Source organism: Grampus griseus (assembly GCF_964374135.1).
Source record: "Grampus griseus genome assembly, chromosome: 14".
Taxonomy (NCBI): Eukaryota; Metazoa; Chordata; class Mammalia; order Artiodactyla; family Delphinidae; genus Grampus; species Grampus griseus.
The window spans coordinates 76,845,210-77,057,504 of NC_139008.1; the positions used below are offsets into that span (position 1 = coordinate 76,845,210).

General features: G+C 49.0%; 2 protein-coding genes and 1 long non-coding RNA gene across 4 annotated transcripts; 1 reads left to right on the forward strand and 2 right to left on the reverse strand.

Annotated features, from left to right (window-relative positions):
- Positions 1-8,374: 8,374 nt before the first annotated feature.
- Positions 8,375-110,834, reverse strand: KCNB1 (potassium voltage-gated channel subfamily B member 1; the record flags this gene model as incomplete). Its single annotated transcript, XM_082670101.1, has 2 exons — positions 8,375-11,031; positions 110,268-110,834. 2 exons carry the CDS (start codon positions 110,832-110,834, stop codon positions 9,022-9,024), a joined length of 2,577 nt encoding a protein of 858 aa, XP_082526227.1. The 3' UTR covers positions 8,375-9,021.
- LOC309832396 lies at positions 77,229-81,119 on the forward strand. The gene is made up of 2 exons (XR_014297685.1): positions 77,229-77,562; positions 78,960-81,119. It is a non-coding gene; the product is annotated as an uncharacterized lncRNA (long non-coding RNA).
- A 10,517-nt stretch (positions 110,835-121,351) lies between the features above and the next one.
- PTGIS (prostaglandin I2 synthase) lies at positions 121,352-165,688 on the reverse strand. 2 transcript variants are annotated; one of them, XM_082671147.1, is made up of 10 exons: positions 165,640-165,688; positions 156,658-156,781; positions 154,686-154,864; positions 152,025-152,168; positions 147,399-147,550; positions 137,288-137,469; positions 129,974-130,142; positions 128,841-129,022; positions 127,183-127,334; positions 121,352-124,700 (listed from the first exon to the last, which is right to left on the reverse strand). In XM_082671147.1, the coding sequence occupies exons 2-10, from the start codon at positions 156,685-156,687 to the stop codon at positions 124,556-124,558; spliced, it is 1,335 nt and encodes a 444-aa protein (XP_082527273.1). In that variant the 5' UTR covers positions 156,688-156,781; positions 165,640-165,688; the 3' UTR covers positions 121,352-124,555. The 2 variants fall into 2 exon arrangements, with proteins under 2 accessions (XP_082527273.1, XP_082527272.1); XM_082671146.1 differs by lacking the exon at positions 165,640-165,688 and adding an exon at positions 164,336-164,462.
- Positions 165,689-212,295: the final 46,607 nt, after the last annotated feature.

The window sequence follows — 212,295 nt, forward strand, 5'->3', positions numbered from 1 at the left end:
AACATTTGGACGTATTTTACAAGACAGGACAGCAGCTGGAGGTCACAATGTCATCTCATCACATGCATAAAAAGACACTGGGTTTTGTGTGGTTTGGTTTCCTCGTGTGTGTGTGTGTGTGTGTGTGTGTGTGTATGATGCTCATCTTCACCTTTACAGGAAGGACTAGAGACATCAACTGACCAGAGATGAACAGAACCCATGAACGTGACCCCGAGAAAAGAGTGGCTAAGGACATTGGTCATTTATGGCTAATGTGATTGGCCCCCATTATGGGTGGGGCGATCAGAATGGCTTTGCTGGCAGAAAAGCCTCAACCTCACACCATGGTTCCTGGGAGAGACAGAGGGTCTTAGCTGATGGGACCAGGGAGCATGCTACCATGGGGGGGGGCGTTGGGCTCAGAAAAAAGGAAGACCATTGGCTCTCAAAGCTGGAGGACAGGGTGGCCCTGTTTTCCAGCTCAGCTCCCACGGCTCAGGGAATGCGATCCAGTTTCCAGATATCAGCTCCCACATCCCTGCCCCCAGCAAGTCCCAGACCAGGGGAAACTGTTACCTTGGACCCTTGGCCTAGCCTATTGGAAAACCACCTTGTAGTCCCCCGTGGGCTAGTGTGAGCTAAACTAGAGCGCGAGGCTGAAAATGCAGGATAGGAGGGTCAAAAAGAGGCTGGGGATGTCCCCGTAGCCCCCTGGAAGTGTAGCTCTGAGAAGACCCTTAGGGCAGAAAATTTGACCATCATCTTGACCACCAATTGAGTCAAAGAACAGATGACACTGATGGGGCTTCCGGGCTTCAGTGGGAGGAGCCTCCCATTTCTCCTTCCTTCCCAGTTAGGAAAACCTCAAACCAGGTGAGAACGAATGAACGCCTCTCTCCACTCACACATTCACTCATTCATTCATTCACTCAGAAGTCACTCATTTACACAACCACTCAAAAAAAAAGCCAAACACGGGTTGGGTGACCACTATGTGCCAGAGTCATATGTTGGGAAATAACCCTGAGTTCCTTGACCTTGGATTGAAGCCAGGACAGGCCTGGAGGGCAAAGGGGCCACAGCTGCACAGCCCAGCAGCTCCTGATTGTCCTCTTCTCCACCCTGCAGGCATCCTGAGCTCAGATGTCAAGCTCATCAGAGAGAGACCCCAAAGCCCTGGTGAAGACCAGGGAGCCTGAGCCCCGCTGTGGAGAAGTCCAGATCTCAGGGGCATCTTCTTTTTTTTTTAATTTATTTAATTTATTTATTTATTTATTTATTTTTTAGCTGCGTTGGGTCTTCATTGCTGCGCGTGGGCTTTCTCTAGTTGAGGCGAGCGGGGGCTACTCTTCACTGCGGTGCGCGGGCTTCTCATTGAGGTGGCTTCTCTTGTTGCGGAGCGTGGGCTCTAGGCACAGGGGCTTCAGTAGTCGTGGCATGCAGGCTCCGTAGTTGTGGCTCACAGGCTCTAGAGCGCAGGCTTAGTAGTTGTGGCACACGGCACACTTAGTTGCTCCGTGACATGTGGGATCTTCCTGGACCAGGGCTCGAACCCGTGTCCCCTGCATCGGCAGGCGGATTCTTAACCACTGCGCCACCAGGGAAGCCCCTCATGGGCATCTTCTTCTGCGCTTCCCTCCTTGTTTTCCAAACCTGGATTAGTTTAGGGAGGCAGGAAGTATGCAACAATCCACGCAGGACTCTGGAGAGCATCCTAATGGGACAGAATTGGGAGTTTTCTTCATTTTCCAGAATCGTCATCTCATTGCAGCCAGCAACTTGAGCTATTTCTGTAGGGCAGAGCCTCAGAGGGGGATCTCGGAAACTGGGTTTTTGTTTAATTTTGGGAGGAAGGCAGCTGCTCAGACTATCCATCAAAACCTATGGCTTTGCCTCATCCTATAATGAAGCAACCTGAGACTTCCTGGACTTGGGGTCACCCTGAGGATGAAGCCTCACTTCCTCCAAGCCCACCATACACAGTTAGCTGGAACTTTAAAACCTCTTTCGTCACATGCTGTCCTTGGAGCATGCGGTATCCAGACTCACTTGGGAAGGGGCTACAGAGGTGGGAAGAGCGAGCATTCAACCTGCAGGTAGCCGAAGCCTCGTTTAGTTGTCAAACTAGATTGCGGCTGTCTCTTTCTTTTGGCCCTTCTGGACTTACTTCATTGGGTGGGGACTCTCAAGGGTCTTGAATGGGATTTCCTGTTTAATTTGCCAAAAAAAAAAAAAAAAAAAAAAAAAAGCCCTTTAGGGATGGTACCATGTGCTATTGCCTGGCCAGTTTGTTCATTAGGCAGCCGGCGAGTGGGTAAAGGAAAATTGTATCTCATGTACAGAAAGCCTGAGGCCTACGAGGGCCCAGGGCCTGGGCAGAAGGGCTGAAGCACCGTGAGAAGGCCGCCCAAACAGGGGGGCTGCTCCTTGGCTGGCCTGGGGGAGGGGAGCTCGAGCCTCATCCCACACATGTGGTCCCTGTCAGGGAACTGGGGTGGATAAGCGACCAACAGAGTCACTAAAACTGTCCAAGATGGGGAGCACAGAGGATCAGGGTATCCTGCTGCCACTTCCCTCCCTGACATTCCCCCAGAAAGCTCCACATTCTAGAATCTGAGTTTCTGCTAACTGTGCTCTCTGCCTGTGCCCCAGTTGCTTGAGCCTGTGCTCAGATGTTCAAACCACACACCCGCACACATGCATACATTGGAAGTGGGTGGGGCGGAGGTGCTGGAGAGAGAACTTCTCCAGACGTTCAGTTTGGTCAGCATGCAGTGCTAGCTTCCCTCAGCAACATCCGTTTTGTACATCAACTAGCCTGTCTTTAAACACCTGTGCTGTCAGAGAGCTCATTACCCAACATGGCATCGAGTTCCATGGTGAGGCAGGCCCACCTATTAGAAGTGCTTCCTTAATTTGAGCCGAAATTGACTGCCCTGTCCCTTTCATGCAGGAGAAACTTTCAGAGACTGGCATGCAGACATAATGTGGGCAGGTGGGCTCTCCCTCAGGTGAACTGTATCCCTTTCCCCGCCAACCTTTAGATCTTTCCAGGATCTTTGCAAGAAGGAATGGAGAGTGAGTTAGCAGTGAAGATGAGGGGTCACTCGATTAACAGAGTCCCTTCCAAATCCATGTCTTCAAGACGTCATTTTGGGGAGTTCAGGAGAAATTCCAGGTTAAGCCAATATCAAGGTCAGTGGATGGAAACCCAGACTACACAACTTCTAGATGAAAACGGCCATGGGCAAGGGTGTTTGCTTATCTGGGCATCAAACCTAGCAAATGACTGGGAGACAATTTTGTTGTTGTTGTTCTTCTTGTGCAGTAGTTTAAAAAAATCTTGTCTGTTTTAGTTGGCTCTGGTTCAAACCAGATTACCAGGAATTTGGGGGCGGTGGGAAAACGCTGATTAGAATCTCAGTCCAGAATTTGTACTTCGGATGGTTTCCTCTTGGGGTTGACCCAACAGGGATGGCTCACTGCCATCTGGGGGTCCTGATTTGGTTCAGATCTCTGACCTGGGCAGAGGCCAGAGCCCTGTAGCTGACAGTGAGGCAGGTGGGATATGAAAATCTATAGATGCAAGATGGAGATGATCTGGGCTTACGTCATCTTCCTGCATGAGCTGATGGATGGAGAATCATTTCCTGCTGAAGATCCTGCTTCGTGAGATGTCCTCTGCCTACCCGAGGCCTGGAAACTGCCTGGTGGAATAATTATCAAGATAGTCCAGACACTCCCCGAGGCCTGGATAGGAGGAAGCTGGAAAAATACCACTGCCCTTGCCACGAATGTCTGGCTCTATGGAGCCAGGCAACTGGAAAGGGAAGGGGAGATGAGATGGCAGATTCTGGGGACGCATCTTCTCAGGATTTGGCTGCAAGCTTGTCTGGCCACTGTTTTTTGGTAAGCCTGTTGGAAATGGATTGAAATGAAGAGCTGATAAAAAGTTGATGAGATCTGAGGCCCAGGATTTTCTCTAAGTTTCGCAAGAACCTGAAAGTGCCCTGACCTTCAGATCCAATTGATGTCACAGGAGAGCAGGGCGCTGGGCGTGGCAACAGGCCAGCCAAGAGGGGTTTAGGCGTCTTCTGAATCTCAGGAATGTCAGAGGGAGGTTTTCTCGCACGAGATTTTAGATTCCAAGATCTCTGGAAATGAACAAACTCAGTCCCTTTAGATCCCCGGAACGGCGTGGAGGATGAGCTAAACCATCCCACATCCCATCCTGATTTTAAGGGCCATCTGTAGCCCTGCTTCCCCTGGTTTCACTCCTGCATCTGTGTTCTGGAGTTTTAAGAACAATAAATAGAACAGACAGAATGAGGAAAGTAACAGGTCAACAGATTCTAGGCCTTGTGTCAGGAAATGCCTGCATGAGGAAGTCAGACCCCAAAGTCTTTCCCCACCTCCAGGAAATCAGAAACGAAAAGAAGAAGAAAAAAAACGATCCAAGGAGCAACAGGAGGAAATGAAGGAGACCAGAAGATATCAGCTGCGATTATGACCAACAATAAAACCCCTAAGATGTTATTCCGTATTACAAAAGAAGAAATTAGACTCAATGGCCCAATTATAAATTTGCTAAAAATACATATATATATATTTTATCCGAACAGAAAAATAGACTACTCTGAGATGCGTGGACATCCTATGATGTAGTCACGCATCAGATACTTCTAGAGCCAGAAAAATGGCGACAGAAAATGCAGAGGTAACTCTTATTTCTGGGTGTAGCCAGGGCTGGTTTGAGTCGCCCTGGGTTGAGTGAAAGCATTTGGATGCTGTCATATAAGCAGTGGGAGGCGAGGAAATTTTAGCTCAGGGCTGCAGGTTCTCCACTGTCCTGCTGGGGGAGTCAGGGGAAGCCCCCTTTTAACGCCTGCCAACTTCGCAGCAGTAGAAAAAGTCCTTTCTCAAAGGATCACATGCTAGAGGCTTCTCACCACATTGGATTCAAAGTTACTTGACTGGAGGCTGAAGCCCGGGGTCGTGTTACTTGAGACTAGTTGGCAGAGAAATGAGGAAAGGAGAGAGAGAGAGAGAGAGAGACACCTGGCATTAGTGACCCTTGTCCATGGTGAATTTTAAATTTCCCCCTGCCCATGGACTATACACTCCAGCCATAACTTGGAGCAAGACAGAAATATACAACAGTTACAAACATCAACAATACATTACAGTTTTACAGAAGAGAATACGGTTCTGTTTTTTCTGCTCAGAAACGTGGATCTTATTCAGAGAAAGGGCAGGGGTGAGGCTTACAGTTACTAAGACACGGCGGAGGAGAGGTCAGGAATCAGTCTGAAAAAGTTTGTATCACCAGCAATTCAAAGGGGCAGAAGCCAGGTGGGTTGAAAGGGAATGGCCTCCTCAGGATTTTGCCGTTTCCCCATCGTCATCGTCTTCCTTTCTTGACCCCCAGTGCTTTTAGAGAAAGGGGCTTCACGGGAATGAATGTTCTTTCCTCTTTTTTCTTTCCCCATTAAGTGTGCTTAAGGTAAAATTCCTAAAGAAGGCACTGAGAAATCTACTGCACCGAAGTCCTATTGCTTCTTTACCCCAAGATAAAAAGGTGAATAAACGGAGGACTCCCCCAGAGCTCTCCCACCTCTCTCTGCGGGTCGTGGACAGTCCCCTGTGTGATCAGGACACAGAGCTACCTGGTCCCTAGCCCTTTTTGATAATGGTGTAAGTTTGGTGGGGTTCTTGATGAGTTTTACTGAATTTGCCAAAGGGACCAGGCATCCATTCACCTCCAGTCCCTAGATTCATTTCTTTGGGATGACTCATTTTTTTTCCCCACTTTCGTTGGTTTAGGAATGGGTGGTACGTGGACCATCAAGTTAAAGCCAGTATTTGCCTCCAAACCATTGCTTTCCTCTCCTCCATCAACACCCGTCTATCAAGGTTAGCTTCTCACTGGAGACTCAGGTAGATATCCCAGTGCGCGTACACAGGTACAGGTAGGGTGTACACATATTAAAAATCTGGGTATGTTTCTTTTTGGCAGGTGGGGGCCTGGGAGAACTGACAATACTCTATTTTGAATCGGCACAGGGTAAAAGCTATATTCCTACAATACATCCACAAGTAAAAGGAAAACCCAAAACAAAACGCAGTACTTTCTAAGCATAGTATATGCTGAGTTTCAGTTATTCTGTTTCTATAAGAACTCTATAGGACTCTGGCTATTAAGCCTGAAAAGGTAGGTTCTTAATGATACTTCTGAATTCATCCTTCAAAAGTGACTCAATAAAATGCTACTTTAAGTTCAGACAAAATACATGAGGAAGGAAGGGGTAGGTCCTGCACGACCACACAAGGCAGAAAGGGCCTTTGGTTAGAGACAAGGAGAGTTGCACCAATTGGTTATTCGTTTAAAAAAAAAAGAAAGAAAGAAATCATTTCTAATCTGTACACTTCTCGTCTGCTTCAACCAGCAAATGAAATGCCTCGATTTGAAGAAGGGGTGGTAAGTTCCTTCTCGCTATATATGGCTATATTTAAACATGTTCACTTTCCTGATATGTAAAATAGACTATATTATTATTATTAATTTTTACAGATAGCATCAGCTCTAAAAAATCTGAATCGGAAATCACAACTATTTACTTTTATCAAAAAGCATTTGTTTGTTTTCCCTGAATTTTCACATTTGTGCTGATGGCGGATGTAAATGGTGATGGAAACAAAGAGACGTGAGATGGCCCAGGGAGGACTGTTCTGCGGCCTTTCCTCCACAGGCCCCCAGCTTGTACTGTATGCTCAGTAAAGCACCTTGGGAGCTTCCTCTCTCTGGTGTGCCGCCAGCACAGGCTGACCTCATACTCCCTGCCCCTTAAATCCCTTTGCATTTGCTGCGAGAGTACTCCGAAGAAACTTCCAGAGTCAAGATACTTTGTTAATGCAGCAAAAAACAGGACTGCACCCTCTTGGAGGGATCTACAATCCTTGGAGATGCTGAGAAGCAGTATGAACCGGGTGTATACGCAGCAGAGAACACGCGTTTTTAAGGGCAGTGGAATGATGCCACGTCATCATGCCTGTGACAGGTCGCCCAACCTCATGCCACTGTGCAGAGCGCAGGCAGAATGACGCCATGATGTCTGTGCACTGACAGGTGGATTGTGCCGTTGTACTAACAGGCAGACCAACAACATATTCTACGAAGGACAGGGAAACCATGTTTTGTTCCATCAGGAAGACACATGCCTGGCACTGTATGGAGGATTGGCAGATCTACACTATCGTACCTGGGACACCATCCTTCAAAATTGTATTAGGAGAACAACATCGGTTCATTGTACTAAAGACAAGCAGATCAATAATGTGTCATCTTTACTGACACATGGGCCAACAGCTTGGCATCCTGCTAACCAGCGGCTCCACTCAGTGTTACTGCCCTGAGGAACGGCCAACACCAACATGCTGTTGGACTAAAATCAGGCAGGCCAACGCCAGGTCATCAAACTAAGACAGGAAGACCAACACCAAGAGATAGACCAGAACCGCTCACAATGCACACAAATACTTATTGCTTTTGTCGGTACTGGCTGCATTGATGGCTGCAGAAAGGAGAGCTGAGCTGTTAGTACAGACAGTGACACTGAAAACACACCAACACCTGGTTGACAAGAAAGAGAACAGAGTAAAACACCCAATGCCCAACCGTCTACTTCATTCTTCTGAGATGTTCCTGTTTCCTGTACACATGACTTTACAAGAGGCCCCATGCAGGGGCCAAGAACCCTTCCTGATGCAAGAGGGTTAAGGGGAAGCTTCAGGGGGGCAGGGAAGGAGCCCACAGACTTTGACACAGCAGACAGCAATACCAGCACAGTATCACTCACCGTGGCCAGACACATGCCTGGAGCAAAAACCCAACTGTAGTCCCAACAAGTGGCCCACGGGAAATCATGCTTGTTTTAAAGTGCAAGATGTTGACACTGTCCCTGGTAGAACCTATTTTTGAAAAACATAAAGTGCTTTTTATTTTAACGTTTTTTTTTTCAAACTTGAATATCACAGGAAACAAAAAAGAATTTCTATTATAGTAAATGCTTTCCCTGCCCCAGCAGGAAGTATTCAAAAGTCTGAACTGGGCATTTCAATTGGGGTTTTTTTTTTTCTTTCGTTTTTTTCAGGTAAAAAAGGAAATCAGATTTTATTCTGTTCTTCGGTAACATACAGTCTCTTTGAATAAGCTATTCTTCTGCATATTTGACACTTGCATATCTTTTGAGTCTACACTAGCGATGTACAGAAAGCATTTTCCTTCTATAACCCTAAAGCAATGCTCAGAGTTCATACTGTTGGCTGAGTGCCCGCCTTCTGAACTCTTCCCAGATTGCCAGGGGGCAATTAGAATTGAGTACAAGTGGTGCAACTCACCCTGATGATATCTCAAAATAAAATCTCAGGTACTACGGAATACTGAAGTCAATGAAGACATTTGAGGAAGGGTTTTGCGCTGGGATCGTGGCTTATGGTGCAGTTTTCCCCATGACACAAGCATTCCCTGTAGCCTTCTAACAGTGGGATCCATCCAGCAGGTGATGGACAGAAGTTCCTAGAGGTGGCCAGGCAACACCCAAAACCAAATTGGTCAACCCACTCTTTTAACACCAGCCACTTGTTCCGGCATCCTTCTCCAGCTGAAGCCAGGAGGGATGGCGATCTTGCCCTCAGAGGCTGTGATGGAAAGCCACGAGAGAAGAATGGGGAGTAGGTGGCCTTGGTTATGTCTAGAACGTGGTAGTGGTGGCTGTGAGTTCTGCTCTTGTCATCTTCCAAAGAGGGCCGTGGAGCTGTTACAAGGAGGCGCCATACCCTGTGGCTTGGCCAACTTCACTCTGATGGACCCGTTAACGGCTCTCAAGGTTTTAAGGGAGATTTCTCTGGTCTCTCTTCTTTCTGGGGGCTTTACAAAGCCTTTCTGTTTCAGAGGTCATGCAGAAAAGCTCCACGGCAGGTAAGCTGAACAGCACTCCTCTTTGGACCCTGCCACAAGTCTCTCCTCCGTGTGGAGGTGGTTCAGATGCTCTGATCCCGTGTGCTTCCATGGGCTCCTCCCCCCGGCAACACGCGGACGTCGGGGGAGATGTGGTTCTCAAGCTTGCACTTTTCCTGACCACTGGGAGTTTTTCCAGTCAATGCTTCTGTAGAGTAAATACAGTTCTGCCTTAAGAACTTAGGGGAGGTGGGTAAGGGGGAGCTTTCAAAGTGGTTCTTCTCTGATCTTGTCCCGACGCTGAACTTGGGACTAGTGTTCCCGTGGAGGCTCTTGGGGGGGCTGGAGTCCACACTGTAGAGCACTTGCCCCTCATCATCTGTGTCCGCATCAATGTACTGGTGGATACCTGCTTCAAAGTTGAACGCTATTGCTGTGTGTTTCTCTGGCGACCGGGGGGGTGTCCTAGCACTTGCTGTGGTGTAGATGGAGGACTCTGGACTCAGCACAGGCCTGTCCAAGAGTGTGGCACACTCCAGCCCAGCAACAGCTGCCGCAGCACCCCCCCGGTTCCTAAGAGGGTCATGGTACATCCCTAGAACGGGGACTAATGGTCTGGGATCCCCCTCCATGAAGTTGACCTTAAGTGCTCGAAGCTTCAAGGGGTTGGTGGTCTTCATGGAACTCTTTGGGCTCTCAATGAAGAAAGCAGAGGGATGGCTGGCATCAGCGGGGGGGTTGGCCTCCACAAACCTACCACCAGTGGCACCCAGAGCTCCCTGCCAGCCAACCTCTGGGGCCATGCCACCTCCGGTTTTGCTGGGGAGTGATGCCAAAGGGCTGTGGGAGAATCTGGTGGCTTCAGGGAAGTCTGTGGCACAGCTAATGAAGCTATCAATGCTTGACATGCTTCGCATGTCAATGACCCCTTCTGTACGAGTGGGCAGAGGGGCTACGGGGCTGGGGATACTCTCCATTTCAAGTTCTTCCTTTGGTTTGCTCTGTGTTGCTGGCTCCTTAGTATTGAGGATGGGTTGAGACTGTGTCTTGGCCATCTTATTGTACATGTCTTCCAACTGCTGGACGTTCAGGTGCTGAGGACTAGAAGATGATCTGGCCTTCTCAGGGGATCCCTGCTCCTTGGTTTCAAAGGACTTACTTGAGCTGGTTTCGGACAGTGTCCTCTTTGTCCATTTCCATTTGTTGGGAGACAAGTGATTATCTTGCACTTTGTCTTTCTGACCCATGTTCTCTCCACTTTTCTCAACCACAATGTCCATCACCTCGATGCTCCGGGGGAATGCATCCTTCATGTTCATGGATACGATGCTGCCATTTCTCTTGGCTCTCTCCAGAGCCTCTCTCCGCTTGATTGCTTTCTCCTGCCTCTTCTGCTCCTTGTAGAACTCAGAGAAGTTATTGACAATGATGGGGATGGGAAGAGCAATCACCAGGACCCCTGCAATGCAGCAAAGACCCCCCACAATTTTCCCCAGGAGAGTCTTGGGGTAGATGTCTCCATACCCAACGGTCGTCATGGTGATGGTGGCCCACCAGAAAGAGGCTGGGATGCTTTTGAACTTGGTGTCATCCTCATCCTTCTCGGCAAAGAAGACAAGGCTGGAGAAGATCATGATGCCCATGGCAAGGAAGAGGATGAGCAAGCCCAGCTCATTGTAGCTCCTCCGCAGAGTGAAGCCCAAGGACTGGAGGCCAGTGGAGTGACGTGCAAGCTTAAGAATGCGGAGAATACGCATGATGCGGAAGATCTGGACCACGCGGCGGACATTCTGGAACTGCAGCACGCTCTTGTTGGATTCAGTGAGGAAGATGGTGACATAATATGGCAGGATGGCCAACAAGTCAATGGCGTTGAGCGGGCCCTTGAAGAACTTCCACTTTTTAGGGGAGGAGAGGAACCGCAGCAGGTACTCCATGGTGAACCATGCAATGCACACGGCTTCCACGTGGGCCAGCTGGGGGTTGTCTGTGGTCTGGCCAAACTCGTCAAGGCTCTGCAGCTCGGGCAGTGTGTTGAGAGACAGGGCAATGGTGGAGAGGACGATGAACATGATGGAAATTATGGCAAGGATCTGTGAGGAGAAGAGAGTGGAATTTAATTATCAACCACCAATGGGATGGTCATCCTAATACTCTGGGTCTGCAGGACATTCCTCAACATTCAAGAGCATTTTCATAGCTCACTAATCACCTAATGACTGGATGTTTGAGCTAAAAAGATTATTTATTCAAATCCATTTATCATACAGACATGGAAACTGAGGCCCAGAGAATTGAAATGATTTAAAGCTAATCATCAAGCCCAGGGGTCAGTCAATTTTTTCTATAAAGGGCCAGATAGTAAATCTTTTAGACTTTGAAGCCCATGAATTCTTTGTTGCAACCATTTAACTTTGCAGTTATAGCATGAAAACAGCCTTGGATAATACATAAACAAATGAGCATAGCTGTTTCAATAAAACTTTATTTACAAAAACAGGAAGTGGGCTGCAAGCCATAGTTGGCCATCTCGTGATCTAGACCAGTGGTTCATAACTATTATGGGGTGGGTTACCACTTTCCCGACATTATACTAATGATAATATCAATAGTTACCCTTTATCGAGCGTTCATTGTATTCGAGGCACGATGCTTGTCACTTTCCATGCAATTCCTTATTTCATTCTTACAACAACCCCATTAAGTTGTACTTCCAATGAAAAGATGAGGAAACTTAGGCTTCCAAAGCTAGTAAGTTGCAGAGCCAGTATTTTAACCTGGGTCTGTCTGACCCCAATACGTGAGCTCTTAAGAATGTGTTAGAAATGAGATGAAAGCTACAGACCTTTTTGCTAAACACTCAAGGTTTTGCAGATGATTTTCAGGGAGGCCTAGACATCCCGGTCTCATGTTATTAACTCCTGAGTATGACTATGAATTTTTGAGGCTAAGGATCACAGCTTAACTACCTTTGAGTCCCCTGGATCAAGAAGAGGGTTTGGTCCAGATGTTTGGGCTCACTGGATGTTTGTTGAATTTAATGGAGCCTAGGCTAATCTACAGCTTATGCAGAAATGCAAGCAGATGTAATAAATTGCTCTAGGGTCTTTTTTTCAAAAATACAAATCCAGTCACATCACTCTCCTGCTCAATAAATCTCCAGGACTCTTCAGGAAAAAATCTAGACTCCTAAACTTATCTATCAGCCCTCCTCCCCACCCCCCAAAAGCTGTCCTCTTCTCATAGACTTGTGCCTCCCTTTCTGCTGCCCCTGCTAAAGGGCAGCGGGTGGGGGTGGGGTCTCCATGCTTGTATCATTTGATCCTGGCTGCCGCTGAGTGGCCAGAGATGGACAGAAAACCCAGGCTGGGCTGAACCGGTCCACCATGGAAGATTTGAGTTCAGGGATCCAGGGGTGAGTGGGTTATGGGGGTGGTGAGCCTCTGAATTAAATGGTCAAGTACGGTCCAGGCCTGAACCAGCTTCACGATAAGCCCAAGCCTCAAGCAACTTTTCACTCACGTTGTAGGGGATCAGAAAAACCATAACAAAATCCGAGAAAGCTGAACCTTTTAGAGAAGCCAGAAATTAAAGGGAAGCGGCAGAGAGAAGAAGCAGAGAGGACACAGGAGACCTGAAAAGGGTGTAGAGGGCCACAGTTAAATGCTTGGGCTCTGGTGTCAGGCTGTTTTGGATTCAAGTCTCAGTGCTTCCACTTCCTTACCTTTAGTCAGGCATTTAACTTCTCTAAGCCTCAGTTTCTTCATCTGCAAAATGGGATGATAATGACAATATCTATCTCAGAGAGCTGCTGTGAAGATTAAATGTTAATGTTAACACATGCAAAGCACTCAGGACAGGTTCCAGCAGCACCTAGTGAATGTCTAATAAATGTTAGCTGTCATCACAGGGGAAATAGCTCAGCCCACACCCTGTCAGCCCAGAACACCCAGCCTCCGAGGGGCCAGCTAGTCTTTGCTTCTCGCCCTTGTTCTGAAACTGCCTGCCGTATCCTGAAAGTAAATGCCGCTGCCGCTTGGGTGAGCGTGAGAGGGTTCTGTCCCCTGCAATACATCCCCGATCAGGACACATGGTGGCCGAGTCTCTCTGAGTTTGACTCTGACCCCCTCTCTTTGGCCTCTCCTGCCACAGGTTCCCAAACTTCACGCTTCCCTAATCACACACTATCGTTGGTCAGTTCTGCAGGTCTGTGCCTCTTCCTCTCTGTCCAGTGAATTCCAATCCATCTTTTAAGACCCAGCCCACATGGCCCCTCCCTGCAGAGGTCATCCCTGGAGGGGCCAGCCACTCCATTCTCTGGGCTCCCTCGTCATTTTGCCAGCGTTGGGGTTCTCAGCACACTACAGCCTATTACAGGGGTGTGTGTGTGTGTGTGTGTGTGTGTGAATGTGTCCATCACTGCCCAGAATCTGTAAGCTTTGGGGGGACAGGGATGGATTCTGAGACTCACCTCTGCACCCACAGCGCCTAGGGCAACAGGTTTTCATGGTGTTTCTTGGCTGTGGCTCAAGTTCACGGCCATTTATGGGTCCCGTGGCCTTGGGCATTGCAACTTTCCTTGCCTCAGTTTCCTTATTTGTAAAATGGGGATCCTCCAGTAGTTCTTAACTGGGGATGATTTTGACCCCTCCCCCTTCCTTTGGGGACCTTTGGCAAATCCTGCAGAAATTTTTTGTTGTCACGATTTGGAGGAGGGGTGATAATGGCAGCTGGAGGGTGGAGCCAGGGATGCTGTTAAATACAATGCACAGGACAGTCCCCACCAGGGAGAACGATCAGGCCCCAAATGTTAATAGTACCAACGTTGAGAAACTCTGGGATATACCAGCAGTCAGCCCCTCAGGAGCTGTAGAATGAGGGAAAAGAGCTGTTAGCACAGAGCTAGGCACAGAGTGGGTCTGACCTTACAGAGCAGCCAGCTGGGACCTCGGGGCTGAGCCCCTGCAGTGGAGCTGCTACAGTTTCTGCCTCCTGGCCCTGAGGGCAGCTGCAGGAGAATGGAGCAGATTCCTGGGGAGTCTGTTCCTTTAAGAGCTGGGAGATCTCATTTCCCCCAGAGGCTGGCAGGGGAAGCCTGCTCCAGTTTCTAACCCCCAGACAACCCCAGGGAAGGCCCACATAATTGATGTCTGCTGACAGATGCATGAATTATGCACCCACCTATTGTACAGTCCTTAGCGCTGTTATTCTAAGGCGGGCACCCCCTCTTTGGACCCCAGAAAGTGCTCTCCCCTCCCGTCCTCTCAGCCTGAGGATGCTTAGGAAAGAAGAAAATGCAGGCAGAGGCCTCACTGCATCCTGGAGGGGGGTGTCCGCTGCTCAGGGCTGCGTTGGGAGGGTCAGAGGCTGCCAGGCCTCCTGCCCTGGCACATGCACTCATCAAATAGCACTTGTGCTAATGCAGTGTGACCCACCCTTCCTAGCCCTGCCCACAAGACTGCTTTCTCTTCCAGACCCGCTGAAGCCCTTAGGGTCAGGGTTACACTTCCTGACTGGGGAGCTCCTGAACATGAGTTAAACCCTCTGTGCCTCAGTCTCCTCATCTGTAAGATGGGGGTGGGTCACTGAAAGGCGGCAAAGGGAATTCAATGAATTCATAAGGCCCTTAGATCAACTTTTATTGCTTTTATTATTTCACAACACTATATTTCTTTATAAGCCGGTTGGACTTGGCTCTGAGCAGTAGTGTTATTATTCCCACCTGGCTGAGTGGCCTTGGACAAATCACTTCCTCTCTCTGAGACTCCATTTCTTTATCTCTAAAATGGAGATGAAAGTAATTGAGCACCTACCACATAACAGCCACTTAATATATATTTTATGTTATTAAATTATTATTTGGATAATTTATTGTCACCCTTACCTCCAGCCTCTGGACTTGTTGCTTCTGGAGGTCCAGGACTAGGTCTGTGGACCCCAGTGCCTGGCTAAGCCAGCAGACATCCTCTAAACAGTCTTGAACCCAAATGAACAGTATTGATTTAGTCTCTGGGATGGGCTGCAGGGATGGGGGACCAGCCAGGCCAGCAATGAGTCCTCCCGGCCCCGGCTCAAACCCCTGGCCAGGTCCCTGCATTTTCAGCCTTGCTTTCCTGGATCTGAGCCCAATCGGGTTTGGGCAGGACTCCAGGAACCCAGGGAGCAGAGGCAGGAAACAGGACCAGGACTCAGAGGCTGTCGCCAAATTCCCTCCCTGCAATGAGGTTCTGAAGCCTGCAGCCTACTTGTCTGCACCAAGCGTGGGAGGGGGTTTTGGTCCTCTGGGAGAAGAAATTAGCAGGTAGGGGTACCCAGGGGGGAATCAAGGGTTCTGGATTCCCTTTCTCATTCTAAAAAAAATTGTTGGCTCTGGTGGTAATCACAGGATGCCTACCTTTGGCTCCAGCAATAAACAGGCTGTTTATCACTTGCTCTGACCACTTCCCTGCTCTTCCAGGAATATGGACAAGGCACAGAATGTCTGTGCAGAAAAGGGTCCAGGCTCCTTTCTGGAAGGATGGGGAGACTGAAGCAGAGAAAGGAAGGGACTAGTCTATGGTCACACAGCCCATTAGGGTCAAGTCTGTGCAACAACACTAGAAGCTCTGGCCAGAAGAGAGCTGCACCTAGTGTTCAGGTCCTGCAAACTGTTTTCATACACATCCATCTTCCCAGCAGCATTATTTGTAAGAGGCAAAAAGTGAAATCAACCTGAACGTCCATCAACTGATGGATGTACAAACTGTGGTCTATCTATACAATGGAATATTATTCAGCCATAAAAAGGAATGAAATACTAATACATGATACGATATGGAAGAATCTTGAAAACATTATGCCAAGTGGAAGAAGCCAGACACAAAAAGCCACATAGTGTATGATTCCATTTATATGAAATGACCAGATAAGACACACCTATAGGGACAGAAGGCAGGTTAGTTGTTGCCAGGGTGGGGACAGGAATTAACAGTTAATGGGCATGAAGGATCTCATGGGGATGATGAAAATGTTATAAAATTGATTTAGGATGATGGTTGTACAACTTGGCAAATTTACTGAAAAATCATTGAATTGCTCACTGGAAATGGTGAATTATATGTTATATAAAATTAGCCTCAGTATAAGTTATATAAAAAGTTGCTTTCCATAAAGAGTATCCCATTGCTTTTAATCCTCACAACCACATTGATGGGTCACAGGAGAGAAGCAGAAATCTGAGCAAGCCACAGCCCTGCTGTAAACCCTGAAATGGCTCCCCATGAAGTTCCGATCCTTTTGCATTTAGTTGGCATATGTTTACTGAGCACTTACTAAGCGCTATGCTCTTTGCTGGGGATGCAGCATGGATAAGAAAGACAATTTCCCTGGCCTTAAGGAACTGGTAGGGAAAGGCAGACAAAAAACCGCATAAACCAATAAAGGAGCAAGATGATGTCAGATAGTATTATGTGCTACATGTTACTGAGAAAAACAAACCAGGAGTATCAGTAGAGAAGCACTGGGGGTGTCCACATGAGGTTGGGTGGTCAGGACAGGCCTTTCACAGGAGATGTGCTGGTTCTGAGAATTGAAGGTGAGGAGTATGTCATTCAAAGATCTGAGCATTCCAAGTACAAGCACAGCATGTGCAAAGGCCCTGGGGTGGGAACGAGCACAGCGTATGCAAAGGTCCTGGGGTGGGAATGAGCTTGGCATATCAAGCAACAGAAAGAAGCTCAGTGTGGGTGGGGCTGCGTGAGCAAGGTGGAGAGTGGGAGGAGATGAGGTCAGAGAGGCAGGAGGCATAAAAAGGAGATTGGGATTTTGTACTAAGTCCACCTTTCTTCTCTCTCTGGACCATTTCCTCCATTTCCCACTGCATATTCCATAATGAATCCTGGCAAAACCACTTATAATTCCCAAGCCATTCTGCCATGGTTGCTCACACCTCCAGATCCTTGTCCATGCTGTTCCTTCTGCCTGGAGTATCCTTCCTCCCCTACTTCTCCTGGCTGATTCCTACAGCCTGTTCTGGCCTCAGCTCAGAAGCCACTTGCTCCAGTGAGCCCTCTCTGACTCCCGGTTGTGGGTTGAGAACACCCACCCTCTGGACTCTCACAGCCCTTGAGTTTGTCCCTTCACGGCACTGATCTTTCCAAGCTGGAATTTCCTCCTCTGTGTCCTGCAATAGAATGTCAGCTGCATGAGGGCCCAGGCTGGGTTTGTCTTGCGTTGCTGTAACCCCAGCTCCTGAAACGGTGCCCGGCACAGAGCAGGAGATCCCTAAATAGTTAATAAATGAATGATCAAGCAAATGAATGAAATGGAGGCTCAGAGAATGAAGTGACTTTTCCAGGGCCACACAACTTGCAAGGAGTGGATCTGGGACTCCAGTTCAGGTCTGTGCGTCTCCCCAAGACGTTTTCAAGGACGTAGGAGGTGGCAGAGTTTCTGGAGCATCAAACCTTTCGCTCCTTTTATGGTGCTTCCGCTTCCTCAGCTTTAAGGGGGGATTACAGATGGGGAGTTTTAATCAGAAGGGTCACTGGCGCAGATCCGATTAAGGGGATTGGAAGCAGGCTGATGGATTTGGCTCCCTCTTCTACAGGTAGGGGCCTCTGGTCGGGGCGGGGGTTGGTGAGAAATTGGAGTCGGGAGCCTGCAGGGGGCGCTCATGGGCGCAAAGGGACAGGAATCCAGGCACAATAGAGGATAAAGGCCTTGGGGTGAGCCAGGCAACAGAGGCCTTCACCATGAGAAGGCAACCGAGACACACAGGTGGAAACAGGGTGCAGTGACATTGCTGGGGGTGTCCCAGGCGTTATAAACCAGAGGCCTTGGGGTCGAGAAATTTATTTTTACTTCTTTGTCCAAGTTTCCAAATTAGGAGATTTCACATGAAAATCTAGATTTTCAGATTTCCCTTGGAACGTCACATGCTGTGTCTACACGTTCAACCTGCATTCCCCATGGCAACAACTGGCTGGCGCTAAGGAGTAGCTGTCCCTTTAGACAGGGCACGGGCTCCCCAGTGTCCACAGGCCCCTTCACTCCTTTCATTATCTGTCAGGTCTCTGTAGGTGTCGGGTTTGCCCCCTGGACCCACTGATATGATATTGAAGACAGCAACACTTACCTGACCTGCTACCATATACGAAGAACTTTCCAGACAAGACCTGCATCTAATTGCACATGCCAGGAGCCTAAGGGTCACACTTGCCACATCCAACCCCATCTTTTGCCTCCATATCCAAACTGTCACCAAGTGCTCTCCCTTCAGGCTCACAAACATCTTTGGATCTGTTCCATTCGCTCCACCTGCTAAGCCATGACCCTGTCCCAAGTCACCTTCACCTCCCACTGGACCACTGCAAACTGACCTCTTTCTGGTGTCCCCAAAGCCACTAGATGTCCCCAATATCTATTCTTCCCTTCTTTCATTGTAAGAGAGTTTTAGTGGGACAAAGGGTTACCCAGAATGAAGACTACATTTCCCAGCTTCCCTTGTAGTTAGATGTGGCCATGTGACTAAGCTTGGCCAATGGAATGTGAGCAAAAAGGATGCTTGCCCTCTCTCCTTTTCCTCTTTCTTGCTGGAGGGGAGGCAGATGTGATGCACAGAGCTGGAGCAGCTATCTCGGATCTGAGATGGAAGCTAACCCCAGCCCTGGACTGGCCCTTTACTGAAGAAGTTTGCCAGCTCCTGGTCTACCTCATAACATCCATCTTGTTTAAGCCACTGTATTTTGGGGTCTCACAGTTCCAGTCACTTAGTCTATACCCTGCCTAACTCTCCACCCTCGTCTTGTTCCATGCTCCCCTTTGCTTTCTCATCTCAGGCACATTAGCTTTCCTTTGGTCCCTCATAGTCTCCATGATCCTTCTGCCTGGAATGCTTTTCCCTCCACTCTGCTTGGTTAACTCCTACTCATCCTTCGTAGCTCAGCTCAGGCATCACCTCCTCAGGGAAGCCATCCCTGACCAGGTCAAATTCCTAACTGCAGGCTCTAGTAGTGCTATGCCCTTCTCCTCATAATGCTGTCCAAGTTGCAGTTTTACAATAATGCCCACCTCTGTAGAATGTAAGCAACTGGAGGGCAGGGGTTGTGTCTAAATAAAGAATGTTATTTCATCCCCCAAACAATCTGCAGGGTGTGCTGTGTCCCCTCCCTCCATTTTATAATTGGGAGAACTGAGGCTGAGAAAAACTATATCCAAAGCGACAATTAAGGAAGTGGTAGAGGCAGGGTTTAAATCCATGTCTACTAGACTCTGAAGCACCCACCCCACCTTTTTTTAAAACACTGAGGACCTTTCTTATCCCAGCATCCTGGGCTCTGGGTTATGGTTTTTAATGTATGCCCTCACTTGAACCATCTTCCCTAGGTGACCTGACTCTTCCCAGAAAGCTCTGGGTTGGGTACCCTTTTCCTAACACGTCAACTAAGTTCTCATGAGCTTTGCCAAAGCAGGAATTCTAGAAGCTGGTGCTGTTACAACCTCCTGCGCATCTGAGGACAATGTCTCTGATGGGGGTGGGAACTTGATTCTGATCCCTATAGAGGGAGGAGGTGATGGGGAGAAACGCGGGGCAGTGTCCTTCCTGCCTGAGTGATCGCCAAGTCCTGCTATTTGCTGAGGGCATGCGGAGCTGAGGAAGGGACTGTCAGTCTTAACGGTGATGAACGGCATCAGTCCATCCCCGCTGCAGAGAGCAGTGTTTTGAATAAAAAACAAGGAGCATGGGCTTCCCTGGTGGTGCAGTGGTTGAGGGTCCACCTGCCGATGCGGGGGACGCGGGTTCGTGCCCCAGTCCGGGAGGATCCCACATGCCGTGGAGCGGCTGGGCCCGTGAGCCGTGGCCACTGGGCCTGTGCATCCGGAGCCTGTGCTCCGCAGCGGGAGGGGCCGCGACAGTGAGAGGCCCGCGTACCGCAAGGAAAAGCAAACAAACAACAACAACAACAAAAAAAACAAGGAGCATAGGAGATGTTAGGCAAGGGCAGTGTCCACAGGCTCTGCTGAGCCACAAACCTGTCCTCTTGCCCCTGAGCCTGACAGGATGGGGAGAAGCGTGTCTCTGAGAGCTTGGCTGAGGTGGCTGGGTGGCTGAGAGTAACTAAGTGTGTTACTCTGGATGCTGGATTGGGTACCACTCTGGCTAACGTCAGAATGATGGCCCTGTGAGTGGTCATTCTGACAATAGCCAGTTTTGCTGGTTAATGCCCAGTATACATTCAGAAAGAGTCATTTGGGTGACTTAACAATAGTTCTTTTTCAGATAGCATTTTAGTCTCAGTAGAGATTCATATTGAGGTAAAATGGATGTGTGGATAGTCTAGAGACCTACTTTCTAATTCTGGCTGGGCATCCTTAGGCCAAGTGTCTTCACATCTCTGATCTTTTTCATGCAATATCTACTGAGGGTCTGTAGCTGCAGGAATGGAGGTCTCATGCTCAGAGGATGGAGCTACTGGATTCTTGAGTCACCACTTGGAAGAGAGCTGTGCGGGGTTGTTACTGGATCCTCAGTGGGAATCACATGAGTCAGAAATAAACTTTGACGTATAAAGTCATGAGACTGTGTGTTCGTACGTACTGCAGCATAATCTAGGGTATTCTAATTCATCCGGTTGAGTTGGAGTGCAGGTTCTATCTGGTTTTAGCTGAACTAGTCCTTGCACACAAAGATGAAAGGCTTACAAAGATCCTCGCAAAGAAACAACTGCTCAGGGATAGTATTAATAATTCAAGCCCAGGAGAGCATCAAGACAATAGCTAAACTGATACTTCTCCTCCTGGTATGAGTCCTTCAACAGTAACAATGTGAGGTTGAAAACAATGAGGATCTCGTCATGTCATCATTATCAGGGAGACTCTGTAATACGGATTTTCATCCACTCTCTTTTACGGTGAACCCTGGCTTCATTCACTCATTACATATAGGAAGAAGACAGGATAAGTGAATTAAAAAAATGAATGAATGGGCTAGGTCCAGTGGGGTGGAGGTACTAGAATATACTGGTTAAGAACTAGACCTGCATTTTAATCCCAGCTTCTTAATTTTCAAGCCATGAGACCTTGGACATGTTACTTAACCTCTCTGAGCTTCAATTTCCTCATCTCTGCAATGAGGATAACCAGTTCCTATTTCACTGAGGATTCATTGAGAAAATGGCTGGCACACAGTAGAGGTCCAGTGAATGTTAGCTGCTCATTTTTTTAAAAACTGGGAGGAAGACTTCAGCTCGATGTAAGACTATACTAAGGTGGGAGCCGTTACAATTAGTTATTATTATTTTTCTTTGGAGGGAGGCCAAAGGGTGGGTATCCCTTACACAGCTGTGTAAATTTACACAAGGAACTTCACCTCAGTTTCCTTGTCAGTAAAAAGGGAATAATAGGGCTTCCCTGGTGGTGCAGTGGTTGAGAGTCTGCCTGCCGATGCAGGGGACGTGGGTTCGTGCCCCAGTCCGGGAAGATCCCACATGCCGCGGAGCAGCTGGGCCCGTGAGCCACGGCCGCTGAGCCTGCGAGTCCGGAGCCTGTGCTCCACAACGGGAGAGGCCACAACAGTGAGAGGTCCGCATACCGCAAAAAAAAAAAAAAAAAAAAAGGGAATAATAATACCTACATGGTCAGGTTTTTAATAAGATTGACCTCATTCATTCACTCAGTGATGCGAGGTACCATTTTAGGCTCTAGGGATACAGCAGTGAACAAACCAGGCAAAAATCCCAGCTTGTGTAGAGCTGACCATCTTGTAGAGGGAAGGGATACACAGTGAACAGTAGCAAGTCAACAGGATAATTTCAGGTGGTGAAAGTTGCTAGGAAAAAATGAAGCAGGTCAGTGGGAAAGAGAATGACCATGAGGTGGGTTTACTTTAGCTGAGGTGGTCAGGGAGAGCTTCTCTGTGGAGGTGACATTGAAACTGAGACTTGAATGATAAGGAGGAGTTGCCATGTGACCATCGGTGGGAAAAGCATTCCAGGCAGAGGGAACAGCAAGTGCAAAGGCCCTGAGGTGGGAACGTGTTGGGCCAGTGTGAAGTAGGGCTACTGAAAGGGAGAGGAAGAGGAGGTGAGGTGAGAGAGGTAATGGGGGCAGGTGTTAAAGGGTCTCCAGGCCACACACACTAAATGTAGAACATGTCATGATTATTAGTGGTATTATTAGCAGCAGTATTCCTCTGACTCCCTTCTTCATGCCCAACTAAGGACCCGCTTTGGAAAAGACAATCATTCTGGAGGAGTCCCTCTGATATTCAGCCAAGAATCCTGTCAGGTCAATTTAGCCAGAATCCCCTTTTTCCCTGATGTTTCCTCTTAGTAATTTTCCATCCACTGACCCCTATCTGCTCCTTGGCTATAAACACCCACTTGAATGAAACTTACAAGCTTTTGCACAGCAAAGGAAACCATAAATAAGAAGAAAAGACAACCCTCAGAATGGGAGAAAATATTTGCAAACAAAGCAACTGACAAAGGATTAATCTCCAAAATATACAAGCAGCTCATGCAGCTCAACATCAAAAAAACAAACAACGCAATCCAAAAATGGGCAGAAGACCTAAATAGACATTTCTCCAAAGAAGATATACAGATTACCAACAAACACATGAAAGGATGCTCAACATCACTAATCATTAGAGAAATGCAAATCAAAACTACAATGAGGTATCACCTCACGCTGGTCAGAATGGCCATCATCAAAAAATCTACAAACAATAAATGCTGGAGAGGGTGTGGAGAAAAGGGAACCCTCCTGCACTGTTGGTGGAAATGTAAACTGTTACAGCCACTATGGAGAACAGTATGGAGGTTCCTTAAAAAACTAAAAATAGAACTACCATACAACACAGCAATCCCACTACTGGGCATATACCCTGAGAAAACCATAATTCAAAAAGAGTCATGTACCACAATGTTCATTGTAGCTCTATTTACAATAGCCAGGACATGGAAGCAACCTAAGTGTCCATCAACAGATGAATGGATAAAGAAGATGTGGCACATATATAAAATGGAATATTACTCAGCCATAAAAAATGAAATTGAGTTATTTGTAGTGAGGTGGATGGACCTAGAGACTGTCATACAGAGTGAGGTAAGTCAGAAAGAGAAAAACAAATACTGTATGCTAACACATATATATGGAATCTAAAACAAAAAATAGTTCTGAAGAACGTAGGTGTAGGACAGGAATAAAGACGCAAATGTAGAGAATGGACTTGAGGACAGTGGGAAGGGTAAGCTGGGACGAATTGAGAGAGTGGCATGGACATTATACACTACCAGATGTAAAATAGATAGCTAGTGGGAAGCAGCTGCATGGCACAGGGAGATCAGCTCAGTGCTTTGTGACCACCTAGAGGGGTGGGATAGGGAGGGTGGGAGGGAGATACAAGAGGGAGGGGATATAGGGATATATGTATACGTATCACTGATTCACTTTGTTATACAGCAGAAACGAACACACCACTGTAAAGCAATTATACTCCAATAAAGATGTTAAAAAAAACAACCCCAAAAAACACCCACTTGCTCATGCTGTATTCAGAGCTGAGCCCAATCTCTCTCTTACTGTAAAATCTTACTGTAAAACTACCATTGCAGCGGTCCCCACACATGTCTCAATGGTCCTGAATAAAGTCTGCCTTCCCATCTTAACAAGTGTCATTGATTTTTTTTCTTTGACACCTTCCTTCTCTGGACCCCAGTAGCCTCTCATTTTCCTGTTATAAAAGGGAGTCAACAGAGCCTTTGGCACCTTCTCATTTGCTGCTCTGTGGGCCTGGAGAGCCCTTTGCCCACTCCCTCTCTCTTACACACAGTTTGCTTTCTGACTTCTTTCAGGACTCAGCAGAAATGTCACCTCCTCAAAAAAGCCTTTTCAACTTTCCCCAGACTGAATTAAACGCCCTTCAAGTGTGTTTCTCAACTCTTTTATTGCCCCTGTCATAGCAGTTTTTTGTTTTTGTTTTTTTTTGCGGTACAGGGGCCTCTCACTGTTGTGGCCTCTCCCGTTGCAGAGCACAGGCTCCGGACGCGCAGGCTCAGCGGCCATGGCTTACGCCCCAGCCGCTCCGCGGCATGTGGGATCCTCCCGGACCGGGGCACGAACCCGTGTCCCCTGCATCGGCAGGCGGACTCTCAACCACTGCGCCACCAGGGAAGCCCCATAGCAACTAGGCCTTGTCCCTCCCCTTTTCAGCCCTCCAGTGGCTTCCGACTGTGCTCAAAATAAGGTTCCATCTCTTATGGGCCTATAAGACCCTGCCTGATCTCATCTGTGTTGGCCTCTCAGCTCTCTTCTCCTCTGCTTTCTCCCACACAATCCCTCTCCCCTAGCCACACTGGCCATCTATCTGCTCCTCAACATGCCAGGATGATTCCTGCCTCAGGACCTTTGCACTTGCTGTTTTCTCTCCCTGGGATGCCATCCCTCCAGATTTCTCTATGGCTGGCTCCTTCTTATCCCTCACATTTCCTCCTTAGAGAGGCTGTCTCTGACAACCTGATCCAAAAGAAACTCCTCCCTACTCACTCAATCTTGCCATCCTGTTTTACCTCACTGGGGATTTGCCACAATCTGCAGTCATCTTGTTTCTTCATTTGCTCACTCATTTATTGTTTTCTTCCCCACTGACCTTGGTTAGCACTATGAGGGCAGGGACCATGTCTATCTTGCAAGGCTGGATCCCCCGTTGCCCGGCACAGAGCTTGGTATGGAGTTGACACTCAACAAATACTGGTGCAGTAAATGAACAAATGAATGGATGGATGAGTGCATGGTTGTTGGGTGGATGGATGGATGGGTTTAGAAGCCACGGCCTCAACTAGACCACCCAAATGTAACACGTTTATTGAGTACTCACCCTGCATGAGACACTATGGGGAAACACAAGCTGGAATTAGCAGCTGAACATCTAATAATAATGACATAATAAAAACAACTAGTATTTATTGATTACTCACCATGCCAGGCACTGTACCAACTGCTTTACATGGGCAGTCTCATTAACCCCTTAAGTCAACCCTAAGATGTAGATACTCTCATAATCCCTGTTTTGTAGTTGGGAAAACCAAGGCACAGAGAGGTGAGGCTTCCTGGAGGAGGAATCCTTGGGCTGGACCTTGAGGGCTAGAGATGGATTCCAGCAGGCAGAGATGAGAGGAGGAGGTGTTCTAGGTGGAGGTAACCATACGTGCAAAGGCTTGGAGGTGGGGAATGAGAGTCAACCCAGTTTGGCTGGGGCGGGTGTGCACAGAGACGGAGGCCGGCAAGAGTGGAAACCACCACCTACTAAGCGCCTACTGCATGCCATTTACTCACTCAAGGCATTTTCTCACAACCACCCCAAGAGGTAAGTTTTATTACCTCCACTTTTCAGAGGACCAATCTGAGGCTTGGAGCAGCTAAATAACTTGCCCAAAGTCACACAGCAGAATGAGGGTTGAACTGAGGCCTGCCTAACTCTGGAGTGGGCATGCTGGGTCAGAGGGGTATTCAGGGGTCGAGAAGAGAGAAGACAAAGGCAAGCTGTTAAGTGAGCATGTACTAAGAGCCAGGCACAGCATATTATCTCATCTAATTCTCACAAGTACCCAGGCAGTTGGTATTTTTGTAGCGTTTTTTTGTTTTGTTTTTTTGGCCACACCGTGCAGCTTATGGGATCTTAGTTCACCTACCAGGGATCGAACCCTGGTCCCGGCAGTGGAAGCACGGAGTCCTAACCACTGGACCGCCAGAGAATTCCCATGTAGTTTTTGATTTTTGAGACTGTTTAGCATTTTGGGGGAGAATCAACCCTCTTCCACTCTTATGTATTGAGTGAAGTTGACCCTATTCCCCAGTCCCAGGGAGGGTAAGAATGAGATCAAAGCTTACTGGTTAGGATAATCTATCCCCCTGGACACAGTGATTGGTTTAGCAGTGTGGGCATGACTCAAACTGGCTAATTTTCATCCTGGGATTGTTTCTGGAATTATTGGGAAAGAGGTACTCTCTTTCATCAGAGACTGCTGAGTTGACAGGATATCAACCTATGGGGGCCAGAAAGTAATCTTTGGCCCTCTGGAAAGAATCTGCCCAAGAATATAGCCAATGTAGAGGGACTCAATGCTAAGAGACAAAGGCAAGTTTCTGATGACACTATTTGAGCACCTGGATACAGCCATTCCTGAAGTCATTATCCTTGGACTGTCAAATAACATGAACCAATCAGTGCCCTTTTTTTGATTTGGGTTTATGACTATTGCAAATAAAAAGTGAACTGGCTAACAAAATTCTTAACTTCATTTAACAGGCAAGGTAATTAAGATTCATAGAGGTAAAGTGACTCACCCAGGATCACACAGCCAGGAAGTGACTGAATCACACTGAGATATAACATAGAAGGTGCCTGGCATCTAATAGGTCCTCAATAAATGTCAGCTCCCGTCCCCCACAAACCAAAGAATGGCAGAGTAGAGGACTGGAAGAGATACGCCATGTGGAGCTCCAAGTTTCTGGTCAGATTCCGGATTCCATCTATAAACTTCCAAACTGTGTTGGGGTCTGGCAGGAGTGGGAACCAAGGCTTAGGAGTTGGCAAATAAAGTGAATCAGCTGCCAGGATGTCAGGGTTTAAACAAAACTCCTGAGGATCTCACTCCCTCCAAAACATGCCATCTGAGGGTCCTGGCTGCAACCCAAGGTTTCCAGGGAAGGGCCTGAAGTCCTAGCACTTAGAAACTTATACTTAGTAGGAGCGTGCGCAGATAATGGTTTCAGTATTGCCAAGGATTCTGTGGTCATTGAACTTTTCAGAGCTCCTTTTCACTGGAGCTGGACAAAGAATAAAGGGTTTAACCTGCAAACTCTGACACTGAACAGAGTTGGGTTGTAATCCTGGCTCTTGCCAGCTGGGTGACCTCTGGTACATTACTTAACCTCTCTGAGCCTTGGTTTCCCGTTGTGTGAAATGGACAGGAATGGAGGAAGAAATCAGGCAAAGCAGGTAAAAGCTTTTAGTTCACAGTTTAGAATCTCTCTAGCTTTTGGGCCACAAAAGTGAGTTCTACATACAGGCTGAGTCTTGGCATAGATAATCATGTCATCTCTCTGAGCCTCCGTTTTCTCATCTGTAACATGGGATTCAGAATAGTCTCCACCACACGGGTGTTTGTGAGGCAGGGAAGAAATCATGGGGGAACATGCGTACCCCAAACTGCCACTTGGTGCCAGTGAAGGGTGAGTGTCTGTGACAAATATGAACTGAGGGCTGGAGGGCTCCACCTACATACAAGCAGATGGTTTTGGCCCACACAGTGGATTATTTGCCAAAATTTATTTCCCCTACAAATCCAGATTTCCAGTTTCTCAAAAGGAAAAAGAAAACAGCAATCTGAAACTCCGGCTCCTCTGGGCCCCTGTTCCTCTGTGAATGCTGGGCTGGGGCTGAGTGCCGGCTAGTCCAGGCCTGTGCTTTTCAAGTCTTATAGGCAGCCCCCGCAAGTTGTTTATGAGGCCTACTTGGCCTCTGCAGGGATCTCAGTTTGTGAGCCTAGGCATAAATCATTAGAAGTGTGGCCAGCGATGAGGGAAAGAATTAAACAGTGCCAGGGAAACAGTCATGGGCCCCTTAAAGAACGCTGGGTCTGCAGCTGGCTCCACGGGATGCTCTGAATCAGGGATGTGGGGCTGGAATCCCCACCTGTTCTAGCACCTCACCCCTTCCATACTGTGGCCTGCTCTTCCTGGTCTGTAGGAAAGCTGTGTTGTTGCTTCCTTAGAGCCCCTGATGCATTTTTTCCCCCTGCTTCCAGACCTCTCTGAAGCCCTCCCCACCCCCATTCTCCACTACCCACTCTGCCAATAAAACAAAGTGATGGGATTAAAAAAATAGGGAGGGGAGGAGTGACTAGTTCAGTTCAAGTGGCCAGGAAGGGCCTCTCTGAGGAGCTGACATTTGAGTGGAGATCTGAGAGATGCAAAGGAGCCGGGCATGGGAAGACCTGGGACATGGTGTTCCAGGAAGAGGCAACAGCGAGTGCAAAGGCCCTGAAGCAGAGAAGAGATTGTAAGAGGAAGAGAAGGGAGAGCTGTGTACCTGGAGCTGGGAGAAAGGTAAGGCGTGTCAGAGATGAGGTCTAAGAGAGAAGTGAAGAAAGCCTTGAAGACCTGATAGGATGTTTCTATTCTGAGAACCACATAAGCCACAGAGGGCTTCTCAGCAGGCTAGTGACACGGCCTAATGTAGATTTTAAGATCCTCCAGGCCTTGGTAACGGCCTGTAGGGAGATAGGAATAGAAGCAGGAATCTAAGTGAGGGAGACTGGCAGGTGTCCAGGTGAGAGATGGTGGTGGCTGTTGAGAATACAGAAGAAAGGTTCAAGGCATATTTTGGATGTGAAACTAACCAAATTGCTGATGGCTCAGACGTGTGAAGTGAGGGAAAGAAGAATCAAGGAGGAATTCCAGGTTCCATCCTGAGCAACCAGGAGGCTCGTGGTGGCCTTTTCTGAGATGGGGACGACTGAGAGGAACATGCTGGAGAGGCCAGAGGAGCACCTGAGGCCAGATCATGATGGGCTGTGAACACTGGCTGAGGGGTCTGGAGGAGACCCTGCAGGCAATGGGGAGCTACGGAGGGCTTTTGAGCAATAGCTGAATATTCATTCAGTCATTCAACAAACGTTTATGGGACGAGGTGATCCACATTCTGCTCTCTTCCAGACAGTGATGCTCCCCCCAGCCAGCAATGGGTTTAGGGGCACAAATCACACTCTTGAGACCAGAGCGTTGATAAGGAGATCTCACCTGCTGATCCATGGGTTCCCTTCCCCTCCTTCTCCATCCCCTGCTTTAGGAGCCAACGTGCATTTAAAAATCATTTACTCACTGATTGTCTGTCCTCCCCTCTAAAAGCTCCATGAATGTAGTGACGATCTTTGTCACTTCTGTGTCCCCCATGCTTAGATCTGTGCCGGGCACACAGTCGGTGTGCCATGACTATTTATTGAGGAACTAAATTTTTAAAAAAGCCCCAGTCTGCCATCTTGAAGGACCAAGTGAGAGGCTATCAAGCACTGGCCTCAGGCCTGGAACACAGCAGACGTTCAGCAAATGGTGTTGAAAATGCATGGAAAATACAGGCACACTGTGTGCAGCCCTGGCCCCGTGTCTGGTGGGTCTTGAGGCCTTCCCCAGTACAGGATGGGCCTGAGGGGTGGGGACAGAGAGGTGGCCTGTGACCCACCCTCCTGGGCCCCTGTCTCGGGGCCTAGACTGGACAGGTAGGCGTGGTGTCTGAACTAATCCCAGCTAAGCAGCGAGACATGTAAGGATGTGTAATCCGAGGCCTGAGCACACACTGTCCTTCTGGCTTTAGCCTGACCTTGGCTGGGATGACCCAAGTCGAGGTGGACACCCCGGTCCCCCAAGGTCCCCCAGAGCTGAGACCCTCCACACTGCCAGGGACAAAGACAAAAGGGAGCCCTTCTCTGAAGGTAGAGAGTGACAAGCTCACCCAGGTCTCCCCCACCTTCCACCCCTGCCAATGTGGGGAGTGCATCTCTGCACCCCTCCCCCATGCCTGCATCTCTGGATCAGAGTCCTCCCTGATGTGGGAAACACTGTACAAAAACATTGTGTCAGGGAAGAAAAGAAGGATCCATTCATGCAGCAAATATTTATGGAGCCTAAACTATGTGTGAAGCCCTGTTATAGATTCTCAGGACAGCAATGACCAAGACAGACCTTGTCTTCAAGTCTCTGACATTTGGGTCGGGGGAGAAGATATTAAATGAGGAAACATAAATGAACAAGGTTACTTCAGATACCACAAAGGCAAGAAAATGGGCTAATGGGATAGAGTGTGACTGGGTGTAGGGAGGGCATCGTTAGCTGTGGTGGTCAGGGAGGGCTTTTTGGGGAGGTGACATCTGACCTGAAGGAGAAGGATTCAGCTGTTTAAGATCTAGCAGAGGAGTGTCCAGTCAGAGGGAAGAGATTTTAATCCTCCTAAGTTATATAAATTGGCACCATTACCTCCGTTTATTGAGTACTTACTATATGCCAGGCCCTGCTCTAAGCAATAAGTTGTTTAACACTTAAAACAATCCATTATTGTTGTCCCATTTTATGGATGAAGAAACTGAGCCACAGAGAAGTTAAGTACTTTGCCTAAGGCCACACAGCTAGCAAATAGCAGAGCGGGGATTTGAACCCAGGTCTGCTCTATCCTCCAACTTAGGATGACTTTTTCCCCATCCTCAGAGCACAGGGAGGAGAAAAACTAATTGTTGAGCACCTACCAAGCACCAGGCCCTTTGACCTCTGTCATCTTCGCCTGGCCCTACCTCTGAAGTCCACCCACTGGTTTCCTGCCATCTCTTTTCTCCTCCCCTGTTACGACCTTGTCCACCTCCAGCTCCGGGAGTGGCCACGTGACCCAGGCTGGTCCAATCACCATATTTCAACCCTCTTAGACACAGTGATTGGCTGGAAGGATGGGCATGTTACACAAGATGGGCCAATAAGAGCAAGTCCTGGGACTTTGGATGTAATCCTGGGCTGGAGAGGAGCAGTTCTCTTTCAAAGGGGAATGTCTAGCTGGGAGATGAGGAACCAGGAAGCCCAGAGAGCTTGCCTGAGAGTGAAGCTCACCCAGGGGAAGGCAGAGACCAAAGATGGAGAGAGCCTAAGTTGCAATGACAAGTCCTGACAATATGGTTCAAGGGCCTGTGTATCTGGGCCAGAAGCCAGAGCAACTTCTTGACTTTCCAGTTGTTTGAGCCAGTAAATCACCTCTCCCTTTCTTTTCGAGCTTAAGCCAGTCTGAATTGGATTTCTGTCACTTGCAACTGAAATTAGAATTTTTTTTTCCTCCTGGAACGTCCTCCCTTCTCTTCTCTCCTCCTACCAATAGTACTGTTCTTACAACCATCATGAATATAACCATCATTGTCACCACTAATGCAATTACTACTTTCATTAATACTTCTATTACCACTGCCAGTAATAACACTGTCATCACCACCACGAACATATGACTGCTGGGGCCATTATTGCTCCTATGATTGGTGCTGGTATGACTACTATTACCTCTATTAATGTCACAATCTCCATTGGAAACCTCCCTTGTTTACAAAGCCTTTTCACCATCCATTGCAAGGGCAAGGACATTAAGGTTTGCAAAGGTGATGGAGTCTGCCTACAGCCATAGGCAAGGCTACTCAGATTAACATTCATTCACTCCCTCACCTACTCATTCATTTATTGAAGAAATGCCATTGACCGCCTTCTGCATGAGGATGGGCTCCTCGTGCAGCCCATGCTGGGAGGATGCTGGGATGCAGCAGCGATTATAGACTTGGTTCCTGCCCTCGCTGGGCTGCCAGTCAGGGGGACATTCCAAGAAGTTTCCTCACAGCCCACACAAGAAGCCTGGCCAGGATCATTCTCTCCTATGCAGGGTTCTGAGACTATGGTGGAGGAGTCCTGTCTGTAGGTAGAATTGAAGGACTGCTGTTTTTTACCTCTTACCTGAGCTGCCTTGGCCAATGGTCTCAGCCTCTCAACATTTCTCCCCAACTAGACAGTGAATTCCTCGTGCGTGTATGTGTGTGTGTGTGTGTGTGTGTGTGTGTGTGTGTGTGTGGTGGAAGGGATGCACGGGGCTTGGGGAGTATGGGGTGAGGTGGGGAGAGAGCCTGACTTTACTTCTCTGTCTCTGCACAGTGCCTAGTATAGGGCTAGGCACATAGTAGGGGCTCAATAAATGCTTATTAATGGATTGTTTTTCAGAGGCAGAACTAAGCCTCCTTTCTTCCATCCACACAAATTTCTATCCATTCATTTATCTAACATACATCTAATTCTTCCTTTCACCTATCCTCCATTCTTTTTTTTTTTTTTTTTTTTGCGGTACGCAGGCCTCTCACTGCTGTGGCCTCTCCCATTGTGGAGCACAGGCTCCGGACGCGCAAGCTCAGCAGCCATGGCTCACGGGCCCAGCTGCTCCGCGGCATGTGGGATCTTCCCGGACCGGGTCACGAACCCGTGTCCCCTGCATCGGCAGGCGGACTCTCAACCACTGCGCCACCAGGGAAGCCCTATCCTCCATTCTTATATTCAGCCAGCCAGCCAGCCGGCCACCTACCAGTCTACCTTTATCTGTCTACTCATCTATGCATCCATTCACCCAACCATATACTGTCCATCTTCCTCTCTCTCACTCTCCTTCCATCCATTTATTCATTCATCCAGCCAGCTTTCTATCTGTCAATTCTCTTTTTGTTTTTTTAGGATTTATTATTTATTTATTTATTTTTGTCTGTGTTGGGTCTTTAGTTGTGGCACGTGGGATCTTCGTTAACGCATGCAGGATCTTTCATTGCAGTGCACATGGGCTGTTTGTTGCGGCACCTGGGCTTCTCTCTAGTTGTGGCGTGCGGGCTTTCTCTTCTCTAGCTGTGACGCGTGGGTTCCAGGGCACGTGGGCTCTGTAGTTTGTGGTACACAGGCTCTCTAGTTGAGGCGCAAGAGCTCAGTAGCTGTGGCAGGCTAGTTTGTTGCCCCGTGGCATGTGGGATCTTAGTTTCCTGACCAGGGATCGAACCCGCATCCCATGCACTGGAAAGTGGATTCTTTACCACTGGACCACCAGGGAAGTCCCTCCATCTGTCAATTCTTCCACTTTGCTTTTCTCTCTTCTTTCTCTTCCCTCCCTCCCTTCATTCTTTCCTCCTTTCACTCATTCTCCATTTTTAAATTCATCCAGCTTCTCTCCACTTAACCAGCATCCACTATCCTTTGGTCTTCTATCATCCATCCATCCAACCGTCCATCCATCCATCTATCCTTTCCTCTCTCTCATTTCCTGTGTTTGTCTCCATCTTTCTTTTAATCAATTATTCATTCATCCCTCAAGCATGTCCGGCCCTGTGTCAGCTGCCACGGGTAAGGTAATCACCACTCGATTCCTTCCTCAGAGAAATCACATTTAAACCAGACGGGTGGCTCCTCAGGACCAGGCTCCCTTTCGCCGTCCCTAGAGTCTGTCTCCTGAACCCTCCAAGGGACCCCAGCTCTCACCCAGGCATTTTTTTCTTGCCTGTGCTTGGAATCTTCCCTAGGGTTCCAGCCCACAGCCCCAGCAGAGATTATAAACACAGCCACTTTCTCCGGCTGTTCCTAGAGCTGTTCTTAACCCCTGCCTTCAGAGAACACAGCCCCGGACAGGGCCAAGTTGCCACACAGCTCTGTGCAGCTGTGTACAAAAATAATACAGTACTGCTTAAGCGCCTACTGAGTACTGGCATAATGAGGGGTGTAATGAAGAAGATGACCTAAAATTTCAGAGTCCGAAGGCTGCTCCCCGGTTCAACCCTTTCCTTACAGCCATGCTAGGGTAAGAGGCTGGGAACAGCCCAGAGAAGAAAGTGACTAACCAAGGTCGCCAGGCCACTCTGTGGCAAAACCAGGATTAGATTAGGGGTCTCCTGACCCGGTGCCCCATCCCCTTCCTGACTGGTCCCGGCCTCTACCCATTCCCCTTGGGTAATTTAAGTTGATTCCAGCCTCCAGGTTTTTGCTCTTGCTGTGCCTCATCCCAGCCTCCTTCCCTAGAATGTTAACATTTTCCTGGCTCTTAGCAATTTGCGATGAGTTTGCAAGATTGAACAAACAAACAAAACCTTGATTCTCTCAGCCATTTTTGAGGCACTCCGAATTCCTCCAGGGCTTCTTATCTTCCCCGACAACCCAGGCCCAATCCCTCGCTTCCTTTTAAAACTCTTCCTTCCGGTTTCCTGAGGGGTGCTCTGTCCCTCCCGCTTAGAGCCAGCCAGGGGTGGAAAACGCAGTGGTCTACAGGGCCCAGGCAGGAAGCGCGAATAACTCCAGCTGGCTGGATGTAAAACTCCAGGAGCGGGGAGGGGTGCTCAGGCTACTTCTCACCAGCTCCAGAAGGGAACAGAGGTGACCCAAAGGTGGCCTAATTTTCCAACTTCTTAAGAGAAACAAAAAAAAAATCTAGTTTTTTTTCCCTGAAATCTTCCGAATTGTTAACGCTGGCAGCTGATTCAAATATGTAAATGCAGTTCAATTCAGACAATACCCATGCGCAGGCTAGATCTGCTTCTCTCTTCACAATCTCATCTGGTAGATAGTTCCCTCCTCCCGCTCGAATTGTCACAAGACAGCCTCGCTCCAAGAAGAGCTTATTGCTCTGAATACAAATGACATAATAGTTAACAGTAGCAGCTACCTCAAATTCGATAACCAAACACTCCAATCACCACTATGAGATATCGTCATTGGACAAATGAAGAAAACGAGAGGCTCAGAGAGGTTAAGGAACTTGCCCAAGGTCACACAGCTAAACAACAACCTGGATTTGAGCCCAGGTCTGTGTGACTCCAAGACGGTGATCTAGCCCAGTGGTGGTGGCGGCGCTGTCCCTTCGGAGGCATTTTGGAAATGTGAGGGTGGGCAGGCATTTCTGATTGTCACGTGATGGGGTGGGTGTGCTACTGGTGTTCAGTGGGCGGGAGCCAGGGATGGGAGAAGTCCTGTGATGCACAGTCTTGCATCAAAGTCTCATCCTGCCTCCAGTACCAAGAGCGCCCCCAGTTTCTCCCTTCCCCCACGTTGGTAGCTATTATTACATGCCAGCTGTATGCCAGGGACTTGAGATCCAGCAGCCCAATGAGGTAGGTACTGTCAGTAACCCCACTTTACAGATGAGAAAACTACAGCTTGGAGCGGGTGGGTGGTGACTTGACAAAGGTTACGTGAAGTGGCACCAGGGCCAAGGCTAAGGTGAAAAAATTTAAGGGTGCAAGATGGAAGGGAGTCCCGCAAAACTCAGTAATCAAAGTAAATAATATTTTAATGCAATATTTTAGAAAATCAAACTTAAGGCAAAAAAATGCATGATGAACAAAGCATCTATATCTTATGTAAAGACAGAATCTGTCATGTTGAGCCATCCTGGCGTCTGAAGGAAAAGAAAAAATCAATAATACTGATTCTGGATTTTTGTGTCTCCCCTGCCACCCCCGAGCCCCGGCCCCAAGGCCATACTAATGGTAGGTACCCTGTCTCTCTATCACTAGCCTCAGTAAGACGGGGAATGAGGAGGCCAGTCTTCCACCCGCAACTCGCCAGGCCTTAATTGCGACTGGTTAAATTATAGGCCCCAGAAAGCCATGATTTGTAAGCAGAAGACAGACAGGCCTTTAATTAGAGCCAGGCGGGTGGGTGGCTGGCTAATACTAAGTTCCGTAATAAGAGCTGTATTTTTGAATCCTCTGGCTTGATCACACCCATTCTGGAGGCCTCTTTGGAAACTTGTTCATAAAAAATAGGGTAAACAGCTATTTCTACCCCAGGAGAAGGAAAACGACTCTGCAGCAGGGCGACCATAACAAGGGTGGGCTCTGGGGGCAGTAGGTCAGGGACAAACTCCAGTCTTGCCACTGACCTGCTGTGTGGCCTTGGGCAAGTCACAGCCCTCTCTGAACTTCTGTTTCCTCATCTGCAACACAAGGATGAGAAAGACCTACCCTGCTGGTGGTGAGGATGATTAGAAATTATACATAGTAGGTTCATACCCCTCATGGGTTTGGTTCCAAGGATAACCACGTAAGATGAATCATGAACCACCATCCTTTACTCTTGAAAATGCCTACCTTTAAATTGGAAGGGCCCAAATCCTGGAAGTTCAAAAGGCAAGAAGTAACATCCTTCACTTCAGATGTGGTCTCCCTCTTTGTGACCAGGAGGCACATGTCTAAAGCGGGGCCTTTAGGGGAAGGTGAAAGGATGAAGGAGGAGATAAAGAATTGTTCTTTTTCTGTCTCTCTTCCTTCTCAAGCGAGAAAAATCCAGTTCTCATGTATTAGATGCTTGGGTAAGAAAGTCTGTTCTAGCTAAAAGTCTGTGGCTCATAGAAGCACTCGCTATGGTTCTGGTTTGAAGAAACAACTGCTGGGGTTCCAGACTTCCTGAGCTGCCTATTTCTGGCTGTGAGCACACATGGGAGCTGGTTAATGTCTACAGAGCTAGTCTGGAGTGGCTGAGAACTCACAGTGGATTCAGCCTGGGGTGGCTGACTTCCTTGGTAGCTTTAGCAGGAATGAGTAGCAAGGCTCATTCAGACTGGTCAGGAGGGAATCTGTGCTGGTGTTGCCTCCTTTATTTCCGAGGCTAATTGCTGAGGATGTGCACAGACTGCAAAAAAACACAGGCTGCTCTCGGTGTGCAAGGCCCCTGATAATGTAAATAAAGTGTAAATAAACCATTAGGTTGAGGATAGAAGAACCAACAGAAAACAGAGTGGCCTTCTGCTCAGAGACTGGCTGTTAGTCGGAGGTTGGGGCCAGTGATTCTGTGTGTGTGGGGGGGGCGGACTGGCCACAGGGGCAGGTGCTGGAAAAGTTCGAGGACGTCCCAAGGATGGGGGAGAACACTCAGGCACTCAGTGGGCAGAGGCTGGCATGCCAGGCGACCTGTAACGCACATACGAGGCAGGGCTGCTTATGATTTCCCGACTCCATCTAAACACATCAAATATTTTCTGCCAGTGCCAAGGTTTAACATACCTGAATTTTCCAGAAATGCAACCATTGAATAAAACAGCTGAAGAACTGTACTTTCATCTGTTCAGGTACTAAGTTACTCACCACATTGGAAAAACCACGTGGCTGATGGCAACGCCACTTGTGGTATCTGGGCTACCGATATACCTGTAGCTTTCTGCTTTTGTCACTGTCACACAGCACTTCTATGTATAGGGTGAGCGCCTGACACTTCATCGTGTTTTCTGGTGTCATTGTCGTGACCAGGTATTTGTATATTGAAATGCATGAGAGTTTAATATAAATTATCCTTATAATTCTCCTTTCTACTAAAGGTAGGGCATTACATATATTGATTTGGCGGGGGGAGTTACATATACAGGTAAAGTACATTATCTACTTTTTTTTTTCTTTTTGGCTGTGTGACATGCGGGAATCTTAGTTCCCCGATCAGGGATCGAAACCAAGCCCCCCGCAGTGGAAGCATGGAGTCTTAACCAGGGAAGTCAAGTATACTATCTATGAATTTCATTTTAGGGCAGTAAGTGGTGAGAGGAGTTAACAAAATATTTGTTATATGTAAAGGGGGCTTGGGGTTGAGCAGGTGGAGAAACATTACCCTGAATGATGCGTGTTTATACATCTTCCCTTCTCAGGGCTGCCTTCCTTGACCCTCTCCTCCCTCCCTGATGAGGGCATGTCTCTCCGCTCATGCTTTCAGGGCCAGGCTGAGGCATGCACTGTACAACCCTGAGAGTGAACATCTTAAATTTTATGCCCTGGGCACCTCACTCGTCTCACCCTCTTCCTGACCCTGCCAACACTATTTTGAATATTTGTATGATTAGCTGCAACGCCTGTCTCCACTGCTTCACTGGGAGCTCCAGTCCAGGGCCCAGTCTGCCGTGTTCATCCATGATCCTGCAGCGCCTAGCACTGTGGTGCTTGAGGCGCTGTGGTCACTGGCTGAAGGGCTGGTATATTTCATATATATGTAAATAAAAATGAATTCATTTCAACTTTATGGCAGGACGAAAGATTATCAGCTCTGGACCAGGCACCAGGTCTGTAAAAGCAAGTAAGACGCAATCCTCCTCCCTGTCTAGCAGCAGAGAGACAGACATACAAATTATCGCAAAGCAGAGTGGGGCGTCCCAGGGAGAAGGGGGAGCCCGCAGCCTGGGAGAAACCAAGTCCATCTGGGGGTGGGGAGAGGGAAGACTTTCTACAGGAGGCACGACTTGAGTCTTGGGGGAGAGCAGTTTGCCAGGCAGCCACCCACCATCCAGTCTAACCGGCTATTTTATAGACGAGGAAACTGAGCCTGGTTCTAGGTCCAGCTCTGCCACTGCCCTGCTGCATGACCTCAGCAAGTCTTTCCCCTTCTTTGGGCCTCACTCTCCCCATCTGTACAATGAATGACCTCCAGGGTCAGCCTATCTTGTGGAACAGAGGTCTTAAACCGGCAGCTCTCAGGCTGAATCTCACCTGCTGATGGCTGTTACCTGCCTGATGCCAGGATGCATTTGAGCTGATGAACTATGTCTGAGGTCTTCACAAAGGCTAAAAACTTTATAAATTAGATGCCAACATTTTAGATGACACCTGAAAGCACTGGTTTTCAACCAGGTGTGATTTTATTCCCCAGGGGACATTTGGCAATGTACCCCCTACGGAAGGTTTTGGTTGTCACAGTGGGCGTGGAGTTGGGGCGGGGGTGGGGCCTGACTGGCATCTAGTGGGTGGAGGCCAGGGATGCCGCTAAACATCCGACAGCGCAGACCCCTACCCCACCCCACCAGCAAAGAATTCTCCCACAGTGCTGACGTCGAGATGCCCTTGCTAAACATCAAGGCCTTTTTCTGGGCCACACCAGCTCCTGGGAGGGTCCATCCAGATCCCATTGTCTTTCTACTTGGCAATTAATCCCCAGCCTTTCTCGGAAGTCTGGAATTTTTCTCTGTTTTGTTACTATGCTTTCTCCCTTCAGGCCTAGACACCCTGCTAGCCTCCAGCTCCCTGGGAGCAGGGCGTGCCTCTCCTGCTCACTCTTGACTTCACCTCATTTCTTTGGTTCAAACCTCGAGGCACCTTGGACACCAGGCCTGCATGTTAAGACCCTTCTTTTCCACATGGGCACAGAGGGTGACACTGGCTTGACCAAAGTCACAAAGCGAAGGAAGTGCTGTTGCTGAGATTTGAACCCAGGCACCCTGACCCCCAGCTCGTTCTCTGAAGCTTTGTTTCTGAGATTTGACCTCCTCTGGGGTTCAGGTTTTCTATGTCCTCTCTGCTCACCACCCTCTATGCCTTTCTGGTTAGAACTGAGCCTTAAAGTTACGTTGGAAACAGAAACAAAAGCTGTCTTTGAATCCTCCCTCTTGGTGATGTGCTGAGGCTTTGAGTTAGATCTCAGAAGGACTTTCTGACAATGGTATGTTGGGGTGGGACGAAGGAATGGCATGAATGGTGGGGATAAGGTGGCACACAATATGGGGGCTGAGAAAACAGGCTCTGGAGACAGAATTGAGTTCTAGTGTTTGGGTTTCACCCTAGACTAGGACAAATTCCTTTACATCTCCGAGTCTCAGTTTCCCTGTCTGTGAAATGGGCGCAGTGATCCTTCCTCAATCATTGAGTTGTGAGGATTTGACGGGAACATGCATGTGGAGGGCTGGCCCAGGGCCTGTTCAATGAGGGGAGCTGGGGTGGCTGTTAGCTCCAAGGTCTGTGGAGGCAGGGGGGTGACTGGAGAATTCTAGAAGGTGACAGCGTGTCTTCCTCTCCAGAGGGTAGAGGAAGGAAAAGGCTCTTTCAACTGCCTTGCTTTCTCTTTTAGGAATTCTCCCCCACACACCTCTCTGCCCACTTTCATGCCACAAATTTCTCATCCCCCAACCTTAGCCAGCAGCCCCCAGGGCGTTGAGTACTTCACCAAGAGAGGAGCCTAGACGCTTCGCTCTGCTCTTCTCTGGCTGCGGCACGTTTCACATTTTATGTCCGCTCAGTTGCCACGTACTGGACACTTTATGTGGGCCCGGCACTGTGCTGGGGCCACAAGAGCGAATGAGACAGGAAGTCATGGTCCTCAGTGGAGAGGAGGAGCCGACAAGCATATAAATAAAGGCAGGCAGGGAGGGGGTTAACGGGCAATGGGAGAGGTGCCTGTGGGAGGGAGGCAGCTGGTCAAGAAAGGCCCCTCGGGCTTCCCCGGTGGCGCAGTGGTTAATAATCCACCTGCTAATGCAGGGGACGCAGGTTCGAGCCCTGGTCCCAGAAGATCCCACATGCCGCGGAACAACAAAGCCCCTGTGCCACAACTACTGAGTCCACGTGCTGCAACTACTGAAGGCTGCCTGCCTGGAGCCCATGTTCCACAACAAGAGAAGCCACCGCAGTGAGAAGCCTGTGCAGTGCAACGAAGAGTAGCCCCCGCTCGCCACAACTAGAGAAAGCCGGCGTGCAACAACGAAGACTCAACGCAGCCAAATAAAAAATTTAAATAAATAAATAAATAAAATTAATAATAAAAAAAAAGTTAAAAAATTTTTGTAAAAGAAAAAAAAAAAGGCTCCTCTGAGGTGCCTACACAGCTGAGGTCTGAGGACGAGCACATCAAGATAGAGGAAACAGCAAGTGCAAAGGTCCTGAGGCAGGAATAAGGTATGTTTCACGGCCAGAAAGAGGCCAGCGTGGAAGAAGCAAGGGAAAGGAAGGTCAGAGATGATGATGGAGAGGCAGGCGGGAACCAGATCACCCGGGGTTTTGAAGGCCAGAGCGAGGAGCTTCCAATTTTTTCTGAAAACCCAGAGGAAGAGGAGGCTCTGGGTGCAGGGTGGAAGAGCTGCCTTTCTGCTGGGAGTGCCGGGGCTCATGGATACCAGCCTCAATCCTGCGTCCTCACTTTTGCTCAGGCAGATTTGCCTGCCTGGAATGCCCTTTCCTTTCCCCTCACCTGTCCAGCCTCTCTTCAGCCCACCCTTCCTCAGGAAGCCCTCCCTGACAGCTGAGCCCGTGGGGACCTCTTCCTCCCTGACCACCCCTCTGACACTGAAATCCTCTGGGAAATTTTGCTGACAATGTAGATTCCTGGTCCTCCACACAAAGAATGATTCAGGAGGTCTGCAGTAGCACCCAGGAATCTGCATTTTAAACAAACTCTTCCAGATGATTCCGTTACTGAGCCTTAGAGAGACAGTTGCTGGCATTTTCCCAGAGCCACCTCAGGCAGTAGGGTGGGTGGTGTGTATATGGAAGGGGAGGGAAGGGGGCAGTCAGTCGAACCAGAAGACCCTGGGTTCAAATCTCAGCTCTGCTGCTTACCCAGCTGGGTGTTCTTGGGCAAGTGCCATCACCTCTTTGAGCCTCAGTTTCCTCATCTATAAAATGGGCATAGTCACACCTAACTTGAAGTGCTGTGAAGGAGATCTGTCCACATAATGTGCTTAGCCCAGGGGGCGGCCCACAATTGGTGCTTAATAAACCCTGTCTGGTCCTCACCCCATAGCAGCTTCCCAAGGGCCTGAATGAGACCAGTTAACACACTGAGGTTTGCTGTGTACCAGGCAATGCTGTCTAGACCAGGGGTCGGCAAACTTTTTCTTTAAAGGGCCAGACAGCCAATATTTTAGACTTTGTGGGTCACATGGTCTGTCACAACCACTCCACTCTGCACTTGGCACAAAGGCAGCCAGAAACAGACAGAAACAAGTGGGCCTGGCTGTGTTCCAATAAGACTTCACGGACAGTGGAATTTGAATTTCATATAATTTTCACGTATCATGAAATTTCTTCTTTTGATATTTTTCAGTGACTTGAAAATATAAAAACCACTCTTAGCTTGCAAGCCATACAAAAAGGGGTGGTGGGCTGGACTTGGCCTGTGGGCCCCGGGTTGCTGACCCCTGCTCTGGACACTTCGTGTGTATTCACTCCTGGAACCCTTATGAAATAGGCATGTTATTACAACTGGATTTTCAGATGAGGAAATGGAGGCTCAGAGAGGCTAAGATCCTTGTGCCAGGTCCATCTGACCCCTGTTGCGAGAGATGGTGGTGAGATTTGGATGCAGGCAGAGCTGGGCTCAGAGCCCTCACTGTTAACACTGTGCTCTCCTGCCCTGTTGGGGCTCCACACGCCTTAGATGTATATACCACGTTTCAAGAACCAGTGACCTCTCCTTATTGAGAGAGAAAGAGAAGAAACAACTTTGATATTGTTTAAGCCACTGCCATTTGTGTCTCTATCACGGCAGCCAAATCTGTATCTTATGTAAGTAATTCTTAGAATAATTGTGGGGGGGAGGGTGGCTACTAAGCAGGGTGGTTGGTGATGGCCTTTCTGAGAGGAGACGTTTGAGCTAAGATCTGACTGTGAGAAGGAGCTGATCATGGGAAGAGCCCTGGCAGACAGTCCCAGGCAGAGATCAGTAAGTGCCAAGGCCCTGGGGTCGGAGGAGCTTTCAGGGCTACCCTACATTTTAATTCACATCCCACTAACAGGCTGTGCTGTGATCATCCATGGGGTTCTCACTCCTGTGGCAAGTAGCTTGATTTCTCATCTGAGAAATGAGATAAGAATAGCACTCTTTTCATGGGGCTTTTGTGAGGATTGATGAATGCATAACTGGTTCTTACAATGGTGCCTGGTCCCTAATGGGTGCTCAATAAATGGTGGATCTGTTTCCTGTCTTCTCTGAAAAGAGGTGGCCCTGGAACTGCATGCTCCCCAAGTCAGAGGGGAGCGTCACCAATGACTTAATGTGCAAGAACAGCTTTCTCATGTGGAAATTTTCTATCTCTCACACCTCTCTTGTCTCTCTTTTTCTACTCCCTCCATCATCCATCTGTCCGCCCACCCACCCATCCTTCTTCCTTCCTTCTACCATCTATATACTTACCCACCACCTATCTGTCCATCATCTACCCACTTGTTCATCTATTGTTTATCTATCCACACATCCACATGTCCACCCACCCATCCATCTGTGTATCTATCTATCTATCTATCTATCTATCTATCTATCTATCTATCTATCTATCTATCTATCTAGCCATCCATCCATCCATCCATTCATCCAGCCAGCCAGCCTGCCAGCATCTATGGAGAGCCTGTGCCAGATTCTGGGGCTGCAGAAACTAAATAAACTCAATCTATGCCCTTGAGGAACTCAAAGTCACTTAGGCCAGTAAGTACCTAAGCTGCTTTGTAACACATGAGAGACAGTATAGAGTTTGAATTTCCACTCTGCCACCTCTGCCACTTCTCTTGCATGACCTCAAGATAGTGACTTTACCTCCTTCAACCTTAACTTTCTCATCAGTAAAACAGAGGCAGTCATCCCTATCTCCAAAGATTAGATGAGACCAGAAAGATAAAGTACTTCTTACAGAACTTGGCACGTAATAGGCATTTAAAATATGGTTCCTATTATTCTAAGCGGAAACACAGGAAGGTTTCTTGGAGGCTTCTAGGCTTGACATAAAAGGATGGAAAGAATTTGGCTCCGTGAGAGTTAACAGGGGAAAGTGAATTCTAGGCAGAGGGCATAACAAGAGCAAAGGCAGAGGCAGGGAAATCCAGGGTTCGCAGAAAGGCCAGTGGAAGAGGAACCTCTGGTTTCCCTCCCTCAGTGTTCTCGGGGCAGCAGGTCCAGAGAACCGAAAATACCAGAGAGGGGAGGGTGGGTGCAGGACAGGCCCTGAGGGGTGACGACCTGCAGTCCAGGTGACCCAGATAGCCACAGGCAGACAGAACTGGGTCATGGGAATTAATCTCGGCCACAAGGTGGGTTCCCCTCCACTCACCATCTGGGCTGGCGGGGCCTGGCTGGGTGGGAAGAGGTTTGCTTTGACACTTGGCTTCCCACGGGCGTCTCAGGCTTAACAAGGCCCAGCAGTGCTCTTGAGCCCCTACTTGCCCTTCACTGGATTTTGCCTGTTTTGGAAATGGCACCCCCATGCCCCCAAATCCCCAGGCCACCAACCTGGGAGCCCTGCTTGGCTGCTCGCTGCCCCCTGGGCTCCACCTTCAAAACGGATCCGGAGTCTGACCACTTCTCCCCACCTCCACCGCCACCACCCTGGTCCAGGGATGCAAGGATAGCAGTGGCCTCCGCACGGTGTCCGCGTGTCCTCCCTTACCCCTGCAGTCCTTTCTCTACTCCGAATGATCTTTTTTTTTTTTTGGTACGCGGGCCTCTCACTGTTGTGGCCTCTCCCGTTGTGGAGCACAGGCTCCGGACGCGCAGGCCCAGCAGCCATGGCTCACGGGCCCAGTCGCTCCGCGGCATGTGGGATCTTCCCGGACCGGGGCACGAACCCGCGTCCCCTGCATCGGCAGGTGGACTCTCAACCACTGCGCCACCAGGGAAGCCCCGAATGATCTTTTAAAAACATACATTGATCCTGTCACTGCCCTGCTCAAAAGCCCCTAGGGGTGTCCCATGAACTTGGAATAAAAGCCAGCGGCCACACCATGGCCTCAAGGCCCTGCCTGATCTGGCTCCGGCTGCCTCTCCCATCTCACCCCCACCCCCTCGCTCACACTGGCCTCTCGGCTGCTCCTCCAATATCCCAGACTGGCTCCAGCCTCAGAGCCTTTGCACGTGCGGTTCTCACTACTCCTCCCTAGATCTCTGCAGGTCTCCTTCCTCCTCACCCTTCAGGTTTCAGCTCAGAGGTTACCTCCACAGAGAGGTCTTCCTGACCACCTTGGTAGAGCAGCCCACCAAACCCCCTCACTTGTTATCCCAGGATCCTCTTTCAGGGCTTTTAAAGCACTCAGTCATTTCTTTCTTGACTTGTTCATTGTCTCGTACACTAGAGTGAGGGGGCAGGGACTGTGACTGCCTTCACCCCTGTGTATCCCAGCTCCCTGGTACAAAGGAGGTGCTCAATAAATGTTTGTTGGATGAATGAATACACAAGGCCTTCTCCAGTGGGGAAGTTGTAGAGACTTCTCAGAATCAGAATCACAGGCTCATGGGAGTATTTTTGAGACATCTGAGTGGTGAGCTTCCTAAAGATCATCAGAGCCACCATGCCCGATATACAGGTGTGGAATCTGAGGCCCAGAGAGGGGAAGGAACTGGCCCTCAGGCACACAGCCCTGCTGTGGCAGAATTAGGGCTGGGACCCAGGCTTCCCTCTTTTCAGCCTCTCATCTGGGGGCTTGTTCTCTGTCATGACCTCGATAGAATTCTCCTGATAACCCCCTTCCCTACCTGCCCCCCTCCACCTTTCCACAGCCTGCAGACCCTGCCACGCTGGCTGCCCCCTCCTCACAGCCCTGCACCAGCCACCCCACCTTCCTTTGCCCCAAGTCTTCTAGACTTGTTGGCTTCTGGAAAGCCCAGAAGGAAGCAGAGACACTGCAGCCTTCTCCCCTCTGGGGTGGTGGTGGGGTGCTGGAGAGGAAAGATCACCGGGTGAGGGGTTTTTGCTACCTCTGGGGTCACAGCCAAGGGTAACCCAGCCCCAGAAGCCCCTGCCCAGACTCAGCCCTAGTCCTGCCAGGCCCTGGCTGCCCAGAGCCCTCATTGCCAGTCAGAGGATTATCCCTTGACCTCCTGCAGATCTAGATGGGAGGACAGGCAGTACGCAGGCCCAGGCAGGCCGGGGTTTGCAGCTCTCCTCGGTCCAGTGGCTTTGGGACAGCCTCTTCTTTCTCTGAGCCTCAGTCTCCCCGTGTGTAAAATGGGGTGAAACTACTGACCCTGCAGAGAAATCAATAGAAAATCTTTTCTTGCTTCCTACAAGAAAACATCAGCAACCACAGTTTGAGCGCCTACTGTACGAACTTTTCCAAGTGCTTTAATTGTAGCCTTTAAGTCTCTACAAGGGCCACCTGAGTAAGACCTACATTTACAAAACCACCCAGAGAACATACCCGTCCTGAAATAAATGCTCCCCACACAGCACGGATCCCGACGATGACATGCTCTGGCCTTTTTTGTTCTTGTTTTTTCAATGGTGGTTGTGACCCACTAAATTGATTCTATGACCCGCCGTTTGACCCGCTGTACTGTGTTAACTCACTTAAACCTCTCAAAACCCTGTGAGAGAAGAACTATTCATACCTCATTTTATACATCAGGAAAGAGCTTTGAGGCCAAGCCAGACCTCAAATCTTAACCGCTGTGCTCAGCTGCCCCTTTAAGGGCTGGGCTGGGTAAGTAGGGCCCCTTCCTGGGATGGGGCGACGGAAACCTTTCCACAATCCCCTGGCAATTTCCCTTCCTTGGCCCCAGGCAGCTCCTCTTTTGGTTTTCCTAAGCAAGATGTCAGGTTAGTAAAACAGATCCCAGAGTTTAATTAAAATAATGAGCCCTGCCAAAGGAAGGGCGCCAGGGCCAGCCAGAGTGGGGAAGATGAATTACAGTTTTGCTCGGGGAAGAGGTAGGCAGGAAGGGAGGGGAGGAGAGGGATGGTGAGTGAGTACGAGAGGGAAGATGATAGGAGAGAAGAGAAAAGAAGAAGGAAAGAGTGGGAGAGAGCAAGAGAAAGGAGGAGGAAGAGAAGGGGGGGAGAGGGTGATAGAGGAGAGAGACAGACAGACAGACCTGAGAGGGCAGTCATGTTTTGAGTTGGTGCTGCTCACATTATCGCCTCCTCTAAGCCCTCCTCCCAGAGAATCCCAAGATCAGAATCTTCTACAAGATCTGAACTTGTCACTCCTCTACTTTAGAGCTTTCAGAATAAACCCAGACTCCTAACTGTGGCTCTCAAGGCCCTGAAAGGTGTGGCCCCTACTGCCCCTCCCGCTGCCTCCGTCCCCACACCCCTCCTCGCCTCCCCACAGCCCAGGTCCCCTCTCCCCGTCCCCACACTGGGCTGTTCTGAGGGGCCATACGAGGGCTCTGCTCTCTCCTCACTCCTCTTGCCTCAGGTAACACTGGCTCCTCCTTCAAGGTCTCTTTAAATATCATTTGGGGACACAGGGCTGAACCCGACTGGCAACACCCGCTTCCTGAGCTCACAGCTCAGAGCGGAAGCTGGAGCACACACGAGTAATGAATAAAAGGAGATAAGGTTGAAGGCACTGAGTGGAAAAGCAATGACCGACCTTCCGAGCACTCTCTGTGCCGGGCCCTGCTCTGAATGCTTTATGTGCGTTCATTGCATCTTGCTCCAGCCCCAAAAGGTGGGTGTTAGTATTGTCTTCACCCCTGTGAGCAGTGAAACAGGCTGCTCGCAGCTTGTCGGGGCAGAGCCGGGTTCCGCTCGGGAGGTCTGGCTTTGAAACCACCAGGCTTCAGGGTGGCTCCAAAGCGTGAGGAGGCGGGCAAGGTGGGCAGGTGGGTGGGCACAAGGAGAGGCAGGCAATTGATATTTGGTGGCTCAGAAGGTGATCTGCTCAGAGAGAGAGAGGGGCTGGCCATGCAAAGATGGAGGAGCGTATTCCAGGGTAGCTGCACGGTGGGATGTTCTGAGCCCAGCCCACCTCAGCACCCCATGAGTTCCCATCCTTTTAAAAATGTGCTTGCCCCAGGCCAGTGTGGGCGCTGGGAGAGGCCACAGTCAAGTCCACTGAAGGCCTTGGTGAGTTCCAGACCTGAGGCAGGTCACTAGGCTCTTTCCTCTCTGTGGGTGACCTTGGGGAAAAGTCTAGGGGACCCAAGAGGGGAGGGGCCACCAGTCTTTCCAGTAACCAGAGGTCAGGGGAGGGCCATGCCTGTCTCTTGGAATATAATGTCTTTTCAGTTGTCACTGAATGAATATCAGCGAATGGCTTCATTGGGAATTCCCTGGTGCAGTGGTTAGGGCTCCACGCTTCCATCGCAGGGGGCACAGGTTCGCTCCCTGGTCGGGGAAATAAGATCCCACATCCCACATGCCACATGGTGCGGCCAAAAATAAAAAAATGTAAAAAAGAATGGCTTCATTCGTTCATTTGCCCACTCCAGCCTCACCATGGCCCCCTTGCCCTCTAAGTCCTCTCTAACCTCATCTCCTACTCCTCTCCCCCAACATGCTCCATTCCAGCCTCAAGGGCCTTCTGGCCATTTCCCAATATATTGAGCTCATTTTTGCCCCAGGGCCTTTGCGTTGCAGTCCCCTCTGCCTGGAAGGTTCTTCGTCCATTTTGTGATGCTATCCCTAATCGAGCCTCAGCTTCCAGGAAGGGGTTGGAGGTGTGCAAAAGAGGGGCCATTCCACCCAGACCTCATAATCCCTAAGGGTCTTAAACAAGAGTTTTCATGATATAGACATAAGGTTCCTCACTACACCATTGTTTATTAGATCAGAAAGTTCAGAACCAACCTCAGTGTCCTTCAACAGGGTAAAAGTTAAACCAGCAGTGGGTCAGCCACACAACGGAATACTATGCAGCTGTAAAAAGGAGCAAGGTGGCTCAATACACATGAATAGCGAATAATCCCTGAGGAATGATGCTCGTAACCAGTCCCCACTTCAGTACACCAAAGAAAAAAGGATCTACACATCCATGGATTGGGATGAACTTGTATATAGATAGATTGCTTCTGGAAGGGATCAGAAGAAATTGGTAACAGTGGCTGCCTCTGGAGAGGAGGGCTGGGGGAAGGGGAAGGAGAAGGACTTTTCACTGTGTGCCTTTTTGGACACTTTGACTTTCATACCGAGAAGATATATCACCTATTCAAAAAACTGACATCCCAAAATTTTTAGAATTTTGACCTTAACTCTAGATGGGCTACATACATAAACAGGGGCACAGTGACAATGATGAAAAAAAGCCATGTTCGTCAAACCTCACCATCCTTGTATCCCATTACTGGCTCATGCCTCGAGAACAGCATGAATTTAAAATGTAAATATATAAGTACATAAAACAAATCCTGTGGTTATCTTGTGAACCTCACACATACATTGTGCTGTAATTTTGTGCAGGTGGGCCAAAAGCATGAATTTGTTCAATTTAATATCTAAAAATTTTATTCTATTTTATTTATTTGGTTCCACTGGATTTTAGTTGTGGCCGACAGGCTCCTTAGTTGCAGCTCGCTGGCTCTTTAGTTGCAGCTCGCCAGCTCTTTAGTTGTGGCATGCAAACTCTTAGTTGCGGCATGCGTGTGGGATCTAGTTCCCTGACCAGGGATTGAACCCGGGCCCCCTGGATTGGGAGCCTGGAGTCTTCACCACTGCGCCACCAGGGAAGCCCCTAATATTTTAAATGTACCATAACTTTTGGGATGTCTTCATTTGGGGGCTTTTAAAAAAATAAATTAATATTCCAGGAGTCTCAAAAAATAGAAGTCTTCCAGGCTTCTCTTGGCCTGAGGGACCCTGTCCCAGTTCTCCTCAGGGAGAGACCAGGAACAGTAAACCCATAATCCCACATTTAGCCACTCCCAGGGGACGATGACAAGTTCACCAGGATGCAGAGTCTGGGTCAGGTCCGCCCCTGGGAACGTGGCCCCTGGTGAACGGGGGCAGGAGGGAATACCAGCCTGGGAGGCTGGTCTGGCTACGAACTGGGGGCACCGTCTTGTTTTTTAGCTGCCTTTCTGGGAACTGAGCTAGAAGCTCCACCCAGTTCTGTCTGAACCCACAGCCCAGGCTTTTTAGCCACTAGATCAAAGTGAGAGATGTTGATACTGTATGTTTTCACTTATAAATCTAAAAAATGAAATAAACTTATCAATATAACAAAACTGAAACAGACTCACAGATACAGAGAATGGACTAGTGGTTACCAGAGGGAAGAAGGGCAAGATAGGGGTAGGGGATTAAGGGGTATAAATTACTAGGTATAAAATAAATAAGATACAAGGATGTAATGTACAGTACAGGGAATATAGGCAATATTTTATAATAACTTTAAATGGAGTATAATCTATAAGAACATAGAATCACTATGTTGTACACCCAAAACTAATATAATATTGCAAATAAACTATACTTCAATAAGAAAAAATGAGGGCTTCCCTGGTGGCGCAGTGGTTGAGGGTCCGCCTGCCGATGCAGGGGATGCGGGTTCGCATCCCAGTCCGGGAGGATCCCGCGTACCACGGAGCGGCTGGGCCTGTGGGCCATGGCCGCTGAGCCTGCGCGTCCGCGTCCAGAGCCTGTGCTCCGCAGCAGGAGAGGCCGCAGCGGTGAGGGGCCCCGCGTACCGCAAAAAAAAAAAAAAAAAGTGAGATATGTTGATCTAGCGTGGCTGTGACCTGGCTTGAACCAAGGTCAAAGTTTCCCACTAGCCTGCAGGACAGCAGAAATGACCAAATGTCACTACTAATAATGTACACGCGTTTAACACCTTTGTGAGCATTGCCCTTCACTGTCTTCAAAGCTTGTGCCCAGCCTGCATCTTACTTCTCACGGCCACCCTAGGAGGTAGCAGGATTGGTTTCATAATTCTCACTTTACAGACAGGGAAGCTGAGACTCAGAGTGGGGAGGGGACTCGTCTAAGGTCACACAGCAGGGGAGTATCATACATGGTAAGCGTCTCCAGTCCAGAGATCTCTCTGAGACACCTCCTGGGGGAAGCCAGGGTGGGCCTCACCCAGTGCCTGGGTCCCCAGGGCACGGATAGACAAGGCCCCCACCTCCTCAGGTGGGCAGAGACCAGGTGACCTAGTCTAGGCTGTGTTGCTGAGCCTGGGTAGTGGGGGCAGGCACGTGGAGGCACCAGCGACAGGGAATCTCAGAGTATCTAATGGATCAGTGAGACCTGTCACATCTGCCTTCAAGAGGTATCTGGAGTGTACCTACCTCTCACCACCCCGACAGATGCCCCCTGGCCAGGCCACCATCCTCTTCTGCCTGGATGGCTGCATTCACCTCCTCACTATCTTCCTGCTTCTGTCCTGATCCCTACAAGAAACCCACTCCACCTTCCACATTCATCTGGAGGGATCCCGTCAGAACCGAAGCCAGGTCATTTCACTCTTCTTTGCTCAAAACACTGCCGTGTGTCCCAGTGCGCTCAGAACAAAAGGTGAAGTCCTTACAAGGCCCACAAGGCCCTGCGTGGTTGGGCCCTCCTTCCCTCTCTGACCCATCTCTCTCCATTCCTCCCCTCGCTCACTTGGCTCCAGCCACGCTGGCTTTCTTTTTTTTTTTTTTTTTTTGCAGTACGCGGGCCTCTCACTGTTGTGGCCTCTCCTGTTGCAGAGCACAGGCTCCAGACACGCAGGCTCAGCGGCCATGGCTCACGGGCCCAGCCACTCCGCGGCATGTGGGATCTTCCCGGACCAGGGCACGAACCCGTGTCCCCTGCATCGGCAGGCGGACTCTCAACCACTGAGCCACCAGGGAAGCCCCACGCTGGCTTTCTTGATGCTCCTGGAACACACCAGGCACTCTTCAGCTTCAGGGCCTTTGCGCTGGCTGTCCCGTCTGCCTGGAACACTCCACCCTGACATACATACTCATCTTCATTTCTTTCAGGTCTCTGCTTAAACGTCACATCCCCAGAATGGCTTACCCTGACCTACTTCAAGCGGCACCAACCTCCCATGAACACCTGAATATCTGTGCCCTTACTCCTGACATATTACATCTATGCATAGACATTATATATTTGTGTCCTGTTGTTTTTGTTCTTCTCTCCTTTCTAGAATGCAAGCTTCATGAGCTGTGGAGGCTTGGTTCTTTTCCTTCATTACTGTATCCTCGGAGCCTAGCAAGGGGCTAGTGGACAGTAGACACTAAATAAAGATTTGTTGGAGAACAAACAAATGAATCCAGGTCTCCTGACAGACTCCTCAGGACTCCGACTGGGCCAAGGAGCTCTGAAATGCCCCATGGATCTTTCTCTCCGAGAAATGCAAACCCTGCTTCCCACTGGGGTTGGGTAGTTTGCTGGCCACGTGCCCAAGTCACTGCAGTGACGATACCCATTCGGTGTGTTTCTGTGATTGAAGGCAAAGCACGCTCTGTTTCCTCAAGGTACTCACACAAACACAATGAGAACTTTTTGGGGCTCAAGGTAAAATTTGTAGAGTGAAATGTTGCTCCAAATGCATGGTTTACAAGCAAGCAGGAATTATTTCTTTGTAAACAGGAAATGAGATCTTATGCAAAACAGGCTTTCCTTGGGGTTGGCTCCCTTTTTCAAAAGACCATTATTAGGCAGAAAATAATCATTCATAATAATGATAGTTACCACTAACTGAGCAGCTATTATGGGCGAGGCACTGTATGAAGTACACTGTCTATTTCATCCTCATGATATCCCTGAATAGTATTCCTGCCTGCCAGAAAAGGAAACGGAGGATCGAGAAGTGAAGTGACTTGTCTGATGTCCCACAGTCACTAAGAGCAGAAGACAGCACCCAAACCCTGGTCTTCTCACCCCAAATCCAAGAAAAGATAAGGACACTGGCACTAGCAATTTGCTAAGACAACCATGCAGATAAGGACAGGCCTGCTGGCCAGGGTCTGGGGAAAAAAAAAAAAGGATTCTAGATCATCCAGATGACAAGGGTAGTCAGTCATGCAGCACCCAGAGCTCGGGCTGGGGTTACATTTCACTGCTGGTGCGTTCCTGGAAGACAACCAGAGAGCTCTGGCCATTTCCCCTTAAAAGCGCTGGTGAAAGGCGAGGAAAGATGTGTTTGGAGAAGCTTCTTTGGATTCCATTAAAGCAGGTGCTTAGGGGCCTGGAGCAGCCACGTGCATGTTGCCCCACCGACTCCCTGTTGGGTCTCCCCACTTCTGAGAGGATGTTGTGACCCAAGGCTGGGCAAGAAGGCCTGGATTTCCAAGTACGCAATCCCTCGGGGATGGAGGGCAGGGATGCTGGCCTAGGGGCATAGAACAGACAGGGGAGGGACCTGCTTCACGCTTAGCCCGTGAGGCAAAATGAAATTTGGCTCAAACCAACTATTGCCAACATGAGGTGGTAAGGAGCGTCTCGTCCTGGGGCAGGCCCTTCTGGTTTAACTGTCCCATGGAGCGTCTTCCTCCTAAACCTCATGACCTACGGACATGCCATGAACTTACCAGTCACTTGAGTCTTAAAACATCGCCCTCATGATCTTTACCTCTCCTTCCATTGAGAGGTGAGGTCTGTGTCCCTTCCTCCTGAATTTGGGCTCTGCAATTGCTTGTTCAGTAGAATATGGCAGAAATGATGTGGTGCCAGTGTTGGGACCCAAACCTTGAGAAACGGGCATCCATCACTTCCTGTTTCTTGGTATGATCACTCTTGGAGCCCAGCCACCATGCTGTGAGGAGGCATAAGCTAATCCATGGAGAGGAACTGACAGCCGGGAACGACTCCCCCGGCTGGGCTGTGTGAGTGAGCCCCAGGTGAGGTGCCCTGTGGATACCACTTGCAGGGTAGAAGTATACTAGCCCCACCCAGCCCTGCACATGTTGCAGATTCATGGACAAATAAATGATTGAGTTTGTTTCAAGCCACTACGGGTTTTTTTTGTTTTGTTTGTTTTTTTTTGTTTTTGCAGTACACGGGCCTCTCACTGTTGCGGCCTCTCCTGTTGCGGAGCACAGGCTCCGGACTCGCAGGCTCAGCGGCCATGGCTCATGGGCCCAGGCGCTCCGCGGCATGTGGGATCTTCCCGGACCGGGGCACAAACCCGTGTCCCCTGCATTGGCAGGCGGACTCTCAACCACTGCGCCACCAGGGAAGCCCTGTCATGTGGTTTTAAAAGTCTCTAAAACTCTGTCTGCCAAACTGTCCCTCTCTTATTTTAAGCTAGCTCGAACTCCCCAAAGGGCCAAGATGACAGGACAGGCCCAAGGAGGGCCGATAGAGGGATCCTAGCCATGACAGTCAAGGCCCGCTCTGAAGCTGACAGCATCCAAAAAGCTCTCGTCAGCATTACCTTGGAAAACTCTCTCAGGAACCTGGTGAAGATGACTAGATACGAACTGTGGTCTATCCAAAGAATAAAATACTACTCAGCAATAAAAAGGAGTGAAGCACTGATACACCACGGGTGAGCCTCCAAAACATTGTGCCAAGTGAAAGAAGCCAGACACGAAAGGCCATATATATGATCCCATGTCTACGAAATGTCCAGAAGAGGCAGAGCCATAGAAATAAAACGTAAATTAGTGGTTTTCTGGGCCTGTGGGTGGGAATGGGGAGTGAATGCAAGTAGGTGGGAGGGTTTTGGGGAAATGTTCTGAAATTGGATTATAGCGATGGCTGTACAACTCTGTAAGTTTACGAAAAATTATTGAATTGTACATTTAAAATGGAATGTTATGGTATATAAATGATTCCCCGGAGGAGCCAGGGGTGGGGACTGGGGGTAGTTAAGGCCTCGTGGAACACAGGAGATAAATGGGTATGTACTGGTTAGAAGGGATGGAAGCTGTGATTTTCTTAGTCACCTAACTGGGGAAACCAAGGAGCAGAAGCCTCTGACTTCCTACTAGTTAAAAAGAGATTACATTGTGACGGGGATAAAAGCTGAGAATCATAATGATAACGGCTGACATTATTCAGTGCTTATTCTTCACCAGGTGCTGTGCGAGGCAGTTTACACATATGAACTCCTTTGCTCCTCCCAGCAGCCCTATGAACTGATGCTGGGAGAAAATTCTCCACGGGTCGCTCGATGTCTGCGTGTCTTCTGAGCAAGAGACACTGAGAGCTTTGTACTGGACTCTCTTCTCAAGGATGTCTGCATAGCAAGCAGCCTTGGAAGATAGAAAGAGTATCTCCCTCTGGGGCAGAGAGAGTTGTTTCCCAATCACTATAATAAAGACAAGGTCTCCCTCCAGAGCAAAGGCTGGGTGGGTTTGCCAGCAGCCCTCTTATTAAGACTGGGGGTTTCCTAAGCCTGGGAATCCTCAGTTGTGACAAGTCCAGGTGGTGCAGCATCCACCTGGGTCAACTTGCTGTGCTCCCACGGAACCTGGGGGCAAAAAGAGCTGATGCGAATGTGAAGTTCATGCCACCTGCTGTGCTGTGAGTGATCAAGTCCTTTGTCTTCTGACCCAGGGGTCTCGTGTCTCCTGCTGGTATCTAGTAAACTGGGGCAGGCTCACTTGTTTGCTTGCAAGCAAAGTAAAATCTCAGAACCCTCCACAGTTCTTGACAGTTGGCGCTCACATCACCCCCATTTTACAGATGAGGACTCTGAGACCCAGAGCATTAAAGCTTCTTGTTCGAGGTCACACAGCTAGCAAAGTGACAGAGTTGGGACTGAAACCCAGACAGATTGGGAAAGGCAGGAGATCTGAGCAGGGGACTGGCGAAGGTAACACCTGGGAGTGACAGGAGCTGAAAGCTCCGAAGATACACAGAAGGTCGTGCCTCTCAGCCTCCCAACCCCATACACCCCCAGATGCTGCCTGTCTCCACATCCGGCTGCTGGGGCTGAGCAGCCATTTGGGACGGCCGCGATATATTTAACGGTGAGTCACGCTCTCCCCCAGCAATCAGCAGTGGCAGGCTCGGGAGGATGCAGGGAGCATCTCTGGGAATCCAAGCCTGAGGGTCGCCATGGCAACCCCACCCAACTCGCTTGCCAACAGCTGGGATGCCAGGGCCTGAATCAAGGTAGAAAATAGTCTCATAGGCCGAGTGCGGCCAAGGACAGGAGCAGGCCTGCCACACGCCATCACTGGTGGGTTCACCAGGGGTTGCTGCAGGAGTCCTGAGGACTTGGTCATCAGTAAGTCTCATAGGCACGCTGGTGAGCTCAGAGTCCCCCCATGGAGGCCTGATGTCCCTGGCCTGCTGGGATGAGGGTACTTGACTTGATGGGTACTCTGGTGAGCACCATCTCTTTCTGCCTTTGTTCCTCTCGGTTTGTCTGTCTCTCTCATACATACCCACCCTCATGAAGACCCCTCTCCATCTGAGGTTTCTAACAAAGCATGATTACAACAGCTACAGACTGCTGGCATCCTGGGGATGTTAACCACAGACCAGCATCTTCCAGGGTAATTCTGAAGACTTCAGAACCTAAGACAAAGCAGCTACACCCACACTCCCACACCAAATATCAATATTCCAGTGAAAGCAGTTTGGAACCCATTCATTCATTCATTCATAAATTCATTCATTCATCAACTTGTTGTCTTAATTGTTCATTCTGAATTAAATTCAGCCTCCTACAGGCCCTGTATAGATGTGGACCTGGTTATCTCTCTATCCTCATCCCCTTCCACTCTCCTCCTTTCTTACTCCACTCCAGCCCACTAGCCTTGTTGCTGTGCCTCAAAGATAGCAGGCTCTTTCCTGCCTCAGGGCCTTTGCACTTGTAGTTCTAACTTCCTGGAAAGTTCTTCCTCCAGATAACCACAGCCTGACTCCCTCACTCCCTTTTCGTCTCTGCACAGATCTCATCTCCTCAGAGAGACACTGTCAAGACCACCCTAGGAGAAAGCTCCCAGTCCAGCCTCAAGGATAAGGCCAAATATATCTACGTCACGTATAACACAGATTGTGACTTAGATTCTGCTATTTGTGACAAGGAAAGGGAAATTGAAAATTCGTGGCCTGTAAATTGAATCTGGCCCACAGATACGTTTTGTTTGGTCTAAATAGTGTTTCCAAAACATTGAATTAGTTGCTAACATTCATAAAATTGGGGAGATTTCATTTTAAAATACCAATTTTCAACTTCTCTTGCAAAACTGGAGGATCAAGCTACACGTTCCTGCATCTCAGCCACTGGCGGGGGCTGAGCAGCGGCCACCCCGTTAGACAGAGCGTGAGAATTCCTGTCTGCCAGGTGCACCACTTGGCCCCCTTCATTTATTTACACAGCCACCGGCAGCCTCTGGGGGTCTTTATTCTCGCAATCCAGGTCTCCAAGCTGAGGTCACTAAGCTTGGTTTTGGATGGAGGGAGTGGGACATCACAGGTTTTTTTACCTTAATCAGTTAGAATTGAGTTTCTGGACTAATGCAGGCATTCTAGGGGAAGGCACTGAGTAAGCAAAGGCGTGAAAATGTAGGGCAAGTTCTAGGACTGCCAAGAAGAAGTATGGAGTGGGAAGAGGCCAGCAGAGTCATTTGGGACCAGAATCTGCAGGGCCTTGAATGCCTTGTTAAGTCCTTCAACTTCTCCTGAGGGTAGTGGGGAGCCACAGAAGATTGCGGAGCAAAGCAAGGGACACGGTCAGAGTCAGCAGGGGTGTGGGGAAGTAGGAGTGAGAATCCCCCATGATATCAAGTCTGGCTCAGGGTTCTCCTGAAGCCAAACCCCAGCCTAGAGAGCATTCAGGGGTGAGAAGGGTGGTGTCTTCCATCAGCCCCTCAGCTCCCGGCTCCTTCCTCTGGCCGTCTGATAATAACTGTTTTCAATACAGATGTTCTGGGTCCCCTGCCGTGGATCACTCAGCCACCCTTCCAGAGAGAAAACAAAGAGCAGTGTTTTCCATGTCTGTTTTAGACGCTGTCTACATCTTTGTTCTCCATGAGGAACACCTGCCCCCCCCCAGGGTGCCTCTTTTTCAGTTGTGGCCCAGCAGCCAGGTCTGGACCACCAGGCTGGGTTCCATCACAGGAAAGAACCAGCAGATGTAGCAGAATCATGCCAGTTAGTCTGGGAGCTGCCTGGGGATGGTGGTGTCATTAAGTCTCAGGGATGTGGAGGTGGGGGGGAAGGAAGCTTGTCTCAGTCCACATGCCCATCCTAGACGGACCTTCTTTCACTATTCTGAGTAGCTAGGAAGAGCCCGCTCTCCTTGTCTCCTGAAGATGCTCCCTGGAGTTTGGGAGTTTGCATCGTGTGGTACATTTGTGCCCATTTTACTGATGGGCTGAGAGAAGTAGGAACTCTACTGCACCTGGGTGGACCCAGCTCACCCATTTTACAGGTGGTAAAACCGAGGCCTGAAAAGGAAGCATGGTTTGCTCAACATCATAGCGCAGTTGGCCACAATCTGAAAAGACCAGAATGTAAGATCTCAGAGGGCATGCACTTTGTCTGCCTTGGTCACAATTCCATCCCCACCACACAACATAGTACCTGGCAAATAAAAGGCTCTTGATAAATATATGTTGAATGAATAAATAACATCGCTTCAGCTGTTTTAAGCTTTTCCAAATAAGTCTCACACACATTCCCTCATTTCGACTGTCATCATTATCTTTCAAGCCAGGAATGGTACTTTTCCTCATTTTGTAGGTGAGGAAATGGAGCTTCAGAAAGGTTTAGTCACCTATCTGAGATCACACAGCCTGGAAAGAGCAGACCTAAATCCATCACATCTTACTGTGGGCTGAGGATCCCTTAGAATATCCGAGTGGAGGAAGAGACCTTGGGAACGCCCAGCTATGAGGTAAAAGCCTTGATCCACAGAAGCAGCCCTGACCTAAATTACACTCCACAATCTGGGGGGAGAGACCAAGAGAACAGTTCCTCAAACTGTTAAACAGAGTTGCCATACACGCCTGCAATTTCACTCCTAGGTAGATATCCAAGAGAACTGAAAACCTCTAGCCACACAAAAACTTGTACATGAATGTTCGTAGCAGTCATATTCCTAATAGCCAAAAAGCAGAAAAAACCCGAATGCCCATAAACTGACAAAAGAGAAACAAAATGTGGCATATCCGTACAATGCAATATTATCTGTCTATAAGAAGGAATGAAGCACGGATACATGCTGCAACATGGGTGAACCTTGAAAACGTCACGCTAAGTGAAAGAAGCCAGACACAAAAGGCCACATGGTGTATGACTCCGTTTATATGAAATGTCCAGAAGAGGCAAATCTATACAAACGGAAAGCAGATTGGTGGTTGTCAGGGGCCGAGGGAAAGCAGGGATGGAGAGTGACTGTAATGGGTATGGGTTTCTTTCTGGGATGATGTAAATGTTCTACAATCAGACTGTGGTGATAGCTGTACAACTCTGTGAATATACTAAAAACGACTGAGTTATACCTTTTAAATGGGTGAATTTTTATGCCACATGAATTATATCCCAACCAAACCATTGTTAAAAGAATATCAAGAGAAGCATTTCCATGACAACAGAGTTTTAGAAGGAGGAACACACAAATGAGAAGACGTCCCCAGCATGGGAAGCCCCATGCTGTCTTCCGGGATGTCTGAAGAAGGATTTCAAGACAAAATTCCAACACCAAGCCCCAACAATTCACCTTAGGGCTTGTTCCTAGAGAATTGGGAATCTGCAGGATGCTTCCTTCAGGAAGCCCTTCCAGATATCCTAACCACAGATGAGGAAAGGAACCCAGTGTGATGACTGGGCAACATCTGGTGTCCAGGTGCTCTGCCTCTGATATCTTACTGAAGCCACCCAACAGCCTTGCTGAGTGAGAGAGAACATCCTCACCCCCATTATCTGGGCAAAGAAATGGAGGCTCAGAGGAAAGGAAATGACTTGCCCAAGGTCACATAGTGTGTGATGCTCTCAGCTACATCATAGCACAAGGGACTTGCCTAGGCAGACTTGGGGCCACTTGCAGGGGAACCCCAGTCAAGTTCTTCACACTCTGTGGGCCTTGGTTTCCCCATTTGTACCATGAAATTCCAGCTCACTGTCCCCTTCCCTGTCTTGGTGGGGGCTTCAGCCGGACCACTCATAACTGCCTCTGATATAATGATTCTCCATATTTCATCAGGTTTCATTTGAACAAAGCCAAACATCTTTTCTCAGGGCCCCACCCACCCAGGGATTCTAGGCTAAATCTGTGCTGTTTTTCTCAACTCTGTCCTTCTAACGCTTGGCATGCCGCTCTGCACTCTGGCCTCTATAACCACTTCTCAAATAACCCTGATGCTGGAGTTCAAGGAAGAAGACAAGGTTGCAGCTTTATGAAGCATTTGCATGATGCGATTTCACAGGCTTGCTTTCTTCAGAGCTAAATGAGATGCTTTTCAGGGGCCCTCCCTTTTCTTTCGAAGTTCAGCTTTGGGGTTTGCAGACCTGAGAAGAATTTCCTACCAAAGTGTACAGATAAAGCTGCAAACACACACTCTTTCACATCTCCATCCATCCAACCATCCATCCATCCATTTCCCCGTTCATTCATTAATTCAACAAAAATTTATTGAGGGCCTTCTATGTGCCAGGCACTGTGTTAGTCACTGGGTACCATGGAAGGAAAGATAAAACAAGCTCCTTGTCCTCATGGAGCTCACAGACTAGTGGAGGAAGATGGGTCTTAGTAGACCCACAAAAATAGCAACACAAATTGGGATGAATGCCACCAGACAAAAGTTCAGAAGAATAAGGGGGACCTAATTTCTACTGGGGGCAGAGGAGATCTCTCTGAGGAAGTTGATATGTGACATAAGTATGATTTACAATTTATCAGTGAGAAATGCTCTTGGTTGAAGAAGTAGAAAACGCTGACTCGTAAGAGACTCAAACCAGCAGGGCATTTATAATCCCACATAACAAAATGTCCTGAGATAGGTACCCCATCATTGAGGTTCACAACAATATCATAAAAGATCCAAGTTCTCTACCATCCGTCCTACCATCCTCAGAGGATTGGCTCCATTCTCAGGCTCACTCACCTCATGGACCCAAGATGGCTGCCACTGCTCTGGCCATCACATGAAGACATGGCCACACAAGAAAAGGAAAAAAAGTCCTTCTCGTCCTCCTATCATTTTCTGAAGTAGAGAAAAACCTTTCCAGAAACTCCCCAGCAGATTTGATGTTGGCATCATATAACCTCACTTAAGCCATCACTGGTAAAAGTAATGGGGCCACCATGATTGTCTCAAACCAGCAGTTTTTACCCAAAGGTGATTTTTTTCCTCCTTGGGACATTTGGAGACACTTTTGGTGCAATAATTGTGTGTGCTGGGGGTGCTACTGGCATCTGGCAGGTAGAGGCCAGGGATGCTACTGAACATCCTATAGCACACAGGACAGCCCCACAGCACAATTAGCCAGGTGTCAACAGTGCTAAGGTTGAAAAACCATGTCTTAGCCCAATCAGAAGCAAATCCTGACTGACGGGGGCAGCAGGTGGAAGGCGGTGGGAAATTGGTTAGGGAAACTTCCTGGAGGCTGTAACAGCTCAACTCAGTCTAAAAAGATGGACATTGGCCAGACCAATCCAGGAAATGAGTCAAGCCTAGCATCTGGCCAGTGTACCAGCAGAAACGCAGATGACCCCCTCCATCTTTCCTGCCTCTACCAGCAGGATGTAAGCCCATGTGGGTACAGGTCTTGCCTGTCCTACTCAGGGCTTTATCCCCATTCCCAGTTCAGTGACTGTCACAGAGGTTGTTCAGCAGGTCTTTGGTAAAGAAGATGTGAATGGAATGGAGGTAGCAGACTCTTGACTGTGAAATCTCTGGGAATTTCTGGGCATCACACAGAGTGGACATCACATCACACAGAATGAATAAGCATAGGGGGTGCAGTCAGTCAGCAGTAGCAAGACCCCCCAAAACGGTTCAATCCCATCATTGTACAGATGGGGAGACACTGGGAAGGGGAGAGTCCAAACTCCCTCAAGAAGCGGCAGATGCAGGCCACGTGCCCCTTTCCGAGCCCAGGATCAATACCAACTGGTAGAACCGGAATGATTGTTTAGAGACACATGGTGCAGCCGATCACAGTTTCCAGTTCCTAAATCCAGGTCTACTGGGGGGATTTGGGCATGCCTCACCTCCTCACAAAGCGGTCTTCCCGGATTTGCTTACCTCGCGACCCCAAAAGGACGCTGAGCAGGGCCGCCATTTTGTCACCCACATTCCCTGCTCAGATGGCAAAATGGCCGGCCCACGTATTGATGCATGTGTTGTTTGGACCACACAGTTCTCAAAGAATTTATGATTCGCCTTCTTTGCCAGCAATAAAAGTAATTGCGGGGCTTCCCTGGTGGCAGAGTGGTTGAGAGTCCGCCTGCCGATGCAGGGGACACGGGTTCGTGCCCCGGTCCGGGAAGATCCCACATGCCGCGGAGCGGCTGGGCCCGTGAGCCATGGCCGCTGAGCCTGCACGACCGGAGCCTGTGCTCCGCAACGGGAGAGGCCACGACAGTGAGAGGCCCGCGTACCGCAAAAAAAAAAAAAAAAAAAAAAAAAAAAGTAATTGGGACAGTGAGCCTATAATCCAAATTTCTCTCTTTTTTTAGATAATTGGAAGGTTTGGCAGCACCGTGCCCATTCTTCTGCCCGGCAGCCGTTTCCCAGAGCTGGAGTGTGGCCGCCCCTTTAGTTGGGATACAAACGCTCCATCCCAGCTCAGGGCCCTCCTGGCATGCCACTCACGTACAGGCTGGGAGAGGCATTCTGAGGTTACAATCTAGCCTCAGTGGACGGGGCACAAGCGTGAGTGGGCGAGGCTGCACTGGACCCCGGGCCGGACACTCTTCCCCTCTCTTGGAAGGAAGCGCCTGGGTGACCATGGCAACATGCTGCCATTTGTAATACATCTTCCTTTCGAAATGGAGAGACGACAAGTACATCTCTCTTCCCGGCTCAGGCGACATCAACTCCTGGTGCCCCCCAAACCTAAGAGCCAGAAGGAGGAAGAGTGTGATCTGTCTTCTCCAATCTGGGCCCCAAAGGCAGATGCCCCCCAAACACCCCCATTTGTTCAACCAACCCAGAGATGGGGGGTAGGGAGGGGTTGATTTAGATTCCATCTTATATAAAAAGACCAGAAAATGTTTGATTAGAGATGGAGGAAGGCGTGGGTGTCTGAGACGGGGCTCTATTTCTGGGCAAACGTACACATTCCCTGCTGCCTCCCCTCCCCTCCCCTCCCCTCCCCCCTCCCCTCCCCTCCCCTCCCTCCTCCCCTCCCTCCTCCCCTCCCCTCCCTCTTCCCCTCCCCTCCCCTCCCTCTTCCCCTCCCCTCCCCTCCCTCCTGCTGCCTCCCCTCCCCTCCCTCCCTCCTCCCCTTCCTCTGGGGAGCAGCGCAGACTCTCCTGACCGCTCAATGCCGCCATCTTCCCCTCAGCCATGACCCCAGCCCTCTGCCAATATCCTGGAGTCCCCAGTGCATCCGGCATGTTTCTACACTGCTTACAGGATCAGAAGGGAATGAAATGAGAGAATCATCCAGAAATAAAGAAATGCCCCACGCAATATTTCCCTTTGAAACTAAGAAGCTGAAACCCAGAACTGCAGCGGAAATTGGAAGCCTCATTGAGAACGAAGCAGAGAAGAGTGCCAATTAGCACCCAAGTCCCCTCCCGGGAGTGAAAACCATAAATATTAATGGCCATAATCATCTAGTATTAGTCATATGCCTTGTAAATTAAGGTCTTTTTATCGGGAGTAAATAGCCGTGTTAAAGGCAGTGGCTGGTTGCATGCCAGGTGTGGCCCACCAAGGTGATGGCAGAAATCAAAACAAGTCCAACCTGTGAAGTGGGGCAGCGGCTTCTAGAACAGGTGGGGTGAGGGGCAGGGGGTGTGGCCAACCCTCTCAATGTCTGCAGTTTCCATGCAGGGTCGTGAGGCAAAGCTGATCTGACAGATGCAGCTTCAGACAGTGAAGTCTGGGAAGGTAAAGCTTCCAGGGAGAGGTGAGGCCAGGTGGGCAGGGAGCGGGGGGTCTCGGGGAGGTGCCTCCAAGGGTGCAAACGCTTGGGCTGAGGGCGGAGGGCGCAAGTTCTGGCTGCTGCCCGTCCTGCTGCACTGCAGCCTTGATCTCTTCCATACGTGACGCAGCCCCATCTCTTCCTCCTCGGCCTTCTCTCCCCTCTTCTCTTCATCTTCCTTCTCTGCCTCTACACCTGCCAGGGCTGACTTCTCCATGAAACACCAGAGACACAGAGCGTGGGGCTCACACGGCTTCTAAGGTCCCCTCCCCAGTGTTCTCATTTCTTTATAATTAGAAGGAAAACAATGATTTTTTTTTTTTTTGGCCGTGCCGTGTGGCTTGTGGGGTCTTATAGTTTGCCCACCAGGCATCGAACCTGGGTCACTGCAGTGAAAGCTCCGATTCCTAACCACTGGACCACCAGGAATTCCCCGGAAAACAATGAACTTTTAGATTGCAGAAGATGTTTCAATAGGTAATCTTAATCTAGTCATTTTTATATCAATGCAGCCATCAAATGTAACACTGAATAATTTTCATGGAGAAAGGCAAAAGGACCCAGGGCCCCTGGAATGCATAACACGGTCCTGCTTTCTGTCACCTCCTCTTTTTTTTTTTTTTTTTTTTTTTTTTGCGGTACACGGGCCTCTCGCTGTTGTGGCCTCTCCCGTTGCAGAGCACAGGCTCCGGACGCGCAGGCTCAGCCGCCATGGCTCACGGGCCCAGCCGCTCCGCGGCATGTGGGATCCTCCCGGACCAGGGCACGAACCCGTGTCCCCTGCATCGGCAGGCGGACTCTCAACCACTGCGCCACCAGGGAAGCCCTGTCCCCCCTCTTCTCCACCTCCTCTTCCTTATCCTCCTCCCATTCCTCCTTTTTCCTTCTCCTCAACCTCCTTCTTCCCTTTCTCCAACTCCGCCCCTTCCTCCCACTAACCATGGGGTCTTGAGCAATCGGCATTGCCTTATGGAGTCTCAGTTTCATCCTGTGCAAAATGGGCTAATAACAATAATTAATAGTAATGACGAGTCAGTGAAAGCTTTTGACACAAAGCAGTGCTCAGCAGTGGTACTTCCCTTCCTTTCCAGGAGGTTCTGGAGTCCTGGGAGTCAGAGGTGTGATTTATTTGAAAATCTCAGGGGACAAAGTCCCTGGTCATATGCGCCCCATCTCCCCCCTGCTAAATGCATCATCAGGCCCTCTCTCTCCCTGTTTCCTGGGCTCCCCTGTTCCCCTTAAGGATAAAGGCTTCTCTTGACCCTCCGAGAAAACTCACAGGGCACTTGATTAGACAGATCAACTAATGCCTCCAAATCCCAACAGAAAGCAAGCATCCATCTGGCCGGCTCTGGCAAGGGAGGGGAGCCTCCCAGCTCCTTGTCAGCCAGGACTGGATGCACAATTTACAGAACCCAGTGCCAAGTGAAAATGCAGGGCCTCTTGTTCAGAAATTATTATGATTTTCCAGACAGTGACAGCAGAGCACAAACAAAGTATGGGGCCCTTCTGAGCGCGGAGCCCAGTGCTACTGCAGGAGCTGGGGGCTCGTGACGGTGCCTGTGGTCAGCTTGGGGCTGCCGGCCTGAGGGTGGGTGTGGCAGTGGGAAGGGGAGGTGACAGCAGTGATGCTGACTCTCTTTGACTCCCCACACCCCCACCCCACATAGCAGGTGCCCTGCAAGTTCTTACTCATTTATCCTCTTAGCATCGGGCCTACAGTGGCAGGTGAGACCCCTCCCAGGGGGCTGTGCCCTGGACCCTCTCCCTCCTCCCTCTTCCAGCTTCCCTCAGATCCCTGACTCCAAGTTACGCTGGCCATAAGCACCCTCACCCCTGCCAATCGCGCAAAGCATAGGCCAGGAATGAAAATGAAATGAAATAATAATGGCTGAAATAGGAAAAGCCAGAATTTATAAAGCATTTACAAGGTGCTGGTCCAAGCTCTGGGTCAATCTCAACCTATTTTAATTCTCACAAGGACCTTCTGAGGTGCGTCCTATGATGATCTCCATTTGGCAGAGGTGGAAACTGAGGCACAGAGAGGTCAGGTCCCTTGTCCAAGGCCACACAATGGGGATGTGGCAGACCTGGGCTCCAGTGAAGGCTGGTGTTGGTTCAGAGCAGGGACAGGAAGGGGGGTCATGTTGCCTGTTCCCAGCCTCTGGGCAGGAGACCTACAGACCCCTACGAGATGCTTTCTCCTGGGAGTGGGGTAGAGAGTATGGGTGACCGAAGAGTAGTGTGTGGCCCCTGGGAGCGCGCTGGGCTGCGAGTCCTGAGACCTGGGTTAGAGTCTGGGTTCTACCGATATGTCAACCTGCAAGGTCACTCACCCTGATGTGCGCCTCCTGCCAGCTTTGCTGACCTCACCTCCTGCACCCTCCCTTCACTCCTACAGCAACACACTAGCCTCTCCACCATTCCTAGACTCTACCAAATGCATTCCCATCCCAGTACCTCTGCACTTGCTGCGTTCATTTCCGGAGCGCCCTCATGCAGTGATTCACATGGCTCCTTATTTTTCTGGTTTAAAGTCAAAGCCCACGAAGCATGTGTGTGGGGGGGTGTGGAGAGCGTGATCTGTCTTCTCTGTGACAGAGAGGCTTCTCTGACTGCCTCACCTGGAAATATATGTAAACTGCTTTGAACAGCACCCAACACTTGGTAAACACCACAGACTTGTCTAGTACTATTATTGTCATCTAAATTTGCAGCCCCTCAACTTGTCCCTCAATTCCCTCTATTCTTCACCACTCTTATCCCTTCCTGAAATTATCTTACACATTTGTCTGCTTGTGTACCATCTGTCTCTCCCACTACAGGGCGAGCTCCACTGGGCTGGGACTCAGTCACTTTGCACCCCGCGAGTTAGCACAGGGCTCAGCTGGTATCCCAGGGCCGGGAAGTCACCTCTCTGAGCCTCACTTTTTTCAAGAGGTAACAGCAGCTCCCAAAAAGGCTGAGGAGCAGATGGAAGGAGGGGAGACCCAGCCATGTTTCTGTGATACTGGGGAGGGGACTGCAGTGACGGTCCCTAGAGCTTAGTCCCAAAAGCTGGCCATGGCTGCCGGTCGGCATAGAGGGCTGCCCTGGCTGTCTGGCCTGACCCAGGAGACTGCCCAGCCACAGATAGCATCCTGGGATGGCGGGGCGGGAGGGGGGGGCGCGTCCCCTGAGCTTTAGACTTCAGCCCTGCCCTGATCTGGAAGGCAGCTGAGAGGGCTGGGCCATGTACACCCTTGTCATTCAATTCACTCCCTCAAGAAATATTCATGATTAGCCATCAGGGAAAGGTAAATCAAAACCACTGGGAAATCCCACTTCACACCCACTAAGATGGCTAGAATAAAAAACAGACAGTAACAAGTGCTGAAGATGTAGGGGAACTGGAACCCTGGTATATTGCTGGTGGGAATGCAAGACAGCACAGCCACTGTGGGAAACAGTCTGGCAGCTCCTCAAAAGGTTAAACATAGAGTTACCATACGACCCGGCAATTCCACTCCTAAGTATACACCCAAGAGAAACGAAAACCTATGTCCACACAAAAACTTGTATACAGATGTTCACCGCAGCGTTATTTATCATAGCCCAAAGTGGGAACAACCTGAATATCCATACAAAACGCAGTATTCTCCATACAGTGGAATATTACTCAGCCATAGACATGAATGAAGTACTGATACATGCTACACAGAACTTTGAAAACATTATGCTAACTGAAAGAAGCCAGACACAAAAGGCTGCATATTATACGACCCCACTTATGTGAAATGTCCGGAAGAGGCAAATCCATAGAGACAGAAAGTAGATTAGTGGTTGCCAGGGGCTGGAAAGGGGTGGGGGAAATAGGGAGTGACTGCTAGTGGGTATGGGGTTTCCTTTTGGGGTGATAAAAATGCTTTAAAATTGATTATGATGATGGTTGCACCGCTCTGTATATACTAAAAATGATTGAATTATGCACTTTAAGTGGGTGAATGATACATCCCAATATCTCAACAGAGCTGTCGTATGTTTGTGGATATGTATGTAGATAGATAGATAGATTTATGAAATATCTACTCTGAGCCAAGTGAGCAAAGCAAAACCCCTGCCCTCTCAGGAAGCTAACAAGGAAGAGACAAGGGAACAAAGAAAAGTGTAATTTGACTCTTGGTGATAAGAAAAATAAAGCAGGAAAGGAAGAGAGGGATAGATGGCAGGGGAGAGGCACTGTGGTTCAGGAAGGTCACTCTGAGGAGGTGACATTTGAACAGGGACCTGAATGAAGAGATTGAGGGAGTCACAGATATCTGGTTGGAGAGCACCTGGAGAAATGGCAAGTGCAAAGGCCCTGAGGCGGGAGCAATAATCCAGCAATAAGGGCTGGAATGTAAGGAGCCAGAGGGAGCGTGGCAGGAGGTGAGGTCAGAGAATTGATGGGGGCTGGATCATGGAGGGCCTAGTGGGCTGTGGTAAGAGCTGTAGCTTTTTTCGGAGCGAGGCGGGAGCCATGGGGGAGTTTAGAGCAGAGGAGGGATGGGTTCTGACTAAAGTTTTCATGGGCTCCCTCTGGCTGGGAATGGAGAATGAACTCGGGGGTGGAAGTGGGCAGCGTGGAAGCTGGGAAACCAGGGAGGAGGCTACCATAATGGGCCATGTGAGAGATGATGGGGGCTTGGCTCTGGGGATGGAGGTTCGGGAAGTGGTCAGGTGCTGGGTATGGAGTGTACCATCCCATCCCTGGTCTTGTCTGCACCTCCCCACAGCCCTGACATTTGCAGGCACTTTTATTGCCATTTAACTTGCCCAGTGGTCAGCTGGGAGAGGGGGCTTCCTACCTAATGAACAGTCTGAACTCCTTGCACTGTCCAAGGTCAACACCCAATCCACAGCCCTTACCCAGAACCCTGAAAACTCCTATGGATTTGTAGACCCAGGATCCCTGCTGCTTCTCTCTCCTGTGACCAAGTGTCCTGATCCCGTCTGGGCCCTGGCTCAGCCTCCACTACCAATTTCATGAGAAACCCAACCCCACCCAACACTTTATCATTCTGGCAGACTTAACTGCAGACTCAGTTTCTTCATCTATAAAATGGGAATAGTAATAGATAACTTGAATGACCGTTGTCAGGGTTAAGTGAGTTAATGTACGTAAAAGCACTTAGAACAGTGCCTGGCACATGGTTGGCATTCAATAAATGTTGGCTGTTATTATTATTGTATATTATGTATTATTATTGCTGTATTATGATTAGTGGTAAGGGGTATTTGGCAGGTCATGGGGTCGGGGGTTCCTGTATTAAAGGATGCTAACCCAGAGCGAATTCTCTTCCCTCGCCCCATTCCCACCAGCAAATTCCTGTCTTTTTCTCACGAAGCATCATTTCACTCCCTTTCTGGGAAGCATTGGCTCTACCCCCAACCACCGAGAGGCTCACTCATTTCAAGGGGTCTTAAGAAGCCATCTCCCCAATAGCACTGGGCTCCTGGGAGGAATTCTCCTGCCAGCCGCTCGAAGAATGTGTTTTTCTGTATCTTGTTTAAGGAGATGGAAGCACAGAAAGATGGAGAAATGTGCCCAAGGTCACAAAACTTAGATGTGGCAGGCCTGGGAATTTAATCCGCATCTGGTGCTAAAGCAACTGTTTAAAGATAGAAAGCTGGTGTTACTGAGTGCCTATTATGTTCCAGGCATTTTGTAGGCATTGCCTTTTTTTAAATTGTATTTTTACAAAAATTATATTTTTTTGAGAAGGTCATACATGCATACGGTTTGAAAATCAAAAAGGTACAAGAGGGTATACATACAGGTAAGGGGGGGATCTCCCTTCTGTCCCCATTCCTGTCGTTCAGCTCCCCTCCCTGGAGCCAGCCACTGTCCCAGTTCGTTATGGATCCTTCCAATGATGAGCTATGAATGGCAGACCCCACTTGCCTACCCAATATCCACCTTACTAAGAGAATCCCTGTTTTGTTCAGGTAACCATGTGCCCAGGTAAAAAATACTCATGTTCCCAGACTCCCTTGCAACTAGGAGCAGACATGTGATCCAGTTCTGTGCAAAAGTCCCTGGGCAAGTCATTCCTTTCTACTTCCCCCCAAAGACAAAGCACATTTTGCCCTTTGCCCTTGCTTTTCCTTTCTGCCTGGAATGTGGACTTGATGCCTGGAGGCAGTGCAGGCATTTTGAAACCATGAGGATCAAAGCCACATGCTCTGGAACAGGAAGAAGGAAGACGCCTGAGTCCTTAAGCATCTGGGTCGGCACTGGTCCACCCAGCTCTGGACTTTTGTTGTGTTTGTTCAAACCATTGTTTGTTGAATTTTCTGTTCCTTGCAGCTGCATGCCTTCCTAGCTGATGTACTATACATACATAAGCACTTATATTTATCTGTATTCTTTCTTCCCCACAAAAATGTAGCATTTTTTACTACAGCCTTCAGAATCTTACTTCTTCACTTAATGATGTACCTTGGAAGTTGTTACAAATCAGTACACACAAAGCCCCAAACGTAATTAAATTATTGTGTCAAAGACTTTGTACACGTGCCCCGTAAGTCCCTCAACCAGTCCTCTCTTTGGCCTCATTTGGATCGTTCTCAACCTTACAAAGATTATCCAGGTATATATATTTCCCACGTGTGAGGGCATATCTACAGGAGCAGAAAGTGTAGATGCCTTTTAAATGTTCCCAAAAGTCAAATTGCCCTGCAAAGAGGTTTGGCCAATTTGCATTCCACCAGCAATGTGCTAGAGACCCCATGCATTGTCTCTAATCCTTGCAACGACGAAATTGCTAATGCCCATTTTGCCAAGACTTAGGGAATTGTATGTGGCCTACCCAAGGTCATGGCAGGTAACTGGTAGAACTGGGATCTGAACCAAGGTCTGTCTGATGTCAAAGCTGTGCTTTTAAACACTTACATGACATTGCTTCCCAGGCAGGCTGGATTCCAGAGACTCTCATCAAAGAGGGAAGAGTGAATATAACCTGGGTGCTGGTCTGTGCCTGAGAAGGGCCTGTGGGTGGAGCTGCGCAGAATACATCCCAGGTTGGCTTTCATCTCAGATCTGCCACTGCCTTGCCGTGTGAGCAAGTCCTGCCCCCTCTCTGGGCCTCAGTTTCCCCATCTGTAAAATGGGTAGCTTGGAGTTGTGGGTCTCTAAGATCTTCTAATATTCAGCTTCTGGAAAATCCCCAATGTCTGAGGGTCTCCAGGGAACCACTTTTTCAGCCCCCAAAATGGAAAGTCTTCTGACCAATTTTTCCTCTGTTCCTGACCAATCAGAGGTCAGTAGCATCCAGGGGCTTCTATTTCTATCTGTGGACCGTAGTCACACTCCCTGGGGGAGTCTGGGCTGCGGAGCAGAGAATGGCTTGGCTGCCCTGTTTTCTGTTCAGAGCACATCTTCTTCCAGCTCTCTCTGACACCTGGATTCTGAGGGCAATGATTCTAATTATGGCTTCATATACCGAGAGCTTACCATAGGTCAGGCACTTGCCAAAGTGTTTTACAAATATAACATATACACATTTGGAAGAGAGAGCCTATTCTTATCCTATTTTCCTTATCCAACTTTACAGATAAGGAAACAGAGGCACAGAGGGGTTAAACAACTTGCCTAAGATCACTCAGCCAGTAAGTGGCAGAGGCCAGGGTTTGGCTCCAGGAAGCCTGGGCCAGAGTCCATGCCCTTAACACAGGGTTTCTCCGCCAAGGCACTGCTGGGCTGGAGCATTCTTGTCTAGGGGGCTGTGCATCGTAGAATGTTTAGCAGCGTCCCTAGCCTCTACCCACTAGATGCCAATAGCACCCATCCTCCTGGGTGTGGCAACCCAGAATATCCCATACATTGCCAAGTGTCCCCTAGGGGCCAAAACACCCCTGGCTGAGAACTGTTGCCTTAACTACAGCTCTGGAGGAATGGATTCTGGGTCCAGCTGGGGGCTCTTACCCTCCTGAGCCCAGATTAGGCTCCTGGGAGGCACTGCGAAATCTTTGAGACCCTTGCTGGAGGTCCATGCCCTGTACAGGTGATGGAAGTGTTGCAGGGCAGCCTTCTCTGAGACTGGTGATGGGAAAACTCAGTGAGGGTCACTGGTGGACAGCAGCGTGGTGGTGGAGTGGGTTTGGAGGTCAGCTGGGTGACCTTGGGCAAGTGCCTTAACTTCTCTGGGATGCCGTCTTCTCAGTCAAAATCAGTGATAACCGCTTGCCGAGTTGAGGCGTGAAACAGATGTCACATTATGGGGGAAGAAAAATGAAAACCAGAAACTACCTCAATGTAAGATCTACTTAAATAAATTATGGTTCATCCATGGCCTAGAAGATTATGTAGCCATTAAAAATGAATGAGATCAATGTATTTTTGCTGATGTGGAAAGAGCTCTAAGGTTTATTAATTTATTAATAGTTAAAAGGCAAGGTATAGAGCAGGATGTATGAAATAATCCCATTGGTATTAGAAAAAAAATTGAATGTTCAGCATATCCTTATTGAAAACCTACTACTTGCCAGGCACTGTTCTAAGCAGTAGGAATACAGCAGTGGACAGAACAGACAAATCCCTATTTCCTCAGAGCTTGTGGAATGTGAGTATGAAGATTCAAACACATGAAGATTTTATAAGAAGTACAAGAAAATGGTTTTTTCTGAGCCTGGAGACGTGGGAGTGAGATTGCTATCCTTCCACTGTATACCCTTCGGTATTGTCTGAACTTGTCTTCACTGGGTGTGTGCATTCATTTCAATTATCAGTTTTTAAAAGACCGGATCAAAAAATTAGAGGCAAAGCACAGTGCCTGGTTGCCTTTATTATGATCATGTATTCAGTAACTGTTTCTTGAGCACCTACTATGTGCAGCTACTATGCTGGGTGCTGAGGACACAGCGGTGAGCAGGAAAGATGAGAAACCAGCCCTCAAGGGGTAGGCACTCTAGTTGTGGGGCACAGACCCATTGGAGAAGTAACTACAAGTGTCATTCGTGTTAGTGATGACGTCCAGGGGATTACAGAGGCATCAGCACTTAACAGAGGGGAGGCCTAAAGATCTGGGGAGTTGGCCAGGGGTCAGGAGCCTGGGCTTTAGCCCTCTCTCCCCTGACACAACTTCCCTGCCCCTCACTGTTCACAGGGTGTGGTCCCGTGTGGCTCTGGAGCTAAAACAACTAAAATTGACTGAGAATGTACAACCTACGAGGCACTCTGTAAGCACTTTACACATATTAATTTACTTAATCCTTACTACAACCCTATGAAGTAAATAGGATTTTTATCCCTATGCTACAGAAAAGAAAGCTAAGGCACAGAGAGGATGAGTAACTTGCCCAAGGTCACTCATGCGGATGGTACGTGGCAGAATCAGAACTGAAACACAGGTTGTCTGCTCCAGACCCCAAACTTGTAAACACTTCCTTTTATGACTTCTCCTTTTCCTCCTCTTCCCTGCTCATCAGCGGCTGTCCTCTGCCTCCACGCCCTCCCCCAGACTGAGGATGGCCCTCTGGTCCCACCTCCAGCAGAACGTTCAAGGATGAGGGAACATCCCTCCGCACCCTCACCTGCCTCCGTGGCTCACGTGGCATCTTGGCTTTGCCCTCAGAGCCCAGGGGGAAGAGGGATCAGAATGGGCAGGAACAACCAGCAGCACACAGTGCCTCTGCCTGCCTGTCCTTTAGGGATAAGGACCTACGTTGACTCTTAGAGCCCAAGGATCCAGACTGAATCTAATTCCAGACCCTGAGAGAGCCCTGCCCTGGGTCACAGACTGGGTCCTAATGCTGGTCCGCTGAATCCCGACTCTGGCCACAGATTCCTTCACGACCCTGGTCTTAGTCTAAGCCCTGACCCTGGTTACGACAGAGCTCTCACTTTGGTCACTATCTGAGCCCTGGTCCTGGTCACAGACCCAGTCTTAGGCTGAGCCATGATCCAGGTCACACACTGACCTCAGACTCAGATTTAGCTCTGGTCCTTGTCAAGAATAAGTCCCGACCCTCATCACTCCCTGAGTCCTGACCTGGTCACACAGTGAGCTTTCCCTTGGCCTCAGGCAGAGAGCACCCTCTCCACCTGCCGCTTTCTACCGTCCAAGGGTCTGGAAAACTTCTAGAATGCACTCTTCCCACCTAACCCTGAGCTTGGACCAGACATTCCCTCCACCTGCGTGAAGATCGTCCAGACTGCCATCTCCAAGGGCCAGTCTGGGGGACCTGGGGAGCCCTAAGAAAGACCAGGAAGGCATGATTTAGATAGAGCTGAATTCTTGGGAGCCCCTTTCCACCCAGAGGATCTCAAACCCCTCCTGTTTCTCCCTGCCCATCTCCTTCTTTCATGTTCATGCACACATTTATCTTGAAATAAAATTCATCAGCAGAATTCTGTCTTTAAGGAAGGGAGGTCAGAGAGCCACCCAGCAGCTGGGCAAAATTCTATTATCAGGAGGAAGTGCTGCCAGCAGGAAAGGACAGTGCCCTTATTTTCCCTGCCAAGCATTACCCACTCCCCTCTGAGCCTGGCTTGATTCTGAGGGGCTGTGGAGTCCCCAGTGGGTGGAGAAGGCCTGCTGGCAGAAGGAACCTGTCTCCCCAGCAGCAGCAGCTGTCTGCCCCTCAGATGGCCAGGATCTGCCTCCGGGCCTGGGAATCAGCCCGTGTCTGAACAACAACAGTGTAAAGATTTGAAAAGGGTCCCCCCTTCCAAGCGTGGCAGGGCCTGGGCAGGACGTGACACATTGGGAGCACGTCCCTGTGGTCTCCTTGAAGAATGATGTTTCCTCCATCAGGCCCCTGGGGGGGGGGTCCCTGAAAATGGGGGTGGGGGACAGTGTGAGGAGCACACATTCATCACCTTCCTCATTCCCCCAGAGTGCAACCATGTGAAATCATGGAGATGGAGCAGGTGCTGAGTTGTCCACCCTACTCCCCTCCCTCCTCTGGAGGGGTACATGGGGGTACATGGAGGGGTACATGGAGGGTACATGGGGGTACATGGAGGGGTACACGGGGTACATGGAGGGTACATGGGGGTACATGGAGGGGTACATGGAGGGGTACATGGGGGTGCATGGGGTACATGGAGGGGTACATGGGGTACATGGGGGTGCATGGGGGTGCATGGGGTACATGGAGGGGTACATGGGGGTACATGGAGGGGTACATGGAGGTACATGGAGGGGTACATGTGGGTACATGGAGGGGTACATGGGGGTACATGGAGGGGTACATGGTGGTACATGGGGAGGTACATCGGGGGTATATGGAGGGGTACATGGGGTACATGGGGTACATGGGGAGGTACACGGGGTACATGGAGGGTACATGGAGGAGTACATTGGGGTGCATGGGGGTACATGGGGAGGTACATGGGGGTACATGGGGAGGTATATGGGGGTACATGGGGGTACATGGGGTACATGGGGTACATGGGGAGGTACATGGGGTACATGGAGGGTACATGGAGGAGTACATTGGGGTACATGGGGGTACATGGGGAGGTATATGGGGAGGTACATGGGGGTACATGGGGAGGTATATGGGGGGGTACATGGGGGTACATGGGGTACATGGGGGTACATGGGGGAAGGAGGGAAGCATGGTTGCTGAGGCCAGCTGGGCGTCCTTCAAACCCCACCACTACCTAGGACAGCCTGTGAGTTGTGTCCTAGTTGGGGAGTCAAGACTCAAATATCCAGTGAGCCAGTAGGTGGGACATGGAGGTGGAGAAACACTCAGTCAGCCTGTCGGCCATCTTGTCAGTCAGACACAGAGACAGGCAGATATGAGTCAGTCACTCAGCTATTTGATCAGGGACACGGTCAGACAACCAGGCCGAGAGACGGTCAGTCAGTGAGACAAGGAGATGGACAGAGAGGCGTCCTGTCATCATCTGTTATATACAACAGCCAGCCAGCAGTCAGATTGACAAGCAGGCTGTCCGCCCCCTTGCCACTCAGACATGGAGACAGACAGCCGGGCGGGCAGTCAGACCAGGAGCTGAAGAGATAGTCTCGGCCATTCATCTAATCACAGCCGAACACCCTGGAAAACAGGCAGCCCGACAGGCTGTCAGCCGGTCAGACAGACGTGAAGGCAGGCAGACCACCAGGTGGTCACTCAGCCACTGGGACAGACAACCAGGCGGAACAGGCAGACAGACAGACAGTCAGTCAGACACTCATAAAGGCATTTAAACAAGGAGATGGACAATTTGTTACGCATCCAGTTAGATACAACAGTCAGTCAGACAGGCAGACAGACAGATGGTCACTCAGTCATCCATTCAGTCAGAGGTCTCACAGTGTCATCACACAGGGAGCCATTCAGTTTCACAACCACTCAGTCAGTCTGGAGACAAAGAGGTAATCACCCACTCAGTCAGCACAGGTGAGTCAGGCAGACACCTAGGTGGACAGAAAGACACAGCCAGACAACCATTCATCCAGTCAGTTGGACACCCAGGCAGGAAGGCAGACAGACCAACAGTGACCTAGGCTTGTAACCAGTTTGTTAGATGGACAGATCATCAGGAAGACAGGCAACCGCCAAGCCAATCATTCAGACATTCCTCCTCCAGCCAGTGGTGTGGTGGGTGAATCAGACAGTCAGACCCAAGCTCCCCGGCCAGTGACCCAGCTGGTCATTATGATCCAGGCCAGGCAGTGTAGTAACTGGACCCTGTGAGGGACGCTGGGAAATGGGACAGGTGGTCACAGAATAACCAACTGGGGATCTGAACACCCTTCGCAAGACCCTGACAAAGACACCTAAACAGTCAGGGAAGGCTTCCCGGAAGAGGAGGAAGGAGGACCAGGCTCAGCGGTCAAGAGCAAAGCATTCTGGGTGGGCTAGCTGCCCATCCCCCGGCCAGGATTGGAGGCAATTTTCCAGTTTGTGTCTCCTCTTTCCTTAACCCCAGTCCTCTTCTAGCTCTGGGCATGGGGTCCACACATTCCCCAACCTTTTTATCCTCACCATGCCCTGCCCCATCCCAGGAGCCCTTTCTCCCTCTGAAGCATGTCAGACACATTGTCAGGACCTGGGAACACCCCAAAGCTTCCTACTTTTTACAGGTTGCAGGGCTACAGAAGGGCTGTCGTGTGTGTGTGTGTGTGTGTGTGTGTGTGTGTGTGTGTGTGTGTGTGTGTGTGTGTGTGTGTGTGTTTGGGGATGGTGTGTGGAGTCCTTGTTGGGCCCCCCCTTTCTCACAGCTCTGCCAAGTTTTCCCTTCTTCCCTCCTCCTCTGGAGCTGGGGTGGGGAGGGCCTCCCACCTCCCAGGCCACTTCCCATTTTGGGAATTAGACTGAGAACTATGCAAGGAGACAGAAATAATTCCTTTTTCGAGCCTGGCCTGGGCCATAGCAGCACAAACATTGGCCCAAAACCAGTGCTGGGGAGGGGCCCAGGAGGGGGCAGCTGGGGGCAGGGCTGAGCCCTGGGGCCCAGGGAGACAGAGGCCTGGGTGTCTAGAAAATCTTCCTCAGCCAGCCCCAGGGCTACGTCTCAGAAACTTGGAAGACACAGAAGCTCCCAGACGGGAGCTGCCAGGCCAGAAAAGGTTGGGGGAGGGGTATGGGGAGCAGGATAAAGAAAGAGGAAGAAAGAAGTCACAGATTCCCCGCTGGCAGAGACAACTTGAAAAATAGATCATGTCTGGAAGGCAAGAGGGGATCTCTGATATCTCCTGAGAACATGCCCCGCCCACAGGCAGACAGGGTTTCAGCAAAATGGGGGTAGACCCACTGACCCCTCAAATAAGAGATGGTGGCCAGGGAAGCACCTAGCACACAGGTGGTACACACAAAATGCAAGTGTCCTTCTGGTGGGAATTCAAATACCCCAATTCAGTGCAGCTTTGTACCCCGGCTGCACTGCCTCCTAGCATGTGACCCTGGGCAAGTCACCTCAACTTGCTCAATGTCCATTTCACGTCTGTAAAATGGGAGCAACTGTAACAGGGAAGAGGTAAATCAGACTCCACGTTGGATCTGTTTCTTTGGCTTTAACCTTTGCTTTTCGTTGCTTTTGTTATTATAATCATACATAAGGGCCTGCCTCGGGGAACCCTGCCCACCTCTGAATGGCTGCTAGAAAGTAGAAACTAACACATCCCCTCACTGAGGCTGGTCATTCCACGAGATGTGTCTCCCAAGACCGATGGCCCTTTTACTTTACTTCCTCACCGCCTCTCCCTCTCTCATTCTATAAAAGAAACTGGCACCCAGACCCAGATAAGATGTTTTTTCAGAGACACTAGTCTGCCTGCTTTCCGAATAAAGTCGTATTCCTTGTCTCTGATTCACTGGCCTGTGGTGCGGTGAGCGGAGCAAGCTTGGACTCGGTAACAAATTTGGCTTAGACAGCCAGGAGCCTTGCTGCTCATGGCTAGCCGGCCCCGGTCAGGGAATACTGGGGCAAGGCCCTAGCAGCTGCCAGGACCATTTGCCCTGAGGATCGTCCCTTCAAAGTTCCCTGAAGCGGCACCAGCTGGCCCAGCACTTGGCAGTTGAAGCAAGGAACTGACCAACTTCAATTTGGGGCCACGAGTCGACAGGCTCGATTCGATTCTGGAACTTCGGTTCCATCTGGGGACCTTCGGTTCCAATTTGGGGAACTTCGGTTCCATCTGGGGAACTTCGGTTCCATTTGGGGCTACAAGTTGACGGACTCAGATTATGGAGGGTAAGTCGCTCCGGTGTGCACGCCGGGAACATATTCCACCCTCAATCTGGGCTTTTCGCTTACGGGACAAGCCAGTCTGGTTGGGGTACCCTGTTGGAGGGGAGAATTGTTGCTGGACTCTACCTGATTCTGGGAACCGGTTCGCTGAGAGCTAGTTCGTTGGTTTTGCAGGGTAAGTCTACCCGATCTGGGAACTAGTTCATTGGTTTTGTCTTGGTTTTTTTGTGCATCGATGCTAGAATTTGTGCCTTTTGTGTTTTGGTGTTATCAAACTTATAAAAATGGGAAATACTCCATTTATCCTGAAGGAGAGCCCTTTTGGGCGTATTATTAGTTAAATGAGCAAAACAGCTGTGAGCCTATGACTAAGAAAGACATGTGATGTACTATTGTAATAGGGTGTGGACCCAGTATATGTTAGGATCAGAAGAACGATGGCCCCTGAATGACTCACTCAATTATTATACAATCTTGCAGTTAGAAATGTTCTGCAAAAGAGCAGGGAAAAGAGATAAGATTCCAAATGTAGGAGCATTTCTGCTGTTGCATGAGGGGGAAAAGGAGTCAGAGGGCTGCCCCCTAATGGTGCTGTGGTCTAAAAGGAAACACGGAGGAAAACGTGTTCTACAAGGGAAGAGGGAGAAAATGAGAGTGGGGATACGTTATTTCAAAACTCACCCCCCCCCCTCCAGCCTATCCAGCTCCTCCAGTGGCCGAGCAGGCTGCACCGGCAGTTGTTCCAACTCCCCCCGCCACCCCATGCCGCCAACATATTCTCACTGCCTCCTGTTTCCCCTACCTGTGGGGATCAAATAGAAGTTTCTATGGTAACCCCCCGGGGCACAGGGACCTGGTTTAGTATCACCATCTGAGACCCAACAGGGCGCCCAATTTGGACCGGGAGCCACTTCTGCAGCAGGACAATTTTTCTTGCCCCGATATCCTGTAAGAGGCCAGGGGACTCCCTTGGACTTGAGGCGTACAATTCTGATTTCCCTACAGGAGCCCCGGGTAACATTGACAGTGGGGAACAAGTTGATTGATTTTCTAATAAATACGGGTGATCTTAAAAGGCTTGTAAATATTAAACAAAGGGGAAACAGAGTCATCCTAGGAAAAACTTGCCTGTATCTTTGAGATACAAATGTCCTATCTGGTCTTCTCAGAAACCTTTATCTCTGCCATCTTTTTAAAATGCAAATTTTGAAAAAGAGGGTACGGTAATTTAGAACTTGACTTGTTTTCCATAAATATTAGTAGAAAGGGTTTAGCCATCTAGATAAGGGAGTTGATTTGTTCCATCTGCCAGAAACCCAACTTTAATCCAACCTCTTTTGTAAACTGATGGATTTCACACTGCCGTGCCTGACTCAGGGCTGAATTTTTTTTTTTTTCAGTACGCGGGCCTCTCACTGTTGCGGCCTCTCCAGTTGAGGAGCAACAGGCTCCGGACGCGCAGGCTCAGCGGCCATGGCTACGGACCCAGCCGCTCCACGGCATGTGGGATCTTCCCGGATCGGGGCACGAACCCGTGTCCCCTGCATCGGCAGGCGGACTCTCAACCACTGCGCCACCAGGGAAGCCCAGGGCTGAAATTTTGAAATGAGAACTATAATGTCTCTCTGTTTGTGTGTTTGTATGTGTTTTTGTCTTTGGATAACATTGCTGAGGTTAGTCTGTCAATGAGCTCTATTTAATTGTCTTAAAGAAAAGTAAGCATTTTCAAACCAAATAATTCTAAATACAAGAGAAATTAAGCTAAATGAGTTTCATGTTCACTTGAACTGGAAAATATTTAAATTAATATCTGGTATTAATGTTTAAGTTTGTTGATCTAATTAATATAGACATGTCTTTAGAGCCATCAACATTAAGTATAGTACTTTCACTGCACCTAGGTCTAATAGAAGTTAAATGAACTCTTGTTATATCTGTTGCAAATTTGTCAGCAAGAAAAGTAACTTGATATAATGAAACTTTAAAGTAATTATAAATGAGATAAGAGCTTTTAGGTAAACTATAAAAATATTTTTATGTTCTAAAACTCATCTAAAATAGTTTCTCCAGATTTTGGTAACTATTACTTGCCTCTTTGTTGTCACTAGAAATTAAGGTTTTTAAGAGTCAGGGATTCTAATTTAAATATATAATTAAAGCTACTGAAAATAATAAAACATTTCTGTACAGTGGAATGTGTGTTTTCAGTTAAGAAGGTATGAGAAATGGAATTACATTTTACTGAGAAAGTTTTGTACATGGTCAGGATTAACAAAATTTAGATTGAAGTTAACTAAGTAAATGGATTTTTTTAAGTAAGCTAATACAAGACTGGAATTTGATCTCTCTGTTAGAAGTGCTTCTTTTGATAACAGATTATATAAGTTTCTGTGCCCTTAGTGATCCGTATTTGTTTTCTTTTAATCATTTTGTGACTTTGGTTAAATGGATAAGTACTGTTTCACAGTGACCTACAATCCTGTTGTGTTTTAAAACCTTTTTGATACTTTTGACAAACTTCCCAAATGTCAAAATCTGACTCAAGCTTTTTAGCCTCCAGCTGACTCTGGGATACTTTGAAAGAACATCTCTGAGACATCTCAGAGACAGATCAAACTAAGTTTATTTGATAAGTTAAATTGCTTCAAAAACATTGTCAAGTGATTGGAGATGAACCTTAGATTATAGTGTGTGGAGATATGTCATTTATATAGATATTCCAAAATTTATATGGAATCCCTAACATCTGATATGTCCTGATATGTTATCAATCATTATACTAGCTATTCTAAAATGGTATATCCAAGTTTCCTGCTAATTACGTTGTACTCAAATCTTTAACCATGCTATTTTAAGTTTTGTCCCGATGCTTTTACAAAATGAAGATTTTCAAGAAGACTGATAAAAAGGAACTTTTTAAGAAATACAAGTTTCTGATAGCCTTTAGATAATATCACTGGACTGGGTAACAAATGACAAAACTAATGGGAAACCTGACTACTTCATCCAGATCAACGGGAATTAATTACATGAGACTGAATAAACTGGTAAATATGTTTTATAACTTTACGACTTTGGGAAATATATTGGCTTTAATCTTTGTTTTTCGGAAAACCTTTTTCTCTTGTGCTATGACCTACAACAAGTTGATAAAGTATGCCTTTGTAAACAAAGACGAAACATTTATCTTTTTCTCTCTACCTGACCCTGCCGGAATTTGTTGTCTCCAGCTGGCTCTCCTGTGGACTTGATATTATGCTAATCATTGTTTTAATTTGTTCTTTATTTCCGAATTGTTTGGGCTTTGTGTCTCCCGCTGCACTGTCTTTGTCAATATTACTAGCCGCATTGCTTATATCCTATTTTATAAGATCGTTGTTTCTTGTAGTACCCAGTGTGTAACCAGGCCTCCAACAAAACTTCTATGGCTAAACATCTTAAGGAAATAGATCACTTTTATAACATAAAATAATTGTAATAATGTGATTCTAAGTATGAGAAGAAGCAACGAGGGAAAATGTCTCCTGGATCATAATTAGGGGATCCAGAGAATCTTTAATTATCAATAGGGTCTAATCTGACAATTGGCACCTAGAGTGGCATATCAAAAATTTCCCCCTGACCTGGGATGAGCCTCCCAGCACTGTGGGACAAAACCTTATCATGAAATATCTCCCAAATATTGGTCAAATTCCTGACCACGAGGAGAGGATCAGTCACTGGCGACTGCAGCCCTCCAATGTGAGCCGGTGAACCCTGAGGAAACTCAGGAAGGAGAAGAATACCTGCCACCTAGCAGCCATCAGACTGCGGCCACTCCCTATGGCGAGCCCTGAGGAAACTCAGGATGTGAAAATACAGGATACAGGCCCCAGATAGCTGTGGTGCATATCAAAGAGATGATTTCAGCGAGCCCAGACTCTGGTATCTTCCCATACAAAGAAAAATGCTAAATTCCTTAACTCGAGATGTGGCCTCCTGGGCTTGAAGCCCTCAAAATTCCCGATAAGTCTCAACTTTTAGGTTGTGAATATTTTTAAGTCTGCAGGTGTAAAGTAGACACTTCCAAAACGGAACGAAAGACAAATCTCAACGTTTGGAACACTGACACCGGTGGTGGACCCTCCCAGAAAGATCCGTCGGACGGAGCGGTTAGAACGTTGTCACCCCTTTTTCCACAAGACTGTGGCATGGATATTGACAGTGGGGAATTGTAACAGGAAGAGCTAAATCGGACTCCATGTTCGATCTGTTTCTTTGACTTTAACCTTTGCCTTTCGCTGATTTTGTTATTATAATCATACATAACGGCCTGCCTCAGGGAACCCTGCCCACCTGTGAAAGGCTGCGAGAAAGAAGAAATGAACACATCCCCTCACTGAGGCTGGACATTCCAGGAGATGTTTTGCAAGACTGATGGCCCTTTTACTTTACTTCCTCACCACCTCTCCCTCTCTGATTCTATAAAAGAAATCGGCCTCCAGACCCAGATAAGATGGTTTTTCAGAGACACTAGTCTGCTGCCTTTCTGAATAAAGTTGTATTCCTTGTCTCAACACCTCATCTCTGATTCATTGGCCTGTTGTGCAGCGAGCAGAGCGAGCTCGGACTCGGTAACACAATGAGAGACTACTTTCCAGGGTGGCTACAAGGATTAAATGACATGATGGGGGTAGAAAATCTAGCACGGAGTAGGCGTACAATGCATTTTAGTCTTTCTTTTCCTTCTTAAAGCATTATTCTTATCTCAGTGCGGTCTTACAGAAACCCAGACAAAGGTAGATCTCAGTGCACATTTTCTAGGTGACACCCACCCGGAACCTCGTCTCTCTGAGCCTCAGTTTCCCCTTGTGTAAATGCTAGTTTAGGACAAGAGGAGATATCCCTGAGAGCCAGCTCTTTCATTGCTGTCATCATTAGAGTCTCGGGTGATCTTCAATATCTGATTGCATCATTCCCAGCATGCATTTTCCCTTTGCCAACCTCTTCCTGGTCAGCTGGGATCCATCTAGTCCTCAGGAAGCTGACTCCGCCCCTGCCCCAGGGATAAGCCAATCAGCACATTGCATCCCCCAGGATAGGCACATTGCATCCTCTAGCCACTGAGATTGCTCAGAGTGTGACGTGTGACTTAAACTAGTTCAGTGAGATTGACTTCTGAGACTTTTGCTGGAATGCTGGGAGTTCTCTTTTCTTCTGGACGACATGGTGTGCAACTGTGAAGGCTAGAATTACTTTTAGAGCTCCCATGAGGGGGGCCAGCCCAAGAGCAAAGCTGACTCACAGAGAAAGGCAAAGCAGAATGAATCATAGACATTGAAAAGACATTGTGACCCCTCTTTTACCCCTGGATCAAAACTCCCTGAGACTTTTCAGCTACACCATCCAATAAATGCCCTTCATTTTTTATGCCAGTTTGATTTGGTTTTCTTTTTCTTGCCCCCAAATGCATCCTTACAGACATATCTCTTTTACCAAAGACTTTCCACCAGTTTTAATCCTCATTGTGACCTTTCTAAATAGATACTATCATTCTTCCATTTTAGAGATGAGGAAACTGAGGCTCGGAAAAATGAATTGACTTGCTCAAAATTACAGAGGCAGAAAGTGTCAGTGCTGGGATTTGAATCTGGAAATGCCTTATGTTCCTTTCTTCATGCTGTATGACCTCCCCATTTCTCATCTATCTCTGAGCAATTGAAAGGGAGAAAAACAGTAACAACCCCTAAACAACAATAATAATTGTTCCAGGGAAGACAAATCTCAAAATGTCAAAGTCTGGAAGATTCTTAGAGATCATTCAAGTTAACCTCCCTCAACCCTCCATTTTGTAGATGGGGAGACCGAGGCCCAGAGGGAGGAAGGATCACAGGGAGAAAGAAGCAGATTGGGAACCAGGGCCTGGGAGAGCAAGAGGAGATTGTTCCTGCAAGAATGGACGGGTCATCTGCTGTTTCATGTCTGCCCGGAGGGCTTCCTCTTGGTAACAAATACCCTCACTCTTTAGAGGAACTGTCTGTCCCTCTGCTCTGGAGCCAGGTGGCTTGGTTGAGGCTGAGCCCACCTCTAGCTCTAGGCCTGGCCAATCAGAACGGTGCATTCCCCTGGCAGCAACCATTGGCTCCGCTTGAGCACATGACCAAATCAAGCCAATCAGAGTGAACCCTGGAACTTGTTGGGGGACTACAGAAAAGAGGGGCTCCAAGTCTGAAACTCCAGGCTCAGAGCCTGTGGCAGGTTACAGTTTAATAATCTAGCTCGTTTTCACAGCATGCATTTTTAAACTTGCTTTCCATTTAGGGTAAGCAACGCAACCCAGTTTGCTAGGCCCATCCCAATTTTAAAACTGAAAAGTTCCATGTCCAGGGAACTGCCTCAGTGCCAGGCAAATGGGGACAGGGAAGGTTGGTCAGTCTACTTCAATTTAGGGGTATCTGATATTGGTTTTCCATTAATAGCAGATTCCTTTTAAAATAAACTTACTTAAATTTAATAAGTGTGTCGTTTACAGGAAAAATACTAAGAAAATAATAGTACCTTTAGTGAAAGGAAATGGCAAGAAGAAATCATGAAAGCTGCATGTCAGTGCCTGACAGTCGTGGGAGACACACATGCCTGCAAGTTCCTGGGTCGCTGGCCTGCTAGCTGTTTGACCCTGGACAAGTTGCTCACCCTCTCTGAGCCTCCATGCCCTCCCCAGCTCACAAGGCGGTGGAAAGGACAGAGGCAGGGCTGGCTCGGGCAGGCAGGCTCTGTTTATACTTTTTTTTTTTTTTTTTTTGCGATACGTGGGCCTCCCACTGTTGCGGCCTCTCCCGCCGCGGAGCACAGGCTCCGGACGCGCAGGCCCAGCGGCCATGGCCCACGGGCCCAGCCGCTCCGCGGCATGTGGGACCCTCCCAGACCAGGGCACGAACCCGCGTCCCCTGCATCGGCAGGCGGACTCCCAACCACTGCGCCACCAGGGAAGCCCACTGTTTATACTCTTAAAGTGTGGGCTCCTCCCAGGGCAAAACCTGCAGCCAAGAGTGGCTCATAAGTTGTTGGAGGAGGCCCTTCATCCACCTGCTGCGTTTGGCTAATGGGACCATGTCCGCAAATTAGCCACCAGTCAGCCAAGACGCCCTTTAGAGATGCTCACTGCCTGGAGTCCAGGAGTCCAGGAGTCCACACTCCTCCCTGGCACAGGCGGCTGGCTGTCAATCTCTTGCCATTGTTGTCTGAAACAGCGCTTGATGTCTACACAGACCAGGGGCCTGGAATGCTGTTAGCATCTAACTATGGCACAGTGCGTGGAGCGTGGTCCAGCGCTGCTCCTGCATGTAGCACACAGGTGCTGGCAGACATCTATTCCTGTGGACATCTCTGTGGACGCACGTGCACCCTCCTGCTCTCTGTGGACATATGTGCACCCTCGTGCCTGCCCTCTGGGACCCTCAAGTTTGGGGATGCAGGAGTGTATATGTGTGCTCTGTGAACCACGCATAAACCTGCACAGAAAGAGCCCCAGACAAGGTACATACAGGCATGCTACCTGGGGCTGCTGTGAGGATTAAATGACAGACACCTGTAAGGCACCCAGAACGGTGCCTGGCACGTGGTTAGTTAGCCCTCAGTAAATGAGATCACATAAGTGATCATTTTCCCCCATATGCTCTTATTTATTGAGGTATAATTTACACATATAAAATGCACACGTTTTAAGTGTTTCAGCGCAATGCCTTTTGATAAATGGAAACATCTGTGTAACCACCATCCCAATTAAGGTACACATATTTCCATCACCCGAGAAAGTTCCCTCGGGGCCCTCTTCCAGTCAATATCCCCAGAGGCAACCACTGTTCTGATTTCTCTCACCAAAGTTTAGTTTTGCCTATTCTTGAAGCTCATATAGAGATGATGACTATTAACATACTCAGACACATGCAAGTAAGCACGCAGAGCCACACACACTCGCACATACGTGCATGGAAGCTCACGGATGCACCCAGATACACACTGAGAAAGGGGTATTTCTAAGCTGTAAATCCCTGGGTTTCAGTCTGCAGCTCAGATTAGCCTCTCAAGGTCCCGGTAGCTAAGGGAGTTGGGGAAGCTACTGGCACTGGGACCAGACCACAGGGAGGCTCCTTCAGCATCTCCTTTAGCTGCTGCTTGCTGGATGACCTCAGGAAAGTACGTAAAATCTCAGTTTTCTCCTCCATAAACATGGGATGGCTAACATCCTCCTCCCTTGGATTGACCGCTTACTATGTGCCAGGCACTGTTCTAAGGCCTGTACAAGTCCTAACGCACTCCATTCTTCCCGCCAGCTTAGTAGTTAGACCCCTCTCTTATGGGTAAGGGAACTGAGGCACAGAGAGGTGCAGCAGCTTGTCCAAGGTCACACAGCTGGGAAGTGGCAGAGTTGGATTTAACCCAGTATGGCTCCAGAGCCTTCAATCACCACCCTTACAGTATACCCCTCCCCATGGAGAGACTATGAGGGTTATTATCTATGTCCACGCCCTGGAAAACAGTAGGTGCTTAATAAATATTACATGCGGCTACTACCAAGAACATTCATGTCCACTATCTCAGTGATGCCATAGCAGAACTCAATTTTAAAGACGAGGAGACTGAGGCTCAGAGAATTCAGTGGCAAAAAAATCCAGGTCTTCTGATTCTAAATCTCACATTCTTTTTATTCTCCCCAGTAGAGCTATCCTATCCCACGAGGAAGGGAATTTGTTTTGTTTACTGCCATGTTCCCAGAACCTAGAAGAGTGCCTGGCATGTACTCAGCACTCAATAAATGTTTTTCGGGCTTCCCTGGTGGCGCAGTGGTTGAGAGTCCGCCTGCTGATGCAGGGGACACGGGTTTGTGCCCCGGTCCAGGAGGATCCCACATGCCGCGGAGCGGCTGGGCCCGTGAGCCATGGCCGCTGAGCCTGCGTGTCCGGAGTCTGTGCTCCGCAGCGGGAGAGGTCACAACAATGAGTGGCCCGCGTACCACAAAAAAAAAAAAAAAAGTTTTTCCAATGAATGGGTACAGCAGGGAGCTGGGAGGAATCACCCAGTCCAATGTCCTCCTTTATAGTTGGGGGATCCAGGACCTAGCGAGGGGGTGTGACTTGTCCAAGGTCACACTGCACCTTAGGACCATTGAATCTATCATTTTCTCTCTGCCTCGTCCACTCTCTCTACTTCCTGACCTGAGCAGGCCAAAAGCTTTTGGGAGCCCATGAGACACCCTCAAAGGCCATGTTAATGGGGAGCTGGCACAGAGCCTCTCCCCAATTCATTATGCTGTGCAAGGTCGGCGTGGAAGGCTGCCAAGTTAAACCTCAGAAAACGCCCGAGCAGAAATAAAACAAGGCCCAGCTTGCCAGGGCTTTCGCGCTGGGGATGGCGAGCATTCCTGGTGGAGAGGCAGGAGGGAAGGCCAGGCCAGCCTTTAAAAGCCCTTTGTGCACAAATGCTTGAACTGCAGCCCACTCTGGCCATCGTCCCCACCAAGTCAGCAGAAGAAGCTAAAGCTTGCAGCCCAGCAGGACAGTGGGGAGTGGCTTGAGGTCTGTGCTTGTGGGGACAGAGGGTCAATGAGAGCCCATCCTGAAGATGAAGGAGAAATGAGAGGCGGTTGGGAATGCTGGGGAGGGCGTAGACTGCCCGAGACCGCGGGTCACTTTGAGTTATGAATCCCTAGCATTTGTACACGGGTGTACATTTTTAACACACAATGACTCCCCCTCATGACCGTTAAGTGCGTGTCCCTGGAAGCAGAGATTGAGAGCCTTATGCGCAAGATTTATTGAGGAGACAGCAAGCGAGGGAAGCAGGACCCGGCAGGGCAGGAGCTACGGTAAGATGGGGTCTTACAGGAAGCTAGCTTCAGCCTGATCCCACCACGGGGAGCTTGGGAGCGTGAACTGCACCTGAAGTTGATCTCACCTTAAAGTAAGAAGGCAGAGCTTTTTTCTTTTTTTTGCAGTACGCGGGCCTCTCACCGTTGTGGCCTCTCCCGTTGCAGAGCACAGGCTCCGGACGCGCAGGCTCAGCGGCCATGGCTCACGGGCCCAGCCTCTCTGTGGCATGTGGGATCCTCCCGGACCGGGGCACGAACCCGCGTCCCCTGCATCGGCAGGCGGACTCTCAACCACTGCGCCACCGGGAAAGCCCAAGGCAGAGCTTTTGTACCCCCAACTCAGTGAGTCATTGGCTACAGGCTGCCAGTGATGCGGGGAGGGGGCCGGAGGATAGAGCTGTTGTAGGGCGTAGTCCCCCAAGCAGGTGACTCCCATTGGCCAAGGGCAATTGTGAGAGGGGGGCAGTTATGAGAAGGAGGCAGTTGTAACTTACCAGCAGCTGGTACTCATAGCAGTTGCAAGGGGTGGGGGGTATGGAGGGAGGGGGAGAGAGGTACAGGTGCACCAGCCTGGAAAGTGGATGTAGGGGGGCACCTACAGCATCCATCCTGACTTAGTGCAGTAACTCATCACTACCTAAACCTCCCCAACTTAGGGCCAACCCTTGGAAGAAAATGAGGAAAAGACTGAATAGTGCTAAGGTTAAGTTTCTACCACACTCCCTCCATTGCAGGCCATGGAATCTAGTATTTGGAAAATAAGAAATTAAAAAAGAAACGGCACTTCATACATCTGGGCTCACAGAGTACAAGTTAGAAGTATTCTGTCTGTAGGATTCTAGAATCTGCGAGACCCTCAGGGTGGCGTGTCAGAATCATTGCTTTCAGGCGCTCTGAGCCGATCTGCCTGCTGGGGAGGCCTCACCAAGGGAAGATGGGATGGGGCCCAGCTGGAGGACCAGGCTGTGCAGATGAAGTTGCAAGGTGAAGAAAGACAAAGCGGCCTAGGCAGGCCTCAGGGGAGGCCCCGGAACCAATGGCGAGATCTGATCCTGTGAGAAGGGGAGCGGTGGAGCAGGGATGTGGGGCAGAGGATCCTTGGGCAGGTGAGGGCCTGGCCTGCAGCCCCCATCCCAGCCGCGAAAGGCACCAGACCCTTCGGCCCTGAGCAGGCCCAAGGGCAGGGCCACATCTCACCCTCACCCATGCCAAGCTCCAGCCCCCTCACCTGGGCACAGCGCTCTCTACAGTGAGCAAAACACTGCCGAGCAAAACACGCAGCCTTCTGAAGTGGGTGAGTCAAAATTCTACACGAGGGGCAACGGAAGCTTAGAGAGATGCAGTGACGTCGTTCGCGAACAAGTGTTGATTGAGCACCTGCTCTGTGCCTGGCACTAATTCAGGGGCTGGGGATACTTTAATAAACAAAAACAGAAAGCCCTGCTCACATGAAACTTATATTCAAGTAGGCCAGGAGTTGGGTGGGCCAGAAGGGAATAACTGCTGTGGAAAAATAAATAATAAATAAATAAAGCAGGGAAGGGAGAAAGTGTGGCGGGGGGGCAGAAGCCGCCATTTTAAAGATGGAGGGTGAGAGACAGGAGAAGAACTCCAGCTTTGGGGTTAGGCGGGTTCGGTGTTTGAATCCCAGCTGGGCCAGGTACGCAGGGCGGAGCCTTGGTCAAACACTTGGCCTCTCTGAGCCTCAGTATCCTCACCTATAAAAAGGAGGCTGCTGTGAGAAGGGCATGGCTCAAGAAGGAGTTTTCATGGTGAGCCCCAAGGCAGAGGCACTATGCTTTTAAAGTGTACTTCAAGGACCATCGGCATCAGAATCCACTGAGATCCCTGTTAGAATGCAGATCCCAGGCTGTGTCTAGAGACTTTGATTCTGTGGTCTGAGTGATGGACCTGGGAATCTGAATTCTGCTGGGGTTTGAGAATCCCTGACCTGGGCTTGGGTGTGGGGTTAAGGAGCCTGTGGCTGCCTCCCTGATGAAGATTCACGGGTCCCCAGAGTGGAAATGCCTTTAAAGATCACACAACCCAGCAATGTGCTCCCAGTATGCAGACAAGGAACCTGAAGACCAGAGAAGCTAAGTGACTTGCCCAAGGCCACACAGCAGGAAAGCTGGGTCTGGGATCGTTGACAGCTGGATGGAGAGGTAACAGCTGGTTCAGATAACAAGCAGTCAGACTCCAGATATAGGGGGTAGGGGCAGAGTGAGAGCTGAATTTCATCCCGGGAATCTTATCCTACTAGACTGGAAGATAGATGAGTGTTTCCTTCCCATTTGAGACTGTTAAGTGATCCTCCCCAGACTCCTGCTCAGTTAATTCCTTAGAGAAAAGGGAGCCTGCCCTTGGACCACTCTGACCAGCCCAGGGCACCCTAGCCTCCCAGTGAGCCCCTTCCTACAGCCCAGTGGACTTGCTGAACCCCTATGGGTGCCAATGTGGGACACATACCACCAGTACCAGCTGCATTGAAATCTGATTTCTCAACCTCAGTGCATGCTGGAATCACTTTGGGAGCTTTGCAGAATCCCAGTCCCTGGGTCCCACCCACAGAGATTCTGATTTAATTGGTCTGGAGGGTGGCCTGGCGTTGGGATTTTTCAAAGATTCTCAGGTGCAGCCAAGACTGGGTTAGCTGTACAGGGAAAGACATCAAATCCCATTGATTCAAAGTGAGAAGGTGTTAGCCTTTCCGATTCTCCTTCAAACCTTCAGACTCCCTTAAGGGGAAAGTCCCTGTTGGAAGCTAATGGGACTATCACACCTCTCTAACACACATACGTCTCCCCTTTGAACCCAGAGAGAGCAGGTGTCGGACTCCAGCATCTGGCTGGAATTTCATAACATGATTAATGGCAAATGGTACCAATTCTTCGTGATATCAAATTTCCTCTTACAGATAACTTGATTGAAGTAAAATAAATTAATTAAAGAATATTAAGCAAATCCTATTTCGGGTATTTCCCCTGCACTCAGTGGTGGTTTCTGACCCAAGTGAGTCCCCTCACGTATGTCCTCCTCTAGCCACAGGGATTGGTTCAAAGATGAGCACATGACCCAAGTGTGTCCAATCAGAGCCAACCCTGGGACTTTTGCTGGAACAGCCAGGGAAGAGGGCCTGTCTTTCTGCTGGCTTTGGTGTTCAGAAGATGAAGTTCAGAGAAAATGTCAGCTCAGAGAGAGGATGCGACCTGTCTGAGGCTCCAGGCACTAGTGGTGGAGCTGGGATTTGAACCAAGTCCATCTGCCCCCAAAGGTAGTGCAACTTCCAACTAAACCATATTTCTGGTGAATTTTTCATTTAGAAACCTCCCTCAGAACTTCTGTTTCCTGGGTTTACAGTCTTCGTATGTGGCATTTGCTTTAGAAAAACTCAGCAACACCCTATAAAAGATAACCCAAATAGGTACCTTTAAAAAGCTGATAGAAAACATGAATTATCATTCAATACATTCCGAGCACCAGAGAAGATATTTGGCTGTTTGCAAAAGAATTTGGTGCCCTTCCTCCTTTCAGTTTGGGATGATAAGAGCCTTCTGGTTGGAGTTCTGGCCAGACCTTTAAAACTATTTCACCCACTCCTAACCCAAAGGAGTTCGATATTTGCTTCCTGGCAACTGTGACTAACCTCTGAATTCTTTCATCCATCAGTTCATTCAACACAATCCTACAGAGTGCTTACAGGGAGGCAGGCACAGTGCTAGGTGCAGGAGACACAGATGAACACAGCAGACAAGTCCTGCCATCAGGGAGCTCACAGTCCACATGGGGCAAGGGAAGGCAGAATAATCAGACCATCATCAAAATGGATGTGAAATTACAGTGGGAACAAGGGCCATCCAACAGAGGTACATAGAACTTTGAAAACCATAACTGGGAGGTTTGACCTGTTCAGAGATCATGGATGGCTTCCTGGAGGAGGTGACATTCGATCTGGGAGCTTCAGGATGAGCAGGCAATACTGGGTGAAGAAGAAAGGAAAACAAATTCCAGGCTGAGGGAAAGCATGTGCGAAGGCCCGAAGCAAGAAGGAATTTAGTATGAGATCAGTGTGGCTGGACACAAGGAACCAGGAGACTGTGGTGGGAGATGAAATCAGAGAGGTGGGGGGCCTGGCCGCATGGAAACTTGCAGGCCACTCGGAGGGGATTTAACCTCTCCTTCCACCCATTCTCCAGCAAATCAAATGGAAATTACCCACCTTTGCCCTCCTCCCTCCTTTACCTCATAAAACTGTGAAAAACCCCACTGCCCTTATGATTTATGGAATTTGAAAAATACAACAAAATATCCACACAATTGAGATTCTTTAAAAACTTGGGGTGTTTGAGCTACTTAAGGAGAAAAGGGAGAAGAGCAAAAAGAGAAAGGCAAGAAGCCCAAGAATAAAAGGGAGAAGCAAGTGAGGGAGAGCTACGGAGAGAAGGAGAGCAGCGTGGGGGTGGGGGTGGGGGTGGGGTGCTGGCTCAGTGCCTGGGCTCTGCAGGTAACAGCCTGGGGTCAGATGCTGCCCTGCCCTCTCTTAGCTGCATCCTTGCATGTATTACTCTGCCTCTCCGGGGCTCAGTTTCCACATCTGTAAAATGGGGATAATAACAGTACATTCCTCATAGGGCGTTGAGGAGACTATCTGAGTTAACGTCTGTATGAGTGGTACAGGAATGTTAGCTATGTGGGTGTTGGCAGAGAAATAGGCTGGATGGTGCCTCTGAAGCCCTCAGAGTCCCCAGGGAAACCTGGGCTCAGCCTGGACAGCTGGAGGGTGAGAAGTACTGAGGAGACACAGGGCCCACAGCGATGGGCTCCTTTGAGACAGGCTTTGGAGGGCAGCTAAGAAATCTTCCTGGGAGAGTGAAACTCCTCCTCCCTTGAGTGAGAATGTCTCATATCTGGGAGGAGGAACCAGGTTCTGCATTTTTCTGAGTGAAAGGGAAGGGCTTCTGGGCACCTCCTCTAAGGAACCTCCAGTTCAGGGAAGATTAACCCCAGAGCAATGAACTTTGGAATCCAAAAGCAGTGAGTGACCAAAGGGGTCTGATGATAAATTCTTTTTTTTTTTTTTTTTTTTTTTTTGCGGTGCGCGGGCCTCTCACTGCTGTGGCCTCTCCCGTTGCGGAGCAACAGGCTCCGGACGCGCAGGCTCAGCAGCCATGGCTCACGGGGCCAGCCGCTCCGCGGCATGTGGGATCTTCCCGGACCGGGGCACGAACCCGTGTCCCCTGCATCGGCAGGCGGACTCCCAACCACTGCGCCACCAGGGAAGCCCCTGATGATAAATTCTTGAAAGAAATACCAGGGCCCATTGTGGGGCTTAGAATGTCATCAAGTTTGGGAAGTCAAGGGAATTCCCTAGCGGTCCAGTCATTTAGGACTCCTCGCTTTCACTGCCAAGGGCACCGGTTCAATCCCTGGTCGAGAAACTAAGATCCCGCAAGCCACGCAGCGTGGCAAAAAAAAAAAAAAAAAAAAAAAAAAAATCGGAAGTCAAGGGAAGGGTGTTCAAATAGAGTTTTAAAGGATGAATTAAGGAGGCCAAGGGGGACAGCGTAGGGGCTGCAAGCTTGTGCTAGTCAGCACAGCATGTGCAAAGGTCCTGAGATGAGACCCGGAACAGTGTCCTGAAGATCTGAGAAAGGAGATAGGGAGCCACATGATGCCTCTGTAATGTGAAGGTGGCGTAGAACTCCTTATAGGTCCTTAGGGGCCAGGTAAGGTTTTGGAAATTATCCTGAGAACAATGAGAAGCCATGGAGGGGTTGATACCTCTTCCTACCGGGTGCTTCCCCTCACCCCCATTCAAAAACGGTCTAGGTAGAGTGGATGTGATTTGACATGGGCTCTGCATAGAATGATTTGAGAGCTTGGAAAACTCTCTGAGACTATAACAGCAAGAGCAGTAGTCATTCATTCATTCATTTATTTATTCAACAAATATTCATTTAGTAACTACTATATGCTAAGCACGATTTTAGCACTAGGAAGATAGAAGTAAACCCTGAACAAGTTCCTCTCTAATGGAGCTTATAATGCAATACAATGAGACAGACAAAAGCGAGATAAATATATAGCATTCTAGGTGGTGGAAAAGACTATGAGAAAAATAAAAGAATGTAAAGAATGGAGCATGTGAAGATCAGGGGAGGGGGTGCTGTAACCATTTACTGGGGGATGTGACCCAGCAAATTGTCCCTGCAGACCCCCTTCCCACCCAGTGTCCCCTGAGTGTCCATTATTTGCACCATTGTAAGCAGAGTTTAAAGATTATTTTTTAGCACCTCTCCATCCCACAGTCAATTAAGCTCCCCCTCTGCCTGGCACCAAGAGTGCATTTGTGGTGACCACAGTGACCAGCAAACTGTTCCCCTTCCCTACGCGTTGCTGCCAGCCGCATGTAAGGAAGCCACAAGCACGAGGCACTCTGTTCTCGCCTCTGCCTGACACCATTTGCCTTTCTCTGGATAATAGGCTGGTGAGATCATCCGGGTGCCCCCCAGGGGGTTGGCAGGGCTGCATCCCTGGGCCTGTTCCAGGCCAGCCAGCAAGAAAAAGAAGTGGATGTAAGCGGAGTTGACAACAGGTTCGAGGGTTTCCGGCAGGAGTGGGGCAGGGGAGCCATTCTTCAGCCGCCTTCCTGAGGATCACGTCACCTCTGCCAGCACCACCCGAGTGGATGGGCGTCAGAAACAGAAGGAGGTGTAACAGAACCCCCCTGGCTAAATGGAGATTTGGGAACCTTCTGTGGTTTGCATTTCTTCGGGAACTCTGCCAGAGGGGGATGATGAACAGTAATGACACACACAAGAGATGAGACCCACAAATAACGAGTTGGAAACAGGAGTTCCGACTCTAAACACCAGCGTTCCGAATGTGCCTGACAGAATTCTGATCACAAACGCCACTTCGGCAGCGTTTGCGATCAGACCTTGAAACCTCAGAATTCCAACTCCGACCATGAGTTCCAACCTGAAACATCAGCATTCCAACCTTGTCTGCTGGAGTTCTCAATCACAAATATCAACACTCTGGCCGTGTACTCCTTGGGTCCAGTTACAAATCTGAGGATTCTGACCTTGGATGGCAGCCTTCTGACCTTGAACCCCAGAGTTGTGACCTCGAATGGCGATGCTCCAAGAATGAACATCAACCACAGCCGTGATCTTGAGTGACAGACCTGCAACCCCGAACCCCAGAATTCCAATCCCAGGCACCCTAACCTCCACCAAGAATTTCTGAAATCCCAAGCTTTCCAGCCTGAATTTGTAGAGCTAACATCACTCCATAAGGATATAAAGTCGAATTCTACACAATAAACTCTCCCACAGGCCCACAGCCCCCAGAAATAAGCCCGAAGCTTGGATGATGATGAAGAAGATGAAAATAACAGTTCGAATAACACTGGCTCACATTTATTTGCTGCACTTTGCTGAGCACGTCACATGCTCTATCTCAGTGCATCCTCTGGACCCCCCCAGGGAATTTATTATTCCCATTTTGCAGATGAGGAACCTGAGGCTCAGAGTCGGTCTGGTTTGCTGACTCAATATTCAGTGCTTTTCCCAACCACTTCAGCAGATTTTTCCTCCTGCTCTCTTTGGAGTTTGGGTAGGGGGACCTAGGATCCTATTACCTAATACATTTAGGACTTACCTGTGAATTTCCCTGACCTGTGTTGTCATTCACCGGGGATGGGCTGCCTTGAGTTTTGGAGCCCCACCTGTGTGGAACAGTCATTCATTCAACAGACACTTGCCACCCTGTGCTGTGCTGCAGTAAGGAGAGGGGAGAGGGGACCTGTTACTTCTGACACCCAGGCTCTATACCCTTCCTCCCCACTCCCTTCACGATGGGAGGGTCTCAGAGGCAAGAAGTGATCACCCCCTGCTATTTCTAGCCATCGAAGTTTCTATGCTGCAGGGGTCAAGAAGTGGAGCCCCAAAGGCTGAATGTGGTCCACAGACGTGTTCTGTTTGGCTCACTCAAATGTTTTTAATTTTTTTTTTAATTATTTGGCAACATTGAAAAACGTGGATATCTCAGTGAAAGCTAAAATTTCTAGCTGGGCCCAGAACCCAGCCTGGACGCAGAATCCAGCCTTGAGCTGAATAGCAGCTGCGTCCTTGCATGGGCACATGTGCTCCAGTTCACCACAGTCCCCGCCACTCTCTCCTGCCTCCTTAACTGAGTGTTGAAAACCACCTCTTTGGATTGGCTTATCCTCCCAGTCGTGAGGCCAGCAAGGGTCTAAACTTTTTATGCAGGGGGTGGGTACTGGTGGGTAGAAACCTGAAGGAAGGGGGAGGAGAACTAGGGGACTTGCCTTGGGTTGCATTTGCATGGGGCTTTTTGTAAGATGGAGAAGGCTCCATGTGCCCACATCAGTGGATGCGGGGTGTGATGGAGACTGGGGAGAAGGTTGGGGGAGGGTCTAAGCCCCCTGCTGTCCAGTCACTCCTTAGCACAGCCATTGCATGAAGGGTTCAAGCAGGCAAAGGTGTCATAAGAGGCCTGATTAAGGCAAGGTTTGGGGTAGCCTCTCTTTCCTCTCTCCCTCTTGACAAAAGGAAGAGAGAAGGAAAACCAACAATATGAACGGAGCATCCATGCCTGGCCAGCTCAGTGCTGGCTGCTCTGGCACAGATGAGTGCACCTGTCTTTCCAGTAGTCCTGCTTGGCAAGTTACCACGCCCATTTTCCAGGTAGGGAAACTGAGGCCCAGAGAGATGATGGGGCTGTTTGCCCCGGGTCTTGTAGCTCATATGTGGTGGTGTTAGGATTATGAACCCAGGCCTCCAGAGTTCCAAGTCAGAGCTCTTTCCACTCATCCTACCAGGGAGATGGCATATGAGAGGAGGAAAAACACTGGTGAAGAGGAGGGGAAGGGCACGTGCCCCAAGTGGGCCTAACCTGAAAATAAACCAGAGAGACATTTTTATCATTGAAAGAGTGGAAATGCCACCACATCCAAACTGCTTGTTCAAGGTCAGGGAGGGCCTTTCTGAAGAGGTGACATATGAGCCAAGATCTGAAGGATGAGAAGGGGCAGCTGGCACTGCAAGATACAGAGCCAGAGGCCCAGAAAGGTTAAGTGACTTGTTCAAGGTCACAGGGCTAACTTGTGCCTTCCCTCCCTCCCTCCAGTCCTCCAACAAACCCCCTCTGACAAAGCCAGCCCCGCCCCTGCATCAGGCCCTGGGGTGACTTTAGAACACAGGGCAGAAAACTTTCCCTGTAAATGCTGCTGTTACCAAAAAGCAACCATAGATAATAGGTAAATGAACATGTTGATGTTCCAATAAAACTTTATTCACAAAACTGGCAGCCTACCCTGCTTTAGAACACAGAAATGAGTACGACACAGTCCTAGATTTTGAGAATATCCTGCCTTGGTTGGGGCGGTAATACAAGTTTAGAAGAAAACAGAATACATGAGGGAGCATGCTAAATGGTGCAGGAGAGGTAGAACAGAATATGTAGAAGATCACTTCTGCGGCTCAGGAAGGAGAGAAATCAAGTTCAGGTTCTCAGAAAGGGCCACCCGCACTCCTCTTTGACCTTGGCCTGTTATTCTCTATCTAAACACCTTCTTTCCTTTCCAGCATACATAGTACACTTTGTGATTATTCTTTCATTTAACTTTTTATTTGTTTAATGCCTAGCTCCCTCCAGCAGGCTATAAACTCCATAATGGCTACGGATTATTTTTGCCAGCTTACATTTATTCTCTCCTTTTTTGCTAACAGTATTTCAATTTTTCTTTGAAAAACCACCTCTTTCCCATTCTCAGTCCCAACTCAGAAGCAGCCATTGTCATGTGACCCAGACCTGGCTAAGTGATTGGCTTAGGGATGGACCAGTGAAAATCAGCCCTGGGATTTTGCTGGAATTACTGGGGAAGAGACTTGCTTTTTCCCCAGGATGGAAGCCTACAGTTGCTGGGTGCTCTCTTTCCAGCCATGTTTGCACAGCCTGCTGAGAAGCCAACATGGATAAGAAGAGACTTAGATGGATTGGAGACCAATTCTTGATGACATATTTAAGCCCCAGATCCAGCCCTGCCTGAAGCCCTACCTAACCCGACTTTTCAATTACAGTTTTTTTTGATTAAGTCCATTTGAACTGCATTTTTCTCACCCACAACCAAAGGAATCCTAAACCAATAGATACTCAAGTGCTTCTTATGCATCCTGCACAATGCCTGGCATATAATAACATGCAGTAAATGTTTGTCACACAGACAACAGGTGGCATTGAAGGAGGACCTCAAAACATGCACATATACCCACATGAAGTTAGAAGGACCAGAGAAGCCTAGAAAGGAAACTAACTTTGAATCCAATAGGATTGTCCCAGGAATAGGAGGGAATGACTGAATCAAATTTCGGTCAGTATTTCAAGGAACAATAAGGGATGTGTAAACATACCCACAGCATAAGAGATAAAAGAGAATTGATCTATTCAGTGGGAATTCTAGACATGTTGAAGGCTGGTTCAACATTATCTTTTTTTTTTTTTTTTTTTTTGTGGCCACACTTTGTGGCATGCAGGATCTTAGCTCCCCATCCAGGGATCGAACCTATGCCCCCTGCATTGGGAGCGCAGAGTCTTAACCACTGGACCGCCAGGGAAGTCCCCCAACATTATCTTATCCCCACCTTTCTTTCTGTTTTCACATGCCCCTGGCAGGGCGATCATGCACTGCGTCTTCGGTACCAACAGTTGGGTCTACAGACTCTGAGAAGAAATGCTGGCCAAGGTAAGGGGCCCCACGGATCACACAGGCCTTGGAAAGGCTCAGGCATGGGCCTTAGGTAGCAATTAGTGAAATACAATGCTCTATGTTTAGAAGCTGTTTGATTCCAGGTGCATTACCTGGTGGATGTGAAAGATGATGTGGAATTGGCCAATATAACATGATTCTCTCAAAGACAGTGTCTGTCTGCCAGGCCATGGTGGGCAATTATGGTGGAGACCAGCCCTGCTGCAGAGCAAACATGGAGCAGACAGGGTGTGAAGGAACACCTCAAGTGCCTAATCCAATTGCACCTCCTCACTGTGAATGGAAGGCCAGAAGTCACTTCTTCCTGTCCCAGGAAGTATGGGGATGGTAGTGGGCAGGTAGAGATAAGGAAGGTGGGAGGAGATTGGAGGGGGTACACCTGGGAGACGCTTGCCTTGTATGGGAGAACCCTCTGATCGATCACCGTAAGATCATGCAAGTTTGCTCATTCGTTCACTCAACAATTGTTTACTAACACTAAACCGCAATAAAAATTAATAATAACAGCCATGGTTAACTCGTACTGAACACGTGCTGAGTACCAGGGATTGCTGAGTGCTTCATATAGAATTGTCACAGGAATTCCCTGGAGGCCCAGTGGTTAGGACTCTGAGCTCTCGCTGCCGAGGGCCCAAGTTCAATCCCTGGTTGGGGAACTAAGATCCCACAAGCTGCGCAGTGCGGCCAAAAAAGAAAGAAAGAGATAGAATTGTTACTCTGGTTGTTATGAGGCTCCCCAAATTATGGATCAGGAAATTGAAGCCCAGAGAAATTCATTCCCCCAAGGGCACACAGCTTGAATCAACATCGAGCTAGGATTTGAATGTAGGCAGTCGGGCTGCAGAGCCTGCTCTCTTAAGCATTCCTGTCTCTCTGTGGGCCAGGCCTGGCATCCACAGAAAAACTCATAAGCTAGTCTTCAGAGTGTTTTGTGCAAGGAAGTTATGAACATCAGGTTTCTGGAGCACAGAGGAGGGAGCAGGCAGCGCTGCCTGATGGGGGTGTGGGTGGTGGAGGGAGGGAGAAGCTGGGCCTTGAAGGGTGATGAGAGAGAGGCTGCAGGCAGACAAGAGGGAGAAGGGAGTGCAAAGCAGAGGAATCAGCTTGGGCAGAAGTGTGGAGCAGGACCCAGGAAGGATGGTGTATTTGGGGAATGCAAGAATGTGGGTGTGGTGTGAGCAGAGGGTACCATGGACAGAGAACAGGGAGAGCCGAAGGTGGAGAGGTTGGCTGACGTCTTGAAGGTCAGGCTGAGGAGTTTGGACTTTATTCTGGGCGCAGTGAGAACCATGCAAGGGTTTTTGGAAGGGGATGATTAGCATGAGCAGATTACGCTTGAGAAAGATGGCTTAGGTTCCCTGCAGAGAAGGGACTGGAAGGGGACAGCTGGAGGCAGGGAGGCCAGTGCAGAGGCTCAGACTCTGAGGAAAGACCAAAGCAACAGCAACAAAGTCATCCCTCTGATCTTATCTCCCCAGCTCCCCTGCTTTCACTCTGCTCTGGCCACACTGGCCACCTGGCTGTTTCTTGACTGCCCCAAACATGTTCTTGCCCCAGGGCCTTAGCACATGCTGTTTTCTCCACTAGAAACACTCTCCCCTGCCAAAGTCCACATGCCTCCCTCTCTCCCTTCCTGCAGGTTTCTGCTTAATTGGCACCTTCTTGGTGAGGCCTTTTCTGACCATCCTGGTTAAACACCCTGCACCGGAACACTCCCGCTCCCTTTCCTGCTAACCTTTCTCCGTGTCACTTGCTACAACCAAAATATTGCATATTTATTTCATCTTGTCATTTCATCCATGAATACTTCACTATGTATCTCTAAAATATAAATATTTCCAAACATAATCACAATAGCAATTATTACACCTAAAAAATAGCATTCATTCCGCCATAACATCAAACATCCAGTTAGCATTCATCTTCCTCTGTCTCATGATTTGTTTTTCACAGTTTCTCAGCTCCAGGAAGTATCTGTATTTGTTTCTTTTTTGAATGGTCTTAATCTCTCTATTCACTGGCATCCCAGTGCCATGAGAGCTGGAGTCTTTGTTTTGTTCTCTGTGCTGTGTCACCAACACCTAGGACAGTGCTCGGCACACAGTAGGCGCTCAATAAATCTTGTTGAATAAATGAATACAACCAATCCTAACAATAACAGCTGCTATTGAGCTTGTGGGTGTTATCTGTTTATTGTTATTTACTATATTACATCATCTAATCCTCACAACCTCTTTATAAGGTAAGGGCTGTGATTGGGCCCATTTTCCAGATGGGGAAACTGAGCCACTTGGCTCAAGGACTCACAGCTAGAAAGTGGCCAGGGCCTAAGACCCATCACATGGACCGGGCATCTGTGGCTGCTGGTGGAGGCTGAGGTTTTGTGGTTGCCCAGGAACCGCCCCACATCCCACATGTATCCCCAATCCAGCCACCTTTCACTGACTTACTTCCCTCTTCCAAGCTGCCATCTTTTCTCTCTCTCTTCTTTTTTTTTTTTTTTGGCCGCACCGTGTGGCTTGGGGGATCTTAGTTCCCCAACCAGGGATCAAACCCGGGACCTGGCAGTGAGAGTGCTGAGTCCTAACCACTGGACCACTAGGGAGTCCCCCGCCATCTTCTCTTGCAGTGCTGCAACATCCTCCTGGCAGCTGCTCATCTTTTATTTCTCTAATGCCCACTCTTCATGCAGCACCTAGGGGGTGGAGGCCAGGGATGCTGCTAAACATCTTATAATGCACAGGACAGCCCCCTTCAACAGAGAATTATCCCTCTTCAAATGTCAACAGCGCTGAGGTTGAAAAGCCAGAGATGTCCTGCACCCAGAGCATGGCAGAAGCAGATGAGAGTCAGACTTCTGGAAATGTGTTAGTGATAATAATGAGAGTCCCAAAGTTTGTAAACAAAGCTCAAAGGCCTAAATGCAAGGTCTGAAAGTATAAAACTCTTAGAAGAAATCATGGGGAAAACACTTCATGACATTGGACTTGGCAATGACTTCTTGGATCTGACACCGAAAGCACAGGCAGCAAAAGAAAACATAGACCAGTTGGACTTCATCAAAATTTAAAACTTCTGTGCCTCAAAGGACACAGTCAACAGAGTACAAAGGCAACCTACCGAATGGGAAAACATATCTGTAGATCATATATCTGATAAGGGGTTGATATCCAGAATATATAAAGAAACTGCTACAACTCAAGAATAAAAAACAAACAACCCGATTAGAAGATGGGCAACTTACTTAAATAGATATTTCTCCAAAGAAGATATGCACATGGCCAACAAGCATACGAAAAGATACTCAACGTCACTAATCATTAGGGAAATGCAAGTCAAAATCACAATGAGATACCACCTCATATCCGTTAAGATGGCTACGATAAACAAAACAAAACCAAAAACACGCAGGAAATAACAAGTGTTGGTGAGGGTGTGGAGAAACTAGAACCCTTGTGCACTGTTGGTAGGAATGTGAAATGGTGTAGCTGCCATGAAAGACAGTATGGAAATTCCTCAAAAAATTAAAAATAGAATTACCACGTAATCCAGCAATTCCACTGCCGGATATACACCCAAAAGAACTGAAAGCAGGGTCTCGAAGAGATATTTGTACAGCCACATTCCTAGCAGTATTATTCACAAAATAGCCGAAAGGTGGAAGCAACCCAAGTGTCCATTGATAGGTGAACGGATAAATAAAATGTGGTATATACACAAAATGTATTATTATTCAGCCTTAAAAAGGAAGGAAATTCTGACACATGCAACAACATGGGGGACCCTTGAGGATATTACACTAAGTGAAATAAGTCAGTCATGAAAAGACAAATACTGGACTGAGAGTAGTCAAATTCATAAAGACAGAAAGTAGAAGAGTGGATGCCAGGGGCTGCGGGGTGGGAATGGAGTTATTGCTTCACAGGTACAGAGTTTCAATTTTGCAAAATAAAAAGTTCTGGAGGTTGGTTGCACAACAATGTGAATATACTTAACACTACTGAACTATCCACTTAAAAATGGTTACGATGGTAAATTTCATGTTATGTATACTTTACCACAAATAAAAAAGAAATCACCCAGAGATTGTTTCAATTGTGGGGTCCAGGTATGGGTGTTTGTCGAAGCTCAGGTGACCCAAATGTTCAGACAGTGGTGAGCACCCTGCTCTGTGAAGTGTGCCCTATTTATTATTCCCATTCCCAGCACGGGGGAGGTGACTTGTGGGCTTATACCGCCAGGAAGCAGTGGGGGTGGAATTGGAACCCAGGCCATACCCGTACCCGCAGGAATATGTCTCACGTGGTAACATTACATCTTATTTGCTATTTATGTCATCAGGGAAATTTTAAAGGAGAATTGGTGCTCTGGATACGAACATGTGAATTCCGGCTCCCGCCCCACCCGCCTCCAATTTGGGGGCAGGGGTGTGCCTCTGTCCCTGCCCCCATCCGGTCAAGCCCTCCTCTACCAGAGACACCAAAATCAAGAATATGCCACGTCAGGGAGAAGGTAAGGCCTTATCTTAATATTTAAATTATCTATTAAAATAATGCTTAATGCTAACCCTGTGTCTCCAATAGTCCCATCCCGTAGTCTTTGGGGCCAGGAACACTCCCAAGTTAGGAGGGAGACGCTGAAGGCCTCTCACCTCCGCAGCACTTCAGTTCCCCAAGGTGAAGAGGCATCCTGGAGCTCTTTTCTCACTTCCTGAAGGTCATTCACTTGGCACAGAGGCCAGACCGTGGGCTCGCAGTCCTCCCGTTCGCTGTGTGACCCTGAGCCAGCCACTTCACCTCTCGGGGCCTCAGTTTCCACAGCTGTAAGCTGAGGATAATTATCCCTCCCTCGTGAGGTGACTGTGGGAATCAGATACCACAGTGCATTTAAATGCTCCTTGCGCCGCGTCAGGCACAGTGGTAGCTGCGGCTGCTCTTGTTTTCATTTTCTCCAGGAGCTGGAAATGAGGCTGATGGAGCCCAACCAGCCCTGGAATTTTTTCTTGCAAGATGATCCCCGATAGGAGTTTGAGGTTTCCCACAGGTCTTTTGTTGCATCCCTAGAAGCAGATCCTAAGATAAAGATCTGAGTAGAGTGGCTTATGTAGGAAGTGATCCTAGAAAACACTGGTAGGGGAGAGGAGACATGAGACAGGGAAGGGAAAGAGGCCACACAGAGTGTACTAGCAAGCAAGGAACCACTGTGGGCACCTGGGGCTGAATTCTGCTGAGGAACTCTGGGGCCAGTGTGGACCATGAACCTCTGAGTTATATCCCCATCCAGGGGGAGGGAGCTGAAGTATTATACACCCTCCCCATCAGTCATCAGTTGAGGGCTGCTCCCTCCAGGTAGGGCCTTAACTCCCTCTCTTTACTGGACTCCACAGGCCAGAGGAAGCTTCTAGGCAAAGAACTGCAGGTGCTGGCAGCTGGGAGTTGGGCTAGTGGCACTGAAAAGGTAAGAGCTAAAAGGATATGGGTGGGACACTGACCATATCTTCCCCATCAGGACTGGGTCCCTGTTCTGCTCCAATTGCCTATGTGACGTTGAGCAAAGTTATGTAACCTCACCTTATAATGAGCACGTATCTTTGTATAAGAATAATGAATTTTTGAAAAGGATCTTATTTATCTGGCAGGAGAGTCCGGAGGGTTAAATGAAATGACAATTAAAAACGAAACAAAAAAAACCCCGCTAACAGTTACTGAGGGCTTTCTACGTGTCAAACCCTATTTGAAATGCTTTGCATGCATTAATTCATTTAATTCTGGTGGCGATTCAATGAGGCAGCCCCTGCTATTGCCCCCATTTTATGATTGAAGGAACCGGGGCACAAGGAGGTGCAGTAGTTTGTCACATGTCACATGGTGAGTAACAGGGGAGTCAAATTTTGAACTTAGTCCCATCCATGACAGGTTGAACTTGGGCAACCCTAAAATCAGGGCTCCCATCCAGGACACTATCAAGTATAGGAAGTACACATAGTGCTGGGTATGGAGTTGGTGCTTAATGTGTGCTTGTTCTCTTTCAGTTAATTAAGCTTTGGCCAAACTGCTCATTTGGCCAGCACTTGTGCTTCCTAAACATTTTCACAGTCTCTAGCTTTTTGTAGCCTTTCAAAAACCCTTGGGAGACCAGCTGCCTAGGTATGATACTGGTCAAGCATCCTGGAGGAATGGAAATACCCCTGAACCTCAGTGAGGGTAACGGGGCGTGGGGGGCAAGGGAGGGGCAGAAAGGCCTGAAAATGGCCCCTGATCTTTCCCCAACTTGTTGTGTGACCCAGGCAAGTCCTTGAAGTATCCTCCGTGTTTCCCCTTATTAAATCAGGATACTGGATTTATGAAGTGTGGCTTCCGTGCGTTCCATGCACGATCATACTTAATCCTCCAGGCAACCCTGGGAGGTAGCTTTTATTATCATCCTCATTTACAGATTAGGAAATGGAAGCTACGAGAAATGAAATGATTTGTCCAAAGTCCAGAGCTAGGAAATGTCAGGGCTGGGAATCAAACCCAGGTCTGTGTGACCCCACAGCCAGGATTCTGAATCTCTGGCATATTGGGTTGGCCAAAAAGTTCGTTCGGGGTTTCCATAACAAAAACCTGAGTGAACTTTTGGCCAACCCAATACAAACATCCAGGATGACTGACCCGGGCCAGCGGGAGCCTCAGCCAGACGATTCATAGCACTGGAGGGGCCCCATGGATTCTGAGTTGGTTTCCCTCATTTTTCTTGATGATAAAACATGAATCCGTCCTGGCTCAAATCAAGGAAGTAGAAGCATCATCACAGCAAAAGCATGAAATCCCAGGGGGGCAGGCGGGGATCCTACAAGCAACAACACGGTAACGGGATGTTGCCAACCAGGGGAGTAGCTAGAAGAGAGGAATTCGGTGCTAATACCAACCATCACTGTGGTCACATATAGAACATTTATTACCTGCCGGGCACTGGGTTAAGCTCTTTATGCAGATTATCTCCTAAGGGCCCTACGAGGTGGGCTCCATTTTTTAGAGGAGGAAACTAACACTCAGAGGAGGAAAGGAACTTACCCAAGGTCATATTCCTGGCAAGCAATGTAGAAATGAACCACATCTGTTGGACTCCAGAGCTGAATCTTTTTTTTTGGGGGGGGCGGGGGGGAAGGCTTTTTAAAAATATATATATTTATTTATTTATTTATTTTGCCTGCACCGGGTATTAGTTGTGGCACGTGAACTCTTAGTTGAGGCATGCATGCAAGATCTAGTTCCCCGACCGGGGACTGAAACCAGGCCCCCTGCATTGGCAGCACAGAGTCTTATCCACTTGGACCATCAGGGAAGTCCCCAGAGCTGATTTAAAAATCTGATTTAAAATTCTGTGGTGGGCAAAGTGCTGGCCGAAGTCTCTAAATAAAGAATACTCTCACACTGGAATATAGTAATAATAATTCATATGTATAAAGTACTTTCCATTTGCAAATTACATGCACCATCTGAAATCTCACTGAATCATCAAAATAGTCCCAAGAGGTGGGCACTTATACCATCACCATTTGGCAGATGAGCTCACTGAAGCTCAGAGAGCTTGAATGAGCTGTCCAAGATTCCAGATTGAAGAAGCACAGGTTTGGGAACCAGACCAACCTGGGTTCAAACCCTTGCTCTGCCATTTTCATTCCTTCAACAAATATTGACTGAGCACTTAGCTGCGTGAGCTCTGGCAAGTGACTGCCCCCTCAGAACTTCCATTTCCTCTTTATAAAAGAATATTAATACCACTCATCAAATCCATTCCCTCCCTCATCTGAAAATGCCAGACACGCTTTTCCAGGCTTCCCTGCAGATAGAGCATGAGCATGTGACCTGATGCCGGCCAATGGGATTTAAAAAGAAGTCTGCCAGGGGGCTGCTGGGAAAGGTTTGCCTTGCAGAAAAAAGAAAGTGGCACGTAAGAGGGCACGCTCTCCTTCACTGGTCAGATATCATGTGTCTGCACTTGAAGGCTAGAACTAGGTAGCCATTTTGTGAGATGAGGCATCCAGCCTGAGGACCAAGCCCCCTGCAGGAGTTGGAGGAGCAGAAGGACAGAAAGAATCTAGAGTCCTAATGGCATCATGGAACCATTAACACAAAACCAGCTACGTGGAACTTTCCGTTAAGTGAGAAGATGCATCTTCCTCCTTACAGAAGCCACTTCCAGGTTTCTAGCTGTGACTTGTAGCCCAAACTGGCAGATTACCTTGATTGAATTGCTGAAGGGATTTCAATGAGATAGTGCATATAAAGTATCACTAATCAGTGCCTGGCGCAATAAACAGCAGCTACTCTGGAAATTATCTCAGGCTTTAACCCTGAGACTTTTCCGGGGACCACAGACACTCCTGGCCTGGCAAATGAGTTCCCTGTTTCTCCTACTGAGAAAAGCCTGTAGTTTTCCCAGAAAGCAGAAACTCAGTGGTGGCCCAGCACTGCAATCATGTCACTCTGATGAAGCTGACCCCAGCTTCCAAACAAGAATCAACCACACTGCCTGTTGCCTAATGGATTTTGATTTTCACTCCCCTGACGGGGAAGACGAGGGCCTGTACTTTGGTTTGTCTCTGCGTTGCCGGAACATCCATCAATTATTAACAGTGGCAGCTTGGTCTTCCAATACTGCCATCAGAAGGAAAGGGCTTGCTGCACACTCAGCCCACCCAGCCATAGAGAAAGGACTCTGCTCCCTATTATTTATAACAATAAGCCCTATGTACTGTGGGTTAGGCACTGTGCTAAATTTTGACAAACGTGATTTCATGATGACCCTGCAAGGTGGGCCTTTTATCTATACTTTAGCAGGCTAGCTGGTGGGAGGCTAGAGCTTGGAGAGGTGAAGAACTTGCCTAAGGCCAGAAACTGGGGAGGGGGTGAACATGGGCTTGGAACCCAGGTCTGTCCTTGCTCTTAAATATATGAGGTATGGTCATTTCTGTATCTCACAATCACCCAGCAATGATCCTCCACTTGACTTCTTATTCTGTGACCTCTGAGAAATTTCTACAGGCCTTGCTGTTCTGACAAGCAAAGCATCCAAGTTGGGGGGCTGGATGGGGGTGGGGAGGGCAAAGGACAGATGATTGAAGGAGGCCAGAGGCACAGAGAACTGGGCTGCAGGTGGGCTGGGAGGAAGGAATGACAGATTCCCAGACCCTGAGACACAGTGACTGACTGACTGCCTGCTCCATTCGTTCATTCCACGTGTAGTTATCTGGAGATCCTCTGTGTCAGGCACCACGCTGGGTGCTGGAAACAGGGCAGTGGATACCACTCTTGACGTGCATACTCTTGTGGGGGAGAAACGGAGAAACACAAGGAAGCAAGTATAATTTCAGATGGTGCTTAAACCCTATGCAGGAAAGACACTGCAAGATGTGACAGAGTGTAAGCGGAGGGAGGCTGTTTTAAACAGGGGTCAGGAAAGGTCTCTCAGAGGAGGGGACACCTGAACAGGGACCAGCTCCTATGAGGAATGAGAAGGAGTGGCCAGCCATGGGACAATATAGGGAAGAGAATTCTAGGCGGCAGGAACAGCAAGTGCAAAGGTCCTGAGTTAGGATAAAGCCTGATCTGTTTAGGGAACAGCAAGGAGGCCAGTGGGGCTGAAACTGAGTGAACAGAGGAGAGAAGAGATGAGCTCAGAGAGGTCATGAAGCTGGATTCATGGTGAAGCGTTTGGACTTTATTCTGAGTGCGATGGTAAACCTCTCTGGAGCATTTCGAGCAGATGAATAATGTGATCCAATATACATTTAGAAAAGCTCGTTCTGGCTGCCGAATGGGGAATGGATTGCAGGGGGCAAAGGTGGAAGCAGGGAGACTGCAGAGGAGACTATGGTACTTAATCACTATGGAAAGAACAGTGCCTTCAAAATCACACTTGAGTTTGAATTTCTGGCTACTCCTGTTTGCCTGTCACACGACCTTAGGTGAGTTACTTAACCCCTCTGATCTTCCCTCTTTGTGAAAGGTGGGATAATACTAGAGAATTGGTATACGGCTAAGTGTGTTGTTATACTTCAGACACAGTAGATGTGTGAACAGTGGCAGGATTTCTATACTGAGGGCCAACGAGCCTGCCTGCCTCACCATTTCAGCCTTGGCTGCAGAATACCCTAGGCCATCGTCCATCTGCTCGGACTAGCCGGCAGCCCCGGCCTAGGATCACAGAGAGGTCATGAACCTCGTCCCTGTGAGCGGATTAACCCGAGGGAGAGATGAAGCTGTTGATTCCCAAACAGCGCCTTTTGCGAGCCTGAGTTACTTGCCTAGCTGTCAGGCACAAACCCAAACACAGCCTCTTGCCTGCTTCTTCTGGGGAAGTGACCCTCCCCTCCTCTGCCCCTCACTCTCTTGTCTTGGGGACAGGGCAGGAAGGAGGGAGAGTCGTATCTGGGTCTAAACCAGGTGTGGAGGGGAAGAACCCGTGTCAGGCCTGGAAATAGCAAAATAAGTCTGTTGATCCTAAGCCGGTTAAGGGTGAATGACTATGTCTTAAGAGAGAGGCTTTTTAGACATGAAACCTGGGGCAGGATTACGGCCAGGGGCAGCCCACAGAAGAGCAAACAGGCCTAGGAATCTCTCTGTCCTCTTTAGGGTCGACGCGGAAGAGAGAAAACCTTTGGGCCTCTCTCCACCCTCCAACCAGCCACTCAGTCTTACACTCACTCGCAAAGGCCTCTCCTTGGGCAGACAGATCTGGAGAAAGGACCCCCCAAAACCCGCTCCCGACCCAGCCCTGTAGGTGGGCCTTTAGTGGGGGGTAGTTGAGCCAGGGAGCACCCACAATGAGAGGCCAGGCTGGACAGGAGGCAGCCCTAGCTAATACATCATGGCTGGTACGCAGACTTCCTCTTCTCTTTTTCCTTTCGCCATGAATACATTTACCTGCCCCCCCTTCTTTGGCCCTGCACTCAGAGAATGAGTTATGTTCAACACGTCTTTCCCAACTTGGTTTTCCTGGATTTTGACATCAACACCTCTCTGTTCTGGGCTCCCCCTGGGTCCCGCATGGCCTCTTTTATAGCACTGCACACACTGTGTTGTCATTTACTCCCAAATCCCAGCCCACTGGCCTCGTGAAGACAGGCCCCCACCTCTCTGAGGCAACCCCGAGTCCCAACCTGACACAGAGAAGTTGCTCATCAACAAATGACCTCCTGGCCTGACCTGGCCCCCACCCCCATCCTTTCTTAGTCCCTTACAGCCTCTGCTTTTTTTTTACCTGAGAGCACGCAGGACTCCCTGGCCTACCCAGTGTGATTGAACCCATTCCTGCCTCTTTCTCCTGCTTTATTTTTCACATTGCCTCATTTTTTTTCCTCCTATTTCGAAATTTACTTCCTCTTCCGACAGCCAAAGCATCTTTAGAAGCTGCATCAAACCATTCTTGGAATCAACTCACCAAATTAAGAAAGACCAAACCAGGGGTGACCCCTCGCCCACAAGCAACCACAGCCAGCTGCATGCGTCATGCACGCACACACCCACCCCCCAGAGTCCCTTTGCCTCGTTTCTCTCACTTATGCTAAAACCGCCTGACAGTATCTCAATGTCCTCCACGTATGTCTGTAAGCTGCCTTCATTCCCTTCTTGGGGCAAAATGAGGTTATAAATATAGGGATAAGTATTAAAATTGCAGGGTGACCCCCCTCCAGCCCGGGTCTGGGCCTCCACAAGGGAGCATTATGTAGAATAGACCAAGCTCAACTCTACTCCATCCCAAAGCTTTATTGTCTCTCCGTGCCCTTTTTATGTGCAGTGTCCATTCTCTTGCTGTGGGTTTTCATAAGTCTCTGTAAATCCTTTTCTCCAACAAAGTTGGGGTATAAATTATTGAATGATAAAAGGATGAGGTGGCCAGTGCCACCTAGGAACAGTCTGAAGGGGTTGTTCGTCCTCACCTCTGAGATCTCAGCCATAGCCCTTCCTCTTTTCTGGTCTTCACATTTGGGAACTAAGCCAGAGTCCCCCAGCCGTGGTCCTCGATCTGGGGACACAGGCAGAATGCCCCAGCCCAGCAGCCCCTAGATTTCACACTCACCTTGGCGGCCACAGAGGAATTGGGCTTCTCCAGTAAGTCCCAGAGCTTTTTCCTCTTCTCGGCGCAGCACGTGTTATCGAACTCCTCGCCCTCCCGCTCCCGTAGGGTTTCTGCCTCGCGCTTGAGCTCCTCATTCATCTGCTCCTTCTTCTGGTGGTAGCGGGCCTGGCAGCAGGACTCCAGGTAGATTTCGTCGATGCCCCAGTAGTCGAGCTCTTGGCTGAAGCTGAGCGCGCACATCTCCTCCATCATGTGCAGCCGTCCGGTGCGGTAGAAGTTGAGGATGGAGGTGAAGGCGCCCGGGTGGCGGTCGAAGAAGTACTCATTGTCGTCGAGGCTGTAGTCATCGCACACCTCCAGCAGCGAGTCGTGCGTGTTGCAGTCACGCAGCTTGCCCAGCCGCGTGCGGGGCAGGCGGTCCAGGGTGCGCCAGAGCACCTCGTGCGCCAGCCCACCAACGTTGAGGCGGACGCGCCTCGAGCACGCCTTGCTGCGCACGATCTCCATGGGCTCGGGTGGCAGCGAGCTGGTGGAGCGTGAGCCATGCTTCGTCATGCCCGCCGGCATCGCTGGTCCGGCCGCCCCCGCCCCCCCTGCCCCCCCAGGCCGCTGTCACTGGAGGGCAAGGCCAGCCGCCGCGGGGGAGGGGGGCAGGGAGCGCTGTGGGCTGCTGGGGGTGCAGGGGGCCGCGCGGGCGCGCGTCACGGCCGTCTTCTCACCTCCATCCCGACGGCTGCGAGGCAGAAAGCAGACGCAGGTCAGCAAACAGGGAGCCGTGCGCGGCCCCTCCCCACCTCTCCACCCGGGCCCCAGCCGGCCTTGACCTTCCCGGCGCTTAAGCCGCTCAGGCCCGCAGAAAGGCTGGGCGCTGTCCTTCGCGCCGGTGCTGAAGCCCGCCCCACCCCGTGGCTGGAGGGAGGGGCCGCCCTTCGGGGCGGGGAGAGGGTCCCCAAGAGGCGCCCCGGGGGCCCAGGAGGCCCTACCCCGGGCTTCTGCTGCCGGGACCCGACCCGGCCGCCTGGGGCGCTGTCCGCCCCTTCGAGTGCTGAAACTCGCTTCTCCCTAGGTCTCCCCGTCCAGTCCCCGACCTGGCCCCGCAATGGGGAGAAGAGGGGAGCTGCATGAGAAAACTTTTTTTTTTTAACTGCTCATCTTTTCCTTCCCCCGCTCCGAGATAATTAGGATTTGAGGGCTTGGGGGTGGCAGCGGGATTGCTTTTTCTAAACCTTTAAAGATCGGGAGGAATTCCGGAGGGTTTCAGGTGCCCACCTGTCGGTCACAACAGACGGGGTGGTCATGAAGCCCCGCTGTCCTGAAGCAACCCCTCTCCCCAAGCCACGGGAGCATCTCGTGAGGTCTCTCCGGCAACGAGGTGAACCCTGAAGACGCAAAGCCAAGCTCTGCGCGGGGTCCCGCCCCCCCTCTGCGCCCCCTGCCCCACGGCAGGAAGGGGGAGCAGCGTCCTGGGGATGCACCTGGTTCGTCCTCCCCTCGCTCCTTCCCCGCCTCCCCCTCCTCTTCCTCCTCCTCCGCCGCCTCCTCCTCGCTCCTCTCCTGCGGTGGCTTTTTATAACTCCGGGTTCTGCGCCTTTCCCGGGGCTTGGAAGGGAAGGGGTGGGGGAGGTGGGAGGCGGGGAAGTGAGCTGAATTTTCTGGCCTTTTCAAAACGAGCCCTCCTCCCTCCGCGCACTGGGGATTTCAGGGGTTCCTCTGAGCCCCCAGGCATGTGAAGCTCACGCCCTAACCCCTCACCCCAGAATGCGGATCGCGCACCTCCCCGGGCCCAGGCCCTTCACCCACCCCACCCGCCAGCCTGAAACCGCGGAGCCTGCGTGGACCAACAGGCCGAACCGCGGCAGGCGAGCCCCCCTCCTGTGTCCCCCTGCGCCCCCGCCGCGCGCCCCAACACTCACCCCCAGGGTGGCCGCCTCCCGGGGCCAGGGACCGCGCATCGCCGCGGTCGCCCGGGCGCCCCCGCCCGCGGGCAGCGGCGGACCCGGGGCCGGGCTGGGCCCGGCCTACGCCGGACGGGCAGGCGACGCGTCGGAGCAGCAGGCGCTGCGGGGCCGGAGCGCGCTCTCTGAGGCTGGGGGCGCGGACGGGCGCTGGAGGCGCGGGTGGCAAGACCGGGATCGGGCGGCGGCGCCTCCTCCTCCTTCTCCTGCTCCCGCGGCAGCGGTGGCGGCTGCTTGGGCGAGATCAACAAGTCGGGGCTGAGCTTCGGCTCCGCGCTCGCTGCGATTCTGTCCCGCACTTCTGAGCGCCCGGAGTCGGGCACCGAGGCGGGACGGCGCCACCTGCGGGTCGGAAGCGTGCGCGCCGCTTAACTCCTGCCTGCCCGGGCCAGCCAGTTGGTGAGGCTCGGGGCGGGCTGGGGTCTTCGGCGGTTTGGCCCTTCCCACCTGGGCTACCTCCACTGCCTGCCTCTCAACCCCGGCTTCCTTCATCCGGTCAACAACGTGGCTTGAGCGCCTACTGTGTGCAAGGCACAAAGAGAAGCATCCGAGATACAGCTGTGAACCAAACGCAAACGTCCAGCCCTTGTGGAGCTGGTTGGAAACAGACCAAAACCAAGAAAGTCAAAGAATATGTCAGACGGTGATAAGCGCAGTGGGGATAATGAAGCAGAGGAGAGGGATAGAGGCAGGGGTAGGGGGAGAAGATTGCAATTTTAAATAGCCCTTGCTTTCATGAGCTTCCATTCTAGATTCTAAAATCTAATTCTAGAATGGAATTCTAGATTCTAGTAGGGGAAGGTGAGCAATGCATACATCAACAAATAAATATCCAGTGTGGCAGTTGGTGATAACTGCTAAGAAGAAAAATAAAGCAAGGTGACAGGAAGAGAGAGTGAAGGGTGAGCTAGCTTATAAAGCCTGGTGATTCAATCATTCATTCATGTCACTTTGGACAGCTGGTTATTGAGAGCTTCCTGTGTGCCAGACCCTGTGCCAGGGTCAACAAAGAATACGTCCTCCCCTGGAGCTCCCTGTCCAGTGGGGGAGACAGAATCGATCAAATAAACTCCAGAAATGAATAAAAAACGGAAGGATTTACCTAGAGGAGTGAGCAAGGCCTCCCTAAGGATGCTATAGTTGGGCCCCATGTTTACTCATTTATGCTTTCACATACATATTTACTGCATGGTAAGTAAATAGGTGCTGTGGACACAGCAGTGAGCCCCTGTTCTGGAGGAGAAAAACTGAGCAAGCCACAGTGCCCTAAGGTAAGATCCTTCCCCATCTGGCCCTTTCCTTCATTTCTAAAATTAAGGAATTCATTTCCATGGAGTTGCACATAATATTATTATATATTTTAATCTGTTCATTTCTCGTCACCTCCATCATCACGATCCGTGTCCAAGATGCCATCATCTTGTAGGTAGAGGCAGGGATGCTGCTAAACCTCCTCCAGTGCACAGGCTGGAGCCCCACAATAGAGAATTCTCCAGCCCTGAATGCCAACGGCGCCAAGGCTGAGAAACCTTAGATTAATTTAATAGAAGGCAAAGGTATTTCCCAGTCTGGAAATGCTATTCTCTCAACCAGTAATTAGTGAGCACCTACTATGTGCCAGGTACTACTCTGAACACTGGAAATACAGTGAGAATAAAACAGGCCGTCTCTACACTCATGGACTTATATTCTGGTGGGGGATACAGTTAATAAACAAGTAAAAAAATAAACCAGATCATTTGAATTGTGTTAAATGCCATGAAGAAAAGTAAGTGAGAGGAAGTGATACAGCATGACTGGGAGAGGTATCAGCAACTTTAGATAGGGTGGTCAGGCAGGAAGGGCTTTCTGGAGGAGGTGATATATCTAAGGCAAGAATCTGAAGGCAGGGAGAAGACAACCATGTGAAGTCCTGAGGATGCAGGTACAGGCAGGGGAAACAAAACAAGCAAAAGCCCTAAGATAGAAATGAGCTTGGGAAAGGAAGTTAGAGAAGTGGATGGAACCAGGCCAGGCAGAGCCCTTTGGGGATTTTATTCTCAAGGTTAAGGAATGTTTTTGAGGTTTTTTTCTTAATTGTGATGGGAAGCCATGATAGAGTTTTAAGCAGAGAAGTTCCATGTGCTGGTATATGTTTCAAAGTGATTCTTCCAGCTGCTGTGTGCATTATGGGATTTGGGGGACAAAAGGGATCGGGCGGCGGCAAAGGAAGCAGCAGGAAGACCCATCATGAGACTTCTGCAACTGTCCAGGCCAGAGATAATGGGGTTTTGACTGGGATGATAGTGGTGGGAATAGCTGGGCAATTTCATAGCTACAGGGCTCTGACAGGGGAGAGTCCTCCCCAAGTCCGAGGCCAGTGCTAGATATTCCATGTCATTCAGATTTGTCACTCCAGGTGGCCCAATTCCTGCAAAGTTCTGGCTCTGGCTCCAGATTCAGATAAAGAACATCTGTGTACAATTGGATGTTAGAAGTGCAGATAGTGCAAACAGTTCTGTAACTTTTAAGCAAAAGCCCTGTTGCTACTACTTGTTCATACATTTACTCAGTGCAAAGGATTCAGTGCAAACTTAAGAAGGAAGTGTTGCCAGTGGCTCAAAGAGTGAGTTCTGGAGTAAGAATGATTGGTGCCATTTTTTGCAAAATGACCTTGGGCAAGTGGTTAAACCTCTCTGAGGCTCAATTTTTTTCTTCTGTGTAAAAGGAGGATGGAAATTATTATAAGGAATTTATAGAAAGCATTTACTCGTTGCTAGCTCTCATTATCTGATAGATCGTAGGTTATCCAAGGGCAGGAGGTGGTCTGTCTTGCTCCTCTCAAGTAACAGAATACTTTACTAACAGGAGCTTAAAGAATGAGGATATTTAATTATCTCACATAAAAATTTAGGAGGAGGGTGGTAGGAGAGTTGATTAAGCAGCTCAACTATGTTATTAAGGACCCAGGCTTCTTCCATTTTTTTTTTTCTCTGTCTTCTTCAATATATTGGCTTTTTGTCCCAAGCTTGTTGCCTCATATTCACAAAATAGTTGCCACCACTCCAGGCATAAGTCTCCGTAAAACCATATTCAAAGGCAGAAAGAAGGAGATGGCCAAGGTGGCCAAAAATAATTCCCCTTTTATGCTTTTACCCGCCCCCGCCCCCCCCCCCAAATCTCTGCCAAGTTCCATATCATGGGTCACATGGCCACTCCTATACCAATCACTGTCAAAGAAAACAGGATTCACCCCTTAGGGCTAGGCTAATTACTGCTCTTACAAAATTGAAGTTTATTTAACAAGGAAGAAGTGAAGATTAAAGTTGGGTAGGCAACCAACAGTGTCTGCCACACTGTTCCCATAGTGCCCAGCACAATGCCAGGTACAGAGTAAATGCTCAATAAATATTTATTGAATGAATAAATAAATCCTCTTATATGAAGGTATATAAGAAACTTATGAATAAGACACACCTCTGACCCCAAGAGTATCCAGTCCTATTGGTGAGGGTGGGGGCAAGGTAAGAAATAAAACTGGCAAGGAGTTCTCTTATGGGCCCCCTCTCTGACTCCAAGCCTTTCATGAGGAGACCCTCTGAGATGCTTCACAGTCTCAAGTCAGCTAAACTGATATTTGTATACATCTTTTTAAAAGAAATCGTTAGTATGTAAGCAGTGTTCAAGTCCTCTAGGCAATCCCCTGTGCTAAATAGCAGAGGTCATGTGCTGGTTATCTGCAGACTTTTGTTGTGTGGCCATCACAGATTTTTTTTTTAGTTAATATTTAAATATCAGAGGGATTTCCATGAAAATCTGGATTTCTGTTTTCTCTTGAAAAATTAGAGGAACTGATTAACACTGGCCCACATTCCTGTGTAACATGGCAATTACAGCTGGCTCAAGAGGAGTGGCTGGCCTTGAACCACAGCCACCCCCTTTAGGCAGGATGTGCTCTCTATTATGCTACAGTCTCCACCCCTGCCTAATATTCCTCACTCAAGACACTTTTCTTATTTATGTTACTTTCCTGGTCTTGGTATAAATTTAAGTTCATGCTTGTTGCACACAAAGGCCAAGGAAGTCCAAAGAAGTTGTCTTGCCGCTCTCTGTTTCCCCAGGCTCTGCATAGTGCCCAATTTAGAAATTTTATGTTCTAAATGAAAAGACTATAAATTATTTGAAAGCACCTGGTCTTCATTTCTTAGAATTTTCCACCGTCATAAGCAGAGAGACTATCTAGAAATAAAGCCAATAGAAGGGATTGTAGAGCCCAGAGATTGAGATACTGAGTCCTGTCAATGTCATTAGAGCTCCTGGATCCAGCCATGCCTGAAGGTAGTGCCTCTGGGTTTCCCACTTATGGGAACTAGTAAATACCCCTTCTTACCTAGGCCAGATTGTGTTGTGATTTTGTCATTTAAGTCCCAAAGAGTCCAACTGATTCAATTCTCTCTCCACTAACCAGAAGTTTACCATCTCCTTATAATGTACTTATAGGAAACAGGGCAAAAAGAGTAATAAAACTTAGAATGTTCTACGGAGAAGGAGCCCTGCATTGAGTTCAAGTATAACCATCTCATTCTACAGATGGGAAAACTAAAAAGCTCATCAGGAGGTGCAGTAAGTACCCTGATGGTCAACCAGTAAGTAGGCAGCCAAGTACCAGCACTAGGTCACAAACCATCTTCTGCTCAGGCCCTCTCGGCAGACTTCCCACTGAGAGGCGTTGAGAGTTTTCTCCGAGGCTGAATGAGGTCAAGTCAGCCCAATTCATCCATGTAAATACAAGTGAATCCCCGTCTAAGCTGGGCTGGCAAGAGACATGTCCACTTCTGGGCACTGAGCAAAACTAATTAATCTCCTCTCCCCTCTACCCACAGACCCTTGGGAAGGAATAATTGTTTTCGGTTATGAGGGTACCCAAAGGCTCAAGGGATATAATCGACATCTCTGAGTGGCTGTCACTCAGGACAATTGCTCTATGCGGTGGCCTTGCCCAGATACAGTTCCAGTAGCCCCAGGGATTTTTCTAGCAGCTTGGAGTCCAGTCTTTTTGCCCGTTTCTCTTTTGTCCCAATAATAATAATCATAATCGTAATCATGAGTAAAATGGGGTTAATGATAGAATCTACCTCCCAGGGTTGCTGGTGGGACTAATGAGATAAGGCATGTGAAGTGCTTAGCACCATACCTAACACTAGCAAGTACACATTAATGTAACTTTAGTAACTATACTGACAACCACAGTAACAACAGCTAACGTGGATTACGCAGTTACTATATGCCAGGCACTGTACCTATTAGCTGTTGGATGGTCTTTGAGTGACCAGATGTCTGATTCTAGTACTTTTTCAATCTAGCCTGATTACCTTTATCAAGCCCTGGGGTTCCTGGTCCAGGTTCCCGGAAAGTGGGTGAGCTTGATTTTCTGACCAACCCAAACATTTTTCCATTTTATCTTTTGCTCACCACCTACCCATCAACCCAACCACCCATTCATCCATCCATATACTCAGCCACCAAACTATCCAACTATACACCCGCCCACTTATCTACCCACTCACCCATCAATCCATGCACTCATTCACTCACTCATCCTTCTTTCCATTCATTCACATATTCTATCCACTATCCATCTTTCTACCCACTCATTCACCCATCTATCATTATCCAGCCATCTACCCATCCATATACCATCTGTCTTTCCATCCACCTCTCTATCTACCCATTCACTCGTCCATCTATCTATCCATCGATCAGTCTATCCATCCATCCATCCATATGCCCAATCACTTACCCACCTAGTCACTCATCCACCTACTATCTACCCACCCATGCATCTACATACTCATTCATCCCACCACCCAATCACTCATCCAGCCCAAATATTCATGCATCTACCCCCCACTCACCCATCCACCCAGCCACCCTACCCACTTTCTCAGCCATTCCCACCCATCTACCACCTAACATTTTGGGGTGTTTCCTACACACAATGCTCTGTGCTAAGCTGTGGCATGGTCTCTTGAGCTCCCTCCCTGGGAGGAAGTGTGGACACGACCAGAGGGTCCCCACAGAGGGAGATAGGTAAACCTGCACGTAGTCCATTGAGCCCCTTCATGGCCTGGACTTTGCCAAAGCCACTGGCTTCCAGGGTCTGTGGTCAAACAATGATGAAATACAGGGTAAGGATGGACTGAGGCATGGGCTTCCAACAGAGCAATTAGAGGTAAACTAATACCTCTTCCCCACAGAAAAGCCTGGGAACTCCAAGATGCAGTAGAAAAGGAGTGAGTCAGCAAAAGGAGGAAATAAAAGCCACAGAGATCAAGGGCTAATTAACCGATTCTCCTAAGATATCATTAAGTCCAGCCCTCCTGCCCTTTGGAGACTGATCACTCTCCTACTTCCTTTCCATCGCCCTCGTCCACTCTGTCCTGACCTCATCTGCCTCCTCTCTCATCTCCCTTCCCTCATTTTATACTTCCTTGAATCCAACGTCCCTGCTGCAACCAGGGTTGACCTTTAAAGGCACAAGTCTGACCACATCGCTCCCCTACTTATAATGCTTTATGACTCCTCATTGTCCAAGATAAATGACAATCTCTCCCAAGATGAGAAAAAGGCCATTCTTTCACTTATTAGCACATATTTCCCAAGCACCTATTAGGTGCCAAGCTTAGGTTGCATGTTGGGAATCCAACAGTGGTGAAACCAACCTGCTGTCCTGGAGCTCCCATTTAAATGGGAGACATAACCAGAGACATTTAAAAATAATCTAATATTGATACTCGATGTGAAGGAAATAAGTAAAAGTGTGAGAATAAGAATAATGGGGAGGAGAGGCAGCGATTTCAGCTCAAGAACTTCCTGAGAGAGTGATGGTGCTGGTGAGTCTTAAGTCAGAGTGATCACCAAACCATAAATATAGAAGGGAGAGCAGGTGCAAAGGCCCTGGGGCAGGTGGGAGGGTTGAAGGAGATGGAAGACGGCAGGTGTGGCCAGGGCAGAGTGTATAAGGGCAAGAATGGGCTGAAAAGGAGTAGGAAAGAAAAACAGAGGAGGAGAGAAAAACCGTGTAGGTGAGGGTTGTCTGGAGGTTTCTGGATTTCATAGCAAGAGCATTGACGGGTTTTAAGCAAAGAAGTAGTTGACCTGATTTTTAACTTCAGGATATAAAAGGCTGTTTTAGAACCTCTGAGGTCTCCGTTTCTGCTGTGTTCAGAGCCTCCAAACTGGGCACAATACATGACAAGCCCCTCATACTTTTTAGTAGTCACTCTTTATTTCTCCCCATACCTCCCGCCCCTTAACCCCTCAAAACTGCTAACCTACTTTCTGTCATTATTGATCTACCGATTCTGACATTTCACATAAATGGAACCATACAATACGTAGCTTTTTGTGACTGGCTTCTTTCGCTCAGAATATGTTTTCAAGATTCATCTATATTGTACCAGGTACCAGTACCTCATTCCTTTTTGTTGACAAACAGTATTCCATTGTATGAATATACCACATTGTGTTTATCCACTCATCAGTTGATGGACATTTGGGTTGTTTCCACTTTCGAGCTATTTAATACCAACTCTTGAGTGGTTGTATTAATTCTGATATGGAACCTACCTTTCTGTGTTAGGGGTATTCAAATGTCCTTTCATAGACTGACAGTGGAAGCAAATGACAAATGTATTTCTTAATGTCCTTACCTGGCAAAATAAAACTCTGGAGTCTTTCTCTTGACTTTTATAGTACAGGGGTCTGAAAGGTCAAAGTCCTGGAGCTGCAGACCTCTGATAGAAACTCAATGGCTCAGAAAAGCCAAATGTTGTCCCTTTGGCCCTGCATGCGGCTCAGACCATGACTGGTAAACAGAAGAGCATAATGCAGCACTTGTCAAGCTGGGGTGCAGTGCCCTTCTGCAGGCACATATTGGTCTCCTGGAGAGAAAGACTACATTTCCCAGCCTCCTATGCAGTAAGGAGTATCATGTGACTAAATTGTGACCAATCAGATAGAAACAGGTTTTTCCCCTCTTTCCTTCTCTCCCCTTCCTGCTGGCTGGAATGTGGACAAAATGGCTGGAGCTCAAGCAGCCACACTGGTCCCTGAGGTGGAAAGCACTGGTTACAGATGCTGGAGGGACCAAAGGAAGAGGCCTGGTGACTGTGGAGATGCCACACCACCTCTGATCTCCTGCATCTGCATGAGAGAGAAAGAAATGTCTGCTGTGTTGAATGTAAACATTTTAACATATAAAATGTTGCTGTGTTACTTTGTGCCTCCATGGCCCCCCACAGATGAAGGACATTTGCCTCCGGACACTATTTTTTTTTTTTTTTTTTGGCCAAGCTGAGCGGCAGGTGGGATCTTAGTTCCCAGACCAGGGATGGAACCTGTGCCCCCTGCAGTGGAAGCACAGAGTCTTAACCGCTGGACCACCAGGGAAGTACCAGGACATTATTTCTACTCAAAGATTTGAGAGAAAAAAATGATTTTCCCTTTTCAATTTTTCCCAAAGCTAATATAATTCATTTCTTCCTGGGAATTCCCTGGTGGTCCAGTGGTTAGGACTCCAAGCTTCCACTGCCGGGGGCTTGGGTTCTATCCCTAGTCAGGGAACTAAGATCCTGCATGCTGTGCGGTGTGGCACAAAAAAAAAAAAAAAAAAATCTTCTCTTCTTTTTAATATTAAAATAAATGCATATATCTGCATGAAGGATAGGTAACATTTAGTGAACTTGTAAGACACTTTTTTGCTTGCCTTACTTTGGGCTGTGAGCCTCCTCCCCAAAATCCGCTAAGGGTACCCGGTCCCTCCTCTGCCATCAGAAGGATTGTTGATAGAAAGATCCTGAACATGGTCTCAGGAAGCAGGGAGGCCTGCATTTGAATCCCGTGTCTACTACTTATTAACCACAAGATCCTGGGCCAGCCACTTCACTTTCTGACCCTCAGTTTCCTCCTTTGTAAAAATGGAGATAATAATATATGGTCTGGAGGGTGGCTGGAGGTGCGACTTGATTCTGTCCATGAAAGGCCCTGTCCCAGAGCCAGGCACATACGGACTCTGTGCTCCCGTCCCAGGCACTAACCTCGCTATTCTGGACACAGCCAACTCTCAATCTGAATCACACTCAGAGGCAGTTCCACAAACAAGGGTGATTTAATGTCTTTCAGCACATTTCGACTCGATAATATTATATAAAAATAGAATTCTTTGTTAAAACAGCAAGGTGGAAAAATCACTGCTACTCACGAAACACCGTCTTTAAGAAACAACAAACACACAAATCAGTGACGCTGAGCCAGAGGATTCATCTCTCCAAGCTTGTTTTTCCATCTGGAGAATGGGCAGGTGGGATGTCCCCAGCTCACTGTGGGCGGGACCCACTGGTGGCAGGAGATGACCCTGGGCAGCCCTCGCACCAGGCGTAATGCACGCCCATGTGGTGGGCAGCCTACTCCTCTTTCTCTCCCTTCCCCCCACCCTGTGACTGTCATGGACAGAGTCTCAGGGTGGTGCTGGCGTGGCCTTAACGCCACTCAAACATGTGTTTGTTTCATTTTGTAACAGAGAAGAGACAGAGCTCAGGCTCCGAGCCTTGGTGACACCAGCACAGAGGACCCCTCCCCAGCAGATTTCTTTTTCAGTCACTTTCTATTTCTGGCAGCAAGCGATACATGTTGTTACCGGCAGAGGAAAAAAAGTCCCCTTTTTAAACAAATTTAAGTTTAAAAAATGAGACTGTTTAAAGGAAAATACCTGGTAAATAACAATACAAAATATAGCAAAAAATAATAATCACGATGATGGTAAAGAAACACTCCCTTAGGTCAACCTAAGAATATTTCTGACATAGGTCCTGCAATTTTGTGATTCTAAAACAAAGTATGAAGAAATACAACGACATCTGGGTACCTTCCTAAATAACTTGTAGCAAGGAGCTAACCCACTCCTCTCTCCCTCTTTTCTCTATAGCTTATATTTTTTAAAAGAAGAAAGAAAAAATAATAAAGATTGAAACAAAGGTGGGTTTAAAGCATTGTCTCCCAAGCTGTATTTCAATATCTCTGATACCAGCTGGAGCTGCCTGGTGGGAGAATCGTCTCTTCCTAATGATTGTGGCTCCAAGGTGTCACCTTTAAAGGGAAAAGGCCCTTTTTTGAACACAGGTGAGAATCTAGTCTCAGTGACAAAGCAGCCCTGATTTGGAAGGGGGAAATCAGAAGGGCTTTTCCCCAGCACACCAGGGTAGCAGCCACGTACCAGAGATCTTCCTGGAGCTATTTCTGCGGCCTCCTCCCTTCCCTTCCAAGCCAGGAAGGAAGAGGCAGCTGAGGGTTGCCATGGAAACTGGCTCCGTCCTCCCACAGGAGGCTGCCAGCCCTGATTTCCTGCAGAGTTAAGAAGCAGGAGGCAGTGGGGGTCACCCAGGCGTGAAGATGGGTTTCCCTGGGGATATCCCGCCTCCTGCCAATCACAGTGCCTGTCTGGGAATCCTAGGGCCGCCTGGAGGCTGAGGGCCAGGGAAGCCCCCAAGCCCCGGTGCCGCCCTGAGAAGAGACTAGCCCCTGGAACATTCAGAGATCTCAGGTCCTCCCTTCTCGCTCCAGCTAAAGCTACAGGGACCTAGCTATATGTGTGTATGCGTGTCCACATCTCATGAGATGCATCCACCCATGGGTGTCTCTGGCTCTGTCAGCTCTCTGATGCCAAACAGAACTGCCGGTCCACCAACCCATTGAGCCCAAAGAGCACAGAGCCACCCATCTAGCATTTGCTACTGGGACAGTAAGTCTGTTTGCAAAATTCTATCAGCTTACAAGCTGTGCGACTCTGGGCAAGTCACTTCACCTCTCTGAGCCCATTTCCTCAACTATAAAGAGGGCATAACCATCCTCTCTTTGCAGAGATGCCGTGAAAAGTAGAAATACTATATCTACTGTTCCTGTCACAGGCATTTAGAGGGTCCTCAATAAACAGGACCTAATATTAATACTTGTCATCATAATAAAAGTTTCCAGGCAATTTTTCTTTTTGATCTTTTTTTTTTCCTAAAGCTGATGCAAAGGCAAGTTTTCATCACTGATCTGTTCGATCAAAGGGTGGTGCACCCAGGATAGGATGGACCATTGGTCTGAGAACCAATCAGCGGGTTCCCACCACCTCCTACAATATCACCTCTAAGAGTAGGAACAGGGTTCTCAAACTTGGGTGTCTTCGGGGGACAGGAGGTGCTGTGACTAGAAAAGCAGACCAAGTAGAAATCCTGGTGAACCAGAGCCCACAGGCCCCCGGTAGGGAGACAGCTGCTACTGAGCTCTGGCCAGTGGTTGCCCTTGGGAATATGGGCCCAGTGTGGACAGATCTTTCAAGTTTTCAAGAGAAGCTGGACATTTTGAATCAACTTTTCCAAAGATGACAAGATAACACTAATGTATTTTTTTTTAAATGTAGGACAAACAAAACAGGCCTGCAATCTGGACGGGGCCCACAGCTGGAGCTTCTAAGCTAGAATGTAGGAAACCAACACCTCCTCTTCTTTGGCTTGACCAGTCCCAGGAGCCCTGGCCGCTTCCTCTCACTGGGGCCATCCAGTCGGGGCTGTGTCTTGCTAACTCCCTGCCTGAGTCCCAGCGCTGGGAACACCCACCCCGTCTGGAGCCCATAACTGTAACGCACAGAAGCCTGGTCCTCAGAGCCCATCATCTGGAGGCTGCCCCCACTCCACACTGGGGATGCACCAGCATCGGGAAACCCTCCAGCATTTTCTCAAGGATCGGTGTGAACGGAGAGATGGGGGAAGTGTCTAGCAAGTGGGGCGCCTAGGAAAGCAGATAGTGTAAGAGACTCTTTGGCTTTAGGTAGTTTAATAAAAATTTGGGGACAGAGTTTATTTCAACAGACGCATTGCCAGGCCCAAATGGCCTTTTAGTGGCCAGCATCTGCTCGGACTGGTTAGGGTCTGGATGGCACCACTGTCAGGGCCTTGGACGGCAGCCCGTGGGGGCTGGGGGCAGAGCAGTGGGGTCTCCTAGTTGTGCCCTGTCTGCCCGAGCTTTAGTGGGTATCCTAAAGGTGAGAGGGGCAAGAGGGGCTGGGAGCGGAAAGAGCCTCATTTTGGAACTTAACCTTTGCAGCAGATAATCCGCAGAGCTTTTGGTGTCTTTTCTTCACTCCCCTACTTTCCCCTCCCCCAGACACAGCCTTCTAGGAAAAACAGTAGGGAAGGGATAACGCTTGGCACCGTTGGGTGTTCAAAGCTCTGTACCCAGGCCGAACGCAGGCACAGAATGTTGGGCGACTAGGGTCAGGCTGGGTGCGTGGAGTCCCATCTGCCCCGGAGCTCAAGGCCGGATGCGGTAACGGACAGGCACGTCGTGTTCCGGCTGCATCAGCCCGAAGCCGTACCTGCTGAGGTCAAACAAGGGCATCTCCACGTCCGGGCTGATCAGCTCCAGGTCAAAGCGCGCCAGCACGAGGAACACGAATCTGCAGAGAGACAGTGTTGAAGGCGTGAAGGGGGAGAGTGGGAGGCCTGTTTGGAGTCAGGCAGGAAAGCAATGGCGTCCTCCTGGGTCTCACCCCAGCTCTCACTTTGGTTAAAGTGGGAAAGGAGGGCGCGAGAGCAGAGCACAGGCATTTCCTGCTCACCAGCCCAGGAGCTCCCGAGTCCTGGCTGACGGCCTGTGGGCAGGAGTGACGTGGGTCAATTCCACATCAAAGCATTTCCGAGCTAGTGCCTGACTCTCCAGCTTTCTCTACTGCCTGGCAGCTGTGTGGGTTCCATGCTGAGACGATGGAGTGGGAAGATGGGAAGATCCTGGCCCCTGAGTCCCTGCACGGAGGCGAAGAGCCCCCCCAAACCCACAGCCAACGTTGTGTGAGTGGGAACTAAACCTTTGTTATACGAGCCACTGAGACTTGGAGGTCGTTTGACACAGCAGAGCACAGCCTAGCTTGTGATTAACACGGACAGTGACCCTTGTTGATTCTTCCCACCATACGCAGCCCAGACCCCCACCAAACTCCTGGAACCGTCTGCCTCGTCTGGGCTGCTGCTGAGCCACAGCTGCCTTTGTGAGATCAGAAGCAGGCACCCCTCCCTCCAGATATCTTACTGCTGTCTGGGGAAAACTGTTAGAATATACCAGCTTTGCAAGAGCAGGCAGGCACTCTTTACTGCCACCTTCTGGAAAGCTGTCCTAGTAAGTACACAAACCACGTGATGATGTCATCAGTGGGCCCCGAAATGTGGTGGCAGCCCCACCTGACGTGAACGGGTTCCACCTGCCTTATCTTACCACCACCTGTGTTAATAAAGGTCAGGCTGGATCCTCTACTACTCTGGACCTTACCACCTGCTCCCAGAGCGAACCAGATGCCCAATGCCGGACAGAATGCATGGCAGGGATTCTCTAATCTTATTGAACGACTGAAAAAGAGGGAAGATGAGGACAGAGCAATGTCAACGTTCTGGGCAGGAGAGCTGGGCGCACACCTGGGCTCTGCCTTTTGTTTTTTGGCCATGGGATCTTAGTTCCCCTACCAGGGATCGAACCCATGCCCCCTGCAGTGGAAGCACAGAGTCTTAACCACTGGACCACCAGGGAAGTCCCTGGGCTCTGCCTCTTAAGGGCGTGTGATTCTTCCCACTCGGGGCCTCGGTTTCTCCATCTGGTCAAAGAAGGTCAACAAGGTGGGATGTATCCATTCCAGCTCTGAAGCTGCAGGATGGTAGAGGGTGAGTTTATATGGGTGGGGGGGGGGGAGGTATCTGTACCCACACCTGGATTTGGATCCTGGCACCTCCACTCCATCAGGTGCCTGACCGTGAGGAATGATTTGACCTCTGGAGTCAGTGATAGACTGACCAGCTGGCAGGTATCATGACAATTAACTGAGATTAAAATAATAACAAATTAGCTCAATTATTGAACACTATGTTCCAGACACAGTGCTAAGCATTTCATATCCATTATCTCTTTTTATCTGTCCAAAAACTTTATGGAGTGGGAACTTCAGTCGGTTCTGCTGCAACACTTGTTTTGAACATGTGCATTTGTTCCAGTGGGATTGATCTATTAGGGCAAGAATGAAGCGTAACACAAATTTCACATTTGCTTGTGGTCATTTCATCTGCAAGAAACACTGGGAGAATGAAAAACTGCACCCAGCTGAACCAAGCTCAGCAGGAATTCACAAAACGCACACACCAGTGGGTGGTGACCCACACCATTCCCTTCAGGCGTCTGACCTCAGATAACCCTCCTCCCAGGCGTCATCGTAACTCACAGCTCCATCCAATGCCCACTTGCATGGCAAACGTCAGGTTGTTTTCAAAGTAAAGCACCATATTTATTGGAGCACTTAGGTATTTCTGTTTATTCCATTTAACATGTGTAAACCTATACTACTGTATTTTCCTAGGTGCATATCTTCTTGTGTGTGTGTCACTGGTGAAGTTTTTGAGGGTTGGGCCCCAGCCCTATTTCCCCCACAATCCTGTGGTTTTTACTTTGTGATTTCCCATGGTGTGGGGATTTTTAGCAATGCACATGAAGCGTTAGAGCAGAACCAACTGTATTATTATCTCCATTTTACTGTTGAGAAAGCTGAGGCCAAAAGCTTAATGTAATGTGCCCACTCACTAGCATAATGCCTAAACATTAATAATAGTAATATTAGTAATCACAAATAATAACTTTTATCAAATACCTACAATAAGCCAGGCAGTGGCTAAAGTACCTAGAAAGTCCACTTCATTTGTCCCGACACCCCTGGGATGTAGTATGATCAGTACTCCTATTTTACAGTTGAGGAGACAGAGGCACAGAAGGTTACCCAGCTGGACAGAAGGACAGGCGGATGTCATAACCCCTGGTCCAATCTGTTTGTGATCCGAAGGCCAAGGCTCTTGGGGCCCAGGGAGGAGAATTTGTGAGGCACTCGGCTCCCCGTGCCCGGTACTCACTGTTTGATGCTGCTGACGGCATAACCCCTCCCCAGGCACTGGTTGTGCCCTGCTCCCCATGGCATGCTGTAATTCTTCAGTCGCTTCCCATCCTTGTAAAAGTCTTTCTTCTCTGATCCATCAGGGTTCAGGAATCGGTTGTATTTAAATACCTGAAATAGGAAGAAGGTCCCTTTCTGATGCCACCCCCAAAATAGGCATGGACAAAGAAAAATGTATGAGGATGTTCATCACAGTCTTGTTTATAAGAGAGAAAAACTGGAAATAATGTAAAGCCCAACTGATAGGGGACTGGTTAAAAATTATGGCAGCTCTTTATAATGTTGAGCTTGGTCTGTGTGTGCTGACATGGAAAGAACTTTTAAGACTGGTTGTTGAGGGCTTCCCTAGTGGCGCAGTGGTTAAGAATCTGCCTGCCAATGCAGGGAACACGGGTTCGAGCCCTGCTCCAGGAAGATCCCACATGCCGTGGACCAACTAAGCCCGTGCGCCACAGCTACTGAGCCTGCGCGCCACAACTACTGAAGCCCTCACGCCTAGAGCCTGTGCTCCACAACAAGAGAAGCCACAACAATGAGAAGCCCACGCACTGCAATGAAGACACAATACAGCCAAAAATAAAAACAAATAAATTAATTAATTAAGAAAAATAATAAAAGGACTGGTTGTTGAATGAAAAAAGAAAGTGTTGGAATAACATGTATTGTGTGATCCTGTACTACACACCTGCCTATTCATATGTGTGTGTGTTGTGTGTATGTCTGTAAAGGCATAAATATTATCTAAAGGACACGCTCCCAACCACTGTTAGAGAACCCTGTGGAACTGGAGAGGAAGTGGAATGAAGATAAGTTTTTACTTTTAAATATATATGTCTATATTTCTATCTTATAAGTATATATTACTTTTGCAATTTAAAATAAAAGAAATTAAAATTATTTTTAAAAAAGAGAAGGCCAATTTCCTTTGGTTACATTGTAGAGTGGTAATGTGAGGATTGTGTCTGAGCATAGGGCTTTGTTGTACAGAGTAGGTGCTAAATGAAGGACGGGTGGAAGGACAGGTGAATGGACTGGTGGATAGACAGGTGGAAGGGTGAGGTGATGGATGGATGGTTGCATGGATGGATAGATGGATGGATGGATGTTGGGTGGATGGATGGATGCATGGATGGATGGATGGATGGATGGATGTTGGGTGGATGGATGGATGTTGGGTGGATGGATGGATGGATGGATGGTTGGATGGAGGCATGGATGCACAGCACAGAACCTGGCACACAGAAAACATCCAAACCTGTTAAAAATTGTAAAAGTTTGCCCCATCTCAAATTCCAGGGAGAGGTAAAAGTGCTGGGAAGCTGACATTATAACATTCTGAAAACAGGAAAAACTGCTCAGCTGTCCCCTGCAAAGCGCTTAGTGTGTGCCAGGTGCTATGAAGATCTTGGTTACATGATCACATTTAATCTTCCTGACAACCCTGTGAGGCAGGTGCTATTCTGAGGTCCATTTCACAGGTGAGGAAACAGAGATACAGAGAGATGAAGTGATCGGGGCAAGGTTCCCCAGCAAACAAGAGCAGAACTGGCTGCCACTCAGATAGGACAGATCCTGAAGCCACTCATCCTCCCCCACAGCCCCTGGTCTGCCTTTTACCTCTGGGTCTGTGTAGATCTCCGGGTCCTTCTGGGGACTCAGGAAGGGGAAGAGGAGGAGGCGGTCGCCACATCGCAGGGTGAATTCCCGCCCATCTGCCATGGGCAAGGCCATGTCCACCACGACCTCGCGGGTGATGAAGGGTGCAGCGGTGAGCCTGAGGCTCTCACTCAGCACGCTGTCTGCACAGGGCAGGTAAAAGGGGGGTTCAGCACTGCCCTCTTCCCCACTCGAATGCCACCCCCAGCTCTCATTTTACAGAGGCAGGTGGAAAGGCTCAGAGAGGGTGCATGACTTGCCCACCATCACAAAGCAAGACCCAAAATGGCCAAGTGATGAGATGTGATTGCTGCAGTCTTCAGAGACTTTGGACATGAAGGTTTGGGTCTGACCCTAAAAGAAGCTGTGAGGGAAGGTATCTTCCAGGGAGATACCAGAGCAGGCTAGGGAAAGAGCAGGGCCAGCCATATTGGTTGTGTCTGCCTGCCCAGCATACATTCCGTTTCTGGAAACAGTTCCCTGCTTTCTTCTGGGGACCATCCCCTCCCCCACTCTCAGGGGTTGGGCTGTTGATTTCACTAATCAGAGCACCCATGATTGGCTCCAGATGGGCACATGACCCAAAGAGAGCCAAAGAGACACATTCCTGGGGCTCTGGGTAGGAACGTTGCAGAGAAGCACACCCTCCCAGAGCCGGGAACACATCAGCCCGGAGCCACTGGCAGCCATCTTGCCAGCCTGAGACTGGAGTCAACCCAGTGGAAAATGAGGCTGAGGATGGACAAAGACCTGATGGCATTGCTAAAGCACCTGGATCTACCTGTGCCTGAAGCCAGTCCCTCTAGACTTTTTAGTTACCTGCCCCACATGAAGTCCCTTTTCTGCTTCAGCCCATTTAAGTTAGGTGTTTTGCCACTTGCAACAAAAAATCTCCCACTGAGACCATGGAACATGGGTAGTGGAGACCAGGGCATGGAGATGCCAGGTCTATGAAGACAGGAGGCCCAGGGGGACCCTAGGTCAGAGGACACCGATGGACCGTGGACGCTGGGAACCCATGACGGGGAGGGCGGGCTTGGGGGCCCATGATGCCCTGGCCTTTGGGGCTGTCTTGGAGGGTCTGACTGTCTCACCAAGCACAGGCATGCTGTCCAAAACCTTCTGTGGGAGGGCGGTCATCTGCGAAATGGGCTGCTCTACTTGCAAGAGCATAGGCTCAAGCTCTCCGCGGACAGCAGCCAGAGCCTCGGGGGTCCTGAGAAGGAAGAGCAGGACCCAGAAGGCGGCAGGACCCATGTTCCCCTGAAACGAGAAGGCGCCCCCGTTACAGCATCAAGAGCGCAAAGCTGGGCTGGGAGCTCACCAGTCTGTGCCACAGACACAGCCTGGGCCAAGGCACTGGGGCCGGGAGGCCTGGCTTCCCACTCCTGAGGACCCATGTCTATCTTCGGCCTCAGGACACGGCCCAAATATGCTCTGGTGGCTTTGGCCTAGCCCAATGCCTGCTTCAAGGCCACTCTTGGCATCCCTGACCTTGAGCAAAATCATTGATCTGAGGTCACACAGGAAACCTCCATAGCTAATCAGCGAAAATGTCAGTACAAAGTATATCAGTTAAGATTACTGTTAACATCTGAGGATGGATGCATCCTTAGCCCCAATTCCCCAACCTTCCCTGCATGCATGCTTCTTACCGTGTGACTCTGCACTTCCTCACATTAAAGGGGCAGAGCGTATTTCCTCAGCCCCTTGGATTTGGGCTGAGCCATGTGACCTGCTTAGGCCAATAGAACGAGGCAGAATTGACAGAACAGCAGTGCTAAGTCTAGGCCTTAAGAGACCTTGTGGGTTTCTACTTGCCCGGCTAGCTGGCTGGTCCCAAGAGGAAGATGAGAAACACCCGGAGCAGAGCTGAGCTGTCCAGCCGAGCCTGGTCTAGACCAGCTGACTCCCAGCAGACCCACAGACAGGTGAGTTAAATAAACGCTCATCAAGGTATGCCACCGAGTTTTTGTGGTTGGTTGTTATGCAATAATAAGAAACTGGTACAAAATCTGAACGTTTGCTTTCAAACATTTGAGTATTGTGTGCATATATAGCAAAGCAGCAATAATCAATGATGACTGTGAAAGCTATTAGTTTCTTGAACAAAAATTATGTAAAACTTCCCAATAGGTAAATAATTAGGAAAACGGATAAAATTTCTTGCCCCAAGACTTCAGCCTTGGCTCAATATTTTAATACTCCGGTATTCAGCATGTGGCTAAGATATGATGGGGTATCCTTAAATGAACTCTAGATATGGTTGGAATACCAATTAACCTCGATTTGGAGGAAGATATTTGTCTACCATAAATGACTATCTTATCCAATCTTAATAATGGAATATTAAGGAGTCATCACATATCATGTTTACCCAGAAATTCAATGACAGACGCTATTGCACATGGACGAAAGGACATTTGCACAAGGATATTTCTCACGGTGCTGATGTAACAGGGAAAGATTGGAAGCAACCTCAATAGGAGATCAGTGTGATAAAGGATGACCCATCCATAGGATGATGACACCGGAAGTTGCTAAAAAGGAGCTGACTTTGTGCGTGCCGATATGGGACAGTAGCCAAGATGCGGGACGGGGCCTCATCGTGCTACCATTTGTGTGTACATTTAAAGAGGGATATATATGAGGAAGCACAGACCATCTCTAGAAGGAGATTCAAGAACCTGGCAACTGAGGTTTCCTCTGGGACAGAAGCTGGGAGGGGAGAGAGGCAGAAAATAAATGCACAAAGGCATCCATGATGGTGAAACAGATTTTCTTTCTCTTTAGCTGCCATGAATTTAGAGGTGCCAGGTGCCCTCATTCAATCTTCCTATCAAGCAGGCACCGTTATCACACCTTCTTACTGAAAAGGAAAACTAAGCATGCCCTAGTCCCTCCCCACTGCCCAGCAGATTGTGGGGGGCTCAGTGGTATCTGTCAAATAAACATCTATGTTCCTTTGGGCTGGGGACCTCCAAGGCAGGCTTGGAGGTGGGCTGGCACAGCCCAGGACCAGGACCAGGCAGAGTTGGGTTCAAATCCCAGCTGCCCACTTCCTGTGACCCTGGACAAGCCACTCCCCTCTCTGGGTTTCAGAACCTCCCTCTTGGTAAAATGGGAATAAATACGTGCCCACTCCTGGGGCGGCCACAAGGAATACGAGCGACTCCCACAGGCTGAGCACACGGTAGGTGTTCAGAAGTGGTCTCCCTCTCTCACCAGCCCCTCCCTCGGGTTCGAGAACCGATGGAGGCCTTGGACTCTCTCTGAGATTTCCTCCAGAGCCTCAGGTCTGGCTGAAACAAGCAAGGTCACTTGCTGTCCATCACTTAAACAGCCAGGGGAATGCAGGCGATAAATAATTCAGCTTTGGGTTAACTCAGTGCCAAGGCCATTTTACCTGCCCAGATGGTCAGATGGGGGCCACCGCTCATTAATTACAAAGCAGGCGTGGGAAACAAGGCTGCTTGGTTAACTTTGCTTTCAGGAAGAAGCTGTGGCAAGTTAGGGAGGTGACGAAGACTGCTTTCCGCCCAGCTGCACCGATGTGTGAGCGTGCATGTGTGTATGATCACACAGCCATGAGATCCTTAGTCCACTACCCTGGAAGCTGAGTGTTCTCCCACAGGACCTTGCCTCAGTTTACGAGGACACTTCTGTCTAATCTCCCTCCCTCCCACTGCAGCAAAAGTCCACCACCCAGCAGCGCCTGTGCTCTGTTCTACCTTTTCTGTGAACGACGGTATCTGACCTCCAGGGGGCGCGCACTGTGAGCCAGACCCGGTGCTCAGCGGCTCACGTGCGCCACCTTGTGGCCTCCTCTCCGCACTGTCAGTCAACTGGAGTGGGGACACCTGCAGCCCTGCCTGCCCTGCACCACTCCCCTACCTTTGGGTAACAGCAGCCCATTTTCCTTGGGAGAACTACCTCCACTTCATGTGAAGTCCAGTGGATTGTCTGGGGCGAAACTACCCCCTCCAGACGTCAGGTGTGACCATGTGACCCCAGCCTGGGCCACTCAGTCAGTGACGGACTGAGAGGGGACAGGTGACCTGGGCTGGGCCAGTGGGTATCAGACTTGGGGTTTGTGCTGGAATTCACGGGAGAAAGAATCCCTCCTCCATGGGGACTGCCAAGTTGCCAAGAGCTGCTGGTGGCCTTTGCTGCCACCACCTGGGAAAGCCCATCTGAGGCGTGAGAGAACACAGAGGTGAGGGGTGGGAGATCACAGATTACATTTATTTTCATTTTTTTGTGATTAAATTTTTTTTCTAAGGGAATAAAAGAATACTCTAAGTGCAAAGTAGATCCTGGATTGGATCCTGGAAGAGAAAAGGGACAGTAGTGGAAAAACTGGGGAAGTCTGGATAAAGTATGGACTTTCAATTAATAGTAATGTACCAACGCTGATTTCTAGTTTTCCCACATGCACAGTGGTTCTGTAAGAGGTTAACACTGGGGGGAGCTGGGCGAAGTGTATTTGGGAACTCTCTGCACTATCTTTGCAACTCTTCTATAACCTATAATTATCTCAAAATGAAACTACTGAAGGGGAAAAACCCAATTCTGTGCACAGCTATTATTCTTATTACCTCCTCCTTTTGGATGGTGAAATTGAAGCCCAGAAAAGTGAAGTGATCTATTCAAGGTCACACAACTAGTCAGTGGCAGAGCTGGGATTCCACCCGAGTCTGTCGCACTGGAAACACTGCTTTTGCTTTTCATCCTCACGTTGCAGTGCCTCCACGATCACGATCGCGATCATCTCCACTGAGCAGCTGAGCATCTGTAAACCCCGTGCCCATGCAGCTCCCACAGTCCGCCTCCCCCCACTCAGGACCACCCAGGAGTTCCTGCAGCCATGGCTGCTGAAGCCAAGGCAGACGTGGAGAAGGAAGAGAAGAATGAAACTTGACTGATGGGGCCGCGACAGTTAGCGGTGTCAGTCCCAGCACTACCGTGGTCAGCAGAGCCGCCCATTGCCTGACAGCTCAGAGCTGGGAGAGCAGCCCGGACCATGATGGGCCCGCAGGGGCAGGCCTTTGGGAGCTCTCCTCCCTCCGCCCACTCAGCTCATCCCAACCCGGCCCACGTCCCCTAGGAGCCAGCCTCTTCCCCTGCCTGGACCTTGGATCTCAGCCCACCAGGCCCTCCTCTAGCACCTGGATGCTGGAGACCCCCTGACCCCTCCATCAGCCTAGACCCCAGGTCTGGGGCTCTGGACTCACGGAGCCTTTTCGAGGTTCCTGTGAGATGATGTTTGTAAAGTGCTCAGTCGGGTGACTGGCACAGGGTTAAGCGCTCAACAGTATCTTTTGAAATGATTACTCCTCACTCAGATCTGACAACAGCAATCCCAGCTACCATTTCTCAACCCCTTGGAACACTTTCTGCAGCCGGCCTCTGGGTGGCGCTCCCTCCGAGCTCCCCTCCCTGGCGGCTCCTCGTCTCCCTTGCTGGCTCTCCTCATCTTTCCGACCCCCACGCTGGAGAGGCCCAGGGCTTGGCCCGCTTCTCCATCCACCCTTGAACAACCATCTCTGCGCTGTCAACCCCCCAACATGTCCAGCCTGGACCTTAACCCTGGACCCCAGACTCTTCTTTTCTCCAGGCGCTCCTACCTGCCCGCTCTCCACCTAGAACTCAACATGCCCCAAACAAACCCCCGACTTTCTCCCCCAAAAGTCACTCCTTCCACCATCTTCCTCAACTTCAGCCTTCCTGCTACTCACGCCCAAGCCTGGAGTCATCCTGGTTGACATCTTCTCCTAATGTCCCATCCAAGAGCAAAGCCTGTTGACTCTACCTGGAAATATGTCCAGAAGCCAATCCCTCTCCCTCTGCCCTCTGGTCCAGCACCATCCTCTCTTGCCTGGATATTGCTGCGGCCTCCTCCCTGGTCTCCTTGCCTCCACTCCCCCCACTACAGTCTATTCTCAGCAATGCAGCCAGAATGACCCCTCTAAAGCAGAAGGCAGGCCATGTCACTCCTCTGCTCACAGCCTTTAAAGGGTTTCCATTTCAGAGGAAGAGCCAAAAGTGCTCCCCATGGCCTACAGGGTCCTGCATGGTCTGGCTCCTGCTACCTCCCTGCCGCATCACCCTCATCCCCACCTCAGGGCCTTTGCACTTGCTGCCCACCCCCTCCCCCATCCTACACAGCTACATGGCTCACTCTCTCACTTGCTTTGAGGTTCTGCTCAGATGTCACCCTCTTGGTGAGGCCTTCCTTGACCACTCAAAAAAGCAGGCCCTCCTCGCTCCTGCCGCCATCCCCTTTCCCTGCTTTATCTGTTCTCCACAGAACTTATGATCTGTAATACATTTTACATACTTACGTGTTTAGTAATTGTCTGTCTTCTCCCACCACGATGTCAGCTCCTTAAGGGCAGGGGTCTTTGCTCTGCTCACTGCTCTCTTCCCAGCTTCTAGAATGGTGCCTGGCACACAGTGGGCCCTCACTAAGTATTTCTTGAATATGTTTATTGAGCACTAGTTACCTGCCAAGCACAGTTACAGGATTTTACATGGATTGCTTCCTTTCATCCTCCCCACAACGCCTTGAGGAAGGTCCTGCCGTCTCTATTTTACGGAGGAGTAAAGCAAAGCACTAAGAAGGGACTGACTTGCCAAGTAGTGGTAAAGTCAGGATCCAAGTTCAGGCAGGCTGTCCACAGAGCCTGTGCCCCAAACCACTGGGATACCCAGCCTCTTGGCCCTACTCTCAAAAGACTCGAGATCTTGAAGGGTCTTCCACCTGCCTGAATTCTGGACGCTGCCAACAACTCAATTTCAACTCTTGCCCAGTTCTCCTGGCCCCGCCAAAGGCTGTTTGCCGGGCTTGCTGCCACTCAAGCCCCTAGGCCAGCATCCAGTTCTGCTGACAGAGGTCATTTCCATAGGGGATTATGGGGACAGTTTGGAGTCCCAAGTCACTGCCCATAAATATGCTATTAGACACTAATGGGGCCCCAACTGCTGATTAAACCCAGCCCCCAACCCTTCCCAGTCTCTGCCTGCAAGGACAGTTAATGGCTCTGGGAAAAAACTAAAAATAAGTCGTAAGTCAATGGGAGAGGAATTACCCAGAAATGTCAGCCTGTGTAACTGTCACTGCCGAGGTGGGGCCCAAAGAAGGAGGGGGCTCATGGTTGGGGCGAGGGCAGCAGCCAGGCCTGGAGATGCGGCAGCCTCAGCCCTGCTTTCTCTCACTCCAGTATCTAGTCCTTCACCAGCGTCACCGGCCCTGTCTTCCCTGGGTTTCCAGAATCTATCCACTTCTTCCTCACCTCCATGGCCACCACCTCCCCTTCCTGGAATACTCTATCCCCACATCTTCCCCCAAGTCCCCAAATCTAGATCTTTCTTATCATCCAGGGTTCAGCTCAGTCATCTCCTCCTCAGAGAGGCCACCCTGGCCAGAGTAGACCCCCAGGACCTATCTAGTCATGACCCTGTTTTATATCCTGCCTATCAGCATCTAAAATCACCCTATATCTCTTTCCCTGATGTCTGCCCCACCCCTGCCCCTGGCTGAAACAAAAGCAACACAGAGCAGGGTCTTTGAGGTCCATGGTAAGTACTCAGAGGAACTTTTAAATGAGTCTTCAAGATAACTGGTCTGCATACTTCAATAATCTCAAGGTCGCAAAAAACAACTAAAGGCACCAAAACTGTTCCATATCAAAGAAAACTAAAAAGGCAGAATGACTAAATGCAGTGTGTGATGCTGAGCTGGATGCTGGACCAAGATGAGCCGTAAAGAGTATTATTAAGACAACTGGCAAAATTGGAATGTGGACTGTATATTAGATAATGATCCTGTATCTGGGTTAACTGTCCTGAATTTGATCACTGTGCTGATCAAATGATGATGTAAGGGAATATTCTTGCTCCTGGGAGATGCACGCTGAAGTAATTAGGGGCAAAGAATCATGATGTCTGCAACTAATTTGCAAATGGTTCAATAAGATACGCACAGTAGGAGACAGAGAGAAAGCAAATGTGGTCAAATGTTTAAAACTGGGGAATCAAGGTGAAGTATATATGAGTTCATTAAACTATTCATACAGCTTCTCTGTAAGTTTGATGTTTTTCCAAATTAAAAACATATATATCGAATGAATGATCCTGTTCATGAGACTGTTTGACAGTTAAGAGAGTCAGGGAACTGGGGCAGACAGCTGGGTGTGTGCGCACCTACCCACAGCCATACTCACAGTGGCACACTCTCACACATGTACACCTACATGCACCAGGATGTGAGCACCCATGCAGGCACATGCATATGTGCTCGCAGGCATGTGCCTAAGTGTGCCTGATGGCACACACGCACATGAGTGCACACACGACACACAAGCACTCATATGCACAGCCTCACGTCCACACCTGCACACACCCACCTGTGTGGCCCAGAGCTGCAGCACCAGAGCCCGCGCCTGCATCTCCTCCGACACGCCCATCTCCTCCAGGTGCAGCAGGTAACTCTCCAGCCATTTGCTCCGGTGGGCCCGAGTGGCCAGCCTGGCTGGGGACAACAGCTTCCACAGGCGACCTTTGACCCTGCACACCTGGTCCTTATCCCCTGCAGGGACGGAGCACAGAGGATGAGGGTTACAGATCCACCTCCAGCCCAGGGTCACCCAGCCCTGACCTCCCATTAGGCCAAGGGTCTTCCAGGTGTCACCCCAGGGGATGGGGAGTTCCTGTGGGAAAGAGGCAACAGGGACCCAGCCCTTAAATGCTGGCCTGGCCCAGAGGAGGTACTCAATCAACATTTGCTAAATGAATGGACTTCTCAGCACAGCAGGGGGAGGGGCAGGAAACGGGGAGCCACATTCTCCCTTCCTGGGGTCTGATCCCAGAGGAACACCAGCCCATGTGGGTGGGGAGACCCTGAGAGCACACTCAGCACAGCGTTACTCAGGGGTAACAACCAAACTGACCACCAAGAGGGGACAGGTTGGTCTGGGGTCTCAAACTCAACTAACTGCAGGAAAGGCAGGTAAAGTGAATGAGGGAGGAGGGACAGGAAGGGGCCCAACGGGAGGGTCGGGTGGCTCCACTCAGCTCCACCGACCAGCCCAGCCCAGCCAGGGAGCCTGGGTTTCTAGAAGAAACTGAAATCCAGATGTTCAGGGGGAATCTTCTCATGTGTTTTAAAGTTAGCATCTCAGTAAGAAATTTTTAATCACCGCACAGGCCACAAAAGCATCTCAAGTTAAACTGGCTCACGGATCACCAGTTCAAAAACACCATTAAATAAACGATGGCGTGTTTACATTCTGGAAAACCATGAAGCAGTGAAAACCAATGAGGAAGCTCTTTACGTCCAGCCCTCACCGGGCCCACACAGGCAGACCATTGAAGGAATAAAGTCAGATGCTTATTTATTTATTGTATTAACGCTACAAGATGATGCTGTATTGACATATATATATGTGCAAATATAAGACTTGGTTGTTCCAAAATCACTCCTTGGAAAAGGGGGAGTCACTTGGATTGCTACAAAATTCCAGAGTACTAGAAACTCTCTCATTGACTTTTCTGAGCCACAAAGCAGTGTTTCAGGAAGGTCCATCCACCCAGTGGCTCTAAACCAGGCTGCACGTTACAGGATGTAAAACGTAGGCGACACTTATTCAAGTGCATTAGTTATGTTTTCAAATACTATGCTCCCTATGCTTTTCTTCAACCTCTAGACACTTTCAGGTGACATACTTCTCAATTTAAACCAGTGAGGCCAATTGTTATCTGAAATACATGATTTTCCTCTTTCCCAAATTTTCAGGTATTGGAGCATCACCAGGCAGGTTTAAATCTCTGGCTGCTCAGGTCCCCACCCCACCCCCACCAATCTCATCAGAATATCTGGGGGTGCGGCCCAGGCACACGGAGATTTTAAACAGGTGGGTGCAGGGTGCAGGGTGCAGGAGGTGCTGAAGCCACCTCAGTTGATGCTGGTTCTAGATGCTTACTTACAGGACCGATCTGATGAGATTGATAACAAAAGGAGGTAAAGGGCTTCCCTGGTGGCACAGTGGTTAAGAATCTGCCTGCCAATGCAAGGGACACGGGTTCGAGTGCTGGTCTGGGAAGATCCCACATGCCGCGGAGCAACTAAGCCCGTGAGCCATGGCCGCTGAGCCTGCGCTCTAGAGCCCGTGAGCCACAACTACTGAGCCCACGTGCCTAGAGCCTGTGCTCCGCAACAAGGGGAGCCACTGCAATGAGAAGACCGCGCACCGCAACAAAGAGTAGGCCCTGCTCACCGCAACTAGAGAAAGCCCACGCGCAGCAACGAAGACCCAATGCAGCCAAAAACAAATTAATTAATTAATTAATTTAAAAAAGAGAGAAAAGAATCAAAATAAAATTAAATTAAAATTTTTGAAAAAGGAGGGGAAATTTAAGGCAGATTTAGAAATGACTGGCATTTTTTAAGGTCTGACAGCACAAGTGCAGGTCTTGAATGTCACTGTAAATATGGCTTTTAAGGATGACTTTCAAAAGCAATGCAGTATGCAAAGACAACGGACAGAATGGGAGAAAATATTTGCACATCATACAGATACTTGTATACACCCATGTTCATAGCAGCATTATTCACAATAGTCCAAAGGTCGAAATAACCCGTGTCCATCAACAGATGAATAGGTAGACAAGAGGTGGCATATCCATACAATGGAATATTATCCGGCCTTAAAAAGGACATTCTGATGCACGGCTACAGCAGGGATGAATCCTGAGAACGTTCTACTAAGTGAAATAAGGCAGACACAAAAAGAGAAATATTGCATGATTCCACTTATACGAGGTACTCAGAACAGGCAGATTCATAGAGACAGAGAGTAGGATACAGGTTAATAGGGGTGGAGGGAGGGAGAGATGGGGCATTATTATTTCATGGATACAGATCTTCTGGTATGATGAAAAACTTCTGGAAATACATAATGGTATGGCTACACAACATTGTGAAGTTTATTTATTGAATTTTATACTTAAAATGGTTTAAATGGTAAATTTTATGCTATATATATTTTACCACCACTAAGAAAACAGGAAGATATGTGAATGTCATTTGGCAAATGAGCCAAAGATGGTGGTGTATAATAAAAAATTGGATTGGCAAAAACACAAGTAAAAAAAAATATAGCAGTAATTTGATCAAATCTGCTTAACATTTGGAGAGCTCTTAGAACAGTGCAGGATACACGAAATCTTACACAAGAGTTAGCTATTGCTACTCTACCTTGTTAGAAAAAGGCAAAGCGTCTACATCAGTGTGTTTACTATGCACTTGTGAGCAAAAGAGAAAAACAAGAATATAGCACATTTGCTTGTATTTGCGTAAAGGAACTCTGGAAGGATCCACGAGAAACTAATATAAGCAGCCAATTGTGGAGAGTGGGAATTGGGTGGAAGGAGGGATGACAAGAAGGGAGGGGAGACTTTTCACTGTTACTATTTTATATTTTCAATGTTTGAACCACGTGAAACATATTCAAAATCTGGCACCACCCCCATGCCTGTAAAACATTTCCAGCGAAAGATCACAGATTCATAGACTTACAGATTCAAAAAGCTCATTCTGTATTTCAAACAGATGATCGGGAGTGAAGAAGAGGGGTTCTGAAAAACTGAGTTTGGTGACTCCACCTGGGATCCCGCTGATGGGGAAGACGCAGGTGTCAAAGGTGGAGTCTGAATAAGCCAACTCCTGAAATGTGAGCATGGGAAGAAAGCAACATTTCTAAACGGTTAGTTTATATAACACGTGAGCTTAACGAGGGATGCTCAACAAAATCAATAAGGAGACATCGAGGCTTCCCTGGTGGCGCAGTGGTTGGGAGTCCGCCTGCCGACGCAGGGGACACGGGTTCGTGCCCTGGTCCGGAAAGATCCCACATGCCGCGGAGCAGCTGGGCCCGTGAGCCATGGCCGCTGAGCCTGCGCGTCCGGAGCCTGTGCTCCGCAACGGGAGAGGCCACGACAGTGAGAGGCCCGCGTACTGAAATAAATAAATAAATAAATAAATAAGGAGACGTTATTTCATTTCCGGTCCTAATTATTTCCATGTTTAGGTTGACCAAAAAAACAAAGCAAGACAAAACAAAAAAACTTTCCCACTGGGAAAACCAGGGTTTGCTGTGTATTTAGATCAGAGTATAATTGGGGCTCGTACCGTATTTTACCACGTGGAGAAGGGTCTAGAACTGCTCTGTCCAGGAAGGAAGCCACAAGCCACATGTGCTTACTGAGTACGTGATATGTGGCCGCCTGGAACTGAGACATGCTATGAGTAAAAAGTACACCCCAGATTTCAAGTCTTGCCTGAGAAACAAAATGTAAAATATCGCAAGAATTTTTATACTAATTACATGCTGAAATGCTAATATCTTAGATATACTGGGTTAAAGAAAAAACATAATATTTTTTATATTTTAAAAAATTGATTTATATTTTATAAAATTGATTTCACCTCTTCCTTTTTTTTTTAATGCGTCTACTAGAAAATTTAAAATTACATATATGACTGGCATTCTATTTCTACAGGATAGCACTGTTCTAGCAGGATAACACCAAACTGATAACAATGGTTACCTTGGTGATAGATGTAGAGGGAGTGTGGTCAAAAGAGAATTTGCCTCTTCTGTAATATTTGATTGTTTTTTCCACAAGAGGCCGGGGAGCCAAGTTAACAGCCCAAACTCTGGAGCAGAGTGCCTGACCTTGAACAAGGCACCTCACCTCTGAACACCTCAGTTTTCTTACCTATAAATTGAGGTAAGAGTACTCATCACATAGGGTTATACAGGGATTGAATGCATTAACATATAAAGTCCAAAGAGGGATGCCTAGCACAGGCCTAATAAACATTAGCTATATTATTAAACAAAGCTTAATGAATGTTAGTAAATTATTAGTCCAAGGAGAATATATTCATGTAGTATTTCTATAAGTAAGAAATAATAATAAATTGTGAGGTAACGAACACCCAGTTTGCAGCCATAGAGACCCAGGTTGAAATCCCAGCTCAGCCCCTTCCTAGAAGGATGATCTTGGGCAAATCACTTTGTATCTCTGAGTCTCAGTTCCCCATCTGTAAAATGGAGGCAACCTGGCTCACAGGATCATTAGGAGGACTCAAAAAGATCACACACAGAACACACTCTGTACCGGCAGGGGTTTGGTAAGTTGTACTTGCTACATTCCTGCCATTTTTTTTTTTTTTGCAGTACGAAGGCCTCTCACTGTTGTGGCCTCTCCCACTGTGGAGCACAGGCTCCGGATGCGCAGGCTCAGCGGCCATGGCTCACGGGCCCAGCCGCTCTGCAGCATGTGGGATCTTCCCGGACCGGGGCACGAACCCGTGTCCCCTGCATCAGCAGGCAGACTCTCAACCACCGTGCCACCAGGGAAGCCCATCCTGCCATTTTTATAAGGTATTATTCATCAGCCCCAGTGTAATGACTCAACGCTGTGAATCAGAACTGGCCGGCTCATGTGACAGGTAACTTGGTCAGAGGCAGGAGAAACAGGTTTGATGTCAGACCTCCCATGCTGTGTGGGCTTGGCTGAGGCCCTGTCCATCTCTGGGCCTCAGTCTCTCCATTTGTAAAGCAAGAGGACTAGGCATGGAAACACCTCTGACCACTGGAGACCTGAGGGTACGTTCAGAGAGGCCCCCAGTGGAGACATGTTTTTTTTTTAAAGCCTTGTGTTTTACCTTTAAAATGCATTTGATTTTTGCATTAGACCCTGTGATTCTTTAATATAAGAATGCTTTTTTTCCCCCAAACAATATTTAAATAATAATAATCCAGTGAAATGATTATCCCAGAAAGAAGCAGTATGCTTAGCTTGGGGCTCTAACTCCCTACTGCCCCCCAACTCCCTCCTGTATGAGAAGCACCAGACTCAGTGGTCTAAGGGTCTCCAAAGGGTCAATTTTCTTTTAAAATGTTTACATTTCTAAAAGCAGAGGAGGAATAATGCATGTAAATGGTAAACAACAACAATAATAAAAGAAAAAGAAAGAAAGAAACTCTAAGAGTTCAAATGGGTGTGAGATTCTCTCCATCCCATCTCAGCTTTCCCAGAGGCAAAAATCTATAAATGTTCCCACATTTAAACACAAACACACACACACCCCCATACCCTCTGTTCTGCACCTTTTTCCTAACAGTAGATTTCAGCCTATAGCAGTATATCCCATTACTTTCTACAGTTGCATAGCTTTCCTTTGTGTGAAAGCATAATTTATTTCATCAGCTACTACGGGGGACATCTAGGTTGTTTTTAGGGTTTGCTAAAACAAGTGACATGCTAATGAATATCTGTGGATCCGTAGACACATGCAAGCATTTCTGTGGGGTAATTCCAAGAAGTGGAAGTACAGGATCAAAGCAATGTGTACTTTATATATTGATAGTTTCTACCAAATCACTCTTCGAAAGAAGCTGCATAGCCTCACATGCCCACAACCAGGTCTGAGGGCCGTTCTGCACCTCAGCCTCCAGTCCCTAGCTGAGAAACCTTCCCCAACATCGCCACCTGCTGCCCATACTGGGAAGTGCAGCCTTCCCATACCCAGCCCAGAGCTGCTCCCAGAAAAACAAGGAGAGTTCCCCTCTGCATCTGCACAGACTCCCCTGCAGCATCTGTATGGAGGAAACGGCAGCAGAGAAACTACTCTTTCCTGGAGAAGCAATCCATGCCGGCACGTGTCAGTGCTTTATGCACTAGCTTTTGAAAGCAGACAGACCAAGTTTCCATTTTGCTGGCTCTGCCACCTACCAGCTGTGTGTCTATGACAAGTGACTTCGCCTCTCTGAGCCTCAGTTTCTTTACCTGCAAAATGAATTTAATAATACCAACTTTCCAGCACTGATGGCAGGATTCGATAAGATAAGGAGTTGTCTCTAAAAAGACATTAAGAGTCATGAACAGGCAACTCACAAAGAGGAAAAGCAAATGGCTGGTAACACTAAAAGATGTCTCATACAGTAGTCAGGGAAATGCCCATAAAGCCAGATGCCCTTTTTTGCCCATCAGATTGGCAAGGATTTAAACACCGATAATTGCACGTTGACAAGGTGGTGGGGAAATGCAAATTAAAACTACAAGTTACCCACCTCTGTCCATTAGATTGGCAAACAAATGGAAAGACTGAAAAAATCTGGTGGGGAATGAGCAGACTCCTTTCCTTTGGGTAGGCGTATGAATTGCTCCATGGTTTTGGAAATGATGTGGCAACAGCTAATAAAAATTTTAGGGCTTCCCTGGTGGCACAGTGGTTGAGAGTCTGCCTGCCGATGCAGGGGACACGGGTTCGTGCCCCGGTCCGGGAGGATCCCACATGCCACGGAGTGGCTGGGCCCATGAGCCATGGCCGCTGAGCCTGCGCGTCCGGAGCCTGTGCTCCGCAACGGGAGAGGCCACAACAGTGAGAGGCCCGCGTACCGCAAAAAAAAATAAATAAATAAAATAAATTTTAATGTGCATGCCCTTTGACCCAGCAAACCCACTTCCAGGAAACTGTTAGAGAGAAATAAAATCACCAGATGGTAGAAGAGATACAAGTACAAGGAAATACTATAACAGTAACACACATGAAAAAGGAAACAATTATAAATATCCATTGGAGGGGGATGGCTGCCTAAATAGTGACCTCTACTTTGCTATATTCATTTTTGCTTGAGTTAGTTTTATCATAGATTTTCTGGGGTTTTCTGGGTATAGCATCAGATTATCTGCAAATAGGGATACTTTTATTTCTTCTTTACTCATTCTTATATTGGTAATTGATTTCTCTTATCTAAGTGCATTGGTTAATGCCTCTAGATGTTTGTATTGACAAGGGAGACTGTATATCGTTAGGTTAAAAAAATAAGTTGCAGTTAATAGATATAATCCCTTTCTATAAATACACAGTGACACTTTAGATACATATATTTGTCTCCATTTTCAAAATAGAGTATCCCTACAGAACACTGTGAAGGGATACATCAGCATGTTAACGTTGGTTTCCATAGGAAGCTAAGCTTGGAAAACTGAGTATTATTACTTTTTACTGTCTACATCTACCACAAGAATATGTTTCTTTTTTTTTTTTTTTTTTTGCAGTACGCGGGCCTCTCACTGTTGTGGCCTCTCCCGTTGTGGAGCACAGGCTCCGGACGCGCAGGCTCAGCGGCCATGGCTCACAGGCCCAGCCGCTCCGTGGCATGTGGGATCTTCCCGGACCGGGGCATGAACCTGTGTCCCCTGCATCGGCAGGTGGACTCTTAACCACCAGGGAAGCCCTCTTTTTTAATTTAAACAATCTAATGTGTTAAAGTTTCATTCTTAAAAATATATAAATAAATGAAATGGGGTCATGAGCTGTTGTGAGCACTGAATGAGACAATGTTTAACCTGGTATCTGGCACCAAAGAAAATGCTCAACAAGTAGTATTTTTTCTTTATTACCTCAGCCAATCCTAACAGCCACCTTCTAGGAAGATCCTACTGTTCTTCCCATTTTACAGATGGGATCACTGAGGCACACAGAGATTACATAAGAGCCAGTAAACCACCTCAAGCCACCTGAGCCCAGAGTCTGTCTCGACCACTGCCTTCAACTGCTCCTCCGGAGAAAAGACCTAGGGCAAAAAGAAGTTAAGTAGGGACTTCCCTACTCTTAATTTCCCTATTCTTAACAACTGTGGCACAGTAGTTAAGAATCCGCCTGCCAATGCATGGGACACGGGTTCAAGCCCTGGTCCGGGAAGATCTCACATGCCACGGAGCAACTAAGCCCATGTGCCACAACTACTGAGCCTGCGCTCTGCAGCCCACAAGCCACAACTACTAAGCCCACGTGCCACAATTACTGAAGCCCGTACACCTAGAGCCTGTGCTCTGCAACAAGAGAAGCCACCGCAGTGAGAAGCCCGTGCACCCCAGCGAAGAGTAGCCCCCACTTGCTGCAACTAGAGAAAGCCTGTGCGCAGTAACAAAGACCCAATGCAGCCAAAAAATTTTAAATTAATTAATTAAAAAAAGAAAAGAAGTTAAGTAACTTGCCCCAAATCACCAGCAAGGAAGCAGCACAGTAGGGATCTGAATTCAGGTCTTGTTGCAAGTACCTGAGACCAGGACACACAGTTATTTCTCAACCTTCCTACAGCACCTGTCATACATGCAGTGTCCCAGCCTCACTGGAGATTCAGATTCAAATGGACCATGATGGGGCTGGGTGACTTGTCTTATTAACAAGGACCCCAGAGGATTCTTCTCACTGGGGAAGTCTGAGACACAGTGGCCAGGGAAGAATGCAGTCCAGTGGTTCCTATGGCCCTGGCACTCTGAATCCAGCAGGAAGCTCTTTACCAATATTGAGTCCACAGAAATGAATGACGTGGGTTTTTACAAAGCGATGTGGAAAGTTCTAGATGTGGAGTTCAGTGAAAATGCTAAGTAGCAGAACAATGCCTCTCCAGTGTGCTAGGTCGATGTTATAAAAGCACAGGGCTGACAACTAAGAGAAATGAAGGCATGTGTGCTCAGAAAGACATGCTCAAGAATGTTCGTAACAAGCTAACCCAACCAGAAACCAGAACCCACCAAGATGTCCATCAACCAGGAATGGATGACAAATTGTGGTTATTACACTAATGAAATACTTCACAGCAATGAAAAAGAACAAACTATAGATACATTCAACCTGCATGAATCTTACACACATGAAGCTGAGTGAAAGAAATCAGACATGAAAGGGCACATGTTGTATGATTCGTTTTAAAGGAAGTGTAAGAACAGGTAAAAGTAAGCTGAGGTGAAAGAAATCCATACAGTGGCTAGCTCTGGGGGTGGATACTGACTGGGAAAGGGCATAAAAAGTTTAGATTTACCTCTAAGCTGTGCGTTTAGGACCTGTGTGCTTTCCTGTGCATAAATTATACCTCAGTAAAAAAGAGAAATTAAAAACCTTAAAAATAGAAAAAAAAAGACACACAACTCTGTGTGTGTGTGTGTGTGTGTGTGTGTGTGTGTATTTAGAGAGAATTCTGCAGGATGTACTCCAAGCTAGTAATAATGGTCACCTCTGTGGATGGGAGCGGGAGTGGTGGGCTGGGATGGGGAGAAGTTGGAGAATTCTTTTATTGTTCCCTTTAAGTTATTCTATATGGCTTGAATTTCTTATAATCAGCATAAACTACTTGTAAAAAATTCTAGAGCAAATTAAATCATAAAACTAGAAAAGGAGCATACACAAACACACACACACACACACACTCAAGGTCCCCAGGCCCCACTCTAGATGTGCTGTATCAGAATTTCTACCAGGAACCCCAGCTCTAGTCCAAGCCCTGCCTCTCCACCACTCTGCTCTTGCATACCCCAGTGACGGGGATCTCACTACCTTTAAGGGCATTAGAACGTCTTTCCTCCTATGTTATCTATGATCCTCCCTCTCTGGGTCCCTCCATTAGCCCCACCACCCACCAGGGCCCCCATGGCGCTTACCCACTGACAGGGAGCCACGTGCCAGTTTGGGGAGCAGCAGGTCAAGCTGGCGGAAGGTGTGGAAGACGTCGGCTGAGTGGACGCGGTCCTGGGCCTGGCTCTCCTGGGTGTGTGGCGGTGCCTCGACACCGTACAGAGTCAGGTAGCCGGCTCTGGGGGCGGCAAACAGCTGGTCAGGGGGTTGTCTTTGGATACTCCCGGCCGAACCCTCCCAGGGCTGCCTACACGTTTTCTTCATTTGTACACCTGAGGAGCACCTGATTTTCCTACCATGTGTCAGGGACCTCTCTGGGCCACAGCGTCAGCAGAGAAGAAAACAGACAAAACCCTCACACACCCATGGAGCCAACACTCTAATGAGGGAGACAGACATACAGAGAAACGAGTGGATGAATCATAGGTCAGCTGGGGCTCAGAGGGAGGGACAAAGAGGGAGGGGGTGGGGAGGGGCTCTCGGTGAAGGATGAGAAGGAGCCAGCGTGGGAGGAGCAGAGGGAGGGGCCTGAGGCGCAGGGAAGAGCCAACCTCCTGCGGCAGGAAGGAGGCAGAGTGTGGAGGCGCTACCCGGAGGCTGGCGAGCAGAGCAGAGTGAGGGGTGGCCAGTGGGGCAAGATGGGGGCACCGATCAGGAAAGGAGGCTCCTGCCCCTGGAGATGGAGTCAGGGTGGGCTCCCTGGAGGAGGCAGGTCTGAGCTGAGACCTGCAGGATAAGCAGGGGAAAGGGGTTCGGGCAGAGGGCATGGTCCCCGCAAAGGCCCAGAGCCAAGGGAGCAACCACAGCCAGGTCAGGGCGCTGCCAGGTACTGCCGGCCCAGGTGCTGGACTGGAGAGTGAGGGGCCGGCGCGGAGCACCCTGGGAGTCTGCGTGCGCGCGCACACACACACACACACACACACACACACACACACACACACACACACACACACACACACACACACACACACACACACACACACACACACACACACACACACACACACACACACACACCGCCCGCAGGAATGCTCTCAGAGGAAATGTTTTCACCACCATACACTTTTTTTTTTTTTTTTTTTGCGGTACGCGGGCCTCTCACTGCTGTGGCCTCTCCCGTTGCGGAGCACAGGCTCTGGACGCGCAGGCTCAGCGGCCATGGCTCACGGGCGCAGCCGCTCTGCGGCATGTGGGATCTTCCCGGACTGGGGCACGAACCGGCGTCCCCTGCATCGGCAGGCAGACTCTCAACCACTGCGCCACCAGGGAAGCCCCACCAGCCACTTTTTAATGCTCCAGGAGTCCAGCCCCACTGGCCTCAGTCCTGGGAGGAAAACCACAGGTTTTCACTTTTTCCACGTGGTGAGAGGGGCCAGGACTTCTGAGAGAGACACCGTGAAGCCCTGATGCAGCCCCCTCAGGCCCTCCTGGGTCTCCCAGGACAGGGATTTTCCGGAGAAGGAGAGGAAAGAAGCAGGAATGAGGGAGGATGGGGCTGAGAAAGGCCTGTCTGGTCCCCACTTTGTCCCTCATTCACACAGTGTAGACACGTAGTAGGTCTTCAATAAATGTTCTATCAATGGATGAATGGAAGGATGGGAGGGAGGATGGGTGGATGGATGCATGGATAGTGAGAACTTAATCCTGAGGACACTGATCTTGGAAGAAAATATGGGGTCACCATGATTCTGAGCTCAGTTATCCAAGCTACTGTCCCACCTTTTCCCTGCATCCCACTCACCTTCCCCTCATCCAGTTTTGGCCTCCATGCCCCCCAGAGATGGCGAGTTCAAGACCTGCCCATCCCACTGGACTAAAAGGAGGAATCCTTCCTTCAGAACAGCTGAAACGAGCTACCTATAGAGTCTAACCCGTCGGCCCTACTGATGCCTCTGCATCAGCCCGGAAGGAATTCCCTCCTCCTTTTCCTCCCTGGATCCCTCTTCTTCAGAAGAATGTCCTCAGTCTCCTTATGGCAGAAGTTGTAAAGGCACAGCCCACAATCTGGATTCAGTCCAGAAACGTGTTTTGTTTGGTTAATAGAGTTTTCCTAAAAACAACCGAATGCACATTTAAACATTTGGGGAAATTCATACAAACTCTGCATTTCCCCCTCCATCTCATTTTGAAAAAGGAGAAAGCCTGACCACTGGCAGCCTACAGTCCCGCCTGGCAGCCCTGGGCAGAAGTGGAGTCACGGCCACCCCTCTTAGACGGAAACAAGCTGGCAGGGTCAGACGGTCCTCCCCAGGCCCTGCGGTCTCTGTGACACTGCAGTTAAACATCTGTCACCATTTGTCATCCTACTTGCACTGGTTTTTTTCTTAAAGCAGAAAACTAGTTCCTTAGATAAAATAGCTACCAAAAATAGGCGATGAAAAATAACCCCTCCCCAAAAGACAAGAAAACCAGGAAGACCACGAGGTTTCACGTTGTGGACACGAAGGCCCTTCCTGTGGCGCCTCCACATCAAAATAACACCTGGCACAGCTGAAGACAGGCAATAAATAATTACACGGCCTATAAATACACACATGGCCTACAGGTGGCGCTAGGAGCCATAAAGAAAAAGCTGGAATGGGCCGGGTAATGAGGGGGCCATCATATTAAATGGGGTGGCAGGAAAGACCTCCCTGAGCAGGTGACCCTTGAGATGAGACTTGAATGAAGTGAGGCGGGAGCCATGCCGACATATAGGGAAGAGCATTCTTGGGCAAGGGAACAGAAACTGCAAGGGCCGTGAGTTGGGAGCATGCCTGGCCTGTTCCAGGGGCAGCAAGGAGGCTGATGAGATAACACCAGTGGAATCAGAGTTAGAACTCTGGACGTGACTGAGTGAGGCAGGGGCCCACACAGGACAGGTTGGAATCTCACGGTCTCGGGCTACGTGAACACACACCTCTGTACCCATGTGACTGTCATCCAACTTGCCCACTGCCTTTCTATTTCAGGGGCTGCAGATGGCAATGAAAAGGCCCAAGGAGGCAGGAGCTGCAGCCCAGGGCTCAGGCCCTGAAGACACAGGGATCCATTTACGTCTGCCCTCCTGCACTGTGCCTGCTGTTACCATGAACCTAAACGGACCCAGCTGCCACCGCGTGGCCCCCACCTCCCCCAGTGCCTCAGCTTCTTCTCTGACTTCTTTGCCCGCACAAGGATATGGGATGGCAGGAGCTAGGAGACCTGGGAGTGCCCTGCTGTGAACTTGCTGGGTGGTTTTAGCGGCCCCTCTCTGGACCTCAGTCTCCACACCATATGACAGGGTAGACCAGACCTGCATCACCCAGACCAATCACAGCCCTTGATGGTATCTGCACCACTCCAGGGTGAAATGAGAAAAAGGCGACACACCAAGGGTCGTGCTTGAGAGTGTAGGCTCTGCAGCCAGCCCTGCCAGGACCCCAACCATGGGACTCTGGGCAAATGACTTAGAATCTCCAGGCCTTAGTTATCTCATCTGTCAAATGGGGTTTGTAAAGTACCCGCTTCACAGAGTTGTTGTGAGGATTAAATTAGTGCACACTGAGCCTACAAGAACACACACACGTCATAAATATTCCTGTGTGCCCATATGTGTCAGCAAATGCCTGTCCTTTATCCTCAAACTGTGTTGCTGTAATTTTTTTGGAGCGGTTGAAATGTCTCGCTTGTATGAGATGCTGGTCATTAGGGATGCCACCAAAAACTACTGGCTCTCCTTCCCTCACTGCCTGTGGCCATGCTCCTCCATCCCTGCCACCACGCAGTCAAATCCACCAGCAGGTTCCACCGACCCCATCCCCCAAAGCTACCCGAATTCTTGCCATCGCCTGGTCCAGGCCACCATTCTGTCTCACCTGGGCAACTAAAACAGCCTCCTAACAGGTCCCCCTGCCTCCCTTTCATTGCCACCCACCCGAACTATGGTCTAGTCTCTGTCTGGCAGCCAAAGAGAGCTTTTAAAACTCTAAGTCCGGGCTTCCCTGGTGGCGCAGTGGTTGAGAATCTCCCTGCCAATGCAGGGGACACGGGTTCGAGCCCTGGTCTGGGAAGATCCCACATGCCGCGGAGCAACTAGGCCCGTGGGCCACAACTAATGAGCCTGCGCGTCTGGAGCCTGTGCTCCGCAACAAGAGAGGCCGCGATAGTGAGAGGCCCACGCACTGCGATGAAGAGTGGCCCCCGCTTGCCGCAACTAGAGAAAGCCCTCGCACAGAAATGAAGACCCAACACAGCCATAAATAAATAAATAAATAAAAATAAAGGAATTCCCTTAAAAAAAAAAAAAACCAACTCTAAGTCCAATGGTGTCATACCCCTGCTTAAACCCCCAATGTCACTCATCTCACTTAGAATAAATTCCAAAGCCTTCCATGGCCTCGAGGCTCTGTGAGACCCGGTTTCTGCCAGTTTCTCTGACCTCATCCCCCCGCCCAACCTCCTTGCCACACTGGGCCTCTCACCAAGCATCTGGGTGACCAGCAAGGCCCCTCTTCTGGCCTGTGTCTCCTTTACAGCTCACAGGCTGAGTCAGGTGACCACTCAAGAGTCCCAGATACAAAATGTCGCCTTGCAGCCTTTGCTTTGGAGCATCCCGAACTGCCTCCCCAACCACAAAGTCCTCCTGGTTCCCTTGGCCACTATTAATGACTGGTCCAGAGGGCTGGGCTCACCTGAGCAGGAAGCTGTAGGAGAATTCGAGGAGTCCCATCTCATGCCAGCCACTGCCTGCTTCCGTGGTGTCACCCAGCAGGACAGTGTGGAGGTTGGTATACATGGCTTCCGTGAGTGCCTGGAGCTCCTTGTGGAGGAGAGTCCTGGGGCAAGGAACCAAGGTGTGAGAGTGTAGCTTCCAAAAATATATATATATGCACACAGGCACCTCCTTGGCCAAAGCTCAGAGTCCCAGGGCTCCAGTGCCTCAGTGGCAATGAGGGCTTTTGGAAGATTGGCTTAAACAAAATATTATTATTTCTATGATCATCCACAATGATGATAGTTACTATTTATTTTGCCAAGCACAATGATCTCATTTCATCTTTTGACAGCCCCAGGGATAACAGTTACTATTATGATACCCATTTTATAGATGGAGAGACTCAGGGACAGAGAGGAAAGTGATTTGCCAAGGTCACCCAGCCAGTAAGTGATACAGCTGGGACTGAAACCCTGATCTGCCCAACTCCAGAGTGTGAACTTTTAAACATGATAGCCATCCCCTCTCGGGGCACATGAGCTTGGATAAGGAACCCACAGACTTGCAGAAGAGAGAGAACTAAGAAACCAGCCCTTTCTCCTTGAGATCTAAAGTTAGGGAGACCTGTTTGGATAAAGTGTCCTGGACCAAGGATTGCTAATAAACATGACTCCAAGTGAATGCTCCATGAGGAATAAGGGAATCTGGCTGGTGATCTGGTCTCGTTGTTGAGTACCTAGGAGTCTGAGGAGAGAACCAGTTCTGGGAGAGCATGTGGCTGAAGCCAGAAGCCCCTCTGTACTGAGCCCCCACAGTACAGTCAATATTGAGCCATGACTGAATGTATGATTAGAAGCCAGGAAAGATGGGATCTTCTATCTAAGTTTAAGGCCCCTCTACACTGCACAAGGATCTAAACCATAAAGGACCCCACTGCATCGAGCGAAGCGTCCATGGGGTGGTGCAGAGCCCGTGTTCAACAGCGACACCTTGTGGCAGCAACAAGACCAGTGCTAGTGTGCCCATCAGGTGCTCTGGCTCTCTGTCGCCACCTGCTGTTTGGACATAGGATGGACTCCTTTAGACTGAATAAGCCCCTGGGTTCTTGGATAATTCAAGACGGGAAAGCATCCAGAGGGGTTCCGTGAACTTCCAGGTAATAAAAGCTCTGGGATGTTTCACTGTTGGAAAAACGATACGACCCATGTGAGATAATGTGTGTGAAGGGCTTAACATAGCGCTTGGCACATAGTAAGTGCTTAATACATGGGAGCTGACACAGTGATCAACCCTGCTCCAGCTGTTCCCTTGACTCCACTCCAAGCACTAGTCCTTGACAGAGACAGTAGCCCCCAACACATGTGGCAGCCATGCCCAGAAGACCTCATGCCAGCTTTTGAGAAATGCCCAGAAACTCCTGAGGGTAGACACTGGAGGAAACTGGGATCCTCCCTGGGTGGGGGGGGGGGGGGTAGGATGCAGTGAACTGTGGACTCTTGTTGCTAATGGAACCCCTAGAATAGCAGGACCCAGGACACTCAGGCTCAGGAATACTCCTAGCAGCTGTCCCACAAAGCCAAGGTCAGACTGAGCATTGTCTCTCATCCATGTTCACCTCATGAGGCTGGCCTTTCCTCAGCTTTAGCAGTCCTGCAAAACCCGGCCTTCTAGATGCTTTTCCTGACTCCAGGAGGTGAGCCTTCCTGGAGAGAGATCGCTAAAGATGCCCATCAGACCGTGTGCACTCTTTAGGGGAGGTCTTACTTCCTCAGTATCTCGGTGGGAGGAGAATGGGCTGTGGAGTCTGCAGACATGGGTTCAAATCCCAGCTCTGACGCTTACTAGCAGTAGACCTTGGGTAAGTCACTTCACTTCTCTGAACCTCTGTTTCCTCATCTGTAAAATATGGATAAAAATACCTACCTCTGAAGCTGTTGCACAGATATGAACACGTGCCTATCAAACACCTGGCATTTGGCAGGTGTCTTCAGAGGGAGGTTGGCGTCATTCTGCGCTCCTGCATCTAGGATGGTGACCAGTGTATGAACGAATACAGGGTAAATGCCCTCACAGGTCCTTTTGTAAGTATTACTTATGTTTCAGGACCTGCACCGCTTCCTAGCTGTGTGACCTTGGGCAAGTCACTTCTCTTCTCTGAGCCCCGTGTCCTCATCTATAAAATGGGGCTGTAAGTTACCCTCCAGCATTGCTGTGAAGACTCATGAGATCATGCATGATGCCTGGCACAGAGTATGGACTCAAAAACATTAATCACCCCACCACCTCCCTTTATTTGACAGATGTGGAAACAGAGGCTCGGTGAGGGGGGTGTGGTTTGCCCAAAGTCACAAAGCTAGGCAGTGGGAAAGCTGAGATTTGAATCTAGATCTAGCTGACCCCAACCCTGGTCTCCTTCTACTAAAAATCATAGCTGCCTCTTGGGAAGTAAAGAGTTCTTCTTCAGCCCAATTCTCTAGGGTTGCTTCTTGTTTTGTTTTTGTTTGTTTTCACAAAACGAAATGTCTTTACTGGACACCTGTTGTGGAAACAAGCTCAGCTCACACAGGACTTGAACTACGAGGGTAGAAGCAGATCGCCCACCCTGGCCCACCCATGGGTACCATCTGCAGCCACTCACGGTTTCATCTTGGACTTTTCATCACTGGGGCTGTAATGCGGAAGCTGCACGTCGAAAATCCTCTCCATGAGGAAGACGGCGTAGGCGTGGAAGTCCAGCCTGGTGCGAGGCTCCCACACCACCATGTCATAGGAGTGTGGGTCCAGGAGGACAGTGACATACCTGCCCCCCACCAGCACCTGGGAAGTTGGCAGGGATGGAGTGAGGAGTACGACTATGAACAACAGCAGTTCTCTGAGGTCGACTTACCCCGTGACAGGCAGTGGCCCCACCAGCTACTTAACAGACAATGTCCCCTCATCTACCTCTCACAACCACCCTGTGAGGCAGGGACCATCATTCACCCATTTATAGCTGAAATGTGATAAGGCGTATAACGTGCCCAAGACCACACACCTGAGAAGTGGCAGAGCTGGGAAAGGAATTCGGCACTTTTTCTGAACCAAAGGTTATGTTCTTAACCACCTCACTTTTAAGCATCTTCCACGGTTATCTTGGTTAATGTCATATCTCCAGCAGCCAGGAGAGAGTCTGCCCACAGAAGCAGCAGATGGATGTGTGTACATCGTAGGTGGATGGATGGATGGATGGGATGGATGGATGAATGTACAGACGGGTGGATGGGAAGATGTTGGTGGATAAATGGATATATTATAGGTATGGGTGGGTGGATGGATGGATGAGTGGATAAATGGATGGAAGAAAGGAAGGAAGGATGGATGGATGTTGTTGGATAAATGCTAGTGGATGTGAAAGCAAAACCTTCTTTGGGAGGCTGAGCTCTGTATGTAACATGCTGCTCAAGACAGGAAGGAGACAGCACTGGAGAGCTATAATCCTGCAGTCAACAAGGGTGAGGGCATTTTCCCTCAAATGTGTGTGGAGGGGGTCACACAACTCCAACTACCCACTGCCTTAGCCTTGTTTTCAAAATGTGGTCTGTGAGTCATGGTAATCAAACTCTCTTATAAAATACAAGCCAATATCCAAGAAAAATGCTGTTGGATGGATGGTTAGATGGGTGGATAAATGGAAGGATAGATCATTGAATGTATGTTGGATGGAAAGATGGATGGATGGGCAGCTAGAGGGTGCTTGCAAACTAAATGTATGAATGAATGTTGGGTACATGGATGGCAGGATGCTAAGTGGATACTGGGTAAACAGATTGAAGGGTGAATGTTGGATTCACTTCTAACCTCCAAGTTAGAAGGAGACGTGGAAGGTGGGTGGATGAGTGACGGTTGTTTGGATGTTGAAGTGGTGGATGGAGAGAGATGTAAATAGATGTATATAGAGTGGACAGACATTGGATATTGAAAGGATAGATAATCAAATGCTGGGTGGTGGTGGCAGATGGATGGAAACATGGGCAGATAAGCAGAAGAATGGAAGTTGGTGGAAACTGAATATATGGTTGAAAGTTGGATGGATGCTACGTCCATGAGTGGAAGAATGCTGGATAAATTGGGTAGACAGGTAGAGGAACAGATGATGGACAAGTGGATGGAGAGACAGATTTTTGGCTAAATATTTAGAAAGATGGACGAATGAGTGGATAGATGGAGGTTGATGGAAATGGAATATATGAATGAATATTGGATGGATATTAAGACGGAAGAAGGCTGCTTAGATATTGGGCAGATAGGCAGAAGGACAGATGTTAGATGGATGGGTGGATGTGGGACAGATGGAAGTTGAATGAATGGATAGAGGTCGGTTAGATGAACACACCAAGTATTGGATAATATTAAATGACTGCATAGCTGCATGTTGGGAAGATGCTAGAGGGATAATGAAGGGATGAATGTTAGATAAACATTGGATGTACAGTTGGATAGGCATATAGAAAGTTGGCTGGACCACTGGATGGTTAGTGTATGGATGGGTATTGAAGAAATCAGTAAACACCAGGTTTAGTAGGCCCAGCTGCTCATCCCCTTCCCTCCCAAGAGGCAAAAGAGGCACTTACAGTAAAGATATCACCATGCTTCTCCTTCATCCTAGTGAGGAAGCTGGCGGCATCTTTTCCAAACTCCAAAGCATAGCCCAACCAGGGGATACTGCCCAGGTCCAGGGGAGGCTCGCCAGGTCGCCTGCAGAAGCCACAGCACTTATCACCATTTGATAAAGCAGGGAAGAGGATAGAGTGTGGGGCGTGGCGTGAGATTTTCAGTGGAGAGGAAGGCTTCCCTGAGGAGACATTTGACCAAAGACCTGAAGGCGGTGAGGGAGGGAGCCACATGGATATCTCAAAGAAGAGCTTCCAAGCGGAGGGAACAAGTGCAGAGGCCCCTAAGCTGCATCATGCCTGGTGTGTGCAAAGAACAGTGAGGAGGCCAGGGTGGCTGGATGTGGGAACAAGACGTGTACAGTAGAAGGTGAGGCCGGAGCAGTAACAGGGCCAGACCATGCAGGGCCTTGCAGGCAGCTCTGAGGACTTCAGCGTTTGCTCTGAGTGAGGGGGGAGCCATCAGAGCTCGAAGCAGAGGAGGGACAGGATTTGGCTTTGGTTTTTACAAGTGGCTTTTGGCTGCTGAGTAGGGAGTAGACCACAGGGGGCTGAGAGCAGAAGCTGGGGTACCAGTTGATGTTCGTACATACTGGGGGGTCCAGTTAAGGTGGTCACCTCTCTGCAGGTAGGAGAACCTTCCAGAACCCAGTGGTATTAGGATACAGAGTTCTCTGTATGAGCCAGCATGGACCAGGGTCCTGGTCATCTCACACTTCCTCTCATGCCCACCGGGAAAGGGTAAGGCTGGAGGGCATGGCTGGATAGCAGGAGGTGGTAGAACTGCCCTGTCGCTGACCCCTGACTGCCCCTCTCCAGCTCAGAATCTGAGGTCTCTCAGGAGGCCAGACGCCATGCCCATGGCCTGCGGGGATGCCCCAGGGGTACAGGTAGCTCAGCCAGGGGGTAGGAAGGTTGTGTGTGATATTCAAGGTCAAAATCTCATCTGTGAGACCAGAGGGACTCCTCTGAGGATATAATAACATATCTACACCTCACTACGGTGGATGGAATTCTAATATGACGACAATGACCTACAACTGAGTGAGGGAGATGGTACAGTTGACTTTGAGAAAGGATGATTCTTCTTAGTGGACCTGACCTAATCAGGGGAGGACAGGGCTTACAAGGGGCAGGGATCTTCCTGGCAAAAGAGACTGAGATTTGGCGTAAGGGAGATTCTTTGCTGCTGGCTTTGAAGATGGAAGGGGCCACAAGGCAAGGAATGCATGGGGCCTCTAGGGGCTATGAGTGGACCTTGGCTGACAGCAAGCAAGGAAATGGGGACCTCAGTCCCACAACCGCAAGGAGCTGAATTCAGCCAGACTCTTCCCTGGAGGTTCCTGATAGGAAGGCAGCCTGGCCAACACCTTAATTTCTGCCTTGTAAGACTCTGGACAGAGAACACAGACACACTGTACTGGACTTCTGATCTACTGAAGTGTGAGCTAATAAATGGGTGTTGTTTTAAGCTCTCAACTATATGGTAATTTGTTACACAGCAAGAGATAACTAATATACTCAAACTGACATTGCACTTGCACTGGGCCCTGCCCTTGGCCAAGCATTCGATATATGAATGTCTCATCTCATCCTCCCCAACCACCCTCTGAGGGCGCGGCTCCATTCACACCTTCACCAAATATTAACTATGAAGCAGGCATCGTCCTGGGTGCTGGAGATACAGGAGTGAACAGGGAAGATGAAGTGGAGAGCCCTGACCTCACAGGGCTTACACACTAATAAGCGGAGACAGACAAAAACAAAGAAGCAATATCATTTCAGAGAGCGAGAAGTGTGATGAAGAAAATAAAGGAGCTAAAACGTGACAATGAAAAGACAAATAACCCAATTTAACAATGCACAAAAGAATCTGAATGGACAGCTCTCCAAGGAAGATATACAAATGGCCGGTAAGCACATGAAAAGATTCTCAACATCATTAGTCATTGGGGAAATGAAAAGCAAAACGACAAGCAGTACCATTTCAAATCCACTAAGATGGCCATAGTGTTTAAAAAAAAAAAAGAAAAGGAAATAAGTGCTGGGAAGACTGTGGAGAAATGGGAATCCTCATGTATTTCTGGTGGGAACATATAATGGTGCAGCTGCTCTGGAAACTAGTCTCGCAGTTTCTTGAAAGATTAAAAGAGTGACTATATGACCCAGCAATATACCCCAAAGAATTGAAAACATAAGTTCATACATAAACTTATACACTATTGTTCATGGTATCATTACTCATAATAGCCCCAAAGTGGAACCAACCCAAATGTCCACCGACAGATGAATGTATAAACACAATGTGGTGTATTCATACGGTGGAACATTATTCAGTCATGAAAAGGAGTGAAGTACTGATTCACGCTACAACTTGGAAGCACCTCAAAACCATCATGCTGAGTAAAAGAAGCCAGACACAAAAGGCCACATAGGGTATGATTCTATTTCTATGAATGTCCAGAGAAGGCAAATCAATGGGGACAGGAAGTAGATTCGTGGTTTCCAGAGTCTGAGGGGAGGGTGGAATGGAGAGTGACCGCTCACGGGTACCAGGTTTCTTTTTGGAGTGATGAATATATTCCAGAGTTAGACAGTGGTGATGGGTGCACAGCCCTGTGGCTATACTAAAAACCACTGAATTGTATATTTTAAAAGGGTGAGTTTTATAGTATGGGAAATACATCTCATTAAAGAAAAAAGAAAGAAGGGTGATACGAGATAGTGGGGAGGTGCTAGTTTAGAGAAGGTGGTCAGGGAGGGCCTTTTCAAGGAGGTGCCATGTGAGCAGAGACTGGAAGGAAGAGCGGGGAGAAGAAACTTACAGGCAGAGGGAAGAGCAAGTGCAAAGGCCCTGGGGCAAGAGTGCACTTGGTGATGTTCTCAAGACAGCAGGAGCCACTGTGGTGGGAGTGGAGGATGTGGGGGTGAAAGACTGGAAATGACCTGGGGACCAAGAAGGCCAGTGGCCGAGGACAGAGTCTGGCTTTTATTACAAGTGTGGTGGGAACCCTCTGGAGGGTAGGATTTAGGAAGTGATGTGACTTAGGAAGTGATGTGATTTAGGAAGTAGGATTTAGGAAGTGATGTGATTGTGCTTTTAAAAGGTTCCAAGAGGGAATTCCTTGGCGGTCCAGTGGTTAGGACTCCACGCTTCCACTGCAGGAGGCACAGGTTCAATCCTTGGTCGGGGAACTAAGATGCCGCAGGCTGCGCAGTGCGGCCAAAGAAATAAATAAAGGTTGCAAGAGCGAGAGGCGGGAGGGAGATGTGTCAGGAGACTAAAGCAATTACGGTGGGAGTGGAGGCTGTGATCCTCCAGGAGCCAGGCCTAGCATCCGACTCATCCACTTCCAGGTTGGGGGTTTTTGTGCCATCCCCAGAAGTCCAGGGGGGACCACCTTCCCTTCATCCTTCTTCCCCTCCCTGTCTACGTTCTTCCACCATGGCCTCCTGCCTCCTCAGTCTGACTGTCCCCCAACATAACCCAAAGCGGGGAACAGGTGGTGGACAGAGAGACTGGCTAGATTTGAGGGCCAGAGTTTGGGAAATATGGAAGCAGAACCAGAGGTGAGGGTTGAGGGCATTAGGAAATGCCTCCCCCCGCCCACCTCCTCCTCTCGCCCCACGCCCACCCTGCCTCTGAGCCCATCATTGAGGAGACTCGCAAAGGGGCAGCTCGGGGATTCCAAGGGGGTGCTGGGGACGTGCCAGGACCCTTCCTTTCCCCTCGCCTCTCTGGGAGCCAGCTTCTCCTGAAGGCTCCGTTTAAAGGCTGGCACAGCCCAGGGCTGGAGGAGCCCAGCGTGCACCTGCCCTCTTCCAGTCCAGGTCTGAGCCCAGAGACAGGACACGGCAGCGGCGATTTCTGCACAAGAGGCAGGAGGGCAGGATGGTTGTCATGAGCCTGACTTTAGCACCACACTTCCTGGCTTCAAATCCCAGCCGTGCTTCTTGCCGGCCGTGTGACTTTGCTTCCCCACGCCTGTTTCCTCACCTGTAAAAGAGGAGTGACGACACTACAGACTACACTGGGCTGTGATGAAGATGAAGGGGGCTATAGAACAGTGCTTGGCACCTGGCAACCGGGGAGCAGCTGGGGTGGGTCTGAGAAGCAGGACCAATATGACTCCCGGGTGCCATTTCTTGAGCAACGGCTATATGCCAGGTGCAAAGGTTTCCTTGCTTGGGAATAATGGCTGATACTTGATGAGCCCTGACTGTGTTATCCTTTGAGGAAGGAAGCATTGTATTTCTATCAAGCCCATTTTACAGCAGATGAAACTGAGGCACAGAAGGGGCTGAGCCACTTGCCCGAGGGCCCACCGTGGAGGGTCTGGGTTTCTAACCCAGGCAGGCCTGGCTGCAGAGCCCACACTCTTGATGCTACCCTGGCCCCAAGTCACCCCAAGTGAACATCTGCACAGCCACTTTGCAGGTGAGGAAACTGAGACACAGAGAGGTTCCAGCGACCTTCCCAAGCGCAGGGCCTGAGACCTTCCCCTAAGACATCTTTGGGGTGTGGGTGGGGCTTCCTTCCCCTGCCTTTCACTCTGCCTGCCACCGGAGCTCCCCAGCGAGCCTGGTGTTATTTCTGGCAGCACTCATCTTTCCCCTGAAAAGTTCCAAGGAGCTGCGGACAAAGGCAGGAAGCCGGGAGCCCAGGCGTCTGAGTCCTGATGTGCCAGAGGCTCCTTCAGCCCCCGGGCCCTGAATCCAACTGAGGCCCAGGTCACATTCCAGGGTGACTCAGTCAGAGGCCAGCGGGGGCGAAGGAGGCTCTATTTTGGGGTCTGCGGTCTCTAGCCTCCCTCACGGACACTCTCACTGTTCTGAGGCAGGGATGCAGGGCGTGACCCTCTCATCCCCAGCTGCTGCCCACACGGCTGATTGCTGCCTTCCCTTCCTCCTCTGTAAAATGGGGGTAACAAGAGTGCTCCCATCTCCAAGTTAGGAGAAAATGAGATCGGGGGCCTAAATTCCGGCCCCTGTGGGGTCTCCCAAGGGTCCACGCAACTCTGCCCCCCCAGGGTCCACACTACCACCCGCACAACTGTCAGTGACTCCCATACCCACACTTCTCCCCAGTACCCCACCTGGTGAAACTGCTAAGCTGTCCACAGGTGTAAAAATCAACAACTCACCCTCAAAGACAAATTAGCTCTCTGGATTGATAGCAAGAATTAGCTAAAATTATGTTTGGCATTCCTTCTAATCCAGCAATTCCACTCTCACCTACTATTATCGTCATCATTCCCTGTTTTGTTTTGTTTTGTTGGGTTTTTTTTGGCAGTGCCGTGCGGCCTGTGGGATCTTAGTTCCCTGACCAGGGATCGAACCTGTGCCCCCTGCAGTGGAAGCACGGAATCCTAAACACTAGACTGCCAGGCGATTCCATCAACATTCCCATTTTAAAGATTGGGAAACTGGACTTCTCTGGCGGTCCAGTGGTTAAGACTGCGCTTCCACTGCAGGGGGCGCAGGTTTGATCCCTGGTTGGGGAACTAAGATCCTGCATGCCGTATGGTGTGGCCAAAAAGAAAAACAGCATAAAGATTGGGAAACTAAGGCAGAGAGCAGTTACTCAACTTGTTCTTATTCCTGGAGGCTGGGAGTTTCCATATGCTAAGCACCCAGGTACCCAGCCTCCCAGAATCCATGTATTCTGTGGCTGCCCTCATCTGCCCCAGAGAAAAGCACAGACTAGGAGGCCCCACAGGATGAGCCCAGCACATTGCCTGAAATAGCAAAAACACCGGAAACAACTTGAGTCCCTCAATAGGGACAGGAATAGAAGGGAAAAAAGAAACCTGCACCTATTCATACTATGGAATACTACACAAAAAATCGAAAGAATGAATTAGATCTCCACATAGCAACATGGACGGATGTCAAAACGAAAATCTGGAGTGAAAACAGCAAAGGTACAGTCTGAAAACAACTCTGTACAGAGTTTCCAAAAAGCCAACAACTTAGGAAAAATAATTTATTTCTCTATAAGGAAACTTATCTGTAGCCTTTTTCGTTTTCATTTTTCCAGGCAAATGATTGAATGTATGGTGTTAAGTTTCACCTGGAAAGGCGTCCAGAGGTTGAAGAAAATGATCGTGAACTCACTGTGTGGAAATTCAACTAACACATTGTTTAAAAATAAAAGGTTTCCAGAAAACTTCTGGAATTTTCAGACACTCTGATTTAAACACACACACACCACACTTCCACCGCCCTGTGTTATCTACGAGCTAATGTCTATGCGTATAAGAATAATTTTTAAAACAGCTGGGAGGCTGAGGAGATATGACAACCAAAGGCAGTACCCTGGATGAGATCCTAGCACAGAAAGAAGACGTTAACGGAAAAACTGATGAAATTCAAATAAAGTCTGGAGTTTGGTTAATCGTAACAGACCAGTGTTGGTTTTTTTAGTTTTAATGACTGTACCATGATAATGTAAGAGGTTAACAATAGCAGAAACTGTGAGGGGTATTTGGGAACTCTTTGTACAACTTTTCTGTAAATATAAAACCAGTCTAAAATAAAAAATCTTTTTAAAAGATCTGGGAGGTTCCTCTCAAATTAATCAACAGTAGAGGTCCTGAATTGTCGGAAGAGTGGTTAGTAGGGCTTCAGTCTTATTTACAATGGGATAAGTGCTTAAGTCGAATGTATTCCTTGTGCAATTCAAATTAGTTTTTAAAATATTTTATAAAAAGAACAAGATCTATACTGCCATCTCCTTGATTTGAGATAGGTGAGTTTTACTTTTCTCCTAAATCGCAGATTCTCAAGGGAGCAGGAGAACCTTGGGGACTAGGAAGCTGAGGCGTTTGGTTCTGGTTCTACTCTGCCCGAGTAGACCTCCGCAGAAGGGAGACCCCTTTGTGGGCCTGAGTTTCTCTGGCAGAGGGAAATACCGAGCCTACTCAGCCCCTGCATCCGGATCGGGGAATCCTGTGGAAGGTGGTTCCAGGGCCGGTAAGAGGGCATCGCTCAGGGCCTCTGCCTTCCCCAGCCTCAACTCTGCCGTCTGTGTAATGGGGGTGAGAGCAAGCCTGGGGGGTGACACCGAGTTGGTGCACGATCCAGACAGAGGCTGAAGAGCGGGAGGGGGCTTCTTCCACCGGGGGTCACACCGAGCATGTCCACGCACCCACTCTGCACCCGTGACTCTCGGTTCTCACCTGCAACCCCCTTGCAGGTCCCAGGCACCGCTCTCTGGGCCAGGCCCGGGCTTCTCGCGCCCCGGCCGAGCGAGTGTGTGCGGTGGGTGAGCAGCCCTCTGGGACTCCCGTCCCTGCACCTTCCCGCGCGCGTCTCCCCAACTCTGAGCCCTCTTTAAGCCCTCTGGGCCTGGCCCCCTCGCCGGGGCGGGGGAGGGGTGCGGAAGCCCCTTCGGCCGGACACTTGGACTCCCACCTCTAGGCTCGCCCGGGGGGTGTAGGGGACGGTGGGAAGAGGATCCCCTCCTGCCCGGGGGACTGGAGCGGGGGCTCCGACGTGGGCCTGCCGCTGGCTCGGCGACCCCCTCGTTGCAGCCGGGGCGCGGGCCTGAGCGGAGACGACCCTTTGTCTGGCCGGGGGCGGCGCTGGCGGGCCGGGGTGGGGGAAGCCGGGGGTAGGCCGGGCGGGGGGCACTCACCGCGTGCGCCGGCGGGTCAGCAGCAGCAGCAGTAGCAGCGCGGCCAGAAGCCCGAAGACCACGGCCCAGGACATGGCAGGCCCGGCGACCAGGCTGCGGCTGCGGAACGCCGGAGGCGGCCGGCCTGGCTTGGGGGCCACGGGGGCCACGGGGACCCAGTCTCAGAGCCGACCCCGCCCCCACGCCCCTCCCTCTCCCCCCGCCCACCCGCCTACGGGCGGGGGCAGGGCCTGCGATCCCTCCCAGGTCCAGAAGGGTGGGTGAGGTGGCTCTTGGAGACTCCGTTCGGCTCAGCTTCTACGGGACAGGCTCCGACCCCTGGCCCAGGAAAGGGTGGGAGGGATGTGCGTGGAAAATGTGGGTGCGGGGGACGGGAGGGATGGTGTAGGGGAAAGGGAAGGGATGTGCAGGGAGGGAGGGGTTACGCGGGGGTGTGGGGGAGGAATGGGGGATTTGGGGAAGAGGAAGGAAGGGAATATGGGGGGACGGAGGGGTGATGGGGATAGAGAAAGTGTGAGGATGAGAGGTCAAGCGGTGGCAGAGGAGGGATTGGGGGTGGGAGGGGACTGGAAGGGCCTTTCCTCCACATTCCACCTAAACAGTCTCCACCACTCTAGCCGCCCCCCGCCCCTCACCCATCCCATCGCCACCCCACCCCGGATGGGCTAGAGTCCATTAGTTTTCTATTCTGTTGGTCTGGGCGGAGTGGGGTTGTACCGCCCCCTATTTTACCTTCAATAACTACAGTGGAGGGGGCACAAGAGCTCAGAGCACCCCGCTCTGAGTCCCTCATCTGCAACTGCTGTAAGGGACAATAAGTGTACGTCACCCACGTGTACCTGCAGCACAGCAGGGGCTCAGAATATGGTGGACATTGTCACATTACCTGGAGCTTAGGGTGTTGGCCTCTGGTGCCAGTGGCTCTGCAAGAGACCACCCCTGGGCACTGGCGAGAACCTGGGCTCCCAGCTGGAAGCGTCTGGACCTCACTCCACCCTCTCCACTCCCTACACACACCCCACCCCACTTACACCTGGGAAACCTTGGCCAGGGAACTTACCCTCTCTTAACCCGCTTCCTTATCTGGGGACAGAGGTCAGAGTTGTACTTTACCTTAGGGGGTTGCTGTGAAGAATTGATGAGAGCTTGTCAGTAGAGGGAAGTGCAAACTAGGAGTGCAGGGCACATGTGAGTTTTGTGAGGCAGTGAGCAGAGTGTGGAGCTGGGACCCAGAATGTCTGATTCTAATCCTTGGGCTGTTGCTCACTGCTGGGTGAATTGAGACAGGTTTCATTTCATCTTACCAATAGCCCCCAGGCTGAGCTGTTACTCCTCCCTGGTCTCCTGGCTTCTGCCCTCATCTCTCTGCAGTCCATTCTCCCCGCAGTTGTCAGAAGAATCCTGCTAGAACCTAAGTCAGATCCTCTACTGAATCCTGCTCAGAACCCTCCATGGCTCCACCTCACTCAGAGCACAGCCCAAGTCCTTACAAGGTCCTGTAAGGACTTGATCTGCCCCCTCCCACCTCTACCTCCCTGCCCTCATGTCCTCCCACTCTCTGCCTCACCCACTCTGCTCCAGCCACATTCATCTCTCACCCTGCCCCAAGTGTTCCAAACTCACTCCCACCTCAGGGCCTTTGCACTTGCTATTCCCTCTGATTGGAACACTCTTCTCTCATATACTTGCACAGCTGGCTTTTATCATCACATCCCTCATCCCTCTGTCTCTGCTCAGTTGTCAACTGCTCAAAGAAGCCCTCCCTGACTGCCTGGTCTAAGGCAGTCACATTAGCCCTGTCTATTGCCTTGAACTGTTTTGGGGTTTGTTTTTTTTTTTCCTTGACAGTACTTAACATTTCCTGCTATCGTATTAGAGCTTCATTTATTTGTCTATTTAATGTCGGCTGTCAAGGCAGTTGGATGACCCTCATGTGGCCTCAGCAGACTGAGAAGAGCAAGAAGCAAAAGGAGTTTCTTGAATCTCTTGTTTATTTATCCAGCTTACTCACCAGCAAAGCTGACAATCCCAAAAAGGCCACAGAACAGGCCTGGAGGATTTTCTCCAAATTTGGGGAGCCCCACGGGGCAGCCTTCTGGCAGTGGGGTTCACAGTCCGGCTTGGCCAATACTAAACCATGTGACCTCAGGCAGTCTGCTCCACCTCCCTGAGCCTAGGTGCCTCATCGGTGAAATGGGGATGAAGTGAAGAGTAAATGACCTAATCCAAGTGACACACTTGTCAGAGTGCCGGACGCACAGTGAACTTTAGTGGGGGTCAACTGCCATTAGCACTTAATTCCAATCCAGCCTCTCACCATATGTGTGATCAAGGCTTGGTCTCAGTTTTCTTATCTGAGAAATGGGGAGAACAGTTCCTTCCTCACAGGACAGTTGCACCCAGCATGGGGCCTGGCACACAGTAGGTGCTCAATAAATGTTAGCTCTCCAATCCCACACCCCTGGCTTGAGTGCAAACTAGCATCACCTCAGTCCAAATCCCCCCCAAATAAAATGTCCCTCTTCCCCCCTCAGCCCACAGGCAAAATCCCACCCCCCCCCCAGGGAAGGAGGCCAGCTGCTCACACACCAAAGAGGGAAGAAGGTTTTGGGGCCCCTGGCTTCTCCCTTGCTATCAGAATCTGATTTTGTTCACAAATCAAGCAGGTGTTTAGGAAGATGGCCCCACCCCCTTCCCACAGAATGAACCAGTGTTGGTCTGAGCCAGCCAGGGACATCCCTCTTTGCTAGGGATTGGTCCAGTGGTGGCCACGTGAGCACCATCTGGACATTTGTTGGGGGCTTCTGGGAATTTTTCCCCTCCCTATTCTCCTCCTTTTCTTTGGGGGCCATTGTGTAAGGATGTGATGGTGGGGATATTATGAGGGAAGGCCAGGAAAATGGCAGAACCCCAAACCAGAGCTGCAGGAGAACCATTCCTGGAACCACTTACCCCCAGACTTATTGTTTAATGAGATAATCAAATGCCTTTGTGCTGAAGACACTGTGAGTCAGATTTTCTCATACTTGCTGCCAAAAACTTTCCTAACTAAGATGACTTCCAGTTATGGCTGTGCCAAGGACAACGTGACGTAATCATGCATCCAAAGTGCCTTGCCCATGAGGAGCATTCAAAAGTGTCACTTCATCTCCTTAGTTTTGCTTTTTGTTTTTTCTTTTACAGCTCAGTCTTTCTATGCTTATTGGGTTAATAGGGCATTAGGGCATTCAACTTTCTGGTTATGGCATCTTGCAGGAACAGGCGGGCTCTGAAAAGTAGCAGATATTCCAAATTCCCCTGACCTGTGAGGACTAACAGGGCCCTGCAGAGGACAGGGCTGGTATGTCCTCAAGAATGAAGAGGAGGGAAGACACCCCAAGAGTGACCCTCAGCCCATGGTGAAGGGCTTGAGAGCCAGGTTCAAATCCCAATATTGCCCACTCGCTTGCTGTATGAAACCTAAGCAAGTCACTTCACCTCTCTGAGCCTCAACTACCTTATCTGTGCAGTGGACGTGTTGCTGGTGGTGGTGATGGCAGGGAGGCACCCAGCGGGATTTCAAACCCAGCATTTAAGCCTTCATCTGAGAAGTGAAGCCCACATGTCAGGTGGACCTCAGGAAACCCCTCCTTCCATCCAGCTCTACCAGGGGCTGCCACCCAGTGACAAGCATCGGACTTTCCCCTGTAGGAGTCTCGGTATGTCCAGATGTCCGCTGTCCACTAGAGCCAGGACATCTGCGCAAGTCTCTGGGCCCGCCTGACCTCCACTCTCTTATCTGGCTGCTGTAAGGTCATAAGGATAATGTCAAGCCCCAACTCCTTCAGAAAATGGGGGGCTTCGCCTGGGAAAGGACACCCTTCCAACCCCATGCCCCTGCTTCCTCTCTTCCAGGAACCAGGTCTGGTTCATGTCTGCATCCTAAAGGCCACAAACCAAATGTGTCAGGAAAGGAAAACATGTGTGTTGCCTTCTTCAAAGCTGAAAACCAGCCCCATCAGAGATCGGCAGCTGTAGATGCTTCTGTAATTGTAGCTCTAACTTCAGTTGGTAATTTGGGCCATTCAAAACACTTTCTCATATTTACTCACTGAATCTCTACAAAGGCCTTATAAAATGGGTACTATTATTATCCCCAATGTGCAGATGGTGAAACCAAGGCCCAGAGAGGCTCAGTAACTTACCCAAGTCACACAACACTTCCTTTCATAGACTGGAGCCTGGCAGTTTGATGCCCTCTGAGGACAGGCTATTTTCCCTGTGGTGTGAACACACCGGGGGCTTTCCCACCCCCATAGCTTTACTCATGCTGTTTACCTGCCTGGAAGCCTTCTCTTTCTCTTCCTTTTGGTTTATCCAAATCTGTTATGGGAAGGTGTGTTAGTTCAGGTCCTCTGAGACAGCCAAGATGAGACGAGACATACAAGAAATTTACTGGGGAAAAGGCCAGGGAGGAAAGTGAGGGGGAAGCCAGAGGAGGCTGGAAGAAAGGGAAGGAAGGAAGGAAGGAGGGAGGGAAAGAAGGGAGGAAGATTGATTGGCTGTAGACCACAGGGCAGTTCTAAAAATGTTCAGTAAGGCTGACAGGAAGTCCTTGAGCCTCTAGAGGAGCCCTGTGTCTCCAGGAAATGGGCCTGCCTTAGGATCCCTTCCTCCCTCTGTGATTAACTGGGAGAAGTCCCTGGGAAGCATGGCCTCCACTCAACTATGAGGATGAATCCATGATCCATCTGTCAACTAGGCTCCACACAGAAGACTTGAGAGGTGCCTTTTCACAGCTGCTGAAGTGAAGAAGTACATCTGCCACCTAAAACAACAACCAAGAAAACAGCAACAAAAAAGCTGACTATATATGCTTCTATAGGCATGAACCATATCAGTGCAAGAAGAAATTCTTCCACTTTCAGAAGCTGGGCCAGGTTGAGAGTGGAGGGGAAGGAGAGACCAAAGGTGCAAAGCTGCTATTGCTTTTGTGCTGCCAAAGAGAGGGTGGCAAACTCAAGTCTCCAAGCAAGTAAGGTAAGTGAATGAAGCGAGCCTGTCATATCAGGGAGGCAATAGGGAGGAGTGGGGACAGTGGAAAACTGGAGAGCACCACCCCATCCAAAAGGAAGCTGCCTCTACTCAGTTCAGCCAACTGTGGCCATGCAGAAATATAGCCCAGTGTGGCCAGGTCTTCTGATTCAAGAGAAGCCAGAAATAATGGCTCACATTATTTTAAAACACTGAATGGGCCAATAACACACATCTGCCACCTGACTTTGGCCCTGGAGTTTAGTTGTGCCAGAGGCCAGTGGCTTAGCCATTTTGGGGTGTGCAAAACAGATCTGGAGTTGGGAGGTTGAACTAAATCACTCTGTAGAATTAAGGAAGTATAGTGGAGTTTCAGGGGGAAGCCAGAGGCAGTGAAGGCCAGGCTGACATGAGGGCAGGTTGGGGGCCTGTGTAGAAAATCAGCCAAGTGAAATTCCCTGTGGAATTAGGAGTGGCCAAATGACAATTACAGTGGAAGCCGGGTTTATTTGTTTCCTATGTTGGGCTATGGAATAGCAACACACATACACATGCTCACACGTCACCTCCAGTTGCGCCCACATATTCAGAAACAGTCTGCTACACACACAGGGTGAACACCTCATTCTAACTTGCCCAGACTTTCCTGGTTTTAGTCCTGAAAGTCCCATGTCGCAGGAAATCCCTCAGTCCTGGACCACCACGAAGGCTGGTCACACTACCAACACACTTCTGTAGTGTGTGAGTGGGCTGGAGATAGGTTCAGTGCTGTGGCAGCCATCTTGGGCCCTGAGGAGAGTCATCACCAAGTCACATGTTTAATTAACTACCCCAGGACCATGCTGTGGTAGATGAGAACATGGTCTCTACACATGGAGATCAGCTCGGTGCTTTGTGACCACTAGAGGGGTGGGATAGGGAGGGTGGGAAGGAGACACAAGAGGGAGGGGATATGGGAATATATGTATATGTATAGTTGATTCACTTTGTTATACAGCAGAAACTAACACAGCATTGTAAAACAATTATACTCCAATAAAGATGTTAAAAAAAAAAAAGAACATGGTTTATAATTCTGACACTTGCCCTGTGTTGGAATTAGACAATCATACCCTTTGCTGTACATCTGCAGAGCCTCCCACTATGGCCAGAGAATACCCATTCTGAGTAAGGATACAAGAGGAATCCTGTATCTCCATGTGACATTCCTGGGTTCTGCCATTCGCCACTACTCGTGGAGCAAGGCTGAGCTCGGCCCGCAGCCTGAAGCAAGACTCCCCAGCGGACCTGCAGACCCGTGAGTGAGAAAAATGAGAATTTGCTATTAAAAGTCATGGAGGTTTTGAGGCTTTTGTTAGGCAGCAAAAGCTGACTGATCTAGGCTTTATCTCTCAACATTTGGAGTCAATTTGGTTAGATGTTCTTTGTACCAGTTAGATACAGAATAGGCTACTTTCCATGCTTTGGGACTTGGTTTTCACATCTGTACAAGGGGAAAATGACAGGGCCTCCCTCCCATGGTGGTTGGAAGGACTCGAGAAGATCATGGGTCTAGTGCGTACTGTAGGCACTTAATAAAAGGGATTTTATTAAAGAAGTGAAATTCTTGGGCTTCCCTGGTGGCGGAGTGGTTGAGAGTCTGCCTGCTGACGCAGGGGACGCGGGTTCGTGCCCCGGTCAGGGAGGATCCCACATGCCGCGGAGATGCTGGGCCCGTGAGCCATGGCCGCTGAGCCTGCGCTCCGCAATGGGAGAGGCCACAACAGTGAGAGGCCCGCGTACCACAAAAAAAAAAAAAAGAAGTGAAATTCTTTCAGCACACACTTGCTGAACACTTATTTCCCAGCATTGTGCTAGCCTCTCTGTCAAGAATTTTAGAGGAGGAAGCAAAGAAGGCAAACCTCCCCCATTTTGGTCATTTTCAAACAGGAGTAGAAAAACCACGTCTGGATTAGAGGCAGAGGGATAGAGGAAATGACCTCTTTTCTGACATCCAGGACTTGGGGCTGAATTGTCTAAATGATGGGGGCATATCTGTGGGTTAGGAGACTTGAGGGTCTCTAAGAAACAAGGATTTCAGCTGTAATAAAGCCATCCTCCAGCGTCCTTCCCCAGGGAGAGCCAGGATTATGTAAGGAATGTGGTCGGCAAAAAGCCCAGAGGCGGGGTGGGGTGGGGGTGGGGCAGCTACCCAGACGCAAGCAGGGCTGAGCTGGGCAGGCTTCTGTTCCACTCTCCCAGGTTAACTCCATGTGGGCCTCATCTCAGGCTGGAGGTAATGTTCCGGAGGGGTCCTGCCTGTGTTCCAGGCTATCTGTCTGAGCGGACGGTGCTGGAACAGAGCAGCTGTGGCAAGCCCTCCCTCCTTTGATATCTCCAGGACAGGGGTGTAGGTGGCCCCATGGCTTCCAACCAGCTGACTTGGCCCTTTGGATTGGAACAAATGAGGCAGCCAGACCTCAATCTCCTCAACTCCCTGCTGTCCTGCCTGAGCGCCAGCCTGACCCAGAAGATAAGGAGAAAAAAGACCCACGTTGATCCGATACACAGACCTCAAGTGCTGGCCCTCCTGCTACCTACAGCACTGCGAGAGCCTCAGAACCTCTGTTGTCTCGTGCAGAAATGGGGACAATACTCAAAACTGCTCTGCTTATGTGTCGGAGGAACTGAAAGGACCCAATAAGAGAATGGGGGTAGGAAAATGGCTGCAGAAGTTAATATTTTCCCCTCCTCCTTCTAGAAATTATACCAAGGCATCAAAGAGAATGAAAAAAAAAAACCCAAAAAGCCCACAAACTCCATTTCTAGCAAAACCAGGAGAGAGTTATAATCCATAGACTTCAGAGTATGTGTGAAATTTTCCAAAAGCAGCTTTGAAATAGGGCAGAAGTCATACAGGAGGTGGTGAGTGGGTTCAGTGGCGGCAAATCTCAGAAAACATCAGCAGAAATGTACTTTCGGGGAATGAGTCTTGCCCTGAGGTGAAAAGCTGCATTCCTTATTTATAAAAGTGAACGTAGGAACTGGGGTGAGTAGCAGAAGCCCTCTGGGATCTGGTTTGATTCTGAGAAACAGAGATGGTGTAACAAAGAATGAGAGAGAAGACATATTTGCAGGGAACAGTCTGTCTTTTTGGCAGAGAGGAGAGAACCTTTTAGTTACGAAGTCTAAGAAAATACCCTTTTTCTTCCCAGCACCCACAAGAACAATCAGCAAATAGCTGACACAGGAAAATCAAGCCCTTCCAATGACAAGTTTTTTAAAATAAGTGTAGGGACTTCCCTGGTGGCGCAGTGGATAAGGCACCGTGCTCCCAATGCAGGGGGCCCGGGTTTGATCCCCGGGGTGATCCCACACGCCGTGGAGCAACTAAGCCCGTGCGCCACAACTAGTGAGCCTGCGCACTAGAGCCCGCAAGCCACAACTACTGAGCTCACGTGCCACAACTACTGAAGCCTGCACGCCTAGAGCCCGTGCTCCACAACAAAGAGAAACCACCGCAATGAGAAGCCCGAGCACTGCAATGAAGAGTAGCCCCCACCCGCCGCAACTAGAGAAAGCCCGCACAGCAACGAAGACCCAACGCAGACAAAAATAAATAAATTAATTTTTTTAAAAAAACCTATCTTACCTAGTTTTGTAGGCAAATCCTATGAAACTTTTAAAGACTAGATCATTCTAAGGTAGTTAAGTTGTTTGAGAGCAAGGCAAAGAAAGAAAACGTTACAATTATTTTTATGAAGCAAGTATTATGTTGATACTGAAGCCTGACAAGAATTGTACAAAGAAAGTAACAAACTTCGCTTGTAAATATCAATGCAAAAAGTCTAAATAAAATGTTAGTAAACACAACCGTAAGCACAATAGAAAGAATAATACATCATGACCAAGTGGGTTTTATTCCAGGAAAGCAAAGCTATTTCAATGTTAGAAAATCTATTAATGTAATTTATGAGGAGAAAGGTCATATGATTCTGCTTAGGGCTAAAAAGACATTTGAGAAAGTCCAACATGCATTCTTGATAAAAACTCACGCACATGTATTCAATAAGAATCATGAATACTCAGTAAAATAGAAATAGATATTTACCTCTTTAACGTGGTAAAATATATTGTGGAGTACATCATGCTTATTGAAAAAACCCTAGGGGCATTTCCACTAAAGGATGGAGACCAAAGTTTCCAGTTTAACACAGAGCTGGACATTTAAGATAGTACTGGGGGACTTCCCTGGTGGCTCACTGGTTAAGAATCCGCCTGCCAATGCAGGGGACACAGGTTCAATCCCTGGTCCAGGAAGATCCCACATGCCATGGAGCAAGTAAGCCTGTGCACCGCAACTACTGAGCCCACACACTGCAACTACTGAAGCCCACGCGCCTAGAGCCTGTGCTCCGCAACGAAGAGCAGCCCCCGCTCACCACTAGAGACAGCCCTCACACAGCAATGAACACCCAACACAGCCAAAAAATACATAAAATTTTTAAAAAATGTATTTAAAAAAAGATAGTATTGGAAGTACTAGTCAGTACAATTGGAGGGCAAAAGAGAAAAAGAGATACAAAAACTGAATAAGTGAAAGTAAAATTGCCAGTGTTACACATATGAAATTATTCTGTGTGTAGGAAACCCAAGATAATTCAGTAAGGTATCAAGATACAAATTTAGCATGCATAAATCAGTAGCTTTCCTATATTCAAGCAATCATCAGTTGGAAGATATATTGAAAGAAGTTTCCACTTAAAATAACAAAATTAAGATTACATATCTGGTAATAAAATTAAACAAAAGATGTGTAAGACCTACATGAAGAAAACCTGAATTCACTATGGAAGGATACAAAAAACTACTTGAAGTGAAAAGGTACACGGTAATTTTGTAAAGTTTTTTATTTATTTATTTATTTTTAATTTAGTTATTTTTGGCAGCGTTGGGTCTTTGTTGCTGTGCGCGGGCTTTCTCTAGTTGTGGCTAGTGGGGGCTACTCTTCGTTGCGGTGTGTGGACTTATCGTTGTGGCTTCTCTTGTTGCCGAGCATGGGCTCTAGGCACGCGGGCTTCAGTAGTTGTGGCTCGCGGGCTCTAGAGCACAGGCTCAGTAGTTGTGGCGCACGGGCTTAGTTGCTCCGCGGCATGCGGGATCTTCCCAGACCAGGGCTCGAACCCACGTCCCCTGCATTGGCAGGTAGATTTTTAACCACTGCGCCACCAGGGAAGCCCTACACTGTGATTTTGGATGGCAAGTTTCATCATGAAAACAATGTCTGTTATTCCTAAATTGATTTATACGTTCCTTGTTACTATAATAAAAGTACCATCAGCCTTTTAACAAGAGAAAATAATTTTAAAATTAATCCTGTGAAAAATTAAACAAGCAAAAATATCCAAGAAATCTCTGGAAGAGAGGGAAACATTATCAAATGTTAAACCATGTCATAAAATCTCAATAATTCAAACATTGTAGTACTCGACTATATCAATAGACAGATCGATGAACAAAACTGAAAGCCCAGTCATAGATCCAAATCCATTCAGGAATTCAGGATGTGATAAAGTTAATGTGGAAGGTTGTATTTTCTAAAAATATTTGGAGGGCTTCCCTGGTGGCGCAGTGGTTGAGAGTCCGCCTGCTGATGCAGGGGACGCGGGTTCCTGCCCCAGTCCAGGAAGATCCCACATGCCGCGGAGCGGCTAGGCCTATGAGCCATGGCCGCTGAGCCTGCGCGTCCGGAGACTGTGCCCCGCAACAGGAGAGGCCACAACAGTGAAAGGCCCGCGTAACGCAAAAAAATAATAATAATAATAAATAAAATAAAAATAAAAATATTTGGAAAGGATAGTAACAGATCAGCTCCAGGGACTTGAGAAGCAGAGAGAATAGGAGCCACAGGATGGGGTCTTCGGGGTACCAACTATTTCTCTTCTTAGCATTAGTTCCCCTTGAGTTTCTGGTTCTCCCAAGAGAGAGTCGGATTCACTGAATTTGGGTCATATGCCCACCCACTGATCTGGATGGACAGTCAAACAAGATGGTAGTCCCCAAAGGAGGACCAGAAAGTGGGGTGGGAAGGTTAAAAGTTGGACAGGGATGGCCATATGCCCATTTTACAGATGAGGAAAGGGAAGCCGAGAGAGGGACAGGGATCGGCAAGGCCACAGAGCCCAGGGACAGTGGATTCTGGGATCCAACCAGAGGCCCCAGCTGCCTTTCCCCTCCTGGGCTCCAGGCTGGCAGGGGAACAAGAGGACACTGTGCTGCTGGCAGGGATGAATGGCTGGCTCCTGGGGACGCACCCTGACCCAGATGAGGCCTCCGTGGTTCAGGAAACCACCTCAGACTGAGCTGCATTCAGGAGTCGAGGTCTCCTCTTCTGGCTCCTCCTACGGTGAACAGACCCCCCCCTTCAAATGTGGCCCTGCCCCTCAACTCCAGCCCTAGGGTCTTTAGGAGAAGCCAGCGAAAAAAGCCTATTTTTCCAATATGTAAAGCACTGCATGGACCAAATAAAACATGTCCAGGTTGGAGGCAGCCCAAGGATGGCTAGTTTGTAAGTCCTGGAATGCTCCTTTCTGCCCACAAAAATTAAAGCTCTGTTTAGATAGATACTACTAGGGTTGCACTAGGGTTGCAAACTTTCTCACTTTGAATTCGGATATGCGAAGAAAAATCTAGTGCCATGATTAGGAGTGAGGGATTTTCTGGAGCCAGAGGACCTGGGTTCAAGTTCCAGCTCTGCCACTTACTGTGTGGCATCAGGCAAGTCATTTAACCTCTCTGGGCCACAGTTTCCCTTGGGGGGACACATGTAATCAGTGTCTGGCATATAGTGAATACCACAAAAAAACTCTGCTACTGTCCTCGGTCCTCGGTCTGATCTTTTCATGAGCTTCACGTGGTAAAAGATACAAAACCTTAAACCAGGCTAATCATTTAAACTGTTCAGGGTAGACCAGCTTCACTCGGGTGTTTCAGGGACAAGTGTGGCTGTTCAGTTCCCCTCCCTCCTTGCTCCTCTCCAAGATGGCATCTGCCCGCACCTTATCCGAGGAGAAAGGTCAGGTTCGGAAGTGACATTTAATGAGTGTCCCCTCTGCACTAGCAGATGCAGATGCCCGAGCTCTGGGAATCCTCATAACCACTCCTGAGCAGGAGGAATTGAGACTCCCTGAACCAGTGCTGGGGAGCTTGCAAGCAATGGGAGCACATGAGACTCCACGATGTCCGACTCCGAAGCCCAGCTTTTCTCTGCTCCTATCAACTCTGTTCCCATTCCCAGGCATGGGACAAGATTCAGAAGCTTGTATGCGCCAAGTGACCCACATCACTTAATCTCTAAAGGAAAAACTTTCTCTACCTTACCCACAAAGTGTGTTCATTTGTCTACATTTCTCTTTGCAAATGATAGGAACTCAACTCAAATTGGCTTGAGGCAAAAAAAAAAAAAAAAAAAAAAAAAAAAGGTAATTTATTGGCTCAAACAGGGAAAGTCCAGGGTTGGAATCCTGGCTTCAGGGAGTTGAGGATAGGGGTGGGGTGGGCAGACAGCTTCAGGTAAAGCAGGATCCAGGAACTCCAAGGATGTTAGGACTTGTTTCGCTCCATCTTTCAGTTCTCTTTCCTCTGTGTTGGCTTCACCCATAGACAGCCTGTCCCTGTGTTGTATCATGATGGCTCTTAGCAGCCCTTATATCCTGCCAGCTCAGCAATCCCGGTGGGAGGAGGGTCTCTTTGTCAAGTAGTTTTAGTGAAAGTCTGAGACTGATTCAGTTGGTCTTATTTAAGTCAGATGCAAATCCCTTTAGTAATCCCTGAAGCCGTATGGGATGCTCACATGGGCCAGGCCCCGATCTCCTGCCAACTTCTGGAGGTGGAGCTGGAGACTGGAGTAGTTTCACTACAATGTTGAGTAATTAACGGCCTCCCTGGACTCAGGTGTGCAACAGGAGCTTATTCCACATATTCTGGCTTTGAGACTTGCTCTGACCGATGGAATGCAGGGAAGCGATGCTGTACCTGTTCCCAGCCTTGGCCTCGAGAGTACTTGCAGTTTCTACTCTCTCTTGGAACCACCGTGAGAACAAGCCGGCCTATGCTGGAGGATGAGAAGCCACATGAAAGAGAGCCCAGTCCCCCGCAGAGGCTGTCCTAGAACAGCAGACAGCCAGCTGACCTCCCAGAATGTGAGCAGGCCCAGCCAAAGTCAGCAGAGCTGCCTACCCAATCCGAAGCTGACCCCAGACGCATGAGACCAGCTGAGACCCAAACTGCCCTGTGGATCTATTCACTTGTGGGCAACAATAAATACTTATTATTTTAAGACACTGAGTTTTAGGACAATTTATGTACCCAGAACTGACAGATACAGGAGTTGGTCCAGCAGAACCATGTGGATTGAGTGGAGGAGGACTGCTTTTTAAAAGGAGACATGGGTTCTAGTATCAGAAAGGCAGGATGAATCTTGGGGAATCTATTATTTATTGCTCTACAACTATCATCCCCATTTTGCAAGTAAGGAAACTGAAGCTCAGAGAGTCTCCTCAACTGGTAAGTGAGAGAGAGATGAATTTGAGCCTTGGCCTAATCTACCAAGTCTCCCAGAATAAGTACAAACATTAAGTGATGAACCCAGATGCAGTGGAGCATGGACGCAAATGTGACCATGCACCTGAGATGAATCAGTCGTGGCAGTTGAATACTGATTTTAGTTGAGTTTCCTGGCAGCCAAGGTGAAAAGGGAAATGTATTGAGTTGCTTCAGTCTGTTCACCTGATATTTAATGAAGGAGGAAGTGGGGAGGAGAAGGAAAGAAAGAAAAAAGAGACTATATACAAGGTTGTCTAAAGACAAATGTTTTTCTAGCCTTGACTCCAAGATGGCAGTGAGGGCTCCTTACATAAGGAATCTAACAGAAAAAAAAAAGGTTCTTAAGGTAGAAGCTGCTCATTTTATTCCCCATAAAAGTTAAAGGCAGTCTGTGAATTCACAGGCATTTCTGGGAGGAACTCAGGTAATGAGGTCCTTTCCCTTTCTCTTTTTCTTGCTTTCCTCTCTCCTCCCTCCTTTCTTTCTTCCTTTCTTTATTTCTTTCTCTCTTTCTTTATTTCTGACAACATAGAAGTTTATTTCCGTCTCTAGTGTGACAATTTAGAGATCACTGATCCAGGGCTGGTGAGTTGGCTCAGCCGTTCGTCCCATGCAGCTTCAATCTCTGCGTTCAAGGTGGCTGCTCTAGTTCCTGCCTTTAAGCCGCTTTCCAACAAGCAGAAAATGGGGAAAAGCAAGAGTTTGCTTCTGAGTAATCTTATTTACATTCTGGCAGGACTGGGACTGACAGAAGCCAAGGGAAAAGAGGTCAAGTGCATTTGTAAAGATGAAAATTGAAAGGTTGCCAAGGTTCAAATGCTGCCTTGGCCATTTACTAGCTGTATTAGTTTCCTGTGGCTTGGTGACTTACAACAACAGAAACTCATTCTCTCACAGTTCTGGATACTAGAAGGTCAACATCAGTTTCACGGGGTCAAAACCCCATTGCCAGGAGTTGGCTGGGCAGAGCTCCCTCTGGTGGCTGCTGGCATTCCTTTGCTTGTTGCCACATCACTGCAACCTCTGCCTGTCTTCACGTCACCCTCTCCTCTGCATGTTCATCTACTCTTCCTCTGCCTTGCTCTTATATTGACACATGTAGTGGCACTTACAGCCCTCCTGAATAATCCAGAATAATCTCCTCATCTCAAAATCCTTAATTTAATCACAAATGCAAGGACTTTACCACAACATTCATAGGTTCCGGGGATTATGACCTGATAACTTGGAGGCCCACCGTTTAGCCCACTGCACCAGCTGTGTGAGCTCGGGCAAGTGTCTTAACCTTCCTGTGCTTCAGTTTCCTTACTGTAAAATGACAGTAGCCACCTCTGTAGGTTATTATGAGGATTAAATAAACTAATCACGTAAAGCACTCCAAAGGGCGACCAGCACATGACAAGAGCTTTGTGTCAGCTTTTAATATGATCAAGACGCTTCTGCCGTGACTAAAATCCCCGTAAGGACAGTTCCCATCTTTGTCCTGTTCACCACTGTCTTCGCAGCACCTGCCACAGGGACTTACACACTGTAGGCGCTCAGTAAATACTTAATGCACACGTGCAACTGGCTGGCTGCGTGGCTTTAAGGAAGTTGTTTTTCCTCTCTGGGCCTTGGTTTCCTCATGCCTCCATGAGCGCTGCTGTTGGGGAAAGTACATTTCTCTGTCTGGAAGGGTGTGTCCCTGTCGGGGGTAGAGGGTTTGGGGGTCAGGGGACGGCTGCAGCTGCTTTCTCTCTGAGTCACCGGATTTCTCAACTTGAAACCGACTGTCTAAATATTATGAGCAAGCCGGTTGTAGATAAGGTGGGGAAACACTGATTTGGCCAAAGCTGTAGCCAAGGTGCTCGGTCTGGACTTCCCTGAAACTTTTCAGCAGCGTGGCTTGGAGCTTAGCACCTGCCAGGAAAACAGGCCGCTGACCCACAACCAAGAGGGACGGCCCAGATGCCTGGCTTTAGAGTCTGCTCTGGCCGTCTCTGTTCACAGAGCCAGCATCTACTCAAATCCTTGTGGCTCAAGTGGAGAAACTGAGACCAAAAAGAGTGATGACCTTGTCCAAAGTTATGCTGCCCAATGAGGCTAAGATGCAGGATCCAGCCAGCACCTGCAGGAACCAACCAGGCAAAGGGAGGGGGAAAGCTGCAGGCATGTGCAAATGACCAGGGGTGAGAGATGGGACTTAGAGTCAGAAGCTAGGGTAGAGGAGAGAGAGGGGGCTACAGTACATGCCCAGGACTTTGGTCTCAATTCTGAGGAGAAAGGGGAACCATTGATGGTTTTAGGAAGAGGAGCAACTAGATCTGAGAGTCTTTTTTTAAAAAAATAAATTTATTTATTTATTTATTTTTGCCTGCATTGGGTCTTCGTTGCTGCACGCGGGCTTTCTCTAGTTGCGGCGAGCGGGGGCTACTCTTCATTGCGGTGCACGGGCTTCTCACTGCAGTGGCTTCTCTTGTTGCGGAGCACGGGCTCTAGGTGCGCAGGCTTCAGTAGTTGCAGCACGTGGACTCAGTAGTTGTGGCTCGCGGGCTCTAGAGCGCAGGCTCAGTAGTTGTGGCGCGTGGGCTTAGTTGCTCCCTGGCATGTGGGATCTTCCTGGCCCAGGGATCGAACCCGTGTCCCCTGCACTGGTAGGCGGATTCTTAACCACTGCGCCACCAGGGAAGCCCTGAGAGTCTTTTTCCAAGTGTGGTACACAGACCATCAGCATCAAAATCACCTCCAGTGGGGACAAGGAGGAGGCTGTCAAAACACAGACTTCTGGGGTCCCCCAGAATGGGCTCTTCATTTTAACAGACCCTTCTCCGAGGTGATTCTGAAGCACACCCACTGTTTTAATGAGTCCAAAGATGCTGGGTAACATTCCAGTTTAAAGATCTCGACTCTGCCAGACCTGGTTTCAAATCCTAGCTCTGCCACTCACTTGCTGTGTGACTTTAGGCCAGTTACTGCACCTTTCTGAGCCTCAGTTTCTCCTTCTCTGAAATGGAGACAATCTTAGTCTTTGCCTCTCAGGGTTCTTCTAAGGACCAAGTAACATAATGTGCAAAAAGTGCTCAACACAGGTCTAGAACCTTCTTAGTGCTCAAAAAACACTAAGTGATGTGGTGATTAGGGATTCACCGTGGTGGCCATGTGGAGGAGGGGACAGAAGGGAGCAAGCGTGGAGGCAGGGAGACCAGTGAGAGGGTGGCTGCAGGATGTGCCTGTGGTTGGGATGTGGAAACAGCTTGGACGGGGTCCTCTTTGCATAGCACCAGGTGGTGCTTTCAGCTACACTGCACTGTGAACGGTGCCGCCCGGCATCCTGCTAGGAGATGGTCTGGGGCTGGAGAGAAGAGGGGGCAGTAAACAGAGGAGAGTAATAATAACTACATTCGAAGCCACAGACTCGGCGCTTAGCATGGGCCAGACCCCATGTGAGCTGGTTCGGGTACGTCATCTTCACAACGGCCCTATGATGTGAGGATGGCTTTATCCAGGGGTTTCTCAACCTCCACACTGCTGACATTCGTACTGGGTCACTCTGCGGTGTGGCACCAGGTTTGCACTGTGGGATGTTCTAGCAACATCCCTGGCTTCTACCCACTAGATGCCCATAGCACCCTTTGCCATGTCTCCAGACTTTGCCAAATGTTTCCCAGGTGGCAGAATCACCCCCAGTTAAGTCCCAGTGCATCATCCTCCTTGCACAAGGAGGAGACAAAGGCTCAGAGCCAAAGCATCTTGCCCGCAGTCACTCAGCTAAGAAGCAGCAGGATTTGAATTCTGGCTCTGAGCCCTGGGTGTTGGCCTCTGCTGTGCAGGAGGTCAACTCTTTGCAGTGGCAGACCCAGGTTGTATATATGGGAGCAGCTGGGGGTGGCGGTCTGGTGCAAAGGGGCAGCCTGCTAGGGATGTGAGTTGCATTAACTTAGATTGTATGTTTATTGGGGTGGCTTTGGGAGTGGGGACGGAGATTATGGGGGAGCCAGCTTCACCCATCGCCACCAAGCACCCTCTAGGTGCCACCACGGACGGCCCTGGACGGTGGGGCTGAGGGAGATGGGCGTTGAAGGGGCAGAAAGGACCAAGATGATGCCGCTGGGAGAAGCTGTGAGGTCATTGGGGCCTGGAACCTTGCTGCCAGGAGCCTCCCAAAACTCTGTCTCAGACCTTCAGGCTAAATATTTATACTGTGAGCTCTCTTTTCCTTCCTGCATGGGCAGATGGACGCTTAGAGATGGGTCCAGGAGATATGGGGAGACAGAATCCAGGGAAAGGGAAAGAGTCGAGGCTAGAGGCCAGGAGATTGGAGACCAGAAATAAACATCCGTTCCCCAGCTTGACATCCAACGCCTTCCAGAGCGGGACCTGGTGCCAACAGTCTTCTCCCTCAGGGAGGCGTGGAATTCAAATGTGTTTTTGTTTTCTTAAGAGATGTGGAAGAAAATGATATGTTTCTTTGGCCCAGTCTTGATCTTTTTAAGCATGGGAGCTGGAGATGAGGGGACAATTAAGTCAAAAAATTATGCCCAGAGAAGAACCACTTTTCTAGACCCCAAAATTCTTTGTTTATACAGATGGTTGCTGTCAAAGTCCTGACTGTGAGCACTTGAAGAAGGTGGATTTATGTTGCAGGGGCCTCTGGGTGAGCTGGGCAATCATAGTCAAGGTCCTGGCACTTTAAGCCACAGTGGGCTCTGCTCTCCATCGGAGGTGACAGGCCCCACCAATGGGTTCTTCTTCCAGGTGGTAGAGACCGATAAGGGCCCTCATGCTGTCAGTTTAAATAAATCAGAAAGAGAAAAACAAATACCATATGCTAACGCGCATGTGTAGAATCTAAAGAAACGGTACTGATGAACCTAGTGGCAGGGCAGGCATAAAGACACAGACGTAGAGAACGGACTCGAGGACACAGTGGGGGAAGGGGAAGGTGGGATGAAGTGAGAGAGTGGCACTGACATATATACACCACCAAGTGTAAAATGGACAGCTAGTGGGAAGCTGCTGCATAGCACAGAGAGATCAGCTCCATGCTTTGTGATGACCTAGCGGGGTGGCATGGGGAGGGTGGGAGGGAGGCTCAAGAGGGAGAGCATATGAGGATATATGTATACATACAGCTGATTCACTTTGTTGTACAGCAGAAGCTAACACAACATTGTAAAGCAATTATACTCCAATGAAGACATTAAAAAAAAAAAAAAAAAGCAGATCTGACTCAGTAGGTCTGGGGCAGGGCGTGAGAGTCTGCTTTTCCAATAGGCTCCCCGGTAAGGCTGATGCTACATTTAGAGAGGCGGGTCCTTAGCACACGGCTTGACGCTTGACGTCATTGCCAGGGGCGAGCTTATCATTGTTTACCAAGTGTGCTGTGTGTGCCTCTGCCACTAGACCTTTGCTCCCACTGTCCCTGCCACCTGGCACGCCCCCCGTCTCTCTGCTAAGCTTCTCCATAAGCTCCCTGCCTTCTCAGACAGAGCACCTCCTCCAGCTGGCACGTGCTCCACTTAAGGATTCAGGAAATGTCTAAGCTCGAAGGATCTTTGAAATAATCTCCTTCAACTCTCTTTGGAGTTCCAGGTGATTTTGTGGTAAGAGCTAAAACCCCAGCTCAACCCGGCCAAAGCAGAAAAAAAATTTTTAAATAATGACTTACTGCCTCATGTAAATGAGAAACCAAAAACATTTCTTGAAGCAATGTTTGTCATAATCCAAAACTGGAAACAATCTACATGTGTCCTGCTGTTTAAAAGGTTGGGGAGGTTTGTGTATGCCGACCTGAAAAATCTCCAAGATGTATTATTAAGAGAGAAAACAAGCACAGAATGATATATACAATAGTATATCACTTATTTTAAAACACCAAAAAAAACCTTGGTATCTTCTACAAATCTGTATAAATTTATGTGGCTGCATAGAATAAGAATCAGACAACGTTTCTCAACCTGGCCACCACTTGGGGCGGGATAATTCTCTGCTGTGGAGGCCGTCCTGTGCTTTCAGAATGTTTAGCAGCACCCTGGCCTCCACCCACTAGATGCTGACAGCACCACTCCCCCAGGTGTGACACCAAAATGTCACCAGGCATTGCCAAATGTGCCCTGGGGGGGCAAAAGCACCCCTGGTTTAGAACCACTGGAATAAGATCTGGAAGAGCCCATTTCAAAGAGATAAGATCAGTTACCTGTAGGGGTGTGGGAAGGACTGGGATGGAGATGGAGGTTTTTCATTCATTACTGATTCATTCATTCATCTATTTCATACATTCTGTTTCTTTGGTGGAACCTGACTAATTCAGGAAGGTTAAATGAAATAATACTTAGAAAGTCTGGCACAAAGTAAATGCTCAAGAAATACCAGCACCATTGTGGTTGCTTCTGTCACTCCTCTTCCCTCACCTAAAAGGGCAGATCTCGTTTTGAGGTCATTCTGAGACCAGCAGACATGGCTGAAAAAGCACTGACCTGGGAGCCAGAGGACATCAGCTCAGGCTCACGCCCGCTCCCTTCCTAGCGAGATCTCCTCTGAGCCTCAACATCCTCCATCCGTAGAATGTCAATAATCTTACCCCTCACAGGCTTGCTGTGATTAGATGCCACCCTGACTGTATAAGCACCTGGGACACCAGAGATGGCTGATGAAGCTTCGTGGTCTCCAGATGAGTTTATTTACTTGGCATGTCACAGGCACGAATGCATTGTACTAGGTATTGTGGGTGATTATAACCCACACAGAAGCCGGGGCGTCACATGGCTCAGTCTCTGAAGGAAGACACATCTTCACCCTGGACGTGCTTGGACTTGAGGGAGCCAGGAGGGAGGGGAGTTGCAATGGGCCTGGATGGCCCAGTAACTTTCCTCCAAGATCAGTGTTCTTAGGATTAAGTCCTAACCATCCATCCGCCCACCCACCCACTCTCCTTCCCTCCTTCTCATCCATCCATGCATTGAACATTTATTGAAGACCTACTACGTGTCTACGCTGTGTGAATGAGGGACAAAGTGGGGACCAGACAGGCCTTTCTCAGCCCCATCCTCCCTCATTCCTGCTTCTTTCCTCTCCTTCTCCGGAAAATCCCTGTCCTGGGAGACCCAGGGACGAGGAGGGCCTGAGGGGGCTGCATCAGGGCTTCACGGTGTCTCTCTCAGAAGTCCTGGCCCCTCTCACCACGTGGAAAAAGTGAAAACCTGTGGTTTTCCTCCCAGGACTGAGGCCAGTAGGGCTGGGCTCCTGGAGCATTGAAAGTGAAAACGTGCATGGTTGGGACTTCCCTGGAGGCCCAGTGGTTAAGACTCCGTGCTTGCACTGCGGGGGGATGCAGGTTGGATCCCTGGTCAGGGAACTAAATCCCGCATGCTGCGTGGAGCTGGAGCGGCCAAAAAAACCCCGAAAATAAACAAACAAACAAAACATGGATGGTGAAAACATTTCCTCAGGGAGCTTCCGGGTGGGAGTGCGGGGAGAGACAGCAGAGAGCCTCGCACCGACCCCAGCCTCCTGTCTGCCCAAGGGGCTGCCTGGGCCCCCCTGCTGTGTTGGGAAATTCCTGCGGGTACAGTCGATGATGGGTTCCAATCCCGCCATTGTGCATGGGCTCCCCCAGCGATGTGTCCCACATTCCCCCTTCCTCCTGCTGCCCCGTCCTCCAGGGATAGGATACTCTGTAGTCTATTCAGCCTCTGGCCTCTCCCCAGTGGAAGGACATTCTGGTCACACATCCCCGTGACTGAGCCCCAGCTATGCCCCAGGCGACTATAATTCATCATTCATTTCATGTCACCACCAACGCCCTTGGGTGGTAGACACCCATGTTGTCTCCATTTTACAGACTTGGAAACTGAGGCAAGTCCCTTGTCCAAGGTCACACAGCAGGTAAGCAGCAGTGCTGGGACTCCAGAGCCACAGGTCACCATTATCTTAGTGGAAAGTCAGCTCATAGAGTAGGACAGGTCTCAGCAAAGTGTCCACGATGGACGCGAGAGGAGGAAGGGGGACTTTGGGGCTCTGGCTTCAAACCCTCACTCCGTGGGAAACAGCTACAGCTTCACCTCCTCCCTCCCATGTCCCTGGCCTATCACCACCCTGTTCATCTACGTCTCTCCCGAAAGCCCAGGTTTTCCCTGTTGCTCACTGTGGCTCCAGGAACGACATCAGCCCATGAAGGCAGGACCTGGTCTGTCCAGTTCAGGGCCGTGGCCCAGGCCCACGTCAGGATTCAATACATTTTGGGCAAAGACCTTTGGGATCAGTTGTCAGTTGATCAGTCACTTGCGGCTCAGAGACAGCCCCAGTGCTGACGCTGTGAGCCTAGTAAACTACATTCCCCCACCCCACCCCCGCGAGCCTCCCTTCCCTCATCTGTAGAATGCGCAGTGTAAAGCTTATCTCTTAGGTCCTACAAATACTAAATGCTCAAGCAATGAGTTGGAAGGGCCATAGGGTCGAGGGTTGTGAACTCAGACATCCCAGCATCCCAAGACACAAGTGAGAAATGATGGAGTGGGCTGGCCGCAGACTGTGATAGCCCCTAGGCAGCTCCAGTCACCAGCTGCCAGATCGTCTCATTTCTCGAGAGAAGAAGAAATCTAGAGTTTACGAGAAGTTTACGAGAAGAAATCTAGAGTTTACGAGAAGTTTACGAGAAGAAATCTAGAGTTTACGAGAAGTTTACGAGAAGAAATCTAGAGTTTACGAGAAGTTTCCCAACTCTTGAGTGCTGGCAGCTAATCTAAAACATTTAAACACTTCTGCGGGAAGGATGTGACTGCAGGCTGCCAATCTGAGACCCTGATTAATCCAATGTGCCTCAGATGTGGAGATTGAGGCCCAGAGAGGGTGAGCCACCGGCCCCAGGTCACAGAGCACAGGAAGTAGAGGGGAAATGGTGACCTTTATCCCCCAGCTGCAGCCCAGCTGCCCAAGCCTAGGGTATAGGCGGGCCCGCTCGCCACGATCCCAAGGGAGGCACCGCAACCTTCACCTCCCAGGCCTGGCAGTTCTGGGGTGAGAGAGAGAGGTCACGGTATCTCTGCCCAACCTGCCTAGACCAGGCTGTATCAGGCTATGAGGTCCAGAGAATAATTCCAAGCAACAGGCTGGCCTAGGAAGCAGACCTGGGGTGGGATGGGGGGTGGAGGGGAGTATGCTCCTCCCTCACTTCAGTGACTTGGAAACCATGTCAACAGGCCTGGGCAGAGCTGGGCAAGGGGCAGATCTTGGTTCAACTCCTGTCTGGAGAAGCATGTGGACCTTCAGCCTAGCACTGCCCGTAGAGGTCTTGCTGACAGGCCAACAACACGTGCCAGGCCCATCTCACCAGAACTCACCTGACACCCCACGATCTCCCTGAGCCCCCCTCCCTCCAGCCTCCCACCACAATGGCTGCCCTGCTGTGCCTGCAACATACCAGGCATGCTCTCACCTCAGGGCCTTGGCACTTGTGGGTCCCTCCACCTGGTACACTTTCCCCCATTATCCATATGGCTCATGTCCTCACCTCTTTCAGGCCTCTGTTGAATGTGACCTTCTCAGGGAAGGTCACATTTTAAGCGGGGTGAACCTGCCTGTTCACTGTGCTTAAAATCGCAAGCCATCCCTACATTCCTTATCCTCCATCTGGCTTTATTTTTCCCCACAGCACTTATCACCACCTAACATATTATATGTTTCATTTCTTTATCATGTATTAGTTTCCTCTTGCAGCTGTAACAAATCACAATTTGGTTGCTTAAAACAATACTAATTTATTATCTTACAGTGCCGGAGGTCAGAAGTTCAAACTGGATCTCCTTAGGCCAAAATCAAGGGGCAGGGTTGACTTCCTTGGGGAGATTCAGAGAGAGAATCTGCTCCCTTCCTTTTCCAGCTTCTACAGGCTGCCTGCATCCCTTGGCTCGTGGCCCTAGCCTCCAGCTTCAAAGCCAGCAGAGGCAGGTCTAGTCTGTCTGCTGCTGCATCCCTCTGGCTCTGACTCTCCTGCTTCCCTCTTGTACTTACAAGGACCCTTGCAATTAAATTGGGCCCACTGGGTAATCCGGGACCATCTCCCAGCTCAAGGTCAGCTGCTCAGCAACCGTAATTCCACTGCCACCTTAACTCCCTATGTAACTAGCATATTCACTGGTTCCAGGGGTTAAATGGACGTGGATGGGGGTTGGGGGGCATTATTTTACCCACTACACACACATACACACGCGCGCGCACACACACGCACACACACACACACGCCAACAGAGCTCCAGGAGGGCCCGGATTGCTGTCCGTCTGGTTTACTACTTTATGCCTAGTGCCTGGTGCTAATCAGTGCTCAATCACATTTGGTGACCGGATGGGTGGATGGAGCAGAATGTGGTGACTGACGGAAAGGGAGGCCCGGGAGGCGGCTCAGACACCCCAGGGGTCCTCCCCATCTCACTCATGGGACCTTGGCTCAGAGGAACCCAACACGCCTAGGGCTGGGGCACTGTGACTTAGCCCCTGGCCTCGCTGTACCCGCCAGAGCACTTTCTCCTCTGTCATCCTGAGCCCACAGAAAGAGGACGGATGTGGGTGGTCTCACTCCCTCACCACTTAGCTCATCCCCTTCCTGGACTGAGCTTTCACTTCTCTGACAGGCCCTGGGCTGCATGTGGGAGGCCCAGAGAAAAGGCCTGAGCTCTGAGTGGCTCCAAGAGGGGATAGCCCCGGCCGTGACCCCCTCTCTGCCGGCGCCCCCCACCCTCAAGAGCTCTCCTCCCAAGGCCGTGCCAGGCGGCGTGCGCAGACAGCTGCCCAGCCCCAGCCTGTCCATGGCGGGGGGTGTGTGTGCCCAGCAGGACCCAATTAGTCACGTAGCAGCTGGAGCTCTCTCCTCCTTCCAGCGGTGCAGGCCCTCCTGCCTTCAAAGGAGACAGGCTCAGGGCCCAGGTTTTCTCATGACAAAAAAATGTTCTGCCCCCAAAGGACATGAGCAAACAGCCTGCTAGGAAGGCAGTGGAGATAACGGTGTTTCACCGTAGCAGGAGACACTCGTCTCCAGCAACACGCAGAGAATTTGGAAACAGAATGTTGAGTGAAAGAAGTGAGAAACAGAAGAAGAACTTGTCTATAAATTAAAAACACCCACGTGTAAAATAATAATACTTGTTTCACAAAGACACATACATACCCAGAGACAGATGTCACAGGCTTGGGCATTAAGGATGAAGGGAAAATATACAACAAAATATAACAAAGTAAAACCATGGAGTTCCCTGACACAAACCAACTGATAGCATGCTTAACGCAACAAATAAGAGGTGTCTGCTTCACTCTCAATTTAAGAAGAGAGGTTTAAACTATACTAAGATATCTGCTTTCATCTATTAGAGTGACCAAAAAATCCAAAAGTTCATAACACACGGTATTCGCAAGTTTGTGGGGAAAGAGGAAGCCTCACATTTCATTGGTGGGAGAATAAATTGGTACAATCTCTGCAAAGTGAAATTTGATCATACAGATCAAAATGTAAAATGCACAAATGTGTCATAAAATCTCACACACAAAGAAAGATATTAAGGAGAAAGACACTTACTACAGTATTATCTGCTAAGAGCAAAAAGCTAGAAATAACCTGAGGGCCCAGCAATAAGTGAATGATTAAGTAAAATACAGTCCAGCCACATAATGGAATACTACGCACCTGTGGAAAAGGATGATGCAAGACATCATCAGCCTATTTGATGAATTAGGAAGATCAACAAGGTATGTCAAGAGGAAAAAGCAAGATGCGAGACATGGGTTGTATTATGCTTCTATTTGTGTAAATAAAAAGTGTCTGTGGTCGTGTCATGGTCAGACTTTCCCTGGAGGAGCCCACGTGAGACTGGAAACAGGGCTGCCTTGGGAAAGACAACTGGGAGAGCTGGGAGTCAGGGTGGGGAAAAGACTTAATTTTCACTGCTTACCTTTATGCGCCATTTGAATTTTTATCGTTTACATGTCTTGCCTATGTTTTGAATGTAATTTTTTTAAATGGAAAAGCAACACTCAATTGATCACAAAATTTAAACAATGAAATACAACCAGTATGAACCAATTGTTCCTAACTCTTCCCCTGAAACCACTACTATTAACCACTTTCCAGATTTAATATACGATCTTAAATTTTGACATGTTTTTGTATTGTTTGAATTTGTACGACAGGCTGCATGACTTGAAATTAAACATGAAACTGCTTTCTTTTTAATGCAAGAGACCAGCAAGGAAGCAGTTGTAGTTGTAAAGGTGAGAAAAGATGGTGACCTGGACAGGCTGTTAAACAGTGAAGTGGCCGGTTTCCGGAGACAAGTATAAGAGCCAGATGTGAGGGCAGGTAGGGACAGGAGGGAGGATGTGCCACGATCTCATGTCCAAGTGGACACCAGTGTGTCGGTCCCAGACAGGACTGGGGAGACTGGAGCCAGGGTCAGAAATTCAGTGATGGGGGTCACGGAGTACCAGGAGTGGGTACAAGGGTCCCAGATTTTAGGGGCTGGGACTCTTGAGGTCAGAGCAAGATGCCTGGATAATGGACTCAGTTTCTAAGAGTTAAACTCCAGATTTACTTGGAGTTCTTGGGACTTCCCTGGCGGTCCAGTGGTTAGGACTCCGTGCTTCCACTGCAAGGGGCACAGGTTCAATCCCTGGTCGGGGAACTAAGATCCCACATGCCTCGTGGCCAAAAAACAAAAAAACAGATTTACATGGAGCTCTGGAGTCTGGATTCACTGCTGGGAAGCTTGGAGGGAAGTGATGATTATGATGATCCCAACAATAAGAGTAACAGAGGCCAATACTTTGTAGCACTTACTAGAAGCCACGTGCTTTACACGTGTTAACTCCTTTAATCCCACAGCCACCCTCTAGAGAGGTGCTGTCGTCCCCATTTCACAGATGGGAAGACTAAGACACAGAGAGGTGAAGTAACTTGCCTAAGTCACACGGCTTATGGGCAATGGAGAAGGGCAGGGTGTACCACTGAGCAAAAAGGAGGTCCCTTCCCCCCAGAGTCCCAAATTCAACCTTCCTCAGTCCCTCCATCTCTCCTGCCACCACTGCATGGACAACGGCCACAAGCCCCTCCTCAGCCTCCCTGCTTCTGCCCTCATCCCCCAGCCCCTTTTCCACCAACTGATCGAATTTAACATCACCGATAAATGATAATGACAATCAATAATTATTTCAATAACTGGCCTGTACTCCTCAAAAATTATAAAGATTAAGGACAGAATCTGTCAGATTAAAAGAGACGAAAGAAACAACAAAGTCCTATTATATAGCACAGGGAACTATATTCGATATCCTGTGATTAACCATAATAAAAAAGAATATGAAAAAGAATATATATATGTGTATAACCGAATCACTTTGCTGTACAGCAGAAATTAACATGACATTGTAAATCAACTATATGTCAATAAAAAAATTTTTTTAAAAAGAGAGAGAGACAGGGCTTCCCTGGTGGCGCAGTGGTTGAGAGTCCGCCTGCCGATGCAGGGGACACGGGTTCGTGCCCCGGTCCGGGAAGATCTCACATGCTGTGGAGTGGCTGGGCCCGTGAGCCATGGCCGCTGAGCCTGCACGTCCGGAGCCTGTGCTCCGCAACGGGAGAGGCCACAACAGTGAGAGGCCCGCGTACCGGAAAAAAAAAAAAAAAAAAAAAGAGAGACAGAAGAGACATGACGACTAAGTATGACGCACAATCCAAATTAGACTCTGGATGGAGGAGGGCGAGGAATTGCTATGAAGGACACCACTGGGACAGTTGGCAAAATGGTTATGGGCTTTGGGTAGCATCTCTAGTAAAGCTGCTGAATCTGATGGCTACAGGGCTGGATAAGGGAATGCCATTGCTCGTAGGAAATACACACTAAAATATTTAGGGGTAAAGGACCATCATGTCTGCAATGTATTCTCAAATGATTCAGGGAAAGAAAAAAAAAAAGATTTCTCCAGAAGAGAGAGAGAAAGAGTGAATGATAAAACAAATGTAGCAAAACGTGGTTAACAATTGGTAAATCTGGGTAAAGGGGTTTTTAGAGCTCATTATACCATTCTTGCAACTTTCATTTCTTTCAAAATTAAAAATCTTTTCCAAAGTCCTCAGCATCCCCCTGTGGTGGGTAAACCCTCCACGTCATGAGCTCAGGCTACACTGTTCAATTCCTCTCTGCTTGTAGCCCCTGAAGGTTTATTTCCCTTCAATTCTGCAAGCCCAGCCGTCCCTTTAAAAGGCTCCTTGCCATGTTTTATCCAGAATCCCTAGGTGTCCTGGGGGGAGGGGGTCCCCATCCCTGACCTGTCCCAATGCCCAGTCTCTCAGCACTGTGAGGGCAGGAATGCGTCTCTCTCACTCCCAGGCCCCTGGCACAGACCACGGGCTTGGCAAATATATGGTGAATAAACAAGCTTCGGGTTATAGGCTGGGCTCAAATCACAGCTCTCTACTCACCCATGGGAAAGCCACTTCACTCCACCAAACCTCCCTTCCTTCATCTGCATGGGGACATGTCCGTGGTTTTTTCTGTTTTGTTTTGTTTTATTTTTTTTAATAAAACACAAATACAGAAAGCCACACAGTACAGACATATACCTTAATGATTTATGATAAGGCAACTAAACTTCCTTGTGGCCACCTCCAGGTGAAGAAACAGAACTTGGCCAGTTACCCCAGAAGCCGCTGCAGTAGCCCTGTCCTACTCCGGGACAGCCCCACCCTCCTTCCAAAAGGAACCACGACCCTTACTTTTAGAGTTAACTCTTGTGTTTCTTTATAGTTTTATCACTTCTGTTTGTATCCCTAGGCTATATTTTTTCTTGCCCATTTAAAAAAAAAAAAATTGAGAATTCCCTGGCAGTCCAGTGGTTAGGACTCCACACTTTCACTGCTGAGGGCCTGGGTTCAATCCCTGGCCGGGGAACTAAGATTCTACAAACCGCATGCAGCATGGCCACCCCCCCCCCAAATTGATATGTTTTCAGTCTTTTAATTTCTGTTTCCCCTACCATTTGTTTCTTTTCCTTACAGTTCACCTGTTGCAAAACCTGGGTTGTCTGACCTGTTGATTGTCCTGGGGCTGATTGTAACACAGCACACTCCAGCCTTGGTGTTTCCCGCAAAATGGCAGAAAGATTCAGATGCCTGATCAGGGATATTTGTGAGGAATGAGGATGGGAGAGGAGCCTGGCACCAGGGGGCAGCCCCTGAATGCAGGAGCCGAGAAGGTTCGGGTGCCCATGTAACCTGACCGCAGCTCAGCCAGGCGAGACATCCAGTCACAACAATCCATCTTGGCTTCTCTCCCCAACTCAGACCAAGCTTCCCCACCTCAGGAAAGTTCCATGACCTAGGCTGGCTCGTCCCAGTGGGAGCTGGCAGCAGAATGGCCCATAATTTTAGCAGTTCCTCTTCCCTAAAATTATTTCCCATCTGGAAATGGATTCCAAACCCCGCCCAGGAAAGAGTTGGTGGTGCAGGGAACATTTTTCTATTAAAAACAACAAAATGAGATCAGACACCGAACGTTGAGTTATTGTAGGCCAGGCTCTGGAGGCCTGGCTGAGTGCCAGCTGTATACCCTCCTTGAGGGGCTCTGCCAGGGAGGAGCAGAAGGTGAGAGGGACAGTCAGGCTCTGTTCCCAGGATCCCCCATCCCACCCTGGGCACAGACTCTGCATGCAGGGCCTGGGAGGGCCTGGATGACCAGAGGGGAAGAGTTTGGGCTGGGATCGAGCTGTGGGCTGTTCTAGGTCACATGGGACATCAGGTCCCAGAGAGGAAGGCGGTTTTCCCCACAGGGATTCTCTTGCTCCGAGCACCTCAAGGAAAATGCTTCTTGCTGCTAACAGCTCCTTATCATCTAGCTAACCCTCCCATCCCTTCTAATAAAGTTCCAGCAGGCTCTGTTTCCAGACTGGGTGAGGAAGCATCTGGCAAGGATGCAGTGGTGTTGTTTAGCTCTCATTGTGTTTATTTTCATCATTATCTTCAATTCATTACACAGGTTTTCCATTTCTGCTAATGATATATAGTTTCCTTTGTACAGAAACAGGTTTAGTTTAGAAGAAAGGTGGGTGGGCAGTCCCTTTAAAATATAGATTAAGGAAGGCAGGGAGCACATATAACACAAAACTCAGAGCCGATCAGAGTTTGGGAGACTCTGGTGCCACGGTTAAGAGGGCAGACTCCAGAGCCTGAGGGCCTGGACTTGAATCCTGGTTCTGACGCTTGTGGGCTGTGTGATCTCGGGAAAATCACTTGCCCTCTCTGAGCTCTGGGGTTTTTAATCTGTAAAAGAAAGGAAAATAATAGCACTTCCATCACAGTTCTTTCTTTCTTTTTTTTTTTTTGAGGAAACTTTTAGTTTATTTTAGTAATTTTTATTGGAGCACAGTTGCTTTATAATGTTGTGTTAATTTCTGCTGTACAGCAAAGTGAATATATAAAACCTTCCCATTTAGGTCACCACAGAGCATTGAGTAGAGTTCCCTGTGCTATACAGTAGGTTCGCATTAGTATCACAGTTATTTCTGAGGATTCAATAAGACATTGCTGGGAAAACACTCAGCAGGCACACGAAGGACCCATTCTATTCATTCAGCCAAAATTCATTGAACGTTGCTCCTGAGTTCATGATGTTTCCTGAAAAAGCAGGTTCAAATCCCAGCCCTCGGCTTACTGGCTGGCTGAGCAAGCTGCCCTGCCTCTCTGAGCCTCAGCTTCCCCATCTGTAAGAGGGGGACATTGATAGTCCTTTGAGGTTCCCGCAGGAGGTGGAGGGTGGCCTTCTGAGACCCCATGGCACACTGCGTGTCCTGTGTCTGTCCCTGCCTCTCAGTCACAGTGAATTGAGCCCCAACATCTACCTCATCCTGACTCCCTGCCGATCTTTTTAAAAATTATTTATTTATTTTTGGTTGCATTGGGTCTTCGTTGCTGCCCGGGGGCTTTTCTCTAGTTGTGGCGAGCGGGAGCTACTCTTCGTTCCGATGTGCGGGCTTCTCATTGCAGTGGCTTCTCTTGTTGCAGAGCACAGGTTCTAGGCATACGGGCTTCAGTAGTTATGGCACGTGGGCTCAGTAGTTGTGGTGCACGGGCTTAGTTGTTCCGTAGCATGTGGGATCTTCCCCGACCAGGGCTCAAACCCGGGTCCCCTACATTGGCAGGCGGATTCTTAACCACTGCGCCACCAGGGAAGTCCCCCCCTACCCCGCCCCATCTTTTTGATGTTATTTTAGCCAGACTTGGCTACTGAGGTTCCTTGAGCCACCCCGGGGCCTTTGTATACACTGCCGCTTCCGTCTGAAATATCCTCCTGCTTCCAGATGGGTAACTATTGCTCCTCCGGAAAAATCAGGTAGGCTTCCTGCCCTCCCCTGAAGCATCCCCTGAGGCTTCCCCTCTCTGGGCCATCCCAGCTCCCCAGTCTTCCCATAGTTTCTGATTCTCTGATATGGAGGGTCCATGAATATTTTAAACAAATAATTATGCTCTTGGCACAATGTCTGCCTCCCTTTTTTCACTGTGTGGATACACTCACTCCCTCCCCAAAGGAGACCACGCAAATGTCTAATGAGTACAATCATAGCTTATGATCCCAAGGTGCGCGATCTGCCTCCATACACTGAAGACGCATTGTGGAACAGCATCGCCTCTGCTAGCGACCTCAGCTGTCCAGCCTCAGTTACCGCCTCTGAATAATGTGGCAATAACAGTGCCCGCCTCATTCGGGCTGTCCCAAGGGCTGTTAACGTATGTGGGAAGCCCTGAGCACAGCGCTCGATGCAGGGGAGGAGAAAGACATCTCTTTGGTAGGACAGGACCTCTCAGACCAGGGCTGGGACTAGGGTGAAGCAAGCGAGGTGCCTAGGGTGCGAAATGTAAGGAGGCGCTCACTCTCAGAGCCACGAAGACCCAGTTCCCAGGAGCCTCAGAGGAGGCCCAGATCTCTGCTGCCCCCTGCTGGTCACTCTGCAGAATGACACTCCTTCCCTCTGCTCCCAAAGGTCCCTGACCCTCATCCTCAGAGCTGGACGGGAGGAGGGCACCTTGCCAGCTTCGAGGGACAGGTCCTGCTTCTGCACCTGTGGGAGCCTCAGTTTCTTCACCCATAAAATGGGTTAGGAGAGCCTCACAGTGCATGGCAAACAGGAGGCACTCAATCATCTATGTCCTTCCTTCAACACCAGCATTTAAGGAGCACCTACTATGTGCAAAGGACAAAGAAGGAGACTGAAATTCAAGTCCTTCCCTTCAGGGGCTGAAGGGGTGGAGAGGGGAGGATGAAGGAGGCCGGGAATGGCGACTGAAGTACAGGACTGCCCCTATTAGGCACCCACTGGGCACCACACACTGTTCTAAACACCTGTGGAGGAACACACTTAATGCTCTCAGAATGCAATGAGGAGGGTACTGTTTTTACTCTTGTTAGGAAACTGAGGTCCAGAGAGGTTACGGAGCCTGTCCAAGGTCACACAACCTTGGTTATGGAAGTGATACTAAACCCCACAAAGTTCTAGTGCAAGGTGGGAAGGGTTGTGCAGATTCATCCATTCATTCATTCTACAAATATTTGTTGCACACTTACTGGGTACCAGGCACGAAGCTGGATGCTGGAGAGAGAACAGTGACCAAACAGACAGCCTCTGCCCCCAGGGAGCTGTTCACATAGAGGAGATGGGCAAAATAAATATATATCACTTGGTGATTCTTGCTGTATATAAAAAATGGAGTGAGAAGGGAGGGAAAGCAGGCTGGAGTGTCTTTTGATTTTAAACAGAAGGGCAGGGGCCTTTGGGGCCATTTAGGGACTTTGGATTTCTTTGTGAAGGAGAAGTGGGAACCATGGAAGGTTCTGAGCAGGAGAGGGACATGGGGGTGACAGACAGAGAGAAGTCAGAGACAACTGACTCCCTGAGTGTTTGGGGGAAGAGTTCAGTTTCAGATGCGTCCGTTCAAGTTGCCTGTTAGTGTGGATGTGAAGTTTGGGCTCATCTGGATAAAACATCTTGCATTGACCTGGCACACCGTGAGCCATGGGCAAGCGCTTGCTCGATACTATTGGCATTATTATTACAGGAATGCTGGAGGGATCATTTCTGAAGTCTTGGTTCCTCCGGGAGCTGTTGCAGTGTCTCACGAGGCCACCAGGTGGCACCAGCGCACAGTAGGCAGGCCTGAGGCTGCTTACCCGGGGACACAGCATCCCAGGCCAGCATCTCTCAACCAGCCAGGTTTGGACAGGCTCATTCTGTGGTGACAGCTGTCCTGTGCACTGCGGCATCTTTGGCCTCCGATCACTCGATGTCAGCAGCACACCCCGATGCTCCGGGGGACCAGCAAATGCACCAAAATTGTCTTCAGACATTGCCAGGTCATCTCCTAGAGGGAAAAATCTACCCCTGCTCTTCTCTCAACCACTCTGTGCCAGATACATTGGCCTCTTCGAAGCTCCTCCCACTCATCTGCATATTCCTGCTGCAGGACCTTTGCACTTGCTGTTCCCTCTGTCTAGAACTCTCTTCCCCCAAGATATTGTCATGGCTCCTCCATTTCATCCAGGTCTCTGATCAGATATCACCACGTCAGGGACTTCCCTGGTGGTCCAGTGGTTGGGACTTTGCCTTCCAATGCAGGGGGTGCGGGTTCGATCCCTGGTCAGGGAGCTAAGATCGCACATGCCTGGCAGCCAAAAAACCAAAACATAAAATAGAAGCAATATTGTAACAAATTCAATAAAGACTTAAAAATATATATATATCACCACCTCAAAGGCCCCCTGTCCCAGACGCTCTCTACCCAATTACCTGAATATTTTTACAGCGCATTATCACTAGCAGAAAGGATACTGTTAAAATGTTAATTCCTTTACTGTGGATCTCCCCCACACAACAGACAAACCCCTGCCCTCTTAGAGCTCAAGTTCTGGTGAGCCAGATGGTCAGGAAGGGCCTCTTTGAAGTGGTGACATTTGAGTTGTGACTTGAAGGATGATAAGGGACTGGTTGTGGGAGAAACTGAGGGAAGGTCTCTCCTGACAGAAGGAATAGCAAGTGCAAAGGCCCGGGGGCTGATGAACCCCTAGAGCCTGCCTTGGAGCAGGCCTGTCTGCTCACTGGGTGGTGAGCTCCCAGGCCACGCACAGCTGACAACACTTGAGTCATCAGGAAGCCTGATGGTGTGGACAGGGACTGGGCTACACCTGGGCACACAAAGGCTAATTCACGGCCAGATGGGAAGGACACAGGGCAGCCCAAGTGGTTGGCTCCCTCTTGTCAGCTCCCAGGAAGCTCTGGCTGGAAACAATTGAAAGTTTGGAGCTTCCCAGGAGACTCAAGTTTCCCTGGGTCGGGGAGAGAAACACGGGCAGCCTGGTCACTTGGACACACTGGGCAGCTGTGTAAAGGCTTTGAGGTCCCACGGCCCCATTCTAAGTCCAGCCCCCCACCCCTCGCCAGCTGAGCGACCTTGGCCACATCATCCCACTCTCTGGGCTTCAGTTCCCTCACCTCTAAAATGGGGTGAAAAACAGGACAGTGTGAGGCCACGTGGGAACCAGGTGTTATGCGGTAGGAGCTTGATAGCAGGTGGCTGGCCGTGGCGGTTGGCTATGGTGGTACTAAGTATGAAGACCAGCAGGGGAGCATGGCATGGGTTTCCGGTTCAGAGAGCCCGGGTTTGACCCAGCTCTCCTGCTTTCCAGCCTGGGGCAGGTGTGATCTCCCTGCTCCTTGCCTCGGTTAAGGGATAATGAGAGCCAGACACAGGACGATGGCTATAAAGACCCCAGCATGGGGGCCTGTGGTTATAGATGTGGGGTCCAGGGCTTCAGAGGGCAGCCTCAGGAGGGCAGGTGGGAAGTGTAAGGGCATGTTCCCTACAAGCTGACAACAGGAACGGTTTCTGGAAAGGCCCGGCTAAATGGCTGATATGGCAGAAGAATGATGCATCTGGGTCAGCCTGCTGGGTTCAAGTCCCCCGTACTAGCTGTGTGTCCTCGGGCAAGTTACGAAACCTCTCTGTGCCTTGGTGCCTTCTTCTGTGAAACAGGGGTAAGATCATCCCCACTAGGCCATGGGGTGGGTGTAAGGTCCTGATGGGAGAAGGTTCACACAAAGAATGGCTGACAGGCTGAGGGTCCGCTTTGATGACCCATCACTGAGGAGGCATCAAGGCTCCAAGGAGCTGGGAGGGGAACGGGGAAGCGAGCAGGACCCGGAAGGGCCGTGGGGCAGAGGAGGCAACACCCGCGTGTTGTGTGAACACATTGAGAGCTCGGCCGCGGATCAGGGTGAGAAGGCATATCTCAGGCCGGGGAGCAGCAAGAGAAGAGAACCTGAGGCTGGAAAACCACACAGTGGCCATGGATGCTTCAGGTCCTACTAGAAAAGCTGGCTGCACCCGAAGAAAGGAGAGCGGACATGTGGAGATAAGGGGTGTGGACTCGGCCTGGGGCACTAGGGAGCCATGGAAGGTTTGGGAATTGAGGGCCCAACTGCTCTTTGCATGAGACTTGACGTAGTTAGGATCCTCCGCTTCGGAGCTTCAGCCCCTGCACCCAGCTTGGAGCCTGCCACATGGTGGGTGCCCAGGGAAATGGTTTTGAATGAATAAATGAAATAATGAGCGCATGGAACCCAGTCACTTGACAGCTGCCCTTATTCTGCCTTTCCCCACCCACACAGCACTACATACCTCGAGGGACTTAGATATAGCTCTAGAAAAGATTATAGTAGCTATAGGGCATCTATTATTGGGTTTTAGGAAGAGCCAAGAACTAAACAGGTCTAGTCACTGCGTTTGTGGAGCTCACATTTCGGTGACACACCAGGAACAGGTAAACAAATAAATGTGCGTCTGACGTGATGTGCTCTGGAGTGGATGAAACAGGAGTGAGACAGAGTGATCAGGTGAGGGTCAGGCCGGCCTCTCTGAAGAGGTGGCTCTGAGGGGATAGTTGAAGGAACAGCCATGGGAGCAGCTGAGGGAAGGGCATGCCAGGCCGGGGGACCAGCAAGTGCAAATGTCCTGAGGTGGGAATGAGCTCAGTGAGAGGGAGTCGCGGTGAGGAGGCCCTAATGGCTGAGGAGGGAAAATGAAGGGACAGGAGGGCCTGCAGGGCCTGTGGGGCGAGGAGACAGGACTTCCCTCCGTACGCAGCGGGCGCCCTGGAGGGCTGTGAGCAGGGAACTGGCTTGGTCTCCTTCACCTTTTATATCCTCCTAGTCAAAGGGCTCCACCATTATCATCATCCCCATTTTACAGATGAGGAGACCGAGGCTCCAGAGTCTGCATGATTTACCTTAGGTCATATGGCCAATAAGAGGCAGAGCCAGGGCTCAACGCCCCCCTCCCCACTCCCCACCCCGTCTGTCTCTGGGGCCTGCAGGGCTGGAGGCGGATTGAAAGACACCTGCTGGACCCAACACAGGTCTCCTGAGTCACCAGGTTGGGCCCAGAGCTAATTTCTAGCAGCCAAGAGCTGCCCCGGGGAGGTGTCCCTCGCAGGGTCACTCCTTGGTGGCCTGCCCCAGTGGCTGTGAAGTGCATCCCTGCCCTTTTGATTCCCCGGCAGTTCCGGCTACACTACCTCAGCCCTCAGTGCGCGTGTTGTCCCGTGTGGAGTCCTGGCCCATTGCTGATACTGGGCCCAGGCCTGAGGGAAGAGGGCAGGACAGATAAATGCAGGCAGTGGGAAGCCCCTGTGGGCCCCACTAGGCCAGACTCCTGTGAATGAAGCAGAGGCCAAGCCTACCTCATCAGAAGCTCAGGGGCCCAGGTCCCACACAGATAACATGACCCAAGAAGAGGGAGACTCCTGTGGCAGAACTTGGCTTCTATAAGAGAAAGAGGGAAGGAAGAGAGAAGGGGAGGGAGTGAGGGAAGAAAGGAAGGAGAGAAGGAGGGAAGGGATGAAAGAAGGGATGGAGGGAGGAAGGAAGGATTCTAGTGCTATCATCTCATTTAATCCTCATAACAACCAATGATGATGATGATACCCATTTTACTGATGAGAAAATTAAAACCCAAAGAGGAAAAGTTTTCTCTCAAAGTCCCAGAGCCAGGAAGGGGGAGAGCCAGCATCAAATCCAGGCCTTTCTCCTTCCAGAGCCCCTTTGACTGGGCCTGGTAGCCCCTCAGACTCTTAAGCTTTCATTTTCTTCCCCACAAAGTACAGCACTCTGGACTGAGCCTCCAGGGGCCAGCCAGGCCTGGCTGTGGACCTTGGAGCAGGGCAGGGTTGGTCAGTGCAGCAAGGTGGGCCTGGGGGAGCCTGGTGGCCTCCCTGGGGTTGTTGGCCATCATGCTGGAGGCCACTCTGTCCGTGGGACCCAACCCACCCAGGAGGAGCTCATCTCAACATAGGAGTCATCTGGGGCCTGTGTGGCCCATTTTGGGGTGGGAGGCCCAGAAATTGCCTGTAACTTGCCCAGGGTCACACCGGGGGAGAGCAGACACAGCCAGGGAACAGGGGGTACAGTGTTCTTTCTTCCTGACCACTCAGGATAGTCTTCCAACAATTGCCTCTTTTGTGCAGCCTCAGTTTTCCCCACTCCCAGGACCTCATGTTAAAAAACATAAAATGCCTTCCCTTAACCCCATCACCTTACCATGAGCTCCCCTCCCTCCACTCCCCCACATACCTGGTGACAGTCCACACTCCCTGGCCCACTTCCACACCCTACCCCCTCCTCAGTGTCCCCCAACCAGGCTTCCACCCTCTGTGCCACCAAATGGCTCTCAATGTCACAATCCTTGTTGCCAAGTCCAACCGTGGCATCCGTGCTCAGCAGTATCATTTCTCAGCAACATCATTTCTCAGCAATGTCCTCCCAGAGTCCTGCGTTTGGACCCCTGCCGGCGGCGCTCCTCTCCCTCCCTTGGTGACCTCACCCATTCTGCTGCCTGAAATAAACATGCGTGATGAATCTCACATTCCTATCAGCATCCTGATCTCTCCTGGGCTCTGGACTGGAATATCGAATTGCCGACTTGAAACATCCTAAGAAGACATCTTGCGTTTCTCCAAACACTTATTCCTCCCCCATCCCCACCCCAAATCTCCAGTCTTTGCTCCTGGTGACACTACCCAGTGGCTCAGGCTCCAAAGGCATCACTATTTTTTTGTTTTTAATTGGGGTAGAGTTGCTTTACAATGCTGTGTTAGTTCCTGTTGTACAACGAACTGAATCAGCCATATGTATACACATATCCCCTCCCTCTTGGACCTCCCTCCCACCCCACCCCCCAGGCATCACTCTTGATTCCTCTGTGCCCCTCACTGCTACCTCCAAAATGTGTCCTGAATCGTCCACTTCCGCTGCCACCACCTCGCTCCAAGCCACCGCCATCCTCACCTACAACCTCCTTGCTTGTTTCTCCGCTGCCACAGAGCTCCCTACAGCAGCCAGAGGGAACTTTATTTTTTAAATTGTTTTGGCCACATCGCGCGGCTTGTGGGATCTTAGTTCCCCGACCTGGGCTCTCGGCAGTGAAAGCGCCGGGTCCTAACCACTGGACAGCCAGGGAGCTCCCAAGAGGGAACTTTTGGAAACGTAAATCCAAACATGTCACTCGCCTGCTGAAACCTTCCAGTGGCTCCTGGCTGCCCTTCCGCAATCACCAAAGTTCTCACCACGGCCCGCAAAGCCCCGTCTTTGCCTCCTCCTCTCCCCTTCAGCTGCTCTGGCTTCCTTCTACTTCTTCCAACAAGCCAAGTTCTCTCCTGCCTCAGGACGTTTGCACTTCCTCTTTCCCATTCCCCTGTTCTTGTCATAACTGCCCTTCTTTTAAACCTCAGCTGAACTGTCACCTTCCCAGGGGTCTCTTCCCCGACCATCCAATTGAAGGAGCCCCACCCTGTGTCCTGGTCATTCTCAACCCCATCTCCTTGTTTATTTCCTTCACAGTTCTAAGCACATCTGGAACTCATTTATTTGTTTACTTGTTTATTGTCCACCCACCCTTCCTCCCTGGAAAGTTGGTTCCACGAAGGCAGGGATTTATATCTGTCTTGTTCGCTGCTATAGACGGAAGCCAGGTACCCAGCACAGTGTGTAGCACAGAGTAGATGCTCAGTAAACATCTGTTGGATGGATGGGTGAATTCACACAACCAGAAAAATGAACCTAAACTACCCATTTAATCTTGCCACTCTCCCACTCAAGAACCTTCCTTGGCTCCCCACTGTCTACAGAGTAGACGGCAAACCCTTCTTTGTGACATTCAAAGCTTTCTGAACTGGTCCCACATTGGGTGCTCACTGCACCCCCAGAAGATAAATCATTCATCGTGGCCTGTTAGGAAGTGGATCGGTTAGGTGTCCGTCTCCCCACACCCTGCCCAGAGCCATCTGAGAGTGGGGTCTTGGCGGTCTTCATCTTGGTCTATTGGCATTTAGCCCTTTGTCAGCAGCATCAGAGACGTTTGATGAATAAATACAAGAATTAGTGAGTGAGTGAGAGAAAGTGGCCTCACTGTGACTTGGGGAGCCAGCAAGGGAGAAGGCTCAGATGCAGGAAGCTTCAGACTCAGAGAGCAGCACTTTCCAAATTTAGAATATGGGAGTAGTTTCACTGTTTCAGGTCACTGCTCCTGGTCAGGGTTTCAAAAGTATGTAGAGGTGGGGCTTTGTGGTAACAGGGAAATTTTGAAAACTACCAGCAATCAGCCCAGCAGTGTCTCTCAGGAAGGGATGATTTGTTTTTTTTTTCTTTTTTTTTCCCCTAAATTATTTATTTTTGGTTGTTTTGGGTCTTCGTTGCTATGCGTGGGCTTTCTCTAGTTGTGGTGAGCAGGGGCTACTCTGTTGTGGTGCATGGGCTTCTCATTGCAGTGGCTTCTCTTGTTGCAGAGCACGGGCTCTAGGCGTGCAGGCTTCAGTAGTTGTGGCACGCGGGCTCAGTAGTTGTGGCTCACGGGCTTAGATGGCCCGCAGTATGAGGGATCTTCCTGACCAGGGCTCGAACCTGCGTCCCCTGCATTGGCAGGCAGATTCTTAACCACTGCACCACCAGGGAAGTCCCAGGAAGGGATGATTTGAATGATAGTTATCAGATCCTCCAATTCTAAGAGCTGTGCAGCATCAGATTAGTAAAAACACACTCTCATGTGATTTTGACCAAAACCATGAAGACCCACAGCCCTGGCAGTGAAGGTTGTTGGGACTTACGGTCTTGCTGGCATTCTTCTGGTCCTTGCACACCTCTCAGACCCTTTCAAATCTCTTGATTTGCAGGTGGGATGGGAGCAGAGCTGGGATGGAGGAGAAGCAGCTATGCGAAGCCACTGTGGCTTAGCAAACTGGTCTTATGGTGCGTGTGTATCTGGAGTGGCTTTGGAGGCATTGAAATTACGGGGAAGAGCCAAAGGCACTTCCCACAGCCCTTGATGCCAGCCCTTGACACTACCACTGACCATGATAACACCCCAGGCAGGCCTGACGTGACAGATGCCAACGCCCCCTCCTAACCTGGCCCCAGGACCCCACGCTACAGTGGGGGGTGAGCTGTTCCTTTAACGATCATGATGACTGATTAACGATTCATATTTACCATCACCTGTGAATTAGCTTCAAGGGAAACTTGTTAAGGGTAATTTATGCCACTTGTGAAATGAATTCTGCTCCCCATTCTGGCAGAAAACTTCCTTGGGAGGTTATGAGCTGTGCAGCTCAAGAGAGCACAGCTCTGCGACCTTCTCTCCCTCCCTACCACCTTGCCCTGCCCCCCTCAGCTGCCCACTACTACTGCATGTGGCACTGACAGGCGCTGTGTGATTAATCTCCGGGACAATGGTGGGTGGCTTGGTGAAGTAGCCAAATGGGAAACAGGTCCCTGCTTTGCGGGGGGAAGGAATAGGGGAGAGGGAGATGTAAATCTTCTGCTCTTAATTCTAGAAAGAAGAGGGACTGGGAAAGATGCTCTATAGCTGGATTCCAGTTCTACCACTAGCTCCATAGCTAGAACTCCACAGCCTGGGGAAGTCATTTCACGTCTCGGGGGCTCCATTTCCTTAGCAGTGGTTCAGATTTTTGTAAGAAGGACAAATTGAAAAGCCAAGAAGCCTGGGTAGCTGGGTAGGCATCTCTCTCTCTCTCTCTCTCTCTCTCTCTCTCTCTCTCTCTCTCATTCAACAAATATTTTAAGACCATCTACTGTCACACCCTACCCTGGATGGCAAGGAGACCTGAGATTCTTGCCCTCCAGAAGTTTACAATGTAGAGGGGGAAGAAAGATAATAAACCAGTGAACACATAAATGAACAAGCAGATTCATCTAGTGATGTGGAAAGAAAAATAACACACAACTGGGACAGTCGGCTGCTCCAAACTGGGTGTTTAGGGAAGACACCTGAAATTGATGGAGTGCTCCCAGCAGAGGGAAGAAAAAGAGAAAATCTTCCCCAAAGCTAACGTCTCCAGCGTCACCTTTAAATGCACTCCAATTCTTGACTTACTACCCTACCTAAGATATGCCAGATATACCTACAAAATTTAATCTTTTAAACTGAATTAATTAGCCATGAGGCTGGCAAAATTTTTCCTGTAAAGGGCTAGATAGTAAATATTTTAGACTCTAGAGGCCATACGTAGTCCCTGTCACAACTCAACCACTCGATTTTCCCGTTGTAACTTGAAGCAGCCGTAGACAATAGGTAAACCAACGGGCATGACTGTGTGCCAATAAAACTTTATTTACCAGAGGCTGGCTGGCCAGAGTTTGCCAACCTTTGTCAATTTTTAGGCTAAAGGGTCTTCCCTGGTGGTCCAGTGGTTAAGACTCTGTGCTTCCAACACAAGGGGTGCAGGTTCAATCTCTGGTCAGGGAAGTGAGATCCCACACGCTGAGCGGCGTGCCCAAAAAAAGAAAAACAAAATTAGGCTAAAAATTAACAGAAATATGAATGGTGAAGGAAGATCACAGAACAAAAAGAAGTCCAGGAAAAATAAAGCTAACAATGTGTACTGGCCAGTTTATCACCATGTAACACGTAATAGCAATCCCGCAGAAGGAGATCAAACCGCCCAACAAGAATAGACAAACATGCTAAGCTCTGTCAACACAAAGGAAAAGGAATTGACAGCGAAGAGTGACAGAAACACAGAAAAGCAAGCCAGATAGTGAAGAAAGGATGCACCACAGGAAGGATGTGCCGATTACAATATTAAACTGTCCATTCCTTGATCCTAGCCCACGGCTGGAGAGAGCTAACCAGAGATTCAGAGCAATGGGGGGACATGGTGCTTTTGTCTGTCATTCTGTCTTTATGTCTGTCATTTTATGTCTGACAAACATTGATGTCTGTCATCTGAACAGACGATCAAAAACAGAACAGAGGCAAAAGTTTTTTTTAATTTACAAATTGATTCAACAAATATTTAATGAGGACCTACTATGTTAGGGGCTACCAAGACTTAAAGTGGGGAAAATGGCAGTTCTTATTGGATGGGGTTATTGAGAAGCAGAATTTTATGATTATTTTTTTAATTTTAATTGTGGTAAAATATACATACTGTAAAAACTACCATCTTAACCATTTTCACATGTACAGTTCAGTATTGTCAAGTATATCCACACCGTTGCGCAACCACCTCCAAAACTTTTCATCTTGCAAAAATGAAATTCTATTATCACTGAACAGCAAAACTTCATTTCCCCCTCCCTTCAGTCCCTGGCAACCACCATTCTAGCTCTTGTCTCTATGATTTTGTCTACTCTAGGAAGCTCATATAAATGGAATCGTAGAGTATTTGTCTTTTTGTGAGTGGCTTATTTTACTTAGCATAATAGCCTCAAGGTTCATCCATTTTATAGCATGTGTCAGAATTTATGTTCAAGGCTGAATAATATTCCATTATATGTACCACATTTTACTAATCCATTCCTCTGTTGATGGACACTTGGGTTGCTTCCACGTTTTGGCTATTGTGAACAACACTGCTATGAACATGGGAGTACAACTATCTCTCTGAGGCTTTCAATTCTTTTGGATATATACCCAGAAGTGGAATTGCTGGGTCATGTGGTAATTCTATTTTAAATTTTCAAAGAAAGACTGTTTTCCATACCATTTGCACCATTTTACATTCCCATCAACAGTGCACAAGGGACGCAATTTCTCCACATCCTTGTCAACACTTATTGGAGGCAAAACAATTTAGAACTGAAACCTTAGCTGTACCCTGTCACTCCCTAACATGATATATTGATAGATACTATGAAGTGGGTTTTGTTTGTGTTTGTCTTTCTTCCCAACTGGATTGGAGAATATGGACTCTGTTTTTCTCACTGCTCAATCCCCAGCACCCAGTCCAGGACTTGTATACAGCAGGACCTAAGGTATCATGTAGGTGCTCAAAAATTTCCTGAATGAACAAAAGAATGAACCATCTCAATTTGACATGGAAAAAATCAGATGAGATAAGATGAATGTAGAAAGAGCCAGACACACCCATCGCTGAATCCCACTCAGGAGCTTGGGGCCTTAAGTGAAGTCACATTTCTCCAGTCCTGATTTCTCTTTTGCAAAAGGGAGGTCACAATACTTTCCATATGATGTCATTGTGAAGGGTAAGTGCGAAGACATGTGAGTTACTTAGCACAATGCTTGACGCATAATAGGTGGTCAGCCAACGGAGCGTCCTTCATCGTGGCAGCTTCACCAGGAAGCGCGGTATATAAATCCAAGGTGTTCTTACTATTAGTAAATCCTAATTCTTAAGACCAACTTACCCACAGGAGCAGTAACTTGGAGCCAAGATTTCTAGCTGGTGACAAGACCACAGACATATCTGTCAAAAGAAAAATTGTAATGGAATGAAATACAAAATAATACAACAAAATAGAAAGATGCCATCAGATTTGTTTGCCTATCATTTAGGGATTTTTCTTTTTTCATAGTATTTTTGTTGTGAATCCACTGACTAATAAAAACATAGTTGCAGGGCTTCCCTGGTGGCACAGTGGTTGGGAGTCCGCCTGCCGATGCAGGGGACGCCGGTTCGTGCCCCGGTCTGGGAAGATCCCACATGCCGCGGAGCGGCTGGGCCCGTGAGCCATGGCCGCTGGGCCTGCGCGTCTGGAGCCTGTGCTCCGCAACGGGAGAGGCCACAACAGTGAGAGGCCCGCGTACCGCAAAAAAAACCCAAAAAACAAAAAAACCCCATAGTTTTAGGATCATGAGTTGGTCACAGCTAGAGGGAATGGTTCATGTTTTCTCTGAGCAAAAGGATTTGGTAATTCTGGAGATTAGAATTAATACTGTAAAGATACTAAGACTTCCCAAATTAATACTTCAATGTCATGTCAATCATAATCCTATATCGATTTTTTAATAGAACTTGACAAAATGAATCTAAATTTCACTGGATTAAGAAAATACATAAAAATATCCAAGGAATTTTTAATAATAAACAATCATGAGGTTATATGGATATGTTCACTCTAACAATTCAAAGGGCTATTCACTTATGATTTATGGATTCTTCCATATGTAAACTCCACTTCTAGGAAAGCTTACATTTAAAAGTTCGAGGAGTATATGGAAGATGAGAGATACTTGTCTTTTGAAAATATACTATAGGGATAAATATGAACTATGTAAAGCAGAATGAGACGAAGAACTTGGTGGAATGCAAGAATCTTGCTAAAGGGGACTTCTCTGGTGGTGCAGTGGTTAAGACTCCAAGCTCCCAATGCAGGGGGCCCGGGTTCGATTCCTGGTCAGGGAATTAGATCCCACATGCATGCCGCAGCTAAGAGTTTGCATGCCACAACTAAGGAGCCAGTGAGCTGCAACTAAGGAGCCCATGAGCCGCAACTAAGGAGCCTGCCTGCTGCAAATAAGACCCGGTGCAACCAAATTAATTAACTAAAAAAAAAAAAGAATCTTGTTAAAGAATTTAATGTATGAGACATGGTATTTCAAAAACAATGAGGAAATTACATATTATGATAAACAATATTGGGACAATTAGCAGTCCATTCAGAAAAAAAAATTTGGACCCTCCCCCCACCTCATCTCATACACAAAATCAATTACAGGGGATTAAAGATATAAAGGGCATGGTCATTCATAGATGGTAGAAGGGTTAATTCAGACTTCCTTTTTGTAGGACAAATTGGTGTATTCCATCAACATTTAAAATGTGCAAATTCTTCGCCCCAGTAATTCCACTTTTTGGACTCTCTCAAGTTGACCTGCTTACATATATGCACCCGAATTTATGGGCAGCTGTGTTCACTGTGGTGCATATCATGTGATAGTGGAAAACTGGAAACAGCCTCCATGTCCCTCAGGAGTAGAATAGGTAAATAAATTACATCCATCCATACTACATGCGACCATTCACAGGAATAATATAGGTTTGCTCATTCATTCATTCAACAAATATTCATTGAGCACCTACTATGTGCCAGGACTGGTTCTTGGCACTGGGAATAGAGCAGGGAATAAAACAGTCTCTACCTTCATGGGGATTACATTTGGGTGGGGCCGACAGTCAGTGAACAAAGAACGAATAACCATATAGTAGGATTCAGAGTAAGAGATCTTGTGAAGCATAAGAAAGGTGAATGAGGGCTGACGCACAGTAGACTGGGTGCCCATGGAATGCCTCCCGGAGGGAGTGACATTTGAACTCTGGGACAGCTCTTCATTCACAGAGAAGAGGTCACCAAGAAATAGTAATATACAAAGCCAAAAGTAATACAATTTAAGTTTCTTTAAAAGTATACATGTCTTAAGCGAGAGAGAGGCATGGACATATATACACTGCCAAACGTAAGGTAGATAGCTAGTGGGAAGCAGCCACATAGCACAGGGAGATCAGCTCGGTGCTTTGTGACCACCTAGAGGGGTGGGATAGGGAGAGTGGGAGGGAGGGAGACATAAGAGGGAAGAGATATGGGAACATATGTATAACTGATTCACTGTTATAAAGCAGAAACTAACACACCACTGTAAAGCAATTATACTCCAATAAAGAAAAAAAAAGTATACATGTCTTTATCTCCCTATACATGCACGTAGGCATATAGGTACATACAGACACCAGCTAAACTGCTAAAATTAAAGGGAGAATTGAAACATTTTTTTCAGCAAGCATGTGCTCATGTATTACTTTTATAATAAAAATATTTGTGAGTTGTGTTTGTGAACAAAAGCTAGTAAGAGCACATATGCAGAAAAAGAAGTTGCATCACAAGTAGCCTAGGGGTTAAGAGCATTTACCTTGGGGTAAAAACGACCTGGTGTTGAAATCCTGGCTGGCCCCATTGGCTAGTTTTGTCACCTCAGGCAAGTGGTGGCTTGGTCGCTGCCGTTCCCCACCTCTAGCGCCATGGTTCCCAATTGGGGATTTTGCTCTCCCCAGGGTCACATGGTAATGCCTGGTGACATTTTTGGTTGTTACAACTGGGAGGAGGGAGTGCTATGCTACCAGCATCTAAAGGGTAGAGGCCAAGGGTGCGGCTAAATAGCCTACATTGCAGAGAGGATGCCAACCCTCCCCTCTCCATCCCGTACAAAGAATTATCCGCTCCCAAGTGTCAAGAGGCGAGACTGAGAAACCCCACTTTAGAGAAAGGGGCAGAGCCTACCTTGCAGGGCTGAGGATTAAGAGTGCACAATGCACTTAATTAGCACAGCACCTGACCCTGAAGCAGCACTCAATAAATGGAAACTACTATTTTTATCACTGGACTTCCCCCAAATTAAAAAAATTTTTGAGTGGGGAGGAAGTGGTAGAACCAGAAATCAATTCGGCCAAATTCCGATTCTCGTGACCTACTAGAAAGGATCCTGGATCTTTTAACAGCAACATGGGTCTTCACGGGCTGTTTGCCAATTAGAGATGGCATAGGAAGGGCTCCTAATGCCTCCTGGTGTTTGCTTTGATCTCACCCCCTGCTACTAGTTCGGGAGCATTCCTGATGGAGTATTCCTTGTCTCACGTATATTCAGCCATCTTTCTCTGGTGGGCATCTCCCTGGGGTTCAAAAACACACTGAAGTTTCTCTTGTTGGAAAGCCAAAATCAAAACCTGCCCTGAGCCTCACACACTTCCTCCAGGTACCAGCCTTCTTTTTTCATCCCTTTATAGGAAATTCAAGAAACGCCTGCACTCGCTGCTACTCCACTCCCTCCTTTCTTGGTCTTCTCCAGTGTGGTTCCCCTTGCACCTCCACTTCAGCAGAATGGCTCTAGTCTCGACCAATGTCCTCCCCGCTGCTCATCCTTAATTTTCACGCCTCATCTTGCATCACTTCTTTGCTGCATTCAGTGCTATTGACCACCCCCTTGAACGTGTCTCCTCCCTTGACCTTCCTGTCCTATCCACTCCTGTCTTCCTCCTATCGCTCTTCCTGTCTGCCCCACTGGCTAATCCTCTTCTTCCCAACTGTTATTAATGGAGATCTTAGAGTCTTGGGTCAAGACCACCTTCTGTTCTCCCTCTATGCGTCCTGTTCTACTCCGTCCCTAAACAATCTCATCCACTCCTAGATTTTCACTAATCTCCTACCCCAGAGACTCACAAATCCATCTGTGGTCCCAACTATTCCTTTGAGTCCCCGAGCCAGCATACGCAAAACGGCCTGTTTGCTGTTTCGGCTTGGTTGTCTCAAAACCCCCTGAACTCAGCACACTCATGACTGATCTCATGACCTTCCCCGTGAACCTGGTCCAATGCCATCCAGTGCCCTCATCTCATGAAAATGGCCTTGCCATCCATACAAGTGGCAAAGCCAGCTTAGTGGATTCCTCCATCCCAACAGCAATCCATGTCCAGGTCTTGTGAGTATTACATCAGCATCCCTCCATCTCCTCTCCTCCGTCCTGCACACCACGCCCCACCATGACCACATTCACCTACCTGGTCCTCCTACTTCTTTCTCTACAATCCGCCATTCTCCCTGCAGCCAGAGGCCTCTGTTCAAATTACTCTCAACTCACATCACACACAGCCCTACCTACTGGAAGCGCTTGAATCCACTGCTCTAAACATAAAACCTGAAAGCTTTACCTTGGCTCACAGGGCCCTGCACTGCATGGTCCAGCCCCGTCCACCTCCCCAGTCTAACACTGCCCGCTGTGCCCCTTTGCCCTTTCTGCTCCCGCCTTACCGGCTTTCTGTTCTTGCAGCTCCCGGGGTACCCTGTTCATCTCCCCTCAGCTCACCCACCGCACCTCAGGGACGCCTTCCCTACCGTGCACTCATGGTCCGGAATTACCTCCTTTATAGCACTTACCGTGGTTGTAGTTAAATCATACCCTCCATCTGGGAGTGCAGGAGGAGGAAAGGATAGTAAACTTTACGAAGCCACTGACCCTTTATTATTTTGCTAATCATTATATCCCTAGCACCTGGGCACAG

Bases quoted from the DNA above. Each gene is read 5' to 3' on its own strand.
- PTGIS (XM_082671146.1), bottom strand. From the start codon at position 164,409: ATGTCCTGGGCCGTGGTCTTCGGGCTTCTGGCCGCGCTGCTACTGCTG. The intron at 156,782-164,335 runs GTGAGTGCCCCC...TGGCTTCTGCAG, and splicing joins CTGACCCGCCGGCGCACGCG to GCGACCTGGCGAGCCTCCCC. The intron at 152,169-154,685 runs GTGAGTGGCTGC...TCCTTGCCCCAG, and splicing joins GAAAAGTCCAAGATGAAACC to GACTCTCCTCCACAAGGAGC.